The sequence below is a fragment of the Pteronotus mesoamericanus genome, unplaced genomic scaffold, assembly GCF_021234165.1.
Source record: "Pteronotus mesoamericanus isolate MK-2021 breed Mesoamerican mustached bat unplaced genomic scaffold, CSHL_Meso_final contig_221, whole genome shotgun sequence".
Lineage (NCBI taxonomy): Eukaryota > Metazoa > Chordata > Mammalia > Chiroptera > Mormoopidae > Pteronotus > Pteronotus mesoamericanus.
Window position 1 is genome coordinate 15546953 of NW_026555092.1, and position 285411 is coordinate 15832363.

Here is a 285411-nt window from a genome sequence, read left to right on the forward strand (position 1 = left end):
CTCAGATAGCTTTTTTGTTGATCTAAAAATGTCTTTATATCCTCTTTCTATATGAGGATCTTTTGCTGGATACAGAATTCTAGATTGACTGTTCTTTCTTTTAAGCATGTTATAGATGTTCCATGATCTTTTACCTTGTATTGTTTAGGGTGAGAAGTTAGCTGTTATTCTTATTGTTTGCATATATGTGGTATGTCTTTTCCCTCCCTCCCTCCCTCCCTTCCTTCCTTCCTTCCTTCCATGTTTTTTGGCCACTTTTATGATCTTCCCTTTTAAGTTTGCTCTTCAGCACTTTTACTATGAAGTGCATAGGCATGGCTTTCTTTGAATTTGTTCTTTTTGGGGCTTGCTGAGCTTCTTGGATCTGTGGGTTAATTTAGGAATATTTTAGCCTTTATTTCTTCAAATATCATTTTTGCCCATTCTCTTATCTCCTTCTAAGATTCTTATTACATATATTTTAAACCACTGGATACTATCCAGATATTTTTCTCTTGGTGCTTCAGTTTTAATAACAGCTACCTACCTGTTTTAAGTTTCACTAATCTGGTCTTTATCAGGGTCCAGTGTGCTATTAAGTCCATCTAGTGGATTTTTCAGATACTATATTTTTCAGGTGTAGTAATTTTCATTTAGTTCTTTTTTTAGCATTTCTATTTCTCCCCTCAGTTACCACCAAGTTTTCACCTCTTCTATATTTTATTGTAAATTCTTTAACATATTTTAATAATTGCATTAGTTTTCTTTGCTCATTTCAATGACTTGGTCAACTATGGGCATGCTTCTAATGATTATCTTCATAATTATAGGTCAGATTGCACTCTTTATTTACATGTCTAACAATTTTTATTGTAGGTTAGATTATTGGGTATAAGAGAACAGTGGAAGATTAAATAGGTATACAAGGTCTGTCCAGAAAGTATCCATCCATCTACTATGCAAAAGAGACATTTATTGAAGAAGATACAAGATACAAGAAACATTGTACATAGGACAATAATGCCTCAGTCCCCTTCAAAGTAGGCACCTTGGGAACTGCAGACAGTTTTCCAAACGGCTATCAGTTGCCCTGTTTTATTTTCCTGAATCACACTCACAGTCTGAAATTTCTTCCTTTTCAATGGTGATTTTAGTTTTGGGGAAAGTCAGAAGTCACAGGGTGTCAAATCTGGGTTGTAGGGGGGCTGAGTCACCTGGATGATTTGATGTTTGGCCAAAAAACTCTGTGTAAGACGTGATGCATGAGTGGGCATGTTGTCATGATCAAGCTGCCAATCACCAGTTGCCCATAGCTGTTGCCTTCTGAATCATCCGAATAGTTTCCACAGAAGAATGTTCAAGCTTAATGCAAAATTTGATGCAGATTTGTTGCTCTGCTTGCTCCGTCATTTTGAATGCAATGACCACACAGTACACATGCTCACACAACAGCATGTACTGCCCCCACTGACTAGTACAGTGAAGTAGTCATTGTTCATGCATGCACATTCCAGTCCACTCTCCTTGGCTGCCAGGCTATATCAATTTCACACAAACTGTTCTCCTTATATTAATAATGGCTGGAGTTTTTCCAGACACACCTTGTGCATTATAGTTTGTTTCATTCTGTTTATTTTCAAGAGACTCTAGGCCCTCCCCTTTAGTGGTTAAGGTGGGGTACTGATTATTCATATTCCTCCTAGAGCTGCGGCTAAGCTCTGGCTGAGACACAGCACTGACTGAGTTCACTTGTTAATCCAGCTGCCAGTGCCGCATGACACTATTGTGGACGGGCTGATCTTTTTTTTAATCTCCTCAGTGTTTGAGCCAGGAAGGGGTTAGACTACAGTTCCAGAGAGTTTTATTCATCTTTGCATTTAACTCCAGCAGGGCCTCAGAATTTAAGCTCAGCAGGACTGCATTTCCTTTGTGACAATACTAAAAGCTTCTATTCTCTCTTCCTGTGCTCCCTGGGCCTCATCTTCTTCCACTGTCCTCTTCACTAACATGCCTCCAGTGATGCTGTTCACTCTCCTGCTCCTCACAAAAGCAAATGACAGTCTCACCTTAGTTCCTTTGTGCTTGCCTAGAATACCCTTCCCTTAGATTTCCACAAAACTGAATTCACTGAATTCACATCTCTGGTCTTTTAGAGAGGCCTTCCCCACCAGCCTACATATAAGATCATCCGTACCCTCACTGTGACTCTCCCTAGTCCCCCTATCCTGCTTAATTTCTTCGAAGGCACATATGACCATCTACCCTTCTATGTATTTAATTATTTATGGTAATTTCCAGAGACTCTCCAAACAGATCCAGAGTTGGCTCCCAGTAAAACTAGTTTAGAATTGTTCAGAATTTAGAATACACTCGGAACTCCATGGGCCTTAGTGGAGGTGGTTTGTGGCTAAAAAGCAATGTGTTTGACATTCTAGGAACAATTGACCTTCAAGGACATATCTGTGAACTTCACCCAGGAGGAGTGGAGGCAGCTGACCCCTGCTCACCGGAACCTGTACCGGGAGGTGATGCTGGAGAACTATGGGAACCTGGTCTCCGTGGGTGAGGATGGGCTAAACCCTTATCCAGAAACCCACCCATTGCGGAAGAGTCATTATTTCTAAATTATTAAATGTCATGGATTCCCTGGATTTTGGCCTTGGGTTTTGTATTAGAGATGTCTTCTTTCTCTGAGTATCAAGCTAGGGCATATCTGAGTCTCCTTCCTTTACTTTGTAGAGCTAAAACACAAAGACATGCTGTGGTGCTTCTTTCTATTTTCAGAGGTCCCAGGACTGGAAATAAATGTTGGGGATAGTTCTTAAACCTCAACATAAACATTCATACTCTTTTTTTACTTCATAAGCAGGATATGAACTTTCCAAACCTAGGGTGATTTCCAAGTTGGAAGAAGGAGAAGAGCCATGGATAACAGAGAAAGAAGGCCCAGGACATTGCAGTTCAGGTGAGCCCAGAATCTTCTTAGGCTGAGGCCCCTGGACGGGGCACACACTAAACCCAATTTCACCCCTCTCTCTGCCTCTCCTTTCCTTTACTTGACCTTGCAAACGTCACTCTGGAAGGGAGAGAAGGCTTGTCCTCATTAAGATTAAACTTGATTTTCCCTCTTTCTTCAGTATTCTGAAGTCAGCCAATTGAAAGTTCCTTTCTCTGTTCAGTCAAATGTACATGGTCTCTCCTCACAAAAACCAGATCTCTGTTGAGGATTTGCATGCTACGAATGTTTAGTTTTCTCTTTCATGCTGTTTCCACTTTCACCATCTTTTATTTTTTTTAAAAAATTTTTTTAATTTATTGATTTTAGACAGAAGAAGGAGGGGTGGGGAGAGAAAAAAACATTGATTTGTTATTCCATTTATTTATGCATTCATTGGTTGATTCTCGTATGTGCCCTGACCAGGGATCGAACCCGCAGTCTTGGTGTATCAGGATGACACTCTAACCAACTAAGCTACCTGGCCAGGGCCACCTTTCATTTTATAATCCCAGCTTTGATCCTCACTCTTTTTAACTCACATATCTTAATTTTTTGTAACAACTACATTACGAAACTTTTGTAAGAGAAATTAACACAGGATCCATTCTCAAATTCAGTGGTCTTCCAACAATTTCCTTTAACTTTTTCACATTATGAAATATTTTTGATGTTCAAAAAGGCATAGAGAGCATTATAGCAAGTTTCTATGTGGCTTCCATCTCAATTGAGAACTAAAACAGAGTTGAAGCCTTGTTTCCCTTCCCTCCTACCTTATGAAGTAACCAAGCCTTCTGAGTTTAAATATTAATATTCTCATATGTGTCTTCATGCTTTTCCTACATGTATATATCCCTACACATATAGCATTGTTTTGCATGTTCTTATTCTTTCACTTACTTTTCTCATTCAACACTTTATAATTATCCATGTTTATTCATTTCCATTGAATTAATAAATCACAATTTATCCATTTTCCTGTTGATAGACTTTATACTGTTTCTAAATTTGGGAGGTAAAGATGCTACAGTAAATCTTCATGTATATATACTCTTGTGTATATATCCAAGTGTTTCTCGGAGATGTTTGGAAGAAGCAAAATTGTTGGGTCATGGAGTATATGCTTCTTCCTTTTGCTAGGTGTGACCCAATTGCTCTCGGTTGCACCCATTTGTATCACATCAGCAGTTTTTAAGAGTTTCCAGAACTCTGCATCTTTGCTAACATTTTGGCATTGACAACTTTCACATTTTTGTAAATTCAGAGGGTGAATATAATATCTTATTTCTTTCATTTTCCTGATTACTACTGAGAGGGAACATTTTTCATGTTTATTGACCATCCGGGATTCCTCTTCTGTTAATTACTTATATATATCCTTTCCCAATTGTTCTGTTATTGTTTTTCTTTTTTAATTGATTTATAGAAAAGATACATATTATCCTGCATTTTTTTAAAATTTTGCTTTTCATATCTAAGTTCAATTCACTTGGAATTTATTTTATATATAGTGTTAACTGTGTATCTAGTTTAATATTTTCCATATGGATAATCAGTCTAAGAATCATTTACAGTTTGTTATAGTTATTAATAGTTATTTATTAGTAGTTAATGGCACTGTATCACCTGTCAAGTTCATAATGCTTGGGCCTGTTTCTGGGCTCTCCAGGCTGTCTTAATTACTGTATTTCACAGTGAAACTTTATATCTGGTAGAGGTAGATCACCCACATTGTTCTTTAAAATTTTCCTGTCTTTTCTTAGCCCCATGCTTTTCCATATGAATTATATAATGAGTGCATACAATAGGTATAGATACATAAAATGCATCAAAATTATATAATGTGCATCACACACACTGACAAATACTCTGATTAGTATTTTTATTGGAACAGAATTGAAATTCTAGGTCAATTTGGGGGGATTAATATTATGATATTGAGTCCTACCACTTAGGAACATGGTGTATTGCTTTGTTTATTAATATTTCCTTTTTTTCATTTTTTCTTAGATTTTAGTTTTTATCTATCATTTTAATTTATTGGAATGACACTCGTTCACAAAACCATACTTTCAACCTAATTCAACCTAATTTTTTTTTAATGAAGTTTTAGGATTTTCCCCATAAAGGTCTTGTGCATATTCTATCTCTTTTGTCAGATTCATCTTGAAGACCCTATATTTTGTTGCTATTGTAGATGGTATATTTTTAAAAATTATGTTCTCTGAGAGAGAAGCATCAATTGGTTGCCTCCTGCACACACCTGCAACCAAGGTATGTGCCCTGACTAGGAATCAAACCTGCAGACTAGTGTATGGTATGATGCTCCAACCAACTGAGTCAGCCAGCCAGGGCTGTTTACTGTCTCTTTAATTTCCCATTACCTCTCCAGGATGCATAACTATATTTACATTTAATTAAAATCTCATGTACTTCATATGTGTTGTCTAAATCTCTATTCCATATACACTACAGTAATTGAGTTTCTAAAGCACAAAGAATATGAGTTATTTGTTTTTTTTCCATTTCTTTCAGACTTGAGTAAAGCAGAAACCAATATGTCAACTGCAAAGAATGATATTTTACAGGAACAGTTATATCAAGGCATCATGATGGAAAGGTTCATGAGGGATGATGTCATTGATTCCACATTGAGAAAAGTCTCCAGATATAATGATGAGTTAGAAAGGCATCAGGACACCCATGGAAGAAATGTAAGACAAGCCATCTTGACCCATAAGAAGAGAGGCCAAGAAACTAACAAATTTGGGGAAAATATTGTGAGTTCAAATGTTATTATAGAACAGAGGTACCATAAATATGACACACTTAGAAAGAGGAACAAATACAAATTAGATCTGATTAATCATCCGAGTTATATAAGAACAAAAACCTATGAGTGTAACATATGTGAAAAAATCTTCAAACAACCCATTCATCTTACTGAACACATGAGAATTCATACTGGGGAGAAACCTTTCCGATGTAAGGAGTGTGGTAGGGCCTTTAGTCAAAGCGCATCTCTTAATACCCACCAGAGAATCCATACTGGTGAGAAACCCTTTGAATGTGAAGAATGTGGCAAAGCTTTCAGACATCGCTCCTCTCTTAATCAGCATCACAGAACTCACACTGGGGAGAAACCCTATGTATGTGATAAATGTCAGAAAGCTTTCAGCCAGAACATTAGCTTGATCCAACATTTGAGAACTCATTCTGGAGAGAAACCCTTTACATGCAATGAATGCGGGAAAACCTTTCGACAAATTCGACACCTTAGTGAACATGTAAGAATTCATACTGGGGAGAAGCCCTATGCGTGCACTGCATGTTGTAAAACCTTTAGTCATAGAGCATATCTAACACATCACCAGAGGATCCATACTGGGGAGAGACCTTACAAATGTAAAGAATGTGGGAAAGCCTTTAGGCAGAGGATCCACCTTAGCAATCATAAAACTGTTCATACAGGAGTGAAAGCATATGAGTGCAACCGCTGTGGAAAAGCCTATAGGCATGACTCATCCTTTAAGAAACATCAGAGACATCACACTGGAGAAAAACCTTATGAATGTAATGAATGTGGAAAAGCCTTCAGCTATAATTCATCACTTACTCGGCACCATGAAATACACAGGAGGAATAACTTCAGAAATAATGTGTAAAAACAGATTATCCAACATGAGAACAAAAGCCAAGTCTAAATCAGTGATTCTGTGCTTTTAAATAGAGCTCTAAATTTGAGTTATCGATACAATGATACCAACTTCTAATTTTGCCAATTGTATAAACACTACATTGATAACTGTTATCTACTGTCACCTCTATACAAAGTACTTAATCAAGAATAAAGGATGGTTCTTCCAATTCAGCAATCTGGAAAATTCACACATTATTTTTCTGATTTCATGGTGAATTAATAAATAATTCTTCATGGGCATTCACTGATTTACAGGTAAGCTTTTAGGAACTACTGTTTAAAATGTAACCACCCCCCATGTTTTAAATTAATTTATTTTTAATGGGGAAAACTTGCACATGGCACAAAGTTCAAAAGGCACAGACAGTTCTATAAGTGAGAAGTATCCTTCCTTCATTCCCACCATCAAATTCTACCTAAAGGCAACAATTTTTTATAACTAAAAATTTTTTTGTGTACCCTTTCAGAGAATTTTCTATTTATATCCTAGAGAATACAAATATACAGTTTTTCTTTTTAAGCATAAATGGCAACCTCCTATACAAGTGCATTTGCACATTACTTTTATTACTTAACCATATACCATGGAGGTCATTCCATATTAGTAGATAAATTGCCTACTTATTCTTTTTACAGCTGCATAATATTCCCTGTTCTATATGTACATTTTTTTAGCTAGTCCACTATGGATGGGCTTTTGGATTCCCAATATTTCGTTTATATAATATTGCAATGAATAGGCTTACAAATTTTCATTTCTCACACATGCAAGTATATATGTAAGATACATTCCTAAAACAGGAATTTCTGTGCTAGATGGTGTATGTGTTTGTATAATGGATATTGCCAAGTTGATCTTCATAGTTGTTGGACCAATTTATTTTCCACCAGCAAGATATAAAACTTCATATCTGGTGCTAAAGCATCTCTTAGACCAACGTATATATCGGCCATCAAAGAAGTATCAGCTTGTCTCAGTAACAGCCTAGAAATACCAGCTGAGCTGCATCCCCAGAAAAATCAGCACTTACCATCCCTGGAGCCAGAGAGGAATCTGCACTTTATCTAATAGCAGCCAAGCCCATCAAAGTTTTAGCTGGAGAAAGAAAGGACATTTTTCCATCAACTGCTCTAGTCCCTGGGGGAGAGAAAAGAAACAGGACACAACTTTCTAATTAATAAACAATGTATGAGAGCATTAATTAGTTACCACTGTTCATTATGTTGTGAAAACTGAGCAAGGTCAAGACTGCAGTGATTTTGTATGTGTTTATTTTTTAATCTGGTAAAACTTTATTAAAGTTTTTATGACATTCCACTTACTTTTCTCCTTCCTATGTAGGCTCTGACTGAACTAAATATACAGGGGTGGGCAAAAATAGGTTTACAGTTATGAATACTTGGAACAGTTTATTCTTGTATTATTTATTTGAGTTAAAACTATAAACCTACTTTTGCCCATGCCTGTATAAGTTGGAACCCTTTAGGTTGCAAATAACAGAAATTGACTGGGGATATTTAAGTCTCAAAGGGGTGTTATTAGGTACTGAGCTAGCTCATGTAATCCAGGGGATGCAATACATCCTAACAGTGGAGTGGGACCAGGACCTTTCAGTTCACAGAAAGACACCCTGAGCAGAACGATTGAGCTATACCAGTCAGGGCTATATTCTTTTTCATACTAAGTCTTCAAAATACAGTATGTACTTAAAGTTACAGCATGCCTCATTTTGGACTAGCCACATTTCAAGGGCTTAAGAGCCCATGTAGCTAGTGGCTATTGTGCTGCACAGTGAAACTCTAGAGAGAACTCATATATAGATAAACACTCTTGTTATAAAGATAAACACTTATATGGTAGACTGTAATCAGTGTGGTGTTAGAGGTACAAATTCTGTATCTGAAAGAGTAAGGAAGGAAAGATTGAAAAAGGAGAAAACAGACCATTTTCATTTAATAGTACCTCCTTTGTGCCCTGGCTGGTGTGGCTCAGTGGACTGAGTGACAGCCTGCAAACCAAAGAGTCACTGGTTTGATTACAGGCCAGGGCACATGCCTGGGTTGCAGGCCACATCCCCAGTTGTGGGTGTGTGAGAGGCAACTGATCCATGTTTCTCTTCCTCTTCTTCTTCCTCCCTTCCCCTCTCTAAAAAAATTAAAATAAAATCTTCAACCAACCAACCAACCAGTATTTCCTTTCTTACAGATATCTCTGGGGATGGAAACAATCAGTGAATTTGCCTTAGATGATCAGACTTTTTAGGATAGCCTTTTGAGGAAGGGGTTCTTTTCTTTCTCCCCCCCCCCCAATTTGAGTCCTATTTGAGAATGGAAGTTTTGGGGAACATTGTTCTGCTGTCTTGGATATTTCTTTTCCTCACAGATTTCATGATTGCTTCTGAATCTCTTCTGCTTCACTCTACCCAGCAGCATTTCCCCTCAACTCCCAACTCCATTTAAAGATACGTCAATGTGTGAAAGGGTTGAGAAGGGGCTTTCCTGGCACTGGGAGTTACATCCTGGTGAAGAAAGGTTATACTAGGGAGGAGGCTGAAACCTCCAGCCTCAGCCCAGCAATGCCTACTCATATTTCACTTGATTAGAAGGTTTTCCTTAACTCCCACATTTCCAAGAACAAGGACAGTTTCCTTTACAACCACAAAATATCACACCTGGGATATTTATAATGGATGCTATTATATAATACATGATTCACATTTAAATTTTCCCACCTGACCCAAAATTTCTTTTGTAGTTTTTAAAAACATTTTTGCATTTTTATTTAAGAATTGTTTTTCTATTCTTAAGTCCAAAAGGTATTTTCTACTATTATCTTCTAAAAACTTCATAGTTTAGTGTAAAGGAAGTCAGAAATGCAACATACCTCCATCAGTACAGGCATCTGGGAAAGGCTGGACTCTGATTAACCTTGTGTAACTTAACTCTGTAGCCTCAGACTCGGCTGACTACCCAGAAAGCCGGAATACCGCCCAAAGATAAACGACAGGAAAGAACATAATGAATGTATAGAGTGTGGATAACTGCTTGATGTTAACTGTTAACTTAGAAATGCATCGTTCTTTCTGGTGGTCTAGGTGACTACCCACCATATGGTTTTACTATTAACCTCCTATAAAAGAAGAGACCCTGTCCGGGGAGGGAGTGAATTTTTTCCCAGCGGGGCTACCACTGGGAGCAAGCAGGTGCTTTGCCAGTGTATGTTTCTCCTGTTAAAGCTCTTACGAGTTTGAATCAGAATCTACCCTGAATTTAGACTTTGGGGCTTTCCCTAATATTTAGCATTTCACATTTAGGTCTTTAATCTTTCTGGAATTGATTTTCGTGATGAAGTCAGTCTCATTTTGTATACATTTAATAAGGATACCCTATTGTCACAGAACCATCATTGAAAAGGCCATCTCTTCTCCGTTATGTAATTCCACCTTTGTCATAAATCAAGTTTCCAAATATGTGATAAAACAGTGAAGAAAATGATTGTCATAAAAGTCAGGCTTGTGACTTCCTCAGGAAGGAGGCATGGGAGTGTACTTAGGAAGGGCCTGAAACTTTATTTTTGTTTTAATGATATAACGTCTGCTCAATAATTATTTACACTTACCTCAATTTTATTACTCAAAATATAATTGAATTTCCCAATTAAAAAACTTAATTAAAAAGTAAATAGAAAAGAGAAATACATTGATGAGACAAGTGCCAGCATGAAAAGTGAGTTCGTGGTTGTCCTCTCCGCTGGGAATGCTGGTACGAGGTGCAGAGGGGGATACAGCATCCAGCGTGGCAAAGCGAAAACGCAACACTTAGCTATGCTCCGGAGAAAGGGACGTGCTCACACCTTTCTCGGACGCTGGCATAACAGTAGCCAGGAAACCTCGCCAGAGCAGGGGCTTCAACGTCCAGTGACAGCACAGTTCCATTCCCAGTTAAACCACATGCACAGCCAGCGGCGCGCATACCACACCCGCCCAGAGCCGAAGACCCTGCACTAAGAAGCCCTTCCGCACGGCAACTGGAGGGACTGCTGTAGCCTCGCGAGGACTAGGAGGCGCCGCCGAGGCCTCTGGGAGGGGGCGGTCCTTGGGCGGCCGCTGAGCGTCCTGGGCGTGGTCTCCTGGCAGCTTTGTGCGAAGCCGTGATGGAAAGGGCTGCTGCGTTACCTGTTGTTGCTGGTCGCAAGTAGAGTCCGGTAGCAGTTCCGAGGCCGCGGAGGATCCGGCTGGAGTCCAGGGTTCGCAGGAGTATCCGAGGTTAGGGGAAGGCTGGCGAATAGTGGTGGCGGACTGAGGGGCTGCGTTTTGGAGCTTAGGGATGTGTTTCCGCTTTCGCCGCGTCCTCCACCTTCCTCTCCGGGTGGCAACGGCTCCTGTAGAGCGGCTTGCCTCATCTGCCCGCGCAGGCCAGGGTCCTTGGGCTCTGGACCTTGCACCCTTCCGGACGCCAACGACCCCTTTCTGCCATTCCCGACTCCTCCAGGACATTGCAGGAAGCGCTCAGTAAGCTGTAGAGCATGAAGAGAAAGGAAAAAAAAACCCAACAAAATTGTTCAACCAAAAGAAAAAAAAGCACATGAAAGAAGGAAATATAACAATATGTCAACAGTTGCTTATCTAGATGGTGTGCATATGGGCATTTATTGTTCTGTTCTTTCTGTTACTCTGTATGTGTGAAACTTTTCATAGTAAATTTTTTTTTAAATACCTATCCTTCGGTAGAATATGAGATATTGCATATGAAACCCTTGTTTCAGTGTCTAGCACACAATACCTTCACAATAAATATCACTATTATTTATATGCAGGGACATTTAACTAATGCTTATTGACATATTTTCTGTCACAAGCTAATGTCTTGTGGAGGGAGAAAATAAAACGTTAGGAGAATGATTTATAAAGTCAGGAAGGGTAGCCCTGACAGGTATGTCTCAGTTGGTTGGGCGTCATCCTGCAAAATGAAAGGTTGCCAGTTTGATTCCCGGTCAAGGCACATGCCTGGGTTGAGGGTTTGTCCCTGGTCGGGGTTCAGAGAGAGGAAACCGATTGGTATGTCTTTCTCACATTGGTGTTTCTCTCTCTCTCTTTTTCCGTCCCTTCCTCTCTCTCTAGAAATGAATAAAATATTTTAAGATGAATAAATAAAGTCAGTAAGGTTAAAGTAAAACCCACCAAGAGCTTTTTTTCCTTGCCATTTCCTTAACATATCTCAGGTATAAAAAGCAGTTGATTTCCACATCTGTGTGACCATCCTCTCTCATTACTTCATGCTATTATTTTATGTATGAGTAGATCTGTTTGTATCTATAGTTACTCTTTAAATTTTGTTCCTGCAAACTACATTTAAGAACAGTCATTGTAGAGCTGTTTTTTCCCTCAAGAAACAATTTGCAATTGAGATTTATTTTCATAGTCAAGGACTTTGTATCAAAGGAATTTTGGAAGTGATCCATGGTAAACTGTCAGACATTGTTCCAACATTTACAAAGATCTGTGTTCACTTCAAATAATGAATAATGTCCCAAGTCAGTAGAATTTTGAAGCAGAAAAAGAAAAACTCAAATCTTTTAAAAGAAGAAATTGAGGACAAGAAAGGTAATTTGCTTAATTACACATAATATGCTAGTGCTAGATTCAGGAATAAAACTATTTTGCACTTAAAAAACTTCTAAGTTTTCATATGTGGACAGCAGAAGGAGCCCTATTATTGTAAATTGTACCAGTACTGAAACTCTTTAGCGTTACCGGTTGGTTGTAAACAAATAGGCTTCTTTAAGGACTGTAAATAGTCATAATTCTTTTTTACCTGACTGGAATTGGAAAGTTTTTTTTTGAGAAATTTTTTATTTGAATAATACATTTCTTTAACATGGTGTGCAGGGCCTGGCCCAGTCCAGAGCTGTGCCATGGCAGAGACTGGGGAAGAGAAGACGGTGTCCACAGAAGCCTCGGGATTCTCAGACATGAGTGACTCAGAGTTTCTGGATCTGGAAGATACCCAGGAGTTGAGCGCTTCACCTTGCAAGCCTAGCCCTTCCTCTGAACTCCCTGGGAAGGATGGCAAGGTCACAAGCTTACCAAAGTGGAAAAGAGGACTGGATGTCTCATCACCTATGGAGCGATTCCACCTTAAATATTTGTATGTGACTGACTTGTCTACTCAGCACTGGTGTGAACAGCAAATGGTATATGGGAAGGAGCTTCCTGGTTCCTTGGCACCTGAGGAGGCAGCCGTTTTGGACACTGGTGCCAGCATCCATCTAGCTAGAGAACTGGAAGTTCATGATCTTGTGACTATCCCCATCACCAGTAAAGAAGATACTTGGGCAGTTAAATTTCTGAATATGTTATCGATGATTACTACCTTACAGTCAGGAGGGCACGTAAGAGAGTTTCCAGTGTTCGGAGAAGTGGAGGGCGTGCTTCTTGTTGGAGTGATTGATGAGCTGCACTACACAGCCAAGGGGGAACTAGAGCTGGTTGAACTCAAGACACGCAGAAGCCCTGTGCTCCCTCTGGACGCTCAGAGAAAAAAAGACCATTTTCAGGTCAGCCTATACAAATATATCTTTGATGCCATGGTACAAGGGAAAGTGACTGCTGCTAGCCTAATTCACCACACAAAATTGCATCCAGAAAAGCCACTGGGACCTTCAGTGCTGAAGCATGCCCAGCAGGGAGGCTTCTCTGTGACATCCTTGGGTGACCTCATGGAGCTGGTCTTCTTGTCTCTAACATTGTCTGACCTTCCAGCCATTGATATCCTGAAGATTGAGTATGTCCATCAAGGGACTGCTACTTTGCTGGGTTCAGAGATTGTGTCCTTTGAGGAGAAGAAGCTGAGAAACAAAGTGCGGCACTACATGGCCTACTGGGTGGGCCACAGAGAGCCTCAAGGGGTTGATGTGGAGGAGGCTTGGAAGTGCCGGACATGCAGCTATGCAGATATCTGTGAGTGGAGGAAGGGCATCAGGGTGCACCGCTCCATGCTATGGCCCCACACCAAGAAAAATGAGTAGAAGGTATGCTTTAAGAAACTTAGATCCTTCCTGCCCCTGATGTACTCAACGGGGTAAAAGGAGACCAGTCTCTGAGCTGGGCTTTCCGGGAGAGTGTTCTTATTTTGGTTCTTTTCATATTTTCTCAACCTCTAACCACTCAAATCTAGGTCCAACACTCAGGTAAGTGGGAGCGATCTGGGATTATACTGTTCTTGGAGCTTCTCTGTAGATTGCCAAGAAGACAGATGCTCATTGTGGCTGGAGCAAAGCAATCATTGCTTTCCAAAGAAGACTCTAGTTTCTGCTAAGTCTCTTCCCTATTTTTTCTCAATCATGGCTTTCTACATTTTATATAATAAAATAAAATGAAACACTCTCCAGATTGGGTAACTTGATTCCCCCCCCCCCCCCCGTAATCTCAGTCCTTTAAAGGTGACCACTATAAATGGTTGTGTGCATGCTATTCTAAGCCTTTAAGTACATATGTAAACATATTTCTGATGCTGAATTAGTGGAATTTTAAATAATCCTAGTAAATGTGCTCAAAGAAAAAAGGGAAAATGAAGCAGGACAAGAAATCATAAAATGAAAATGTTAGATATGAAAAATATAATACATGAAGTATCATTTACACTGTGCAATCCCGTATTAACACTCCTAGGTATAGGCTAAGAGAAACTCTTAGAACAAGAATAGACATTGTAGCACTTTTGCAATAGTGAAACCGAAACCTAGAAACTACCCAGGTGCCCATCATCAGAAGAGTGGATGATGTGGTACAGCAGCCAAAACAAATGAGCTACAATGACATGCAACATTGTAGATGAATCTTAGCAGCATGATATTATGTGAAAAAGTAAGTCCCAAGAGGATATATATGATATATACCCTTTTTATAAAGTGCAAAACAAAAAAACATTAGAGAAAGATGTAAAGATAGTGGAGAGGAATTTCAGTGTATTTTAGAAGGCAGTAGAGTCCTTAGCTGTAAACATCACCACAGAGGCTAGAGAAAAGAATGATGGCATCACCTGGAAGGTGAAGGCTTATTTATGGAGACATTACTAGAGAATTGGCAGAAGCAGATGTGGGGGAGGAGTTAGCAGGGGTGGAGTTACTATGTTAACTGGACTGCCAAGAGCCAGCAGAACATGGTGAATATTGTTGCTGTAACTCCTGTGTAATCACAGTGTAACTACTGTGATTCACGAACTGGTAAAGCCTTGGACATTTATAGGAGATATGATAGGTTAACTCTGGAGGCCTTCTGAGCTACACATATTCTTATGGACAATGGAAATCTTGTGATAATTCTTCCAATTGACTGAGTGTTACATGCTTGGCATTGCGCTAAGCCCTTTTTATGGTTAAATCTACATATTCATTATCTCTGGTGAGGGAACTGAGGCTTAGAAGCCTTGTTAAACTTTCCTAAGATTCCATGGTTTGACAATAATAGACTATAGCCTAGATATGTCTGATTGCAGTGTTTATGCTTTTAACCATTGTGCTGTAAATTTTCTTTGCTGTCGTTAAGCTTCATGCACTGTATGTTATTCTAGGCCTCAGGAAGTTTGAAATCAAATTGGCGGAATAGTAAACTGGACCTTCTGGAATAAACAGTACTAGGCTAATAGTCTTCAAGAGAAGAACTTGCTCAGGGCTCTGTAGCATCTTTTTTACACTAGAAAGTTTAAGAAGAGGGAAAGGAGAAAATCGATTGGTTTCAGACTGTGACCATGACAGAATTCAGCAATTCTGTAAATCAGTAATTCCCTGAGCTCTCAAGTCCTTACTTTAACATCTGGTTATCACTTAATGGTTTCTCACAAAATAGTTGAGGCATCTACAGTTTGGATCACTGATGATGTTTTCTACAAATACTTCCCTGATTTTCAGTCTTCACATGTCTAGTTATTTCATCCTTATGAATTCTTCCTAAAGTGTCTGAACCCTAAATTATGGACCTCTTGGATGTTTGTTCAGTGAGTGGGTAAATGAAAAGAGACATCACAAGAAAGCTACATCTTGATTTTTAAAAATGTGCTTCCTGGTCCAGAGAATGGGTTGAGTACCTTAATTAGGATTGGGTTGAACTGTTCATAATAAAAATTGCCAGAACAATAGTGGTTAAACAAAATAGAAAATTCATGCCCTAACTGGTGTGGCTCAGTGGATTGAGTGCTGGCCTATGAACCAAAGGGTCACAGGTTCAATTCCTAACCTAGGGCACATGCCTGGGTTGCGGGCCAGGTCCCCCAGCAGGGGGTGTGCGAGAAGCAACCACACACATTGATGTTTCTGTCTCTCATTCTCCCTCCCCCTTTCTAAAAAATAAATAAAATCATTTTTTAAAAAAGGACAAAATAGAAGTTCATTTCTCTCTTTAGAAAAAGATAATTTAGCTCTGATGTGGCACCCCATGGTCTGAGGAACCCAGGTTCCTTCTCTCGTTTCTCTACCATCAACAGGTATCCTTGTACTTCATAGTCCAAAATGGATGCCCAAGCTCCAGTCACCCATTACACACTTGGCATAGAGCTGAACTAGGAAAAGGGCATGATTTTAAGGACACTTCATAAATTTGCATCACTGCTTTCACATCCATCCCATTGGCCCAAACTTCGTCACGTGGTTATAGGTAGCTGCACGGGAAGTGGGCATATTTTTTTTTCTAGGAAAGCATATACCCAGACAAAAACTGGAAGTTCTATGAACTATAAACAAAGGGAGAATGGATATTGAGTGACACTTGTAATCTCTGCCCATTGAGATTTTCAGGAGCAGGGCTGGCAATTTTTGCCTAACTAAGGACCCTAAACCCTTGGGGAAAAGAGGAAGAGATGAGCATGATTAGCCCTTAATTGGTCCCCACAATCCCATCATGGCACCAAAATGTGTTAGAATATTTCTAGGTTAAGGCTCATAATTTTAAAAATCTGGTATCATGTGCTAAATGGAATCTGGACAAGTCTTTCCCTGGCTTCATATTCTGGGGCAAAAGCATCAGGTTGAAAGGGTCGAATTTGATACAAACCCATTGGAGGCCTGCAGGAGGCAGATCCTCAAGGCCATGATGTTCTCAGAGGCTTACCTAATGATTCTGGGTGTCCTGTGGCACAAAGAAGAGAGCAGATTTGAGAGGACCCAGCCAAGAGATTCAGTTCTGGCCCTTATGCTTTATATCGTCTAGCAGAGAATACAGACAAACAGGCAAAGAGAGCTATGTGACAAGAGCTAGTATAGGGTGGTACGAGATAGTACGGATTCACAAAAGAAAGTCTACACTGGACTGGTGAGGTCAGGAGAGTTTTCTGGCAGACTACTGAGACTTGACAGAGTGAATTAGCTGGGTTGAGAGAGTGAGCAATTGTTTTTTCAAGCCAAGAATGGTATGTGTGACAGCCTGGCAGATCTAGAACACAGTGGCTTCAAGGACCAAAGAAGCTTGTTGAATTTAGTTAATAGTATGAAGGGAAGTGGGAAGAGATGAAGCCAGAGAGGTAAGGACCTTAAAAACCTTGTTTAAAATTTGGGGATGACAGTGGATGGATTCTTGCCTCTTTGTCCCTAATTTCTCTCTCTCTCATTCAATTTTCAATATTTAAAAACTTTATTTTAGTAAAATACATAACAATATTTTAACCATTGTAAGTGTACAATTCAGTGGTAAGCACCTTCACATTGTTGCTTTATTAACTGGTGTATTTATTGAACTAAGAAGTGCTTGTTGGGATGGGCGGGGGGGAGGAATGAAGAGTTTGGTTCGGACATGTGAAGTGGGAGGTGACTTTTAGATACCTGAGGGGGAGATGGAAGGTCGGCATAAGGCATTGGGGTCTGAAGGTCAGGGAAGAAGTGAGGGCTGAAGATAAAGATTTGTCAGTCACTGTCAAAGCCATGGGACCAGATGCAGTCATTTCATAGAAAACTACAAAAAAAAAGAAAAGGCCTAAGGGCAAATCTTGAATATTCCAACATTTGGATGTGGAACACAGGAAGGGCATTCAGTAAAAGAAGTAGAGAAATAGTATTAGTGAGGTGGGAGGAACTAGTTTTTGTGATATGTTCCAGAAACCTCACAAAGACTTTATTTCAATTTTGTTGAATGCTCTGGAGGTCACATATGATGAGGACAGGGAGTCCATTTAATTTTTCAACTGGAATTTCATCAATAACATGACAAGAGCAGTTTCAGGAGAGTTGTTAGGATCAAGAAGCCAATTACAGTGGACTGAGGGGAAAATTGGAGGTGAGAAAATGTAGGGAGCGATAAGGAGCAACTTTTTAGAGAAAATTTCCTATGAAGGAAAGCTAGGAAATGGAGCAGTCGCTCAAGTGGGCTATAGGTCAAGGAAGGATTTTTAAAAGATGAGACATAAAAAAAAAAATGTCTTTATGACACTGAAAATGCCAGTTAAGTCAATGGCTACTAACATCAAATGGGCTTTTAATGCTGTCAGGCAACAATATTACATTTCCTTAATCCATTCACTCTTTCACATTCCTAAGTAACATTAAAATCTCATATGTCATTGATTATAAGATATATCATTATGTTATGTATTACTATGAAAGAAAAAACAATGCCAGTTAAACTATGGCATTCCATCACCTGAAAGATAGCTAGTTCGCAGATGTTGACATGAAAAAAATTGTATTAGAATCAATGTCATACAGTATTTCTTATGGTTCCTCTCTTCCGGCCTCTAATACCTTTTCCTTATCTTCACCTTCAGTTCTCTATTTCACTAAGAAAATAGAAGCACTCAGAAGAGGATAGCCTCATTCTCCCACCACCAAATCTGTCCACCCACCTGCATCGGTACTTATGAACTCTGTGTCCCCTTTTATTTCAATGGATGAATTGTCCACATCGTTAGAACTGATCCTTCCAACTGTGTACTGGATTCCATCTCTTCTCTCTTCAAGGACTTTCCTCCTGCAACTGTCCTTTCTCTCTTTGTCAGTTTTGCCCTCTCTACAGGATCGCTTTTATTAGGATGCAAACATACTGTAATTTCTTAATTCCACCTTTAAGAAAATTCAGGAAAATTCAGGATTGCAAATCCATATGCAAAGACAGTTTTACTTTTCTGCTCATCTTAAAAAAGCAAAACTCAAAAGTACTGTCTATACTTACTTTCTCCACTTCCTGTCCTCCCATCTTTTTATCCCATCTTTTTCAAACTTCTGCCACTATCCAAAATAGCATGTTTCAACAACTTCCACATTGCTAATTCAATGATCGATCCTTAGTTCCCACCCTAGCGGACATATCAGCAGCATTTCACACAGTGGGTCACACCCTTCTTCTTGAAACAGTTTCTTCCCTTGATTTTTCAGATACAAACTCTTACACTTTTCCATCTGTCTCACCATTATTTCTTCTTAGTCTTTGTTGGGTCCTCTTCATCTCCCTGACCTAAGCTACTGCATTGCTAAATGAAACTGAACTGAGTCAGGGTAAATTATTCTCTTAGCATACTGCTGATTTTGATTTTCCAGTATTTAAAAATTCTGATGTCTATCTTTTTAAATAAAAATGATATGTACACTCTTAGGTAGGACAGATAGTAAACCAAGCAGGGAAGGGAGGGAGACACGTCTCACACATTTACTCGGCAGTCCTGAGCCTGGTGGGATGAGATTGCCAGGTGTTCTGAAAATCACAAGCAAAATTATGATAGTGCAAGAGGAGGGGAGCCCTTGAAATTCTGTTTCCACTAGCTGGGAAAGAAAGCCTTTGAAACTAGTATTAATCCCAAAGTCTGGAGAGGGAAGGAGGAGGGGGAATCTAGAAGCTGGCTACATGCATAAAACTTCTGGAGTCCTAGTAGTTGGGTGCACTCAAATTAGCTGGCTGCCTTCTTGCAGATTTGGGCTCAAGTGTATAAAAAACTTAACGACCTTATTTCCACTATATATGGGCACTCAGACAAGCTGCGTGCCTCCTTGCGGCGTCGTGCCCGAGTATATTTCATAAGTAAACTTGCTATCTCATTTCTACTATATGTGTTGTCTCTCGCTTGAATTCTTGTGAGCAAGGCAAGAACTGAGCGGGGAGTCCATTGACTTGGGTCTTCCTGGTAACATACACGTACCTTTTTGTGGAGAGTAGGTCTAATGCCATGTATAGGGCATTCACAGTCTGCTCCAAGTGATCAAAACATGTTTAGCAGAATCGAGTGATCAAAACAACATGTGTTCCCTGACTGGTGTGCCTCAGTTGGTTGGGCAACATCTGGCAAAATGAAAGGTCTCCTGTTTGATTCCTGGTCAGGGCACATACCTGGCTGGGTGTGAGTTCGGTCCAGGGTCTCGGTGCATATGAGAGGCAACTGATCGCTGTTTCTCACATTGATATTTCTCCTCTCCCCCTCCCTTCCCCTCTCTCTAAAAATAAATAAAAATCTTTAAACAAAACCAAAAAAACATGTTTATCAGACTTGTCCTATAAACATGTGCTTATCAGAACTAAGCAAAACATGTTTCATATGAACTGACCAACACAACATGTGTTTATTGAAACTGAGCAAAACATGGATCAAAACATGACGCTGCAGCTTTGAGGAGCAAAGAAGCAGAAGACTCCAAGAGCAGCCTGATATAGCTGATCTCCTGAAGCTGATTGAGATATCCACAGGCTGCCCCTCTATAAGCTCTGAAGAATACTGCTGAGACACTGCTCCTGATTCTGTCTTGCAAGACGTTGACTGCCTGGCTGTCTACTGGATCCAGTCCCTGATTTAGATTCTTGGAACTTGGGTTTCTTTTCTCCCAATTCCCTTGTGAGATAGTGTTACTGATTGAGTGTTATCGCTATTGATTGTTATTGACCGAGATTGAACCTGTATCAATAAAAGCTGAGTGAATAGTATAAGGGGGGACCCCCCAAAAAACCTGGAATTTGTTTATAAAAAGTTGTGTATTTATTCTTACATATTTAAACTTCAGTCATCTTCAAAGTACTCTCCATTTGATGCAGTACACCTATTGAGATTTTTTTCCCCACTGCTCAAAACAGTTTTTGATCTTGTCAATTTTGATGCTTTTTGGTGGTTCTGCCGGTTTTTGTTTCACCTCTTCCACAATGGCAAAACATTTCCCTGTGGGGATTTTTTTCATCCAGGAAAACAGATTTTAAAAAATGTTGCTTAGGGAAAGATCAGGTGAATAAGGAGAGTGGGGCACAGGGTCATCCCATTTTTGGTCAAAAACTCCTGAATGCTCCGCCCAGTGTGGGCAGGTGCACTCGTAAATCATCCAGCATGAAATGGGCAAATGTGCTAAGAGTTTTCAAAAGAAATTCACTGAAGCCAAACACAGCGTCTCACAACAATGGCAGCTCCTGGAGCACTCACCTGGTGGGGAAGCCTGTACTTGTCACGAGCATATGTCTGTGATATAGTCTTTCATATAAGTGAGCTGGGAAGCTGCTCGGCTAGCTGCCTGCTGATCAGCCTGGCACCAAGGAATAGATAAGAGTCACACACAGCAACTATGTTATTCACGCAGCTTTTATTGAATGCAGGTTCACTCAAAGTAGAACATCAACATACATTAATATCCCACTCACACTCTAACAGTCTAAGAGAATTATAACACACACACACACTGTGGACAGCAGGACCAATAAAATGGCGTTGGCCTGATCAAAATAGCATAAAGTATAAAAAACAAAGTGGAGTCACTCATGTCAATCAAAATGGCTGTCAGTCAGCCATGACACTTTGGTTCAAGAGGGAAATTACCTAAGTCAGAGCAGACACATCTGGCAAGAAGATACACCTAAGATATCTGCGCGCGCGCACACACACACAAACACACACACACAGAGCAATCAATGGGGGTCTGTTATCCCCATCTGAGACTCAGAGTCTCAGTCTGCAGGTCTGGGAGACAGCACGGTGGGCCAGGGAGCTGTCAGCATCTTGCAAGGAAGGATCTATGGAGACGGTGGGCAGCAGGGCAGGTGAAGTCCTCAGTCCAGCAGGGCAGAGCCTCCGGCGGCCAATGCCAAGGGAGATCAGTGTGGCATGGGGCAGCACTCATGGTGTGCGGAGCTCTGTTGTCTCAGCAGTGGTCTGGAACCTGCCTCAGTTATACCTTGAAAGTCGGTGTATACCACCCTTCTGGGTCTTTTCCATAAATGTCCTGGCACCCCTGATGCCAAATGGGGAATTTGCTCAGGAGGCTATGGGTGGTACATGGGGGTTCTGCTGGTACATGGTTGTTCTGCTTGACACCTCTAACGGCAAGTGTGTAATTTCCCCAGGAGCCTATCTGTGGGCTGTCCTACTCTGCAGACATGGCTGTTTTGATCACATGTGCAGATATCCTGGTGTATCTCCTTGCCAGATGTGTCTGCTCTGACTTAGGTAGTTTCCCTCTTGAACCAAAGTGTCATGGCTGACTGACAGCCATTTTGATTGACATGAGTGACTCCACTTTGTTTTTTATACTTTATGCTATTTTGATCAGGCCAATGCCATTTTATTGGTCCTGCTGTCCACAGTACTATAAGGGGCCCGCTCTCCAGAAGGTAATTCCGGTTCTTTGGGGGTCTTTCATGTAGTCGTCTTTGTTGGATCATTGCTATTCCTTGGTGCCAGTGTTGTCTGCAGAGCTGGTGGCTGTATAGGCGGCCTAGCACCTCCCGCCCATGACAAAGGCTGTAGGCTGACTTACAGGAAAGACTGTGGTGCGGATACTTGTAAGGTCACAGTATTGCTAGCAACACTTTTAAAGAGGAGCATGGCCCTGAGGCAACCCCTAAGATACCAACCCAGGAATCCCAGAAAAGAGGTGGAGGCATCTCAGGTTTTCCGGAAATGAGCCCCACGGGTCTTATGGGAAATGTAGTCTCGGATGGATAGCCTATAACCCAGGAGAGCCTGGGAACTCTGGGCGGGGGGTGGGGGGGAGTTACTTCCGCTCACGCGCAATGGGGTGGTAGCGAGTATTCTGTAATCTTCCAACCTGTGTTATAAATCAGTGTGCGTGCTGCTCACGAGACTTTGGGCAGTAGAGCTCTGTAAACTGATCTAGGACTTTGAGCCCGAGCTGGGAGGGTGGCGGTGTAAGGCTGACAGGTATGACTGCAGGGCTAAGGGAAGGGCGGAGAGAAAGACGGGGGCCGGTTTATTGGCTTATTCAACTGAAGATTAAATTTAACAAACTGCACGTGTGGTGACCTTGTGTTTGGGTTGTGGGTCCTTTTCAATTCCGGAGTAGATCAGAGATAGAAGCGCAGGGCTCCGACTGCCACTCAGTGGGTTCCTAGATCCCGGGTGGGTCTGGGGCAGGTCACTGTGTAGGAGTTTGTGCATCACACTGGACCTTTCTGGTAACAAGTGCACCTTTGGCCCTACCAGAACCTGTAACAGGAAATGTTAAACAATTTCAAGGTATCTGGGAAGAAAGTATTTCTGATACTGCCATGCTATCTTTTTAAGGTATGCTCACAACCGTCACCTGAAGTAGCTGTTATCTTCATTTTATACATGAATTAACTGAAGCTGAGAGAGGTGAAGTTACTTGGCTAACTTCACATAGCTTAGTATGTGGACGAGCTGAGATTCAAATCCAGATAAGTTTTTCCAAATTTCATTCTTTTTTGGAAGATAGCACCTTGCAAAAAACAAACATTCCTCTTTTGAAATATTTGAGCAGTGAATTCTGAGTAAATTTAGATTTGTCGAAATTTCTTTAAGGGTCATTAGAGGAATCTGCAGGTCTTCCAGTGAAGATTGTGTAAATAAAGCTGTGAGTCCTTCTTGCACATTTTAGCCTTTCTAGGGCCCCAGCAGTGCTGGCTGGAATTTGAAAAAGCGCTGTGCCCATGGGAGACGGTGAATTTCCGGGGGCGGAGCGGGGCTGCGGGGGGGCGCATATTTGGAATCTAAACTGAAGGGCTCCAGCTTGGGGGGGGGAAAACAAAAAACAAAACAAAACAAAACAAAAAACCACGGCTCTCCGGATCTAGCCTCCGCAATAAAGCCAACCTAATTCGAGATATCTTACCCCAGTTTTAGAGCACAGACCAGAGAGTCAGAGGAAGGAACGCATCCAGAGACACTGAGCTTCAGAGACCAGGCTTTTAGTTAGTCTTTTAAGTCTGCGGAAAAGACAAGTCACTGGTTCAAAGGTTAACAACTTTCTGTAAGATCAGTAGGACAAAAATGTACAACATTCATATATTCGTAACAATCACAAGTAGAGATCGGGGCTGATAAAATAGGGGTTCTTCTGACTTACTAGAAATATTACCCCACTACGTGGGATTCCCTGAGGCTGTAGCGTGGGGGCTTCTGTTCTGACAGCTCGGCTCTGCGTTGCAGTCCCGGTTTTTCACGTCCTTCTATTCTCTTCCCCCATTTTTATTGTCATAGATATCCGTGCAAGAGTTTCAGAAAATGATCAGCTTCCAGGTAAGACATTTATTTATTCAGTCATTTAAATCTCTCAAAAATCCATATAAAAAGGAATTGTATAGTCAGGGAAAAAGTAGATTGAATAGGTTATTCCAAAAGAAAATTTAGAGTATGGTTAAGCTGATATTCTTCAGGTCATAGGGTTTACACTTAGTTGGAGTAAATTTGAGCTGCATTTGTGTACCCGATATTCCTGGTGATCATAGAAAATGGATAACCAACCTGTTAAAGTATTGGCATTGTCTGTGAGGATAAAGCAAAACAGTTCCCCAGATTTATCTGTAGTATATATAACATCAGATTTCCTGTGCCTTTCTTGGGGTGCTCTCTGGAGCAAACAGAACACAGTGCCAGGCAGCACTATATAAACTCTTTTAATGTTCATCTGGAAAAATCGGTAAAAGGTACCCTTGTACCTTTCCAGAGTCTCCAGCTATTCTTGAGCATTTTCTCTTCCATGTGCATTTTAAAATCAGGTGGTCAAGGTCCTTAAAGAAGTATGTAACTGCATTACACTTTTAGATTACTTTGGAGAGAATTAGTGACTTTTCAATAACGAGTCTTTCATTTATTTATTTTTTCTGATAGGTCTTTCATTACAGTTTTATAGTTTTATTATTGTAATTCTTGGACAATTTTTGTAATGCTTATTCTTACATGTGGTTAAAGTTGTTATTGAGAATGATATAGACATTTTCTCATTATATTTTCTTATTGGTTATTCTTTTATATAGGAAAGTGTGGGTTAATCTGTTTGATAGTATAGTCATGCTCCGCTTTACGACCGAGAACTATGTCATTAGGCCATTTTGGCATTGTGTGAACATCGTAGAGTGCACTTCCACAAACCTAGATGGTAGAGCCTACTACACATGTAGGTTAGGTGCTATAGCCTGTTGCTCCTAGGCTACAAGTCTGCACAGCATATTACTGAATAAAACAACGTGAGATTAAGCACAAGAGAAAATGATTCAGTCAAGACACACTATAAACATGAAATGTATTGGGCTGCTGCTGCTGGCATCACATGGCAACTGTTTTACAGAAAACTTCTTTAATATGTCCAAAGAGTACACTCCAAAATAAGAATAAAAGGTATAGTAAATGTACAAATTAGTAACATATTAGTTTATTATCATTTTCAAGTGGTATGTACTGTACCTAATTATATGTGCTATATTTTTATATGACTGGCAGCACAATTGATTTGTTTATGCCAGCATCATCACAAACACATGAGTAGTGTGTTGTGCTTTGGCGTTATGACAGCTGCAACATCACTAAGTGACAGGAATTTTTTAGCTTTAGTATAATCTTATGGGATTACTGTTGTCTATGTGGTCAGTCATTGATGGAAACATCATTATGTGACACATGGCTGCATGTCGGTTTATGGAACTCTTATGAAATCCAAGAGGTTTTTAGATGATTCTTAGATTTTACAGTTAAACAATCATATGCTCTTCAAATGGAGTTTGTCCCTGACTTCTCAGTATATATGTGTCCATTTTTTTTCTTATCTTATTACAAGGAACAGGACTTCTAGTAATTATAATTTTGAATGCAATTGCTAGCCAAAATCTTTTTGTTACATTTTTAATGGAAATGCTTTTAGTGTTTCACTGTTTCCTCTTGTATTCTGATAGACAGTTGTTTTTTGTTTTTGTTTTTAATCAAGTTAAGGATTTTTGGCTTGCGAAGATTATTTTCATAAATTGGGAACTTTTTTTTAGCATATCCTTTTTAAATACCTGTCAATAAAAATTATATGTTTTATCTTATCTAGTATAACAGTTTAGAGAATTTCTATTACATTTCCCAATACTGAACTATGTATGTCTTCTTGGGATAAACTGTACATAGTCTCTTAACTTTTTAAAGGGCCAGGTAGTAAATACTTTAGGCTTGAAGGCCATATAGCTTCTATGGAAACTACACAACTCTACCCTTGTAGTTGAGGTAAATAAATGTAACTATGTTGCAGTAACACTTTATTTACACAAATAGGAGGCCATCCCATGTGTTGTAGTTTGCTGACCCCTGCTCTCTCCGGTCTTAACTATCTCTTTGTGATAGACATGTAGCTAAATGCCTTTTTAATTTCAGTTTAAGTTAATTAAACATGATTTTGGCTTTATGGTTAAAAGGATATATTATATCATGTTAACAAAAATCCACATCTTCCTATTTTATTATGCTTATGTGAGTCTGGTATATAAACCTTATAGCTCCTGTAACATCTTATTGCACTTACATGTTTACTTTGTATTGCCTAATAGATTTTAAGATCTCTGAGGGCAGTAATAATTTTATTTTAATTTTTGCATCACTAGTACAGTATCTGGCCCTCATTAAATATTTTATGAGTGAAGGCTATATAAGCAATACTTTAAAATAATTTTATTGAGATATAATTTGCATATTTCAAATTGACCTGTTTTAAAATGTATACAATTCACTGGTTTTTATTTATCCATGGAGTTGTGAAACCATCACCACTATCTAATTCAAGAACATTTCATTACCCTCAAAAGAAACCCCATACCTACTCCATTCTTCCCCCAACCCTAATTTATTTACTGTTTCTATGGATTTGCCTATTCTGAACATCTTATACAAATGGAATCATACAATATGTGATCATTTGTAACTGACTTCTTTCACCCAGTACAATATTTTCAACTATATTGTAGATACCTTTTTATTGCTGAACAGTGTTGCATCATGTACAATATTACTTATCCATTCATTAGTTGATGGATACCCGTATTGGTTTCACTTTTTGGCTATTATTAATAATTCTGCTATGAACATTTGTGCAAAGGTTTTTGTGTGGGCATGTATTTCAATTCTTTTGGGTATATACCTGTGAGGAATTAATTGTGGGGTCACATGGTAACTCTATGTTTAACATTTGAAGGAACTGACAGTTTTCCTTAGTTGCTGCACAATTGTACAATCCCATCTGCAATGTATGAGAGTTCCAGTTCCTCCACATCCTTGCTAACATTTGTCATTGTTTTTAATTTTTGCATCCTGGTGAGTTTGAAGTGATACCTCATTGTAGTTTTGATTTGCATTTTGCTAATAACTAATGATTTTGAGCATCTTTTTATATGCTTATGGACTAAATATGTCTTTGGAGAAGTGTCTGATCAAATCCTTTGACTATTTTTAAATTTGGTTATTTCTTTATTATAAGAATTTTTTATATTCTAGATAAAAATCTCTTATCTGGTATATGATTTGCAGATATTTCCTCCCATTCTGTGTTGTCTTTTCACTTTCTTGATGGTGTCCTTTGAAACACAAAATTTTTAAATTTTGATCAATTCCAATTTACCTAGTTTTTATTTTGTCACTTACACTTTTTTCTGTCATATTTAAGAAGCCACTGGCTAATCCAAGGTCACAAAGATTTACTCCTATGTTTTTTCTAAGAAGTTTTAGTTTTAGCTCTTTCATTTAGGTCTCTCACACATTTTTGGTTTATTTTTGTGTATGATGTGAGGTGTATGTGGGAGGGGAGTCCAGCTTCATTCTTTTGCATGTGGACATCTGGTTGTCCCAACACCATTTGTTAAAAAGACTATACTTCCCCCCATTGAATTGTCCTGGCACTAGTTGAATATTTTAAATATGAGGGTTTTTTTTTTTATCACAGAGTCTATTTCTGAATCAAACATGCTGTAGTTACCACATATAAGTTTCTGAAAACTCAACAGTGAACATGAACATGAGCATAAGAGGCTGACATGATTCTCTTGCAAGTCCCCAAGTGATTCACACTTTAGTTTGAAGATCAATGTACTGTTAACAGGGGCCATTGACATTCCAGGATGTGGCCGTGGACTTCACCTCAGAGGAGTGGCAGCTGCTTGACTGTGATCAGAGAGCCTTGTATTGGGATGTGATGTTGGAGAACTTTAGAAACCTCATCTCGTTGGGTAAGGACAGTGGGTGGTAACTTTTCATTGTAACTCAGTGTATATTAATAGTGCCCATCTTTGAAGACTTGTGAAAGCTGTGAACATTGAAGCTTTAGTAAGTTTGGCCCTGCATCTTAGTGATCAAAGGTTCTTCATCCTGTTCGGGGGTTAGATAGTCTTTTTATGCTCCCAAATGGAGAAGAGTCTTTCTGTTCTAAACACTTTGTCATCCTTTCAGGCCCTGGCACCCAAGGAGGCAGACCTGAGATGTGAGGTAGTTGTTTGTCCTTAGCACCTTGTTCCCAGTTCTCTGTTGTTTCCCTTGAACAGGAGCTCTAGTTACCAAGAGGAAGGCAATCTTCAAGGTGGAGCAAGGACAAAAGCTGCAGGCGGTGGAGGGAAAGAGCCCACAGTGGAGCCACCTGGGTGAGTGAGAGAAAACCAAGTAGATGAAAGTCTTTGGAACTAGTCAGTGAGGGACTGGTACCTTTGAAATACTTTTCGGGAAGCATCTCCTAAAAGCCACACACCTTTGGAAGTGACCAGGCATGCCTGACACATAACAAAGGACACCATCAGGTCCCGAAATGACACTTCGACTTTCACTCCCGCCACCTAACTGCTCTTTGTGTTTTCTCACCTCTGTGTGAAGGGGTGCCCCTCTCCCCTGTAATCTGGCTTCTCACACTGCCCGCTTCATCTAGGTCCTTGTTTTGTTTTCTTAATTCCTAAAATCCTCACTCCCCTTCCCAGCATGATTGCAGAGCTTTTCCATATGTCTCCATATGTGTGGTCAGATTGTGTGGATTGGAAGTCTTACTACACCAGTCACTGTCTAACGTAATTACGTTGTAGCACAATTTTACTTATAAAATAGGGATAATGTTAATCTTTACCTCAGGTTTCCTTGTAAAGATTATATGAGTTAATGCATGGAAAGCTCTTCAAATAGTTGTCAGATAGTGAGTGTTCAGCATGTGTTACATGTTTTTATTTCAAAACTTTTAGTCACATCATGCTCTTTCTAGTTATTTTCCTTAAAAAAAAAATCATTTCTTGCATCATACATCCCACCTTTGTACCCCACTTTGCTCATCTTTAGCCTCACTGGCAACTTGAGGTACCTATCTACCTTATAGTCCATTTTTCTGCTTCATTTGGTAATTTGATTATTTATTGGAAATTCTCCTCCAACTTTGAATCGGTGTACCACTACTCAGCCCAGCTCCATAAAGGAAGAAAAGGCAAGGAGCAAGAGCCGAAGGGTTTTGTGCTAAACCTCCACATGGAAGAAATCTCATACATGGGATTATAATCCCCTCTTTCTGTTTTTTTTTTTTCTTTTTCTTCTTTTTTTAATGGAACAATGGATTTGGGATTTACAGGGTTTTGAGGATAGGCATGAAAAAGTGGAACTTCAGGACCAAAGTAGCTTTCTGAGGATTAGTTTGTTAGGCAGTTTGAGAGAGAATTTAAAAACAGTTCTTGTCAAATACAAATATGACAGTTTTCATATATAGAAACCCAGTCATAATAAAAATGATAGCAAGCAGACAGAATATGTACTTGGACTAAAGATGATTTGCTCTTGAATGACCTGTTTGGACATTTGTGTTCCTGGGCTTACAAGTAAGTCCATGGGATAATGAAACCCAGCTATAGTAAATTTGGAGCCCTGTCTACCAATGTGTCTGAGCTGTGGTTTGGGTGAGGTTAGAGGACTAGAGATATAAGAATGTTCCTGAAGGGAGCTGACATGGTGTCAAGTGTTTAAGAGGAAAAAGAGATGTGGAGGAGGGAAAGGGGGAGCAATCCTAAACAGGTAATCTCGAAATTAGGTAGTGAGGACTCTGCTTCTGATCTGCCTCCTCCAAATCTAGTTTTTCCTCTGATATTTTTCCTTAAATCCCTAGTCTTTTGTTCCCTGGTTATCCAGTCCTTAATCAGACCTCTGCAGTGGGCGGAGATGATCTCTTCATTCTTTGAGCTAGTCATGTACCTTTGCCTTCCTCTGTACCCTACTCACTGTAACTTGCACCTATTTTACGGTCTTTCTACAAGTCACAAGTTAAGCCATCTGTTCTCATTGCTGTCATTCATCTGCTCCCATTTCTTCTTTAGAGTTTTATTCTTAAAGCTCAGGAGCAAGGCAAATATAGGATTCGTTTCAAAATGAGAGACTAGATTTGAAATTATGTAAGTTTCTTTCTGTAACTGTTGATGGAAAAAATTAACTAGGAATGTTTTATTGTGCTCCATTTTAGAAGCTGACTGCCCATTTGTTCATGAATCACAGAAGCACCAGAAAAGCAAAGACGATTTTTTGAATTCAGTTTTGTTCATGTTCAATAAAATTCTGACTATGGAGAGACTCCATGGTAGTATGAGCACATGTCATATTGGAAAAAATCATATAAATGCAAGAAAGATACTATATAAATGCAAATCATATGGGAAGAGTTTGCAACCTACTTTAGACTTACTTAATTATAATAGATATTATAATGGAGAAAACTCTTATGAGTGCAAGGACTGTGGGAAGGCCTTCAAAAAGAAGTTTCATTTAATTAGACATGAAAAAAATCACACAAGAAAAAAACCCTTTGAATGCAATGACTGTGGGAAAGCCTATAGCAGGAAGGCACACCTTGCAACTCATCAGAAAATTCATAATGGAGAGAGACCCTTTGTGTGCAGTGATTGTGGAAAAGCTTTTATGCATAAAGCGCAGCTCGTGGTTCACCAGAGACTTCACACTGGAGAGAAACCCTATGAATGCAGTCAGTGTGGGAAATCGTTCACGTGGAACTCCTCCTTTACTCAACATGTGAAATCTCATACACTGGAGAACTCATTTGAATGTAAGGAATGTGGCAAAACCTTCAGGTATAGTTCATCCCTTTATAAACATTCTAGATTTCATACAGGAGAGAAACCGTACCAATGTATCATATGTGGCAAAGCCTTTGGCAACACGTCTGTGCTTGTTACTCATCAAAGAATTCACACAGGAGAAAAGCCTTATGGATGTGTTGAATGTGGCAAAGCCTTCATCAAGAAGTCTCATCTCCTTAGACATCAGATAACTCATACAGGAGAAAAGCCCTATGAATGTAACAAATGTGGGAAAGCATTTTCCCAGAAGTCAAATCTTATTGTACATCAAAGAATTCATACATGATATTCACTTTATGAATATGAGAACGCCTTAGATATTAAATAAATTTTATTAAATAGCAGAGATTCATGGTGAGGAGAAATCGAAGAATTAGAATGAATTTGGAAGGAGTAGATTTCCATAAAAAGATAAATAATTCCAATCATGTTCTGGAAGTGATAATAAAGTTTTTACAGAAAAGATCACAGAAAACATTGAATTATAAATAATAGTGCTAGGAAAGTAAGCACAAATTAAATAATCAAGGAATCAGTGAAGAATTAATTTACCATCTCTGATTGATTTTTATAACAAATTCTACAATTATGTAAGTGTGAGTATAAAATATATTTATTCATAATAATAAATTATAACTATTGAGTTTCTGCAGTATATATCACCATTTTGTCTTCCAATCCTAACAGTAACATGCAAGGGGAAAATGTGGTTTAATATGCAGTATGAATTTCAGTAGTATTTTTATCCATATGCTGGCACTTTTAACGGGCATAGCAGTGTCACTGAATCCCAGAGTCTCCTCTTTAATTATAAAACTTGTTATAAAGATGTTTTCTTATGTAAACACCAAAACAAAAAATTTAACAAGATAATAATTGAGAGGGTGAAAAGCAATTGTATTCTGTATTACAATAAGCATTTCATTGAGGAAAATAAGTATTTAAATAAGTATGTAAATAAAACATTTCCACTCAAATATTCTTATTTTTTTCATTGTTGTATCTACATAAGATATAGCATAACTCAAGCAACATTTAGCTGGGTTATCTATATTTGATTTTTGTAAAGTAGGGTGTCATGATAGCTCGCAACTTTCTAGGAGCTAGTTTTTAGGTCTGAAATATATATATATAGGTAATAAGTTGACACCTCATAGGAGTGCCTGGAATTTTCTATATGACAGCATAGGCAGCATTAACCATAAAAGAGCAAGTTTTTCTGCGTAGCAACTTTGCATTGGAATGTGACAGTTTGTTAGTACCACATATCCCCTTAAAAGGATTTAAGCTAAAGTTTTTATTGCTGTCCACAATATTCCTTGGTAATATCAAAAAACCATTATGCCTTTTCTTGAGTGTTGCTATAACAGCTTGAACCTAAATTCAGAAATCCCTCTTCCTTCCAAGTTTAAGCTCAGTTACAACTATCTTGCATTATTTTTCTTTCATTAGCTATTTTTTTTAAAAAGCAATGTTGAATAATGGTTATAAATGAATGACAGTGCTTTGTAGAATAAGCATACTAGAGCCTAAGGATCTAAATGATATCTTCTCTGCTGTCAAAGACTTTTTTTCTTTTTTATTGAATTTATTGGAGTGACATTGGCTAATAAAGTTATACAGATTTCAGGCACACATTCTGTAATACACCGTCTACATACTGTAGTGTGTGTTCACCAGCCCGAGTCTCCTCCCATCAGCATTTATGCCCTCTGTACCCTCTCCTACCTCCCCTCCACCCCCTCCCCTTCTGGTAACCACCGCAGCATTGTCTGTGCCTAGGAGTCTGTCCGTTTGTTTTGCTTACCCCTTTCACCTTTCTTCGCCCAGCCCCCGACTCCCCTTCCTTCTCACGGCTGTCAGTCTGCTCTCTTTGAGTCTCTTTCTATTTTGTTAGTTTATTTTATTCATTAGGTCCCACATATGAATGAAATCATATGGTATTTGTCTTTCTATGACTGGCTTATTTCATTGAGCATAATGTTCTTCAGGTCAATCCATGCTTTTGCAAAGGGTAAGATTTCCTTTTTTTATGGCCTTTCGGAAAAATTATCATTCCTGATAAGCAGTTTTTAAATGGCTCTAATAGGATTTAGAAGGTCTAGTTTTAGAAACTAGACCACCCACCCTGATGCCTGTCAGATAAACTTCCCTTCTATTGTAGTAGCTAGCAAATAATGTTTATGTATCCCTTCTCTTTTCCTATATAAAGTCTTTTTCCCTGAATGAAACTTGAAATTGGCCTCTTGCTCTTGCCTTACAACATGATTGTAATAAAACTTTGAAACATAATTAGGCTGTCTGAAACAAAAATCCTTTTAGACAGGCTCTAATGTGTTAATTTATATAATCTATATTTTTAACTTACAGTTAAGATATATTTGTTATTCTATTACTAAAGTTTAATTCTATTTAAAAAAAAAAAAAGAAACCTCACTTGGTCTGTTTTCCCCCTGTTTTCTATTTGCCATGTCTTATGGCATATGTCCTCTCTATGTCATGTCTATATTAAGTAAAAATGACATACACCTTTCTCTTCAGTATGACCGGAGCTCGTCCTGAAGCTCAAGCGACACCAAACTAGAAACCTCCACTAGATGAAGAGGAAACCCCTGGTACCTTTGGGACCCAAGCTCCATGAGTCTTATGGGAAATGTAGTCTTGGATGAATTTCTGCGGAGGACCCTGGGAAATCTGGGCAAATCACTGCTCCCCTACACACGCACTGGACCAGTCAGGCGTGTGAGTGCTTTGGCTGGTTTGGTACCAGCGTCCTGTGACAGTTGAAGAGCAAAGGCTGGCTGATCGGTTCATAGGAAGGAAGTAAAACTGTAGGTATCCCCTATGCGCGGGGACATTGGACTCAGAGCTAGCTGAGAAAGGGCAGGGCTTCCGCTGACCTGGCGTGGAGCCCGGGTCTGGGCAGCTGTGGCAGATTGGTCTGCGTTGCTGGGTTGCAGGGAGTGTCCGCAGTGTAGGGAGCCCACGCCAGTGCGTTGAACTGTACCTCACCCCCTTTCCGGAGCGTTTTGGCTCATGGAGGGCAGTAAACCCCTTAAGGCAGTGGGGAAGAGAACCAGTATATCCAGTGTCAGACACTAGTAAGCACTTTTAAGAGTGGTATTTATTCATCACCATTACTTTGGGATGTAACTGTCTGAAGAAGTTACCTTCAAATCACAGAGCTGATAATTGGACGAGACAGTATTCAAAATCCGTGCAATTTTACCCGAAATTTGATTTTTTTTCTCCAGCATAGTATTGTACTTTACCTAAATCAAAAAGTTAGTTTGTGTTGTCCTTTCTGAGGAGTGAATGCTAAGTGAAATTTCAACTTGTGATCATTGTGTTTTGAGAGAGTTCTTGGTGTCTCTGCAGGAATGCTCTTAAGTCAACAGAGTCCCTCTTGCACACTTGTACCTGTCTCGGTTTCCAGCAGCCCTGTTTAAAATCCTACACCTTGGCCGATGTGGCTTGGTTGGGGCGTCATCTGGTAGACTGAAGAGTTGTGGGTTTAATCCCCTGTTGGGATGTGTGGGAGAAGGCAACCAGACAATGTTTTTCTCTTTCCCTCTTTCCCTAAGAGCAATGAAAAAATGTCCTCGGGTTATGATAAAAAAAAGAAATCTGTGAAAGGCCAACGAAGGGCTACAGATGATGATGCATTCACAGCATAGCAGTTGAAAGAGTATTGCTTCCCTGTCATTCAGTCCATCTTTTCTAGGAAAACGGGAAGGGTAAAGAGATTAATCCTCAGAAGAGGCTCTTCTGACCTGTGACTTTGATGGGGATTTCTGGAGAGACAGACATCAACTTTTGTCTCTCGTAGCTAGAGTTTGACTCATGGCATTACATGTAGGTGCCATCAAGGACTTTGTTGTCATCGAGGTGTTGTTCCAAATGTTTGAGGAGAAAGGTGAAAATTACAGAAGAATGGAGAGTGTGGGTTAATGGGGTCAGGCTCCACAGGAAATGGAAACTCAGGAGGAAAATGATGATATATGAGGTCTGTCTGGAAAAAGTCCAGCCACTATTAGTATAAGAACGGTTTGCACAACATTGATATAACCTGGCAGCCAAGGAGAGTGGACTGGAATGCACATGTGTGAACAATGATATTTTCACTGTGCATCAGTGGAGGTGGTAGACACCGTTGAATGAGCATGTGTACTGTGGCCATCGCATTCAAAACAACTGAACAAGTAGGAGAATCAAGATGGTGGAGGAGTGAGTGGAAGTCACACTGACCTCCTCCCAGGACCAACCTGGAATTATAAGTAAATTGTGGAGAAATCACCTGGAACAAACAACTGAACAATAGCGAGAGAGGAGCCTTATAACCTCGGACAGACAGAACTATCAGCTTTAGCACAACCTCACTGTATGAATACTTCAAAGCTGTGCTGATAAATGAAAGGGACAAAGACAGGAACTTTTTGGAGCTGGGGAAGGAATTCATCTTAGCCCCAAATGACCATTTCAATAATTTGCCTTTGAACATCAGTCTGAGTGACATCCAAGTGCCAACAAACATGTACAACAAAGGAATTAAAGACAGAAGAACAAAAGCACTTGATTTATAATAGCTACTCATCTACAAGTATTTTTCAGGTACACGGCTTTCTAATAAAAGGAAAAACACCTGTGTGTCAGTTGTTTATAAAGAAATTAACAAGTAGAGCAACGAATCTGCATCCAATTTTGTGTTAAGCTTGAACGTTCCTCCGTGGAGAGATGCATGAAAACGGCCGCAGCTATGGGCAAGTGGTGATTGGCAGCTTCATCACAACAATGCACCCGCTCATGCACCATATGTTATGCCGAGTTTTTTTGTGAAACATCAAATCACCCAGGTGACTCAGCCCCTCTACAGCCCACATTTGGTGCCCTGCGACTTCTGGATTTTCCCAAAACTAAAATCACCTTTGAAAGGGAAGAGATTTCAGGCTGTCAATGAGATTCAGGAAAATAAAACTGGGCAGCTGATGTCAGTTCCAATAAGGGATTTTGCAGTGTTTTGAATAGTGGATAAGACACTGGAAGAACTGTGTGAGGTCCTGAGGTTCCCACTTTGAAGGGGACCGAGGCCTCATTGTCCTATGGACAATGTGTTTCTTGTATCTTCTTCAATAAATATTTCTCTTTTTCATATTATATGGATGGATACTTTCTGGACAGGCCTTGTATATTCCCTGATGGTAGGTGCCAACTTCTGTAAGTATCCATAAGATCGGACGTGTTCAAAATTTCTATATATTTACTGACTTATTTTTGTTTGCTTGATCCATCAGTAATGGAGAAAATATATTTGGCATCTCTTTGAGTAATAGATATAGGCATACCTTGGAGATACTGCAGGTTTGGATCCAGACCACTTCAGTTAAGTGAATATCACAATAAAGGGTGTCACGTGAATTGTGTGTTTCCCAGTGCATATAAAAATTATGTTTATTCTATACTGTAGTCTATTAAGTGTACAATAGCATTATGTCTAAAAGACAATACATACCTTAATTAAAAATGCTTACCATCACCTTAGCCTTCAGCAAGTTGTAATCTTTTTGCTGGTGGAGGGTCTTGCCTCAATGTTGATGGTTGCTGACTGATCAGAGTGGTTGGTGGTTACTGAAGGTTGGGGTGGCTGTTGCAATATCTTAAAATGAGATCACAATGAAGTTTGCCATGTCAGTTAATTGACTTCCTTTCATGAATGATTTTTCTGTAGCGTGCGATGCTATTCTATAACATTTTACCACAGAACTTCTTTCAAAATTGGAGTCCTCTCAAATCCTGCTGTTACCGTATCAGCTGAGTTTATGTAATACTCTAACAACAATCTTCACAGCATCTTCACCAGGAGTCGATTCCATCTCAAGGAACTACTTTCTTTGATCATCCATAACAATCAGCTCCTTATCCATTAAAGTTTTATTATGAGATTTCAGCAATTCAGTCACATCTTCAAGCTCTACTTCTTATTCTGGTTCCCTTACTATTTCCACATCTGCAGTCAGTTCCTCCACTGAAGTGTTGAACTTCTCAAAGTCATCTATGATTTAGTGATGGATGAGATGTCAGGGATGAGAGAGAAGTCAAGCATGACCTGTTTTTCCAACTTGAACATCTTTGAGTGGTTGAGGTATGGTTTCCTGAGTTAAGGAAGTATGGGAAAGAAGTAGGTTTGGAAAGGGAGGTAAAGTCAGAATTGAGTATGTTGATTTAGATGCCTTTGAGACATCCAAGTGGATATTTATTTCACTTGGTAGGTATTTATTGATTACCTGCTATATATGAGGCACTGTGCTTCACACCAAATGTTCATCAAGTAGATATTTGGGTTTGGTACTCTAGGTCTGGCTAGAGAGCTTGGCTGTTAATGTACATTAGAGAGTTGTCAGCATTCTGATGGCGTTTGAAGGTGCAAGAATAGATGAGATCTCATAGGAAGAATGAGAGGAGGGCCAGGGAACCCCAGCATTGATACACTGAGTAGAGAAGGAAATTGATAAAGAGTTGTCAAAGAGGTAGGAGAAAGGCCAGTTTTACTACAATTTTCATACTCTAAGAGGAGAGTTTTAAGGAAGACCATGTGAGCAGCAGGGCCAAATAATGCCAGGGAGTCAAGCAGAAAAAGGATTGAAAACTTACCATTGAATTTACCAGCAAGGAAGCTATTAGTTATCTTAATGAGGATGCATCTCTAGAACTGGAATTGCTGGATCAAAGGTTAGGTTTGATAAATACTGCCAAACTGTTCTTCCAGAAAGTTTGTACAAATTTATACTTCTTCTAACAGTGTATGACGATTCATGTTTCCTTACACTCTTGCTAGCAATGGGTATTATAAGTCTTAATCTTTGCCCAATGAATAGGGGAAAATAATGTCTCACTGTTAATTGAATATCCATTTCTTTGCTAATTTGTGAGGCAGCACATCTTTTCATGTGTTTATTGGCTATTTTTCTTCTAGGAATTATTGGCTGTTTTTCTTCTAGGAATTATTCAGGTCATTTGTCCATTTTTAACTAGAGCATTTTATCTTTTCTAATTTGATCTGAGATCTTCATATTATTAGTGTTGGTAAACCTTGATATAAGATAAATATTTTTTAATTTTTTTTTTTTGTTGTTCTTTTAATCATTCTTACGGCTTGGGCAGAAATCTGAAGTCCCTTTTATTCTGTCTACCCTTCTCAGTATTGCCAAGTTTACCCTTTGTACCACAAATGTTGGTGTAGATGATTGCTCACTGAAGAGGAATTACTGCTCATTGGTGTTTTAGGAACCTGTTACATTCAGGAATGTGGCCACGGACCTAACCACGGAGGGGTAGGGCAGCTGGACCCTGCACAAAGGGCCCTGCACAAAGAGGTGATGCTGGACGTCTACAGCAACTTGGTAGCGGGTGGGGACGACTACTCTGGAAAAGTTTAGTTTCCTTGCTGTTAAAAGCTGTGGGCTTTAACAGTGTTACTAAGGAAGGGCTTGAGATTCAAATCACAGAGTTTCTACATCGCTGTTGAAGAAAGAAAAATGTTATTGCCTAATAAAAATCTGTTTCTCCTCCCCTCTTGGTACTTCTTTCTTTTTCCTTTTGACATAAAATTCACATAATGTAAAGTCAACCATTTTAATTTGTAGAGTTCAGTGGCATTTAATACATCAAAGTATTGCATAATTACCTTCTCTAACAAGTTCCAAAACATTTTCATCACCCCAAAAGAAGATATTGCAGTTTTGCTTCCAGACCACTGTAATAAAGTGAGTGTAACAATAAAGTGGGCCATAATCTTTTCGTTGGTGAAGGGTGTTGCCTTCAGCTTGTAAAAAATGCAGCACCTGTTCCATGCAATAAAGCAATGCAATAAGATGAGGTATGCCGGTATTTATTTTGTATCTATTTGTGTATTTGTTTATTTTACAAAAGTGAGTTCTGCAACTTCCTTTCAGTTATGTTACATATTTTTATATCTCAAAATTTTTAGACTAATTTCAGTCCTTTTTTCATTATTTAGAGCCATTTCAGTCTTGTTCATTGGCTGTATCACATTCCACTGTATGATATATTGATGTCAACTAGTATTTTATTGATGGATATTTAAGATACCAGTCCTCCTCTATTACAAATAATGCTGAAATAACGGCCCTTATGCTTGTAATTTTGGATATTTTTAGTTCCAACGTTTCTATAGAAAAAATTTATCGAAGAGGAATTGGTGGATCAGAGATTATATATTTACTTTACTGTCAGATCGCCCCCCTGAGAAGTTTGAGTCAATTTACATTCCTATCATGAGAATTCCAATTCTTCACAGTCTCACTGCTCCTAATGTTTTTTATTTGCCTATCTAAATAAGAAGGAATTATCATCTTTTGATTTTCCCCCTTTCCCTTCCAAACCTGATTTTCCTCTAGTCCTCTCTTCCTTGCAGTGAAATGGAAATTTCACTCTTCAAGTTGCTTTGTGCCAAAAACCTTGGAGTCATCCCTGCCTCCTTTTTCTCTCACCCCGAAATCAATCCATCAGCAAATCTGTCAGCTCTACTTTCAAATCATATCCAGAATTCAATTTCTCTTCACCCCCTCCATTGTTGTTATACTAATATAATCAATTATCCCCCCTTTCATGATTGAATAGCCTAAAACACTAGGTCAAATTAGAACCTTCCCATATCAATGCCTTTCAGTTGGTGAAAGCTTAAACAAACTGTGGTTCATCCATGCTCTGGAATACTACTCAGCAATTAAAAGGGAACAAACAATTGATTCACACAGAAGCTTGGATCTGAAAAGAATTGTGCTAAATGAAAAAAAGTCATTCTCAAAAGATTACATACTGTATTATTTCATTTACATTCTTGAAAAGTCAACAGAGCCCTCGTATCAAAATTTGATAGAGTACAGGAAAACTACAGACCAATATCTCCCATGAACATAGATGCAAAAATTCCTCAACAAAATATTAGCTAATCAAACTCAGCAATATATAAAAAGGTAACATGTAAGAACCAAATGGTGTTTATCCCAGGAATTCAAAACTCGTTCAACACTTGAAAATCAAGGTAATTCTCCACAGTAATATACTTAACAAGAAAAGCCACATGATAATATCAATAGGTGCTGAAAAAATACTTGAAAAAATTTAATATACATTCATAATAAAAATTCAGCAACCTAGGAATAGAAAGAAACTTCTTCAGTCTGGTAAAGGTCATCATCAAAAAAAATACTGCTAATATCATACTTAATGGTGATATTAATGGCTTTCTTCCTAAGATTAGAAACTAAGGCAAGAATGTCTACTGTCATTACTAGTGAATATTGCTCTGGAAGACTTAGTAAATGCAATGAGGCTAAAGAAAAATAAAAGGAATTCTAGTTGAAAAGGAAGACATAAATGTATTCACAGATGATCTAAATTGTCTCTGTAGGAAACCCCAAAGAATCTATTTTAAATCTATTAAAAATGCTCCTAGAACTATTAAGTTTAGCAACGTTGGGAAATACATGATCAATATACTAAATCTACTGTAATTATATACATTAGCAATGAAGAATTGGGAACCAAAAATTTTTTTTTTAAAAAGGACCATTTGTAATAGCACCAAAAGAAAAACAAAGTATAAATATAACAAAATATGTGCAGGTTCTATATGTTAAAAACTACCAAGTGCTAATGAAAGAGGTGAGAAAAGAACTAAACAAATGAAGAGACATACCATGCTCATGGATTGAAAGACTCAGTATAGTTAAGATAACAGTTCTGTTCAAACTGATATACAGATTTTTGTGCAATTCCAAACTAAAAACTTTATATATAAAGGTAAAGGAACTAGACTAGCCAAGATAATTTTTAGAGAGAAAAAAAAAGAGGGAGGACTCATATCTGATTTTAAGATAATCTACAGTAGTCAAGACAGTGTAATACAGGCCAAAGGATAACAGAATAAATCAAGGCGTTGATTGGGGTGGCAGTCTCAAATGAAGGCTTGCCTGGAGAAGACCCACTTCCAAGCATGATTATTGGCAGGATTCAGTTGCTTGAGGACTACTGGGCTGTGAGCTTTAGTTCCTTAGATGCTGTTGGCTAGAAACTCTCAGTTCGTTGCCAGGTGGCTCTCTCCATTACAGCAAGCTCGCGAGAACAGCCAGAATGAGAAGACCAGAAAAACAGAAGTCACAGTATTTTGTAACCTAATTATAGAAGTAACACTACATCACTGTTGCTGTAATCATTTTGGTTTAACAAAATGAAAAGGAAATATTAGTATTTCTTACTCTAGTTGTTAGAAGCAAGTTGTTTGGTCCAGCCCAAACTCCGGAGGATTATCCAAAGGTGTGGTTATTTGGAAGCATGAAAATCTTGGGAGGCCTTGTCAGAAGCTTCCTACCACACAGTCTTTTTAGATGAGCTAAAATTTTAGAATATTGGGTATCCCAAGTGTTAGCAAGGGTGCAAAGCAACAGGAACTCATATGCTTTGCTGGTGGGAATGCAAAATGTTACAGCCATTCTGGAAAACAGTATGGCAGTTACTTAAAAAGTTAAGCATCCACCACTTGACCCAGCAATTCAACTTATAGATATTTGTCCTCGCAAAATGAAGACTTATAATCACACACAAACCTGTACACAAATGTTTATAGCAGCATTATTAATAATTACCCAAATCTGAAACCAACCCAAATGTCCTTCAGTGGATAAATTGATACATAAATTGCATCCACCAAAAGGAATACAAGGGAATGAATGATGCATGCAACAACATGAATGAATCTCAAATGTATTATGCTCAGTGAAAAAACTCAGTCTTCAAAGGTTACATTCTATTTGATCCCATTTATATGACATTCTGCAAAAGGCAAAAATACAGAAATAGGGAAAAGATCAGTAGTTTCCAGGGCTAGAAGCAAAGGAGAGGGTCTGACTATAGAATAGCCAGGAACAGTGCATTTGACAGAAGTGCAGAACAGAAATGGTTTCTTAACCTGAAGAGGAAGAGATGGTGCTTGGACACCATGAAGAATCTTCATGTGCACTGACTAGACAATAAACAAATACATCTTCTCTACCCACTCTAAATCTCCATCAGTATATCACTATGCACTACATGTTTGAGTATGGTAAGGGCTTCATCCTGAGTATGAATCTTTGTGTTCATCAGACAGGCCACATAGGGCTGTGCATGTAAAGACTGTCTTAAGAGCCTCAACAGAATTCATCCTGGAGTTCATACAGTAGAAGGGCCTTCCAAATGTGACGAGTGGAGTCATGGGTGTCAGTCGGTATAAACTTATTTGCAATCATGAAAGTATCCATGCAGAAGAGAAGCCCTATAAGCGAGGAAAGGGTGGTACGAGCTATTGGAGAGCTGCAGACCTTGGCGTTCATCAACCCACGTAGGAGAGAAACCGTACCTACAGGACGAGCAGAGTAAGGGCCTCACCGGGTGCTCCATTCTTGTCCTTCATTATACCCTTCTTTCAGGAGAGAAAGACTATGAATGTGATGTGTGGGAGGAATTTTTCTTAGAGTACAAAACTTGGCATTCATGAGGCGAGAGACCCTATAAATGAGGCGAGCGCAATAACGGTTTTTCTCAGGCTTCAAAACACATTCATCAGAGAATCCACTCAAGAGAAAATTGCTATAAATGAGGGTAATATGGACCAGTTAGAAAGGAAGTGCTTACCTTTAGTACAGTCTATACAGAAAAGAAATCCTATAGGACCCATGTGATTATAAGGTTGCCAAAACTACTAGTTACAGAATGTAAAAGAGAGGCCTACTATAAATGTAACACTTAAATGTGGGGGGAAAAAAGTTTACCCAGAACTTTAAAACCCATAACAAAAGTGCACATAGCAAAAAACAAACCCATACCAACAGCTTTAATGAAATATAAATTAAAATATTGTCATGTTTTAATGTTATAAGACATAGGAGTTACCTTAAAGTTCTGTGTGTGAAGAAACAATAAAAGGAACTGAAAAGAGTGATCAATATGAAACATGCAAGACCCATGATAAGACTAAAAAAGCCTCATCAGGAGTTGGGTTCATACCATGATTCATTCAATGGTACAAGATTCTGTCAAGAATGTAAGTGGTCATGGCTGTAGGTATTTGGTGCTACTTTTCCTGGGTAATGGTGTTCTATGCATTGTGTAAAATCTTTGAGATGTGTGACAGCTATCACTTTAACAACTCTTACGAGGGTATTTCTTTTTAAAAAAATATTTTATTTATTTATTCTAGAGCGATGGGAAAGGAGGGAGAAAGAGAGGGAGAGAAACATGGATGTGCAAGAGATACATCAACCTGGCCCAAAACCCTGGCATGTGCCCTGACCGGGAATTGAACCTGTGACATTTTGGTTCACAGGCTGGCTCTCAGTCCACTGAGCCACACCAGCCAGGGCTTACATGGCTATTCTTGTTTCTCCAAGTGTGGTTTGCAGACCATCTGTATCAGAATTACTCATAATGAGTACTAGAATGTAAATAATAGTTTAGTATTTATTTATTTAAAAAAAGATTTATTTTTAGAGGAGAAGGGAGGGAGAGAGGAAAACTATCAGTGTGTGGTTGCCTCTCATGCACCCCCTACTGGGGACCGGGCCTGCAACCCAGGCATGTGTCCTGACTGGGAATCAAACCAGCGACCCCTTGCTTCACAGGCTGGCACTCAATCCACTGAGCGACACCAGCCAAGCAATACTTTAGTATTTAGTGCACAAAAAGTTCAGTGTCCCTCATTTTTTGGAGGGATTTGTAAAAATGCAGATTTCTGGGCCTCATGCCATACCTAAACTTAGTCTGTAAGTGTGGGAACCAAGAATTTGCATTTGTAAAAGCTCCTCCACCCGCTTTTAGGTGATTATTATGTATACTAAAGTTTGAGAGTTATGTATACTAAAGTAAAGCTGTATGGGATGTTTGCATAAGGTTAAAAAAAAACAACAAAATCTTAGGTGGCACTTTTGCTAGTAACAATTTGTTGCGTCCACTGAATACAGATATTTTTACAAATTAATTGAAGTGGGAAGTAAAATTCAAGAGACTTGAAAATGCACATCAACTGGCCCAAGGAAATATTAACAAATGGCTATCTGACGTTACCCAGGATGACACGGTTGATGACCACAAATGAAAACGAATAGGAACGAGTAGTCACAGCTGGGCTTTTAAATGATGTTATTTCTAGAGCTTCAAACAAGCATTAAACATCGTTTGGCATGGGAATATACAGCTTGTTAAAGGGCATCTGGTATGAGTCTGTTATGCAGTTTATGAAAAATAAAAAACAGATTGAGAAATTTCTGTATTAGAATAGAATAATTGTTACATCATCCTAATGCAACCATGATTAAGTTAGAAATATCAGCATAAATTGAATCTGTCCCTGAAATAATCTTTGCTGTATCCAGTATCAGCATGTATACTTGGTCATATGGAATGGCAAAAACATGCAATTTATACCCCAATCTGGCTGGGCATCAGAATCAACTCTACAGCTTGTTAAAAAATATAGTTATCTTGGATTCCACCTCAGGAGGCTGTGATTCAGCATTTCTGTGAGAAAGCCTGACTAAGCGTCTAAGTTCCAGGTTTCAGAATTGCTGCTTTATAAGTTTTTTTAAAATAGAACCTGGGCTTCCTAGGGGCTGGCTAATTTGGAATCTTGGTCAGGGCAATTAAGATGGAACCGGGACTGTCCTATTAAAGTACCCATGCTTACAGAGTTTCCTGAGGTAGCAATTAAGGGAAGTAAGGGAACCAGACAAGAGGGCTTTCTTCTTATGAGAAGGGTTGGGCAGTGACAAGAGGAGTTGTTAAAGCAACCTCTGATCGCCCTGCCTTAGGGCTGATGACTATGTTCCACAAGTACTCTTTAAAGAATATAAAAATAATTGTGTGCTTGTCAGCAATTCCTCACTGAAAAATGTTTCTGGTACTGGAACATTTTGCTCCATCAGTAGGAAGCTGCTGGCCCTGTGATTAATAAGCCCCCATTTTTTTGTCATGAGTGAACCAACAGGATCCAAGCACCCACTCCCAGTTTCTCTGTGGAAACTTTAAGATGGAGCTCTGATACTTTTTCAAAAGCATCCAATGGCATCCAAAGAGGAGCAGGTGTCCGCTTCTGAAAACAGGCTTTGGAAGGGTGAAGAGACCAAAAAGATTATCAGTTGTCAAAGACAGGGCCACTGTGGTGTCCATCCTTTTTTGAGAACACTGTAAGACATATAACACCTCGGCTTCCCTGAAACCAGTAAACTAAAACGGAGACCCCTTCAGTGGACAGCCATGGTTAGGAGCAGCCTCTCCCTTGACTGCACACTTACCTGGGGCTAAAGGTGGGACATTTGGGGATGGGGATAGAAGGAGCACTATTTTAAGGGGTCAGTGCACCCCAACAAATACGCCTTTATTTCAATAACCTGCCATTAAGCAGCTCACTTGGCCGGCCCACGTGGGCCGGCTGCGGAGAACTAGGACGCGCTCTCCCCGGCCCTCCTCTGATTCCTCCGGCTAACGTGCGCCACCTGGGACACGAGCCGCACTTTCAGATCCAGCCATAAACAGCTCGAGCAATTTATCAAGCCCTGCTGCCAAATGAACGTTTCCTCTTAAATAAGAAACAATTATTTTGGTTATTTTTGAAATCTTCATTTGGGTTAAACCTTGTCAAATTCATGCCGAAGCCCGGAATGGCTGCCAGGGCTCCTATCCCACTCTCCCTATTGCCTGAATCTGGGAAGTGTCAACCTCAGGTAACTAGGGTGGTCACCTTGACTTCTGATCCGTTTCTGCCTTTTGCCTGCACACCGCTCTCCAGAATTGCAGATGAGTAACCTCTGGCAGACCAGGGCTGTCCTGCTTCTAAATCACTCCCACGGGGTAGCTCCTGGTAATCCTCGGTCAGTTTCTTATGGTTTGGTCCCTTCGCCATCCAGAATTCTGACTGTAATTTTTTCTCCCAAACATCAGAGAAAACCATGGCTTACTTCAAAGACTCTAAGTGGGAAAAAAAAAATAAGTATGGGATAAGTTCCTTTTTTAATGGTATAAGTAGAGGAAAACAGTATGTAGAAGGTAGCGCGGGCAGTGCCCGCTGGCTGGCCCTCTCTCAGCCATTCAATCTCCTCCCCCATCAGTTCTGAATATAATTGTTAGCACCTCTCTACATTTGGGATACAGAGCCAATCTTGGCTTAATTTAGTCGTAGTGTGCTGGTTAAATGAATTGCAGCCCTCAGAAGGGATTTGTATAATCCTGACGGTCATTTCATTCCAAATATTGTTAACCTTCCAGCCATGAAGTCCTTGGAGCCACTTCACTCACTTGCTCTTAAAGTTTCCAGAGCTTCACTTACCCGTTAAAATTGACTTGAATTCAAGCATGAATTGTCCTCAGCAGTCTAATTGGCTGGATATATCTAGTAAATGTTCCTGCGTTGAGCCATTCATTCATTTAAAAAGCCTTCACTGAGTGCCGGCCCGTGCCAGGCAGCCTGACGTGCGACGGCTGGCCTGCTCGTTCCTCCCCGTGTGCCAGCGCTGTGTGTGTGCTCGGAGCGTTCTGGACTTGCAACAGGAATTACTATTTGCAGGGATACTGATGAGACAGCTTAGATCATGATTCCCTTTGTTCATCTTCTATGAATAAGAGGAACTCAGATTTTACATAAGGTGCTCGTATGTCTCCTTTACTAGACTGTAAGTGCCATGAAGGTAGAGTTTGCAGCTGTAGGTGTTTAATAATTTTATTTATTTATTTATTTATTTATTTATTTATTTATTTATTTATTTATTTTGGAAGGAAACAAATTGGTTTGTTCCCTGTGAATAAATTGAACGGAGGGGGGACTGCCCTGGGGGAGGGGCTGAGGACCTGGTGGGGGACCACCCGCTCTCCCCCCACCCTTCCACCTGATACTCAGGAGCCCCGCTCTCTGCCATAACCACAGAGGAAAACCCCTGGGCACAAAATAAGAGGTGCTGGTTTGGGGACCTGCCCCTCCTGGCATTCGGGCCCAAACATGAGAGAGTTGCTGAGACACAGGTGCTTTGCCCTCTACCCCAACTGTTAGGAGAGGCGTGAGGCCCCCAAGGTTAGTGGGTTCCAGGCCTGTATTTTAGGTTGGAGGCCGTCCGCAAATGACTTGCAGGCAGAGTAAGTCTGCTCCCAGCACCCAAACTCATGGCAGAGCAACCCTGCCCCCCACCCCCAATCACTTCATATAATCTTGGACCTAGGTGGAGAAAACGTCCAATTCATTTTAGTTCAAATCCATTCAAACCAGAAGGTGCTGAGAAACTGTTTCTTAAGATAACCTCTCTGGGCACCTTCTCATGCCTAAGGCAATGAGCGATTCTGTGCAGAGTGAGCATAATTTTACAAAAAGAAGCGGAGAGGAAGGGCCCTTCCTCCAGGATGAGACTCAAGAGCAGGCTGAACGCCGTGCTGGGCACTTGGCAGAGAGTGCTGTCCCTGCTGAACAAGGGCTGCTAGCCTCCCAAGGCTGCCTGCCCCTCGAAGTGCAGACACACACTGCTCTGCACAGCTCTATTTATTGCCACCTCTAGAGCATTCCTTGATTGGATCGGGTTATAGTACCCTGATTCAGTCATAGGTGCCTCCCAGATCTCCTGAAGCATGCCCATGAGGGTGGGTAGCTTAGTAGATTATTTCAACCACTGAACTAATTTTCTTTAACTCACTGGTGCAGGATGGGTTCAAGTACAAGGCAGCTTACCTCAGCTCCCCTTAGAAAGGCAACAGGTATAGGTACTCTGAGGAGTTATTAGACATGTCACTCCTAGCCCCTGACCAACCATGCACTGAAATTGCTCTCACTGTCCTCTGGTTAAATGCAGAATGTCCTCATATGCCTCTCTGATTGCTCCCTTCACCTTAACACTCTCTCTTCCCTAGGGTTCAATGACACCCGGACTCCTGAGTTTCCTCCAGCCTCTAGGGCCACCCATTTCCTTCTAGTCTGCTTTGTGGGTGCCTCAGTCTACCTTGGGCCACAGATGCTGTTCCTCAGTCCTAGGTGCTGCCCCTTCTCACTCTACGTGCCTTTTGAAGCGTGTATTTCTGCAGATGCTTCTCAGGTCAGCACCCGCAGTTCAGATCTGTCTCCTGAACTTCTGATAGACAACTCAGATGCCAGCTGATGTCCTACAGTGAACTTGATTCTTAATAGGTCAAAACCAGAACCCATTACTTTCTCATTCCTTCTCCCCTCAAACAAACCTGTCCTTCTAATAACTCTCCATCTACCCTGTTCCCTAAGCCATCTCATCTGCACCTCAGGAATAATCTGGAATAATCCTCTATGACCACCAAGGCCTTTCTGTTCAGAGAATCCATCTCCTGCAGGAAGATGGAAATTTTCCGATGTTTCTCTCAACCCTGTGCTCTCTCAATTGGCCGCTGCCCTGGCATTTACAAGGGGCCAGGGCTTGGAAGACAATGGTAGTCTAGATCTTATACAATCATAGTCATCTCATTTAAAGATGATATTTAAAAAATAGACATTACTGAGGTATAATTTATATAAAATGCATCTATTGTAAGTGTGCAGTTTGATGTATTTTGGTAAATGCGTATACTCATGTAACTACCACAACAAGTCAGATATGGAATATTTCCATCATCCTCCCAAACTCTTTTGTGATCTTTTGCAATCAATACCACCCATCCCAAATCCTCAGGCAACACTGATTGATATTTTTGCCCCTATAGATTTGTCTTGTGTATTCTAGAATTTTATATCACCGTATTTACCCTGTTGCATCTCGTTTCTTTCATTCAGCATGCTGTTTTTGAAATTCATCTATGTTGTATGTATCAGTCGTTCATACAGTTTAGTGCTGAGCGGTATTCTTTTATACTTATATACCACAAATTGTTCCCCCATTGTTCCTATTGATCGATTTGACAAGCGATCAACTTGTTGGCTCTCAAACTCCAAATCTGCATTTCATTACCTGCTCTGCGATAGTCGGATAGCCGCTTTAAACATTTCTCCTTTGCAGCGAGAACAGTATTGAGCTTTGTCAGTAGATGGCGCTGGAGTGACACTGCCGGCGAAGAAACTTCCCGGCCCGGAGTACTTCTGCTGGGCTTGTCGTCTTCACGCAGCACTGCGGCCAGAGGCACGTGCGTGGGGACATCCATTAGCGTTCCGCCTGTACTGTGAGTCCAGGGCCAACAATGCCTGTGAGCTCACGGCCCCACTCGCCTCACGCCCATCGTGGACTCTGTGCACCTCAGGTGTGCATCGCCCGGCTGGTGAGCAGGTTCCTGACACTGACTCCCCTGGGCACCAACCTGCCAACCTGCCAACCTGCTTGCTTCGGTCCAACACCTCCCGGGAGGGTTGTTTCCTGCTGACCTGCAGCCTGGACCTGGCCGGGGCTGGTCTGGGCTCCCAGCACACCTCACCTCACGTTACACGTATTTCAACAAGGTTTGACTCCCAGCTTAAAGGAGAGGGGCTCCTTCTAGTTCCTTCCTTTCTTGAATATTCTCTAGTCCTCTTTACACCTTCGTAGCATTCCTCTCCCAGTGTTCATAATTTTTAACATTAAAATTTCCTTATTTAATTACTATGTAGTTTTGTATTCTGATTGAACCTTACCAGACACATTAGACACTTGGATTGTTTCCAGTTTGGGGCAACTATAAAAAAGGCTGCCATGAGCATTCTTGTCTTTGGGTGAACATATGTTTTCATTTTTTTCCTGAAAAAACACCTAGCAGTGGAATTGCTGGATCATGTGGTAAATGTATAAGAAATTTATAAGAAATTGACAAAGTAGTTGTACCATCTTTGTAAAGATTTTGTTTATTTAATTTTAGAGAAAGAGAATGGAGAAAGAGAGGGAGAGAAACATTGATCAGGCGCCTCTCCTAAGGCTCCACAACCTAGTCATGTGCCCTGACCAGGAATTGAACCGGCAGCGCTTGACTATTTGGAACTACAGCCAACCAACTGAGCCATGCCAGTCAGGGCTGTCCCATTTTATATTTCCACCAAAAAATGCACAAAAATCCACCAACACTTGATATTGCCAGTATTCACTTTTAGGCATTCTAGTGGTTATACATTTCCCTGATGAATACGGGTGATGAGCATCTTTTCATGTGCCTATTGGCAATTGTGTATCTCCTTTTGTGACACATCTTGCTCAAATCTTTTAATTGGGTTGTTTTATTAAGTTGTCATCTTATTATGAGTCTTAACGGTGTCATTCAAAGAGATTTTAATTTGGATGAAATCCAATTTATTTTTTTATTTTTATTTCAGAGTGTTTTTTAATTGAAGTATAATTGACACATAACATTATATTTGTTTCAGGTGTACAATATATTGATTCAGCATTTATATACACCATCCAGCACCATACACAGTCACAAAAAATATTTTGTTTTTTGTGATGAGGACTTAAGGTTTACTCAGTTAACAACTTTCAAATATGCACTATGGCATTATTAATTATAGCCACCATGCTGTACATTATTTCCCTATGATGACTCATTTTATAAGTGGAATTTTTGACCCCCTTTACCCATTTTGGCCACACTACGTTCTCCCACTTCCCAGCACAACCCCTCTGGCAACGACCAGTTTGTTCTCTGTATCTATGGGCTCGGTTTTTCTCTTTTGTTTGTTTTGTTTTTTAGATTCCACATGTAAGTGAGATCATATGGTATTTGTCTTTCTTTGTCTGACTTATTTCACTTAATGTCCTCAAAATCCATCCATGTTATCACAAATGACAAGATTCCATTCTTTTTTATGGCTGAATCGTATTTAACTGCATTTAATAGTATTTAATTTAATTGTATATACTATGCGTAACATCTTCTTTGTCCATTCATCCATCAGTGGACACTTAAGTTGTTTCCACATCTTGGCTTTTGTAAATAATACTGCAATGAACATTGGGGGATGCATATGTCTTTTCAAATTAGTGTTTTTGTTTCTTTCAGATAAATACCCAGAAGTGGACTTGCTGAATCATATGGCAATTCTATTCTTTACTTTCCTGAGGAACCTCCATAATGTTTTCCATAGTGGATGCACCAATTTACATTCCCGCCAACAGGGTACAGGGTCTGCATATAACTGGACCAGGTAATGTCAGATTGATCTCCAAACTAGCTGCATCAACTGTATTTCTATGTCCCTGTTATCATTTAGCATTGTTTGGCTTTCTAATTTTTGTCAATCTATTACAGGCATAAAAATGATATCTCATTATTGTATTGTTTTAACTTACATTTCTTATAATAAACGTGAAACTATTTTCATGGGCTTAGCTTTTGAAGTTTGCTTGTTGTTTTCCTTTGCCCATTTTCCCATGGACATTGTCTTTTTATGGCTGATTTGCAGGACTTCCCTGTATATTGTAGTCATTAATCTTTTACCAGTTTTTGACCTTATAAATTACTGTTCTGTAATCTGTTAACTTTTGTCCATGACGCTATTCATTAAATATAAATCCTTACTTTTAATGTAAGCACATTACACAATTTTTAATGTATGCTTTGTGCTTTTGAAATATTAAAAGTTTTTTCTTGCCCTTAGTTCACAAAAATATTTCTCTTACATTCTCTTGTATTAATTTTACATTTTACTTCTCCTTTTGAGTATATTAAATCATCTAGGACTTATCTTTGTATTTTGGTTTAGGTAGGGATTTTTTTTTTGTCCAGATAGTGAACCAGTTTTTCTAATACGTATTTTAAACAATCCATTTCCCCCATTGTTTTAAGGTGCCCCCTTCATCATATATTAATTTCTCACATATTCATGTGTCAATCTTTGAGTTTGCTCACTTTTTCTTTCAACAGAAGTTGATTTGACCATTAGTGGACTTACATTATTACATATAAGTTACAGAGTAAGTTTAGTCATGTTCTTAACATACAAATTGAAATTTAGATTACATTGAATTTATAATTTGGGGAGAATGAATATCTTTATATTAAACTGTCTCATCCAAAAACAGGGAATATCTCTTCATTTATTCAGATCATCAACTCTGTTATTAGAGTGAACATTCTCTCCATAGAAATTATATATGTTCTCAAATAATCCCTACTTAATAATTTAAATTGCTATTATGTGTAACATCTGTTTATTGTTCATTAGTTATAGCTGTTATAGAAAAATCCAACTCATTTTTGTAAGGTGATCTTATATCCAGCAACCTTGTTGTTTTTTAAAAATTAGGTAGTGATGAAATTACCTATAAATTATAGTTTTTTCTTTTTTCAATTTTATTTTTAAATCTTTATTTTAAAATCATGTTTATTCTACTACAGTTGTCTCAGTTTTTCCCCCTTTGTTTCCTCCACCCATCCCACCCCGCCTCCCACTCCCACAGTCAATTCCCACTCTGTTGTCCATGTCCATGGGTCATTCATACATGTTCTTCGTCTATCCCTTTTCCTTCTTTCCACCATTGTCCTCCTTCTCCATCCTCTCTGGTTACCTTCAGTCTGCTCCATGTTTCCGTGCCTCTGGTTTATATTGTTTGTTAGTTTATTTTGTTGAATAGATTCCACTTATAGGTGAGATCATATGGTATTTTTCTGTCACTGACTGGTTTATTTCAGTTAACATAATATTCTCCAGTTCCAGCCATGCTGTTGCAAAAGGTAGGAGTTCCTTCTTTCTTTCTTTTTATTTTTAAATAAATGCAGATTGATTTTATTTATTTTTTTAAATGTCAAAATCCATGATAAAATATTAAAAAATTTAACTCCATTATAAAGTCTCATAAATTAAAACATGATACCAACACAGAAATAATCAAGTAGATCAATGAAATAAAATGAGCATTCTAGAAACAAATGTATATATCTGTCTAACAATGTAATATATGATTACATTGATGTTTCAAATCAATGGGGAAAACAAGGCTTATTCACTAAATAAGGTGCATGGACCACTATTACTTGAAATAAAACAAATGTAGAGACCTATTTCACACATTATACAAAAAATATTCAGGTGAGTTAAAAATCAATATGTAAAATCTAAGGAGTTTTAGGAGAAAATACAAAATAATATTTTTCTAATGCTAAAGTAAAATATTCAAACCCAGAACATACAAAGGAAAATATTGACAATATGACTATATTAAACATTTAAGACTACACAGTAATATACAAATAAAAAAGTTAAAGGACAAGTAATGAAATATGAAAGTATTTGCAACACATCTAAAAAAACGGTTAATAGTTTGGGGGATTTTTTAGGGAAAAAATTCTACAAACATTTAGTAAAAAAAATGGATAAAGAATACCAAAAAGTCATTTAAAGTTTAAAAAAAAAAATAGAAATAGGCAAGAAATATGCAAAAATAGGTTTAGTTTCAACAAATAATAAAATAACAACTAAAATAACACATCATTGTCACAATCAGATTAATAAGTATTAAAAACATTGGTAATATCAAGTATTGGTGACTGTGAAAGGAAATGGGTATTCATAGACTCTTTCTTCATCTTCTTAAAGCAGTCCCTTTTGCATATCTTGCAATGCTGGTTTGGTGGAGGTGTATTCTTTTAGCCTTCTTTTGTCTGGAAAACTCCTTATTTCGCCTTTCATTTTAATTGAGAGCCTTGCTGGGTAGAGCAGTCTTGGTTGCAGGCCTTTGCTTTTCATGACTTGGAATATTTTTTGCCATTCCCTTCTGGCTTGTAGTGTTTCTGTTGATAAGTCAGCTACTAGCCATATCGGGGCTCCCTTGTATGTTACTATCTCTTTCTCCCTTGCTGCCTTTAGGATTCTCTGTCTTTGTTATTTTGCCATTTTAATTATGATGTGTCTTGGAGTGGGCCTCACTGGGTTCCTCTGTGCTTCCTGGACTTGTGCGGCTTTTTCTCTCCTCAAATTAGGGAAGTTTTCCATTATTACTTTTTCAAACAGGCTCTCTATCCCTTCCTCCTCCTCTTCTCCTTCTGGTATCCCTATTATATAGATATTATGACATTTCAGGTTGTCCTGCATTTCCCTAAATGCCTCTTCATTCTTTTTGAGTCTTTTTTTATTTTCTTGCTCTTTCTGGGAGTTTTCTACCATATCCTCCAGCTCTCTGATTCAGTCCTCTGCTTCATATAGCCTGCTTTGGATTCCTTCTACTGTGTTCTTCAATTCAGAAATTGTATTCTTTATTTCCTCTTGTCTGTTATTGATAGTTTCTATGTCCTTTTTCATGCTGATATATTTTACAGTAAGTTCCTCATAGTTTCCCTGTAGTTTTTTGTAATTCTCTCTGAGCTCACTGAGCTTATTGAGCTTCCTTGGAACCATTGTTTTGAACTCAATCTCTGATAGTTTACTTGCCTCTATTTCATTTAGTTCTCTTTGTGGGGATTCCTCCTTTCCCTTCAATTGGGGGGGTGTTTTTTTGTCCTCCCATTTGTGAGACTCTTCTTTTCTGCTTCTGCTTCTTAAATTGATCTGTCTTGATTTCCTGACTTTGTGGTGTGAACTTCTATGGTTGGAGACCACTGTTTTTTCTTTCTGGACCTGCCTCTGATGATGTCAGATGTTGACCCTGTGTGACCTTAGGCAGTCTGTTTGAGGCTACCAGGAATCTACTGTCTATGGCTGTCTCCAGCTGTTAATCTAGTCACTCTGCACTCAGCAGTGTGGCTTAGACAGCTCAGGGTGGGGTGGAGTCCCTCCTAGGGGTGGGGTTATTGGGTCCTCTCCTGCTGCTGACGCTCAGGGGAGTGGTCTCCTCAAGCAAGATGGCTGCTGCCATATAGGGGATGAGTCAGCACCGGGATTCCAATGGCTACTGTCTCAGTTCTCTCCCTGAAGCCTCCTTCCCCAGTCTCTCCTCAGGCGTCTCTAGCCCTCTCTGCCCCCACCTTTGCCGGAGACCGGGGTAAGTGGCTACAAATGAAAATGTATATCTTGGCCCTTTAAAAGGCTCTTTGCCTCTCCAGCCACCTGTCTCTGGCAGAGAGCAACCCTACCGCTTTTCACAGCTGGTTGTTATCTGTGTACTTTTTGGGCTCTGGTGCTGTAGGCTGTAGATCCCTGGTAATTGTTTAGATCCAGCTCTTCTCAGGTGGATCCAACTGGCCATTTCAATATCCTTCTGGTGCTGCCACCTGTGGGTACCCCGCCTGCCTTCTTGAGTCTCTACCGCACTCCTTACCAGTTAGGTTGTGCTAAAGCTGATTCTTCTGCCTGTCTGAGGTTATAAGGCTCCTCTCTCACTATTGTTCAGTTGTTTGTTCCAGGTGATTTCTCCACAATTTACTTGTAATTCCAGATTGGTCCTGGGAGGAAGTCAGTGTAACATCCATTCACTCCTCTGCCATCTTTAATTCTTATAAATTATAATTTTATCTCTTCTCTTTCAATTCTTATACCTCTTTTTTTTCTCTTTATGGCACTGTACAGGAATCCTAGAACTATGTTAAATGGTAACAGTGGTAGTGGGCCTCCTTGTATTGATCTTAATCTTAAAGAGAATGTCTAAAACATTTGCATTAACATATTTGCTGTAGACCTTTTGGTATGTGACTTTCATCAAATTAAGAATGTTACCTTCTATTTGCTAAGTGTTCTTATTATGAATAGGATTAAACCTTATAAAATGCCTTTCTACATTAGGATAATAATGATTTTTCTCCTTTATCAATGTGGTGAGTTACAGTGATAAATTCTTGTGATGATAATGAACCATCCTTGCATTCCTGGGATAAATACCATTTGATTATCATGTTTTTATTTTTTAATACATTGTTGGATTTCATAGTTTGTATTTAAGATCTTTGCATCTACTAGATTCTATCTTCTTAGTATTTACTCTAAATTTTAGAATAGATACTTAAATGAGGTTATTCAATATCTTTAGTCTCCCCAAGAACATTCCAAGGGCCAGCTTCTATGCTCTTACTGTCTAATATTTTTGTTCATGGTTATATGCTTTAATTTCACAAATCAAACATTATAGTTTTACAATATAAGTATGTTAGCATTTGCTAATTTTAAAAACCTACTTCCTTACTCACTTTTCCTATTGGCATCTCAGCCCTTCCACCTAGGATCATCTTCCTTAATAACAGCAAAGAGCATTTACTATGTGCCAGGTACTTACTGTTCAGAGCACTTCAAACATATTCTCACTTTAATCCCCCAAGGATCCTGTGGGGTACATACTATATTCCTTCTGTCTAAAGAAGATCCTTTAGAATTTTTTCTTCTGGACTTGTTTTTGTTGTCAGACTTTTATTTTTCCTTTTCTTGCGGGGGGTGGGGTGGTAAAGAATTTTGCTGTCTAGAAGCACATAAGTTCTTAAACACATGAGAGTGTATAGGGTATCTCAAGGAGAAAGCAAAAGCGGAAAAGAAGTAAAAGACAGAACCCTGGGGAGCATCAAAACTCATATATTGGTCTCGTGAGCCTTCCCTCAAGAGACAGTGCCCTCTGGAACTGCAAAGCCAAATGGCCAGAGCCAGCGTGGTGGAGGCCAGCTGGAGGGCTCCGGGGATGGAGAATGCCAGCCTTTTCCTAGCAAACAAGTGCTCTGACTGCTACACTTCCTTCACCCACCTTCTGTACCCCTAGACCCAACCCTAGGAGGAAATGGCACTGCCCGGAAGTGACTAACTGCTGACACACCTTTCTGTCCCTCCCTGAAGAAGGGGTGCTTCAGGGATCAATGATGGATGCAGTTCACAGCACTGGAGGTCAGCTGCTGTGTTTACTGCCTGTATCAGGTGTGAAATAAGCAAGGCTGCCCCAGCCACAGCCTGAGCAGAGCGGCTAGACACAAGAGCTCAGCAAGATCTGAACAGTGGGAGTGGGTCATAAGCAGGGCCCTTAACTCCATCTTACCTTCACCTCTGTTTGGCCCTGGGCACCCCTTGTGCAGTCTGCGGGAAGAGAAGGCATTGAGGGCCTATAAACAGGGGCCCCTGGGGGCAGAGCCTGGGAGCTGCCTGTACCAGTCAGATTTCATGGCCCCAGGACGCCACTGTGGCAACCGAGTTCTGGCGCTGGAGTCAGAAGCAGAGGTCACGCGTTTTTCAGGCCTTTTTCCTGAGATGTACTGCTCTCTCCTGCCTCTCAGTCAAGGGGTGCCCCTCCCCCTTATGTTAGTCAGCTGGAACCCTGTGTTCTCCCTCCCAGCATTAGGAACCATCTTCAGAAAGCAACACGTGAAACCATTTTCAAACTGAGTTTAATTTTTTTTTTTTTTTTTTTTTGCTGCTCAAATACTGTACATGCAGAAGCCATGTGAAGAATTTTCTCCTCAAGGGAATTGGCAAGAACGTTGTACAAACGGCCAGCAAGTCCTTCCCAGCTGTCCACCTGCCACCCAGGAGCCTCAGCCAGTTTGGAAAGATGCTGCACATAGAAAATGTATAGAGCACAGATATAAAAAGCTAATTGCTTCTTATCTGAAGAGTGTGCTTGTCAGTCCCTATCAGCTATCTCTTTCTTTGCAAGATGCATTTGGATATTCTAAAAAAAGGGTTCCTGCCTCCTGTGAATTTACATTCTAAAGGAGTGGATAGAACAATGAGGCCAACTTTTCCTAGGGAGGCAGCCATTCTGCCTGCTGAGGTGTCGTCTGGTAAAAGGCATTCCGCAGAGAGGAGTGGTTTTCAGAAGCGAAATACTTTAACAGGAGATAAATTCCCTCTCTCCTTCCATCAGAAAGCATTTCCTTTAAAATTTTCCAATGTTCAACTCTCCCACGGATGTCATTCTAGAAGCAGCATTGAGGACCGGCCCAGCCTCATCTGCTGGTGGGGATACTGACCTACACAGGATGCAGCTGAGGTTGTAACATCACATCAGCACCTTGAAAATTGTCCATTGTAGACACCTCTTAATTATTTCTCATCAGTACACAAAAATAAAAGAATAAACCACGAAGAGGTGGGAACGTTTGTTAGGATTCCGAGTTCTTGTCAGGAGCAGCATCTGGCGTGGACGGATGAGGACCTGCACCCAGCTTGGGCACCCAGGGCTAGAAGAAACCAGCCCATGGAACCAGGTGCCAGGTGCACCAGGCTCACAACCCTCATCAGCTCCAGATCAGACTTTTAAAACCTGGAGGGAACCATGGGACAACTAGAAAATGCTCTGACTTTGCAGCTGAGAAAGCAGAGGCAGAAAAGTGAGGAGTCTTGCACATGGTCACTGTTTCTGGCAAACTTTATACAACAGCCTTTGATGGTCCATCGCCAGCTGTCCAGGCCTTTGACCAATGGGGTGGATGCTCTGTTGCCCTTGGAATTCCCAGGGCTCATTTCTGTTAGCCAGGCTCTCTGGAATCCAGTCCCAGGGGCCCTTCCTGGCATTGGGGTGAACTCCTTGGGAAGCCCAAGACCCCTGTCCTCACTGGCTAAGTTGCCAACCAGAGCACTGGAAGGTTTTGCCAAAGCACTTATGCTTTTCAATGAGAACTCACCCCCGGCCAGCCTAGGCCCCTGAGAGAATGCCAATTTCTCTCTGGTGTGGTTTCCCTCACAGGCACAGCCACGCTGGGCCCACAAAAGCCCGAGCTCAGGGTTGGGGGGGAGGGGGAGTTGCTTTGCTACATGGAAAGATTAAGCCCTTTGTCAGAGAACAAGGTCCTACCCTCAGGCAGGCCAACGCGGAGCTGGTGCCCAAGGAGGCCAAGTTGCTCTCTTTGGCATCACTGACATTGCTCTGAGATGCTCAGGCACGCTTTCAGAATAACTCTTTCCCAGCCAGACCAGGTCAGTCCAGCTCCCCTGCCCTTCAATCAGGATTGCTTTGTTTTGCCCCAGTCTCCTCTGACCTGAGTGAAAGCAGACGTGAGGGAGAAGGTGGGGGGTGGGGCACGAGCCCACCTTCCCATCTCCTCCCTGATCATCCCGTGAAAGATAATGCAGTACAGGAAGCAGCATTTTTAAAGACCCTCTTTACGTGTCAGGATAGAGGAGAAGAAAACACTGAGGAGGGGAAGAGGAAGGTAGGGGTGGGCAGGGCAGCGGGCCTCTTCTTTCCCATCTTGCAGCCGCTGCAGAAATACTGGAGGACCACCCCCTGGCCTTGAATGATGTGCCATCTCTCTCCACCCAGGTGAAAGACAACTCATTACAATATCAAAGGCAGCAAATTTTTGCAGAGTTTGCACAGTGCAGGAAGCAATAAGAGAAACAGAACGGCAGCCTTACTGAAGCCCGGCTACTTTCTGGGCTGAGGAAGGTGGGAGATCAGAGGTATTAGGGGCTCTGGAGGCCCCAGGGGAGGAGCGCGGGTCTCCTGGGTGGAGGGGCGAAGAGCGAGAGCCCTGGTTGGGCTCCTGTAATGCAGTCTAAGATTGTGCTACATTTTATTTCCAAAGAAGTACTCTTGGAACGTTCTATTGTCTTTAAAAGGGGGCGCTTGTGCTCTCCTCAAGGCTGGCAGTAAAGGAGAGCTTAGGCATGCTTGTCCTGGTGGGCGCCATGCCCCTGGGAGAACAGGCTGGACCTCAGCGCCCTAAGGGGCAGTGATCCCCCGAGTGAGGAGCTGCACGGGCACCCTCTCTCGGGAGCTCCTAGGTTCCGCCTCGGCCAGTCCTGGCCCTGCCGGGGACTTGCCGCACACGGAGAGCCTCAAGGTGGTCCTTCCCTAGGAGAGCTGGGGGGTGGAGGAGACTGCATGGGGAGCAGTTTTGGAGGTGGTTCCTCCCTGAAGGATCACATCCCTCTTGTCAAACCGAGACTTGGCCCATTTAGTGGAGCCTGATTCATACTGAAGGCCTATCACAGACTTCCCTGTAGGGAAGCAGTCTATGAAGGAAGTGGGGCAGATTGAACAGAGAAGAAATGTGAAGACAGATGCTCTGAATCATTCGTCACGGGGCCTGCCCACAGCCCAGCATTGCTGCAGGGCCATTTCTGTCTCTGCCACATCTTCCATGAATCCTGCCCGAGCAGAGGAAGGTGGAATGACAGAGCCACAGTCTGTAATCAGTTCCGGTTTCACCTGGGCTAAGGGGACATTTGGACCAGATACTATACCTGGCAGTGAGTTGGTCCCAGGTTAGGGAGAACTCTGCGGGGTCATGTCGCTTCTTTCCCCACCATCCCCTCCTCAAAGGAGAGATGCTCCCCGCCCCAGGGATGGCTAGGAGTGGCATGAGCTCCCTCCTCTCCTGGGACAGGCTAGCATAGAGCAGACAAGCACCCTGCATCCAGGACGCCGAGGAACAGACCCTTACATCCAGCCAGTCACCACCACACTCAAACATCGGCCTCACATCACTTCACCTTCATGGAGGAAAATTCAGGTGGGGATTAGTCACTTATTTGGTACAAAAGGCTAAAAAGAGTAATTCCCAAGGTCAACTTGTGGGGAAATTACTTCCCATTAGAGGTGGAACTATGGAGTTGCCCAGCCCCCGGGGCAGTCCTGGCAGCTGGGACTGTAAGTAGCTCAGACCCAGTTACCAACCGATGCAACAGGCCCCGCCTCTGCCTGGAACCTCCCCTGTGCTGACCTACCCTCCCCAGAGGCTCTGGGCTCCGGACTCCAGCTGGGGGCCTTCAGCTACCCAGTGGCAGCCTCTTTGCTGGCAGCTCCCGCCCCCTCTCCTGGCCTTTCTGGGCCCCTTGAGGAATGAGGGTGATACTCCCCCACTCTCTGGGTGCGGCTCCATGGATCACCATCCGGTGTTCATTCAGCAGATGTCTATACTATCACATAATCCCACCATCCTGAGGGTGACTGCTCTGGAGGTGAACACACCACAGCCAGGACATAAAAATACCCTTCTCTGCATCAGTTTCCTCCCTCTCCACACCCTATGATCCAAGAGCACAGAGCCCTTTGCTTCATTTGAGAAACATGAGAAACGCACACATTAGCCAGTCGCAACAATGGGAGAGAATTTCTGCAGAAAGAGAAAATGAGCCCCCACGGCCTCCTCCTCCTCTCCCATGCACACAGCGCTTCTGTCTTTGATGTAAGAATGGAGGCTGGGGCAGGGGACAGAAGCCCAGGAGCTCACTCTATTACCTACTCTTGGCCTGTGGGCAGGGCCGACAGGGTCCTGGTTTCTTTCCCTTGTGTTTTGGGAGGAAAGATACTGGGCTCTGGCTTCAGCCTAACGTGGATACCATCCCAAAAGGAGGCCCTTCCGCGGTGCTGGCTGTAGCTCCAGAGGCCTCCGCCCCCGCCCCGCCCTCGCAATCCACCTCCGGGCCTGTCCTGCTTTGGTCCCAGAAGGAGTCCAAGCGCTCGGGCTCTGAGACTCCGCACTGTTCCCTGGGTGGCTCCCCAGGCTGGGGTACCTGGTTAGTCACGGCAGCATTGGGGATGACATCGGGGGGAGACAGACAGAGCAGGCCCCACACCGCGACCCCTCTGGCCACCTCTTTTCTCCCCCAGACATGGACCCAAGGGCAGCTATGTCCATCTCCTGGGCCACTTCTCACCTTTCACCCTAGACCCAAGGAGGGAAAGGGACAGGTTTAAACATTCCTAAGCCAGACTTCAGGATTCCCAGCGACATCTCACAAGGTCCAGTCCAGGCACTGGCCCCCGCATACAGGGCCCAGCTGTCAGATCAAGTCAGAGCCTGAGCGGCTCTGGGAGGCTCCAACCAGATGGGTGGAATGGAAGCAGGGGCGGGGCAGGTGCCCAGAGCCGGCCAGGCCGCTCTCCAGGGGGCAGTGGCAGAGCGCAAGGAGACAGGGAGGCCAGAGGGGTGAGTATTGCTTGTACAGAGCTGGTGACTGTGGCAGTAGAGTCCAGAGCCGGCCTGTCCGCGGAGCCAGGACGCTGGGGCCCACACGAGTCTCCCAGACAGGGACCCTGGTCTAGACATGAACAAAAAGTAGAGCCCCAAACGATTAACTTCAGGCAGCTAATCCCCACAAGTCAGACAGGATTCTCAGCAGTGGCTCAGGGCCAGTCAGGCCCCGCCCTTCTTATCCCAGCAAACAGTGCCCCCTCGGTACCTCCTCGCAGGCTGGGCGCCACCTCAGCAGACTGTCTTCCCCAGGGCCACCCTCAGAGCCTGGGGAGGATGGTCTGCTTTGGCAGAGTACCCGCCTCCTGGGTGTCAAGGCCCTCCGCCCACACCTCCTGGGGCCCCCTGGGAGAGCTCCTTCGGCTTGTCGGAGGCGAGCCGGCTCGGAGGGACGGAGGGACGTAAGGGCTGAAGGGCAGGGCTAAGGGAGGTCGCAGAACTTCCCTCCGCAGTATCTGGCCAGCAACCGTGGGAACTAAGACCCCCTCGAGTTTCGCTCGTAGGAAAGAGGGGGCTCCAGCCCGAGGGAGGACGCAATCTCCAAGCCCTCAGCTCCCCAGGCATCTCTGCAGCCCGGGCCCTGGCCAGGGCACTGGACGAGCATGCTACATGCTGCAGGTGCATTCGGCGGGAAAAGCTGCCAGAGCGCTGGGGTGGGGGGGGTGGAGAGGTGTCACGGTTCCCAGAGGGGCCTCAGTGTGGCCAGCTGCAGTGGGTGCTACATTCCTCAAAAAAAAGCAGCAGTGCTGGGAGAGGCAAAGGTGGAACAAAGAACAAGACAGAAAACTCAGCAGGGACCACCAAGAGGCACAGGCAGGGGCAGGTGGGCTCTGCCCCGGGCACAGGACTAGGCAGGGTGGACCAGTGGCCACGTCCCCCTCTTCCATCCCTGGCCTGAGGGGGAGTCACGTTCACACAACACTCATTTGGGATTTCTTTCAACAAGATACAGGATAACATAGATTTTAGCCCATGTAGTCACCAAGACGGACTCTATACAGACAAATGAATGGATATAACGTGGCCACACACAGACACACACAGATGCACACAAACACACACGCACACACACTACACTCTCCACTGCCAGCTGGGATGGGCCCAGTAGCCACCAGACATGCAGCAGGGCGAGGGGACCAGAACGACGTGAAGACTATGTACAGGGGAGGGGGGGCCAGCAGGCACCCCTCCCCACACCGCATCCCAGCCTCTCCCTGAGGTCCTTAGGAGCATGAGGGGCTGGTGGCACTCTCCAGGGAGGACTGGGATAGGCGCCTGGTGAGGGATCCGAGTGTAGAGTCTGCCACGGAGGATGTGGGGAAGAGTTTGTACCAGCCGGTGACGGCGGCACTCAGGTCCAGCTCGTCCAGCATGATCTGGGCCATGCCCATGAAGCACTTGTGGTCCATGCGGCCGTAGTCTCCCCAGACGATCACCTACCAGTGGGGAGGAAGAGAGAGGAGCTGAGCCACCTCCCCGACTCCCGGGCTGGGCAGTGGGCCCGGGACCTGCACCTCTCACCAGGGCACAGATGGGGCAGAGAGAGTGGAACCTCAGGCTGATTTCAAGCAACAACTGCCCACTTAAGAAGTGCCAGGTTGCAACTTACAGACTTTGTCTGAATAGCATCTCGATTGTTGCAACTGTCCGGGTAGAGGTACTGTGTATATTTCCACAAAGAGGAAACTGCTGCTCAGAGAGGTTAATTAACTAATCCAAAGATACACAGTATTTGGTGGCAGAGCTGGGAACGTACCCTGGTGGGTCTGACTTCTGGAGCCTCCCAGCATCCCCGATGACAGCCTTCCCCAGGAAGGAGCATGCCGCGACTCCGGGACCCGGCCACAGCTCCTGCTCTCCCCGCCTCACAGAGGGGCCTGGCAAGCCCCTCGCCCTCACTGGACCTCAGTGTTCCTATCCATCCATGAAAGTGGGAGGGGGGAATGGATTAGCTCCATGATTTTTGAAGCTGTATTTTTATTGGTAAATTCATGTTTTCAAAATGGAATCCCAATATATATAAAAACAAACAACCAAGACCAAACTTTCCCCCACAGAAAAGGGCTCATCAGTTCTCACTGTCTGCAACTCCAAGCGCCCTTCCTATAGAACCACTCAGCCCAGAGCAATAGCCATAGATAAGACGTCCCACAACCCTGGCTCTAGCTTAGCTCTGCTACCTACGTGGCCACCACCACCACCGCTAAGGGTCAGCGAGTAGCTGTCTGCATGCCAGGCGCTATGGGAGGCCCTCTATAGGCATCTCTCATTTAATATTCACAGAATAGTACAGCTAATAAACCATCAAGCTAGAACTTGAACCCAGGACTGAACCCAGAGACCCACCGCCCTTGTGCTCTACCCCCATGTAACCTCTTGAATGCCTTGGTCACTTCATTTAGGAACAGGCGTGATGTTCCTTCCCTTCCTCCCAGGACCGTCGTGAAGGGTTTGCCCTTCCTACATAGTCGGGGTGAGAGTTATCCTGACCTGGGCTCGGTGCGACTCAGCAAGGCCCTAGCTGAAAACCTCATGCAAGTCACTTCACCTTTCTGAAACTGTTTCCTCATTTGTAAAATGGAGAGACTCATACCAGCTTCACAGGATCATCTCGAGGGCGAGGCAAGGTCACAGCTGGAAAGCGGTTAACATCGAGCCTGGTGTGGAGCCGACACACAATGAACACCAGCACCAGGTGGAAGCAGGGACAGTTGAATTACCCTCCAAACCGTGGTGTCCTTATGAATCAACCGGGGGCAATGACACCTTACTGGGTTGTGAAAATAAGTGGCCAATGTGTAGCGATGCCCCTGGCATCAGTGCCTGGCACAGGATGAATCATGCATGGAACAAATTTCAAGTTGTGACTTGCAGCCTTGAGAGCTGCCCTGTCACACTCACCTGCAGCACCTTGCCCTGGGGCCCCTCGTCAAAGAGCAGAGCCTGCTGGTACCGAGGGTCACAGCTCTTCTTGGCCACCTTTGTCTTCTTCTTGGCCAAGCAGGCCCCATTCTCAAGCAGGTAAACCTTGATATAGGTGGCTGAAGATGGGAGAAAACAGGGTGGGGAGGGGTCCAGGAGAGGCTGCTGCGCCCACCCCATCCCCAATCGCCAGGCGGCCCTGGCGGTGAGCAGGGTGAGTAGGGCGAGCTGATCAGTGGACAGAAGGTCAAAGAGACTGACTCAAACACTGACTCCTCCGTCCTCTCCTGCCCCCTCCTCACTGGCCTTCCGGGCGAGCCGTGGCTGCAGGGTGGAGAAGGCCGATTTAGGCCAGCAGGGGAACTGAGGACCCATTAGGCCTAGAGCTCGGATGCATACTCCTCCCTGGCAGGACTCCACTTCCAAAATCCTTCTCCCGGCTGCTCAGCCTCACCTGGGAGGGATTTGGAACCAGGTTTGGGGGTCAGGCCCCGAGCCTCGATCACTTCCACCTCCAGCTGGCCAGTCCGGTCCATGATGGCAATATGCACGTCCCCTGCAAGGGAGAAGAGGGACAGTCCAGGCAGAGCCAGACCAGGGCAGAGTAGCCAGCCGCTGTGCAGAATGCCAGTCGGCAGAGGACGCCACAACCCTGGAAAGGGCACAAGGTGAAGAAAACTGCGCGGGTGAGAACTGGCCCCTGGAGACCGCTGTAAAGCAGCCGAGGGGTGCTCTAACTCTAAGAGGTCCCTTGGGGTGGGGCAGGGGTATGACCCTCAAGGGACATGCTTGGGGATCAAATGCGGCTGCCAACCCCCATCTAAGTTCGGTTAACCAAAGGGCTTCTGTTTTATAGAGCAGAATAGGAAAGTGTGGGGACAGAGCTTCCGGTGTCAGGAAGACAGAGGGAGGCTGTGGGCGCAGTGGCGCTCATTCAGCTTCTCCACAGCAGGCCTCCGCCACTCCCCTAAATACACGCCAAACAAATAAACAAATAAACAAAGAATATCAGCTTGGAGAGATGCTGAGATAGAAGGCTGCCCAGGCCGTGCAGCGCTCCCTGGGAGCAGGGACCTGCTTGCATCCTTGCCAGAGGAGGAGGGGGAAGGCCGGCAGATTTCCTGGGAGCAGAAGACTAAGAACTCCTCACTGTGCTCCACAAAATGGATTATCCAGCTGTGGCAAGTTCTGTGCGTGGAGTCTTGTCAGCTGTCTGATTTCTAGAACTCTTAGCTTTGTTCAAATTCTGCTGGAATTTGAAATTACGCATTAGTCACTTGGAACATCCTTCAAAGGAGTGCAGACTCATATGCCTGGTGCAGAAAAATTAAAACAGGCCAGACTGTGGGTTCAGCCACCCATTTTAGATTCTGTGAGCCATTATGCTATTGTTTGTATTTGGACACTTGGGAAGATGCAAGTACAAACAATGCCATTCCTGAATTCATCCCCCTTCCTCTGACTACCCCTTACCTCCCCACGGGGAAGTGGGAGGGAGATATTTCAGGAATTGATCTCCCTGTCTCACTGTAACACCCCAAAGGCGGGCAAACAGAAGCCTGTCATTTTCAGTTTGGGACACCAGAGGGCACCACACACACAGTTCTAGGCTGTGATGGCGCATTTGGCTTATGGAAGTGGCTGACTCCTCTCACTGCCTGGCCCAAGGGCTGAGAAAAGCAGACTCCCCAGCCCCTTAAGAGCCTGAAAGCAAAGACTGACAATTAGCCAACCCCTGAGCCAGATGAGAGCTGGTGCTCACCCTCTAAGGGTCTCCATGGACCCCTCTCCCAGCCGACAGAGGCTCCTGTGTGAGCACATCGAGAGAGACAGGGCAGTACAGTGGGACGCGTCCTGGCTTGGAATGAAATCCCCGCTTACGGTATGGCTCACAGCAGGGCACTGTCTGCACATTTGCTGTGCGGTCAGTGCAAATGCCTGGGTCAGACGCTGCTTAAGTCAGGCTAATGGGGAAGAGGGTGGAAGTGAGGCGGCATCTCTGGGGAAGTGAGGCCTGGGAGGGGCTGCTTGAAGCCAACACATCAATATCTAAGGGAGAAAGAGGAGGGAGCCAGAACTGCAGCTACGATGACCAAGGGCAGACTTTGGGAAGTACTTCCTGGCTACAGGAATGGGGGATGAGGAAATTACTAAAAGGCTTCTAGGTGCCAGATGCTGTTAGGATGAACAAATCAAGTAAGACACAGTTCCTAAGGAGTCAATGAAATACTTCACGTAAAGCACCAAAATAAACAAACAAAAACTCAGTAAACTGTGGATAGACTGCAGAATGAAGGCAGGTATTTTTATTCCCATTTTACAGATGAGGACATAGCCTCAATGAAGGGACTTCCCCAAGGCCACCCAGAGAACTGGTGATAGCACAGACTCCATAGCAGTCAATGTCATGGCGGTTCTGTTCACCGTTTTACGTCCAGCACGTGGAGTGCTGGCCGCAGAGTGACAAAGTGAGGGAGGGGACTGCTGCAAATCTGTGGCACAGTGTTCTGCCTCCGAAGAGCGAGGGATCCCCGAGTGCCAGGCTCACTCCTTCTCAGGAGTCTGAGTGAGGGCTCCTTTCTGCTGCTTGGGTCATGCAGGGCCCCCACTGAGCCCACCCATCCCGCTGGGTGGCCGCCATCACCCCACTTGCCCTACCCTCAAGAAGACTCACCCATTGGTGGAGTTGCCAGTGTCTGTCGCCCCACAATCTGCGCTGGTCCCAGCCCATCCAGGAAATCGCTGAACTGGCTTTCGGCCCCAAGCCGGGTGGTGGGGAAGATGAACCTGGGAAGAAGGCAGAGGGGCACATGAGGGCATCTGGCTGGTGGGACGCAGTGGCTTTGCCTCTGGGGCGCTGGGCACTCTCCTCCGTGCCTTGATCTCTCCTCTGCATAGTGTGAGTGTACTACCTTGGGGACAGAGAGAGCTGTCTATCTCTGTATGTTAAAGAAAATACTTTGATGTCACCTGAGAATAGAGACTAATGAACCTAATAGAATGATAGGTGACATTTTTAAAAAAAAGATTTTCTTTATTTATTTTTTGAGGGGGGGGATGGGAGAAAGAGAGCGAGAGAAACATCGATGTGAGAGAGAAACACTGATTGGGAGATTAGTTGCCTTTCATACACGCCCCAACCAGGGACCAATGACTGGGAATTGAACTGGAGACCGTTTGCTTTGCAGGATGATGCCCAACCAATTGAGCCATACTGGGCAGGGCTCACAGGTGACTCTTAAAAGGCAGGCCTTGCTGAACACCTGTGTCCTCACCAGGAGGTGTGAATGCCAAGAACCAGAGACATGACAGAAATGAAATGCCTGAAGCAAGTTTCAAGAACTGAGGTTGAGTTGACCCTCAGTTTTAATTAAGTCAATAACATGAGGTGGTGCCCAAAACAGCGACTGAGTCCAAAATAACATGATGAGTAATGAGGTACCATGGTTGTAGGGGGCCTAGAAATAGTAACAAGGAAAACTGACAGTCCTGGAAAGTTGGCCGGGTGCCAATAGCACTAAATGCTCTTCATGCATCATATAATTTAACCCTTAAAATGACTCTGTGTGGCAGGAACTATTATCCAGTTTTACAAATGAGAAAACAGAGGCTTCAAGATGCTAGAGACTTGCCCACAAAACAGAGGTCATGTCCAACTCAGGTAGTCTCATGGTGAGAATTAGGACAGGTGGTGCATGAAAAGTTTCAGACAAACAAAATATATGGTAGTTATCGTTGCCATTGTTATCATTGAGGGGAAGTGCTACCTGTTCACGTCCTCAAGCCTAGGTGTCCTGGGTGGGCCATCAGAGAGAAGACAGGCGAGGGACGGCTGGCCCAGGTCTACCCATGGGCTACAGTGGGCCAAGGAAAACCCGAAGATCTGAAACAGTTCTGGCTGCTGGCTAGAGAGATCAAAGGTTGTCCTGGAATAAAGTCCCTCTTGGACAGCTTGGCCTCGAGTCCCTGTTGGCCAGTGACAGGCAGGGACGGGAGACAGACTGCAAATGCTTGTCAGAGACGGCCTGTGCGCCTCTCCCCCACTCCCCAGGAAGGGGCTTTGAGGCTCACCTACTCTTACTGGCCACAGTCAGCGTGGCCTCATGTCGCATCCTTAGGACAACAGGCTCTGAGAAGGTTAAAGAAAGAAATGTACTCTGGAGGTCAAAGAATTTCAGGAGCTTGGTATAGGGAGTGTAGGGATTGTGAACAAAGGTCATAAAGTCAAATGGCCTTAATGCAAATCCTGACTCCATCACCACTTAAGAGCCGTGACCTTGGGTTGGGTACCTCACCCTCGTCTTCTGTCTCAGCTTTGTAGGTAGAACTGACATCCCTCAGGATTGTTGTGAGTGTTAAATGAGGCTGTTTTTGGTCTGAGAGTTGTTAGGAGATCCCAGAACAATAAGCACTGATCTGAGGTGCCCGGTGATACCTGGCATATATAGTAAGACAAAACGAATGCTAGTGGCTACTTGCATGCACAGATGTAGGCATAGTGGTGAGACACGTGATCCTAGAATCTTAAATAACACAGCTAAAGAATCCTGAAATCATTGCATCTTAGTGAGGCCAAATCAGAAAATCTTAGTTGTATAACCATAGTTTCATAATGTAGAAGAGATCTGAGGGACTTTAAAATCTTTGGCTGCAACCCACATGCAAATGTAAGAAATGTATGTCATAGACCTATGTGTACCTATGTGTTAAAAAACAAACAAAACTAAAAGTTCACAATGTAATTCATCCTTGCTTCTTAAGATACAATTACATTTCTCTTTCTTTTTCTAACGCGGGCTCACCCCACTACACTAATTTTACGTCCTGCTTATAAGCCACCAGTCAGTTTGAGGAACACAGCTCCAGTCCAATCTCCTTCCCTAAGCTCCAAGCAAGGCCGCTTGTGAGAATTCCACTTATCTGAGCCATAACAATGGTTTTAGATTTAAAGGATTTTCCAATCACATCTTCCTTTTGAGCCCTCTCTGCTCGAGCGAGAGAGTGTGCAGGTGCTGGGAGGCAGGAGGCATGAAAATAAACAGAAGGGACGAATGGCTCCTGGGCCCCTGGGGTATTCGGATGGAAAACAGCAGCCTGGAGCAATAGGAAGATGGGGGCCCAGGCATGTGCCGTCGGGGGTGGGGGGGTGGAGGAATGCAGGGACAGAGGGACCCGGACATCTGGCCTGAAAATCCAGCTGGAGATTTTCCCACCCTGCCCCTGGCTCTGTGCCTAGAGGACCCGGGAGGGGGGTGAGGACCACGGTGGGGTGGGCTGCACGCACGTGCCATCCGAGCTGTTGCTGTTGGTGCTCCCGTCGGTAGACTCCCGGCTGCCCTGGCGTGTGACCCGGCTCCGCATCTCCACGGCGATGCCCGTCTCTGTGCTCCGCCGGATGTTGCTGCGCAGCTTCTTGGTGGCCCCTTCTGTGACCCCCGTGAAGCACAGAAAGGGAACAAGGTCAGATCACCTATGCGGTTCTCTGGGAGCACACCCGAAGTCACCCTCCTGGGGAGGGGGTGTGATGGGCAGGGCTGTGCCTGGGGGCAGGGGCGATGCTGAGATGACCTCTGGAGCTGGTTTGCAGCTTGGCCCCTGGCCCTGCTCAGGGAAGTGACACAGCCGGAGCAGACTAGAAAGGAGGCTGGAGGCAAGGTCAGGATGGTGGGGATGGGGGGTGGCCGTGTGGAGTCACCGAGTGGAGTCCCTGCCTGCAGCCATCAGCCCTTAGCCTCAGCCCCAGCCCTGACAGCTACCTTCTCACTTGATTTCAGCCCTTGCTCCGAAAGGCTCTACTCCTACCTCTCTCTTCTGGAAAGTTTGCCTTTTGCCGCATTTGTGCTCCCTCACACACCTTATCTCGCTCAGGTCTCACAGTCCACCTGACAGCTTCACAGACCCTAAAAAAGCCACATATGAAGCCTGGCCACTCTCAAACTAACAAAAGGCGATTAAAGAAACAAGGCAGAGAGGGCAGCTGGGTTGGCCCGAATTGACTTCATCTTTGAGTGAGAGGTCTATAGACGTACCCTGGACACTGTGCAATGAGGGGTCCAGCCCGGGTCTCTGAGGTGTCCCCTGTTCACGGGGCCCTCTGCCTCTCCCCTGCCCCATGCTCAGCCTTGCAGGGAACATGGGGCACTTTCCCTCTCCTAGCACCGTACCATCCTGCCTGAGTTTCCATGGCAACCTCCTCAGCATTGCAGTGTGGTCCCTCTAGACACCCTCTCCTCCTGGGGCAGGGGCGGGGGGCATGGAAGATGGGTCGAGGGTTTACAGGGTTCCCCTGCTGAGGCTTGGCTGCCTGAGGAGCTTGGTGGGGAGAGAAGCGGTGCTTAGATAGGGACGGTCCCAAAGGAGCCATTTGCTATCGCTGGTGAGGGATCCAGGTAAATTAAGAGTAAAGTTACCTATAGGGATGGGGATAGGCCGGGGGTGGGACAGGCAGTGCGGCGCCCCCAAAAGCAGTGGGGAGGGGGAGCTGGCTATCCAAGGCCCTGGCCCTGGAAAGGGGGGACTTTATTCCTCGTGCAGACAGAATGGGGGGCTGGACGTGGGAGGTGGTGAGGAGGAATGTTGTCTTTGAAACCATCCCAGTTTCTGGGATATTGGAATAGCTAACTATCCAGGAATGTGTGTGTGTGTGTCTCTCTCTGTCTTTCATACACAGTCACATTAGCTCATTCGCACTTCTTTCATATTGACAGGCATAAGCAGACACACACAAGTGCTGACAATTATTTAGGAAGACAGTGATCTCACATACAAGGTCATGTGTATGTTCGTACAAGAGTAATAAATGGTCCTGCCAGGTCTTAATCATATGTACACATGACATACTCTGCCACGTAAGTGTGATCTTCACACCGACAAGGTTAACACTTGCGGTTGAACCTATCCACTGTCACACACATAAATTCAAACTCACAAACAGCGTGTGACTCACCACACACCGAGGGCTGTGCCAGAATGGCGGGTGTCAAGGGACTCGCCTTGTCCCTGGCTCCTAACTGCCAATGGCCGGTTAGAAGGCAGGTAGGTCCTTGGGCGTTGTGCTTCACCCTCCCTCCCTTCAAATCCCCCCCAACACACATCCTGAGCTGGGGTCAGAGCCTTACCACATGACCCCAGTCCCTTCCTTCCAGAGACTGGGAAAGCTTGACCCATTTGGGAGAAAATTTACCATCTTTGATCAGACCTGCCCAATCCACTGTGACCCCCAGGTAGGGGAATGACAGACTCCTGAAATGTTAGAGACACCCCAGCTAGCCCCCTGCCCCTGCCATTTCACAGATGGGGAGACTGAGGTCCGGGCATCCAGAAGGCCCAGGCTGACTGCCAGTCTACTGATGCACTACTCCTCACTCTTCTCCACCAGCTCCACATTGGTTTGAGAGGTGATTCAGCAGAGGTTCAGTTCCACGTCTTCTGTGTGGGGAGAAAGGTCTTGCAGCCTTAGAGAAAATTCCTCTACTGTTCTATACCCGTCCAGTCTCTGAACTCTGATGATGTGGGGAATAACTTTAGGGAGCCTTTTTCCAGAGAACCTGGCCAAGTAGCTTGCAATAATTGCGAGGTCCCTGGAGACCAAGAGACTCCAGGAACCATCCCATCTGTCTCAGCGTATACAAGGGAGAGGCAGTTACAGCTCCCAACAGCACTCCCCAGTGCATCTCCTGAAATGATGCTAAGCTCTCTTTCCCACCTGACCCCAGAGCCCAGAGCCTCGAGTCCGAGTCCCGGAGGGAGGGCTGCTGTCCTTGGTGCTGAAAAGAGGAGCTCCATTTGGCCAGGGGTTGGGACAGCCCAGAATGGCCTTGTGTGGACTCAGTCTAAGGCTAGACCAGAACCCACATGTGTCCTGGGACTCTAAAATTCTTACCCCACCCTCCTCACTGCTTCCACAACTTGGAGAATTTTAGACCTAGAAGAAAGCTAGGAGTCTTTTTAGCTCCATTTTCCAGAGGAAACAGGCTCCAAGGGAAAGTCACTTTCCCAAGGTCCCATGAGGAGTTGGCGCCAAGGTCAGTTTTTGGAAGCCACGTTAGGGCAATGTGAAGGGGTATGCAGGAGGCAGGGGAACCAGAGGGGAGGCTCACGTGATAGTCCAGGCCTTGAAACAAAGAGGAGGGGATGGGCGGAGCTCAAGCCAATGCAGAGTAGGGATAAACTGGGAGGGAGGAGGCCCCTGGGAAGGCAGACCCAGAGCCCAGAAGACTGGGTCCAGGAGAGGGGTCCCTTGCCACTTCACACAGCCCAGCCCTGTAGGGAACTGGGCCATCCCACCTGGGGACAACTGGGAATACCCTCCTGGGATCTTTTCCCAGAAGAGTTTCCAGGGCCCGTTCCCAGGTTGAGCCATCCCCATATCTCCCTCTGGAGCTGGACTGTCCCATCCAGGATGGGGTTCCAAGCTGGGGCAGTGGCAACTTCAAGGCTTGGAGAAAAAATGGGGACAAGGAATTATAGCTGGGGGAGGGGTACGCTGCAAGCAAGGGGCAGAGCTGTGAGGGCCAGAGAACTCTTATTTTGGGGCCCTACTGTTTGACCGCGGGTAATAACAATAACGCCAACCTCATACCAAGTGCCTACTCTGTGCCTTTGCACCTCCTGTGTCATTTAATGCCCTGGACAACTCTGCAAGGTACGGGTTATTGTCCTTAATCTACAAATGGGAGGGTGAGCTCAGGTAGGTGAAGAGACTTGCCTGAGTTACCCAGCTAGTAAACGACAGGGCGTGGCTCTAAAGACCACCTTGAAGTTGTTTTTCGGGAAATGCCTTCCCCTCTTCAGGCTCAGATGCTTCATCAATAAAATGAGCATATCGGACTAGATGATCTCAAGGGGTCCTTCCGCTCTGACAGATGGTGATCGGATGATTCATAGGGACCTTCAGCGGGAAGGGAATCCATGTAACCCCTCTGGCTCAGGCCCCGGGCCTGCAGCCCGCCCTCGCACACCACAGAGACAAGTGACCCACAGGCCCCGTCCTCACTCATCGCCCTTGAGGCTGGAGGCCTCCCTGGTGTCCGTCCCGCCCCCTGCCTGCTGCCTGGTGGTGCGGGGAGGCGGACAGCCTCAGGAGGACCACGGGAACACCTCCCAGTGACGGGGCCCCTGCCCTGGCCTTGAAAAACTGGTCCTCCAAATCCCTTTGGACACGAAAAAGCCACTGGGTCTGAAGCTGACTCAGCACAAGGTCGGCGGGGCTTGGTCTCCTGAGGCCAGGCTCCTGGGACCCAGCACCTCTTCGACCCCCTAACCTGAACCCCGCCCATGGTCCTGTCCCTGCCCACCTCCTGGATCCCCAGGCCCCCATCTTCCTGACTCCTTCACATCAGGCCCACACTGCGTGTTCACAGGGGCCATGCCCACCCGGGGCGCCGGTGACTGCAGCCCTCTCCTCCTTTAGCATTTCCCCGAGCCAGGAAGCACACTGCGGCTCGAGTGCTGGAAAAGACCATCCCACGTGCTCCTGTGGAGGGCTTTGTAAAAAGCTATTTTAAGGCCTGGAAAAGTCCCCCACCCCCAGCCCCAACTGGGACTCTTGATGAGCATTCTCCCCAGATCCTCTGGCACCCCCGCCCCCTCACCACCCCCATCCAGCTGCCTATTTGAAGGCTTCTTGGGGAAGTTGTTACTCTGAGCAAAACAAGCAGGAAGAGATTTTAATACACAACCAGCTGGTGTCTGGGCTGATGCCACAGTGAGGAGGTCTTGGTGGGGGGGTGGGGGACTGGCTCCTCTGTGGTGCGGGGTCCAGGTGTGATGGTGTGTGACAAGGCAGGTCACCCATCACTCGGAGCACAACCGGGATTCCATAACTAGAGGTCTGAGGAAGTATAATATATTAGTCAGGACGTACCTAATAAGGTGCGTGACTGTGGGGTTGTGTGAGGTATGTGCATACGCATGTGTGACATGCTTCTGTGACCATGGGCCATTGCGCGTGTATGTGTGTGTGAGGGAGAGAGAAGCACCAGATCACGGTGCTTCTGTGATCTGGGTCTGTCTGCATCAGAGGACTGTGCTTGTGTGAATTGCAGGACTGGCCTTATTTGTGACCGTGTACAGTGTGAAGAACTATATTGTCCTTTCTTGCAAGTAGGGAAGCGGCTCGCCTAAGCAACTGAGCATGCTATTTATATAAGTAGGCAAGGCATGTGTCTTTGTGTGTGTATGTCTCTCTTGTGACTTTGTAATGTATTTGTGTGGCTCTTTGTAGTACTAAGGAACCTTGGAGATTATTGGTGAGACCGAATCTTGTGGATGTGTGTGTCGGTGAAGTTGTGTTACTTAGCACAGGCCAGGAGCATGATGGCTGTTTGATAAACAATTGTTGAATAATGTGTATGTTTGTGCCTGGAGGCAGCAGAGGGTCATGGTTAGGAGCATGAACTCTTAAGCCCGACTGCTGGGGTCTGAATGCAGGCTCCACCACCTACTAGCTATGACCTAGATGAATGCACCTACTGCATTCAACTCACTTCCCTTCTCTGTGCTTCAGTACTTGCTTCATAGAGTTACAAGAGAATTCAATGAGTCAGGACATGTACTGGACCCAGAACAGCGCCTGGTATATGGCACGTGTTACATTAGTGTCTGTGGGTATGGGCGTACACATCCATGAGGACAGTTCCCAGGTGAAAGGTGACCCACCGCATCCCCGGTGTCCCGCACCCCCTCACCAGGCTGGGGGAGCTGGAGTGTGCTCTTGCTCCACTGGGTCAGGCCCACAATGGCCACCATCTTGGCGCCGAGGCTGCTACGCCGCTTCTTGGCAGTGGTGGTCCCGGTCCCACCCCCTGCCTGCTGAGATGCACAGATTTCACCGCTGATGCTGGAGCTCCGAACCACATTCCTGGAACCTGCGGCCGAGGCCGGGCCCGGCTCCCCGTTAAACATGGTCTGAGGGGCAGCAGGGCCTCAGGCAACTCTGTGGGAGAGACGAAGAAACAAAGGGGTCCCACATCAAACACCGAGGCCACTCTACAGCAGCCACCACTTCTTAGCGGTGTGACCTTGAGCAAGTCACTAAGCCTCCCTGAGGTTGTGAGGATTCAAGAGTGGGTGTAGAGCCTGGCTGAATAAATGGAACCATTTTTATTAGCACATGGCTACCCTGCCCAGTGACTGCTTGGTGGTAAAGGCATAGGCTGTGGCGTCAAATGGCTCACTCTTGAATTGCTGTGTGACCCTGTGACCCAACATCATGGGGTTTCAGTCAACACTTCAGCAAAACAAGAAATACAAGCACTTACCTCATCAGAGTGATGTAGAGATTGAATCAGTGCATGCGAAAGTGCCTAGCACAGCGTCAGGCACAGAGTAAATGTGCAGTAAGTGGTAGCGATTGTTATTTCATAGCCAACACTAAGTAGAGGGGGAACAGAGCTGGCTCCAGCCTGTGCGGGCTGTGGAAGAGGTCCTCCTGCTTGAAGAGGATGGTACGGAAAAGCCTAAAGAAGCAGGTCAAAGTCACCCCTAACTGCGCTACTGAGAGGCGGCTGCTATAAGCATTTTAACCTATTTCCTCCCAATCTGTTTTCTATGCATTTTAAAAACAATTGAGCTCATTCTGCAAATGCAATTTTATATCCTGGTATTTTTCATTTAACATTCTATCACAAGCATTTCCCAATGTCATTAACACTTTGTATAAATGTTTTGATGCCGCCACAATATTACATTGTATGGAAGTAGCATAATCGACTTAAATATTTCAATACGGTTACCTCTTAGGTCCGATCTGTCTCTCCATCTCCCTCCCGTCTTTTAAACAAAACTGCAGTAAACATCTTCCTACGCTGATTTTATCTGCTCATTTCCTCAGGATTGATTCCCATTAATAGAGTGACTGGTTTAACGCGGTGTGGATGCTGCTGGTAGCTTCCCCAACATCCGTTCTCTCTCCCTGCTTCCTGACAGAGCACTGGTTTTACCTAGTACCACCCCATCCTAATTAGTTTAAGCTAGTCAGTGAGTGTCATTCACCTTGGTAACCCTTACTGGTCCAAGAGCGAGCATGTGACAAAGTTGGCCCAATCCAACTTCGGAAAAAGATTTGGATTCCATGTTTACCAGAAAGGTGGAGGTTTCTCTCTCTCTCTCCCCCTCCTCAGGGAGGGCCCAGCCCTAGGATGAAGCCAGTGTTAATGAGGGTGGCGCAGCACAGAGACAGAAAGAACCGGGGGCCCCCCTTTCTCTGGCCTTCCCGATATGTGGGATAATGTATTTTACTTTGCTTAAGCCAGTCTGAGTCAGGGTTCTCTATGACATCCAAAAGCATCCTACGTGACACCAAGGGCCTAAACATTTTTTTAACTCTTGGAATACATTGCTAAACTCCTTTCCAAAGGACACAAATGGACTCTCCCCATTAGCTGCATTCAACAAGCCCCTAAAATTCCAAGGCCTATGTTGAGTGCCAAAGACACAGTAGTGAGCCAGGCCAAGTGCACCCTGCCTTCCTACAGCCTCCAGTCTGGGAGAAGGAGAGAAAGTAAATAACTAATTATGCAATTAAATATTTAATGACAGTTCCGATGAATATAGGGAAGAGGATAGAGAGCGCTGGGAACCACTTTGGGGAGTCAGGCAGCAGGCATCGAGGGCTCTGTGCTACACAGAGGTGGACTGTCTGGCTATTGGCCCTTCACCTTGGCCGGAAGCTTGACGCTTAGGCCGCGTGTCAGAGAGAAGGCTGCTCTAGCATGCTTTGCACCCAGCCCTTCCTGGCTCTGTCCTGGCCCACGGGGTTCTTCCCAGGGCAGCTCCCCATCCCAGGGCTCAGGGGCACTTTGCTGGACTCTCTGCCCTCAAGCCTGTCACCCTGAGGAAATCCAACTTTTCAAAGGACAGAGAAAGGGCTGGGAAAATAGAGGTGGGAAAGGGAAGGCACCCCTCCAGCTGAGGAGGAAGACAGTCCCCAGACAGCTGACAATGGCAATCTGATCTCCTGGTCAGCGTGGCTCCCGCTGGGCTGGAGAATTAGGGCTGACAGTGGGGATGAGTCACAGCCGTGTCCTGCCTTCTTTGTGGCTGTTTGGACTGTTCTCACTCACCCTGTGGCAGAACCCCGGATTGTATTTCTCCATCCGTCCCCCGTCAGCCTTGCAGCTAATGGAAAGTCCCCTGGACTTGGGCCTATGATGATCTCTTCTCTTTACTTTCCAATTCTAGTGCCAGTTGGTGTGTTTTTGGGGCATCTGCATGGTCTTTTGGTGGATGGTGGGAGAGAGCTTATCTGATACTTTGAATCTGCTACAGCGTAAGCCTAACTTGCTTTTGAAAGTATTTCTGTTAGGCGTGTAGTTATTTCCATGTTGCAGATGAGAAAACTGAGTCTCAGAGACATCAAGGCCTTGCCCATCCCACTCAGCTAAGAAGTGGCAAGGCCTGCACTCAAACCCAGGTCTCCTGTTTCTGCAAAGAGACAGACGCACTCTGCAGCCCCTGCCCCTTCAACTCAGAACGCAGCCAAAGATGAGGGCCCATCCCTGCTGCTCAGGGTTTGTCTTGAGTCTCTGGGCTCTTTGAGAAAACTGCCCCAGAGCCGCCAGACTACAGGACACTCAAGAACACCACTCCCAGGGAACAAGAAGGCAAGAGGGTGAGGGACAAAATTCCTGACCCTGCCAACCCAGGGACTCATATTTCCTCATGAATAATAAATGGCACTGATGAGCGGATGGTTTGACATCCAGGACTCGGCACCATCCAGAGCCACTCTCATCTTTAACTACCCAGGAGGCCTGGAGAGCTGATGAGTGCCTGGGAGGGACAGTCAGGCCTGCCATCCCCAAGGGGACAGGAGGAGCCAGACCCAAAGCACTGGACCCAAGGTAATAGGGCCTGACCCCTAGTACAAGAGTCCTGGGTAGGCAGCCAGGAGAATTAAGAATCAGGAGGTGGGGTTAGAATGTATAAAGATCCCTCGTATTACCTTCTCTGGGCCTTGGTTTCCTTATCTGTGTGTAAAACAAAGAGGTCAGACTAGGTGATCTCTAAAAGCCCTTTTGCCTGGGAGAGCAGAGTCTGTGAACACATAGGCAGTGGCATGCTCAGGACTGGGGCTCTGCTTGCTTCTCTGGCAGCCAGTCTAGCTCAACAATGACAAGACGGAAAGACAGGCAGAGCTGACCACCTGGCCCCTATGAGGATGAAAGCCCCGTTACATAGTAACCCCTGAGCCATCAGACCAGAGGGACGGGAAAGAGGCAAGAGGTGGAGAGACACCAGCAGGACACAGAACACAGCACCTCACATTCCGGTGGTTCTAAAAGATCACTAAATGAATGACAGCCTTTCCACAAAGATCCTTCAACCATTTCCTGCCTCTGGGAAGGACTGTCCCTTTCCCAGCCCTGTTTGGGGCACCCCAAGGAAGGGAACTCTCCCCCGATCTCACTGGGGCCTGGGGACCTCACCGTCAGCGTCTCCCTGCTGACCCTACTCTATGGCTGCAAATGCATCTACAAATGACAGCTCAGGTCTACCCTCAAGGGAGGAAGCTGCTGCCCCGGCTGCTGCCCTGCTCCCCGCAAAGCTCCACACCAGCAGATACCTTCCAAGCTCCCCAGGGAACAAGCCTTTTCTTTCCAGTCCCTGATGTTTGGCCTCTGCCCTGAGGTCTCTGTGCCCTCAGGGCTCCCTAAACCCTCCTCTGAATCCTGACAACAGCAGGTCTCAGGGCTCTGCCAAGCCATCCTGGGCCCCTTGGTCCCTTTGGCCATATGTCTAACCAGATAAACAAGCTTTTGTTTTTGAAAGTCAATGAGATAAACAGAGCCGCCCACCCTTCAACAGGAAAGACCAAGGAGTCTGTCACAGGGTGATGGGCTGTTAGTCTGAAAGAGATGGCAAATAACTGCAGCGCTTACCTCCTTTCCCAAACACCCACCCACAGCAGATGTCACTAATCCCTCCTTTTCTCATCGATGCAGGTTTAACCTCAGAATCCCTTTCAACACTGTGCTCCAGACCCAGGTGATGAGAACCAGCTCAGGAGTTAAAACTGATTTGCTATCCCTATTCCAGCCTGAGCCTTTCCTTTGCAGGGCAGGAAATCAAGCCTAGAATGGGAGACACTCCCAGGGTCACATAGAAAGTTGGCGACAAAATCAGAGCTCTGACCCAAGTCTCCTAACTCCCAGATTCCATACCACCTGTCAGATGCTTCCTCCTCACCTCTCACCTTGAGGAAAACCCAAACTCACCGAACTGATGAATCTGAGTGTGGTGTTCCACATCACAGGGGCTGTGCCCCTCCCAGCCGCACTCCCCTAGGGCATTGACTCAGGCTTCCGGCAATTTTTGAGACACCCGTTTTCAGGAAAAGAGTTGAAGGCAATCAGGGTAGCTCCCAGGAGGAGGTGATGTGATAAGACTCTGGAAGGAAAGAGGAGAGCTTAGAGAGGGGGCTAGAGAAGATATCTGTCCTCAAGGGCTTCCAGTAGCTTATGGGGTTAAAGGACAGACTTTGGACATAGCGATATGACCTTGAGCAAATCATTTCAACTCTCTGATTCTCTGTTTTCTCCTTCATAAAATTGTCCAAACTCCTGGGTCCCCCGTGGAGCCTGTAGGAACTTTTAACTTCAAGCTGGTGGTGCTGAAGCTCCACCCACAACTTTAAGACTTTTAACACATGAAGGACTCATCGAGGTGCAAATGCTCATTGGCTCTAGACACTATTCTTCCTTCCTTTGTGCTCCCCTTGACTAATGGGGTCTGTGTCCCTCCCCAGATGCTCTGTGACATGCCTAACACTCAGCAATGTTGGGGGGGAGGTCCTGGCTCCACCCCCAGCCATGTGACCCTGAGGAAGTCACTTAACTTCTCTGAACCTCCATCTTCTCTCCTATAAAATACCCCGGCTGGCCACCTGGACAAGCCAGCCCCTCCGGGCTGGACTGGGGAGCAGATGAGATGATGCGGAGCAGAAATGCACAGTGATTAGAAACCCAGACTTTGGAGGCAGACAGACTTACTTCAAGATCTGCCACTTATAAGCTATGAGACGCAGGGAAATTTCCCTAACAAACCCCCTGAGCCTACCATTCCTCATCTCTAAAGTGGGAATAATAATGACAGCCTTAGAATTCTTAGATGAAATATTAAAAAATAAGGGTTGATATGTGCTAAATGCTCACTTGGGGAATTACATTATTACTACTCATAGCAGCGCCTTTTGCAAATGGTGAAGAACGGTATGGGTGGGACTGCGTTACATCCCAGGTGCAGCCACTTCATGAGAAGGCGCAGAGACTTACAGGGTCACTTCCCACTCCAGCTCTGGGTGTGTCCCCGCAGAGCCCAGGATGAGAAGTGTGGGATCTGCACCTCTCAGTTGGGCTGGGAGCTGCCCTGTGAGGCTCTGCTCTCCGTTGCCCCTGACCAGATGCTGGGCCTGGCATCTGTGCCCCCCGCCCGACCCCCGCCCCAGCACCAGGGCTGCCCACCGCACGGCCCATGCCACACTGGGCCCCTGGCAGAGGCCAGTGCCTGCAACCACAGAAGGCGAGATGAGTTCCCTTGTTCCTAGGATTTCCTTTCCCCCTCAGGGACATACTGGTGGGTGACAAGCCTGGCACGTCGGGGGAGAGGTTGACTGGGCTGAAGGGACACGCCCAGCCTGAGTGGGGAACACGGCGCCAGCTCCTCTCCTGATGGTGCAGCCTTTATCGCCCCCACAGCAGGCTCACACACACACACACACATACACTTCACACACAAGCGGAGCCCGGGGCACGGGGTTTCAAATGTGTGATCTCACACCACACAGACCCACACAGATGACACACACTTACAGACACAATCGCATGCACACAGATATGCACACGCACTGTTGAGATACTCAGCCACACAAGGGCACACAGAAGCGGCCACACTGACAGCCACAGGCCCCCACACACCCCCACACGCTCACGTACACACCCTTCCGGAAGCCCTGTCCAGCCCGAAGAGGCAGGAAGAGCCCATCCCTTCAGTGGGCCGGGAACGGGGAAGTGTTGCACCTGCATCTGCGGGTTCCCTTGGCCAACGCACACACACCGTCTCTGAGCAGGCACGCGTGTGAGCTTGAACACACACTCACACTCACGCGTTCCAGCCCCCAATCTCACCCTCCGGGCCCCCATCCCGGCAGGCTGGACAAAGGAGCTCATCGGTGAGGTTTGTGGTGAGATGAGAATGCTGGCAGGGAGCAGCTGCTGTCACCATGGCTACCGAGCTGACCCACTTCTCCTCCACCCAGCCTGGCCCACCCAGCCCAGGCAAAGGCGGACAGGCAGCTTTGGGCTCAGGGGCCCCCTCCCATCATACACAGCAGAGGGGCAGCCCTCCGAGTGTGTGGTCAGGGATGGGCTGAGCATCAGAGACGCTGCGTCCTGCCTAGGAAGGCAGTTTCCAGACATTCTTGGAGAGAACAGGGTGCTGAAGAGCGGTCCCCTGCAAGACCCAAGCCCTGGTCTCCCCAGCGTTGGGGCCTCCGGCCTCAGGGACCCACATGGGTCATGCGCTTGCCCTGAACACATTCTGAGACACAGTCGTCATGACAGAGCGGGGGTGGGGTAAATATTTGATGGTGGCCAGGCCCAAACCTGTGTCCCAGAGATGGGAGAGCCCTGTGTCCTGTTCAGAATGAGGTTCCTGAGGGCAGGGCTTGTCCACCCCTTCCCTTGGACTAGGGGCTTCTGGGGGCACGGCTGTGCCTTCAGTCTTTGGAGGGAGCTGCCATGTGTCTCCTCTGAGCCGGGGGGCTCCTGAGGACATGGCCATGCTCCTTCCCTCAGAACTGGGGACAGAGAGGAACAACACAGCCCTCAGACGGCTTGGTCTTGTGAGGAGACAGCTCACAAAGAAGAATGAGTCATTCTTGAGTGACAGCCCCCCGCAGCTCCCTGCTGCCTGCAGGAGGGAGTAAAAACCCCTCACCAAGGCCCACAGGCCAAGTGGCACAGGTCACCCCATGCTCTCACCCCTCCTCTGTATTCCAGTCACTCTGGCCTTATTTTCAGTTCCTCAAAAGTGTCACTTTGTCAACTGCCTGGAATGCTCTTCTCCAGCCAGCCTCCACCCTCACGTTCTGAGGCCCCCAATGTGTGTTGCACCACCTTTGCCTGGCTGGTCCCTACGCGTTGCTCAGCCCCAGCCTGGATGTCATTTCCTAGGAGAGTCTTCCAGACTCTGTACTGTCTCTGCTTGTTACGGCTTGAATTGTGTCCCCACACAAAAGATAACGTTGAGGTCCTAACCCTGGTAACCCAGCATATGACCTCAGAATGGGGTCACTGCAGATCTTCTTAGTTAAGCTGAGGTCATCCTGGAGTACAGCGGGTCCTTAATCCAATATGACTCATGTCCTCCTAAAAAGCCGGTCGTGTGAAGGCAGAGACATAGAGGGAGAACGTCATGTGACGATGGAGGCAGAGGCTAGAGCGATGCAGCCACGAGCCAAGGGATGCCAAAGACAGCCAGCTGTCACCGGGACCCAGGAGCGACCCAGGGAACCGTCTCCCTTCGAGCTCTCGGAAGGAACCAACCTTACCGACACTTAGATTTTGGACTTCTGGTCTCCATGACTGTGAGAAAACAAATTTGTGTTGTTTAAGCCATCTAGTCAGTTGCACTTTGTTACAGTTGCCCTAGGAAACTAGCGCACTGCCGTGTTCAGTGTCTGCCTCCCACAGCCTCCCCTGGATGTGAGCTGCTTGGAAATAGGAACCATGCTGTCTTCTCCACCCCAAATCCCCAGTGCCTGGCACAGGTCTGGCACGTAGTAGGGCTCTGCAAATATTTGATGAATGAGTGAATGGCAAGCTATAATTAATATGAAAATAATAGTATTTATAGCTGGGGAGTAGAATTATGAGTCATTTTTATTTTCTTCATGTGACATACTGTGTTTTCTAAAGTTATCTCTTTAGAAACTATATCAATGTTGTCATAAAGGAAACACTAAATGTGCATTTTTCCTTGCAAAATATACATTAAAATAACAGACATTTTAACCACTGTATGTTTTGTGAAGGGGGAAATGTTCTGCTGTATGCTCGATAACAGCTTTTTTATTGATCAATTGATTCCTCCTCGTGTTGCTAGAGTGCTTTCCGGAGTCAGATTTACAGAGTTTTGGCTCTGGGGCCTTGTGGGACATAGAGTCCCAGTGGGGAGGGTCCAGGCAGAGTATGCCTGCTCCGTGGCCATCTCTACTATCCAATGCCTCTCGAAGCTCACGGGAGCTGGCCAGATGTGGCACCTGTCACCTGACTTGACACTTGAGAACACCACCAGCCCTGGCTGAAGACCATTCCTTAAAAAAAGCAAGCTCCTGTCCTCCGTGAATGCACCGTTCAGCGCTTCTCAAATGTGCACACAAATCCCCTGGGCATGTTGCTGAAATGCAGATTCTGATTCCATGGCTCCCAGGTGGAGCCAGAGAGTCTGCATTTCTTACAAGCTCCTGTGCTGCTGGTCCATGGACCCCTAAAGGCATTGAGAGATAAAGACAGACTCTGGTTGTTCTGCAGAAGGATTGAACTCTTTGGGATGGGGCGACCAGAGAAGCCATCATGGGGAAAAGCGTTGCAGAACACCTCAAAAATAGAAAGGATTTGGAAGGGTAGAGGTTGCAGGAAAGAGGTGAGAACTACATGGGAAGGACCAGAGAGAAAACTTTTACGTTCAGAGACTGGTGGATAGAAGAGCGCAATTGGAGCAGGATGTAAGTACAACTGTGAAGAGAGGGCTGGGAACAGCCAATGAAGGACTCTGAATGAGGGCTGAGGCTTGGCTTGAATCCTGAAGGGAGTGAAATCTGACATGACTTAGATGCAATGCTTTACAGAAATCAACCTGACGCTGCGCACAGAATCTGAAGGAAGGCTGACAGCAGGAACGGCAGTCGGGCGGCCGGTTAGAAGGGCTGCACTGCTGCACGTGGTGCAGGTGCAGAGCCAAAGGTGACCGGGAGTCACGGCTTGCGGGGGCTGCCTAGAGTTAGTGACGGGACAAGGCTGGGGAGAGGAAAAAACCAGAATCCAAAGTGATTTACAGGCAGGGTGGGGACTGAGAGGTGCCACTGGCAGAGCCTGAAGTCCCAGAGGAAAAATTTGGCCCAGGGGGAAGACGAATCCCCATTTTAGCCATGGTAAGCCAGGGATAATACTGCAACTCCCACATGGGGGCGTTGGGCAGGTAAGCAGATTCACTGGTGCTCAGAAGAGCAGGATGAGTGGGCAGCAGTTGGGTATGTTCCCCAGAGGGAAAGTGCGATACGGAGAGGAAGGAGAGTGCCCAGAGAGGAATATAGAGTGCAGAAAGGGCAAGATGTAATATTCACAGTTAGGGGTAGGAGGAAAATGGAATCCACTGAAGGGTGGAGGATCAGTGGTTAAAAGTGGGAGAACTCAAAGAAGAGCCCTGGCTGCAGTGGCTCAATGGATAGAGTGCCAGCCTGCAAATCAAAGCGTCACTGGTTCGATTCCCAGTCAGGACACATACCTGGGTTGCAGGCCAGGTCCCCAGGGGGTATGCAAGAGGCAACTAATTGATGTATCTCACACACGTTGATGTTGTCTCCCTTTCCTCCCTCCCTTTCCCTCTTAAAAAAAAACAAAAACTCAAAGAAGGTGTCATGAATACACAGATGGTCAACCTGGAGACCCTGCCACACCCTGCCATGGAGACCAAGGCCTGCCCAGCCCAGGATGCAGGAGGGAGGCTGGCGAGCACCCTGACTCTCTCCTAGGGCTCAGGGGAAGTCCAGGTCTAGAAATGAGCACAGCCTGAATGGAAAGCAGACTTTGGTCAGTTAGAGAAGGGGGTTAGATCCCCTGGGGAGAGTCTAGCCTCCAACAGGATGCTAAGGGTTCTGGTGCTCCCAAGCACTTATTCTAAGTGCTAGCTCAGCCCAAGCACAGGCAGGACAATTCCTGCGCCCAAACACACACACACACACACACAGAGCTATAGAACCCCTCTCCTCCTTCCACAAGGGGTCAGAGTAGAGAAGGTCGGGGACGAGGTCTTTGGAGCCAAGCCTAATTGCTGGGGAGCACATAATTTATCATCCCAAGGAGACTTCTCTGTGAGTGAGCAGGGACACTACTAACAACCACACAAGGACCACGGTGTAAATTAGGACCATCCCAGGCAAATCCAGCTGTGTGGTCGCCTTAGCCCTGGAAATACTGGGTCTCAACAAAAATACCCATCGGGTCCCTGTCCCCTCTAGATGAGGAGAAACTGACAAACAGATGGTAGGGATGCAGGGACCCCCCGCTGAGGGTGCTGGTGGATAAGAAAGTCTCTCTCCCTCCCAGCCCCACCCCAGCCTGAGCGCTGTCGCCCCCTGTCGGGGGTGGGGGTGGGGGGAACGCAGCAGCACCAAGGACAGCAGCCGGCCGTGGCTCGCTTCCTGCCCGCCCAGCCTTTTTTTTTTTTTTTTGGCCAGGGCCGCCGCTAAGCCTGATCAATATTTCATGGGGATAGGGGCTCGGGTTACCAGCTCCGTGCCAAGCCGGAAGGCGCCGCCTGCGCCTGCCACGAGCTCTGCCGACCCTCTTCGGGAACTCAGCACACCCGCAGCCCCAGCCCAAACAGACACCGCCCTCAACACACTCTGCATTCCCCAAAAACCTCTCAGCACCCCCTACCCCGTCCCTTTCGAGGGCACAAAGACCCGCGTGCACAGCACCAGCACATACCTTCACGCAGCCACTCAGACACACCACATAACCAGATACACGCTGTACAGAAACGAAGACATACACAAAACAACAGGCACACACCACACCCAGCAAGCAAGTCACCTAGACACACATGTGTACACACACACACACTCCACAGGCCTCACAGACATGCTACATGGAGATGAACTCACCATACATCTACATGCACATCACACACAGACACATGAGATACTCTGCCACACACGCTGCACAAAAACGCCCTCACAGAGAACCTCACACATATGATGCATAGATGTCTCTACCACAGACACATGCATCACACAGCCCTACACATGTGTGTGCACACACATATAATATGCTCTCAGAGAGACCCCAAGACATGTGATCCAGAGCTACATTCACAACACACACACATCGCATGCACATATTTATATAAACTTAAACTCCCTCTCTCTCACACACACACACACACACACACACACACACACGCACGCAATACGCCTTTGCGGAAACCCTCAGACGTTCATCCTGGATATACAAGCACATGCCCACAGCACTCAGGCCCCCACTGTCCCGGAGCCCAGGCCTGCCCTCCAACGGAGGGCATGGGACTGGGGCGGGGACAGGCAGACCTTGGGCCCTGTGGACAAACCCTGTGTCCCCCAAGGCCCCCTGGGGTCGATGCCCAATCCCCAAGAGCAGGCAGTCAGCAGCACAAACAGGTGGGAAATGGGGGACCAAGTTAAAGGAGACCTTTGATACCCCAAATCCTCCTGGCTTCCCTGTCCCTAGGCCCCAAGTTCTGGGGCAGTGGCTCTGGGGACAGCCTTAGCGTTCCCTGGGACTCCAGGCCCCTGGTGGCCCTGACGCATGTGTTGTGCATGAAGACCAGGAGAACTGTGAAGCCCGCAGTTCCTGTTCCCCCAGGAGTGCCCAAGACCTGACGCAGAGACGAGGGGGCGTCCTACCCCCATCCTGACACCCCAGCTCCAAGAGACCCCCTAGCAGGCTGAGGGAACAGTGGCGCAAACTCTCCTGTCTGCAGGCACAGTAATGGCAGGGTTCTCAGAAAGAAAGCCAAGCCAGAGCACAAGGTAAGAAGGATGCAGGCCGGCACAGCAGGAAGGGACCCTTACATTTTCTAGGTAGGTGGAAGGGGCCTTCAAGACTATTTACGCCAATGGTCCACATCTCTGTCGTATCCGTACCACGTCCCAATTTACATTACCTACAAGACACTAGGTGCCCACTCAATGGTATCTGCCAAGTCTACATACTCCTGAGCTGCTTGTTATTATGTTCTTCAAATTTACACTTTTAACTTAAAAGCATTTAGTTAATTAGAAACTTTGTGTTGCTACTATAAAGTCAGTATCACTTTTAATAACTAGAAAATGACTGTAAAATAAATACGGTATTAACAAGGCTATATCATTACCTTTTAGCTACATGGAGCTGCCAGTCAAGATCTTTTTGTTAAACGGGGGAGGGCAGCAAGCGTTGAAAAGTTCATAAAGACATGCTAGCACTACACCGACACTTTCTCCCTGGGACAACCTTGGACTTGATAAAGTTGAAAGGAAACCAACTTTCTCACCATGTGAGCGCATGCTGTGTAATGGCAGGTCCACGAGCCACTGAAAGTCGTCTCAGGTCTCACTGAAGGTGCCACTCCCCACGCTGAGAGGCTCCAGGGTTGTCCGCCTCTTGCAGGAGTTTGGGCACAGTGGCTAACTGGCACTCTGTTGCGGCAGTCCGTTCTGGTAATGACAATCCTTAGAAACTGCCCAGTTCTTTCCTATTTACAAACTGTCCTCACACCCACATCTAATACTAGACTCACAGCAGGAATTATCATCCCTATTTTTTAATGAGAAAACCAAGGCTCTGGAAGGTTGAGACTTGTCCAGAGTCACACAGCTACACAGGGTAGGTCCACGAGTCGCAGACCTCAACTTCTTAGAGATGCCTTTTCTGCTCCACCTGCATCCATTTGTCCCACGTTCAGGAGCCCTTGCTCTGGGCTGACCTCTGCTGGGTGTAGAAGAAGGATGGTATCCTGGTGTTTGCCTGGCATCTAACGCTCTCACTGTCCCGAAAGGCAAACAGGCAAGTGAGTAAGTAGCTGAGATTAAGAGATACTAAGAGCTTTTACTCTGGAATCACACTGCTGTGTATTCCTAGCCTGCAAATGTGACTTCTCTGAACCTCAGTTTCATTGTCTGTAAAATGGGTATAATAGTACCTCTCTTATAGGACATGTGCATAATGTCCAGCACAAAGTGCTCAGAAATATTCATTACTAGAGAAGTACAAAGAATAGAATTAATGCAGGCAAGAAATGACGGATTGGGGAAAGGGGAGTAGGCATGGTTCTTCACTGAGGAAAGGGAGTGATTTAAGTCTTAGAGGATAAATATGATTTTGGTAGGGAGAACTGTTCAGACTGCTCATGCCCTCCCCCTCCCCTTCCCACCACTCTAAAATCCAAGGTCTCATCTCCCTACCTCTTTGTTCAGGCCTCTAAATGACATTTGATCTGTTCCCTAGAGCCTGCCCTCGGCACTGCTGCCCCAGGTAAAGGCTCCCCTTTAAGTCACAATGCCCAGTCCTTTTTCCCTAGGTGCTGTCCAGACAGAAGCCTGGATGTCACAACGTGCCCAACAATCTAAGGATTCTAGCAGATGCCTTTTGAAGTACTTGCCCTGATAGCAAAGAGCCCTGCTTTCTCTGAGGAGGTCAAGAGCCATGTTTACATGTTGATTTTGTGATCCTTCCCAGCAGGCTGCAGTTGATCGGACCCGGGTGGGCACCTGACCTACTCAGAGCCAATCAGATCTTTTTCTGGAAGTTTGGACTTGAATCTGTTAAGCCCTGGGTTTTATCTCTGGATATGGATCTGTAAGTGAGGGACACAATATAGGATCTATAGGCTGCCCAGCATCTGGAAAAGCAGAGAAAACCTAGTCTGAGGGACAGGAAGGTAAAGGTGGCCAGTAAGGCTGCTTCAGTTTCTCCTGGCGCACAGATCCCACTTCCCAGAGGCGAAGGAGTTTTCTGCCCATCAGTTTCCAGGAATCTCTATGTCCTCATACTAAATCCTTCTGTACGACTGAAGCTGGCTTGAGTGGGTTTCTGTATACAAGCAAAGACCTAATTAAGACAGGGAGAAGCTGGGAGCTGGAGACTCAAAGATGAATAGTCCTGGAGAAAAATAATCACTGTAGGCACCAGAGAAGCTCAGTTAAACGAGAGACAAGAAAGAAGAGATGTGGGCTCAGTACAGATGTGGCCGAGGGAGGTGGGCTAAGTCAGCCCAGCCGGGGGCCAGCAGGGTTCCTCAGAAGCTTCACAGCAAAGGTGGCAGCAGAGCTGAGTTTGAAGAAGAAAGGACATTCTCAGGAGACAAAACAGGGGTGGGGAGGCATCACAGGCAGAAGGAACAGCGAGTGCTGAGGCCCAGAGGCCCAGAACAGCCTGACATGTTACAGGAACGGCCAGGAGTTCAAAGTGTGGTGGGAGGGGGTGCCGGGGGACGAGCCTGGAGAGGCAGTCACGCAGATGATCACAAAAGGCTTTGAATACCGTGCTAAGAAACTGAAGCCCTCCCTGTCAGCAATGGGGAGCGACTGAAGTATTTTAAGTAGCAGGGGGTGACAGGGTCAGTTCTGTGTTTTTGAAAGATGCTCTGGGGCCATAATCAGAAAGGACTGGAGAAGGCAGGCAGGGAGGGAGGCAGGGAGGTCGATGAGGATGCTAAGCAATGATTCATGTATTCCTTCATTCACTGAACAACTCACTGCATACCTACTATGTGCCGGGGCTAGGCAAATCGGGATTCCTGCCCCCATGCAGTTTATAGTCTAGCAAGAAAGAGAAACAAGGAAAAAGCAATTCAAGTGTGATGCGTGTCATGAAGAAGCACAAGGTCCTATGGAGAGGGACAGCGTTTAGTTTCTGGGTTCAGGCTGTGCTGTGGAAATGATGTTCAAGCTGGTTTCTATCCACAGGATAAGTAGTTCACAGGGCAGCAGGAGGAGGAGTGTATTTCAGGATGAGGGAATGTGCGTGAAGTCCTGCAGCTGAGGGAGAGGGAGAACCGTGCAAGATGATACGAAACGATGAGCAAGGACCAGATGACACAGGGCCTTGTAGATGATGTCAGAGCTTGGCTTTTTTTCCAAGAAGACCTTGGAAGGGTCTTAAGCATGGAAATGATATAAACATTTATGTTTAGAGGATCACAGTGTGAAAAATGAAATGAAGCAAGAACAGGAACATAATGAGATCAGTTTAGGAGGCTGTCGCGGTGGTCCAGGTAAGGGCTAACAGCGATGTGGAATGGGGTGGTGGGCAGGGAGCGGCATGACAGATTCATGAGATATTCAGGAGAACTAACAGGGCTTGCTGAGGCTTGGCTGTGGGATGTGGGGGTGAGGTGTCCAGGAGAACTTCCAGCTTTCCAGCTTGAGCAAGTGGGTGGATGGCGGTGGCAGAGAAGAGCTGGGGACATTGGAGGCAGAGCAGGTGCCTGCAGGCAGAGCTGGGGACCTAGGTTTGGACCTGAGGTTGATTGTGAGACATCTAAATGTGGCCCCAGAAGCGCTTATACCTGCAGGTCTTGAGCCTAGAAGAAACAGTCATAAGAGTAAATGAGATTACCTGGCGGTGGGGTAGAGTGTGCAACAGAGTAAGGGGCCTGGGTAGCTCTGAGAAATCAAGGTGGTAGCAGGGCCTGGGAGCAGAGTGACCATGAATCCCAAAGGGTACTTAGCTCAGCCCCGGCAGCCATCTGGCTCCGGCCCCACCTGTCCTGGCCAAGCTTATCGCCTCAGCACTTCCCAGCTGAGGCGGCCCACCCTTCCCCACAACACCTCCCTCCTTGGCTAACTCCAAGTTATCCTGCAGACCCAGCTTAGGGGCCCCTCCTCCTAGTTGAAGACTTCCCTGGTCTAGGTATGTGCTCTTCAGTTTAACAACCTGGGTTTGAATCCCAGCTCTGCCCCTTGATGGCTCTGTGACTTTGGCCAGGAAACCTAACCCCACTTCCCTCATCTATACAATGGAAATAATAATAGCACCTATGTCATAGGGCTGTTTGAAGATGAGTATGCAAAGTGCTTGGCAGAGAACGTAGCACACAGTAAGCACTAAATAAATGTTACTATTATTAACATCCCACCCACCTTGGGACAGTTAGTCATGTCCTCCACCTTATACCTCCTCCACTTAGGAACTATTTGCAGGTCTGTGTCTCTCCCTACCTCTTCCTACCCCTACCCAATTTGTGGGGTTATATAATATGCAAGGCCCAGTGCTAAATGAGAATGTGGGACCCCTTGTTCAAAATTATTAAGAATTTCAAGATGGTGACAGCAGAATATTAAACCAAGTATGGGATCCTTCTAAGTGGAAGGTCCTGTGCAACCAGACTCATGAAACCAACCATCTCCTCTCCCCTAGCCGACCCTGGGCCTAGGCCTGGCCTAGTAGGTGTCAGCCTCCATGCAACAGAGTAAAAATGACAGCCAACAATTGAGAGAGGGTTTTGTGATTTCCACCTGGAATTTCATTTTACCCTTCCCATGGAGAAATGGCTATTCCCGTTGTATAGTCGAGGGCATTAAGGTTCAAAGACCGGGTGTGCCTCCTAGCTGGGATGTGCACATAGGCCAGTTGGCTCGAAAGCCCTGCCTGGTGCCCTCTGGGTCCACAGGGAGGTCAGGAGAACCTGGCCCCCAGGATGATCTTCATCAACAAGGCCCAGAGAGAGGAGCTGGAGGGACTGAGACTGGCCCCATCCCTCCTGGGGAGAGCAACATAAACAACCAGCTCCCTGGGCACCCAGCTGCCGCACAGGGAAGGGAGTAGGAGAGGACAAAAGGTCACTCTTGAAAAGGTTTTGCCTGAGGCCATAGATTCCAGCCCGCACTCCTTGGAAATTGGACCCTGACTCCTTTGCTTAAAACTGTTTAGGGGCTGCCCTTGGCCTGGGATAATTCCCAAGTCTTTTGTATCCTGCTAGATCTGGGAATCCCGGAGTGGCTGTGCTGATGCCTGCCCACTCTCTACCCTCTCTCCACTGCTGTCCTCCCCGCCACACCCGCCCTGTTCCCATCATCACCGAGGCTGAAGCACACTGTTCCCTGTCCTCCTCTCTTCTTTGCCTCCTCAACTCCTGGTCACCCTAGGTTCCCTGAATCCCTCCTTTCAACACACGTCACCTGCTTTGGGCCATCTCCTGGCTGGAATGCAGGCTCCTGGAGGCAAGGCTGCCTGGCTCATGGTACTTGGTACCTCAGGTATCTGAACGCATCTCCCTGCAACAGAGGCAGGGGGCCCTACACTCCCTGCCCTGCTCTCCACTCCTCCCCAACTGCCTTGTCCAGGCATCTTGAGCCCAGGGTGTCAGGAGCTCAAACTTACAGAGGGAAGAGAATAATCATACAGTACGCAGGGCTGGGCTGGGTGCTGTATATCCAGTTAGTACATTTAATCCCTCAAGAACCTTCCAGATGGGGGTGGGAAAGTCTGAGTGTAAATTATTCCTATTTTCCAGAGGTGTCTGAGACCACCTGCCTGGAACGGTAAGAGAATCTGGAAGTGGAGGACGCAGTATTTGAACCCAGGTCTGTCTGCTGCCTAAATACTTGGTGTCCTCAATGCCCCTGTGACTCACTGTTTCCAGCCAGCTCACCTCCAGCCAGAGAACAACTATTTCCCACCCATGCCCTCAGTTCACGCACGCCCCAGGCAGTACAGCTCCTCTGTTGGGTCAGCAAAACATCAGCATAGAGGCCAGCATAGGAGTTACTCCTCCCCTGGGTTAACAAAATGCCAGTGTGAGAGAAATACACCCCGGGTCAGCCAAACACTAAAGCGGGAGGCACCCCAATTGTCAACAAAGTACAGGTACGGGAGGCACACCCTACACCCCAGTCAGCAAAAAGCCAGTGTGAGAGACAGTTCCCTATACCCTCGTCTGCCTGGACCCATGACATAGGCTGGGGTTGCACAGATAGAGCCCTGTAAGATGGTGCTCCTGGGGTGTGGGAAGGCAACGGAGCTGGAGCTGCTACTATTGCCTGGGGCAGAAGGCTGCGGCTGGGGAGTGGGGCAGACTGGGGTGAGAGTTCTCTCATGGCACTAATGAAATCAACCACCAGCCTCCCCCCGCCCCACCATCCACAGGCTCCCCAGGGACCCTCCAGGCTCCAGCTGATGCAATGCCCAGGCCAGATAATTGTTTTCTTCCCTCCTTAAAGGGCCAGATGCTGTTGCAGTTGCAGACATCACCCAGACCCCTGACAGACCCCATAGAGCTTAGCACCTGTTTAAGGGTAGGGGGTGCCTGGAAAGGAGCAGCTCAGCCCTGAATTCTGCAGAGTAAAATCCAATTAATGTCCAGAGGCCAGAAGTGTCTGTGAGCAAGAAGGGAGGGAAGGATAATAAGACAGAGACAGTGCTTGGCTCAGAAGAACACATGCCCCGAGGGAGGGACCTTGGTCCCTGCTGGGCCCTCAGCACCTGACTCCTGCCTGCCTGTCCCGTCAAGTCCTTGGCACAAGAGTTGCTCCTGAGTTCAGCAGTTATCTTACTGAGCTCCCCTGAGTTCCAGGCACTGTGCTAAGCAACTCAAATCCACCATTTTATTTACTCCTCCCAGCAGACCTAGAAGGTGGGTTTGTTTTACTGAAGGAGGCTCAGGGAAAGGAAGTGATTTCCTTAATAGTGCAGAGCCAAAAAGTGGCACAGCCTGGGTTTGAAGCCAAGTGTGCCCAACTCTAGGCTTCATATCTTGCAGAGGGTCAGGTAGGGTTTAAACCCTAGGGCTGGAGATCCCTAAGCTAGCTAGCCTGGCACAGAGGGCAGGGAAGGAGTCTGTGGGTCCTAAACAGGCTCTGAAAGGCATGTGCTTGGTTTAAACACAGGTTTCACAGACCCCTTCCCTAACCCCTGCCCCAGGAGAATACCCTACTAGGTTGCTCACATACCCCCAGAGACAGTCGGCAGCTGCCTGATTGCAGACTAATTGGTGGTGGCTGGCAGCAACTGTGGGGCTGGCTAGTTAACCCCTTGGTGACCAGGCCTAGCCCGGAAAGGCCCTCTCCCCGCCACTTCAGGCCCCAAACCCAAGGGCTCTAGACTTGAGAAGTCATCGTGGGCAGAGGACAGGACCAAAGGGACAGCAGCCTTTCTCACCACACCCAGACAACACCCTAGGAACAGGGGTTGGACACTGACATTCACCTAGGCTCCCCAGCACCACAAGACCACATCTGAACAGCCCCCAGGTTGGTTGCAATGCCAGCCAGCACCCCTTATTCCCTGGCCTTGGATACGGCATTGCCTACCTCATCCAGAACCACAGGAGCCATGAGCCCTCCCTGGGTTCCGGGGCCCAGGATACTGGGAAGAAACCCACTTCTCAAGGTTGGGTTGTCCAGGGAAAGTGATATGGGCAGGAGACCATGTAGCTTGGAGGCCAGCCAATGAAGATACCTTCCCCTGAATGAGAGGATGCCCAGGTTACTCACCAAGGGTCTTGCCAAGCTTCCCTGAACCCTGGACTCCCCACCATGGGTTGACCAACAGCCTTTCCCAGGTTTCCAGGAGCCCCCCTCTTCCCACCCTAGGGCTGGAGTGAGCACCACCCCTTTTCTTTCACAGATTGGGGGGTTCCTCTTGGCACCACAATGGTGTTTCACTGGGAGGAAAGAGTGGCCGCTTCTCAACCAGGGCACAGGCAGGAGGGAGGAAGGCAGGCTGCCTTCCAGCTCTCTTTTCAGGAGGAATTTTAAGCACTTTCCAAAAATGCCATGCGAGGCAATCAATGCCTTTGAAGACCAGGACCCTAGATGCTCTGAGCTTCAGCAAAACACTCAAGACTCTGGAGCCCCCTACCCCATTTTCCAGGCTCCCCGAAACACCCCACGTTCCCCTCCTACACCTTAGCCCCCACCCCAGAGCCATCACACGCACTGTGCTCATTTCCCCCCAGGTCCCGGCTCCCGCCCCCCAGACCCTGCACGCTCAGATCCCTACGTGGCGCCTGCCCGCCGGAGCTCCCTTCCCCTCCCCGGGTGGTCCCTCAGACCTCCGCAGCCCTCTTCCCACGTCTGCTCCGAGGCGAACAAGGCCTACCGACTTACCCGGGGTGGGGCCGGGGTCCAGACAGGGAGGGGTCTCCTTTGGCCGCGGCAGCTCTGCAAGGCGGGGCAGGTGCTGCCCCGGGACCCCGCCCCGCGGACCCGGCGGTAGGCGCGGCCCTGTCCCAGGCGAGCGGCGGACTCCGAAGAGGTAGGGGCGCGGGGCGGGGAGGGGCGGCGAGAGAAACTCACGGGGGCATCACCCGCCACCGGGCCGGGCAGCTCCGCTCCGTCTGCCTGCGCTGCCGGCTCCGCGGCCGCCACGATTCTCAATCGCCGCGGGGTGCAAAGCCTAAGCCCGGGCTGGCGGGAGGCGAAGAGGGAGGCGGGGCTTGGTGGGGGCGTGGCATGCTGCGGGAGGGGCCCACGGTGAGGGCGGGGCCAATGGGGCTGGGTCTTTGGTTGTGGGCGGGGCCTTGTGGGTTTCGAAGAGCGTGGGTTTGCCAGATTGGAGACGACTACGCTAATATGACCTCGAGTGGGCGGAGTCTAGAAGATGCCTCAAGTCACTCCACTTCCCTAGTACCTTCCTGCCTCATACCCTACCTCCACTCCACCACAACCTCTAATTGTTCTTTCTTAGCCTTCCTTTTCTTTGGGGCACCTCAATGGCCCCACAGTACCCCTGTTTCACCCTGGACCAGATCCAGGAATGACAGATGATGAGAGAAGGGGGAAATTACTTACAAATATCAAATCCAATGTATAGATGGAAAAGCTGAAGTCCAGAGAGGAAAAGACTTACCCAAGTGCCTGCTGTGAGGAAAAAGGCTTTATGGTGTCTCTTCCAGACAGAGGGCAAAGTAGGATTTCCTGCGTTGAGACCCAAGTCAACTTCCTTCCCCTGTCCTCTCTTCTTCTTCTAGAAGAGTATTTTTCAGCTTGAGGTGATTTTGCCTCCACCTCCATTTCTGGGAACATTTGGCAATGTCTAGAGACACCTTTGGTTTTCGCAGCTGGGGGTTTCTACTAGGATGTAGTAAGGAGAGACAAAGCATGCTGCTAAACATCCTGCAATGCACACGACAGCCCCACGCCAAAAAATTATCAGGCCAAAATGTAAATGATTCCAAGACTGAGAAGCCCTGCTCTAGGACCTGGTAGCCACCTAAATGAACTCCCAAGTGGGCTCCCTGAGTCCTAGGTTCCTTGGCAGCCTAGGATGCTTGAGGATGCTGTATGAAGTGTCTCCTAGGGACATGCCTGCCCCCATCTTGCCATTTTTAACCTTGTTCAGCTGGTCAATTCCAATTCGGGGCTCCAATGTTCTTAATTCCACTCATTTACAGAGGGGACAATATTATTAGTATTTGCCTTCCTAATTGTTTGCTGGAGACAGGCAAGACAAGCAGGGTTCCCTGCTGAGGCCATGGATTAAAATGTGAAGGGGGAGTGGAAAGGTGTGGGGAAAGGAAAATGATTGATATTAAGTGACCCTCTTGAGATAGCTAGCTCTATCTTTTACATACCTCTCACTATCTCATCCCTTCTCACCTGGTCTGTGAGAAAGGAAAACTGAGACCCAACAATGTGGAGAGCCTGAACCTGGGTCCCCACAGCTGGCCAGCTGTGGTGCTGGGACTCACACTTCTATTCACTTACTAACCAAACTTTTGTTATCATCTAATCCATATCAGGCCTAGAAGTAAGGCCTGTGTTGTAGAATTATTGCTCTGGAGCAGCAAGGAGGATGAGGTTGGGGGAAAATGGGGCCAGGGAAGTAGCTGGGACAATGGTGGAGGTAAAGAATGGGGAGAGCAGGAGCTGGGAAGATGTGGAAAAGAAAGGAGGAACTAAGATTCTTCTGTGCTCCCCCCAGGCATCCCATCACGGAGACGTGGAAACCAGGGGCTCCCTTTGGAATCATGGTCCCTTTGCATATCTGATAAAAACTTGGCCTTTCCCCCTCGAGAAACGTGCAGATGTACACTTCCCATTTAATTTCAGGGGCTCCAGAGCTCTATATTGGCTTCCAGAAGGGTTGGGGGTAGTGGGAGAGGTTGATTCTTAAGTGTACATAGAAGAATAAACATGCAGAAATTTAAAAATCTTTTAAAAAAGTAAAGGAGAAGGATTCACCTTATCTGATAGTAAAATATATTATAAAGTCGACATATTGAAAGCAGTATGATATTGAAGCAGGCCTAGAGGAATCAGTGGGATGAAGTGGAGTACAGAAATGGCCAGCCACACAAAAGAGCGCTGCGTATGATGAAGATAGCACTTCAGGTAAATGGGGAAAAATATAGGCCTTTCGACAAATGGATGAAATAACTGGCAAGTCATTTGGGGGAAATAAAAGAAAGCTGTGTCCTTTTCCTACACAGAAGTAAATTCCAGGTGGAGCGTATACTTAAATAACACCATTAATGTACCAGAAGAAAACATACTCAATGTTTTAATAATCTTGGAAATAAAAGACTTTCTTCTAAGCATAATGAAACCTAGAAGCCAAAAGGAAAACATCAATAAACTTGACTATAAAAACTTCCAGGGAGAGGAAGTGATCATACTCAAGTTTGAAAGACCAGTGACAAACCCTCATGGGATAAATCCCAGTTGCTCACCACTCGTGCCCTCTCAGGCCCACCAGTCCTGCCAAGCCAAGAAGGGGTCAAGCTGGAGAGACGGTTGTGAGGACTGAGGCTGAGCACATCTCTGCGGCTTCCCCCACCTCCGCCCCCGCCCCCGGCACCCTGGCCAGTGCCCACCTGTTCAGGGGCTGGGAAGTCCCGGAAATCCCCGTCAGGCCATCTGGGTCCACAGCAGGTGCTTTAGCGCAGCGGAGCCAGAGCCACTTCTCTCCGCGGCTGCTCGCCACTTCTCTCGTGTGGCCATTCTGGGAATTGCAGTCATCGGTTTTAGCTCATACAGCTTCCCCGCGTTAAGGCGGGAATTTTTTTTCTTAAAATAAATAACATCCAAATTTTCGAGGGAGTGAAAGAATGTTGCAGGCATTGTGCTAAACACTTAACGTAGATTATTTCATGGGGTACTCAAAACAGATCTCCTAGGCGGGTCCACCGTATTATCACGTCCATGTGACGAGGAAGCGGGATTGGAAAAAGTGACTTGTCCAATCTCTAAGTGGTAGCCTCAGGATTCAGTATCTGACCCCTGGCGCCATTCCTAATGTAGGAAAGCCAAGCCGTTGGGGGAATTCAAGGCAATTTTTTTGAGGTTAATCTTGATCCAGGTCTTGTCGCAGGTGCAGGGGATTCAGAAACCATTAGGGGACACAGGTAGAGAAAACATTGCTCATGCAGTGAATCCCTGGGACAGCAGAAGACATGTTAACACCAGCAAGGGGCAGGGGCAGCTGGGAGGAAACCCAGAGGTGTCCCTGAAGCTGCGTCCCTTGGGATTTGAGGGAAAGGTGAAGGAGTGTGCAGCACTTGGGAGGAGGGAAAGCGGTCGTTTGGCAGGAGCGGAGGTCTATGTGCCTTGTGGCTGGGTGAAGTTGGCGATGTGGCTGGACAAGTACACCAGGACCAAGCTGGAATTTGGGCACAGAGGGGTTGGAGCATAAAGATTCTGGGAACGTTTCCATGTCTCGGTTTCCTTGGTCTAGCGGCCATCTGCACTGCCAACCCAACCTGCCTCTCTCCTTCCAGATGCTCCCCATTTGGGTTCAAGCTACCAGGTGCCTAAGCCAGAAACCTGGGAATCACCATTGACTGCTCCCTTGTCCTCGCCTCTATCTTGCTAATTATCAGGGTCTGCCCAGTCTACCTCTTCAATGTCCCCCAGGTTCATCTACTGCTCTCTATTCAGACTGCCTCTCTCTCACCACCTCCACTTTTCCACAAGAGAAATCCTTCTAAAGCAAATTTGATCACAACTCCTCTCCTATTAAAAAACCTTAAAGCAAATTTGATCACAACTCCTCTCCTATTAAAAAACCTTTTTCATTGATCCATTCAACAAATATTGAGCAAGTATTTGTTACATGTTGAGTACTGATGAGCATAGAATTTAAAGCCTGTTGGAGTGGCGAATATCAAATTACCTCCTCCCAAAATAATATGCAATTACAAACTGGGATACTTGCCATAGGAGTGCCTGACCAAGGAAAGGAGGTCCCAGAATGCTCCTCAAGATAGCCCATCCGAAGTTCGAATAGCAGTCAACTGGATCAAAGAGTTAAGGATGGGATAAGAGCTTATGCAAAAGCCCCGAAGGTGCTTTTCTGAATCTGTTTCCTCATCTTTCTAATGGGGATATTTAGAGTCGTGAGGATTAAATGAGTTAATAAGTATAGAGTCCTTAGAACAGGTCTTGGGACATAATAAAATTTTCCATAAGTGTTAGCTATAATAACAATTATTATTATTATTGATTTCCTTAGAGAGCCACTGAAGGCCTACCAGAAAGAAGTTAAATGAGAAAGTAGGATTTTTTAAAGGTTGCTTTGGCTGCAGTAAGGAGTATGGATTGGAACAAGGAAAGAATAGATTTGGGGGAACTAGTAAGGAGACTCTTACAGGGGTCCATTAAGAGCTGTGGGGCATTCACACTAAGGAGGCAGAGAGGACTTAAGTGGCCATGGTGTCTGACTGGTGGTGGGAGGCTGTAGGAGGTGGCAAGGGGACTCCCAACATTTTGGCCCCAGCGGCAGGGTGGGTGGTAACGTTCTTCTCCAGGTCAAGGAAGCCTGGGGGAGGACCGCCTGAGGGAGATGCTGAGTTCATTCTTAGACATGTTCAGATACAGAAACTGTGGGACATCTTGGATGGGGGCCTGCAGAAGCAGCTGATTAGGTTTGGAGTTCAGAGAAGAAATTATGGCTGGGGAGATTAAACTGAGATTGTTGGCAAATACATGAAAATTGGACCTCGGTCACCTGATCTGTGAAATGGTAGGAGAAAGGAGATGGCTAGATGATTTTTTAAGGTTTCTTCTGGCTCCAAAATGTATAAGGGTCCAAGTGTTGAATTTGCTAGGACCTCAGAGACAGAGAAACAAAAAAAAAGAAAAAAAAAATTCCATGTGGCCTAAAAAACTTGGCAGAGGCTCATTAGAGGTTATTTTTCATTCCTTCATCTGATTGTCTTTCACTGAGCAGCTACTATAAGCTGCATGATCTTCTGGGGATAAAAGGGCAAACAAGACCCAGCCCTTGCAGTCAGGCCATGAGGAGACAGACAAGACAAAGAGCAATTATAAAATACAACCATGTGTGGCTCAATAATGGGGGATATGTTCTGAAGAAAGGATCATTAGGTGACTTTGTCATTATAGGAACACCATAGAGTGCACTTACACAAACCTAAAAGCCTACTATACAGGTATATAGTAGGCTATACACCTATAGATATATATAGCCTACTATACACCTAAATGGTATAGTCTATTGTTTCCAGTCTGCAAGCCTGCATAGCATGTTACTGCATTGAATATTGTAGGCAACTGTAATGCAATGATATATATTTGTGTACCTAAACATATTTAAACATAAAAAAGGTACAGGAATGGCATATAAAAACTGGCACATCTATATAGGGCATTTACCATGAATGGAACCCTCAAGACTGGAAGTTGCCCTGGGTGAGTCAGTGAGTCAGTGGTAGGTGAACATGAAGGCCTAGGACATTACCAAACACTACTGCAGACTTTACAAACACTATCTCAAAAGCCTCCTCCCGCTTCCTTCCGACAGGGTCAGAAATAGAACATCAAAGAAGCTGTCAATGCTGCTCCCTGAACTGCGATGTAGGCTGGATTGATTGCAGTTTTCAGGAGGAGGAACTGGCTGGGTAAGGTGTACATCATAATATTGACCGTAAGGAGGGAGTGAAAGGCGGCCTGGGGATCAGTAGGGAGAAGAAATCAAGATGCAGCAATTAAGGAACACAGGGGGTGTCATGGCAATGTAGTTTTGGCTATTGCATGTTGGAGCAGTGGACAGATTAAGGAAATTTGTAGAATCTATGGGGGGAAAAAAGCCGCTCCTTTGTATTTGAGCTAGATTGTGTTTTACATAAAGAGGGTATAGAAACGAGGACTCAATATTTTGACTTTAGAAATTTGTTCTTGGTTTCTTGACCCTATCTGGCACAAAGGGTTCTCTCTGGCTTTGAAAAGATGAAAGAAATAAGACTTATCTATGCTTTACATCAGTGATTTGCAACCAATGTGCCACCTGAATTTTTAAAACATGAAATACCTATTTGTCAGAGGCACTGACCTCTTTTCTCTTAGATTGTCAAATAAGAAAATGACAACAGCCAACACAACAGCCATCTGGTGTGACTGCCCTGTCTTGAACCATAAGCATATAGGTCATATAATAAATTGAGTTGCATCTTATTGGTTACGTCCCATAATAAAGGTTGTGTCTGATTGGTTAATTCTTGGTATCAGAAATCTTATTTATGTACAAGTACAGTGACCTGATTTTTTTTTAAGTTACTTTGGAGTAAAAAGGATAGGTTATTATTATTATTATCCAAATCAGTCAAAATTATAACTATTTTTGTCAGAGTGGCAAAATTAAATTTTTTGGTGTGCTGCAGAATTGTAGTAATTAGTTTATATGTGCCATGAGATGAAAAGGATTGAAAATCACTACTTTACATCATTACAACCTGAAAATATTTCCAAAGTACAGGGAGGGACAGGCTGGCTCCACATGGCCACAGAAACCTTTTACTAACGTGGCAGTGGCACTTAACATTTGCTAATGAAGCTCCTGTGGACCTGTGTCCTTCCGTGGGATCCGAGGTCTTCAACAGAGAATTACAGCAACGTACCCTGAAGACCATCAAGGTAGAGCTGGGAGGGCTGTAGTGCTGAGGGGACAGGCTCCTCTGCTGAAACAGATCAATGACTGGGATGTCACCTGGGCACTGATAATTGAGGTGCTGTGAGTGAGAGGGAATCTACTACCAAGCCCCCACAGATATTGCTCTCATCAGAGAAAAATATTCCTCCTGAACCACTAGGTTGTTGCTCAAAGTCTTCCTTACGCAGCACATGACTGTAGTAAACCAAGTGCCCTAAAGCAAGCTTGGGAGACCAAGGAATGCTTCCTAGAGGAAGTTACATCCAAGACAAGACCTGAGTGTTGGGCAGAAGAAAGTTGTATGAGGAATCTGGGGCTGGGAGGGTTGTTAGTGTGATTGCTGTTTGTGAGGTTATTTTAAAGATCTTTATCCCTCTTGAATTTTTCACTCCGGACTCTATCCCTCTATCTCCAGTCCATGTCAGGTACAAAAGCCCAAACAATAGTAGTTGAATTTCTTAAGCTCTGTTGAATGTCTTCTCTTAGATCCTTGTTCTCTTTGCTCCTCAAAACCTCAACTCCACACCGTGCCAGGGCTTGGATAAGGGTGGGGCAAATGAGGTGCCTAGGGCACAGATTTGGAGAGCCCTCACTCTCTCAGGCACACAACATGTTCCTGGCCCTGCGGCCCTGCTCCCTGCCTGCATCCCCATTCCAGCCTTTCAAAGTGCTCCTCCGTGCTCACATATTGCTGTTCAGTCCCTACCGGCATTTGCCTGGTAAAAGCTGGCACTGCTCCAAGGCTCAGCTCAGTTATCATTTCCTCCTGGGTGCCTACTGCTTTTTTCCCAGTTGTCCCTGCCTCCTCCTTAGGCTAGGATGGACCTCTGTGCTCTAACAGCATGATAAAGGCTGCATAGCACAGTGGTTAACGAAGCAGGCCTTGGCATCAGAGTCCTGCTGTGCTTTTTATCATTTGTGCGCTACTCTCTGAGCCTGTTTTCACATGTGTGAAATACGGTGCCGACTTCACAGGGAGCCATAAAGATTAAATGAGAAAATGTATGTAAAGTGATCAGCAGTGATTGATACAGGGTGCTCAGTAAATGGTAGCTATTATTACTTTGTTTATACCTCTCCTAAAGCACTCATATATTCTAATTATTTTCCTGCCTTTATCTTTACTATACTGTAAGTTCCTCAGGGCTGGGAGGAGGAGGGAGAGGTGGTAGAAGAGCCTTATTAATGACATTTAATGGGCATTAAGACATGTCTGCTGCATAAATAAAGATATAATAAATTCCATAGGAAAAGTTCTAGGCACCCCTGGCTGGTGTGGTTCAGTGGATTGAGTGCTGGCCTGTGAACCAAAGGGTCACTGGTTTGATTCCTAGTCAGGGCACAGGCCTGGGTGGCGGGCCAGGTCCTCAGTCGGGGGGAGGGGGGGCAGTGAAAGGCAACCACACATTGATGTTCCTTTCCCTCTCTTTTTCTCTCCCTTCCTCTCTAAAAATAATAAAATATTTTTAAAAACACAGAAAAAAGAAAAGTTCTAGGCAGAAAATCTGGAGTCTTGGACTCCAGACACAAGGTCCCAGTCGTGGCACAGTGCCTACCCAGCTCACATCCTCTTTGAAGAAAAACTGCCCGGGCCACAGACTCTGTTGGGGCTATGCTTGAGGCCACTTGGCCCCTCCAGTCTCTAGATATGAACAGAAGCATGGGGCCAGACCCAGAGCCTAGGGTTACCATTTCATGGATTAGCTGGTGACCTTTAACTAACGGCCTTGCACAACCGTCTGAGACAGGCCAGTTAGAAGCTCTCTTGAAGGAAGGAACAGCAAGAAATTATGAGATGGCAGAGGGAATGAAAATAGGGAGGTCAGAAACTAGTGAGCCTTAGCCAGTAAAACCATGTGCAAACCAAGATAAGAGGGCGCAGAGACCAAGAATAAGCAGCCTTGGTAGGTAGAGGAGAAAGGTGCAACCCTGTGCAGAGATGGGGAGGGTGTGAGGAGAGGGAGATTGATGTGAATCCTAGACCTGCCTTGTTCCAGCTGGCATTTCAATTTTGGCCCTTACAAGAAACTCCTTTTTTTTTGAGCTAGATTGAGTAGGTTTCTCCTCCTTGCAGCTCAACGAAACTGACTCTACTTGTTACCTTGGTGAGTCTCTGCCCCTCTCTGGGCCTCAGTTTGACTAGACCATTTCTAAGGTCTTCTCCAGATCAATGTTCCCTTTGAGCACCATGTAGAGAGAACGATTTTCAGGTTGTTGGCCACTAAATTCAGTATTAGTTACAGAGTGTCATGACATCCTGGCTCCCAAAATAGTTTGGTGGCTGGTTAAGAGCCTATAGAAGGATCCAACATACACGTGGCTTTGATCCTGAGCCCCGCTGCTACAATCCGCCTTCCATTGCATCCTTTGACGAAGCACAAAGGAACTGAGGAGCCAGGGCTGGTGTTTGTCCAGGGTCTTTTAGCTGCTGACTTTTCTGGACCCACTTCAGCATTTCAGAGGATTCCGGTGCCAGGTCTGCTCCAAAGAAAGTGCCCCTCCGGGAAGAACTTGAACAAAGAAAGTTTCCTTCTTTGGTGTTAAGCTCTCCTGCCTTCCAGCTGTTTGGCTCTGCGCCTGTGCCCTGCCTTCATCCTTCTAAGCTAACAACTATGTTGATAATAATACTTCCTTGCTTTTGTATAGTGAGTGCTTTTTATTTTTCAGAGCATTTTAACGCTTATTATGTTATTTGATACAGAAACCAGGGAGAGCAGGCAAGGAGGAAAGATACAGGATAATACCTATCATTTCTTCTGTCCCATTCATCCCCTTAAAACAATTTATTTTAAAAGAAGTTAGAGAAAGTATCTCTCTGTTCTTTTTTAAAACAGATGGAAATGCTGAGACTGAGCTTGAAGTGACTTGCCCAAGAACACAGAGTAACTTAATGACCGAATTGGATCTAGATGGTTTCTAATCGTGGATCATACTTAGGCACGACTTGCCTAAGATCACCGTGCAAAATGCTACTGGCCATGGCAAGGTGTCTCTGACTGAAGTGGTGTTCTTGGCACCACTGCACCTTTGAGGCTTCCAGAAGTCATTCACAATCTTATCCCTTCAGTCCCTACAGAGATGTGGCTACTCCCTAAATGGCTTGGGTGGTGCCAAGAGCCCACAGAAGTAAGCCAGGTTAGGTGTAAGGATTCAGTAACAGTTCTTCAGGAACTGGCAAGGATAAATGCCATTGCAAAGGTCAGTTTTTTTGTTTTGGTTAAAGAGAACTTTGTGGAAGCTCAGTCAGGAAAGACTGAAAATCATCAGTCATTCCCTCCATCAGCACCTCTGAAAACGAGGAAGCAGAAGTAATAGTCCCTGACCCTCGTCCCTTCCTAAACTATACTCTGCAGCAAGGACAACCTTTCCTGGCTCCTCTGTTTTGGTTCCCCTTGCCAATTGTACCCATTGCTTCATTACTACCCAGTCATTCTGGAGCCTATCCCTCCCAGTCACAACATGAAGTCAAGTTATCTTGGGAGGCAAGCAGTAAGTTCTCCATCCCATAGTTCTAGTAGTTATGGGTAAGCAAGGAAGGAAAAGGAGTAGGAGGCTTTCTCTGCACCTTCCCCAGGGTCCACCCCTGCTCCTTTCCCAATGTCCCAGAGGAGAGCTTAGTATACTTCCCTTGCAGCATCACGCAGCCCAACCACTGCAAACAGCACCGCTGGGAAATTAGTCATGGTGGCCGGCCTATCCCATGGTCAGGGCAACACTGTGTCAGTCAAGGTGAAGACAAGAAAACAGAAAAGGTGCCTGGAATTTCGAACAGAGGGAATTTATTTCAGAGAACTGGTGAGAAACATGTCGGCTTGAAGGAGCAAAATGGTAAGGCAGACAAACTAGAGAGTAGTAGCTATAGGAAGCTTCTACCACCCCTAGGCCTGGACAATCAAATGGAAGGGTGTTGCTAGACCCAGAAGTTCACTTGCTGCTGATACTACTGGAGTACTGTTTTTGAAATGATGCTGCTGGCAGCACTGACAGAGGGCACTGGAGCCTACAGCTACCCGCTGCTGCCTCTCCCGTACCATTGACACTGCTGGAGCCTGTGGCTAGAGCCCACCACTGCCAGAAACGCTGAAGGTCTCTGAGCCCATAACTACTAGCTGCTGCCAGAGTGTCAGACAGATGAAGAGAGAACAATGGCTTTGCTTCTCCTCCCACTATCCCATCCCCAGCCATAGTTTCCCACCTGTACTTCCCATTGGCTGAATCTGACAGTAAGCCAGCTGGCAAGAAGAGTCTGAGAAATGCAGCTTTCAGGATCCAGAGCCCTTCAGTACAGAGCAGAGCATGGAAAGGTTAGATTAGGCAAACGACCAGCACAAATACCCTTAAAAATGTCAACTACCCCTGGCTGCTGTGGCTTAGTGGATTGAGAGATGGCCTGTGAACCATAAGGTCACAAAATCGATTACCAGTCAGGGCACATGCCTGGGCTGCTGGCCAGGTTCTCAGTTGGGGGCCTGTGAGAGGCACCTTGGGGAGTCAGGTCCCCAGCTGGGGGCCTGCAAAAGACAACTGGGGGATCTATGTTTCTCTCACACATCAACGCTTCTCTCCTTCTCTTTCTCCTTCCCTTCCTCTCTCTCTGAAAATAAATACCCAAATTTTGCCTTGTATAATGCACACTCATGTTTTGGTGTGTATTATACATGGGATTATTATGCCCATAGTATGTAATCATTATATCCAGTTATTATATACCCATATATAAAGGGCATCCTTGTTCTTCCTTCAAAAATTTGGGCCAAAAACTGCGCATTGTGCATTATACACAGCAAAATATGGTATATAAAATCTTTTTTTAAAAGTTTTTAAAAAAGATTTATTTATTTATTATTTATTTATTTTAGACAGAAGGGAAGGGAGGGAGAAAGAGGGAGAGAAACATCAATGTGTGGTTGCCTCTCGCACACCCCCTACTGGGGACCTGGCCTAGAACCCAGGCATGTGCCCTGACTGGTAGTTGAACCAGCGACCCTTTGGTTCATAGGCTGGTACTCAATCCACTGAGTCACACCAGCCAGGGCTACAAAATCTTTTTAAAAACCTAAAACTTTCAATTGGCCCTGGCCAGGTAGTTCACCAGCGGATCGCGGGTTGCAGGTTCATCCCTGATTGGGGCGCATACAGGAGGTGGCCGATTGGTTTTTCTCACTTGAATGTTCCTATGTTTCTCTGTTTCTCTCTCTCTCTCCCTCCCCTTGCCTCCTTCCCTGCCCCCCGCTCCCTTCCTCTCTCTCTGAAATCAATGGATATATCCTCAAGTGAAGATGAAAAAAAACATTTCAACTAGTTTTGGCACTTTAGAGGCCATATGTACTGGACATTAGTTGATTACCTCATTTCTCCATTTCCCACTTTCCAACAGCCCCTGAGTTCCTTGTCAGGATCATGTGTTTCCAGGAAGCAACTGCACCTGGGTAGAGAAGGGCTGAGTCAGTCAATCCCATTGACCAGAGTGATTGGTTCAGGGTGGTCGTATGAATTCAGCCAGTCCAATCAGGTGGGACTCTCAGGATTTTTGCTGAAATGGCTGGCACATAGATTTCTTTCCTTGCTAACCATGAATGAGGAGGTATGCAGCCCCTGAGATCTGAGGGCAGTCATTTTAGGGCAATAAGGGGAGCAGAAGCCAGGAAGAAAGAGTAGCCCTGAAGAGCAGGGCATTAATTTGGGGCACATATGGGAACCCACATGCCATAGCCACTGCTGAGGAAGCTCTGGTGTAGTTGATCAGGCTTATGACCCGTAGGGTACCTTTTATCTGTCACAAAGCAAGACCAACATACAAATATCATGGAAAACTCTGGAAGGGAAAGTTCTAACAATCAGCCACTTTTTCCATGGTCACATCCTAGACCAGGGCTTTTAAATATTTTTTTATTGTACCCACAGTAAAAAAAAATGTTATGGTGTGACGAGTACACACGTAGCTGTGTACATAACAAAAACAAAAGTTTCACAGTTTTCACAGTATTTACTCTTGCTCTGTGCAATTAATTTAAATTTTCAATTCTATTCTACTCCATTTAAAAAAATAAAGCTGGTGTCGGTGCCCTAGCCTGTGTGGCTCAGTTGGTTGGAGCATTGTCCCATAACCAAAGGGTTGAGGATTTCGTCCCCAGTCTGGGCATGTACGGAAGGCAACAAATTGATGCTTCTCTCTCATATCAATGTTTCTCTCTTCCCTCCTCTCTCTAAAAAGCAATGGAAAAATGCCCTCAGGTAAGAATTTTTTTTTAATTATAAAAAAATAATAAAGCTGGTGCAAATTTCTAAATGATTTAATGATCTACTAAAGGGCCATGACTTGCAATTAGAAAAGCACTGCCCTATATATATGATGCCATCATCAATTGCTACGAAACTTAACACTTGACTTTAAGCATCCTACCCTTCACTAATTGTCCTGCTTCTGTACAAAGCACATTCTCTATCTTCCTTTGTTCTGTAGGAAAGTCCCAGTTCCTATCTGAGACGAACTTCTGCCCCACCTGTGCTGAGGACCCCAAGAACTTACATCTATAGACATTCTCTTTCTTGCATTGTCAAATTCTGCTTTTCTATTGGAATATTTAATTTAGTTTACAAAATTGCTCTAGAGTCTCTCTTCTTAAAATCAAAAACAAACCAACAGTCAAAAAGTTCTCTTTGACCCCATTTCAACCCCCACTTCCTCGAGTTAAGCCAGAGTAGACAAGGTTGAATGGGCAGCCTAGAGCTGGACTCAGCAGAACAGATGAAAGTCTTGGCAAGAAGACAAGTAGTGAGTGTGAGAGGGAGAAGGCCACATCAATGTTTGTGTGAATGGATAGAAATCAGACGTGGAGTTCGACCCTAAAACTATTTTCCTTAAACCCCCTTTTTGAGAATCCCACTTCCCTGGCTCCAAATCTTTGTTGCTGGAGCTTGCACTTTGGTAACGGTTAAGTTCAAGTTCAACACCAATTTGCCATTTCTGAGCTGGCTAACTTTAGATACATCTTATTTCTTCTTTAAGTTTTCTTATCTGTAAAATTAGTCTTATAAAATCTATCTCATCAGCTGAGCTTAAGAATTAAATGAGATCAACGCAGTTAGCTCTCATTATTATCAAGGTCTTCTCCAATCCTTGTACAAAATCTTGCTCTAGCACTAATAGTAATTAGCATAGTGACCACTTGTTGAGCAATTCCTCTGTGCCAGGCAGTATGCTACGGACCTTACAGTTTCCATGCCAAGGATTCCCTGGCACTTTCTCACTGCAGAATTTTCTTCCTCTAATAACTTAACATTTATAGAGTGGATACTATGCACCAGGGAGTGAACTGGATTACTTGCATTCATTCATTCACTCTACAGATATTAATGAAGTACTTATTATGGTGCCAGTAATTTCCTAGTTGCCGGGAATACCAAGATGAACAAGGCTCTGAACTTTGAATTTACTAGTCATAGTAGGTGCTGCGTAATGAGGCTATGCATGTGGGATGTTCTTTCCTTATGGCTTCCTTGGTCTAGGCAATCCCATCTTTGTCTCCAGGCCCCACAACTGACAGTGTTTCTGATTCTGCTTTTCTGGTTTTACCTTAGAGCTGTAACTCAGGAAGTGCCTTTGAATTCTCAGCTCTCCATGTGGCCACCAGGATTAAGAGGTTTTTGTGTTCCCTTATTTCTCCTTGCCTGGGATCCCCCTCCAGAGGAAAGAAACTTAGTGTGTCTAGAAGACAGAAAATTGCTGGTCTGGCTCTTACCCCTCACATTTTTTTTTTAAAAAAAACCCTACCCGAGGATATGTTTATTGATTTTAGAACGAGAGGAAGGCAGACAGAGAGAAACATTGATGTGAGAAACATTGTTTGGTTGCTTCCCTTACACACCCTGACTGAAAATCAAACCCACAACCTTTTGTTGTACAGGACGATGTTCCAACCAGCTGAACCACCCAGCCGAACCACCCAGCCAGGGCTTGATAAGCCTGATTTTATAGCAGAGTGGAACCATCTCTCGGGGGGCTCTTTTATTCATGAAGTTTACAGAAGCTGATAGTTATATAAAACAATCCAATAGACTAATTTGACTAATTTAAATGAAAAATGCAGTTATCAAAAGAACTGGAATCCTCTGGGTGGCAGATCACTAATTTCTGTCCCTATGGTTAAGCCATTTGCTGAGTGAGCATAGAATCACATCAGGAAAGTATATTGAAGGGTTTCTTAGCTGAGGCAGCCTGAAATATTCTCACCCACTACAGGGATGACATGGACAAGGAAATTGGAATGCTCAGGTTCCAGTTGAGACAGGGCTTGGAGGGTCGATGGTAGTACTTGTTTGTGACTGCCTCGTTTTTGGCTGTCATGGCTAATTAAGCCCTTAGGTTCAAAGACTCTCTCCAAACAGATTACAGAAAAATTGGTTGACAAGATCGATTAAAGTTTCTTTCATCAATGACAATCACATCTGTCTTCTTGATTCCTCCTACATGTATCAGAATTTGGTTTGTTTTTTGATCATGTTTGTGGACAAGCTCTTGGTTTACTTCCACAGGATAGCTAATTTCAGGGTTGTACTAGTCAGTTTAGGCTAGCTAGGTTATGCTGCAGTAACAAACAACTAAAACAATCTCAATGACTTACAAAGATTTTATTTCTATATGTCATGTTGCTATGCACATCTTCATTCTCGGACCAAAGCTAAGTATCCGTATTTGGGACATCCTGCTCTCACGGCAGAGGAAAAATAATATGGCAGAATCATGAGATGGCCCACATTTCTGCTCAGAAGTGGCTCGTGCCATTTGTACTCCTATTTCCTTGATTAAAACAAGGCTAAACTCGATTACATTAGGGTGAGAAGTATAATCTCCTATGGACACGGCAAATAGGGAAAGAGGGTTTAAGAAAGAGAGGGGCAAAGAATACTGGTAATAGTCTATAGCAAGGACTAATACTACCTATGTACACCAGTATGATTGTTACCAGTTATACTATTAATATGTTAAAATACTTCCATAATAGCTGCTGTCCCGAGCCTCCTGACAACTCCCGTCCCGAGACCCTCCAATTCACAAACTAGCAACTGAGGGGTTAACACCTAATGCAGAAAGGTAGCTCCTTCAAATCTACATCATCAATGTTTGAGTACTACCTGTGGTTAAATGTTTATTACCACCCGTGGCTAATTTCCTCTGCTATGTAAATTTTTATTAGTTTAATTCTGAGTGCAACCTGACCTCCAGGCTCTTAGAGGGGAAACTCACTGCAGCTCCTATGTGCTGTTGATAATTAATTATATAATAATAACAATAATAATTTGTGTTGCTTTCTACACATTTTGACATCTTTTGCATAGTACATGCAATAAATGCTCAGTAAATATTTGTAGAAATACCTTTTTCCCATTAGCTAAACTTATGTCTCTACTATCTCAACATACCATTTTGAATTTTCATTAATTTTTATACCATTTCTCATGTCTGAAAATATCATCACTAACTTCTTTATAACACATTTGCAATTTACAAAGCTCTCTTACACCATTTCATTCAATCTCCCCAACGCTCCCAGGAGGTAGGAATTAGATCATTTTACAGATGATGAAATTGAGACTCAGTGAAGTCAGGTGTCTTACAGCTAGTTAAGTTTCGTTCATTCATCCATCAAATATTTATTGAGTGCCTAAACTTAGATCTGTTAAGGTTGGATTTGAAAACAATTTTCCTGAATTCAAGTCAATGGTTTATTCCACTATTCACAACTATGTTATCACCAGGGTCATGAACTCAAAGGAAGGAAATAGTAACAGTCTGTTGATTTTATTGTTGGAGACCCCTGCAACGCAAGTCTCAGAAATGCTCCAAGGTTATTTGTAAAACTCAAGGTAACCACTAGCAGGAGCAATCTCATTTCTCTCTGTGCTTGCTACCTAATGCACTAACAGTCTCATTGTAGATAATTCATTCAATACATATTTAATGAATTTATCCACAGGTTTTGGAGCTATTTAAATTGAGTTTTGACACTAGCTGTGGAACCTGATCAAGTTACTTATCCCTTTGAGCTTCAGTTTTGTCATCTGTAAAATACTAATGTCTTAGAACTAAGTAGTTATGGAGGTTAAAGATATGCAAAGTATGAAAAAGATGTAATATTGCTCATTATAGCTGTGGTTTCCAACCGTCTTTTACGAAGTTTTAAACTCTGAATTCAAATGAGAAAAACAATGTCTATGTTGTTGTAAGGTTACATGCTGACCACTCTTGGATAGTGCTGTTCTTTATTCTGGAGTATATCATTTTACAGTTTTGGTGTTAAACCTTCTCTTTTACCGTACTGGTACCTGTCTTCTTCAACGGCGCACTTAATCTGGAATTTCCATGTCGTTCTTCGTCCCCCAGCTCTTTCTTCCAAAATGAAAAATAAACACACACATAAAAACAACTTATTCTTTAAAGCCCAAAAGTGTGCGTATTACAGCAGAGATCCACAAGTATGGCACACCCTACGGAGGTCACGGGGAAACGCCTCCCGATACCCTAGAAAAGGGCGGAGTCAGAAGGCTCTCAGATCTCTTTCAGCTTCACCCTGTCGTCGGCCCTTCCCAATTCTCGCGAGACTTCAGAGATTCAGCTTCTGCGTATTACAAGTTACTGGGAGTCGAGGCGCCAAAGGAGGGGGAGGGGAGGGGGGGACGGTGCAAACGGCGTGGCCGCCATCTTGTTTGCACCCCCGCTTTGCGCGCGCTCCGTTCTCCGTGACGCACGCTTCCCCTCCCCTCCGCGGTGCCCAGGCCCCTGCCTTGCCCTATTCCGCTGGAGCGCGGGGGCTGCTCCCGCTCCTCCCTGGACTCCTGAGCAGAGGCGTGTAAGTGTGCGGGAGCTCTGTGGGAGGGAGGGTGAGAGGTGAGCGGCAACGGTGGGGGGAGGGGCAGCGCTTCCCGCCTTCGGCTGCGACCTCACTTCCCTCGCGCGGCCGCTGCTGTAGTTCTGTCCGGCCTGCCCGCCGCCATGTTGTGTTCTCTCCGGGGCCGCCGCTGTCGCCGCCGCGCTCGTGGGGTCCGTGTGCCTCGCCGGCCCGGCCCGCGGGCTTTCTCCCATTGGCGGAAGGCGACGGCGGGGGGGCTCGCTCGTGATTGGTTGGTGGCGGGGAGGCCGCGGACCTGGCACCTTATTGGTCGCGCTGGCTCCGGCCTGGGGGGTAATGAAAGAATCGGAGGCTGCAGGGTTGTGCGCGTCTTGGGCTCTGGCTGCAGGGCGATGACCCCCTACGGCGCAGGCGTGGGGTGAAGGCTGGGGCGAACCTAAAGGCCTTAAGGGGGAAGAGGGGATGATGGCAGGTACTTTGGAGTAGCCTGTGCATGGCTAGGAGTGGGAGACCTAGGATAGGGGCATGCAAACCCCAAGGGTGCCAGACTTGGAAACACTGAAACCCAACTTACAGGCCGAGAGGATCTTTAAGATCCAGGGGTGCTAAACTTGCAGTGTAACGCAGTTTGGAAGTGACCCTAATGTCCATGGTTGCGAGGTCTGAGAGCGTGGTATAAGAGGAAAGGGCTTCAGGCCCCTAGGGACATAATCGGAAAGATAGGAGCAGATCAGGGATTTTGCTAGACAGTGCCAGCATTGAAACACTGCGGTTTAGGTGGAGTCCTGGAGTTCACGGTTAGCCAGACCTGGGATTTGATGTGAGGAGGAAGTAAACAGACTCAGCCTGAGGCAGAGATCATATTGGATGGGTGTGCTGGTCTTAATAACTGAATGCCAGGCCTAGGAGGCACAGCATTAATTTGTGACAGATCTATAGGAGTGAGAAGGTATTGGGTTGGCCAAAAAGTTCGTTTGTGTTTCTCCCCTATATGGCTCAAGTAGGGCTCAGTTGTTTTTTTAGCTTCATTTCAAAGAATTTTGTTAGATTGTATTTTGACAGCTGTCATACCAGCATGCATTACCAAAAAAAAAACAAAACAAAAACTAAAATTGGTGAATTTTTGTGTAGTTATTTTAATATTGAGGATGGAAGAAAGTATGCAACCTTTCCAGCATATTATGCTTTATTATTTCAAGAAAGGCAAAAATGCAACTGAAACACACGAAGAGTTTGTGCAGCCTGCGGAGAAGGTGCTGTGACTGGTCCAAGGTGTCAAAAGTGGTTTGCAAAGTTTCATGCTGTAGATTTCTCACTGGACAATGCTCTGCTATCAGGTAGTGCAGTTGAAGTTGTTAACTATCAAATTGAGACATTGAGAACTATCAGTGTTATACCATGTGGGAGATAGCCGACATACTCAAAATATCCAAATCAATAAAGTTACTGGTGAAAATGAAAACTGTGTCTTTTATTTTACATAAAAAACTAAATGGAATCTTTGGCTAACTCTTTAGAAAAGCATTTTGGGGTACATTTTCAGACTTGGAAATTATATATAGTAAGAGAGCAATTGTCGGATATTGGGGCTCAGGACCATGCAGCTAGTTTTGAGATGTTCTCTATGAAGGTTTCCTGCTTTAGAAGGACAGATATGTTAGGTTTCTCTTTAGCAGAAGAGAGCTTGACAGAGATCCTGGATCTTGGCTCATGTATTTCCTTTTTTATATGCCTAAAAATACATTCACTGTCATAAGCATTTCTTTTCTTTCTTTTTTTTTTTAAGAGGGAGAGAAACATCGATGTGCAAGAGATACACTGATTGGTTGTCTCTCTCATGCCCCCATGTGGGGACGTGGCTGGCAACCCAGGCACGTGCCCTGACCAGGAATTGAACTGGTGACCCTTTGATTTGCAGGCTGGCACTCAAACCACTTAGCCACACCAGCCAGGGCGCATTTCTTAATAATTATTTAAAAAATAAGCAGCCCGGAACAAAAATAAATTAGTGCATAGCTTCTTGCATCTTGTCTTAAGTAACAGGACTTGTCAGCATTTTCTGGTTCATGTTTCAAAGTTTTTGTTGTAATTAAGAGTTGTTAGAGTCAGTCTGTTGGGTATATTTATATTCCTTTTCCATTGAATGATGATGAGTTGTATTATTTTACATTTGCGTCTTCCAAGGTTTGGGGATCACAGGAAAACATTTGCAATAAACCTCTGTGTTTTCCTTATTTGTTTTTCCTTGTCTGTGTTAGATGGTTCTTTCTGGCTTTAGATAGGTATTATCTAAATACCTTCTGTTTTCATGTCAATTTCAGGAAATTCTGGTTTTCATTTGGTCACTTTTTATGTGAATGCGACTAAATTTTTTGAAAGAGAAATAGTATTTTCCAGTGGTAAAGGAAGGGAATTGACATTTTGGGGGATATGTAATACAACATTCTGCTTAGGTAGGACAGATGAGAAAGTTGAGGATCAGAGAGGTTAATTAAGTAGTTTGTCCATGTCACTAAGTGGTTGAACTGGGATTCAAATTCAAGTTGCCTGATGCCAGAGCCTGTGGTTTTATTTCCTACCTCATGCTATCAGCATAAACCTGACTGGTCAAACTTCCAGGTAGTTCTGTATTTCAAAGTGGATCATCTACTTTGATTTCTGGGTGTCAGGAGTATATTGAGTGGGAGAATATAACTAATAAGAATTTGTAGATCTTTAGGACTTCCAGTCAAGATGGAGGCATAAGTAAACACCACTCACCTCCTCAAACAACCACAGCAAAAATTGCAACTAAACTACAAAACAACTATCACCCAGAATTGTCAGAAAATTGAGCTGTTTGGAAGCCTGACAACCAAGGAATGCAAGGTATCACATTCATCCGGACAGGTAGGAGGGGCAGAGAAACGGATAGGCATGGAGACATGGAGATGCAGAATGGGCATTCCTACGTCTATGTGTGGTGGATAAAAATTGGGAGGGATTCCTTGGGAGCGAGGGATCCCAGCCCCACACCAGACCACCCAGCCCAGAGTTCCAGAGCCAGGAAGATAAGTCCCCAAAACTTCTGACTGTAAAAATCAGTAGGGGTTGGGACAGTGGAAGAAACTGCAGGATTCTCAAGAGTCTTGTCTCAAAGGGCCCACAATGGACTTAAGACTTAAGCAGACTCACTCCCTGTGGGCCTCAGCATTGGGGCAGCAGCTGGAAGGACCTCAGTGGCATACAGGGAGAAATTAAAGTGTCTGGCATCAGGGCAAGTGCTGGGGGATAGCTCCCTCCAGACAAAACTCCAGTGGCCAGGCAGTGGCACTGTCCTTTTTCTGAGCCCTCCCCCACACAGCCACAGAGTTTTGACACCATATCAGAGTCTCCACCAACCTGGTTCACACAGGTTGCTGCATCTTGGCGATTACCTAAGGCTCTGCTGCATCCAGTTTACAGGTGCAGTTTTCTACAACAGGCCACGCTACTAAGATGGAATCAAAGTAGCTCTACCTAACATGTAGAAACAAACACAGGAAAGCTGCCAAAATGAGGAGACAAAGAAATATGGCCCAAATGAAAGAACAGTCAAAACTCCAGCAAAAGAACTAAACAAAGTGGAGATAAGCAATGTGTCAGATGCATAATTCAAAATGGGTTATTAGGATGCTCAAGGAACTCATTGGGTAGTTCAGTAGCGTAAAAAAGACTCAGGCAAAAATGAAAGTTACACTAAGTGAAATAAAAATTTACAGCACACAGTGGAGTGGATGAAGCTGAGAATCAAATCAATAATTTAGAACATAAGGAAGAGAAAAACATTCAGTCAGAACAGCAAGAAGAAAAAAGAATCCAAAAAACAAGGATAGGCTAAGGAGCCTCTGGGACAACTCTGAACATACCAACATTCAATAAATGGGGATGCCAGAAGGAGGAGAGAAAGAGCAAGAAATTGAAAACTTACTTGAAAAAATAATGAAAGAAAAATTCTTTAATTTGGTGAAGGAAATAGACATACAAGTCCAAGAAGCACAGAGTCCTAAACAAGATGGACACAAATAGAACCACACCAAGAAACGTCATAGTTAACGTGCCAAAAGTTATAGAGAGAATCTTTTTAAATTTTTTTTTTTTTTTTGGTAGGTAGAGGGAAAGAGAGGGAGAGAAACATTAATGTGTGGTTGCCTCTTGCGTGCCCCACAGTGGTAACTTGACCTGCAACCCAGGCATGTGCCCTAGACTGGGAATTGGACTGGTGACCCTTTGGTTCATAGACCAGCATTCAGTCCACAGAGCCACACGAGCCAGGGCTGAAGAAAGAAACTTAAAAGTAGCAAGAGAAAAGCAGAGAGTTAACTACATAAGAGTTCCCATAAGGTTGTCAGCTGATTTCTCAAAAGAAACTTTGCAGGCAAGAAGGGACCGGCAAGAAGTATTCAGAATAATGAAAAGCACCTACAATCTAGATTACTCTATCCAGCAAAGTTGTCATTTAGAATGGAAGGGCAGATAAAGTGCTTCCCAGACAGGGTAAAGCTAAAGGAGTTCATCACCAAGCCATTATTATATGAAATGTTAATGGGACTTATTTTAGAAAAAGGTCAAAATTATAAACATTAAAATGACAATTCACAACTATCAACAACTGAATCTAAAAAACTAAACAAACAAGCAGAACAGAAACAGAATCATAGATATGGAGATCATTTGGAGGATTATCATTTGGGGGGGAAGGGGGAGAAGGGGGGAAAAGGTGCAGGGATTAAGTAGTACAGATTGGCAGGTACTGAATAGACAGGGGATGTTAAGAACAGTATAGGAAATGGAGTGGCCAAAGAATTTTTATGCATGTCCCATGGACATGAACTGAGTGGGGGATTGCCAGAGGGAATGGGGAGTACCAGGTGGAGGAGGGCAAAGGGGAAAAATTGGGACAACTGTAATAGCATAATCAATAAAATATATTTTAAAAAAGAATTTGTAGTACTGTTTCAAGGATGGTAACCATTTGAATATAGACTCCTCAACTAGTTATTGAAATCTTACCCTTTGGTTTCTAGTGCGAAGGGAAAGTTGACAAAGTAAACTGCTGGAGTTTTCCCAGACCCAAGTAGTTCATGGTTAAAAAGTATGTACAGAAAGGTTAAGAATCTGCATTCTTTAGAACCAGGGTTCAGAATATTGCTGACATAGTCTGTCTATTTATGGAAGTGATTAATGCCAAGCATTGAGAAACTACCAAGTGCATAGTGTAAAAGAGCTCACGAGGGAGCTTTTTCAAACATCACCAGTTCTTTAGGATGTTTGTTGCCAAACACCAGGACCTATCCAAAAGCCTGATGCATCTCTAAACTGTGGAATAATGATTCTAGGATATACTTATCCTAAATGATGTATAATATTAAAATGAATACAACAAAATAATTTGCAATTTCCAATATTGCATGGAAATCTTTTTAAGTAATTCAGGTTTCAAGGGGGGGGGGTCTTAATTGCTTTGTTTCTTGATGTGATTAGGTGAGTATCCTTCCTTTTACTTGCAGTTACACTGCAGTGTAGAAGATACGAATCAAAGTAAGAGAAATAGGGGTTGCTGTGCATTTTGTACATTGCTCATCTTAGCTTCATTTGCTCAGTCATTAAAGTTAACCAAGTAAGAAGAAGGTTATGGCATCCAAAACTTAGTTTCTTTTTTAGTATGTCTGGACGAGATTACAGAAACATTCATATGCATATATATTTTTCATCCAGCAAGTGTTTCTTGACTACCTGCTCTTTAACACCAGTGACCACCTTCTTTCCACATTAGCTCCTTATACCCATGGTTGCTAGCTGGACCTTGCATCATTTGGAATTGACTACCCTAGAAATCTTGAACTCTCAGGAAGTCTGAGTAAGTCAAAGTTTATATTAGAAACTCGTGAACAGCAGCTTTGTCTTGGCAGAAATCATATTAATGTTCCATACTTTACAGACTGTCCGTGTCATCTTATTTAACCTTTATAACAAGTAATTCTAATATTTACGCTTACACATTTTCCATTTGGCCAAAACTGATTCATTGTACTAGAAAAGAAAATAGGTTTCTTATCGCCATTTACAGAAAAATGGAGGCATGAGGGGCCATTAGGTGTCTTGCTGAGACAATATTTTCTTAAATTCACATCTGTTATTTTTTTAGTTCATAGGTACTGAGCCACTGAAGATACACAGGACTAATACAGTTACTGCCTTTTATTGAGTGTTTATATTGTACCATCTAGGGGTCCCTTAGAGTTTAGGAGATGCACGCTGTTGGGGAAGAACCTGGAAAAGGGGAAGGCATGGGTGTGCTCACTGGAGGGACCTTTGTTTTGAGAGGTTTAAAGGCCGGGAGTTTAGGGGAGGGCTTAGGGAAGGATCTCAGTAGAATATTCATCAGCTTTTTCAGGTGTGCTTTCTCAGGGTTGTGGTTTCCACTGATTAGCCAGTGTCTGGGCAGGGGTCATTAGTCATTGCAGCTGGTCCTGGTGTTTCCCCCCTGATTTTGCTGCTTTTCTGGGCCTGGAGCTGAAATACTTAATACAACTGAGGCCTAGGTGTTATCTCTAGGGAGGAAAGATCACAGGGTTCTAAACGGCATGACCAGAGATATACCAGGGGAGGAAAGGCCACCCTGGGGGCAAGGTCTGGCACCAGTTTTGCCCATTGCTAGGCACCTGTATCTGGCTGTAAACTGTTCGGCAAGTTTGTTCCGCTCTCGTCTCAGTTTCCCTGTTCCATATGCCAAGGAATTTTCCTAGCTTCTTACTAGTTGGCCTCAAAATGATTTGCCCAAGGTCGCATTGCCAGTAAGCGGCAGAGTCCAGATTCAAACATAGGTCTGTAACTGTCAATTCTTACACAATTTGTGGAGCCCTTACTCTTAAATACTGTGTTCTCTTATATATCCTAATATTAGGTTCAATATCCTAATAACCATAGGATATTGTGAGAAAAGAAAAATTCTTGCGTCTTAGCTCAGGAAGTGAGCTTTGATTGCTTCAGGAATGTCCTTTGTATTAAGACCCTAAATAGTATGATGACCTTGACAAGGTCACTTAGCTATGCAAGGCCAGAGCCAAGTCTAGGCAAGTACACTGGAGTCCCAGATCAGTGCTCATTCTGCTGGACAGCGTTGCTTCTCCTGTGGAAGCACTGACTTGATGGCAGAGATGTCTAAGGCACCTTCTGTGTTTTGACAAGTTTGCCTCATTCACAGGAGAAAGAATGGCAGAGGACATTATTAGGTTCACAAGTGACCTTGAGGTTCATTCTAGCCTCAGGCATACAACCTAAGAAGAACATTCCTTAGCCAGCAAGTTGTTCTTTTCCATTCTATTTCTTGTGCTCAAAGCAAACTGAGTTATCTGATGTCTTACAGTCTCTCTTTTTCATTTTGTTTATTCAGTTTTTCATGCGTGCACTGTGACTGGTTAGGAAGACTACAAGGTCATTTTAATGTTTTCCTACAGAGGCTCAAAGCACCTAACATAATGTAAGTGGATTAATTGTAGGAGGAAATGGATTTAAAATATGTTGGCCAAAGAGTGCCCTTCAGAGGGGGCAGTGTAGTTGCTGACATTGGAATCAGACCTGGGAATGAGTTTGTCTCTGTGATGCATTTATCCTCTGTGTTAGCTGGGGGTCAGATTCTTAACTTGTCTGAGCTTTAGTTCCTTACTGTGTAAAGCAGTGGTAATGATACCTATCTTATAATTATGAGGAATGAATATAATAGCATGTAATAAATAACTGTCACTGAGTGGACCTTTCTTTTTACAATAGCATAAAATCTATCCCAACAGCTTCCCTAATGGGGAGGCCTTCTGTAATTATGTACTCTGTTATGTACAGTAAGATTTCTACATGGGGAGCAACCACTTGACATGAAAGAAATAACCTAATTTAGTTGTGCTGTTGTGGTTTAGGAGTTTGTTTTAGGGTTAGGTTATTTCCTGATCACCTCTGTTAATCCTCAGTTGCCGAGTAGTAATGATTCTGATGAGATGAAAACTTTCATATTTACCAAGTAGCAATGATTATTAAAATCAAAACGCTCATTTTTTACCCTTCTGTCCAGAAAGAAATTTGCATTATGGTAATTTAAAATGTTTTCTAATTGTAGAAATTGTCCGTTGAAGTTAGGACTGTAAATTTGTTTTATAGTCACCTGGGTCACATTTTCTTTTAAGTAAGCAGGAAGACAACATTGTGGAGTGGTTCAGGAAAAAATCTCTCTGCCTGCAGAAATTTTTGCTAGGTTGCAATATTCGTGTTCTTCCGACACTTCTCCATGTTTTAGCAGTGATGTACCTGATAGCAATGAGGCAACACCTGTACTCGTTTTCAGTACTGGAGTTGTATTTTTCATTTTGTTTTGGGTTCTTTTTTGTTTATAGACAGGTTACTTCTAAATCTAGTGTTTTTTTCTTTTATATAGTAAAAGCTTTCTAATGAAAACCTTCAGGTGCAGTTTAGAGAGAGGGACTAGTCTAACCTTTGCATTCGGATGTTTCCAGTAGTACAGATTTAAACTAAAGGTTCAAATCTCCATGTTCAAGGTATAGTATAAAATATCATATATAAATTAATATCCTCCATTTAAAATCAACCATATCATTATAAATAAGTTCCAAGAATCATTCTAAATAGATTCATGGGTATGAGCTATAAACAACGAACTTAAGCAGTGCTTCAATAAATGCTTCTGTGACTCATTGGAAATACATTGGAATATAGAATATTTTGTATCATGTCATTGATTAAAATCTGTTAGAGTTACTGAAGGTTTTCACAACTTACTAATTGTTAACCCTGTCCTCAGGAGCTGCACGTTACCCAGTAATCAGTATGAAGTGAGATTCTTTGCCCGGTATTAGGAAAACATAGCCCCTCACCAGTGTCATGATCTGTCCATTTAAAAGAGAAAGTATGTGCTCTGTGCACAGTTGAACATCTTTGTCATTTTTAACTGTCTTAAAAATTGATACTGAAACTGGAAAGTAAATAGTTTAGAATTTGCTCATTATCGGATGACAAAGTTAGGGCCTTTTAAAGAAGCAAAGCATACTTGGTTGGCAATAATTTGGGAGGCAGAGGATTGCTATTTATGGTGATATTTAATGCTACTTTCAGTAGGATTAAATTAAAAAGATAAGTGCCATAACGTGTGTAAAACCCTTTTGGAAGGTGGCCAGAATAGAGTCGTCGATAGTTTCTTTTCATTTCACTAAAATTTGTAGGTTGCTTAAGAGCAGCATTTCCCAGGCTATTTCATTGAACATTCTTAGTTCTTATACAGTGCGAAGACGTGTCCTCTGGGGATGAAGAAAAGATTCTTGGCAAAATAACGGCCAAACTGATGTGCATTTCTTTACTGCAGAATTAGTATTCAGAGTTTTTGTACTTATATGCCTTATGACCCTTGAAAACAAGAAAGGTACATTATGCAGTGTTTCTCAAATTTGTTTAGCCGTAGAATCCTGTTTGTGAGAACACCTAATAAGCATTTCATGTTATGTCTGGAGTGTAGTGGAGCCCAGTGGAGCAGTTCTGGTGTAGAGAGTTTGTGAATTAAGAAAATGAATCCTTTTGTATAGGGTAGCTTGACCAATAGTGGGAAATGACTTTTCTGGGTACATATAAGATATGTCTCTAAAGTAATGTAGACTTAGGGATGAATGTGATTTAAAAGGTCATCTAATTAAGTTGTCAGTAACAATAATAATAGTAGCAGCTACCAGTTTTTGGCATACTTGCTGTTATCAGGCACAGTGTTGTTACTCTGCATGCATTTATTAACCACTGGTCTTAATGATTTTATCTTAATATTTCCCATTCATCTACTTTTCAACATCTCCACCACTGCATTTTCCAGTAACTAGATTACTGCAGTGTCCTGTTTTCCCTGTTACCTGTCTAAACTGCCGACATCCTCCCACCCTATCCCCTTCTTCACCCTGTACCCAAAATGATCTTTTAAAAGAGTAATTCTAATTGTGCTTAAAACTCTACAGTGGCTCACTACTATTCTCAGAATAAAATTCTAGTATCTTAGCTTTTCCAGCCCCATTTACTTTTCTAATTCGTAGCCTCTTGCCCCTGGGCTGCTGCCATACCAAACTATGGCCCTTCCAGATACATAGTGCTTCTCTGTCAGGTCCAGGCCTTTGTACATGCAGTTTACTTATCTATCTAAGTAGGTTCCTATTCTTAGGATTTTAAATCTCCCAAGAAGCCTTCTCTCACCAGCCTGAAACTGAGTTGGGCCATGGGTTAGGCGCTCACCTTCTCTCCTATCTTATGCATTTGCTCTTATTTTAACTCTTAAACAGCACTATGATTGGCTATTTTAATATTGCTGTTTGTTGTAATAGACGTTAATCTCCTTGAGGCTTACAGGGGCTGTGTCTTGTTTAGGATCCTCAGATTTTAGCACAGTGTCTGTACATCTAAGTATTTATTGAATGAATCAAAGTGTCTTATTCCTTACAACCTTGCAAGATGTTTTACAGCTCAGAAAATTGGCCTCAGTGGGTTAAGTAACTAGTCCGAAGTTATTCAGCTAAAAAGAGGTGAGGCAGGATTAGAATCTAAATCTGTCTAGTTGGAAAGACTGGGCTTATTTTTTTCCTGCTCCTCCACATGGCTGCTCTTTCTCATCTTGTCTTTACATATTTCTGTCAAGTGTCCTAACAGCCTGTGCTAACAACCCCAACCATAGCTTCTGAGGCAGCTGGTGCCATCTTTGGATAGCTCTGAGAGCCGAAATAGGTCCTTCTAGAATAGTTTTCCACATTCTCATCTTACTTTATGGTTTGGAGAATATAATTTATTTTTTAAAAGAAAATAATTAAGAATTTATAATCCTCTTAAGGTTTCATTTATTAGTTTATTTTATTCATTCATTCATTGAGCAACCATTTACTGAGTGCCATCACCAGGTCCCTTATTATAATGATGTCATTGTTCAGAATGTTTGAGGATTATCTTTAGACTTCTGTCAGATTCCTATGAAAATGTGCCAGCACTTTTTTTTAAACCTTGAAGGTGGATTTGGTTTGGGAAATAGCTAATAGTTGTTCAGGACCAAGGCAGCTGAAAATATGAGTCAGAAGTTACAGTCTGGCAGTCCTCAATTTTCTTTTATCTGTCTATAATTTTTTATTTTTTATTTTTATCTTTTTTTTGTTGTCCTATTAACAGTTGTCCGATTTCCCCCAGCTGTTCCCCTTTGCCCCGCGCCCTGCCCACTCAGCTCCTCCCGCCCTTACAGTCAGTCCCCACCTTGTTGTTCATGGGTCATTTTTAGTTGTTCTTTAACTAGGCCCTTCCTCTTCTTTAATTTTTTTAAAAATTTGAACCAAAATTGAAAATGGGAAGACTTGACAATTTGGCTTCCTTTATAAAAAAAGAAAACCAGATAAAATTATATTTCGTTAAGTTCTGAAAGAGATAACGAAGTTAGTGGTACAAGGAATGGGCCTAATGGATGTTCTTTTCTCTGATGCTATTTATAATATGTTAACATTTAAAATATTGAAGTTATTTAATATAGAACTCAGTAAAAATATGGCACATCCATTCAATGAAATATAATTCAGTTATTATAAATGGCAATCTATATTTGATGTAGCAAGTTACTGTTATTCACATCAGTATTTTAAGTGAAAAAAATACAAAACAATTTGTGTAGTATTTTCTAATGTTGCAGGGGACTAACAGCCTCATATCTAATTTACAGAAGAATTTCTAAACATATATAACCTAAAATACTAACAGTGCTTGATTCTGGGTGGTTGGATTAGGCTGTTTGTAAAAAAACCTAATCTTAACCCAGTGATTTTTCAGCCTTTTTCATCTCATGGCACACATAAACTAATTACTACAATTCTACAGCACACCAAAAAAAATACAAATTTGATGAATTTATTTAAAAAATAATCATAATTACCTACCCTATTTGCTCCAAAGTGACTTTTTAAAAAATAAGGATTTCTGGAACCAAGAATTAACTAAGCAGGCACAACCTTATTATGTGATGTGACCAGTAAGATGCATTCATTCATTTTATTGATATTTCCTCTACTATATAATCTATGTATTTATGGTTCAAGATGGCATTCACACTGAACAGCTGTTGTTGTGTCGGCTATTGTCATTTAATTTAAGGGAAAAGGGGTCGGTGCCCCTAACTAAATAGTCAGGTATTGCATGTTTTAAAAATTCTTGCAGCACACAGAAACCGCTGCCCTAACCTATAACAACATCAGTACGAACTGCTATATATGTCTATCTTGTTAGATTAGTATACAATAATACATATAACATATTTACTGTTCAAATGAACATGGCTTTTGTCCCCATCCCAATATTTTAAAAAGTTCATTTTTCTCTAGAAATTCTCTTCTTTGATATTTCCTCAGACCCTCAGGCTTACTTACTAAGTCTGAAAGGGTTAGTTAAGGACGCCATCAATAGAATGTTCAGGCCAGTGAAGAGCCCAGTTTCTTTGCTGCTATTTTTGCTTCTGCTGGGATATAGTGTAACCTTTGAGATTTGGTAATCTGGAGTACTGAGCAAGACCATGTTTTTGGCAGAAATTGTCATGGTGGTTGAGGTCATCTTCTGCTATAACTTTGGTCCTTCATTCAGTCTTCAGGATGCCAGATCAAGATCTGTTTTAGCATCAGCGTTTTATGTGCAGGATCTGGCTTTTGCTTCTTTTATTCTGTCTGAAGCTCTTACTGCAGTGGACCAGCATTCCTCCATGGCCCTTCTTGGTAGGAGCTGAGTAGTAGTTGCCCCTTTAGATGGGATATGCCCTCTCCAGTTTTCCTCAGTTCCTCGCCACTCCCTGTTATTTCCCTGACACTATGGTTAACGCTGGGTTTGATTTGTATGTCCGTACTGAACACTGGTGATGTATGTGGATATAAATAAGACACAGTTGTTGCTTTCAACAACTTCGGTAATAGAGACATGGTAATAGAGACATGGTAAAAAGTAATGATAATATTTAATAAGTTCTATAGTCAAATATATATTTAGATATTAATGAAACACCTATCACATAACAGGTATCAGTGGTGAGTGCTTTAACTTATCTCATTTAAGCCTCAGCACTCTTGTGAGTTGGTGTTATTTTTTCCATTTTATACATGAAGAAGTGAGCTCAAAATAGTTAAGTACCTTGGCCAAAGTCATACAGCTAGTAAGTATTAGGCAGCTGTCATTCATAATCAGTTTTCTGACCAAGAGCATCAGTTCCTATCCTGCCTTGTCTGAGAGCTTTTAAAGCTTGAACCATGTAACCAGAAGCAAAGGTTTTATCTCATAGTGATCTGGGTGTTTTTTAGGGCAAGAAGATGTACATCTGGTATAGAGGGCTTCTGAGATCCAGAACCAGGGGAAAATGTGAGTTGAAATCCCAGAAATCCCATTAGGCTCTTAGTCCAGGCTAGAGAAAGGAAAGCTAATAGTAAGCAAATGGGTCAGGCTGCCAAATGGAAATTCTAGGATAATTTGAGTTCTCCCACTAATGTCTTGAATTCTGCTAAGTAAGGTGACTATTGATGAGAAATAGGGGTCGAAGTGTTTTTTGTTTTGTTTTTTGCAGACTGCCAAGAACTAATAAAAACTATGCCAAAGACCTTCACAAAGTATCAAGAGAAATGTTTGGTTTAATTTGGTACATCAAAAGCAGAGTCAAAGGGTAGGCTTTTGGGACAATAAGCAGACTTCGGCCAAGATTGGTGGTGAAAGATGGATTTCTGGCATAAAAACTGGAGATTTTTATTAGCAGCTGGTAGTCCTCCCACATTGCCCTTGATGGCTCAGGTGTTCCGTCTGCAGGCTGCAGAGCATGCCGGAGATAAGAGAGAGACATTCCCTCATAGTAGCTTTCGGGCCTAAGGTCCTGTGTAAAACAAGGAATTTGGATTGGATAACTTTTAGCACTTACCTTTTTCTTTTTTCTTTTGTTGCTTAATAAGTAAAATGTTTTACATATTATCTCATTTAATTCTTACAGTAGCTCTGTGACATAGAAGGGGATATCCACGTATTACAGATGACGAAACTGAGGCCCACGCTTGGCCCAATGCCATGCAATTAATAAGTAGAGGAACAGAACTTGAAACTAGTTCTTCCCAACTCCCAAGTGTTGTTTTGCCATAGTTACATTGATTAAAAGTCTGTGATGTGAAAATGTCCTTCCTATTCTACCTCTCACTCCTCAAATGAGTTTCTTTGCTTCCTTGCAACTGACTTGACCCCCACTGTTTTGGGGGTTAAAAGAGGCTCTAGTGTGGATAATGCACACAACTGGCCTATTGGCCTTTTGCCTTCTCTTCCCAGGCTGGTAGCTATTCAGAATCTGTGATTTAAACTTTCAAGAAAAGAACTGCAATATGTGCAATAGGGTGCTAACACTACAGCATAACTAAACTATTGTTTAGATGCCATAGTGAATTTGCCATGCAATCTTTTAATATTGTAATGCACACCACTTTTAATGATTTAGTTGTTATTTCAAGGCCTTGTAAATTACTAATGTAATTTGCTACTGGTTGAATACTCCTAATAGTTCAGTAATAAAATTCATATCAACTTAAAGGGTCTGTTTTTTCAGATACTTCGCTAGATCCCTATCCAACAGATCAAATTCAATATTAGCCAGATTTCTGATTGATTGAGTCATTCATTCATTCCTCACCCGAGGATGTTTTTCAATGTTTTTAGAGAGAAAGGAAGGGGGAGAGAGGGAAACATTGATGTGAGAAAGAAGCAGCATTGTTTGGTCACCTCCCTTATGCTCCCTGACTGGGGATCATGTGCTCCTGGACCAGGGATCAAACCTGCAACTTAAGCATCTGTTCTGACTGGGAATTGAACCCTCAACCCTTCTATTATGGATGATGCTCCAACCAACAGAGCCACACCCACCCAGGCCAAATTTCTGATTTTTAATCTAATGAAATTGGAGGTAATGGTTTATGTTATCTGTACATATATGTGACACCTAAGAATATCCCTGGACTTATCCTGAAGTGCTCTATGTTTTGGTAAACAGTGCAGTGCAATAGAAAGTTCCACCCTAGATGGGACCTGAGTTTGCATCCTAGATGTATGGTAGAGGCCAGTTGTTTAACTTCTCTGAACCTCGCTCTTTTTAACATGTAAAAGGGAATAGTGAGGATTAGAGGGGTAAAGTACCTAGCTAAGAACCTGGCACTGATTGGTGTTCAGGAACTATTTCATTTCAATGTGGGAAATGAGTAGAATGTGTGTAGAGAAGTTAATATGGCAAAGTTATGGCATAGACTGCCTTGCTTCTATTTCAGGTCTCTGCCACATCTCTGAATATGACCACATTTAACTCTCATGTGAGGTCAATCGAGGTATTTTTAGAAAAGATCTATTTTACCTGGCAAAACAGTTGTGTTGTTTAGACCTAGGATACTTAGCTTTAATGGGAGGAAGCAGATCTAATGAGATTGTTAAAGGCCTTAGGTAACAGTGAGATGTTACTGTTTGAAAAAACAAAAAGAAGAAAAAGCACGTTAACCTAAACAGTTGGGCCCCAAATCCATTAGCAGATCTTTCACCAACACTGGTTAACTTCAGGACCCCAATGTCTTCAGTAACTGCAATACTGCATGTTTTCCCTGCCATCCAAAAGTAGATCACTCCTATGAAACCACTGTAAGCTGAAATAGCGTATAGCGAGGAAGCGTCACCTTAGGACACATTTTGCTAACAGATGCCCAAATAATTCTAGATAAAAGACAGGTGCTCACATATAGTCTAAAGCCGGTCGTTGCGAAGACGCTGATTGTAGTTCCCAGGGAAGGAGCTTGGTGCCAACACTTGCTGCTAGGGGTGCTCACTGCAAAACAAATGCGGACCGTTATTTTTTTGCTTTTCTTCATAAAAGAGAAAATTCTGGATTTCTTTCAGTTAGTGAAAACAGGTACTAATGTAGGTCTTTGTGAAAGTGAAGTGGATAAACCAAACTTTCAAAAAGCAGGGAATACCTGTATTTACAGTACCTCAAGCTAAGGTCAGCCCTGCTGCTTATTCTTGATAATGCAGTAGAAAAATTTATCCTCTCTTATCAAAACTCTGTAATATTAAAAGCTAATCAGCAACATTTCTTGACCAAATAAATTAGTTAATCTATCAAACTATAATTTGCTTTAAACAATATATTCACTGACAATCTTCTTTATCATTTTTCCCCTTTTATCATTGTATTTCTCTCTTGAGTTTCTAGTAGACATTTTGGAAATGCCACTGTTTCTGTCACTAGCTTCATAAATTACCCTAGAACTTTCCTATTTAGATTAGTTTGTGTTTCAAAAGTAAGAGATTTGCGCTGGTACTAATATGTGCTTTTAAAATTACCGTGGGCATGATGACAGATGCCTTTTTAGAAATCCTTCAAACTGTTGTATGGCCATTGATATCACTGTTACTGTTAAAGAAGCTGTATTTTCTTTGGAGCCTTGGGATTACCCTACCCAATTTTCTTTTTCTTCTTATGTTAATGCTCAACAGAAACCTGAAGATAGTTAAGTCACAACTTTCCGACCTTGTGCACATTGCTTCTCTGGTTTACTGCCATAGGATACTGTAGCAATATCTTACAGACATCTTTGATGGCCAATCAGAAGCAGTTAAATTACCTTAAATTTTTTAAATAGAACTGTGACAGCCAATAAGAAAGCCTTTGGGTGGGAACTGTAACAACCCTTTCCTGTGATTTTAAAAACAATTCTAAATTTACAGTATCCTCTGTTTTGGAAGCACAACAGGCCCCAGTGCATCTGCTGTGTGCATTTGCCAGGCATTTCCAAGCCTTAAGTTCCCTGTAATTTGAAGTCTGGCTCTGACCCCTGTTCTGCTTCTCAAGGTAACTTTAAAACAGGAAGTGTACAAAGGAGGTAACTGATGACGTGAACAGCCAATCATGGCTTTCTGTTCTTAGCTGATAAAGCAGCTCAGCCAATGGGACCACTCTGGAGGCAAGGTTTGGTGTCAAATAGCATGCTAGATTGAATGCCTTTGACTGTTAAAGTGGAAGGAGGCTGCAGGGCTTCATTGGAGCCTCGGAGTTTTTCACTGAGGCAGGGGTCAGCTGAAAGACAAAGAAAAATGGCGAATAGTTTGCTGGGGGGTGGGGGGACAGCTGTTCGGGTTTTCACTGGAGTGGACATTCCAGACTCAGGTTTCTGCATCTCCTGCTGCCTTTTGTTTCCTCCGTCCTTTTTTGGGGGGAGGGATAGGAGTGATTTAAATTCTCCCTGTCCGAGGAGATATAAATAACTACATGTAAAATTAATGCAGTTCCCGGTAAGTTTAATTCTTTGTTTTGTGTTAAAATGGTAGAAACTGTTTAGCTTCAGAGAGTGTAGACAAGTTGCACTGTTTCAGAAAATGGCCACTTTACATTCCATGCATACCTTTTGGTGCACCTAGAATACCTTACTCTGTTTAGATTTTGCATGCCCTTCAACTAGGATTTCTTTTCCTAGTTGAGCGACAAGATCAGGTACATGAAGAAAGGCTAATCATTTTTCAGGGGCGCACAGAAGCAAAGCACTTTCTCTTTGCATTGGGTAAACTTAACTGTTTTCCAAATAATTTTCCTTTGTTCAAGTGCACTGAAGCTTTCCTACAGAATAAGCTGAGTTGTTCTAAGACTTTTTCTATTTTCATGCACTTTGTTGACATCTTTTTTCCAGAGGTGGAAGCAACACTATTGCTGTTCTAAATTGTGTTAAAATATGATTTGCAGTGATGCAGGTTCTAATGGTGAAGGCCCATATGCCAATGTGAAATTCTCCCATAACTTTCTTATCTGTCTGCTTCTAGAGTCTCATAAATATAAATTAATTAACAATCTTTGTTTTAAAATGCACATATTAGCATAGAATGCTGGTTAGAAACATACTTCTCTACTATATTGGCAGTGACAAGAGCAAATCTTTTTCCACAAATTTCACACATTGTTTGTCAGGCGTGTGTTTGTTTTTTTTTTAAATGATGTGGGCAAAATGCTTTTCATTTTCTGTATGAAATATTTAAGTCCTAACTTACCTGCAGTTTGTGAATAGGAAAGTTAACAGTATAGGCACTCTGCTTTTTGCCCTTGATATGTATTTTTCCCTCTTGTGGCTGTGAAGCTAATGCAGGTTGCTGATCAATAACCAGCCAGTTCTTGTGAATAGTGAAATCTTCCATCCCATGTACTAAAGAGCTATAATTCACTTGATTTTAAAAAGCAGTTCTTTGTTTTCTTTTTATTTGCAAGTATGGAATGAAGGTCATTGGAATATTTCTGCAGCAGACTCAGTGTGGAGCAGTGAGCCAGCAGCACTCAATCTCTGGGTAGGGGACAGGAGCAGGCCCTCTTAGAGGAGAAGTTTGGAGGGTGTTGATTTGCCTTTCTCTCACTTCCCCTTGAGTAAAGGGTTTACCTGAGAGAATCGATAGGGGTTTAGATTTTGGACTCTTAGAATTGAAGTGGTATAGCAGTCAAAGTTGCTAGATGCAGGCTTCTGTCGTTGCTCGCAAAAGTGACCTTGAAGAACTGCCGAGGAGTTGAAAGATTGAAGGACAAAGTTTGTTTATACAGATTTGGACTGAAAAGCTCTATTTAAGATGAAAAGAGACCGTGCTTCTGATGTCCTAGTTGAGTGTTTAGGAATATGTTATACATTCAAATTAGGAGTTTTCAAGCAGTAAGACAATAGGGCTATATTCTTTCTCTCCCACTCTTATCCATTCCCTCCCCCCAGCAAAAAAATTCTCAATCCTTTTGGTATGATAGTTGAGTGAACTGCCTAACCTATTCAGAATTCCTTGCATGCTACCTTCTCTTCTGTGTAATCTAGATGGTTCTTATTGAAGAATGGTAATTCAGGAGTTCAAAGTAATGTTTGTGAAACTTCTTTTGAGAATTGGAGTACTCGTGGTAAGAAAACAGTCATTCTGGGAAGTCATAAGAGAAAGGAATATGTATTAGTGACTACATTTTAACAGATAATTATTTTAATTTAAATTTATCTTTTACCAGTTGCTGATCTATATGTTGTCAGTTGCTCTGTGCTTTATATATAATTTACAGAACAGATACTGAATGGCCCTATTAGCCCTGTGTGAAGGCCAGGAGCAGGGGAGGCAGAATGTAAGTGGGCACAGTATGAGCCCAGACAAAACTCTTTATATTAAGAACTTTGTGTATTTAGCTTTTTGGAGAGATATCAAGCCACTGTCTCTAGCCTGGATTTGTAACCTTTTTAGGGTTGTGGACTCAGATCTGACCTACTACCTGGAAAATGAACATAGGCATGCCTGTGCAGAACCTGGTGACTAAGATATTTTTCAGTATATGTTGAATGGCATTTATATGATCTCCTTATTTACACTTTAACCAGATAAATGTTGCCCAGAGAAACGAAAACTCTACTTCCATAAGGAGGAAAGGTCTTCTAGAGCTAACTGTAATTTAGACTGGGGATGGCTCAGTGTGCATGGGGGAGGCTTAGATGGGGTCTGAGATTTAAGCAGTTATTTACTCTGTTTACAGTATTTGAGGCAGCATGGTGCATCAGCAGAAGCAGGCTATTTAAAGTCAGGAGACTTGTGTTCAGGTCTCCAGCAGCTGTCACCAGCTTTGTGAGCTTGGGCAAGTCAGCCATTTAGTGTCAGCTTCCTCACATGTAAAAATGGGTCCTAAAAATAGCACCTTCCTATTTAGTAGTGAGTCTCAAAAGAGATCATGTATGTCAAAGTGCTTTGCAAATTGTGAAGTGCTTCATAATATTGGTTGTCACTAAGTCAAACTATTGGAGTGTTAAATGCTTATGAAGATAGGTATGGCATCAAAGAAAAAAAATGCCAGTATTTTAACATGTTTACCAAAGAGTTCGTTTAAACCCAACACATCTCTTTTAAACTGATTGCACATGCCTTCACCTGCATATTCCTGTTTATGCTGATATGACTCTGTGTAATGCATATGTTGAGACCATCAGACCTTTCCTTACCAAGATTCCTATAAAAGAATTTTAACCCCTTTGTTAAAAATTAGGGTCCTCAGAACAAGATGATAGGGGAATGCTGATTTTTTGGAAACCCTGGTTAGGTTAGGAACCTCTCAGATAAATTTATAAATTGGAAACTTGTTCCAATATGATACTGAGATTTGCTTTATAATTCAGGTAAGTTGTAATAGTTGTAGATGTTTACCAGCAGGGGTTACATTTTTAGTTTATGTACCAAATATTTATAAAGTTAACCGGGAGCCATTTTTTTGTTTGCCTTCTGGTCATGTGATCTTCTCTATTTTCAAGCTTGGGAGGCGGTTATAGCTTGCACAGTAGTAGCAAGCAAGTAAATATTGGGGTGAAGACTGTTTAAAAAATAATTGGCCTTTCATAAAATATAATCATTAGCATACATTTCACACAGCTGATACTTACTCTGAGTTACAGTTCCAAAATAAATGGTGGAAACTCATAGGATTCTGGTTCTTGCCCACTTTACATACCTGCTGTGATCTATTTTTAGTAGTTTTTTTCCTTCTTGAAGCTGGGTGGCTATTCTGTGATCTATTTGATTTCCTGTCCTATTAAGTCACTTCCTCTCAGGCATGGTCAGATAGCATTGATACCTGTCTCCTCTCTGTGCAGTGAAAGAATTGTATTCAGACAGAATAAAGCCTGGCAAAATTGTCATTGGCCACACCAAATAAAATCCCCGTTCTGGGCATGTGTATATTTGAAAACAACAGTCATAGTTAATGTGGGCTTTTTGATCCTAAAATAAGATGAGGTCTCCTTTTAATGAAACTGTATACTTTTGTGGAGGCTTGTTACCCAAAAAACATTCTTAAAGCATGAATGAAGTTATTTTTGCCCATCTCTATCCTTGATAATAAATGCATACAGAGTTTGTATATTTTTAAGTTAGGTTCATGGATATATATCACTTAGGGATCTAGCCTAGTTTGCTTCTTGTAAAATGGGGAAGTTGAGGTCCAGTGAGGTTAGGGGCCCCAGTCTTTCAGCCTTTTAATGACTGGCTTGTGTTAGTTCAGAGATTCATCTCCCAATCAGTTCATTCCATGTTTCTTACATTCCTTTAGGTTGTTTTTGCTTTTTATTTTCCATATTTCTCTATGTTTTGGTACATCCTGTACAGGTTTGCTATTTGAACACAGAAGGAACAGAGAAAATGGGCCATGGGAGAGCCTCCATGTAGAGTCTGCTGGTCAGAAAGTCTGCTGTGGCAGCAGACTTTCCATCCCTCGTGGGATCTGAAGATCTCTTGCCTCAGCTAGTTGCTAATTCAGAAAGCTGAGAATCAGCTAGGAAGCTAAATGGTGCCCACCTGGCTGAGGGGTCCCAGAGAGCTGGGTTACTTTTATGCATTATAAGGAAGTAAACTAAGGTATACAAATACAACACCTGCATGCCAGTTAGTTGGTTTTGTTTTGTTTTTGTTAACACGCCTCAAGAACAAGCTAATTCCCAAACAAGTTTGGGCCTGGTTCTTCAAGTGAATTGTTACGCCAGTCTGTGTTTAATAAACAAGGATCCCAGGATTATTTCAAGCATTTGACAAGTCTGAAATAGAAGTCATTGTCAGTATACTCCCAAAATAATATTTTAACTGTGCCAGCTTTAATCTTTACCACCAGCAAAATGGCATTGTGTATCTGCACGTGTGTTTTTGTGGTGTGGATTTGGGTTTTGTTCTTATTTTGTATATTCTCTGATAGACTATCAACTACTTTAAATTTTTATAAATTTTTTTGTAGTTGGATTTCTTTTTACCACCTTGATATATTTGAACAAAAGTTAACAGTTTATTGAAAGAATGAGAGCTTAGATGGTATAGCTTAGTAATATTTAGTCCTGAGTTACATTGTAACTGAAAATTATAGTAGATACATATATATAGATGGATGGTATCTACTTCTTGTCTGTATTTCCTAGAAACTTTAAAAAAGTTTTCTTTTTAATCTGTTCTTCCTGCTGCCTCAGTTTTGGGACCAGCTCTTTAAAACTTGGTCAGATCCTGTTTGTATAATCACCCTTAGCTTTCTGTCTCTCCCTTCAGCACATCCCAAAGCCAGACCCCACTGTTCAATAATTGATAAAGACTTTTTCACTATTTAGAGTGTTTCCTATAAAATAAATTACAGTTTTGCACCCTGCAATGAAAAAGACAGTTGAAGGATAAGAAATGATGGTAATTTCTAGTGTAAAGACAGAACTAAAGGAAAAAAAACCTAGTAAATGTTTAACTTTAAGAGGCATAACATAGCTTGTGTCCTTGTGTTCCTTAGTTCAAAGGAAGAATGGAGACTAAAATAACCACAGCAAACAGCAGTGCTGATTCACCTGGTTATCTTTTTTCCTTGAATGTGCTATGTGCTATCATTTTGGTCTGTCTCCATAGTTTCAGTTACATAGAAAGCTAAAGGGAAAACCTGCTTGACTGGAAATATCCAGATAAAGTGAATTTTTCCTTTATCTATATTCTAAGGTATATAGTTCTTACCTTTAAGAAAATTCTAAAGTTGGATGCTTTACACTTCCTTTTACCAATTCACTGTGTATTTGCATCTTTTATGTGAAAACTTTAAAAATGTGTACAAATAAAACTTAAAATCTAGGACCTAACAATCTGGGAGGGGACAGAGGTGTTGTATACCAAATATATGAAACTGATGTGGAAAGTACAAACACAGGACACAGACTTTAGAGGAGGGGACACCTTTACTGATAGCATAGGAGTGAAGGGGGCCAGTTTAACTGGGCGTTGGACTCCGAGAGTAGGGATAAGGTCATTCCATGCATGTGGACCAGGAGGAGCGAGATCATGGTTCAAAAAGTACAGTGTGGGCTGTAGAGAGCAGTAAATGGGCTAGTCTGTTTAGAGCATAAGGAGGTGAGTTAAGGACAGGCGGGACTGGCAAAAGAAAGAAGTGTGGACATGTAAGTTGGGTCAGGTATTGGAGGGCTTTGACTGCCTAGCTAACAAATTCAAACTGTCTCTGCTTGACACTGGTGAACTGTTGAAGATTTAGGGTAATAAATATGTTGATGTGGCATTATCAGAGCCGTGCTTTTGTAAGATTTATTAATCATTATCTAGAAATGAATAGAATCTGAATAGAAGACACTGGAAACAGTGAACATGCAAGGAGTTCACAATACTAGGTTTACAACTCATTGGATTGTTATGAGGGTTAATACAATGTAAAGAGCTTAAAATCGGACCCACCAATACAGCAAATCTTAAATATTAGCTACTATCATCATTATTTTTTTTATTACATGAAGGTGATGAGGGCCTGAACAGTTAGTGGTAGTATGAAGACTATCAGGAGATGGATACTGTTGTTACAGAATTTAGAAGTTGAGTAGAATTGAAAAACAGAGTCCAGGATGACCCTAAGATTTTAAGCCTGGGTAACCGGAGATAGAAACAGAAAAGTTAGAAGGAGTAGGTTTGGGGAAAGAAGAAAATAGATGTCATTTTGGATACATGGAGTATGAGTTCTGGGTGCCTTCCCAGTTGGAGATGGTCAGCATGCAGCACTGGAACTCTGGAGAAATAGCAGAATTGATAGTTTATATTTGAAATTTAAGCCACAGAGATTATAACTGAATTCGGGGAATGGATGGGAGAGAATCAAGGGAGAGACTGGACAGAAGGACCAGGAGAAGAAAGCTTCATGTTAAAGATGGAAACAAAAAAGGTCGGGTCCTGAAGTTGAGACACGTAGAACTGAGCGTGGCGGAGTCCTGTAGGCCACTGCAATGTAAACGTTTTTAATTGCACACTCCTGTTACCTGAGCATGTGCCTCCCATATATGAATTAGTATTCTTTACTCTAAAAAGTCACTTGGTCATTTTTTTAAATGTTAGTTTAGTTAAAAGCAGAGAATATCTGTAACTTCCCCTATCCAGGAACACGTAACAAAATAAAGGTGTCACTGTTTAGTAAAGCCCACATTTTCCTCAGACTGCTTTGAGCACCATGCATCGTACTCAATCTTGTGATTATTTAAACTGAGCAAGGGCATCAGTATCAGCCCATAGGTTAAATATTCCGAAAGCCAATATTAACAGTTTTGGTGTGTGCCTTGATATGTAAAAGATTAGAAATACTGCTCTAGAATCTAGTGGCCTTCACTTGTTCTGAAAATGTACAAGTATTTCCTTGAAATGTTATCCAGCAGTTCCTTGAGATTAGTTATTTACGTGTATATGTGTATGTATAACCTTAAGCTTTCTTGTTTCAGCTTTCAGTGTACACACACCCCTGTCCATCCAGTGCAAAGACTAGGGTTTTATTTTTTGAGTTGCATGGTGTTTAATCTTACTGGCATCAGCTTTTAAAGTCTCAAATGGCAGCATTCTACATGAAGTCAACCATAAAAACACATGTGTAGGAATTTGGCAACATTTACTTTCAAATAACTTATAGCCACATCATCATGATAACAGTGATGAGCAGCACACACAATAAATTACCAGGAATAGGATAGCCACATCTGTAGGATTTAGCAGAATTTTTACTATAAGGCACTTATATTTAGTTTTTGGACTAGGTATGTTGTAATTATCCTCAGTCTAAAGTAAAGGCAATAAGAAACTTTTCACTGGAGAAATAGTGGGAAATTTCCAGCCATCTTTCCTAGTCATATCCTTGAACTCCATGATTATGTCTCTTCTGATAATTACCTGGGCAAATGCCCTTGAAGTCACCCTTGAAAGTAGTTAAGCATTGTAATAGTATGTTATGTTTCTATGAAACATAGCACTTTACAGTTAATGGAGTGATTTTATATTTATTCTCTCACTTGGTAATTACCTAAGGTAGGTAGGACAGAGGATTAGTACCCCATTTTGTGGGTGAGGAGACAAGGGGCAGAACCTAGTGACATAGCCCTGTGCTCTTTGTACTGCACTTTGTTACTGTAAATGAAAAGCAAGTAAAGCTGTGTCTATCGTATGGGACTGATTCCTCCTCCCACCTCCCCTTTCCTGTGCTTCTTTCCCCCCAAAAGACACACATTAAAAAAAAAAAAAAAAGGAATTTTCTTGGAGTTTGCGTATAATCTTACATTATATGACTAATCAAGTTGATCATACAAAAGGATCAAATACATAGTCAAATTGAATTATTTTTTAAAGTTTTTGTCAAACAAGATAGGTGAACTGAGCCACTTTTCTTTTCAGAACAAAGCATGAGTACTACCAGTGTGCTGGAAAATTGTCTTCATCAGTCCTAAATTCACTGAGGTCAGAAGTAGCATATTTTGCTGTGTGTAATGCATACTTTTTTGCCCAAGTTTTTTAGGCTAAAATAATAAATAGAAGGTGCATTATACATGGCTATAACAATTATATACCATGGGTATAATAATCCCATGTACAATGCGCACAAAACCATAGGTGTGCATTATACATAGTAAAATACGGTAGTTGAAGGACTTTATCCCAGATAGGAGGTTAGAGTTGTGTTAGATGTTCTGGGGTATTCCATAGCTTGTAGAAGCACAGTTCGTGGTATGTATTGGGCACCTCCTATGTTTGGGTTCTTATCTTGAACCACAGAGACTGGTATTTTTAGATGAGTCTTGGTGTTCTTAAATCATCAGTTGCTTTATAGTTCTTAGCTGTGATTTATACTCCTTGCTTTACCCCTAGGGAGGTAGTTAGAACAAAGGAATTCACCATGTTCATAATGGAGCAATCACTATAATTTTGAAGGACTACATAAATTTAGCCAGATTCCTCCTCCTATTAGTGTGCAGCTGAGGAACCGTCTCCAATAAGGGGGCTGGGCTAAGGCTATTTCTCTGAACTATAGTGAAAAGATAGAGTGGCAGACTTTCCATCACCAGGCCCACGAAGAGAGTGAACTTTGAGCTTGATCTACCAGAACTTATCATCTCCACTGATGCTTGGTGACCAGATATCCCCAAGTCCCAGTTCTTGAGGACAACTGCAGTTTTACCATGCCTGAAAACCTTAAGCTCTCTACTTTGAAATGCCTAAGAGAATCTGGCATCTCGGCATTTTGGAGTATTTTTTTCCAGGAGGAGGATCAGAAAAGCTAAAGGGAAAAGGCTCGGTGGATTTATGTTCCTGGCTGAGAAGACCCATAGGTTCTTAAGTTTTTGGTCCTCTACCGAGTTACTAATTCTTAAAGTGGGAGGAGAACATGCTGTGAAAAAGCACACAACTGAGAATCAGGGCTTGTGGGTTTTAGTTCCAGCTCTGGCATATGTTGTCTTGTGACCAGAGGTAAGTCCCTCAGTTTGTCTGGATAAAGTATCTTTATCTGTCAAATGGGAATATCAGTACCTGTGCCATTTTTGCACTGAAAAACAAATGAGATAATGAAAAGAAAGCTACTTTACAAAGTGCAAAGCACGTACAAATGTAAGAGATTAACATAACCATTTCAGTTGCTTTGCATGCTTTTGAAGTGGTCTTTATGTTCTCAGGTCCTGACAGCTGTATACATGGAAGTGGGAGATTTAGTGTTTGGTTGTCTTGGAAGATTTGTTTCATCTCATGCCTGCTCTCCTCCCCACCCCACCCCCCTTTTTTCTTTCTTTCGACACTTAAATCAATGATAAAAGACACTAAGCAGAGGGCAGAATTCAGTGTGTCTGTGAATCGGCAGAATAGCAGAATCCATACAGTCAGATCAATACAGTCAAGCTCATCCTGACATTCCTTTAACACCATCCAGGTTTTTAATTGAGAATTCTCTGAGCAGGGATGATGATATGCCATCTGGCTTGTGTATGATGGTTGGTATTTTTCACAGCCTTCTAACACGTATGTACCGAACCTGGGGATTCTTGCTTTCTGGCTACCAACCTGCTATATGTTTATGGTCCTGGGCAAATCACTTAACTTCTTGGAGTCTCTGCCCAGCTACAGTAGCACCTCGCAAGGCCTCCTGGTCCAGCGCGTTTTCTTTATAAAGTGTTTACCCTGTGCTTTACTGCCCTCCACTGTTGGCAGCTGAGTATTCATAGACATGCAAATGAGAAGGATAAAATAGAAAAAAGTGACAGAGCATGGAAAGAGACAACAGAGAAATAAAAAGAAAGAAGCTTATGTGATAGGAGACAGTAGTGCCATTAGTGTTGTCGTTTATGATTGCCACAGAGATGTTGGGAGCAGGAGCAAGTGGATAAAAATGATTCTTGGAGGTAAAGATTTTTAAGTCAGTGATCAAAGAGGAGATCGCTCATCTCTCTGAACAGTTTGAATAGACATACACTTTAAAACAGTGCAGAAAGTGAGAATGAACAAGCTGTCCCAAAACAAGAACAATTTCAGAGCTTTTGCATTTCCAACTCCACCGTTTACCGTATCATGACCTTGAGCAAGTAACTTGAAATACCCAGTCCTAAGCTTTCTTATCTGTAAAATTGGAATAATATTGATATTTTTATCACTAAGCTGAGTAAAGAACACTTGAGGATAATGTATAATGTATATGACAAGTAGTTTGTAAACTCTAAAGCTCTTAAGTAGACATCTTTGAAACATTTTTCAGAATCACACTAATCACACTTCTCACCTCTCCTAAGTGTGCACAAACAGGACCCTGCCAGAAGGTGGACAAGAGGTTGTTCTTAGGATTTCTGAATCATAGAAGGGATCTCGTAAGCAAAATGGCTCTTTGTTGTAGGGTAACTTTGACTCCAGCTGCTGGCACTATTTCTGTCTCCAGCTCACGTAGGAATTCTTTCAGGCTCAGGGCCTGAAAAACCAGTTACTCATCATTCTTTCTGCAAGAATTTGTTTACCCCTAGTAAGTTGGAGGGTCAAAGAGATGGACAGATATTTCTGTGTTGGTTGAGGGGTTTGTCCAGTTTACTCTTAATGGAGGCTGAACAGGTGAGCAAGCCATATAACAACTGGGTGAGGGCAAGCTTCTCAACCTCTGTCCCTCAGTTTCTCTATCATAAATGGGGAATAACACCACCTCTGTCATAAAAGAATTCAATGAAATAAAGCACTTAACATTTTTTAGAACTGGGTTCTAAATGTTATCTGACCCTTTTTTTTTTTGGTAAAGGGCCAGATGATAATTTCAGCTTGCAGGTCATAAGGTTCTGTTTTAACACTTCAGCTCTACTGTTGTGGTGTGAAAGCAGCCATAGAAAATGTAAATGCATGAATGTTGCTGACTTCAGTAAATCCTAAGTTACAAGAAGAGGCTTTAGGTCCCTGCTCGTGGACCTTTGCTTTAGAACACTTCATTAAAACATTTGGTCTTTTTTTCCCCCATCATACAAAATACCGGTAGTGTTTTATTGCTGTCATATATGCAGGGATGGTTTAAGTTGAACATTAATGAAGGAATGAGGAAGAAAGTGTATGAGGTAAGATGTTTAGATACCATTTCTTTTCCACAGAAACAGGTTTTCAAATGTTCCATACATGCCTCCCTGTCCGTTTCATTGCTTATAACCAGTTTTTCCTTTCTGGTATATGTCTTTATTTATAACTATATTGTGATCCAGGCCATTTAAAAGATTATGTTACAGTAGATAGCAAAGAGAAACATGTTTTTGTTTTTGAAGGAAAAGTGTTTCTGCTGCCAATTTAAAAATGTGCCCTTGTGAAATCTTTAGGGAGAGCAGTGTTCAGTCAGTTCCAATGCTTATTAGTCTTTTGAGAAGCATGGTTTTTTCCAGTGGGCAATTTGAAAAGCTTCATACTTGGCCTCTTGGAGCTAAGACAGATATACCCTCAAACACTAAACTTGGTGTTCATTTGGAAAGGGGTCCCCAGTAAGGCTACATTATTCCTTCTTAGAGTAGCGGGTGTCATCTGGTATCCAGTAATGTAAGGGAACTTATTAAGTAGTAAGGTTTCGGACACTAAGCTTAGTGCTTTGTTGCTTAAGTAGAAACCTTAGATGAGTTTAAATAAAGACATTTCTGTCTAGTCACCCTGCCTTCCCTTGTATTATTCATTTAGTGCATCCTCAAGTAGTGAAGTGTAGGTCACCCATATGAGACCACCCCTTAGCTTGTGTTCAGTATATCCGTCAGTCCTGGAGTAACTTTGTGGCGTGGCTGGCCCAAGGCCGCAAGTGGTGGGCAGCAGGCCAATTCACAAACATAGGTTTTTTGATTTCCAGCGCAGTGTTACTTTTCTTTTCTGAAATTGTCAATTGGAGATTGGTTTTATTGTGGAGAGCATATGCCTCCTTAAGACTTGAAATGTTTTTTAGCCATGATTGATAATGGCATAAGCCCTGAGGTCCATCTGTACACACATGAAAACCAAATTCTCTGTTAGAAGAATTGTTCTGTTTTGAAAATCTCAGTTCTCGAAATTTAGTTTTCATTTTTCTTTGTAGTTTAGAAAACTATCTAAAATAGCAAGCATGAATTAACATTAATCCTACCCGGTTTTTTCTTTTCTTATCCATCTGTTTACTCATATTAATATTCCTTCTTTCTCTCAAACTCTCCCTCACCATTTGAAATATAATATCCCAACAGTTATATCTAATTCAAATAAAGAAAACTGTAACTAACTTAAGCAAATGCTGAAGCAGTACTGAAACATAAAATGCATGTGACAGTGCTGCTGACTGGGCTATCAAATAAAAATCTGGTCATCTAATAACAGGAAAACAGCATCAAAAAGCAAGTCGAGAAGGGAGTGAAGAAGCTGTGTGCTTTGAGCGTGGGGAGACACTTGTTGGTGTGTGTTAAGTTGGAGAGATTGAGGACCCTCCCAGCAGTCTGCAGGCTGCAAGTTGCACTGAGGGGAAAGATGGCACCAATGTTTGGATGTGTTTTTCATTCAGAACTTGGCTAAGAGATAGTTGCTTGCTTTTGACAATGAGAGCATTATTTTTTTAGGTAAAACTTGACTGCTAGGGATGAGTCAGCTCTAGTACTTTAATAGAAGCAGCATTCGTCAAGGATTGGGCCTCATTTTAGGTGAGCTTTCCATCCTTTTTTTTTTTTTTTTTCTTTTTTTACTTGAATAGTAGTTATGATATTAGGGTTTTACAGTATTATCACCCCCAAAACATCTGATTTGGCTTTAGTTAGTTCAGAGAGCTGTATTATGGGTTTTGGCTTACTATAAAGGACTTTCGTAAAGAGAGTGAGGTACATGCCAAGAAATAGGAGAGCTAAAATCTAAAGGTACAAGAGTTTTAGAAATAAGTGAATATTGCAATAAAACCTTATATTTCTCTTTGTATTTTATGATTTTCATACATTCTTGCTATATCCAGGCATCACTAAGGGAGGATTTGGCAAGCATGTACTTAGTCAAAGTAAGAGTTTGAAAGATTTCCAAGAGAATACTAAAAGAAGAGCGCTCTGCTTCTGGGATGTTTTGAAAACTGCTTAGGTCTCTTTTTCTTTCTTCAAGAATGATAAAGACTAACTGGATATTAGAATGACGGCTAGGTTGGCCATCATTGAGTGATCTGAGTGAATCATCTTATTTTCTTCATAGTTTTCTCCTCCTCTTCTTGCTAATGGATGGCCTAACAGAGGTATTTGCCCTCCTACTTACCTGTTGTCATAAATTTTTCAAACTGCTAATCTATCCTGGGCTCCTTTCAGAGAAGGTTCTGACTTTCAAAAGATTTACATTTGGGAATTGTATGCACCCATGTTTCCTGTCTTCCAGTTTTCCTTACAATGTTCAGGACCCTGTGTATGAATGTGTTTGTGTGTGTGTGTGCCCATCCTTCCAATCGTGGATTTCTGATCGTAGTCCTTAATTTAAAGGCCCAGAGAGAACCTCATTTATTCTGAGCTTCCCAGAATAGTTTGTACAAGATAACCACTTCCTTTGGTTGTTTGAGCAATCCCAGAAAGTCTGTTTCAGGGCAAGCTATCCAAGAGGCCTCTTTTTCTCAGAAAGGCCATACCCAATAACTTTCTTGCCCTTTTTTCAGGAGTAATTACTTATCGGACTACATACTAGATGCTGCAGGGAATCCAGAAATGAATCATACTCAGGTCCTAGCCCCAAGGAGCTTATACACCAGAAAGGGAAATATAAGACATACATGTAAATAACAATCATACAAGGTAACATGGTGAGGGCAGAAAGAGATACAGAGCAAGAACTCTAGGTTCACCAGAAGAAGTGATCACTTCCAGATGGGGATATTTAGAGAAGATTTGTGGAGAGATGGCAGTTGAGTTTAACATTGGAGCAATAGCCTTTTCATGATGGACTTTGATTCTTCCCTTTCTAGCATTCGAAAGCAAACTGTTCTAAAAACCAAAGAAATTGCGGTAATAGATATTGGGAGTTGAGATTGCGTCTCGCAACAACCATGCAATATTTCACCTGATCCTCAAGTCAGGGAGTCTTATTCAAGGATTTATAAAGTAATTAATGAACATGAATGTTAAATCTAATATCAATAATGAATTAAATCTGGGAAATTCTGTCCTGCATTTTTCATAAGAGTGATCTAAGCAAATGTAGCTTGGCCTTAAGGCAATTTTGTCCTTGTCAACTGTATATAAATAGCTTTATCCCATGACAGAGATAGCAATTTAAAATGGAATGAAAAGGATCATGGAATATAAGTCTCTTTCTTGCTTTTAAATACATACCTTCTCTCATCATCCTAGAAGATGAACCTAGCATTTTTTTCCATGGGCTGTAGGTGTTATAAATAGGCTACTTCTGTAGCAAAATCAATTTTGTTACAATTAATGTATTAATTATTAAAATAGGTAATGAGATCAAGGTTGCTGTATATTTTTTAACTTGTTGGGGTGTTTGGCGAGCAAAAGTTGTTTGTGTTTGTGATTAGGTTTTGATTTTAATATTAAGTTGTGCCTGGGTCAGAAGATGTTGAGGACATCAATTTGTTTTCATAAAATCTGTGGCTTGGGGTTCGGTCTGATTTTTAAAGCCCGATGTAAAGACTGGATCTACTTTGAAGAAAGCCTTTTGAGTCAAAGTACTTATTTTTTTAAGGAATTTATAGTAATAATTTATGTCCTTCCAATAGGTATTAAAATAATTATCTACTAATCGTTTCTGTGCAAAGATGCTAGAAAATATGCTCCAAATGTTTTTGTCTTTTTCCTCATGATAGGCTCTTCTGTCCCTAATGAGAGTACCTTTGAAGTCAGGAATTTATAAAAAGAGGTTTCTGGATGGAAAAATCATAAAAGCTATAATTCTAAATCCAAAACTCATGGAACGTTGTTTGCAAATTCAACTTAATGTAAAGAACAGTCAGAACTGTCCAAAGATGGAACAGAATGCGTTGCCTACCAGTCAGCCAGTTTCCCAGAACTGGAGAGGGAGGAGCTTATACTTAAGCTGAATGACCACTTAGGGTGGGATTGTGAGGGGGTTGGGCAGAGGTTGAAGTAGAGCCCTGAGAAGAGGGATTGGCTTGGGCGGCTCTTAATGTCTTTTTTCAGTCCTAAACTTCTGTGATGCAGTAAAATATAAAGGACATTTTTCTTGTATTTTTTTGCCATTATCCACTTGTGATCATCTAATTCAGATTGGCCTCTCAAGTTAAAAAAACTTAACCTTTAATTAATTTTTGAGTTCCAGAAATATTTAACTTCTGTTTTGTACCAACGACCTCCCCCCCCCCCGCCCAAATACTCCAACAGTGTGTGCTCTGAGCCAGCCAAACACTCATTCAAGATCTACTCATATTGACTGCCCATATGTTTGGGAACTGATTGCGCCAAGACACCCTTAGTTGGGGCAATGAGAAATTTAAAAGCAGACTGTGGACAGTTTTAAAAGTGTTTCTTGAATTATTTACCTTTGTAATGGTTGTGGGAAGAGATCAGAGGACAACCAAAAATTGTTACCAATTTTCCAAATCTAACAGATGTTTACACTCAAACCACACCCACTCATCATTATCAAGTACACAAGATATCACACTGGTAATTGCACATACTCCTCCTTTGACTGTAGCAGTTTGGCTGGCAGATTCTGCTAAGATCAGGCCTGTCCATAGATCCATATGATTAAAGTTAGATTCTTATTTTGAGTTTTCCAATAATTATTTTCATTTCTAGAAAGATTTTTTTATTTGCCCCATTTCATAGAAGAGTGAGTCTGTGTTTCTCTCTTCGTTGTCATGAGGACCTTGCAAGGATCTATTAATAAAAATAAGCTTCTGGATTACTTTGATTTCTTTGTTCTCAGTATATCTTAAGAGAATAGTGTATAGGCTGGGTACATATGGTGATAAGTGAAAATGTAATGGGAGCTGAATGGAGGACCTAGTTAGTTATTTAGGACTCAGGATTTTATCTGGTCATTTCCAACTGTGATTCAACACTTCACATTAATTCCCTCCAGAAACTCTAGGATCATATTACTTCCTAGTACTTAGCGTTCCCGTTGATGTATAGAGCTTCTTGTAGGCCTCCAGCACTAGGAATTGGCTCCAAACCTTTTCCCATTACATCATCACCCACTTATGTCATTACACCAGGGTGAAATCTGCTTTGAAGATTGTACTCTTGTTTTCCCTCCATTTCTTTTCCTTTCATCATTTCCTTTAGAAGGAGAAAGGGGGGGGGGGGGAATCAGAGACCTCTAGGACAATCCCAGGCAAACATTTAAGAGTGAATCAAACATTCTCACAGTTTAAACTTAGATTTATCAGCCTTTATACCAGCATGCATCCACATGGAGCCTGGAAAGTAACATGTTTGGTCATGTGACACCAGCTTTGGTGCTTTTCTTTCAGCCCTTCAGAGTTCGTGCTTAATGCTGTACATAGCGCTCCGCCAGCATCCTGTCAGGGGCATTGTCAGCTCTTAGGGCATCACTGAGTGTCTAGTTCTTTGTGTTGGATTAAACTGTTTCTTGCATTTAACTGTTTGCCAGGTAAGCATTTAAGCCATCTGGAGTTTTTTTACTCCTTCTCCCCTCCCCTCCCCTCCCCGTACGTCTTTTAAGACATTATAATGTTATCTACAGTTATAGTTGATGTAGGGATCCTAACTGATCTTTCTTCCCCCATCACAAAGCAATTGACTGAATGTAGGTTCTGACCCTCTTCTTTCTATCCTCAATTTAATTTCCTGTTGTTGAAAAGTTGAATGAAGTAGTGAAGACATCTGCAAGGTAACATAAATAACCTGAGCAGAAAGTCTGACTTTAGTAGTATTATTATTAATTTGTCTCATGTATGTGTTTGTTTTCAGTTGTCACAATGTCCACAGAAGGAGGATTTGGTGGTACAAGCAGCAGTGATGCCCAGCAAAGCCTACAGTCCTTCTGGCCTCGTGTCATGGAAGAAATCCGGAATTTAACAGTGGTAAGAAAGAAGGAAAAACTGTTACATTCATCTTTTTTTGAAGATTTTATTTATTTTTAGAGAGAGGGGAGGAGAGGAAGAAAGAGAGAAACATCAGTGTGTCCTTGCCTCTTGCGCCTCCCCGCCCCCGACCTGGCTGCAACCCAGGCATGGGCCCTGACTGGGAATTGAACCAGTGACCCTTTGGTTTGCAGGCCAGCACTCAGTCCACTGAGCCACACCCACCAGGGCAAGAAAGAGAAACTTTTAAAGAATGTAAAGAGCTGTGAGATGAATGACCAAAACTTAGACTAAAACATGTTTAATCTTAAGCACATTTATAAAGGCATAATTTATTCCTGACCTTTGGGTAGAGGAATGAAAATATAATTTACCTTAGGTGAGATAACTGTTGATACAAGGATTTTTTTAATATCTTAGCAACTTTCCTCAGGCATATGGATTTACAGTGGATGCTTTGACTTGGAGGTAGTTTAATGTAAGACACATCTTTTAGAGAATGCAGAGAAGCAGAGCTCTCTCTTTTCTTCAGTAGCCTCAGCTCACTTCTTAGGCCCAGTTTAGAGGCCCTGTCAAATTTCTGGAACCTAGTGAAAACTGCTGGGCAATGTTTTCAACAACAAATCTATTCTAAGTAGTCATTCTTTCCTGATTTTAAAAGATACACTTAGATTAGGGTTTCTCAACAGCAGCATTATTGACATTTTTGGCCAGAATAAATCTTTGTTGTGAGGGGCAATCCTGTGCATTGTAGGATGGTTAGCAACATCCTTGGGCTCTACTCACTAGATGCCTGTAGCACTCTCCCCACCTCCTGACAGATGCGACAACCAAAAATGTCTCCAGATGTTGACAAATGTCTCTTGGGGGCTAAAATCAGCCCCTGTTGAAAACCACTGACTTAAAAGGATCAAATCTAACCCTGATTTTGGGGGATCTTACAGTCTAGTAATTATAACTAGAATCATTTATTCAATAAATATCTATTAAATATTTACTGAGTCAGGCACAGTGATGAGTCCGAAGCAGTAAAAGTCAAAGTGCTGTGGGAGCACAGAGGACATAAGACTTGTTTCTCCCTGGTTGAGTTAGGAAGCTTTAATTAAAGGAGACATTTTTATTGAGTCTTGTTAAATTAGTATATATTAACCAGATGGAAAGGATGGGAAAGTATATCTTCAGCAGAGAGAACCGGCATTCGTAAAGGCATGGAGGCCCAGAGGGGAGGGCCTTATGTTTAGCAGACCGGTAAGAAGTGCAGAGTGAATGGAGGTTACTGTGTGGGTAGTAGGGGTGAGCTGGGATTAAGGGGTATAACAGTGGAAGCAGGAGGTGAGACAAGTTAAAATTGGAATATTTTCAGAGTATAGCGTCATGTCCTCAACGAAGAATGTTCCATTTGGTGTCATTTCAGCAAATTCTGAAGGAGCTCTCTGTGTTAGATGTGTCATTCCTGCTCTGAAAGTATTAGCGTCCTGGCAGAGCCGACACTGGCTTCCTTCCTAATGTAGAACTAAGGTTGTAATTTCTTAGAGTTATTGGCTTTTAACCTCTGACATACAAGGTCAGTTCATTTGTTCACTCAACAAATATTTACTATGCACCTACTATGGCTACGCTAGATTCTGTGGATCCAGTAGTAAACCAGACAAACTAGATCATTACACTCACAGAACATACATTCTCATGGGGAAGAGAGACTGTAAACAAGTAGTGAATGAATAAAATAAACAAAATAACTTCTCATTGTGATTCATGTCCACTGACTTCAAGGGTAAAAAATGAATTCATACTGTGGATGTACCTGTGTGTCATGTTTGTTTATATGGGAGATTTTAGATGTTCACCTTGGCTTGGGCTTTCCCAGAGGGACCTATGTTCACACATGGATGTCCACCAAAAAGTCATTGTTCCTCTTCTGCAGTCTGAAGGCAGTGGTTTATCTCTACTGTCACTGTCTCAGATACAAAAGAGAAGAGAGGAAAAAATGAAATTACAGAATCATTAGTGGAGCCTTTTGTTCATATTTTCCAGAGATAATCTCATGGTTAAGCTTATCAGGTTTTAGTGCTGGGTCAGCCTGGTGTGGGCCTAGTGCCCGCCGAGTATGTGCGGTTCGGCCAGTACAGCAAGCCTGCATTCCAGCGGAACACAGACCCAAATCCAGACTCAGGCAAGTGGCCAGAGAAACTCTGGAGGTCCAAGCTCAGCACTTAACTTTTTTGTATTTTGTTGGGCTTTGATTTTTTTAATTGTGGTAAAAACACAAAATTTCCCATTTAAAAAGGTACAGTTGAGTAGTGTTAAATATTCACGTTGCTGTGGACCATGTTTCCAGGACTTTTTCATCTTGCAGAACTGAAACTCTATACCCGTTAACAACAACAATCCTTTCTTCCTCTTCCCAGCCCCTGGTAACCGCGATTCCACTTTCTGTTTCTATAAATTTTACCAGACTTAAGGACCTCATATATGTCCAATCATACAGTATTTGTCTTTTTATAACTGGCTTATTTCACTTAACATAATGTTCTCAAGGTTCATCCATGTTCTAGCATGTGACTAGATTTCTTTCCTTCTTTAGTCTGAATAATATTCCATGTATATGTGTATACTCTACATTTTATTTATCCATTCATCTGCCTTTCCCTCTGGCACATGAAAGCATCTGCTTCACTGACTGCACCTCTGCCTGTGTAACATTGCCAGAAATTTTATTCTTTACTCTGTGCCTTTGCAGAACTCAACAGCATTTATAACCAGACTTCCTCAGATACGTCAGAGCATCTTAGGTTGACACCACATGTCTAACAGGTTTTTTAAAAATCCACATTTATCCAAACATGAATAAAACTTATAAGAATATTCACAAGGTGTTGTGGTTTCTAAGACTGGGACAAAGATTGTTCTAAAAACAAGTAATTGAAGTTGGCTAGGTGAATATGTTACATCATGTATTGGAAATACTGGACCTAGTCATTTTGTGGTCTGAGTTCTGCAAAAGCAATTTATCTTTCATCTCAGCATGGCCATCATGCTCTCCTCACTCTGTAATTGTGCATAAATCCAGGTGGTGTTCAGCTGGAATTGAAGTTGGTTAAAATCATACCCAAATGATTGTGCACTAGGGTGATTGTGTAAAATACTGTCTTCCGGCTCAGCAGAGCTCTGAAAACAATAATTGACAGACTTTTTGGTGTTGAGTTTTACATTCTGGACCTTTGAAAGTGGGCAAGAAAAAGCTAAGTTTGTCTTTTGGAGGGGGTCGGTGGGGAGGCAACAATGTTGAATCTTGAGAAGAAAAATCTAATCTCCCCTAATTTACTCCATATATTCCATTCAGCTTTCAGTTAGCTGTAATGTAATACCTAGGTCACTTTATTTTCCAGTTACATCTTTTCATTCTTCAGTGCCCCCAGATTGGACAATGGCATTTTTAACATTACAGTTAGATAGCTATTCAAAGGTTTTACTTATTTATTTTTAGAGAGAGGAGAAGGAAGGGGGAAAGAAGGGAGAGAAACATCAATGTGCAAGAGATCTATCTATTGGTTGCCTCTCGCAAACCCCCCACTGGGAATCTGGCCCGCAACCCAGGCATGTGCCCTGACTGGGAATCAGACTGGCGACTTTTTGGTTTGTAGGCTGGCACTCAATCCACTGAGCCACATCAGCCAGGGCACAATCAGGTAACCATTTAAACAAGAACTTGGTGGTGAAGGCCCATAGATGGTTACAAAACAGGTCCTGTGTTTGAGCCCTTCCAGGAGAGCAGTACTCCTCAGACTTCATTGTCTAACGAACCACATGAGGATCTTGTTAAAAATACAGATTTTGATTTAGCAGGTTTGGAGCAGAGGCTGAGATTCTACATTTCTTCTGAGTTCCCAGGCGAAGCCATTGCTGGTCCAAGGACCTCACTTTGAGTAGCAAGGCTTTAAAAAGCAGCAGTATCCCTTAACCCTCATAATCACCACAGGAAGTTTCAAAAAATGTGATGCCAGGAATTCCTGATTCACTTTGCATGGGGTAGAGCCCAGGCATCTTGTTTTTCCAGAGTTCCCCAGGTGATTCTGACATGGAGCCAAGGTTGAGAAGCACTGCCTTTGAGAGGATTCGAATCTTGTCTTTGCTGGACTGCCCAACTGGGTATACCTGGGAAAAGATTTCTTACCATTATTTGAAACTCTGACTTTTCTTTAGAGCATCCTGAGAACCATTGGTTTTTCTTCGGCTCTGAACTCTCATTGAGTGAATTCAGATTTTTTGAAACTCAGCAGTTTCAGATAGCAGCATTTTTAATGTAGTTCTTTGGTTGTGGTCAGGAGCACAGAAATGTTCTGAAAGAGCACCTGCGCTTTCACCTTGCTGATAACACTACCAAGAGTGGAAGGAGACAGTCTGTCTCAGTTTTCCACATGGATTGGCATCAGGAGAAGAAGTAAAATGTTATCCACATCAGTTTCACAATTCCCAGTGACCAAGGGAGCGTTGAATTGAAAGCCAATTCAGTGGACCTCAGTCTACTGATAGTAAAGGGGCTCCCCTCTCCAGTAAACTTATTGTAAACCCTTACATGTGACTGGGTTCTCGTCAGCAATAATGAACCTCACACACATCTGAAGATCTGCTTTTCACACATTGCCCCTTGGGAGCTCAAGATTTGGGGATTATGAGAAAGTTTCTCACAAAGGAAAGGGTTGGGGTGGGGCTTAGAACTGAGCTTTCTGTAAATTTCTGCCTTGTTTTATGCCTCTCCAAGGTGGGAATGATATAATCTCTTTATCCTTGACCCTTTCGCGTTGCTTTTGATTAAAGACTAGTCTCGTAGAAATTCTAAAAGTGGTGTTTTACTTTATCAGGTTGGGGAAGGAGGTCTTTTTATCTATCAGCTTTGGGCTTTGGTTAAGTAATCTTGGAACAGTCTTGTGGAAATTATATTCCATAAGCAAGCCAAATGACAGCACACTTGCAAGAGAGCTAAATCTTACGGTTATAATCTTGTGCTGTGTGTATCATCCTGGGAGGCCTTCCAAAGGAATTATCATCCCCAGCATTTTCTTTGGCATTTCTGTTTCACATCATCATTTTCTGTGATATGCCACACAAGAAGGAAGACCAGTGATTGATTCTGTGGTTAAATGTTTTGTTTTGTTTTGTTTTTTTAATCCCTTTAGGGTCTGGCCTCAATCCAGCGTTTTCTTTCCTGTTGTTCCCCTCTGTACTAAGGTCATATATCTTAAATTTAAATAGGCCATGTTTTCTGTGTCTGTGCTTCTGTGCATACTGTTCCCTTTGTCTGAATAACATTCTCATACTTTTTCAACAAACAAATTTGTTGCATCCCTTAGACACAGTTCAGATGTCAGCCCCTCTGTGGAACATTTGCCAACTCCTCCTGCTCACTCCAGCCCCCCATTGGGAGCTGGTTATTTTCTTTGTCCCTGTGGAATTTTACACCCTCATTCTAGTATAGGGTAGGGGATTGTAATGTTTTTATGTGACAGTCTCTAAAAATTAAACTATAGGCTGTTCAAAGGTGAGAATAGGTTTGTATCTTTCACATAATAGTAGGTGTCATATTAATTCAGTTACATGAATGAGTAAATGAAAGAGGAAAAAAATAAGAAGAAAAAGTATGTTCTGCTCTCTCCTTTCAGTGAAATTTTAATAAACTGGACCTCCAAACCTCTGCCACTTCAGGGTTAGTTTTAGTAGAGGCTTCATGGAAAATGTTGACACCTAATTTGGAAAAGGAAAAGACCAAATTTGGTGTTGGAAGTTTGTAGAGATGAGTGGTAGCCAGTAGCCAAGCAGATTGTTGAGTTTGCATGGGGGAAAGTAAACGTCTTGGTGTGCACTTTATCCTAGTAGTTGCTCTTCCTTCTGTAATCACAAAATGGGTTTTGGAAAGGCTGTTTATGTTTTTCCAAAATACCCGCTTCTTTGACATTAGTAGAGATCTTCTGTTGGTCTTTGAAAAAAAAGTTCACTTATATATGTTAATTATACCAAATCTCAAATAATAGCTACTCTTTCCATAATGTGATGATGCAGATTCCCAGGTGAGAATATTGGGTTTGGTGAGTTACATTTCAGACCACTTATAGAATCAATCATTTGACACTTAGTCCCAGCAGGGATTTTGCTGATTTTAGCTAATCTCTCCCTTTGCACCTTTCTCTTCATTGCAGTTCTGAAACCCAGAATTGATTTTTATTTCTAGAATTGCATCCATTATTGGGCATGTGTTGAAATACCAGTAGTATCAAAATAAAACAAAAAAGGGCTTAGCTGCAAATAATTGAGAGGTGCCAGTTAAAAAGCCCTTTCCTAAATCCTTTCCACAGTAAAATTGGTGTGGTTTTCCCCCAGCCCGGTCTTGTTTGTTAAGGAAAAATAAATGTGCCAGGGCTGTTGTGGAAAGCCAGCTGATAAATTTACCCTCACCCTTCTTCCATACTCTTCTACCCGATCCCCACCCCCAAGCCTATTTCGGACACAAGCCTTTTGCTGCTGTAATGGGAAAGGAGCTCTTACCCAAGTTTTGATATCAGGTTAGTGCAAAGGTTAGAAATAGCCAGTATCACACTGGCTGAAGAGACTGTGGGTCACTGTGGTCAGGTGCTGCTGGCACTTGCCCTTGTGGTCCCTGAATAGAAGAAAGAACTGACACCTTAGAGGAATGAATGCCCCGAGGCAAAAATCTCACATTAATTTTCAGATTGCACACTGGTAAACTTTACTGGGATGAAAAAGACACTCAAAATGCACCTCTATATTGTGCTAATAAAGAATCTGATATTGTTTGGGCCTACTTTTCATGAGGGCACTGTTAGAAGCCATTATAAGTTTATCCTGAAACTCTTTAATAAATTGTTTAAAGCTCTGCATGGGCTAAGAAGAATTTTGCTCTGGAGCTTGCATTTTCTTCATTTCATCTGCACCTCCTCTCCTGCCATATTTTCTGAAAGGAGGGACTAAGCCAATTAGTGTGCTTCATGATGCCTGCCTTTCCCTGTTGATAGTCTCCACCACTTACACACCTTTTGTTACTCATTTCAGAAAGATTTCCGAGTACAGGAACTCCCACTGGCTCGTATTAAGAAGATTATGAAACTGGATGAAGATGTGAAGGTAAATTCACATTCATTTTTATTTATTTATATTGAAGCTAAAATGATGGGTAGTTATTGCTCTTTTCCCTAGAGCTCAAAGTTTAATTAAAAATGAAAATACTGTTACTGTCTGTTGCTTTTTTTATTTGGTTCCTCATAAAATTGTTAAGGGAGCTGAAATTGAACAGTTTTAATTATTACATGGTGCTTCCCTGAAAATTAGGGATATCCCGTTTTCTAGATGTCTAAAAGATGCTGAGTGCTTTTTGAAACACCCGGTTCTTTTCAGCATGTAGTGTAAACATGTAGCATCAAATCAGCAAGATGATGCCATCTTCTGAACATCTTGTTAAAATCTCTGAGTTGCTGAGCTGAGCTCTAAGAAGTGTTTGATAACGATATTGCATCTGTGAGTTGTTTACACAATAGTAGTTGTGAGAGGGTTTATTTGGAGGTGGCTCTTACTGTATTCCTAGGAGTCCACGGCCCAGTACAGCTGTCTCAGAAAAAGAGCAACTCTGTTTCCTTTCCACTCAAAATTAATAGTTTCTTGTATTTGTATAGAGAGCTAACAGGTCACAGCAATTTTCCCTTCTAGTTTACTTCCTCCTCATAGCAACCCTGTGAGATTTGATGGAATAAGAATTATTACTTTCTCTGAGAAACAGCCATCACCAATTATAATGAACTTTTGAAGGACAAATTAAATGTTTACAAATTAAAGAATAAAGGCATATTATGAACTCTTAAAAAACAAAAAGATAAATGTGGAGTAAAAAGAAAAAGAATTACTAGTTTCATTTTACAGATATGGGAATAGACAAAAAGGTTAAAAGTGACTCACCTAGAATAAGAGAATTGAGATCCTAATACTCATCTTCTGCCTTCTTAACTCCAGAGCTCTTCCAGTGGCTCTGTCTTGTACAGACCACCTCACCAAGGGTTCAGAACCTTGTTTGACTGAGAGTTTATTACAATGCTTGAATATTCATTATGTGCCAGGCCCTGTGCTGTGTGCTTTTACATATAGTATTTGATTCCCACAACAGCACTGGAAGGTTTTCTTCAGGACGTGAAAAATAAAGCGCAGAAGGATGAGAGGCCTGAGATTTTGCCTAAGTCCACTGATTCTCAAACTCACTGTTTTCCCCAAATTTTCTCTCCTTTGATTATACCCCCCTAGTGACTGTAAGGCCCTGGGCAAGTTATTACTTCTAAACCCTAGTTTCTCCAAAAGGCTACTGTGAGAGTAAGAAAGTGCATGGTAGGTGCTGGATAAATATTCTTTCTCCCTCTTCCCTTCTACCTCCTTTGTCCCCACTTGTGGGTTTATTTTACCTGGGAATCTCTTGAGGCTACCACCTTCTCATTTTCCAACCCTTGCCCCATAGTCCAGAGGCAGGACATACGGGGTAAGGGACAAATTAACTGGTTTGAATTACTTGCCAGTGATTGATAGGGAAGGTCTCCATCTGTTGCAGATGATCAGTGCAGAAGCACCTGTGCTCTTTGCCAAGGCAGCCCAGATTTTTATCACAGAGTTGACTCTTCGAGCCTGGATCCACACAGAGGATAACAAGCGCCGGACGCTACAGGTAATTTTGTGGACCCACCTTGGGAAAATTGGGCAAGCAACTGCCTTTGCCTGCTTCTCTTGCATGACTTTGGACCAAAGATTATTCTACTTGAGGACTCTGTCAAGCTGATGTGTGTAATTGGTACCTTCCTCAGCTGTTGAGAGGCCCGCATACCTTATAGCTATGATAGTATTTCCCTACCAAGAATTTTATTTTATTTTATTTTATTTTATTTATTTTAAAGATTTTCTTTATTTATTCTTAGAGAGAGGGGAAGGGAGGGAGAAAGAGAGGGAGAGAAACATTGATGCAAGAGAGAATAACATCGATTGCCCTGACCTTCTTGACCTGGGACCAGGCCTGCAACCCAGGCATGTGCCCCGACTGGGATTCTAACCAGCAGCCTTTCGCCTTGTGAGACAGTGCACAACCAAGTGAGCTTACACTGGTCAGAGCAGCCCCACCAAGAATTTTAATTTCCAACTCTTCCATGGTTTTCACAACTCGGTGACTAAACTGTTCATTTGGTGAGCCCTCGCTATAAACAGAGGCTAAAGTGATGCGTATCTATTTCTAGATGTAAACAGTTTCTGGTTGGAAGCCTTGAGAGTCTCCAGGAAAGGACAGTTCTAGGAAGAATCAGTTGTACTAACCTCATTAGCCTTCTTATTCCTCGTCTGCTTTCCTGGGAATCCTCTTCCTCTTCTTTTTTGTTCCCTTTTTATTTTAATGCAGCAAATCATCATGTATATTGTATGAAGTCCCCTTGGTCATTGGCTCTAGAGGCTCTCCCCTCAACAGCTAGGCCCTAGCTCTTGGAGGAGACAAAAGGTTTCTCAGACATAAGAGGAAGGGTGTGACTGATACAACAGAGTGCCACTATTTTAATAACAAAGCCATGAAAGTGCCCTGTTTTGCTGTGTATAATGTGCAGTTTTTTGCCCAAATTTTTGAGGGAAAAGTAAGGATACACATTATACATGGCTAGTACCTAAAATACCTTGAATCTGTTATTGTATTTTGTAATTATGTTACATAAAATTTCTTGTACCATAATATGTTTAAAAAAAGTGCTAAAATTCCTTTATAATACAAAAAACAAGTATCTAAATATAAATAAATACATAATTGAATTAAAAATTTAAAATGAAAATTTTTTCCTGAAAATTTTTGCCAAAAAAACGTGGGTGCACATTACACACAGGAGTGCATTATACATGGCAAAATATGGTAAATTATATTTTCTCCTTGTTTCCCTTTACCTCCAAAGTTGAAAATGCATGTATATATTCATTTATTCTACACATATTTATGAAACACCCACAGTGTGCTGAGTACTGTTTTAGGTTCTGGGGATTAATACACAAAAGAGACAAAAATCCCAACACCTGGGAATCCTACATTCTAGTGCAGGTAGACATTGAGAACTTACTTTTGCTGCCTTGAAGGAAGTCTGTAGATCTAGGGAGCCAGTGGAAGTCACCTTCAAGATCAGTTAAGATTAAAAAATAAAATGGGCAAAACACTTGAATGGGCACTTCAAAAAAGATTCCAAATGACCAGTAAACATGGAAAGGTACATAACATCAGTTGTCATCTGGGAAATACAAGTTAAAACCACAATGAGATACTCGTTTATACCCACCAGAATGGCTAAATTTTTTTTTTTTAAACTGACAATATCAAGTGTTTGGTGAGGAGGTGGAGGGACAGAAATTCATTACTGCTGTTGAGAATGTAAAGTGGTACAGTCAATTTGGAATACTATTTTGCACTTTCTAGTAAAGTTAAACATATCCCTACTCTCTGACTCAACCATTCCATTCCTAGTTACACTATCAAAAGTGTGGACATTTTTGTATAAAAATGTTCATACCCAACAAATAAACACATCAGTAAGTGGAACAACAAATTGATGTCTCTATGCCTGCCTCCCTCCCTCCCTCCCTCTGAAATCAGTAAATTAAAAAAACATATATTCCCACCAACTTTATAATAGCCAAAAACTAGAAACAACTCAAATATCCATCAGGATAGTAATATTTAAAAAAATTGATATATTCTGCATTGACCAGTGTGGCTCAGTTGGTTGGTGGTGTCCTGCAGAGCAAAAGGTTGCCAGTACAATTCCTGGGCAAGGCACATGCCTGGGTTGCGAGTTCAGTTCCTAATTAGAGCACATACAAGAGGCAGCCGATTGATATTTCTCACAATGTTTCTCTTCCTCTTTTTCTCCCTCCCTTCCACTCTCTCTAAAGCAAAATAAATCTTGAAAAAATAAGTTTAAAAATTGATAAATTCATAAAATGAATTACTGTTCAACATTAAAAGAAACTGTTGATCCATACAACAGCATGGATGAATCTCAAAAATATTATGTTAAGTAAAAGAAACTAGAGAAAAAAATGACAGCATGTGATACCATATACTGTCCATGGTGATAGAAATCAGAGTTGTGGTTATTTCAGATAGGGGGGTTGGGTAAATTGGCTGGGAAGGGATACAGGGAAACCTTTTATATTCTTACCTGGGTGAGAGCTGCCTGGGTGTGTTATAGTTATTAAAATTCACCCAGCTGTGTACCTAAGATTTCTGTATGTTACTGTATATGAGTAATAATTCAGTAAAATGTTGGCACTTCAAAAGGCAAAATAAAAATGTTAAAAAGACCAATTTAAATATATGTTTCCCAAATACTGTAGAACACTTTGGTGTATGTCTGGAGGTGATTATTATTTCTATTTCTTTATTCCCACCTCATTCTATCCTTAGATGAGCTGTTTAGCTAGCTTATCATCAAGAATGTGATACTGTATCGTACTAATCTTAAATAAGTCCTGGCAGCTTTAAGATGTGCCCTGCTTCGGTAGGATGGGTTTATCATCAAGCTCGTAGTTGGCAAGAATGGTGGACTAGAGTTTTGCATTTCAGTGGCTTGGGGCCATCACAGAGACAAGGCAAGGGAAAAACAGAAAATTTCCATCCCCTCCTGTTTAGTCTGATGAGTCACCTTCTCTGAAGATGTGATACGTAGAGGTTGCTAAGGATTTCTGTTAGTAGGTTGACATTTCCCCCCGCAACATTTTACAATGAAAAAATTCAAACTTAAGCAAAGTTGATAGTGAACACCTGAATACTCACTGCCTGGATCCGACCATTAAAATTTTACTTGTTTTATCCCCGTTAACTATCCTATCTAGCCATCAGGTCATCTATTTTTAAATGAATTTCAAAGTTTACTTTTCCCTAAATACTTGAACATGCATATTATTCACTAGAGTTCACTCTTTTTTTCCTGTTTTTTCTTTTTCTTTAAAATGTTTATACAATGTTAGTATGTTGGGTTTTAGTAAAAAAAAAAAAAAAATCCTTTACTTTTATTATTTAAAGAAAGGGAGGGTCACTCTTAGAAGCCCTTTGGAGCAGGCCTTAATTTCAGTATTGCTAGTCAACCAACTCCTACATTTTCTGCCCACCTGAGCCTCTGTTCTGGTAATGTCAGGCGTCCAGTGTTTATATCACATTAAACAAGATGTAAACCATGGATTTAACATTGCGATTTTGAATTCCAAAATAAAAATTATAGTAGTACAGATCAGCTACTAGAAAATATTGCAAAAAGTTATTGAATTAGGATTTCAGCCAGGGGATTCAAAGTAGATTTTAACTGCTTATGAACCAACGAGGCAAAATATCATTTAGTGCCTTAAAAATGTTATTAGATTGAATGATAGCCCAACCTTTCTAACCACGTAATGACCAGAAACCTGCCATTCGAGATTGCTAGATTTGTACCGTTTTAGCTGGAGGACCGTAATTTAACTCTCCTGGGGAGGACCGTGTGGCAGAATCCAGCAGAGGCAGTAGTTTAGAGGCTCGAATATCTGGTTTGTGGAGCATGAGCTACAGGTTGCTCTATTTTGTCTACTCTGTGGATGTCTTTCCAGCAGGTCTGATCATTTGAGGTTTATAAGAGTTTGGCTGTGCTTATTTCAGCTATAGACTTGGCCATGGGTACTTAGTTTGGCTTAGAAGTCCTTGTCTTATCTTACTCGTAACTTGGAGGGTATAAAGCCAGGTGAACTAGTTTCTCCCCAGGCTAATTTTTCACCTTGTTTTTCTTTGTTACAGAGGAATGATATCGCCATGGCAATTACAAAATTTGATCAGTTTGACTTTCTCATCGATATTGTTCCAAGAGATGAACTAAAACCTCCAAAGCGTCAGGTGAGCTGGAAAGGTGTTGCTGCTACTGCTGACTGAAGAGCACCTTGCATATGGGTGTCAGATAACACTCCTTTTCCTCTCTCAGCACAAGTCATTGCTATTTCTTTTGCTTCTCCTTCTCTAGACCAGATCCATCCTTAACATCTCCTTCTGTTGCTCATTTATGGATACTTTTAACTCAGTGCCGCTGAGGTGGTATTTCAGTGAAAATAGCAAAACTTAAAGACTTTAGTTATAAACAGTGAAGTGAAGCTCATTTCCAGGTATCCTAGGAAGTCTGTCAGAGCTCTTAAACTGGGATGGGAGAACATGCTCGGTGAGTTGCAGATTTTAGATTTTCAAGAAACAGCCTTTCTATGTGCACAGTGGTATTTGGAGTGAGCGGACCTGGGTTTTCTCCTACTCTTGATTGTGGTTCTCTATATAGTGCTCTGGCTATGCAGTAGAATTACCTGCTAGGGTTTAAAAAAATTACCAGTGCCCAGGCTGCATACCACACCGGCTGAATCAGAATCTGGGACGGGGAGGCCAGGCATCAGGACTTTTTAAAGGTCCCCAGATGCTTTTAATGTGCAACCAAATTTGAGAACCACCACTTAAACCATTTTCTGAGCAATCACGAGGAAGACTGTGAATGTCTGTCTGCCTTTCCCTCTCTTCTGCCGGCCCCTCTCCAAAGGTCACATCAGTTATTTTTTTCAGCACTTTGGGTGCATAAAGCTCTTAATTGCAATTGTAATAGACCCCTATCCTGAATAACTCATTGTTTCAGGCACACAGATTGCATGACTCACCAGGTGTAGTGGAGACACTTGGGGAATAGTGGCAAAGTCTGGCAGGAGCAAAGCTGGGCCTTGTTCTGCTTGCTTGTCTTGCTAATAAAATTTTAAGTGGTTTTAATGAATTATTTCATAGTACATTATCCTTAGAAACAGAATCATTCTGTGATTCCCATGCTGTCTCATATTAATGACCAGTCAGAAAATGCAGGAGAAGTGGGTGTCTTAAAGGACCTTTGTAATCCCGACCCTTTGGGTTAGCAAGCCCTCTGTCACCTCCTTACTAAAGCAGGGAGCCTCACTGCGTCTCCGTCCTTTCTGGGCAGTCTTTGCTACTGTAAACATCCTTGACTGGAAGCTGTAAGGTGTTCAGAGGAGCTTTCAGTCGGATGTTTACAGCGGCAGGCTGCCACGGTCGTCCCTGGCTGCGCATCGCCTTTGAAACATTGCAGGTTAGTGCCCATGGGCTCAATTCCTCCTCTTGGGGGGCTTTCCTCCTCTCTGAGAAGTCACTACGACAAGAACTCAGACCACTTTTCTTCCTGCAAAACAAATGATACGACACACATGCCCTCCTTGTTGGAATTTGTTTCAGAAACGCCCTTTAAAAACAAGAGGGTGAGATCTGTGACAAAATCAGGCCTTGTTCCTGCTCCTTGTGCTAATGCCTGCTTGTTCTCTGCTGAACCAGCTGGCTGAAGAGAAGGGTCGTGTCCTGTCCCCTCCTCCAAAGTCCTCAGTGCTTGGCTCTCTTAGGGTGTCAGACAGCTCCTTGTTCTACCCAACCCTGACTCAAAACGCAATGATCCATCTCTTTAAAGTGTGTCTGGCTGCAACAGCTCTTTGCTGTCTGGATTCAGTTCTTTGTCGGTTTTCAAGCCATTGATTGGCATCCTATTCGGGACAGCTGCTGCCTGGCCTTTGAAAGGTTGAGATTGCTGAAAACTGGTCTGGAATTCTAACACACTTTTAATCTTCTGTGGACATGAAGTTTTCCCCAGCTCCAAATTGGCTGCACCTCCTTAAGTCCTTTAAAAGCACCTATTCTCCAAAATTCACCCTTTCTGAAGGAGGCAGCAGTTCACTCTTGCTACTGAAGCAACTGTGCTTTTTCCAGTCTGGGGCAGGCTGCACAGCACTGTAGTGATGGCTCTAGGGGGTGATACAGCTCACTCTCCGGCTTTGTTTGTCAGCCTCCACTTTGGAACACATTCCAAGAGCAAGCCCTCTGGGTGGGGAGGCCACTGCTAAAGCTGGGCAATTGATCCAGTCATTCCGAGATTGTTCTAGCACTGGGCATGACGGTCCAGTGCTGGGGAAAGGAACTAGCCACAGATACTGAGTTGGGGATCCAAGGCCCTCGGATTCTCAAAGATGCTTGCGAATTTCTCTTGTTCTTCAGGGAAGAAAGTAAAAACTATTTGAAAGCAGAGGGTAGTTGAGGCCTGACTTCTACCCCACTAAAGCTATGAGTTGAAAGTTCCTGCCCATTAAAATACCATTTTCTCTTCACCCATCTCTTTAAATCAAGCATAACCATTCCCTTGCTAGCTTGACCTCCATTGGCCGACTGAGTCTTCACAATGCTGAAGAACCTGAGATGTGCTTCCTCCCATTCCAGTGATTTGAGAACAGTCATGCCCTCCTTACAGCACAAACCTGGGCACCTCTACGTGATGGAACGTCCCAGACGCTGCCTGGTTCATAAACAAGTTAGGAGGCTATAATAGGCCACACAGGAGAAGCTCTTTACCTGCTCTCACAGCTTTGGGCAAGGGGTGTTTTGGCTTCTGAAAGGGGTATTTAAAGGGTTTGCTTTTTGACAAAAAGACCATATTCACTTGTAGATCAGCTGCAGTCAGGATAATTGGATATAGAGCAATCACAGGTCAGGGCTTGGAAATGCCAGAGTCTTCCTACTCCCTGACTTGGGTGGGGGTGGGGTGGCTCTCAGTTCTCTATACCTTCTCATCACTCGAGAGCCTTTTCAAATTAGGTCTGGACTTCTAGTGATGATGTTTTTTTATAAAGTGGAAAGGGAGATCTCAGAAAATAAATACACTGAACTCACTTTAAGAGCTTTGAAAAAGAGCAATTTCTTGGCTAAGGAGGGTATCAGTATTTTATTTCTGCCACAACCAAGATCTAGTTGACAAGACTGACCTTTATTTACAAGGGCAAGAAGGTGGAGTTGAAATGGAGTGACATTGTCACAATCAAGTTGTTCTGGAAACAGACCTACATGAAAATAAATGGAACCTCCTCATCTGCTTCAATGATCGCTTTCAGGCAGGGTTCAAACTGTTTGGGTCTGAAGTACAGAATGCATTAGCTTAAAAAGTTGGTTTATGTTTGGGCACTAGCTCAGAAACCCAGCATGTTACAAGTGTTCTGCCTAAGCAAGGTAGATGCCCATCAGGGAACTTAGCCATGCAGACACCCAAGGTTCTTATAAGCTAGATAGTAGCAGTCCTAGTTTTAGTATCCTGGGCTCTGCAGTCACCAGGCAAACAATAATACCCGCCCTGTTCTACACAGGTCATGAGCTTCTTCCCGCACTAGACCACAAAATCCTAGAGGCAGCAAGAGAGTTTAGGAACTCTTTTATTGGTAACAGCTGTTGTGTTTGAGAGAATTTGTCCTGCTACCAACTTGGGTTAAAAAGAAAAAAAGTACAGGTATACCTCAGATATTGCGGGTTTGGCTCTAGACCACCGCAGTAAAGCTAGTTAGTACAGACACCCTGGGAGACATCGCGGATTTGATTACAGACCACTATAATAAAGCAAGTGTTTCATTAAAGTGAGTAGTAATCTTTTTGCTGGTAAAGGGTCTTACCTTCAGTTTGTTTAAAAAACCTAGACACCTGGAAGCGCAATAAAATGAAGCACAGTACAACATTGTGTGCCTGTACTTTTCTGTCTCTAACTGTCTGCCTGGATCTGTAAATCCATTCTTGTTTAGCAAGTGCTTATTGGGTGCCTATAAGGGAATGCATAGTAGGGGCAGTGGCGAGCAAGAGGGAGCTAAGCTTTGCCCTTGTAGGACTCATATTCTAAGAGGTTTCGAAAGCAGTGACTTTGACAGGAAAGGACTGTGGAAGCACAGATTACAGCCCCTAACCTAAAGAGGGATCAATATCAACTTTGTAAATGTCACTTTGGGGAGCTTTGAGGCAGGCCACAGGGTCTCTATACCTTGAAGAAGTGTCTTTTTGTCTTTTCTTGAACCTCGCAAACTTAGGCCAGAACAAAGGAGTGAGTAAATTTAGCTTTTTTTTTTTTTTTTTTTCCAGCCAGCCCAAGTTGTATGTTTCTGTTGTTTTTGTTGTCACAGGCAGGGTCACCGTGTGTCACAGGGCCCTCCGGAGCAGATGCCGATCTCTGTGTCAGTGGTCAGGGGCCGACCAACCCTGGACCCTCAGGCTATAACCATGCCGTAGTGTGTGTAAACATCCTACACTCTCAGCTGTGAGCTCAAGGTGGCTGGGAGAGGGTTGTTTACTCCTTCTGCCATGGAAAACGTCAGCTGAAGAAGGAACAGTCTCTTCACCGGGCAGTTCGGACAGAATGCGACCTCCCTAGTCAGCCAAGGCAGCACCCCAGCGGAGAGCTATCCCTCAGGCCCCCTGGGTTGCGCTTCTGTGGCTAAGTACAACCAGAACCAGATGTGACACTGGATAGACATGGCCCTCGGTGACCACTGAGCTCTCGATGTGCTGTGAAAAGCTGGGCATTACCTACAGTTTCGACCCAGGAAAAATAACCCCATGTCCCTTTCCCCTGCTCTGTCTGTCCTGAGGTGGTGGGGACAAAATTAAGGAGAGTGCTACCTATTTGGGAGATTGGGAACCAGCCTGAGAGCATGACATTTGGGTAGCATCTTCTAGTGCTCACCATTAGCCCTGTCCTCAGATCACAGGCCTTGACAACATTTACTGACAAGCACTGCTAGTGTGTGGCTTTTAGGAAAAGTAACTATTTGCCCATTTGCAACTCATCACGAAATGGGTGATAACTCTGTACTTTGGAAAATGGGCTGTATGTTTTTTGAAGTCTATGGAATCTGTTATTTTTAGTTTGATTTAGCACAACTGGTCTCTTCGAATTCCACTTTCCCTTGGCTTCAAATGTGGAGAGCTCAGCATTCAGCAGGCAACTGCACAGAGCCCATTTGGGGGAAGAATGGAAATTCACTCTGGCGGCTGCTGAGTCGGCTCTTTTCCTCTTACCTGCCTCTCCTTCTACCCCACAGGAGGAGGTGCGCCAGTCTGTGACTCCTGCCGAGCCCGTCCAGTACTACTTCACGCTGGCGCAGCAGCCCACTGCCGTCCAAGTCCAGGGGCAGCAGCAAGGCCAGCAGACCACCAGCTCCACCACCACCATCCAGCCTGGGCAGATCATCATTGCGCAGCCGCAGCAGGGCCAGGTCTGTGAGCTGCAGCGAGTGCCTGCCCAGCAAGCGAGTGCTCTTAGGTTTGGGATGGTGAAAGCCTGACCCGGGCAGAGAGCTGCTCAGACCGTTACAGAGCACTGGGTTTGAAGTCTGGAAACCTGGGCTCTCCCCCCAGACTCAGCCGCTGAGGTGACATGTCACCCCAATCTCTCTGGACCCTGATTTCCTTACGGGTCAAATGAGGGAAGTACAGTAAAAAAAAAAAATGAAAGAAGTATAGTGGACAATGTTCTTCATGATCCATGGTCTAAAAAATTTTAGAAGGGAAAATTGTGTAACGCCCCTGTGAGGAGTAGTGGTCTCTCTGTAGAAGATGTTTAAAGTGAACTCCTCGCCTGCGTGTCTACACTGGAATTGGAATTTCTTCCTTAAGGGGTAGACCAGGCATGCATACATCTGCTCCCCTTCTCCCCCTCATTCCTCTGTCCTACCGTATTTGTGTCAAGTGGCCACCGCCTTTTACACTAGTAATCAGAAGACTCTCTTTCCCCAGTACAGCTGTTGTGAGAGCAGGAACGTCATGTTTGTTGGGAGTCATGAGAGGCTGCAGAGAACTCTGTTCTCTTATCTCTGAATCCAAATTTCCTGTCAGTCAGTAATTAATTTAGTTATCAAATGTTTATCATCCTCTATAGGTAAAGTTGTATGCTATGTGTTGGGGACACAAGCATGAATAAAACAGTCTCTATTTTTAAGAATTCACAATCAAGTTGGGGCTACAAATATTTAAAGATTATGCCACCATGTGGGAAGTGGAAGATATTCTTAGGACTCTGTAGAGGGTGTTATGGAAGCACATCAAAAGGGTTCCCTAACAAACGTGAGAGGAGGGCAGTAGAAGAGGATGTCAGAGGGTTCCTAAGGGAGTAATACGAGTTTTAGCGGGAGTAATGGAGACAAACTGAAGAGGGGAAGGAGGGCTTTCCCGTTCGAGGGCTCAGCACAGGCAAAGGCTTGGAGGTGAGAAATCGCACAGGGAGCGGTGAAAGGGCCGGCGCAGGGAACAGCCAGGCCAGCCTGGAGAGACGGGCGGAGGACTCGGCCTCGGCAGCCTGGTGGAGTCCGACAAGGAGCTGGGTTTGCCTAGAAGAAAAAACTGGTAGAGTGGCGATAGATGTAAGTATAATTATGATTTTAGGATTTTTTCCCTGCTCATTTTTTATCCATGGAACAAATCTATTAAGTGCTCGGTCTTTGCCAGACACTGTGCTAGGCAGGAGGGGTTTAAAGATGATTGCAGCCCGGGCCCCGCCTCAAGGAGTGCACTGCACCAGGGCGCCTGCGGGACCTTCTGGGGCGCTTGCTTGTGCCTCTGCAGTGGTGAGAGCTTGACCTGCCAAAGGCTATATCCCTTTACAGAGTGAACTTCAAGGGAGTCGCTGGGGGCTGGCTCTGATTGCTAGACCATCCCAAGAAGCTCATGGCTATGGTGCCCCAACAGCAGCACACCGTACGTGATTTGGTAGCTGCCGTGTTAATTCAATCCCTCATTTTCTTGAAATGACTTAGAAATAGTTTGGAAATCCTCTCAGGAAATTCAAGTTGATAGAATACAGTGATGAGTTGGCAGTATGCATTTTTTTTTTTTGTCAGCAAGAATTGCATCTATTCTCTTCTCTCCCACCCTGGACTTGCTCAGCTTGGAGCTGATAAGGCTTGTGGGGGTGGTCCAGTTGGTGCCTGCCCGCATCTTCCAGCTGTTGTTTCCCTGTCCTACTGGTTGAGGGTGGCCTAGTGCTGTGTGACACCTCCCTGGACCTCTGTAGTAATGCCTGTTTCAAGTTGATTGCAGATAACCTTTGCAGAAGAGAATACACAGTAAAGTTGGAAGGAAAGCACATTTTGGTAAAGTGAATCCCGTATTTTCTGTCATAAAACTGGGCACTTTTATTCCTGGAGGCTTGGGGAATTGGCTGAGTGGAAATTTTCAGTGTGAGAACAAATGTTTCCTGTTGTCCTAGCCTACTGCATGTATTTTTACATGAGTCCCTCTGTCACCTTTCTTTCCCACTCTCCCCCAGTTTATAGTAATTTCTCCTTACTTTGTAGTCCCTTGAAGCTCATATGTAGTTCCCAGGACATGTCCCTTCCCCTTGGAACTTGAGATGCGTAACAGACATATGCATTCAGAAAGTAAAGAGCATCAGAATTAGTATTGATGGAAGCCCATGGGACCCCCAGGGCCCTCTTGTTGAAGAGGGGAGAGAGCATATACAAATCAGGGCTTAGGGGTATGGGGGAGAGTGTGTGTGTGTACTTTTAATCCTCACCTGAGGACATGTCTATTGATTATAGACCGGGTGGGGTGAGGGGAGACATCATTGTGAGAGAAACATCAATTAGTTGCCTCCTGTACACCAGGGCTCCAACCAGGGATCAAACCCGCAACCTAGGTATGTGTCCTGACTGGGAATCGAACCTGCAACTTTTTGGTGTATGGGATGGTGCTCCAACCAACTGAGCCACTGGCCAGGGCTATAGGTGTAGTTTAAAAGGCTCTACCCTCCTCTTAACCACCACCATCCCCCACCCCCACCAGCACCAGATGAGCAAGATAAGTTATAAAGGTCACGTCTGGGGTAAAGTTTCGAGATTGAAGAAATGATTGACCTTTCTTTATGACAGTTCAGGTCTTTACAGTCTCTCAAAGGAGTAAGTTTCATACAACTATAGTCTAGTAAATGTGTGTGAAAGTCACAGGATATACAAAACCATATACATTAGACAGGATTTCTTAAATCTGAGCTTCCTATTTTTAGAAAGTTAAAATTCTTGCTTTATTGTCTTACTTAAGGGTAGCCTCAGGACCAAGGTGTTAACACCGTTCAGCGTCCAGTGTGTTCCCTGTTTGCCTCTCCCTGGGAAGCTGCGCTGCAACCCCGAGCAGACAGCTGGCTGGTGTGGGCTGGAGCTGTTCTGCTGCTCCAAGTGGGGTGAAAACCAGCGTGCGCTTAATTTCCTTCCGGTGTCTTGCCAGCCTGAGCTCAGGATTCTGAATTTAGTAGATTCATACAGACCCTGTTTTCCTTTTAGTTTGCTCTCCAAATTCACCTGCTCCAGACTTGACTTTGGCCATTTCTCAAGTGAACTCTCATGGTTGCTTTTGATCCTTTGGAGCCATATGTACTTTACTGTCGTTGAAGTGGCTGTGAAAAGTCGCAGCATTTGAAGCATAGGGACATTTTGGGCCTGGGCAAGTAATATGTACTATAAGCCTAAATATCGGGCTTTTTCATCTTTGGTGAGTACCTAAGCCCAAAGGACTGCAGGTTGAGTAGCATTAGTGTTGAGTTCAGACATTCATGGAGACAGTTTGCTCCTAGTCAACCACTGGTTATTAACCCCCTGGTTAGCCTACTGACTGGGCTCCATCAACTTCTTATGACTCTTCTTTTCAGACCACACCAGTGACAATGCAGGTTGGAGAAGGTCAGCAGGTACAGATTGTCCAGGCCCAGCCACAGGGTCAAGCCCAGCAGGCCCAGAGCGGCACTGGACAGACCATGCAGGTGATGCAGCAGATCATCACAAACACAGGAGAGATCCAGCAGATCCCGGTAAGCCCTGTCCTGCCTCGAGGTCAGCATGGCACTCTGTTCAGCATAATAACAGGAAATACTTAAAGATTTTACATATATATACACACATGCACAAACACACACAATAAAAGGACTGTGTGCACATGTGTATATATTTTGTGTTATGTATATCACACACATGCACATACAGACATACTTTTTTTTTAAAGCTGTATTCCCATAACCTCAGACCACAATTTGCTTCACTGTGTGCTCACTGCTTTCCTTTAACCCAGGAAGTTCACCAGTATGGGTAGCTCCTTTTAATTTCCCTTCACTCCCTCTGTGCAGAGAAGTCATTGTAACCAGTTTCATGCCAAAGCCCAAAGGCCCTGTGAGGCAGTCCTGTCTTTTGATTAGCAGAGAATAGGAGGGAGGTGCGTAGGGAAGGCCATAAATACACTTGTTGCATATTCATGAGATGGTTCCCAGTGGAGCCTGCAGCAAAGTGTATTTTTGGCTTTCATTTAACTTATCCATTCCTTCACTGTGGACTGCTCCTTCCTGTGTGCCTTGAGGGATTTCATTCCTTAGATTTGTACTGTTCTTTTGTTAAAAATGTTCTTGTCTTAACACTTGCCGTCTATACATTGGTCACTTTGCCAAGAAAAAAATGTAGAGAATGAGCGACAAGGAGCAGTCCTCCTGTTTCCTGCCTCTTGCCCTTCCTATTGTAAATGAAATGTAGGCAGATCTAGAAATTTACTTGGACTTGATTAACCACTTCCTCTCTGAAAAACGCTCAAAAACTATCTTCAACTCTGTTTTTGTAACTGTTCTTATTAAGGCAGAGTAATAGGCCAGCAAAAAGCTTAGGAAAGTGAAGTGAGTGTGTGTCTCTCACTTGCTCTCTCTCATCTCTCTCTTGCTCTCTCAAGAGCACACATTCTGTCTGTCTGTCTCTGTTTCTGTCTTTCTCTCATTCACACACACACACACACACCATCCCCCACCTCCCAATCAGTTCCAGGTACCTTACCTCACTTTTTCAGCCACCAACCCCAAGACCTCTCTTTTGAATGGTTTTTTCGTGAGGAGACACCACAACAGTTTCATTTAAGCCAGAGAAGAGTTCCCACATTGCTGCAACTTTAACTCAAGTGTTTTCAAACCTCTGGGGCACAGAGCTTTAGCCCGTAAGATTTGTTGTAGAATTCAGGACCTCGTCTTCATTGTTCTCAGTTAGGAGTGTGCACTTCTGAACACATCAGCGCGCCTTCAGTAGTGATAGCCGTCAGGAAAGAAACTTCGCTTCTCTTTTGAAAAGGGGTAGACTTATTTGCTCTGTAATTAATGTAAAAAAGCTGTGAAGATCCCCAGAATGATCCTTGTAGAGGACTGAGAGACGTCACCAGATATCTAAATCTAAGCCTAAAAGAAGAGTCTCTTCTAAGAACTGCTTGGAACTATTTGGCTCACAGCTTTTCATTCACATCTGAGTTTCTGCAAAGAGCTCTTTCCAGCCAGGAAATGGAAAATCCCTATGGCCATCAGTACACCTTCCTCCACCCCCCGTTCCTGGGATAAGGCTTTAGTCTTCATCTCCTGTGTCTTGGCTGGAGTTCTGGTGACTCCTGGGACCAGACACCATCATTCTCAGCAGATGAGATCTCCTAAGCCTCCACCCAGTTGCCTTCAGCCCCACAAGCACCTTAACATTGTCGCCTGGGAGCCGCATCATGGGATTGAGGTGGGGAGGTGAGGCTTGACCTCACAGCTTCCCAGCAGTTCCTCTCGGCATATTCTCAGGGAATAAATGACTGTGGGTCCCACTGTCGTGCCCTGTCTCCTTTGAACTAGGTTTTGTGGCTCTCCCCATCTTGCCTTAAGCAGACCATTCTGGAACAGTCTACCGAAACTTCAGCATTGCTCTTTCTGGATGGCGCCAACCCTCCTTGAGGCCGGCTGTTTCAGAGGAGCAGTGAACGCTGCATGCAGGAGTGCAGCCGCCTCCCATTAGCATCTTCCTCGGGGAAGTAAAGTTCCCTTCTGTGACATTAGCTCTTGAATGGGAACCTTTGCTCCAGGATGAAGAGGCCTGTTAGCCTCAAGAAGCTCATCCTCACAACAAAGACAGGCTGGGCACCCAGGGAGGGTGGTGTCTGGGCCCCCTGAGAAAGCAAGAAGCCAGATGCGCTGGTCTCCTGGAACCTCTTTCACACCCCCCCCCCCCCCAAAAATCTCGGGTGTGGAAGTCTTCAGTCCTCCTCTGCGGACCCTCCGCTGAGCCACAGTTCCTCTTGCGTTGTAACCGCCTTGGTCCTTTCTGCATCCCCACACTCAGAGCACTAAAACTTTCATGGTACACTGGAGCGTTAATAGCCTGAGTTAAGGCTTTTAGCACACAATTAAATGCAGCATGTGGTATTATTGTATTATCTGAGACTTAATCTTAAGCATGAGGGACTCGAAGGGCATTTTTGTAGCTTTGGTTTCCCATGATGGGTTTTTCTGTGAAAGGTTTATTGATTCAGCTTCCCCTTGGGAGGTGTTTGGCCAGAAGCTACTGCTGAACACCAAGGATCCTGAAAGTCCCACAGACCTCCCCCCCTTGGTCCTGGCTCTTGGGGACCGAGATCATCAAGCAGGTCAGCTTTTTCTTCCAAGATGTACAGCATGGAGTTGGGCCATTCTGGGGCCCTGGTGCAGAGTGACAGCCATCTGCTTTGTGCTCCTGGCAGACACTGGAGCTTTTCTCAGTGTTAGAGCAGCCGCTCTGGGAACCAGGGTGGAGTAATGTGGAGATGGAGGGGAGAGAGGCCTGGGCTTAAGCTACAAATGTTCTGGTAGTGTCAGGCAGCCTTTAGGGTAAAATCCCAGGGTAAACTGAGCAAACAGCTAAGAGCCAAACGAATGTGACAAAATTCTCAGGAAATTTTTCAAAGTCCATTCAGGGAACTTACCCTCTTTTGTGTTACGTGACCTGTCGGGTGGGGATGCTGTGGTTTTGCTTGACCTCTCAAACAGGACCTTTTTAGGGTAAGCTGCTTTGGAGGGCTCAGTGGAATGGGGGCCATGAAAAGCTTGCCTGTCTGAGGTTGCGCTCAATCTCCTGTGGTCTTTTTGTCCCTGTCCCTGCCCTAGGTGCAGCTGAACACCGGCCAGCTGCAGTATATTCGCTTAGCCCAGCCTGTATCAGGCACCCAAGTTGTGCAGGGACAGATCCAGACGCTTGCCACCAATGCTCAACAGGTATGTGCCCCAGAGATGCAGGGCTTGAGTTGGGGAACGGGAGGAGCTGGCTTCCGGCTGGAAAGGAGGGCTCAGCGCACAGCTCTCTCTTGCCACAGTATCCTTCAGCAAGAGCCACCTCCACACCCTGCATATTTATTATGCACCGCAAGGGACAGGTGGGGTTTTTGGAAGATTGTCTTCAAAGTCCATGTTGTTCTGGAGGAACAGTGCAAGGTGGGGAAGTCTCAAGGATACTTGAAGAAAGCCTGATGTTTCTGCGTGCATGTCTGACTAGAAGCGCCTGACAGACTGCCTTATTGTCAGGCCGAGTTCCATCTTTAAAACTGAATAGCTGTGTGTTCTGGCACCTCTGCCCTTTGGAAAACTCACTTAGATTTTATGTCCACCTCTTCAAGCACCCTTAACCAGCGATTGCCTTCCTCATCTTCTCGCATGTCCTAGGGTATTGAAGGTTATGAGCCCAGGAGCTGAGAGGGCAGCCTCCCTGGGCTTGGGTGTTGGGGACTGTGGGCATCACTGATAGGGGATGGGGATGCTGGTCAGGGGGAGGCATTGTTAATGGATTCTTTTGCCTCAGGCCCCAAAAAAGGCAGCGATCGTTTAAGAGCTGGATCTGCCTGGCCCAGATGCATTTCTGGTGATGAATCTATTGACGGTGGTGACAGAGCTGAGTTCGTAGAGCAGGTCCCCAAAGATCTCCTTTGGGGAAATGGGAGGAGTGAGCCAAAAGCAAGAGGTTCTGAGTCCCATGTAGTTTCTGGGGTGATTGAAGGCTTGCATAAGGACGTGGGCTTTTCCCGAATTTCCTTGGTGCTCACTGACATGGAATCAGAGCCCAAGACTGGTCACACCTTTGGGTACCTCCCCCTCCTCCTTTAAAAAACAAAAACACTTGTAAGGTTGTAACCTGAGATCCAGAAACTTTTTATGGCATGGGGGTGGGAGGAAATGAAAAGGACGAGTTTTCGGTGATTCCCCAGATGTCAGTTTTGGAACCAGAAACTAAAGCCAAAAAGTGGGGGGGAGTCGGGTATGCGGCGGCGTCGGCGGGGGCGTTGGGGGGCTGTAGGAAGAGGGCACTGGAGGGCAGAGTCTGTATAACAGATGATTGTAACTGTGGCAGCTGGCACGTCCTAGGTGCTCAATGACTATTTGTTGAATGAATGCTGAATGAATAGTATGTAAATGGCATTTAAAGTTAAACGAAACTTTCTTTTCAGCTGCTATAAAGGTCAGTCCTGCTGGCCACAGGGCACCGGTAACCTCATCTATGAGGAACATTTTCCCTTTGTCTCAGGGTCATTCATTTATTCTGCAGACATTTTTTGAATACTTAATTTGCACTAGGAGATGACTTAGGTCCTGCCCTCAAGCAGCTTTTAGGCTGGCAGGAGGGAAAGACCCAAAACAAGGAACGACAGGAAGAAGCGCTTATTGAAGCCCTTTCATACCTGCCCCCTTCTAGCTCCACATAGCCTCATGGGTAGGCCTGATGGGTTGTTTTTGGCTGTTGTGAGGACACTTGAGAGACAATCCTTACCTTGCAGGTTGGCTGTAATGATTCCAGGGGACGGCGCACAGAGGACATCACTAGACAAACGTTCCATAGATAACACACACAAGCATGCTTCAGTCTTCTTTGCAGCCTACCAAGCTCTTTGCAACAACTGCCATTGTAGGATGCATTTCTACGTGTCAGGAAATTTCTTTTAAAGTCCACACCTAAGATTTTAAGTGCACATGATAAATGGTATCCTTGCTCCCCTCCCCCGCCCCCGCCTTGGCTCAGAGGGCCGCACGTGGCCGCCATCGGAAAAAGTACTTCGTAGGTTTGCCACAAAGGCTGCTAGGGCCAAGGCCACCTGCTCGCCAGGGTGTTTCATATTCCAGTCAGATAATCTGGGTGATACGGGTTTGGTTTGGAGCCCACCTTCCAAGAGTGAAAGGGACCACTCACTACTTTGCCCAATGTTTGGCAAACTATCTTCACTGGCTGAAAGACTCGTGGGGTTTCTGCCTGAACAATAAATGTTATGCCCTTTCATGTTAGCAGCTAGGAGCTAGGTGTTTGTTCAACTTGAGTCTCAGGCCCCAGAAGGACCTTGGGGATGGGGGTAGTGGGTGGCCATGCATGATATGTAGTGCAGGGTCCTCTGTGTGGTGTCAGCTCTGAACAGCCTTCAGTGCTAGGGGATGGGGAGGGACCCTTGCTTTTCTGCCACCCGTCAAGTGGCACTTCATAGGTTGTGCCACTTGATGAGTGGCAGAAAACCACTCATAGGCTTGTTCTGTGCCAGGCCTTACTCTGGGCACTTTACATGGCTTGCCTCGCTTGATCTTCACAGCCCTCTCCTGGGTGGTGGGCAGGTGCACCAGACCCTGCACTGACCTGCCTACTCTGCCGTCTTGATTCCTACAGATCACACAGACAGAGGTCCAGCAAGGACAGCAGCAGTTCAGCCAGTTCACAGATGGACAGGTAGGACACCCAGCCTGGGCAGAGGCAGGGGGTGAGGAGTTGGGGGGGTGGGGGTTAGGGGGTGACATCTGTGAGTCTGGATGGTTAGGGTAGCTGTCCCATCTTCTGTTAACAATGAGTGGACAGAAATTGTTAAAACAAGTACAGTCTTTAAATCAGGGTGCCTATCTTTCAGATTTATAGACATATGGGAGCTGAACATAATCTTAGACATTATCTAGCCCAAATCCCCATCTTACAGATGAGTAAACTGAGCCCTAGAAACAGGAAGTGCCTTGTCCGTGCTGTCACTCAGCTGTTCATTGCAGAACCAGGGCTAGAACACAGGCCTCCTTTTCCCTGTCTAGGACTAGTTTTTTCCCTGAGCCATGCTGCTTTTTAATAGCATGGATCAGTTGAAATGCAGAGAACATGTGCCCTCTCAGCCTCCCTCGGTGCCGGGAATTCAGTCATTCTAAACCCACAGGAGGGAAGAATCCTCCCTTTTCCCTCGGCCTTTGCCCTCGCACTCCGCTCCCAGGCAGCCCTGAGGACGTGATGGGATGGCAGGCCCAGGCTTGTGTTCTCTGCTGCCCGGAGGGAGAGGGGCTTCATCTCCCACCTCTGGCTTCTGCCAGCGCCAGGTACTCAGCTCACATGCCAGGGCTTCTGGGGCAGGGGTCTTATAAGGCTTTTGGTTTCTTTTGGGAACACCTGAGAAACCAAATATCCAGTTGACCCTAACCTTCCAAAGTGGCTTTGTGAGCATGTGCTTCACCCCTCACAGGTCTTGGCTGTAGGAAGTGTTTAACCCCAGGCGACCTCCTCAGCAGGGCCCATGTAGGAAATGCAAGGTCAGTGTAGCCTCCACCTGAGCCAGATACTCTAAGGAAAGGAGGAGAGGGGGTGATCCTACTGCCCTTGCCAGTGAGGATTACTGAGAGTTGGGGAAATGCTGACTTCCAAGCTGCTGGTACAGTGGTTCGAATTGCTTGTGTTTGTCACAGAGGAACAGCGTGCAGCAAGCTCGAGGCTCTGAGCTAACGGGAGAGGCAGAGCCCAGAGAAGTGAAAGCCACAGGAAATGCAACTCCCTGCACCTCTTCCCCGCCCACTACACACACCCCCTCACACCGTGCTGGTGCCTCCTGTGTCTGCTGCTCCCAACCCCAGCAGAGCTCCACATCCCCTCCTCCCTCTGACGCCTTGCAGTGGGTGGTGGTTGAAGTATCTGGGGCCCCCAACCAACTCGAGGCCCATAGGGAGCTGCATGCCCCTCTCCCAGGGGTGACCTCACTCTCTCCTCTCCACCCCTCGCAGCAGCTCTACCAGATCCAGCAAGTCACCATGCCTGCCGGTCAGGACCTCGCCCAGCCCATGTTCATCCAGTCAGCCAACCAGCCCTCCGACGGGCAGGCCCCCCAGGTGACCGGAGACTGAGGGCCTGAGCTGGCAAGGCCAAGGACACCCAACACAATTTTTGCCATGCAGCCCCAGGCAGGGGGCACAGCGTCCCTCCCCAGAGGACCCGCCGACCTCAGCACCTCCTGCAGGCTAGGACACTGGTGCGCTGCGCCCCGCCTGGGGGCCGAGATTCTCCAACAGAAAGATGCAATATTTTTTATTTCCTTTTTTCCATTTTTTTCTCCAAGGAATCGCTATTTCAACATGTTGTGTGTCCAATGCTATGAAATGAAAATATTAAATAACGTATTTATGGCATTTCTTGAAGAGTGTGGTTGAAGAAATACTTCTTTTGTTTTCCTTTTTTTGGTTCCTACCGCCACTCCTTTTTAGGAGCAGATCTCCTAACAGGTGTATGTTACCTCCTGACTCTTGAAACAGCTGCTGCCCCCAGGATTTCCCACCTTGTTCTGTCTTCAGATTAAATGAGGTGAATGTGTATAGCTTCGGTTTCATTAGCTTCCTCTCTCCTTGTCCCTGCTCTTGCCCTAGAGCTCTATGTATTTGCATCCAGAGGCCATGGAAGCATTCCTTGCATTTAGGAGATGAACTCATTTGTCATGGAGAGTGGATGGTTTCATTCCTAAACCCCACTCTCCCAGGGACCCAAGGAGACTAGAACTTCATGCATTTACACCGCCACCACCACCCCATTTTTTATTTTTTAAATGCATTAAAAAATTGTGCCAGTCTCCTTTGCTGCATGGACTTTAAACTGCATAACATGCAATAAATCTCATTTTAGATAATTTAGAGTCTGAGTTTCTGTATCTGGAAGCATTCATGGGGTTGCATTGCTTGGGAAAGGCTTGGAAAGGTTGGTTTGCCCTCAGGTTGGGTGTGCGAAGGCAGGGGACCCTTGTGGAAAAAAGCTGAGGTAAACTTAACGCCGCACATGTGATTCAAACTGAGGTCTTCAGCTGATCTTAAAAGTGAAATTCAGTAGGACCTGTTTGCTTCTGAGATCCCGGCCTGCCTTACGACCTGGGTCACCACTGTGGGCAAGGTTCAGTTGTGTCCTGTTTGGTTGAAGGTCAAGATAGCATCTGTCATTGAGAAAGCCATCTCTACCCTTAAAACAAGGACCCAGATGAATCTCCCCTCTCCTGCCCTGGCACACCTTTGCATTGCCTGCTGTGTCCATACTCGGTGGCATGTGCCGTGGAGGGCAGCCCAGGCCCCTTGTCTAAATAGCAGGTCACGAGAGGTCTCCAGCCAGGTCCTATATTCTACTAACCGAAACAAGAACAGACAGAGCATTCTACTTCATTGACCATGGAGGCCCACGGAGAGCTGTCATCCTTGCCTTCCCCGTGCCATGCTCTCTACTGGAGCAAGGCCCGTTGTGTGGGAAGATCAGAAAACTGGATGCCAGGAGGAGTGGCTATTAATGTCTTCTCTGACAGTAATATGCCATAAACCTTGGGCAACTCCTTTTTGGGGGGACTGTCCCAAAGTGTGAGGTGGGGATGGGGAAGAGTCTTTAACATTAGATGATTTCAGGTTTGACCCTGATGCTTTTATAAATTCCCTCCTGTCAACCATGGTAAGTACTTGGACATCTGTGTCATCTGTTTCATTTTCAATCATTTACTGAAGAGTACTTCACCTTATTCCACAAGAAAAGTGAGGATGGCTTACATTGAAAACATACACAATAAAATACTACAGGTTAGAATTAAGACTATAACTGAGTAGGAAATCAGAATCATAGAAAACCAGAAATACTGAGCTGCTACCTAGTTGTTAGAATTAGGTTTCACATTTCATCCTGGGCTTCTGAGCCACCAAAGCAAAAAACCCAGAACCAGGTAAGATTCACACCATAAAAGGAAGGAAAAATTCTTTTCCAAAGATTTTTGCACCTAGTTTTAAGATTTGGGATACATGGCGGCTCTCTAGTGTCGTCACGTAGGTGGGGCAGATACTATCACCATGAAAAGTCAGCCTTCCCCACTCCCACACCCCTGAAGAAGGTCTTGGGCGGCCCCACAGGCGTCTGATTCCCAAGTTCATTGCTCCCTGCCCCTCCGCCCCCCCCCGACCCCGGTATCCTGGGCTTTTCTCTAAAGAGGGTTCACTGGCCACTGTGCTGGAGCCAGACATGTGCTGCATGCCTAGCCTCACATGGAGACAATGCAAGAGGAGAGTCAAGTGCACAGAAGAGGCCCTGGCCTCAGAGAAGAAAGCTCAATTGTTTCACTTCCTGGCCAACCCACCGTGTTGCTCTTTGACTCATTCCTGAAAACCCAAGCGTAATTGGAAACAGTCCAGTCAATGGGTCCCCATTTTCCTATAGACTGCCGTTCTTAACTTGGACATGTTCGATCAGTTGTGATTGGCAAGCTTCCTTGCTGAGCACGTTCCCTTTAAATTTCGCCGCCAGCAGGACCCATCTGGGTGTAAACAAACACTTCAGTGCAGCCCAAGACAGCCCCTATCTAATACCCAACACGATCCCCTTACATCCGGAGCACTCTTTAGACATTTTTCCTAGCACTTGCAGCCTTCGTCCTCCAGATGATCTTTGCGGTGACCCTGCAGGGGAGACAGGAGGAGGGATGGTGATCCCTGTGTGGCAGATGGAGACATGGGAGGCCCATGGAAGTGCAGTGACTTTCCCAAGGTCACTCCCTGGAAAGGGGTGGAGCTGAAACCAAAACATTGGCCTCCTGATCCCCTGTGCATACACAGCTGCTTTCTAGCCAAAGATTAGGGGGTGGATGGAGGGGTGTCTGTGTGTGTGTGTGTGTGTGTGTGAGAGAGAGAGAGAGAGAGAGAGAGAGAGAGAGAACACAAAGCTTTACTCAATGTGAACTGACTCCGTTTGCTCTGCCTCCCCAAATCCACTGGCCCATCCTCGAGTATATGTGGAATGAAGGAAGCAATTGGATCTGGTCGCTGGACAGCTGGTGGTTGGGGTAACTTTCCTGGAGGCTGATGCAAGAGACTGGAGGCCCCTAGGATTACAGACCGACCACCTGGCTGGTATTCTTGCTCGAATTTGCTGAGGCCACAAGGGGGCAGCAGGTAGCACTCACCCAAGTCTGGGAGATGCCATGTCTGACCCTCATCCAACTTCAGACACTTCTAGGAACTATGGGGATATGACTAGATTCTTGGCCCCTTCCGATAAGACCCTTAATTTTTGAACGGAGGAGCCTCCCTAGGACAATTGTGAGAGCTGGAAGCACTACTCTTTCTAGAATATTACATCAGGGTAGGTAGGTGGATTTTAACAAGACTTTCTGACAACCTAAGTTCACCGAAGGCCCTATGTCCCCAGCTTTGTGCCTTTCCACTCTCTTCTCCTGCAGTCTATGCTCCTGCCACACTCGATTACTCTCTGGCCCCTGAACTTAACTTCCATGTTTTCAAAATGTACTGGCCCCAATGTCTGGAATGTCCTTTTCCAGTTATTGATCTTCTATACATCCATCAAGTTCCCATTTAATGGCTCTTGCTGAGAAACTTCTAATTCCTGGAGCAGAGTTAGCAAAGACCTCTTCGATGTTCCCATAGCAACTTCTACAGTCTATTATTAGTGCTGAAATACACAGTCATTCAGCAAATATTTCTTTGGCACTTTCTGTGTGTCAGACATTGTTTTGGACATTGTGAGGACAGATGAAAACAAGCCAGGCGAGGCTTATGCTATCATGGAGCTTATATTGGGTTGGGGCAGAGGTGGGAGAGGCAATGAGAGAGAGAGACATGCAACACTAGACAAGTTAGGCCCTAAAGAGACCCCTCGTCACTAGTAGGATTTTCTGGTTTCGGCTCTCTTCCTTATGTATGGTTCTCCTCTACTTCAAGGTCATCTCTGCGCCTCCTGAGCCCAGCACAGAGCCTGGCACCAAAAGAATAGTAGTAACTAATGAGGAAGTAAACCTGAACCCTTCCCTGCAGCCAGCCTTCAGCACCGCTCTCGTTCCCACTGCTGTTACTGTTGCTTTTTTCTTGTTAACAACTTTTTATTGAGCATTAATAATATGCTGGAGGGCTATTAGATGGAGATTATTCTTTTAAGAAATTTCTGTGAAGGAAAATATATCTAAAGCTTGGTGCCTGAATGGATGATCTCATTTCATCTTCGCATCCTCATTGTAGGTAGGTATTCTCCCCACTTTGTGAGAGACTGAGGTTCAAAGAGGTTAAGAAATTACCCAAGGGAACCAGCTGGTTAAGTAGAGCCAGATGCTTAAAGAAGCCTTCTGTCCCCGCCCGCTCAGCCCCACTGGTCTTGTCCCCACTGTTCGCGATTCTTTTTCCTACAGAGAATGAGAGCGCTCAGCCCCCAACTCCTGGGCAGGAACCTAGCCTTTGCCCTACCTCTCCAGCTACCCATAGGCCTCTGTAAGGTAGCATCTGACCTCCCCGGAGGAGAGGACTCTAAAGTAGAGGTGAAGTGCCTGGTCACACAAGTGTGGCGTCCTCTAGGCCCCTGGGGCCAGGCTGGCAGCGTTATACCCTAGTTTGTGTGCTGGGCCACGACCACAGCCCAGGAATAAAGGACGGGAGGACAGCAAGTCTGGCGCTCCAGGGGAGAACCTGAGCTGAGCTCTAGCTCCGCCAGGCTGGGCTGGGCTCCTCGGCTGGCTGGGGCTGAGGAGAGGTCTGAAACAGAACCCAGCCTCCCCGCCAGCCCTGGCGCTCCCCTAAGCCCCATCGCCGCTCCGGCTCCCAGCCCCTCCCCCAGGCCCCTGTGCCTCTAGTAAGGATCTGTGAAACAAGCTTTCTAAGATCTTGTATGTGTCAAAATGTCTTTATTTTGCTTTGTATTTAAATGATGGTTTGGCAATGTATGGAATCCTAAGTCCACAGTTATTTGCCCTCAGCATTCTAAAGATACTATTTCATTGTCTTTTGGCAAAATCTATTGTTGCTGATGAGAAGCTTACTGTCAATTCAATTATTGGACCTTTGTAGATAAGCTATCTTTTCTCTCTGGTGGCTTTTAGAATTTCCTTTTTTATTCTTGATATTCTATACTTTGGCTGCAAGGTGTCTAGATGTATTTTTGTTTTGTTTGTAAAGATATCTTACTAGGCAGTCTATGGGCCTTTAAAATCAAGAAACTCACTTCTTATTTCTGGAAAGAGATTAGTTACTCTTTCCAGTATCTTTTCCTGGAACTAATAATATCCAGGGGCCGGGAGAAGTAACACCTGCTGGGGTGTGATTGGCAGGGTGATAGTATGGGTGTAACAATTTATAGTTTTAATTTGAACATCTCACCTAAAATGTCATAGGGTGTGCTTGGGTGTGAAATTGTTATGTTACAGGATTGCATACTTACGATTTTGTAATAAAACGGGGCATTATTTCTGCTGGACCCTGTATATTCTGGATTTTTTCACTTAATCCTTTATGTCTCTTTTCCTTCATATGTTTAATCTCTATCGTTCTGTGATTCCTTCTGGAGGATTTCCCCAGGTTTAGCTTCTAGTTCAGCAGTATTCTCTCTTCAGCAATATTTGCAAATCCATCTGATTTGTTTTTTTAATGTCAGTGACTTTGTTTTCTTTTCTAAAATTTCTAGTTTTTGTCATGTCTACTACATGTCCATGCTTGATATCTTTCCGTTCTGGTGTTAAAAATGCTATTCCTTTATCTTCTCAAAGATTTTAACTCTATTAAACTTCCTTTCAGATTGTTTCTTTATCTCTAGGTCTTTAAGTATGAATTCTCCCATGAGAGCGATGTCTCTCAGGATACTGTATTTCTTTTTATATGTTGTGAAATGTATTCTTGAGATAGTTATTTTCAGCACATTTTTCTAACTGTGCCGTGGGACATGGAGGCTACCCTAAGGGATGATTTCTCAGCTGTATCTGCTCAAGCCGCGTGGAAGCGCACCATCCTCAAACTTGCTGTAGCATGGCTGCCTTGGCTTGGGATTTCTCATGGTGTGAATATCAAGTCCTGAGCCCACCCCTCCTGTGGGTAGGCTTGAGGTACCACACTGATATGGGTACTCTTTCTATGCAACGCCGAGGCCAGGTAGCTGGCAGGCTGAGCTATTTTAGTCCTGTCCGTGGCAGACAGCACTTCCCCAGCCCTTGCTGTAAGCAGGAAGCCTGCTTACTGGTGGCATTTGCAGATATACTTGCCATTTCGCACCTCAGAGGTAGAGCTTCAAATATTGCTCACCACCGGAATTCCCTCTTATTTCTGGCCCTTAGAGATTTCTCATTCTTGTTTTTGAGCTTGGATATGTCGTTGTTTTTAATTATCCAGCATTTATGTTGTGTATTTACTATTTCAAGGAGAAGGGACTTCAGTAAGTTGGGTCAAGTTCGACCTGGAAGTCTCACGGCTCTGGGTCTCCCAGCCCTGTCACTGGTCCCCCATTCTCTTTCCTGAACCTGCATCGCCTTTATCACGTCTCATCCCTTTCCTCCACCTCCTTCCCTCAGGAGGCGTCTCCTGAGCCTCAGTCTGCAGCCCCTCCTACTCATACCATCTCCCATCCTGAGCCCTCATCCAAGTTTCTCCCACCAGAGGAGCGGGGAGCAGGGGAGCGTTTGTCCATGTGCTCTCAGCAACTCAGAAAAGTCCTTCCTCCTCCTTTTCCAACCAACTTCACTGTGCCTGTGGCTGTCGCTGAGAATGGGGAGCCTTCCAGCAGGACTGCGGAAATGTTGCTTCCTGCATGGTCTTCCAGGAGTTGAGACCAAGATGAAAGAACCCTGGAGGAAGAGGAGGAGCAGTGCAAGAAGGGATGGCTTTGATTTTCATTTCCACACCCCCTGCTCCCTCAGCGTCTCCTCCTTGCAGGTCCTCCTCCAGCCCTGAGGATCAGTGGGGTTCACTTTTGCTTAGCTCAGTGACACAGCTGAGCGGCCCAGCAGGCCTACAAGGTATGGGCTGGGGAGAGCTCAGGGTCATGCCCAGGTCTAGGGGGAGAAAAACCCTCTGGGTCCCCCGACCAGCACCACTCACCTGCTGGGTTGCCTGAGTCCATTGTCCGCTCAGGCCTCCTTGGGAAGAGGAAGAGGCCTGTTCTTTCTCTCGCACTTCCAGGCCCTGCTCTCAGTGGAGGTGGATCCCTAGAGGCCAATAATGCATGTGCTGCCATCACTCCATGAACACCCTCCACTCTGATCCCCTCCTCCAGTCAAAAAGAGCTGGAGGATTAGAGGATCCTCACAGCCCCTCCCTTCTCCATTGAACACACACCTGAAGAGCAGTAATATCCATACATGGTTCGCATTTGTACATTATTTCCATGCATTATTGCTTTCAGTCCTCCTGTCAGCCAGGGAAGGTGGGGCAGAGGTGGAGTGACCAGCTAGTCCAAAGGTAGAGCCAGAAAGTGCAGCCATGGCTTGTAGTTCCGTGCTCTGTCTGCCCCTGACACTGCCAACCTCCCTGGAAGCTGGTACCTCCCGCTCCACCCCACTGAGCTCTCTCCTGTGGAGTCTCAGCCTCTGGGGCAGCCCAGGCTTGGGCCCTGGCCAAGCTCCCTGGTTCCTATCAGGTCAAGTTGAACCCCTCAGCCTAGCATTCAAGACCCTCTCTATCCCCCCCCGCCCCCCGGCCCAAGCTCTATAACATCTTCCCCACCCCCCATACCCCACCTGCCCACGATCGTGTGCACACACATTGCAGCGCAGGGGTAAAGAGATATACTAGACAGGTCTCCTCCCTGAGCCCCAGTCTTCCTCCTGTAAAAGGGGGTGTGAACAGTATTACCTCACAGGGTGGCTGGGATGGTGAAATAGACAATGCAGACAGAGCCCCCTGCATGTGGCTTAGCACTTAGCATGGGCCTCATCAACGGGCACTGCGGGCAGCATTGGTTGCACATCCCTGCACCTCTCCAAGTCCTCCCCACCTCGGTCTCCACCCCAGCAGGCTCCCTCTGCCATTGCGTGGGGAGATGTCTACCCCTTCTGACCGCTAGCAACCCCAAGAGCTGTAAGAAGACCCAGGGGTTCTCTGGGGTGCAGAGTGGAGGAGGAGGAAGTCTAGTAGCGTGGAACCCTCGTCTGCTCACCCCTATTTAACCAGAGCACTTCTGATTGAATGTTTCTTACATGTTGGGGTGCTACCTTATGACTCTGTAAAAAGGATTGTTTTGCTAACAGTCTGCAAACGACTGACTTAAACCACCCCTCCTCACTGGAAGATAGCTCTAGGTTGATCTGAGGTCACACTGGGAGTCAAAGGCAGGCTTGAACCTGGCTCCTGGTCCCAGCCACTTGCAAACATCAACCCTCTCAGACCTGGGAATCTCTGCCCCTGGTAGGAGCGAGTCCTAGAGAACAAGGATTGGGCCATCGATAGCTTCCCTCGGCCCACAGCACCGATCCCAGGATGCCATGCACTGTGTTAAGTGCCAGTCAGGGGAGAGGACAGGTCATAGACGGTTCCAGGGTCACCCCCTGCCTATGTATCTTTAGGTGAATCCCCTTACCCCTCATCCTCAGCTTTCTTGAGTGCAAAGGGCTGTTCTAGGTCCCAGAAGGGACAGGGCCTGGTACTTAGTTGGTGCCCTGCAAATGGGAGCTCTCTCCCTCCCCACCCTTCTTCTCAATCAATACTTGCTCCATTGATGGATGATGGTGACAGTGATGAATTACAGGAGATCCTGGAACCCTGCCCCCTTCTTGTTATACAAATAGGGAAACCAAAGCCCCAGCCAGGAAGGGACTTGCCCAGGTGTGACAGTGAATGAGTCTGGGCAGAGCAGGGACATTCTGGTAATGTTACCAGGACAGAAGTGGAGGTTAGGGGTGGGAAGGAAGCTGCTGAGGATGGGTGGAGGGAACAGGTGGGAAAAAGGGATGGAGGAGGGTGGGGAACTACATCCCCCGGCCCCCGCTCCCTGCAGCAGAGAGGCTGACTGAGAAAGCCTAAGACAGCTGTTCGCTCAGAAAAGTATCTTTGTCACTAAAGGCTGTGGTGGGGAAAGTCCATTCTCCCAGTCATGTCTTGGGAATCCAGACAGGGGCAGGCAGGCAGCCAGGTGACCCTCAGAATGCCCACCTGTCCTCTCAGAACCAGACTTTTTCCTTTGCTCCCCCCACCCTCGCTCACACACACATACACACTCCAATTAAACTTTGCTTACCGCCTCCTAGAACCCTCTTCCCCACCCTCTGACCCCATAAGAAGAGTTCCAGGTGTCTCCACTTTAAAAATGTGAGGGCCCAACCCTCTATATCACACATACCCTATAGGAGAAACAGGCCTCTGTGCTCTATTCACAGTCAGTCCTTCCTGAGATCTAACTTCCATCCCTCTAGTTGCAGCCACAATCTCTTGCCTCCTCCTGTTGCTTTGGGTGGGGTAACCTGGAGCTGGAGTTGGGAAAGATGGTGAGAGACCCACTCCCCACAGTGAGGGTCGCTCACAAGGAGTGGAAGGGACTGTTGCAGCCCCCCAAATGGGAAGGGAGGTGTGGGGTCCATAGGTGATACTGAGCTTGAGGATCAGATTTCCCAGAACAGACCCAAATTTCAGATATTCTGGGTGTTAACAAAGGCAACTTGGGTTCAAGTGCCATTTCTGCCATAGAAGAGCCTCATAAAGGCCCCAAGAAACATCCCCAGATCCCTTGCAACTGCTTTCTTTTCCACCGTTCAGGTCCCTACCCCACCCCAGGACCCCTGACTGATGAGGCTCAGGCAGGCAGTCCCACAGAATCTGGGAGAGTGGCGCCACACGTCCAGGGGGTGCTGGCTGCAGTGCGCAGGGAGAGGACGGTTAACCCAGCCGCGGGGCTGCATCCATAGCACCGCCCTGGGGTCCAGAAACCCTCCTCAGTTATCAGTGAGGACGGGGCACAGGCTGCCCAAGGGCCTCAGGCACTGGCCCTGGGCCCACCTGGAGTTAGAAGCAATGGGCAAGATTCAGGACAGACCTCAGAAGGCACACGCTGCTACGCAGAAGGAAAGGGTGAAGGGGTGTGCGCAGGCTGCCAAGCCCAGCTTGGGGACCCCGTAGGTCTCTGAAGCCCCCTCCCTGCCCGCCCGCAGCTCGGCCTGCCTCCCTCCCCCACTGGCGCTCAGCGGATCAATGCTGCCTTTGCTGACAGCTGAGAATCGAGCTCGCCTGCCCGCCCCCTCTCCCGCCCCTACCGCTCGGCTGCTCCGTCCCCCGAGATCCTCCCGGAGGAACGGGAAGAGTTTGCTGCGGAAGCGCTTCACCCTGGGGCAGGGCCTGCGGAGAGAGCGGCTGGTGTGGCCCAAGCTTTAGGCAGAAGAGGGAATGAGGATGGGGACCCCCAAATCACCGCTCTGTGCTGGCCCGAGAGGGCAAATAAGAAGGAAGGGGCTGCCCCCTACACAACAAGCTAGAGAGAGGAGGCCAGGCACCAAGAACTTTGTAGCTGGAGAGGGAGTGAGGTGGTGGAAAGCCTCCCTGTTTCTGGGGGGGATTTTTTGGGCCTCTGGGAAGGGGGTGGTCTAGCCCTAACGTTGGCAGCCTGCACCTGGTTCCCTGACCTGGGGCCCAGTCAACGGAGCAGTTCAGACTGAACCTGGGGCTGAATGGCCTACCTGGGGGCTCTTCCCCTAGCAGGAAGAAGGGAAGTTGTGGGGCGGGGGTGGGAGGAAAAAAGGACACCCCTGGGGTCCACTGTGTTACACACTCTGACACAACTCGGCAGCGCCTCGGCATCAGGCTGTGCCAGTAGGAGCTGCTCACCTAGACACACGCTGCACCGGCACACTTTCCACACCCCGCACAACGCGTAAAGGGCACAGCCCGAGGGGACACACCTTATGGCTTACACTGCCAAGACCCAGACGGTCGGACTTGCACGCCCTTCTTCACAATCATCCACACGGGACCCACAACACACACCTCCACAGACTCTGTCCCACCACCTGGCAGACCCACAGCCACCCACCCTGCACACACCGCAGACACTTCTGCATCCACTCGCACCCAAACTCTACGGGACGCTTGTCCCATCCGCAACCACGGCAACAACTCCACACTCCACCTCCACGCCCCACTATCCACTACTGCACGCGAGGCATTCCAGCCCAGCTGTCGGATCCACAGAGCCCCTCGCGGCCGTGCACGCCCCTTGCCCACGGCCAGCCTCGCGGCCCCGTGAGTTGCCCCTGGGCCCGCCGCCACGCGGTCGGGTCAGGGCAGCGACTGGGCGGCCGGTGCGCCCTGGCCCGCCGCCTTCGCCGCGCGTCCCCTCCCTCCGCCCCGCTCGCTCGCTCGTTCGCTCGCTCGCTCACTCCCTCCCGATTTGGGAAGGCGGCCGCGGGGCGGGCGGGGGCGGGCGGGGGAGGGGCGGGGCGGGGAGGGTGACATGTGAGCAGCGCGCCAGGGCAGGTGGAAAGGCGAGCGGCATGGAGCGCGTAATAAGAGAGTTGGAGTCGGAAAGAGCCGCCCCAGTCGCCGGGGAAGCGGGCGGTCATAGCGGGCTCCGGCGGCCCCCAGGTTACGAGCGCCCGCCCCTAGCCCCGGAGCAACCCCTGCCGGGACCCTAGCCCCCGCCGCCTGCGCCCACCCCGGGCCGCCCTGCCGGCCTCGGGTCCGAGCCATGTGCCGCTGAGCGCCCCGCGCGCGCCCCCGCCCCGGACTATCCCCGGGCCCCGGCCCCCCCGCCAGGCGCCGCCCATGGCCGAGGCCCCCCCGCGCCGCCTCGGCCTGGCCCCCCCGCCCGCAGACGCCCCCCGCGCCGAGCTGGTGGCTCTTACGGCGGTACAAAGCGAGCAGGGCGAGGCTGGCGGGGGCGGCTCCCCGCGCCGCATGGGCCTCCTGGGCAGCCCCCTGCCTCCGGGTGCGCCCCTCCCGGGGCCGGGCTCAGGCTCGAGCTCCGCCTGCGGCCAGCGCTCCTCGGCCGCTCACAAGCGCTACCGCCGCCTGCAGAACTGGGTCTACAACGTGCTGGAGCGACCCCGCGGCTGGGCCTTCGTCTACCACGCCTTCATGTGAGTTTGCGACCCCGCACCCCTTGCCATGACCCACGCTCCCGCGCCGCGCCTGCCGGAATCTGGGCTCCCTTGGGTCGGCCGCCAGCCCTGGCTCCGCATCCTGTACCCCATCCCCAAGGCCGAACCTCGTCTTTTCCCCTCCAGGCCTGAGTTCGATGACTGATCCCCCCAGCCTGACCCTCACCCGCTCTCTCCCAGCGTTGACCCCTACTTTAACTCGCTTCTGATCCCTCTCACCTCAACCTCTTATTTCCTTCCTGACCTCCAACCCCTGCTCCTCTGTCCCAGGTGCTCCCTACATCCAGCTTCTTGTCCCCCATCCTCTCTGAAATCTGGAGCCACTTCAGTGGGGCTCCCCTTTCCTCGTCCTCACCTCTGCCTCCTGGAGTCCCAGATACAAAGGGGGCCCTTTGGCCCCACACACTTTCTGTCACCTTCTCCCTAGCTCTGCCACTACATGGGGCTCCCACCTGGGCCCCCCTTGGAGACGACCCTCTCCAGTGAAGCTCTCCACCCCAGCCCAGGGCAGGCTCCCGGTTGGAGGTGTTGAGGGTCCGGGGGAGCCCCTGAGCCCTGACACTCGTGTGTGCTGTCTGTCTGACTTATCTGAGTCTTCACTCAGTCTGCCCTCCACCCTCCACTTGCCAGCAGCCGCAGCAAGCTGCCTAGCCTGCCCGGCTCGCTGGCCGCTTCACCAGGCCTGGCTCTGGGCACCCCAGGGGAAAAAAGAAAGAGGAGAGGGGTTGGTTTGGAAACACTGACGCTGTGCACCACCCCCCTCACCAGGCTCCTAAAACTTTCAAAAACACTGACCCCCCTTGGATATAAAGAGTGAATTTTGGCAGCTCAGAGCTCAGTCTTGGGGGAAGGCCTGGCCCAGCCGGGAACATGAGAGGCCCCTCCGATATCAGTTGAAGGGCCAGGCCTGGCTCTGGGGCTCTCGGTTAGAGACCTCCGGTTCCTGGAAAATGTGCTGTTGTTAATCCCTTCTTGCTGCCCCTAGAGAAGGATCCTTTGGTTTTGGGGTCTCCTAAGTGGCCCCTCGGCCTGTCCACATGGCTGCCTGGCAGCTCTTCTGCCTGCCCGGCTGTCCCTTGGCCAGGCTGAGTTTCCACCTGTGTGAGAACTGGCCTGTCCATTCATCTCTCCACCTAACTGTCCAACAGTCCTTTTCCTTGTCTGTTTCCGTCCTTCTGTTGACCTGTCCACTTATCCGTGTGCCTGTCTGTCCATCTATCTGCCTCTTCACTGATCCACCTGTCTCGCTCTTCTACTTGTCCGTTTCCATCATCTTTTGGTTTGCCTTCCTTCCCGTCCTGGCTTGCCTGCCTCTGCCCTGTCCTGACCGGGCTCACAGAATTTCAAAGGTGAAGGGGAGAGAAATGCTGGCAAAGGAACCCCCCTGTCCTCAGGGAGGGTAGAGGACGCTTACCCTCAGCCAGCAAGCTCCTGGGGTGGCAGCCTTGACTTTGTGCAGAGACCCCAGCAGAGAGTTAAGATCGCTGGGGACATGATGCCAGACTTACAGTCAGGGTCAGCGGTTACGAGTGGCCTGACCCCCACTGCCCGCTGGGAGGCCTAGGATGACTAATTTTGCTGCCGAGAGAGCTGTCGGAGTGAAGGGGGTTCTGTGCTGGGGTGCAAGGGAAGGTGGGGTTGGGGTTGAGGGGCAGGGACTGCTAATAAGCGTGGCTGCATTTTGGTGGCCTTGCCCACATTGCAGCCTGGGGTGCCCAAGGAAGGTGAGATGCTCCACGGGCTCCCCTTGTGAGGTGACTTTTTAAAGCCATGGATGAGCCTGAGCAAGCCAATGGGGCTCCGAAGTGGGAGTCCTTAGTCTTCAGATCTAGTCCCTCCGCCCTCACAAGGGTCACGGAAGGAGAAGAACCCGCTTTGTGTCCCCTGGCCAGCGACTGTCTTCACCTCCTCTGGAAGGAACTCTCCTTCCTCTCTGGAGCTAAATCTGCTGGTACCTTTGCCCCACATCCTGCCTTACTGGGTGCCAGGAATGCCCTGGCCAGGGGCACACTTGCTCTGAACACTTGTCCCAGCAGCTCACGGCTGAGGCATCTCTCAGGAGCTCTGGGGGAGGAAGTGAGCTGTGATCTCAGGTTTTTGGTCATCCACTAGAGATCAAAGGAGGCTGAGGGGTCAGGAGCCGCACCTCGTGGGTGCTGTGTGATCTTGGGTTGGTCACTGGGCCTCTCTGAGCTTTAGATCCCTAGTGCATCAAAGCGGGTAAAACCCCCAACCTTGCGGCTTCCCTCTTGGATGAGGTAATGGGTGGGGAAGAGCTTGGTGAAATGCAAGAGCCTGTTGGAGTGTGAGGGTTGGGTGTTGTCATCAGAGCAGGGCGAGGGGACCACACCGGGGGTTGGGGGGGCCTTGCCCGTCCTTCAGCAGCTTAGGCCTTCTCAGCCACTCACGGCAGGGTCTTGGGTGAGTCAGGAAGTGCTTCCTGCTGTTGTACTTTGAGCCCTACTGGGGCACCTTTGGTCAAATCCTTCCCCCTTCCCCTGTGACCCCCCCAGAGGCAGCCCAGTGAGGGGAGTCCAGTGTGTGCAGTTAGCTGACCCCCTTCCCAGAGCCCAGCAGAAAAGCCTGGAAAAAAAAAAGAAGGGCTGAGGAAGGAGGGAATTGGGGTGAGCTGGGTCTGTTCACCCCAGGAGACACCTCCCTCACACCTGCCAGCCAGCTACCTCAGCCCCGCGGAACCTGCACCTTTTCTGGCACCGCCGTGTGGGAGATTGCCCAGAGGACGAGCCCCGGTTCCACCTCTCCTGCCAACAGCTGTGGCCTCTGGGAAGAGGGAACCGCTGACTCCTGTCTTCTCCTTATTGAGATCTAGGATGAGGGATGGCTGGCCCCCCTCCAAGCTCTCCCTCTTCTCCTTAGGCCCTTGGTGCTGTCACCCAGCCCCTACCTCCTCCCTGCGCCCTGGGCCCTGATTTAAGCCCTCAGCCCTTCACAGGTCTTGCTCTCTGAATTTTGAGAAATAACACATCCCTGCCCATTGTGCTTTTTGAGCCTTTGGAGGAATGCTCACCTCGCTGCACCCTGTCAAAGGCCGCCCCAGCCCCCCTTTGGGAGTCAGAAGGCTGGAAGGGGCCGGGGCGGAGCAGAGCCCCGTCTGCCCCCATCTTCCTCGAGCCCCTGTGCGGCGCTGCTGCTCCCAGCCCCCAGCAGCGCGGCGGACTTTCTCTATGTGAAGGTTTACGCTCTGTAAACATCCTCCCTCAGCCTTGTCCCTGGGGTCAGAAGCTGTGGGAATGGGAGGAGATGAGGTGGCCGCTGCTCCTGGGCCCTCGGAGTCCTAACCACCCGGCTTCCCCCGGCCGTCTGAAGAGGAACATCACCAGGATTGGAAATAATCCCGGCAAAGGGTACCCCCAGCCCCTAGGCGTCCCTGCCAGGTGGGTCCTCATATTTGATAGCCCCATTTTGCTTATGAGAAAACCGAGGCTCTGGAGATCAAAGTCGTATAGTAAATCAGCGGCAGACACGGGACCAGACCCGAAGCCTCCGGACTCCCCGTCCAGGACCTCCCCCTGCTCCCTGTGGCCGCCTGGGTTGGGTTTTGGAGTTTGAACTGCAATTTTTGATTGTGTGTGGCGCATCAGCTCTGTGCCAGGCACCGTACTAAGTGCTCTTGATAAACCACTCTCACGTGTCCTTCAACTAGGGGTAGGCGGGTGTCGTTATCCTGCTCATTCGCAGGTGAGGAAACAGGCTCAGGAGGGGTCGCCGGTGAGAAGGGAGGAGCCGCAGCCCAGAATCAGGCCTGACACGGAGCTGTCTTCCTCCTGTACCCGACTCCTCCCAGGCTCCGCCTGCATCATTCATCTTTCTGTCCCCAGCACCCAGCGCACAGGCAGTGGGAGGTGGGCCGTGGCAGGATTTTGTGGAATTGAGTGGAAACTGCCCAACCTCACCCAATACAATCACACTTTCGCTGTGCACGGCTTGGCACACACGCATACCCCTGCTACACGCCCGTCTGTCTGTCTCGTGCACGTACACTGCCACTTGGACACACACGTCCGTGAATGTCACAATGGCACAGGATACATTCAACGAAAAGAAATCGAATGCACAGCTGCTCCCACCTTTTCACCAACTTCACAGACACACACCTGGACCTGTGGTCCCAGCCTAGACCTCTAGGACAGAACAGAGTTGGCCCCATTCCTTGAGCGTGTTACCTCCACCTGTCCACGCTGCAGGGCTGTCCTTACAGGTCTTGGTGTCTGCACATCCCTTGGAGAGCAGCCTCAGACCACGTGGGAGCAGGGTGGCTGACTTCCTAGAACTTTGCTGGCCTTTGCTCCTCCTGGAGGGCACTGTGAGATCCCGTCCGGCCCTGCAGTGAGCTGGTGGGTACACTATGGCACGGAAAGGGGCCGATACGTGGCTAAGGCCATACCTGGCGGGTTAGCGGTGGAACTGGGCCAGGAACCCAGGTCTTCGGTCTCCCAGATCAGGACTTTAGATAATATTTTTCCTCACCCCAGCTGATGCTCCAAGAACTTGGCCTTGTGATGGGGAAAGTCCTGGAGTGTGACCCAAATATTTCATGCTGCTGTTTTTCAGTCCCTGTCCTTTTGTCCTTTTGTCTTTTTGTTTGGTCTTTGTAAGAAGGGGCGAGTGGAGAGACCTGTCCTGCCAGTCTTCTAGCGCTCTCCCCGCCCTTACACCCTTGTGACCCCTCCTTCCTGAGTTCTTCTTTGGGGGTCACTGGAGCAGGTTAGACCTCCCATGGTCAGTCACCCCACCCCAACTCCATAGTACATTCATTCTTGCATTGAGGAAGAAGCCCTGCTGAATGTCTGACTTCAATCCCTATTGCTGCAGAAGCCTCTATTCTCAGAATGTTGGAGCCAGGAGTGTTTTAAGAGATGATTACTCTTGGGCTGATGGCAGCACTTTGAGTGGGTGATTAATTTAAGGCTCTCTGAGCCAGACAAGGGAGCTGAAACCGCCTGGGAGCAGGGAGAGAAGAAGGCTCTGCAGGTCCCTAAGGCCCTGCCCCTTTCCCTGTCCAGAGAGGGAGGCCATGCAGGGAGGTCCTTGGCTGGCAGTTTGCTCACCTCCCTCCCCCGCCTCCGCTTCCTACCCTGCAGCAATGGGGGTCTTTGGCCAGGGGCCCCAGCTGGGAATTCTGACCTAGGGGTAGCCCCTCATTACGCGCCCCCCTTGTGTGGGAGTGTGGGGCTGGAGCGGAGGAAGAGGCAGGACTTGCCATTTCTCCAGAGACTGTCCCAACAGGGGTTGAGAGCATGGGGTCCGAGTCTGACAGATTTGGGTTCATTTCTGGGTCTACCCTTAGCAGTTGTACGTCCTTGGGCAAGTTACTTAACCTCTGCGAGCTTCAGTTTTCTCATCTGGAAAAGGGGAATAATAATAGCTGCCTCTAGGATTGTCAGGGCTAAATGGGTTCTAGCACCTGACACCGTGCTGGGCACAAATATTCGCCATGTCACTGTTGTTAGTTATGACATTGTTATTATCGTCATTCCCTCCCAGGGAGGGGTCTCACCGGAGTCCTGGCTCAGCATAAGGAGGCGAGTTGCCTGGGTGTGCGTGAAAGAGTCGGAGCTGTGTTTGCCTGTGTCGCGGGGTGAGCAGCTCTCCGCAGGGAACCTGAGGACAGACGCATCTTTGTGGACTTCTGGGGAGCATCTAGAAGGTGCCACGCCCGTGCTGAGCCTTTGGCTTCTGTTCTCTCACCTAACCCTCTCAGTCATTCTATAGGCGGGCATGAGTATTTTACCCTCATTTCACACTTGAGGAAAGTGAGGCCGGATGAGGGGTCCTCATTCACTTCCAAGGTCACACAGCTGGCGAGTGGTGGCACCAGGACTCCAACCTGAGTCCCTGGGACCTCACTGATTCGTTCCTTCTTTCATGCGACAATTAAAGAGCGTCCATTGTGTGCCAGGCCTGGGGAGGCAGAGGGCGGTAGACTGTGTGTGGGCCCTGCCGGAGGGGGTGGCAGGGCACACTGAGGAGGCTGCCGGGCCTGCCTGGACTGCTGGCTTCTCCTGCCTTCTCTCCCGCGGCCGCGCGGAGCGGTCTGGGTGTCGGTGTGAGTGTGTCGATGTGTGCGTGGGGAGGAGGGGGTATGTGACAGTGTCACTGTGAGGCCGAGGTGTGGTCTTCTTGTCAAACCATGCAGCTGGCTGGCCCCAGGGAGGGGCTTGGGGACAGCGAGGGACCCCTGGGAGAAGAGGGTGATCCCTCACTCTGTCTGCAGCATATCATCCTGGGGACAGGGAATCCTTAAGAAGATGTAGGGGTCTCAATCCCAACCCTTATTGAAAAGGGGCCCACACCTCCTCTACCCCAACCCCCGGCCTCACTGTCCGTCTCTAAAATGGGGCTGAACAGGGAGGTGGACACTTAGGGCTGCCAGGCCCAAAGGGACTCTGGGTGAACGGGAGGAGATGCTCTCTCAGAACCTGGAGTTCTGTGGGGTTGGGGGTAAGGAGTTCTTCTTGCTCGACCTTCTCCCTGGGTCCCCCAGAAGCCTGGGCAATATTTAGAAGGGCGCCCAGAGGGCTCCCTGCCCCTGACCCCTGGCTCTGAGGGGCTGGGGTGAGGGTGCTGGGCAGGCCCCTGGGTCTCCCAGAAAGTCTCTCCCTAGGACTCCAGGCTTTCTGGGCAACTCTGTCCCTAGGGCAGGATCTGTGTGCCCTGGGGCTTGGCACCTGCGGGGTGAGGAAGGAGGGGCAGCCCCAGGCAGCAGACTAATTGGGCTGGGAATCCGGGGGCAGAGCCTGAGGGAGGAGGGAGGCACAGGGAGCAGGGAGCTCAGCGATTCCTTCTCTCTTCCCTCCCTCCTGGAGATACGGGCAACAGTGGGAGGAATGGGGTCTCTGGGGCCAACCCCAATCCCTGCAGGAAAATCTGGGGCACTTTCTTCTGAGACTCCTCGGACACCTAGGCCAGGCTGGTAGGACAGGGGAAAGCCTGCTGGAAGCAAGTGGACCCTGCTTCCCACTAAAGCCAAAGGGATGGAGTTCAGACAACAGGAGGGACTGCCCAGTAACCAGGAGGTAGAGCGAGAGTCCCTGGGGCATCTTTCCCAAACTTGGGGGCCCATGTCTAGGTGGACTGGATAAGATTTACTCTGACAATTGTCCCTATCAAGCAAGTGGCACCCTTCCCTTACAATATGAAGGATGGACAGTAGATAGAGCCTGGGAGGGGAAGGGATCAGATCAGGTACACTTGGCTTTTGGGGGTGGGTGGGCACAGGCTGCTACTTCTCCACCCTTTCTTCCCTGTCGCTCCTCCCTGGGAGCCTCAGCCCGTCCAGGTCACCGTCTTTGGGTTTATTTTTTGCTGGGCTCGGCTGTCCCCTGGGAGAGGAGGGGGTAGGGAGAAAAGGAGGGGAGAAGGAACAGCTTTGTCAGCACAATCTTGGGCGCCTCTGCTCCTGCCCTTCTTGGCCTGGCTGCCACCCTCTTCCGGAGGGATTTGTCCCTGGGCACAATGGGGACCCAGACCTCTGTGGGGCCTCCCCCTTGGGGCAGCCAGCAGGTCAGGCATAGGCCTCTCTTCCCTCGCCCTTTCTCCCTTCTTCCTGCTGTAGAACCTCAGAGCCAGAAGTTGACTCTGGGCTGAAGGAGGTCCACGGCTTCATTTCAGAGATGGGGAAACTGAGGCCCGGAGAAAGGACCTGGTTGCCCAAGGACACAGCACACACGGGGCCTCTCCATTCCCCTTCCTCATGCTGGAGTAGCGGAGAACCCAGGAGAGCTGCCTCCCGCCTCCGCCCCTGATCTCAGAGGGAAGAAGCAGCCCCTGCCTTCATTCACACATTCAGTTCTGCAGCGCAGGGGACTGGTGGCAGTCTGCTGGGAGGGACAGGAGAGTGTGGCCCGTGGCCTGGCAGAGGGAGGGAGGCTCAGCCTGGGGCTGGCCTGAAGGCTTACGGAGGGTGTCAGCCTCTTTCGCTACGCCCTTTATTCTTCTTATCCTGCTTTTTTGTTAAAAAATAAATTAGCCCTATTTTACAGATAGGGGAATTAGGGCAAAGGTTAACATAGATGATAAGTAAGTTGCAGAGATGGGATTCAGACCCAGGATGCAGCTCCTGAGCTGCTGGCGCCTCCTGGGGTCTGGTCCTGTTGGGCTCCCCATTCTCGAGCAAGTTCTTCTCTCAGCTCTGGTCAACTTACCTCTTTGGCTCTTTCCATCAGTTCTGTCAGCAGCTCTGCCTGCCCTTTCTGCCTCTTGAATGCTGGGGCTGCTCAGGGCTCTCTCCTGGGTCCCTCTCTCAGTGCACAGTTCCCATGGAGGGGGGTTCATACACCCTGTGATGTCGGGGGCACCTCTGTGATGACAACCTCCCTCTCTGCAGTTTCCTCCCTGAGCTTCCTGCGCAGCTGCCTGCAGAGGCCTCGCCTCCGCACCCCCTTCCTCAACTCAGCATCTCCTTCCAAACCTACCCTTCCCCTGACCCCCACCCCCACCCCCAGCGCCCAAGTCAGGAACACCTTCCCTCAAGTATCCTTTGCTCTTTACTGAGGAAATAACTTGTGGTGTCTCCAAATGTGCTGCTTAATGCTTCAGTGGCTTTTCCTTCTATTTTAAATTCCTGCCACTCCCACCCACCCTATCATTTAGCAAACTCCTATTCATCCTTCAAATCCCAGTTTGAGCATCACCTCCTCTTGGAATCACTCCCTGCCCACCCCCACTGTAGGCTGTGCTGGGGACCCTTCAGAAGCCACAGAGCTCTGCTCGCCCGCCCCTGTGTGTTCTTCCACATCAGATGGTGAGGTCTGGGTGGTGGGGACTGAGCGCAGTGCTTGGCACGTGGCTGATCATCAGTGAATGTTTGCTGAGCCAGGAAATGAAGGTGGCATTGAAGGCAGGTTTTAAGGATGAGAACGGTTTTGCTAACTAGAGGGAAATTGGAGAAAGGACCCCTAGGTCCTCTGTGTGCAGGCACTGGGCTGGCAGCGTTCTCGGCTTTTGTCCTGAGTGCTGGAATGAAGGCTTTGAGATGGGACCCTCTTCCCCTACCGCCCTCTTCTCCTCAGGACCTGCAGAATCGGAACAGGGGAGCACCACTGGCTGGGTAGCCGAGCTTGACTGATCCCCACCCATGAGCTCATGCTTTGCAGACACCAGGCCATTAAGTTCTCCCACTGCCACTCTGTGGCAGGCGCTCTGATTGTTCCCCTTTCCCAGACAGAAAACCGAGGCTCAGAGCGGAAGTAATGTGTACCAAATGACACAGCTTGTCCATGGTGGAGCCAGGAACGGAATCCATGTCCTTGCGACGCCCAAGCCCAAGCTCCGAATGGTACTCAGACACGTCAGCAGACCCACGGCAGTTTTCAGTGGCCTAAGGCAAAACTGAGGGAAATAGGAACAACATGATGAGTTTTTCCTAAAGCTAAATTTATTCCATTTAAAGGGCTGTCTTTTACTCTGATATTATATCCTTTGTTTTAGGAAATGATGGGGCTGCGAATTGTTTTCAAAATGTCCTTACTTGGCAAAATACAGAGTTGATAACCTTACGCAGTCCCCAAAGTGTTTTTGAAAATTTTACCGATGCGTGAAATCCCTGAGTCTGGGCGCCGTCCCGCCTCCTCCCACCTGAGCTCTGGGGCCAGAGTGGGAGGAGTCTGGGTGGGAATGGAAGGATTAAAGGGCTGGATTGGCTAGTCTCCACTGCCTACTCCTGAGCCTTGGGGCCTGCCTGCCCTGGACTGCAGTGAGGAGCAGCCCAGGCAGAGCTCTTGCCAAGACTGGGGAGGGGCTTGTGGCGTGGGCAGGGTCAGCCAGAATCAGTGCTCACCCTCAGTTAAAGGACTGCTGGACTGGGAGTGAGAAGGCCGGGGTTTGGTTCCCTCTTCTGCTTCCTAAAAGCAGTGTGACCCCAGGAAGGCGACTTAACCTCTCTGAGGCTCCAGCTTCTGCTCATGTCCACATAAAATGACAAACATCTGTACCTGCCCACCTCGCAGGGCTGCCTCCTGCGTCAAGTGCTTCCTAAATTACTAAGTGCTGTGAAGAACAGAGGGCTTATTGTGCTTTTATTGTTCTCATCTTTCTCATCTCACCCTCACCTGCACCAGCCTGAGCCCTGAGGAAGGGATGTTGGGGGGGCGGGGGTGGTATACAGGCCCTGTAAGAGCCTATCGACCAGCCTGGCGATGCCTTTCCTCAGGAGCCCCAGACAGGCTGGAGGCCTGGGGAACCTATGAGAACAATGCACTTGCCAGGAGCCAGGCTCCTCGTCCTAACAGAGTTCTCTCAGAGTAGTAAAATTCATGGCCTAATCTATACCAGGTACTGTGCCAAATGTTCTCCACGTACTACTTAATTTAATCCTTGCAAGAGCCCTGAAAGGTAGGCACTGTCGTTATCCTGTTATACAGAAGGGGACACCGAAATCTAAAGGCTCAGCCTGTGCACTGCCACACAGCCAGCAAGCGGTGAACACTCAGCAGGATGGGAATTTAAGCCTGAGTGTGCAAGGACTCTGCGGTGTGAGAGGACCTGAGTGTGCGAGGAGGCCCTGGTGTGAGAGGGTGGGCAGCGTTGGGGGCGGTGTAGGGGAGGGCACTCATAGTGTCTGTGGGGGGTGTGGGTGGCGTGGGGAGGGAGAGACAGCAGTCACCTCCCTGGGTCTCAGCCTCCCCTCTAGCTGTGACTGTCAACAATAACAAAGATAATAATAACAAACGCTTAGTGAGCCCTTAAGTGCTCTGAGAACTTTCGTGCCTTCTCTCACTTTTTCCTTTCATGAACCCACTGAAGTAGGCACGGTTGTTATGCCCATTTTTCGGATGAGGCAGCTCAGGCACAGAGAGGTTAAGGCACCCAGTAACTTGTCTGGGTGTAGATAGCAGGGCCAGGATTTAGACTCCAGAAGTCCAGCTCTAGGGTCTGTGACCTTCCCTGCCACACTACGCCTGACTCGCCCTGATGGGCCTGCCTGCTGAGAGGCTGATGTGAGGACCAGCTGAGCTTAACGTTCCAGGTCCTGTCCCCCACCTCAGTTTTATACTGGAGACTCATTCTTGCCTTCTTGTGCCCTCTCATTTGGGAAGCCTTCACTGACAGTCCCTCCAGACCATGCCTTATCCCAGACGTTGGGGACAGAGCAGTGGATCAGACCCTCCCCTGCTCTCTGGTGGAGATGGGCCAGGAGGTTGGCCGTTGTCTGGGCACCATGGAGTCCTGTGGGAGCCCAGCACGGAGGGGCCAAACCCAGCCCCAAAATGGGCAAGGCTGGGAAGGCTTCCCCGAGACAGAGGTTTAAATTGAGGCCTAAAAGATATGAAGGAGTAGGAGTCAACCCCCCAAAAAGGAGCAGGAAACAGCATTCCAGGCAGAGGGACCAGTGCGGGCAAGCCCAAGGGTGAAGTTGACCATGGTATTGGCAAAGGATTGCAAGAGGTCAGGAAATTGGGAGCCTAGAGAGGGCAGGAGGTACGCGGAGAAGGAGCTGAGCTGTAAGCAAAGCCAGGCTGAGAATGTCAGGCTAAAGAGCAGCGACTTCCTGGAAGAGATGCAGTTCAGGAGAAGGAACTGAAGAAGGGAGGGCCTTGGGCATGTTAGTGTTTTAGAAATGTCTCTCTGGGTCTGCCAAGGAGGGTGGTGGTGGGGAGACTCTGGCAGGGAGCTCTGGGATTGCCGTCCACTTGGTCTCTTCCCTCTGTCTTCCCTTCGTGGCCCAGCCCCCTGAGTGGCTCCTCCGGAGCTGCCCACTACCCTGCCAGAGCCCCGCTGGACCTGGCTGGAGCTCTAGGACTTTGCCTATAGGGAGAGTACAGGTGCTTATGCAAAGCCTGGCCTGGGGGAAGGTGTGTGTGGCTAAGGGGGGGTTGGGGGGAGGCTTTGGAAGCAAAGGGGGCGGGTACCGGCCCAGAGGCTGCCTGCAAAGGGACTCTAGGGATCTGGGGGTCCCCAGAATAGTGGCCTTAGAACTTCCCCATGAGAACACCAAGGGATTTGGCCCAGCTAATGGTGGGGTGCCCTGGAGAAAGGGCAGAGCCCAGGTGGCTCAGCCGGCTTCAGCTCCTCTCTCTCTCCCTTTCTTACAGCTTTATAGAGTTAGAAATCACTGGTCTCCCAGCCCCCTCATTGTACTGATGGGGAAACTGAGGCTCAGAACAGGGCATGGACTAGGGTCAGTGACAGAGCCCAGACTGGAACCCAGACGCCACCCAAGAATCTCCGTTGTACTCAACCACAATAAACAACGGCAAAACCTGGTTCCCTCTGAGTGGTTTTGGGCAGCCTCTTCACAACTCCAAGCAACAACCTCTGGGTCCAAAGTGCTACCTCCTACTGGGAAGGATGTCCCTTCTCCCACCTCAAGGTTCACAAAGCACTGGAAGGCATGCCTGGCCCAGGGCGGGGCTTAATTAATGTTTACTCAAGGGAATCTCACTGAATTCTCAAAACAAACCTGGAGGAAGATTCTATGATACTATTTTACAATGAGGAGCAGAAAGTAGAAATGACTTGCTCAAGGTCGTTCAGCTGAGAAGTGGCTGGGGCCCAGGTGTCTGTGTGTCTGTTTAGGACCCCGTGACCAACCCAGCCCCAGTTTTGAGCCCCTGCTCTCAGTGAAAATCAGCTGATGTCCCATGCAAGACCCATCAGTCGTCTGGACAGAGTATGTTCATGTGTGTACACATGTGTGAATGTGTGTGCACAGCCTGGCCTGCAGGCCGGAACTTAGCTCACAACCACCCCTGCGCTTCAGTGCTCCTGCCGGGCTGCAGCTGCTGCCCCAGGGGGAAGGGGATTTTTCCACTTGCCCTCCTGCATCCAGTGTTTCTTCTCTCGGCTTGGTTGGCTGGGGAAAGGAGCTGGCCGTGGAGCGACCAAGGATGGGGTCTGGCCGTCTAATGCCCTGCACATGACAGGCGTGGTGTGGGCACCAGGCTGGGAGAGGGATTTTCGCTCTCCTAATCTGGGGGCTGCAGGCCTCCTGTCTCCGCCAGGGCCGTGGGAGAGGCTTGTCCCTGCCCCCATGGCCGGCAGCCCCAGCTCAGACCCCTGGCACGCACCCAGCTCCTCCACTCGGGGCCTTCTCCTGCCCTGCTCGTGCTCCTCGCCCTCCCACGATCGGAGCACAATTGGGACTTATGGGGGCAAATACTGGGCCCTGTGGAGCTGATGGAGATGCAGTGCTGTGCAGTATTTGGGGCTGAAAAATGAGGGCAGTGTCAGGGAGGTTTAGAGCCCTTGCTGCAGCAGAGTCGGGGGGAAAAAGACCTGATAGGGGTGCAGAGCTGGAGTGCTTGGGGCTAATCCTGGGCCACCCCTTCTGGAAGAAATTTGGCTACAAGTCAGGGAGGCAAATGTGTTGGCCATGCCCCTCCTCGCTGAGCGGTAAACACAGCCGTCGCTCAGGAGACAGCCCAAACATCCCGGACCCCACGGTTATTTATACCAGGACTCCCTCTCCTTCTCGGGCCTGGTCTGGGCCTCTCGGTCCACTCCTGAGCTGGCGACCTGCGTTGAGGGTGCAGGCCCCTGTCAAGGCTGGAGGCCCCAGCAGCAGGCCTGCTCTGACCTAGGCGCTCACTACCTCCCAGTGGCCTGTCCATTGGAGGCATTGGGTCCTACTAGTCAGAAACATGCTCATGGATGCCAGGGCCTGGCAGGAGGTGGGAGTCCAAGGCTTGAGCCCTGGGTTTGCTGTTATCCGCTACCTGACTGTGGTCCCTGGCACCCTGTAACCTCAGCTTCCCCTGTGTTCAATGGAAGGAAGGTTCTAGATGAGTGCTTTGCAAATTGTTTTAAGCCATAGATCTGGTTCTTTAAATGAAACGTGACACAGGAGCACAGTATATAAAATAGTTCAAAGCAGGGCCGCTCTGGATGGAGTCTGGGGGCGGGGCAGAATTCTGCCCACGCAGCCTGTATGGTCCTGCATACCACCAACCCCGGAGCCTCTACATGGACCTCCTTATTCTAGAACACATTCCAGGTAACCCTGGAGTTCCCTGGCCAAATTCCTGTGCCTGTTTCCAGGGCTTGCACAGCCCTCTTTACAGATTCATCATCTTAAGGGTCACGGTGTGAGCACACGTAGGCTCAAGGGCAGCTGTTTGCAGCCAGTGTAGATAAAGCCTGGAAGAGCAGGCTGGGGCAGCCACGGGAGGGTGCCTAAGGCCCCTCCTGGGGAGGATGAGACCAGTATGAGAAGAGAAGAGGGCACATCATGTGCTGAGGTTGGGAGGGTAGCTGGGGCTGACCCTCTCTTCCCTACCAGCATGGGACTCGAAGGAATCCAAGGTTTTCGATTCAAACCTGGCCTTCCAGATCCTGTGAAGTTATATGTGTCACGAAGGATAGAACATATTTTATTAACAGCTTGTTAGCTTGATTTAAACTTTTAAATATTTAGAATTATGGTATATGGGTCTCTATTTGTATTCTTTCCCAGCTCTGCCAGTGTTTGGGGTGGGCTCGTAACAGCCCTCCCTCCATCCACCCACCTCTGCAGCAACTCCAAGCAAGATGTCCTTTCCCAGAACTCTCGGGGTTCACAGGACAGTGGGAGAATCCTAACTCACTGATGCTGAAGGCCCTAGCAACCAGGGCCTTTCTGTCCCCTTCCAGAATGCACTGTTTGAGCATCTACTGGGCCAGCCTGAGGGATGTGGGGGAGTCAGGACTGGCTTTGCCCTTGGTGGATGGATCCTAATGAGGTGGGGGTAGGTGGCAGACAGAATTAGAAACAGCCTCAGCGTAAGAGGGGCCTGGGGTGCCCAGAGATATCCAGGAATCTCAGCCAGGCTGGGAGAGCACTTGTCTCCAAAGCAGATCTGAGACTGAGGGAGGGGGCAGCACAGGAAGTGGGACAGCGCAAGGAGAGGAGAGAGCACAAGAGTCACAAAGGTGGAAATGTACAAGGTATGGAGGGGTACGGTGTGACTGATACTTAGTGTGGCTACAACCTTGTGCTCTGAGCTGAGGAGTTTGGGTTTTAGATTGTAAACTGTAAAGAGCTATTGTAGGATTGTAATGGGGGGAGGGGCACTCAGACTGCAAGGTAAATGGACTGAGGGTTGGGATGGGTTTGCTCTCAACTCTCCCTTCTAGAACCTTTTCTGTCTCCCCCTTCTCCTTTACTCTGTCTTGGCTCTTGTCTCCTCCCACCATTCGTTGTCTAGGTCTCACCGCTGAGGGGAGGGGCATACCACCCCAAAACCCACCCCAAAGCAGTATAAAAGGGGACTTGCTCATTCAGTATTCATTCAACAAATATTTACTGAGAACCTACACTGTACCAAGCTCTGTTGCAGGTGTGGGATAGATAGTGGTGAACAAGACAGAGGAAGTAGCTGCATTCAAGGAACCGACATTATGGGGGGCCTGGGCCAGGCGGTATCTACCCTCTGGCTTTCTGTCCATGGCCCAGGATGCCTGAGGGTGGGGACTGTCCATTACTCACTCATTTGTTCCGCTGCCCTGGTATTACCACCCCATCTCTCAGGGCACTGAGTGGGGCTGCGGGGGGAGGGCGGTGGCAGTCCAAGGCCCAGGGCCCCAAACCCAGGGACCACCTGTCTCCATGAGAAGAGTTCTGGGCTGGTGTGACTCAGTTGGCTGGGCTTTGTCCCACAAAGTGAGGGGTCGCCAGTTTGATTCCCTGTCAGGACACATGCCCGGGTTGCGGGTTTGGCCAATCGATGTTTCTCATGAGATTGATGTTTCTCTCCCTCTCCCTCCCTCCCTTCCCCTCTTTCTAAAAATAAATAAACTTAATTTAATTTTTTAAAAAATAAGAAGAGTTCTGGGGGTCAGGACCTGAGCTCAGACCCTAGTTCTTTTCATTCACATGTGACTTGGAGCCTCTTATACGGACCTTCGTGGCCTCAGTTTCTTTGTCAAGTGGGGCCTTGGGGAGGCCCTAAGGAAGTGAGCGGAGGGAAAGACCAGTCAGCTGCAGTATTGCCCACTGGTGGACAGCTCCTTTGACTGTGTGTGGAGGCGGAGGTGCGGAAGGCACAGTGTCATCATCATTATCATCATAAGAGAATAATAACTGCTCTCTGTGGGTCAGCCTCATGCATCTTCTCATTTAATTTATTCCTCACAAGCAGCTCTGTATGGTGTTGGATTATCTTCCCTCCCTGTTTTCCAGATGAGGAAATAGAGTCTCAGTAAGGTGAAATGACTGGCTTGTGGTGAAGTGACTGGCTCAGTAAGGTGAAATGACACGCAAACCTACCCGACTCTAGGAACCCTTAAGGACGGTGCTATGAGGGTGCTGCCTGGCACCTGCCCCTCCTGGGCATTCAGCCTCGAGAGTGGTAACCCGGCCTTGGTGCCCCCCCCCCCTTGGGTGCTGGCACCACCCTGAGCCTGGGCACCGGGTCCTGCGACACTGGCCAGAGCAATACCAGGGGCCAGGTCAAGCCAGGACTCAACTTAGGGCATTGGCGCCCCTGGGTCCTGCGGCTCTCAATTCCAGCGCACCCAGCGTTGGTGGGTGGGCGAGCCCCGGGCAGTTAGGGTGTCGTGCCCCCTTCTCCGCCCCCTTCTCGGAGAGACGCGGCGGCACCTTCACACTTTCCGCTTGGCCCGCTGCTCGCCTTTCAGGCCGCCGCGTTTTCAATTGTTAATTTGGAAACGGAAAAAGAAGCCGGCGGGCAGGGGGAGGCCGCAGGGAGGTAACCCGAGCCACTGCGCCGCCCCGGCCCCTCCTGCGAGCCGTGCCAGATGTCGCCGAGTCCCCGCCCTTCCCAGACCCGGAGCCCCGCCCAGCACTGCGCCCCGCCCCCGCCGTGCCCCTCCCCTTCCAGTGTGCCCCATCCCCGCCTAAAGGGCTGCTGGCCAGGCCGACCCCAGGGCGCTGAGGCGCCTCGGGAGAGGAAGGGGCCTCTGCAGGGTAACGAGGCAGAGGACCCTGCTGCGGGAGGAGTCCCCCGGGAGCCCTCCTCTTCAGGAACCCCTCCCTCTCCCTAGGAGCCCCCACCCTGGTGTCAACCTCTTCTGCATCCTCAAGTGAACCCAAGCCTTTCCCAATCCCCTCAGAGGCGTGGGAGTTCTGCTGGGCCAGACCTCGGCATGCAGGCTGCTCATCAGGGATCATTGGCACCGTCGACAGATAGATAAACTGAGTCCCAGAGAGGGATAGTTCACTTGCTCGAGGTCACGCAGTCAAGGCTGAATTCTTGAGCCTGGCAGTGGGCAGAGCTGAGTTCCAGCCAGTTCTTTTGGCTCTGGAACACGTAGGGCTCTGTCTTCCTCAGAAGGGGTGGGGGCACCAGGACCAGAGGTGCAATTTGTCCCCTTTCCCTGACCTCCAGCACCTTCTCTGTGGTTAATGAGCTCTTGGAAGTTCTGCTTTGGTCTACCCTGACTCCTCCATGCTATCATTTATATACTCAGTTATAGGGGAGTTTTGGAGTAGAAGGTCTCTCTAGACTTTCCATGCACCCAAGGAGCACCATGCAAATGAAATGTAAGAGACCCTCCTCTAGGGACTCTAGAAGTTCTTCTGACTGGCAGCTTCAGGAGCTGCCCTGGGCCTCACTTCCCATTTGGGAAGCTGAAATCACCACTCCCAGGGGGATCAGGGAAAAAATAGGGCCCTCCTTACTCAACCCTTCCTTGCACTGAGGAGTAAATTGAGACTCCTAGGTAGTTTCCCAACTCCTCAGCTGAGTGATGACAGTCAGGATAGAGAGCCCCTTGAGGCAAGGTCCCAGCTCTGTCCACACCCCTGTGCCTCCCCTTCTGCTGCCCCCAACTCTGACGCCTCTCTCAGAGCATTTTCGAGGACTCTGAATCAGCTGGAAACTCAGACTGGGCAGCCTCTCCCCTTAAAGGCTGAAGAAACTGAGGGGGTCTGCAGACGTACTCCCAGGCTCAGATCCTCTTCACCACTCTTCTACCTTGGCTGTGGAACAAGCCCAGAGAAGTTGAGCTCTTGGCCAAAGGTCACACAGCAGGCCTTTCCTAGCTGAAAAGAAATTGGAGTCAGTCTTGCTGGATTCAGTCTGGCTGGTTCTGGACTTGGGGTTCCAATGAGAAGCAAGGTTCTCAGGGCAGCTGTAGCCAACTGCCCTAGGTGTGGCCCGTGAGTTTGCATGCTGCTTTGCTTATTAGTAGCAAAAGCATTGAAACGCCCCTCCCCCACCATGTCCCCCTAAACCTCCCACTGGGTGGGATCCTCAGTGGCTGAGTCTGCAGGACTCCCAGGCTGAGCTCAGTCTTGGGGCCCAGCCCTCCTTGAAGATCCTGTTCCACCTTGTCAGCTCTCGGTGCCCTCTGTGCTCCTGGAGTGCTGAGAACCAAGTGGCGGGGATTAAGCTCTTTCCCTGTTTTGGATTCTTCTCTCCCTCCTCCCTCCCCGCTTTGCATAGGTTCTGCTGATTCAGAGGAGAGAAGGCTCCTTAGAGGTGACCCTGACCCCTGCCAGGCTCAAGTAGCGGGAGGCCTGGGCAACCCTCGAACCCAATGCATGCAGCAGGAAGGGCAGCAAAATGAGGAAGTTTTGGAGGTGGGGGTAAGGAGCAGGTGCCTGGGTCCTTCTACACAAAGAGGAGAAAGTAAAAGAAATTACCATAGGACTTGGGAAATCTGGGAGCCAGGCCCAGCTCTGCCTCTGACCTACTGTACGGTCACAGGTAGGTCAAGTCCCTCTCTGGGACTCAGTTTCCCATCTATAAACGAGAGGATTGATTGATTCTAAGGGACCTTTCAGTGCCAAAATACAGTCAGTATTTGATACGTCTTGCCACTTCTTCCCCTTTGTACAGATCACCACCATCTCTTGCTTAGATTATACTATTAGCTTCCCATCTCACGTGGGGCAGATGTCATTGCCCCTCCCCCATCTCCTCCCTGCACCACTCAACTAGCTCGTGTGATCTTTTGCCAAACATAAGTCAGATCATGTTTTCCCCTGCTCAAAACTCCCCATGTCGCTAGGAGTAAAAGCCCAAATCCTCACAACAGCCGGTAAATGATCTGCTTCCCATCTCTACTTCTCTGTCCTCCCAGCCCCCCACTTTCCCCTTGCTCACTGGCTCAGGGAGCACTTCTCTCTGGATGGTTCTGGAACACACCAAGCACCCTCTCGCTCAGGTCTCTGCCACTTGCTTTTCCTTCTTCTCCCAGATACCCGAATGGCTCACGCCCTCATTTCCTTCAGGTCTCTGCTTAAGTGTCACTTTTTTCAAAGCCGCTTTCCCTGACCACTCTGTATAAATAACCTCCCCCCAAATCCCATAACAACGTTCCTGGTCCCCTCTTCCCACTTAATTTTTCTTCATCACCATTTGACGTTTTTGTCGATGTAAGAAACATCCAAACCTGTAGAGACTTTTTATGAGTTTATTTGATCCAAACTGACGACGTATGCCAGGGAGCAAGATCTGAAATGCGCCGGAGAATATCAGTTTTGCAGCTTATATTAAACATTAGAATCAAAGGAGAAGATGGAAGGAAGGTACATGAAATTCATTGGAGGTAGATAAAAGAGACAGAAGAAAGCATATGGGGAAATCTCTTGTGCCTTTGAGGAAAAGAAAATTGCTCTGACATGTCAAAGGCATGTTATCCTAGATGCATAAGAATGATAGGCAGAACTCACTTAAGATAAAACTTGACCTTTGCTAAGGAAGCTCCAGGCCTGGGACAAGAACATTTGCTATGACCTGCCCAGTTAGGAATCTGTGATCACAACATCCTGTGTGGTTACTTTTGGTCACTGACCTTGTCGGGCCTGCCATGTGGCCTCCCTGAGCTTGTGAGGTTTATTTTGAACCTTTATTTGCTTATTATCCATCTCCACTCACGAGATGTAAGCTCCCTGAAGGCAGGGATGTTGTCTATCTCTGTGTCCAGCCCATAGTGAGCACTCAGAAAATAATTCCAAAATGAATGTACGAGTGAGTGACTGAGTGAATGAATGCTCTGTGGCTTTGGGCTGCGTGGTTCCCGGAGCTTCCTGGAGTCGCTGCCCGCCTGGGTTCCCTGATAGTCCAGCCTGCTGGAGAGAGGGTTGAGGTGTGGAGTCGGGAGTGGCCAGCAGGGTGATGCACACTGGGAAGGCGGGCGGTGCCCATCAGAGATCCGGCACCATTCTGCGCTGGGCACGGGGCATTCTAAGTGGAAAGGACAGGACCTCAACCAGCTCTCTGTCTGGAGGAGGAGATAGGTACTCAGACAGAGCTTGTCATGCGCTGAGGTAAATGCTGAACGGAGGTGAGCAGAGAGATGGGGATGGGAGGTCACGGAGCCTGAGGCCGGGGCTTCCACCTAACTCAGCCGGGCTGCAGGAGGGGGCACCAGGAGCAAAGGTGGGGAAGGATAAAAGGCCCAGCTTGCTGTTGTGGGGGAACAGAACCATGACAACGAAGTACCAAGTACCAGATTGGGCACGGAGTGACGGAGAATGAGCTGGTGGGGTGGGCAAGGGCCTTCCTTGCTATCATGTTAAGGAGCTTGGGCCTGAGCCTGCAAGCCCGTGGGTTTTGCCCTTTTTTAAAAAGCAGCAATGCTCTTTGTTCAAATGAAATCTAACGTTAAGCTCAGCACGTAAAACTGAGTCACCCAAATCCACATGGAGCTGGTCAGGTGGAACCGGGGGACAGTTTCCGTTGGCCATTTTGTTTAAGTTTCTAAAATCCAGGCTGCCTGTGTTCCACCCCCTATTTCGCTCTTACTTTGCTGGCCTCCTGCTTGGGAAGCCCATGCTCCATTTATCTGAGGAGTCAGCACTGCCTGGCCAGCCCTGAGCAGATGGATGGCCTCTGCTCCCCCTTGTTCCCACCCTTGGCTTCTGTTGGTGTGTTGCTCAGCCCACTTACCTGGCACACCAGGTAGTTTGGCTGGCATGGCAGGGGGGAGCAGTGAGATCAGGTAGGAGGGGTTGGAGCAGATCCAGGTGGGTGAGGACCAACCTATGACTCATTAAACACCTGGTCCAGAAGACACTGCCTTCCATACCTGTGAGTGGTACCGAGACCATTCACACTAGCTCCTGGAAAATTGGCATGTGGAGGTGGAGGATACCAGCTGCAGGGAAAGGGGAGACATTTGAAGCATTGTGACGGGAAGCACATCCAGGCTTCATGGAGTAGAGAAGGGGGTTCCAGAGCAGCAGTCTCCTCTCCACTTCTGCACCTCTGCCAATTTTCCTCCGTGGTTCTCAGTTCCATTCCTGAAAAAGACAATCTGATTGGCTGAGCCCAACCAAGGGTGGACCTTTCTTGGGTCAGTTTCCAGCTCTAGGTGAAGCAGTGGCAGCCAGGAGAGGGCCATGGAGCCATGTGGTGCCCCATAGAGTTGGCCCTTCCGGGGCTGCCGGGGCTGTCCGGGCCGCTCCCCTCGTCCTCAAGCGTCCTGTGCCTGCCAAGGGGCCTGCCTGAGAGGATGCCAGTGGTGCTGAAATCAAGACCGCGCTCAAGGGTGGGTCAGCTCAGAGTAAGGGACACCTCTTTCTAAAGGGACCATCTAGAGGAGTCAACTTTTAATAAATTTTCAGGCAAAAGAGAATGCCTTTTCCTAATTGGTCCTCCAAGAGGGGGCATTTTTTTCATAGTTTGTGCTGTGTGCTGGCGGCTGCTATCCCTCCAGGGATATCCTCAAAGAATCTGGAACCGAGCTGAGGGCCAGGCCTCTCCCCTCCACCCCGCTGCTGGAGAGTCATGAGACTGAAGGGACTTCATCCCTCATTGAGTTGTCCCTCACCTTCATGTTCCAGACAGTGAAACTGAGGCCCCATTGAGGCCTCGTCCCTTGCCCTGAACCCCAGCACCAGCCCCTGGCCCAGAGAAGCAGCGACCGCGCAGCAGCCGTGGTGTGGGGCCCTGGGTCACATGCTTTTGCTCCCTTGGCCATATTTAGAATCGCTGGATCAGGGGAAACTTCTCGTCCCAGCCCCTGAGGATTCTTGGAAAGAGCCTTGCTCTGAGGCCTGGCTGACTGGCCCTCCCCTTTATCCCCCTGCAAGAGAAAGTTAAGAGCCTGTTCTTCCCAGAGGAGCCCGGGGCCCTCCGGGCCACCCTGCCCCCCGTCAGGAAGTGCCTGTCAGGTCTAGCTGAAGTCCCCTCTGTAGTACCAGCTCTAGTTTGGGGCTTATGAAGCCCTTTTCCTCCAGAAGGTGATGATGGTCATGGTCTCTGCCCTCCAGGAGCCTCAGCTGGGTGGGGACAGACTGCACCCATCTGTTCCCAGGAGGGAAGGCAGGTCCTTGCCTCTGGGGGCTGAGGAAGGGGTCAAGGGGTCACATATTCCCAAGGCCAGATGAGGGACACAGCTGGTGGCCAAGCAGGTGGCAGACACTAGAGGAGTAGACACTGGAGAGAGGGAAGGAAGGAAGGAAGCCCAGGAGGAAGGAAGGGTCAAGGTCTGGTTCTGCATTCATGTTAGCCTGATTTGGGGGGGCATGTCCCCCTCATCCCCCACAGTTTGCTTCCTGCCCCGCCTCCCACCCCCAGGATCATCAAGTCTTAAAAACAAAAACAAAAAATCCCAAACTAAACAAAACCAAAAATGCATGTGTGGACCCCCAGTGGTATTCTAGATCTTTCCTTCCACTTCGCTGTTGGGAATAATGGTCCTTTGTTCTCAAGGCTCCCTTTCCAGGGCCTGGTCAGTTTCCTCTCCCACCCTGACACAGACTGTCTCAAATCTCTTCTGACCCCTATCCACCCTGCTCCCCCCCTCTGAGAAGTGAACCTGACCTCTTCACAGAGGAAGTAGAACCCCTGTGGGAGCTCTCTGGGCGTCCCCTGTCCCCCACCCCCCTCTCCCACCTAGTCTCTCACCCTATTCATTTGCCGCCAGGGAAGCTGACCAGGTCCTTTCTGCTCACCACCAGCCCTGCGCCTCCCTGATGCGCTGGAGACTTCATCCATTGATCTCTCCCTCTCTCTCCTGCATCATCAACGTCTCCCCCTCTCCCTCTCCACTCTGGTTCCCTTGTCTTTACAAAAAAAAAAAAAAAAAAAAAAAAAAAATCCTGCGCTCCTTCTCCAGCTACTGATCTCAGCTGCTACTCTGCATCAAACTTCTTAAAATAGTCATACCTACGCTCTGTCTCCATTTCCTCACTGCCCCTCTCCCTTTGTCACCCTGGCTGGGTTTGCTGTGATCCCTTCCTCCCTCTGAGGCCACCCTTGCCAAGGTACCCAGTGACCAGCTTGTCACAAAATCCAATGGACATTTTTCAGGGTTTATCTCGCTTGACCTCTTGGCAGCATTTGACACTGTCATCCACTCCCTCCTTCTTGAAACACTTTCTCCTTCTGACCTGGCACCTGTCCCCTCTGGTTTCCCTCCCATCTTGCTGGCCTTTCCTTTCCAGCGGAAGTGGAGGCTCTCTCCTCCCTCTGCACAACTAGGGTTCTGTTGGGACCTCCTCTAAATTCGCCACATGCTCTCTGGACTGTCTCAGCTGCTCCCATGGCCTCAGTCGCTACCTCTACCCTGATGTCCCCCAAATCTGCCTTTCCAGCTCAGGGCTCTCTCTTCAAACCCTCTGAGTGTTTGCCCAGTGTCTCTCGCCATCTCAGTGTGTCCACAGTGGGACTCACGGCCCCGACCCCTGCTCCTCCACGGGGGTCTCCCATCATGGTTCACACATGGCGCCTTCCAGTGCCCACACCGGAAATGAGTCCTTCTCCCTCATTTTCCACACTTCCAATTAACCACCAAGTCCTACTTCCTAAGACTTTCTCCAGGGCATCCGCGTCTCTTTAGTGCTCCCCTCACCACCTTTGTATAGTCTGAATTATTGTGGAGCCTTCTACTTGCTTTCCCTCATCAGCCTCACTCCCTCTATTCCACGCTCCAAACTGCCCCTGAGTGGGGGTCCTGAAACACAAATCAGACCAAGTCTTTCTCTCTTAAAACTCTTCAGTGGCTCCCCGTTGCCTTTAGCATAATGTTCACAATGCCTGAGGGTGCCACTCGAGGAGCAAGGATCCGACCCTCTTTGCTTCCTCCGGTGCCGCTTCATTTTGGGCCGTCACCATTCCGACCTGCTGGCCACCCTGGGCTTGCCCTGCTTCCGCTGCTTGGGGCACTCCCACCCCTGTCCTCGTCACCTCCACCATGTCTTCAATGATTCCCTGCACTGGGCACACTTTCACCCCCTTGTCTATCATGTCACTGCTGTGTTGTACTTGTTAATTTCTTGGGGGTTTAGATTATTCATCTCTAGTTTTACAATAAACCTGGCTGAGTGTAGATAGCAATTAACGTTTCTTGAGTGAATGTGGCTCAGAGAGGTCAGACGATAACCTTTTTTCTGCTGTGCGGACCTCCCCGCCCCCAACCACCTCCGCAACGCCATGTCCCCACGTGTCTAGCCTCCAAGCATCTTTATCTCCAGGGACATCCCAGAGAATCTGGAGAATCTGGAACTGAGCTCATGGCTGACATCCCCCCTTCAACCCCACTGCTGAGAATCATAAGGCTGACATCCTCATGTTGCAGACAGGGAAACTGAGGTCCAGAGAGATAATATGGCTTGATAGTCCAGGTAGATGTTGGTTCAGGTCCCAGCCTTATGACTTTGGACAGCTTAGTTAACTTTCTTCCTATCTTTTTTTTTCCTTTTAAATAACAGCTTTATTGAGATATAATTCACACACCAAACATGTACACACAGGCCCTTTCAAAGTGTAAAATTCAGTGGTTTTTAGTATATTGGTAGAGTTGGGCAGCAATCTGAGCCTCCACTTCCTCATTGGCCAGCCTTGGGCTATTACAGCACCGCTGGCAGGGGGCTGTGGAAAGTGATGAAGCACATATACACATGCAGAGGGCCTGGCACAGCGCCTGGCCAGCAGGAGCCCTTGGCCAGCAGGCGCAGTTACAGGGTCACAGAGTGAGTCGGGGGAAAGCCAGCGTTGGCATGAGACCCACCACCCCAGAAGGGCTTCCCTCGCTCCCCTGTTCTGTGGCTGCTTCTGGGCAGTGATGTGAGCTGGGCCGTGACAGTTGGGGGAAGAGTCGGGGAGAAGGCAATAATTACAGTTGTTTAAAAAGCCTTGAGGTAGCTAATAACTGGTCAACCACAACTGCTCCCGTTAGCGAAGTCAGCGATTTTCAAAGTGTGGTCCCCAGAGGAGCAACATCGGTATCTTCAAGGAATGCTGTAGAAATACAGATTCCCAGGCCCTGCTTCAATTACGGAAGCAGACACTCTAGAAGTGGGGCCCACAAATCAGTATTTTAACAAGCACTCCAGGTGATTCTGATGCCTGCTATAGTTTGAGAACCACAGTTCTAGGCAAAACATTTGCCACCTCCTTGCTGCCCTCCTGAATGAGTGGAAGAGCCATAGAATGGTGGGGGGCAGAGGCAGGAAGGAAGAGTTGTGACCGCTGTCTCACAGTAAAGCCCCGGCCAGGGGGGCCGGCCAGGCAGCACTCACCTGTCCCTGCTCTGCTTCCTGGGCTGGGCAAGAGCTCCAAACTGCCAGACATGATGGGCACAAATGCTCCAGAAAGTGGCTGCCAATCTGGCTTCTCTGCTGGGGCAATTACAGAGGCCCAAGCCAGCCAGCTCCTCTGTGCCACCTACACTTGTGTAGATGGAGAAACGGAGGCCCCAGACAGGGCCAGAGACAATCCTTCCAGTCCTTATTTGTTGCCAGAGGGAAGTCCCACTGTGGTTCTGGCAGACACAGCCACGCCCCAGCTCAGGGCTCCTCCCCCATCTCCTCCCTCCCTAAGCTCCAGACATTCATCTCTTTCCTGCTGCCCAAAGAGGGGGTGTCTGTGTGAGGACCCCTCAAGAAGGCCAAGGCAGCTTGGAAGTCAACCTGAGCTGGGCTTCTAGCCCCAGCTCTGTCACTGTGTGATCTGGAGCAAGTGTGTCCCTCCCTGGGCTCTATTTCCTCATCTGGAAGACAGGAACCATTATTCAGGTGCCTGGAACACAAGATGTTCTCTGTCAGACTAAGTATGTCTGTTCAGCTGTACTGAGCGTCTAGGATAAGAAAGCTCCCACCTAGTGCATAAAGGCAGAGGGAGGTAAAATTCAGGAGCTATTTATTTATTTATTTATTTATTTTAAAACATTATTTATTTATTTTTAGAAAGAGGGGAAGGGGAAGTGAGAGAGGGAGAGAAACATCATAAGTACCCCGACTGGGGACTGAACCCACAACCCAGGTATGTGCCCTGACCACCTTTTGCTTTGCGGGATGACGTCCAACTGAGCCACACCAGTCAGGGCCCAGGGGTTTTTTGAACAGCATCATCAAATGGAGTTCATCAAGGTCAGAGGCCTGCTTCCTCTTCCCTTCTCAGAAAGGATGCTAGGGAGACCAACGGGTCAGAGATAGATGCACTAAAAGCTTTGAGAGCCTCTTCGGTGGGTACAAACTGGGGGTTTTGGTGACATGATGTCCTGATGTTTGTTTAACGTGAAATTCTGCTCTTCATTTACTCAATCTTTCAACAGTGCTATGAAAAAATAGATCAATAAAGCAGGGTAAGAGGAGAGAGAGGGCAGATGGGGCCATTATTTTGGACAGGGGTTGGTTGGGGACCCCAGAAAAGTGATGTTTGAACGGAGACCTGGATGAGTAAGGGAGCAATACATGGGCAGAGAAAACAGCAAAGTAAGTGCAAGGCCTGGAGACGGAAATACGTTCAGTGTGTTTCAGGGAGGGCGAGGGGGCTGCAATGCTGGGGCCCAGGGACCCAGGGCTGAGAGGGAGACAAGATCAAAGGGGGCGCAGTGCGGGGCACAGCTCAGCGGACCTGGCTGGATGTGCTGTGCTGAGGGGCTGGGCTTCGTTCTCTGTGTGAGGGGAAGCCGGTGAGGGGTTTTCAGGAGGATGATGGTTTCTGGTTTTGCACTATAGGAAGGTCACCTGGCTGCTTTGGAGAGAGTAGGTAACAGCAGGGCCAGCACGGAGGCAAAGAGACCAGTCAGGGGCCCGAAGGTGGTGGCTCAGTCAGGATGGTGAGCCGTGATCTGTCCAGGGATATATTCTGAATGTAGAGCCAATAGACATTTCTAAAGGATGCGATGTGGAAGGTGAGGGAAAGGGAGGTCAAGGGTCACTCAGATACTCAGCCCGAGTCCCTGAGTGGTGCCATTATTGAGATGGAGAGACTGGAGAGGAGCAAAATTGGAGGGCAAACTGAGAGTGTGTGTTTGGACATATTTGGTATAAAAGGCCACCAGACATCCAAGGAAAGACATGGACTAGGCGGTTGGACATGCGAGCTGGACTCTGGAGAGAGGCTGCCACAGCGTCACGCTTGTTTAATGGCAAAGGCCATTGTTTAAGGGGGGCGGGCAGGACTGACAGTGGTTTCCCGCTCCCCTCCATTTGTGTTTTTAAGGAAATGTGTTTTACAATTTATATTAGTTTGTGATTACCCATGTTTATTCTTTTTAAAAAGATTTTATTTACTTATTTTTAGAGAGAGGGGAAGGAAGGGAGAAGGAGAGGGAGAGAAACATCAGTGTGTGAGAGAAACATCAATTAGTTGCCTTGTGCATGCCCCCTACTGGGGGCCTGGCCTGCAACCCAGGCATGTGCCCCAAATGGGAATCGAACTGGGTAAACTTTTTGGTTCTCAGGCCAGCACTTAATCTGCTGAGCCACACCAGCCAGGACTACCCATGTTTATTCTAAAAAATACTGGGAAATTCAGAGAAGTAAAAAAGAAGCCAAGTCACTGTAAACTTTGCCACCCAAAGATAAGTCACACTGACTCTTGGTATACAGCATATAAAAGACATCTACATTTAAAAAATTGGGATCACACTGCCCTTAATGTGCTTTTTCCCCCCACTTAACCTATTGTGAATTTGTGTAACCATTGGTGTAGGAAGAAAAATGTTGAGGAAAAAAAATTTTTTGAAACACCCCGTAGGCAGCCCCTAGTGCGGGTGAGCAATGGGACTGAAGGGTTTCCGTTCAGCACTGGGGTAAAGGTTCATCACGATTTGGCTGTAGCCCTTCCCAGAGGAGGGGGCTGGATGAGGTGACCTCAGGGAGGGCCCTTCTGCCCTTGAGCCCTGTGTCAGCCACAGTTCTATCCCCAGTGAATGTGGCCACTGCGTTTTCTGTGGTTAATAATTGAACAGGAGGAGCTGGTGCTCTCCCCCGTGCCTTACGTCTTCGCTGACTTAGCTCTTGTCTGGAACTGGCTAAGAAGGCCTTCTCCTCCTCCTCCCTCATTCATTTAAAACCCTTTACTGACATCTGCCACCTGCCTCCTTCGCCCAATGGCATATGCTGGGATGGAGCCCTAAACCTGCCCTCTGAGCAGGCTGGGAGTCCCTCTCCAAGGAGGTGTAAGTGGGTCATGGTGGAGCCATGCCCTTTCCCTGTGTCTCCTCCTGCTAGTCCCTGCTTTACAAATGAGGAGACAGGCTCAGAGAGGGTAGGTGACTTTCCCAGGGCCGCGCGCACAGCAGGACTAGAATTCGAGCCCAGTTCTCTCTGACTCCCAGACCATGCTCCTGTCACCACGAATAGAGCTGTGCAGAAAGTGACCGGGGCCACACACAGGGAGACCAGCCCCGGGGGGAACAGTCGGGTAGGGGGCATCCCAGGGGCCCCTCAGAGCAGGGGGCATCGTGTAGGGGAAGGGGGAGCAGTCTCAGCAGGCTACCGCGGGAAGGCGTTTTAGGCAGAATGCAGCAGCAGCAGTCCCAGCTGGGGAGACACGGGGGGCATTTGGGGGAATGTCCATTCCTTCAGGCGTCTCTTCTGGGGTACATGCATGTCCAGCGCCCCGCGCCCTGTTCCGAAGAGCTACGCTTGCTGGAGGCCAGCCGCATCTCCTGTTGCTGCATCGGCAGCAGTGCCTCTCTCTCATCCTGCCTCCCTGAGGCGTCCTATCCTCCCGAGGCCACTAGCTTCCGTCCTCGTGCCCTTTCCCTTCTGCCCATCCACTGGAAGGTTAGGAATCCTGACTCTAATCTCATCCTGGACATACTGAGTAACCTTGGGCAATGCCTTTCGCTCTCCTGGCCTCAGTTTCCTCATGCTTGCAATTGGCTTTGGGAGAAGTGGTGGAGGAACTGGGTCCTCAAGTGCCTTCCGTGTCTAAACATCTGGCTCTGGGCCACTCAGTCCTTCCTGCTGCCTTCAGGGGACTTCCAGGCCTCCATTCATGGTTCCTTGCTGCCCGATTCCCTTCTTCACACACTTTTCCCACCGTCTTCCCCTCTGCATCCTTCTCCCTTACCTGTCCTCCGTGATCCCCTTTATTTCCATAGCTGTCTCATTATTTAATTTCTCAAAGGCCCATAAAGGTAGGGGCAGTTGGCCCCATTCTGCAGACGAGGCCATGCTTGTTGCCACCTCAGGGATCTTAAGGAATGGGGGGCCCCTCCCCTCCCTCAGTCACCGTCTTTCCCTGCTGCCGCCCCACCCCCACCCAAGGCTGATTTCTGGAGCACTTCCTTTAAGACAGCCTTGAATCTGAGCCAGGGGCTGAGGCCACACTTAAGAGTGACTGAGCCTGGAGGTGTTCCTGGCGGTGGGACCCTGAGCCAGTCTGTTCCAGTGCCAGCCCAGATCAACCTACCACTCAAAGCTGAGGGACTGCCTCTCTGAACTGCAGCCTGCTTCAAGGGCAGTGGAGAGAACTCTAAGGTGCCTGTGAGGCCAGTAGCCCGAAGCTCGGGAGCTTCTCCCTGTGGTGTTCAGCCCAGAGCCACACTTCCAGGGAACTCTGAGGCTGCTTCTTTCATCTGCTTTCCAGATAATTCTTCTCAAAAAATGCTTCCTACCGCCTCTGACTGTACAGCCCTCTGCTGAGGCTCCTTGGCTACCCTGTCCCTTTAGCAGTCTAACCCTTCCCTTCATGCTGCAATTGCAGATTTTTGCTGGTGTTCAGCTGCCTGGTGTTGTCCGTGCTGTCCACTATCCAGGAGCACCAGGAACTTGCCAATGAGTGTCTCCTCATCTTGGTGAGTGCTGGAGCCCCCGTCTGAGGGCGGCTGTGTGAGGTAGCATCTTGGGCTTCAGGGGGAAGGTTGGAGAGAGGCTTCTCATACCATGGCTCCGGGAGTGGCTTGCTGTGCTCTGTGTTCCCTGAGCTGGTGGCTGCCCATCTCTGGGTTTCATCTCTCGCTTTATAGCAGGTGTTGGGGGACTAGGCTTATGAGGGCTGAGAGAGGAGGTGAGTACGTCCCACTTCTTCTCAGGACCCAAAATGCTAACTCCACTCCCAGTGAGATGTTTGTTATTTGTTTTGTTTTTTCTCCCTAAACAGAAGCCTCTTGGAGGGTGACAGCTGAAAGACAGCCACCCTTTATGTCACTCAGTCTGTTTTAGAGAGTCTGGGATGATTGGAAGGGGGAGGGTGCAGTGAGGAGGAAAACCCTTATAGCTCATGGGCACAGAAAGAGAGGACGGACTTGGACATTCGGTCTCTTTGGAAGGGGCCACCTGCCTTGGAGGATCCTCAGGTTCCTGCAGGTGCAAGAACCTCCAGGAGAGGTGGTTTGAGGAGTCCTAGTACCCCAACCCAGGGACTCTGGACTTTTTCTGGGCTGCGTGACCTGGGCCCTGGTCCTGGAGACTGGGGAGGACTCAGGCCCCTGGCCCCACAGGAATTCGTGATGATTGTGGTGTTTGGCCTGGAGTACATCATCCGCGTCTGGTCCGCTGGATGTTGCTGCCGCTACCGAGGATGGCAGGGCCGCTTCCGCTTTGCCAGAAAACCTTTCTGTGTCATCGGTAGGTAGTAAGGCCTTTCCTTCAAACCTGTGCGCGAGACCCTTGACCCCAAGCCCCAGTGTTGACATCCTAAACCCATCCCTGACGCGAACCCTGGTTGCTGGCACTGATCCGTGGAATCTCTCAATCCCCGACATGGCCCCATGATCCCAGGAATCCCCGACCTCAGGCTCCTGAGGCAGGGTGGGTTGGGTTGGGTAGCTGGCACTGGCCATGACCTCACCACCCCCACCCCCACAGACTTCATCGTGTTCGTGGCCTCGGTGGCTGTCATCGCCGCGGGCACGCAGGGCAACATCTTTGCCACATCTGCGTTGCGCAGCATGCGCTTCCTGCAGATCCTGCGCATGGTGCGCATGGACCGCCGTGGCGGCACCTGGAAGCTGCTGGGCTCGGTGGTCTATGCGCACAGCAAGGTGAGGCTGGCTGGGGGCCTGTCAGAAGTCGGGCCAGGTCCAGCTGGAGCATGGAGGGCGGGGCGAGAGTGGACCCCGGGGAAGGAGGAAGGGTGGGGGTAGGGCCTGGAGTAAGGAGCGGGACAAAGTGGGGACCGAATCTAGGCCAAAGCCAGGTCTCTGAGTCTCGACCAGGCCAAGAGGGAGGGCCTTAGGGGTAGGGCTTGAAAGGTCTCACTTAGAAACTTATGGGGTGGCGGGTTTACATGCACAGCAAAGTGGGGAGCTGGGACGGGGCCTGAGGGTGGGATGGGGGCGGGGCTTGATGTGGGGCCAGAAGGAAGCCTGAAAGTGGGGTTGGTGGGAGGGGCAAGATGGGCCTGGTGGCAAAGGTCTGGCCCTGGAACCTGGAGGATCAAGGGTGGGGTCTGGGAGAGCCCTGGGCCATTTCAGGAAGGAGGGGCAGGTTCTCCCTGAGGGGTGGAGAAGAGAAAGGTGGGTAGAACCGGTGCCAGGGAACTATTGTAGGAAGAGCTGGGGTACTTTTATCCCCTTCTCCAACACCTCTCATTGGCCATTCTGGGAGCCCCCCTCTCCCCACACCCCCCGCGGTGGGCACAGCGTTCCCCACTTCCTCATGCCTTTCTGCCCGGTCCTGCCTGAGGTCTCACCCATTGCTGCCCCTGCAGGAGCTGATCACCGCCTGGTACATCGGGTTCCTGGTGCTCATCTTTGCCTCCTTCCTGGTCTATCTGGCTGAGAAGGACGCCAACTCTGACTTCTCCTCCTATGCTGATTCACTCTGGTGGGGAACGGTATGTGAGGGTCCATGTAGGGCCACCCTTCCCTTAGGACCATCCCTGACCATTGTGACCTTCAATGTCAGCGTTGAGTGGGTCTGTCCGTGTCCTCTCTGCTACGGCTGGGGTCCCCGAATGACCAGCCTGTATGCTAGCCCCCAATTTACCCCAGTGGACCTGCTTGTGCCCCCATTTAGTCCCAGATGTCAAGGCCCTGTGACCTCTATTCCTGCTTGGGGCTGGGGGTGGGGGCGGAATTTGTCTGTGCCCCTCACCAATCCCCATGACCGCCCCCTTGTGAGCAACCATGGGGGCCCTTTTCCTCATGATCAGGCTTCCATCTGTCTGCGCCTTATTTAACAGCTCTTGTGGGTGGCCCCTGTGACTAGCCCCTGGGTAACCCATTTGTGTTCCCAGATTACACTGACGACCATCGGCTATGGTGACAAGACGCCTCACACATGGCTTGGCAGGGTCCTGGCTGCCGGCTTCGCCTTACTAGGCATCTCCTTCTTTGCCTTGCCTGCTGTGAGTCCTGGTCTGCCTGGGATTGCCCAGCCTGAGGGCGAGGGGGTCTGGGGGCACAGCCTGCTAAGCCCATATTCTGCATTAGCAGTGGGGGGCATCGCAGAGGGACAGAGAGTGCCTTTTGTTGTCCCCACTACCACATTCCTTCAACCATGCCTGTCCCCCTAGGGCATCCTTGGCTCCGGCTTTGCCCTGAAGGTGCAGGAGCAGCACCGGCAGAAGCACTTCGAGAAGCGCAGGATGCCAGCGGCCAACCTCATCCAGGTACAGGATGCTAGGAAGTCCCTGAACTGAACTGGTGTGTCAATACTATGTGCTGACTCTTGTGTCCCAGCTTCACAACTGTGACTCCACTTTGAAGCTCAAAGAGGAGATGTGACTTTTCTGGGTCATACGCCAAGTCAGGAACAGAGCTGGGATGCTGACTCAGATTGTCGAAAATGTCCCTGTGTACCAAATGTCCAGTTGAGGATTAGCCAGAGCTGCCCCACTGGCCGACTCAGGTTCCAACTCTCCATGGCCCGAAGCGGAATACAGCCTGGCCGGGGGGGCCCTAGGAGCCTGGTAGAGACGCCCGTCTGCTGGGCAGCCACCAGTAAGCCTGTTCCACTCCTAACACCTTAATTCATTAATTTATCCCACAAGCCCCCCTCACGCCAATGAACGTTGTAACTACAAACTGAGATAAACACCTTGAAAGAAAGAAATGGTTCTCTGAAGCACTTTTAACTGGGGACCTTGAAGGGACATTCAGGGAAGGCTATCCTGGGAAAATGCCACCTGAGCCGAGAGCTGGATGGCGGGTAGGTGTTAAGTAGGTGAAGAGGTGAAGGGGGAGCGTTCAGGGTACGGGAACAGCACAAGTAAAGGTCCTGGGGTGTTTGATGAACTTGAAGGAAGCCAGCAGGAACAGAGAGCTGAAGGAAGGGCGGAGAGCGGATGGTAGAGAGTGGACAGGTGGGCCAGGCCCAGACCTGGGGGCCAGGGGGCGGAGTTAAACTTTTTCCTAAGAGCAACATGGAGCCACTGACGAGTTTGAAGGAGGGGAGTGGGTGACATGATCTGATCTGTATTTTGAGAAGTGGTGAATGGATTGGAGGGTGACTCGGGATGTGTCGGAGACCAGGCGGGAGGCTCTGGCAGCAGTCTGGGCGGGGCGGGTTGCTGGGTGATGGAGACTCAGGCTGCAACAGGTGAGATGGGAAGGAATGGGCAGATTCTGCATATCTGGGAGGTGAAATTAGTGCCATGAGGAGTGAGGAAGAGGGAGATGGCAGGGCGACTGCCAGGTTTCTGGCTTGTCCAATGGGACGGTTGATGGCCGTGCTCCCTGGAGTGGGACCAGATCTGGGGGATGAAGATTGTGAGTTTGGCTAGGGTGTGTGGGTCCCAGGGTCTTCTGTGCCCCTGGGTGGCGATGCTGAGCCGGCAGCCGGGTGTGCAGGCGTGTAGCTGAGAGGAGGGAAACGGGCTGGGCAGAGATGTAGAGCCCGTGCTTATAGATGGTAAAAAAGCCCTGGGCACGGGTGAGCTCACCTAGTGCGGAGAGGGAAAGAGGGAGCAGAGGAGAAGGTCCAGAACTGGGCTTACGAGCCTCAACATTCCATGGCTGGGCAGGAAAAAGTTGAGCCAGCCAAGGAGACAGAGGAGCAGCAGCCAGAAGGGTGGGGTAAAAAACAGGTGTGCGTGGCCTCAGTTTCCCCGACTGTGCTGAGACATTCTGACATGGCATGAGCTGAGACAAGGGCTCTGATTTGTGTGACTCTGTGACTCAGAGTCCTTGGCTTCTCCCTGGTCAGGAGTGTGTGCAAGGGCCACTCCTGCGTTAACAGTTCGGAGAATGTTGGCATGGCCCATGACAGCGTGCCACCCTCTGACCCCCAACCCCAAGTCTGACTCAGCCCTCCTTATCTCTGCTCCCCGCTGTGGAATTCTGCTCCCCGTCCCTGCTATCTGCAGCTACCAGCCCAGCCTTTCCTTCTCAGCGTCCCCTGGGGCACAATGCCCACTCTCCCGTGGGAGCTGGCCTTCCAAGGGGCATTGTAGGGGCAGGCGGCTGGCACTGTCCATGCCGAGAGACAGCTGGTATTGTGGTGCCCATAATTAATGAGACAGTCTGGCAGCTGCTCCCCAGCCTAAGCCAGGGGCCTAGGCAAGCAGGAAGTAAAAATATTCCTGTCCTGGGAGGGTGCCTGACGGTTGAGCTCATACGTGGGCAGTCAGTTAAGGGCAAGGGGCACCCCAAAAAGGGGGGCATCCAGGGCCAGTCCTACTTTGTCCAGCCTAACAGCTTCCCTGCCTCCCTGCCCTCGTTGATTACCCCATTCACAGTCCCTCCCTGGCTCTTCTCCTTACCCGGAGGGAAGGAAACAGACCTTCCCCTTGTCTGGCACTCATCCCTCCCGCTGCAGAGGAAGCCGTGCAAGTCCACGAATGCCGAGGGAGGTGATGCTCTGTCTTCCCCTCCTCAACCCCATGGGCAGTGACAGGCAGCTGGGGAAGATGGGGTGGGGTTATTATTAGTAATAATGATTCACTCAGTCAGCATTCGCTCCTCAAACATTTGCAGAACATTTACCATGTGCCAGAGGATACTGTGGGGACCGAGATGTAGCTTACAGTCTTGGAGGAAAGACATTAATCAAATACACAATGAATAGATATCCATCGGCTGTAGTGAGGGAAATAACAGGAGAGTTTAACAGGGGAACTTGGCATTAAGTGCCAGCAATGTGCCAGGCACTTCACTTGGCATTTCGCATACATTCACCCACTTAATCCTCACAACACCCTGTTAGGTAAGTTGCGTTGCATCCATTTTACAGATGAGGTAACTGAGGCCCTGCAGCTTTACTTAACTGGCCCACACTCATAAGGGGCTCAGCTGGGACTGGAAACCCTCGTCTGCCCCGTGGCCAAACCTCAGCTCTTCACGGCCACACTTTGAGGCTGATCTGCCTGTCACCTGGGGGAAGTCATTTCTCTCTAGGCCCCCATTTCTTTGGCGGGCCCTATTGGTGGCTATGGAATTGGAACTGGCTTCTGGTTCTGCGCACCCTGCAGCCGGCCCGAGGCCTGGGTTCTCTCAGGGGCGGAGGGCTGTTGGGGGGCTGAGAGCCCTCACTGATGCCTTGTCCACCATTCCCCTTCCCCCATACCACCAGGCTGCATGGCGCCTGTACTCCACCGACATGAGCCGGGCCTACCTGACGGCCACCTGGTACTACTACGACAGCATCCTCCCCTCCTTCAGGTAGGCCCTGGAGCAGGGGGGAGGCAGGGGAAGGGGCTGACGGCAGCGGCCCTTCAGGACAGGTGGCTGGGACTCAACCCTGGAGGGTGGGACAGGCGTGACCGCTCCCAAGGGAGCATCTGGGGCTGGCTCTGCAGGTCCTGCCTAACTTGGAGCCTGGGGTGTCCTCTCCTACTCTCTGTACCCAGGGAAGGCTGTGGACACTGAACACAGGGCACGGGGTGGCGCCCTGCCCCTCGCCTGGATGCTAGCAGCCCCCGTGCTTACCCAGAGCCAGGGCCGCTCAGGACAGTGGCACAGCCAGCCCATCTCCCCTCAGTCTGAGTTGAGGGCAGTGTTAGCCCTTGCCAGCCTGGTGTATTGCAGCTGGAGAGAGGAAGCATGGGATGGGCTAGAATGGGTGTGCCAGAGTTGGGTGCAGGGACCCACAGGGCACCCCTGTGTGTGAATATGTGCTTGCTTTTACTGTGCTAGGCAGCAGCCTTAGGGCCCAGAAGCGAGTTCGCCCCAGCTGGGGTAAGACCACAAAGGGGTGGCTTGGTGCAGGGGGCTATGAATAATATCCTCAAGGTTTGTGTGGCCAGGTGGCCTGCCAGGCCTTCAGGCAGGAGTGAAGACCGCGGAGCTCAGCTTGCTCCCGTGGGCAGGCGGCCATCAAGGGGACGTCAAGGCGGGCCAGGCTGCTGTGCTCAGCGCTTCTGCGGGTCCCTTTTTCTTTTTTTCTTTTTTGCCTCATTAGTTCTCGAAGAGCAGCTGTTGCACGATCCCACTCATCCCGACACCTGGCTGCCCCCCTCCCTGCTCCCTCCCAGCCCCAGGGGATTCCCAGGGGAGGAGCAGGAGAGAAGGGGGGCAGCTGTAATCACACTGGTTACCCCCATCCCTCCACCTGACAGAGGCAAGCTCCCACCTCAGAGGCGAGGAGGGTAGTTAGATTAGAAGGAGCCGCCCTTCCCAGAAGGAGCTGTAAGGCCATAAGGCCAGGCCTCGGGGAGCGGTGCGGGGACTGGTTTGTTAGAAATATGTGTGTGTGAGGGAAGATTTTGGGGTGAGGTAGTCCTCGGTCCTCTGGTAAGAGGCACAGAGCTTGGTTTGGAGATTCTGGGTCCACTGGGCCTCCGGCTCCTTGGACCTCAGTTTCTTCATCTATACAATGGGAAGGCAGAAAGGGGAGACAGCTTCCTTGGGTTATGGAAACAGGAAATGCCTGGAGAATTGGGAAGAAGCTGAGCGCCAAACCTAGTCTCTAAGAACCCAGAGGGGAAGGAAACTGGGCTAGTCACACTGTCAAGTCTCCCTCTTCAGCCTCAGTGTCCTCCCCTAAAACCCAGAGTCATATCTGAAGGGTGAGGAGTTCAGGGCTGCTGTTGGTCTCCGAGGAGGCACAGCTCCATGACCAGGCGGTCAGCTTGATGAGCAGAGTAAGCTGGATTTGAGCTCCCACTTGCCCCCTCGTGAAGGTGCCCTGGAGCGTGCCAAGCCTGCACAACGCTACTTGGCATCCCTGAGGGTTTCCCAGGTGTAGAAAGGGAGTGAGAAAGGCTAGTCTCCCCTACCGCACACCCCTGGAGCACCTCTAGAGAGGCAGGGCCTGGCAGGATGTGAGCTCAGGAGCTCAGTGCCCGTGGGGTGAGGGGTGCTGCCAGGGCCCTGCCTGCTGCTGATGGCGCCCTCTCCTGCAGAGAGCTGGCCCTCTTGTTTGAGCACGTGCAACGGGCCCGCAATGGGGGCCTACGGCCCCTGGAGGTGCGGCGGGCGCCGGTACCTGACGGAGCCCCCTCCCGCTACCCGCCCGTTGCCACCTGCCACCGGCCGGGCAGCGCCTCCTTCTGCCCTGGGGAAAGGTAGGGGCCCTGTGGGGCCACCGCCTCCTCTTGCTTCTCCTCTTCCTCTTCATTCTCTGTCTCATCCTCTCTCAGACCTGCCTCCAGCTACTATATGGGTGTCTGGCCTGCTCTGGGGACTCCCAGGTATTGTCAGGTACAGGCCAAGAGCCTCTCTGGAGGGGCCAGGCTGGACTCACCTTTTTTGTCACCTGGGAGAGTGGGGGAATCTGTCCACGCCATCCTTTCCCATCGTCTCCTCCATTCATTCCATTGTCTTCTTTCTTTCTCTGTTTCCACGTGCCCACCCCCTCACTCTTCCATCCCTGCACCCTCATCCCTCCCCGGAAGCTGGAGAGAGGAGGAGGCTGCTGGCCACAGGTGCTTACGGCTCAGGTAATCGTGGGCACCATCCTGGGGTGTGAGGGCAGGGACCCCTCCCCCAGCATGTTCCTCTAGGAAGGGCTAGACACTGAACTTGCCTCTCGGGAACGAGATGCCAGCTGGAAAGAGAGCTCTGTGACTAAGAACCGCTGTAGGACCTACGTAAACTCAACCAATGACTAATGCTCTTGTCTTGTGTAAGCCTTGTCCACAGCTTTGCTAACCCAGAGGATCCTCCTGGGATTCTCCCACAATGCCTTTCCTCCTTACTGAGGGACATTTTGCTGCTCCCAACAATCTTCTTCCTCTTGACCTGACTCGCCTGGAGCTTTTGCATCTTGGAAGAAGAGCCAAGAAATAATATTTACCCCCACATACATGTTCATAATAGTGGGATTTTAAGCCTCTTTGGATAAGGGAAGCCCCCTCACTCACAGTGTGGGGAAGTGGCTGCTCCTGTGGAGGGATAGCTTGGAGGTCAAGGATTCAATCCCACCTCATTTCTTACCTGTCCCCTGTCCTCTACCCATCTCGTTTCGTCTCATCTTCACATATCACCCCTGCATTGGCCAGCCAGGCACCTGGGCCTTGAGCCTCAGGTGTGATGCTGAGCCTGGGACCCAGAACAAGGGAGGGGAGAAGAGGCGAGCCACTCTGGGGTCAGGAGGAGGAGGTGCGCTGGAAGCTTGCCTCTGCCACCTGATGCTGTGTGTCCTTGTGAAAGTCATCAAGTCACTCTGAGCCTCTGTGTTCTGGGCAGAAAATCAGTGATGTTTAAGCTGATAAGGAGTTCTTGGTTTTCTTCATTTCTGGGAGGAGGTGGTTTCCGTGCAGGGGATGCTGGGAGCAGCATGCCTTCCCTGTTCTCAGTGAGGACACTTCTGGCCAGGGGCTTAGCAGGAAGCGGGTGGAAAGGCAGAGCCCTCCAGAATCTGGGGCTGGAGGGAGGGGAGGCATGACTGGCCAGGCCGGGCTGGCAGCTTCCTGGAAGAGCATCCACGGTGCAGCTGCACTCGGATTCTCTGTCATGGCCGGAAGGCCGTCATTGTTATCCCCATCTTCAGGCAGAAACGCAAAGGTTTTGGCATCGGTACAACCCTGCCCAGCTGAGCCGGGGTGCTCTGTGGCTTCCAGTTGACTCTGGTCTCATCTTACCTGAATAGAAAGGCTCTGGGAAGAGAGGTTAGCTGGGAGACCAGCACCTGTATCACCCCTCACAGCTGCTCTGGGTCTCTGGGCCCCCAAAGGCCTAGGAATAGATTATTGCTGAGCGCTTGGCCGTCACTAACTCCCAGCCTTATGTCTGTCTGCCCTGGAATGTCTGTGTGGCTGGTGGGCTCGTGGTGATGGTGGTGGAGTGTCCTTTCTACCGAGGGACCTCAGGGGTCTGAGTGGTGACTTCTAGGAGTCCAGGCACCAGACTCAGGTTAAATGGCCATGTCCTTAATCTTGGCTGTCTGGATCTCATGGCGTGGGTGCTCCAGCTGGGACCCCACACATATACCCATACACACCTCTGATTGGTCACACCCTCAGTGGTGCTTGTAGGTGCACCCAGGTCGAGTGCATTCCCAGGACTACAAGGAGCAGGACTTCCTGGGGCATGGAATTGTCAGGGCCAGCGCCTCCTCTCTCTGGGGTTTTGCAATGAGGGGCTAAAGCAGGGTTTCTCCAAGCGCGGCCCACTGACTCCTTGCATCAGCGTTCTGTGGGGGATGTGCTGAAAATGCAGATAGCCGGACCTCTCCCCAGGCCCCCAGGAAGAGAACCTCTGCAGAACAGACAGAGAAGCCTGCTTATGTAGCTGTCTCCCCAGGAGATCCTCATGCAAAGCTTGAGAACGTCTACATTCTGGGAATGTGGGCGGAGGATGATTTGGGTCGGGGGGGCCTTCTCTCCCACCAGCAACAGGAGGCCAGCTCCGTCCTGGCAGCTCCCATGCTCTGCCCACCTGTCTCCTTCCCACTAACCTCTGTTTGTGTCTTGTTCTCAACTTTCCAGCCAGATGTTTAGTAATAAACGGAGTTTCTTTCGGATCCACGCCAGCTGGAGACCGAGGTACCCCCTTACCTGCTCCTCCTGTCCCCACTCCTCCTTGCTCCACCCAGTTTGGGGGCTGGAGAGGGGGACAGGATGGGCCAACGACAAGGTGCATGTGCCTGCCGCCTGCCATCTGCCTCGGGGCCCCGACGAGCCTCTCACCTTCCGGGGGATGCCTCTGCCAAGCCTGAGGGCATGGGCTTGGTGCCCACTCTGCCGGGAGGGGCACTTACAGGAGCCTTGGGATGAGTTCTGGCTCTGCCGCTGTCCCCTTGTGTGATCTTGGCCAAATTGCTTCCCTCTCTGGACCTCAGTTTCCCATCCGTGGAATGGGCAGATTGAACTAGAGGCTCTCTGAGAGTCCCTCCCACTCTGACTTTTGCTGGGCCTTGGGTTTACCTTCCCCATTGCCCACCTAGGGACCTAGCAGATGCCTGAGGAGTGGCATTGGTACCTCCCTCGCTCATTCCAGAGCCCAGCTCTTTTAGCTACATCACCACTATATTCCTTGGTACCTGCCCTGCGCCAGCCCCGCGCCAGCCCCACACTGGGGATGGGGGGCACAATGATGAATAAAACATGGTTCCTGGAAAGATGCAAAGAGTAATTGCTATTCGGTGTGATAAATGCAGTGAAAGGAGAAAGCAGACGGCCTGTGGAGCCTGGGTCAGGCACTTCACCCCAAGGGGGCCCCTGAAGGAGTGGGCACGAGGGAGGGCGTTCTAAGCCTAGGAAGTGGCAAGGTGCGGAGGCGAGAGAGGGCACAGCTGTGGCAAGGCACCGGGCAGCCCAGCGTGGCCAGATCTGAGGGTGAGAGGTCAGGAGCTGAGCATGGGGGCAGAGCTGGGCCATGAAGAACCCAAGAGCCCATGTGGGCCTCATCCTGTTGGCACTGCCTGGCAGCTGGGCTCATGGAGTCCTGGGTTTCCCAGAAGTGCCTCTGGAGGCTTGTGGACCGGGGAGCCCATGAGTAGGAGATGTGTGACAGAGCTCCTGGCTGCTCTACCCAGAGGCACTGATTCTTAGAAATGTGGGTTCCCGATCCAAACCCAAGTTTCTTGACCTCGGCACCATTGACATTTTGGGTCTGCTAATCCTTTGCTGTCGGGAGCTGTCACATGCATTGTTGGGTGTTTAACAGCATCCCTAGCCAGGAGCACACCCCAGTATGACAACCAAAAATGTCTCCAGACATTGCCAAATGTTCCCTAGTGAGCAAAATCCCCCCCGGTTGAGAACCACTGTCTTAGACCCTAACTGATTGCTTGTTCCAGAGGAAGAACAGTCTATACAGTCACGGAAAATGGGTTCCAGTCTTTGCTCCACCTATTGGAGCACTGTGACCTTGGGCAAGTCATTTCACCTCCCTTTACATCTATGAAACAGGGATGGAAAATACAGAACCCACCACATGAAGTGGCTGAGAACTGGAAGGGCTGAGACAGTGAGACAGGACCTTGTGTGCACGCAGGATCCTGGGAAAGGAAGGCGCTCCTTCCGTGTCCACCGTGTGCCAGGTTTCTTTCCATTTTCTTTGAGCTTTTAGGCTCCAGAGAGGCTGATGTGAGCCATTTTCTGGGCTCTGCCCAAGAAGCTGGCATCCAGGGCCACCCCTGGGAAAACAGAGTCTTCTTACATTGAAGAGAGGTGCCCAGGGCCTCTGGCAGGCTGGAGAGGTATAGGACCCCGCAACCCAGGCTGGGAGCTCCTTCAGCCACCACAGAATCAGAGCTGGAAAGGGACTTTTCAAAGCCTCTAGTACAAGCCCCCAGACACTTTCCTCCATAAATCCTGCTGAGTGCAAGCTGTCTTCTGTGCACACTTCTCATGACAGGGAGGTCATCCCCTCCCCCCAGAATACCATTGGAGCGTTGCGCTGGGCGCAGAGATCTGGAGTTCCAGGCCCTCGGCTGAGTGTCAGGGTCTTCTCCACCTCCCTCTCTTCCTCTCCCCCTTGGAGGAGCGGAGGACAGAAGGACTGGAGGACAGAAGGACCGGTTGCACGGGCTGGGCGGGTGTGGGGTGCTTGCCAGCATGAGGAGAGCTCGCAGGAATGGCTCTGCAGAAGAAAGTTTGGGAGAGCCAACCTCAAACTTTGGTTGGAATCTTTGGGATGTGTTGAGGGGACACTGGGCCAGCAAACAGCATGCTAGATTGCGGGGGCCACCCTGTCCTTCCCTTCTGATCTTCAGGGCCCCAATCCTTGACCTATAACCTCTCCCCTCTGGGCAGAAGCGTCTGCCTGTAAGGATGGCCCTACATCCTGGCTGCCTTCCCGAAGGTGCCCCTGGTTTCAAGATCTCCCTTACCCCAGTACCTTGACTCTACACCCTGGACCCCATGCCCGGGGCATGGGGGGCCCCGGCTCCTGCCCAAACCTGAAACCAGAATCTGTCCTCTGCTCTACCCTTGATCTGAAAGTCCCTGAAACTAGGTGACACAGTCTTGTCCCCCAATTTCTGCCCCACCTCAGGCTTCTTCTGAGACTGGCTGGTGCTCTCCTGAGCCAGGGCCCCAGACATTTGGGATAGAAAGGCCCTTGAACCTGTCTGCTGGGGGCCTTCCAGGTGGAAAGCCATAGCAGGGAGGCAGCTGTGACACCCACAGGGCATGGGATGGGGGACGTTTGCATAGGTCCTACTCCAACAGCGATAACATGGTCCTTGAACCTCTTGGACACAGAGTTACTCTACCAGGTATTGGTTATCCAGAGCCTGTACTGGGGAACCTGAGCCCCCGCAACTGCCTTCATCCATGGTTTGGGGAATGTGGTGGGGATCTGGAGTGTGGGAAGGGAAGTTTGAGCACGCGCAGAGATGTGCTTGTGTGCTCACACGAGCACAGACATGGGTAGGTGCTTTCCACTGGGGGCTTAGTGAACAGGCGATGGGGGAGTGTGGGGCTGTGGAGGGGAGAACCCATGGTCACACAGGCAGGTTATCAGTCCAAGTGGGCACAGTTCAAGCAGGGGAGACCACGGAAGAACAGGTTATAGACATTCACCAGGAGGGCGGGCACCAGACAAGTCCTTGGCACACATGTGGGCTCAGCAGCTAAACCCACAGGGCCAAGGCCCCTCCGCAGGCCAGTATTCTGCACACCTCCAGGGGCACCACATACACTGAAGTCTGTGTGATGGAGTCTTGAGAATTTTGCATGGCCCTACCTGTGTAGCTATACCAGGTCCTAAAGCCCTGACCTGACCAGTGTGGGGTTAGATAGTTCCAGGAGTGGGGAAAGAGGAAAATATAAGTTGACACATGTACACACACACCAGCACATGTACACACACTCGAACATGTGCACCCACTGTTGCATGCATGCAAACACACACACATGCACCCTGAACTCCTCAAAGCCGGCCCTTGTGTACAGTGAGGAGCTGGCGGCTAACCTCGGGTCCATGGCCACGTGGGCTTCTCCATCCTTTAGCAGCCTGTCACCACCTCACCCACCCACCCACCCATCTGGGCCAGGCCAGCTCCCCTGTCCTCCTGTCTGTCTTTGACTTTCTTCTTGGGTTTCTGTCACTCCTCCCAGTCTGACATCTGTCTCCTGTGCACCCCTTATCTGTCTGGGCAATGAGGGGTGGGAAGTGGGGGCTGGGGGGAGGATCTGCTCAGACGGAGCCTGGATCAACTTCTTGAAAGAGTCAGGGCCCCCCTCACTGCACCTTTGTCCCATCCCAGCAAGTCTTCACTTGGTGGAGAACCAAGACCCAAAAGCCACCCCCAAGTCCCAAGTCAGCTGTGTCTCCACCCGTGCTCACCCCAGCTCCAGCTAACTAGGCTCTCCCCCGCACCCGATCTGCTCTGCCAGCAGCCGGATGGGCATCAAGGACCGCATCCGCATAGGCAGCTCCCAGAGGCGGACGGCCCCCTCCAAGCAGCACCTGGCACCGCCGCCGATGGCCACCTCCCCAAGCAGTGAGCAGATGGGCGAGGCCAGCAGCCCCACCAAGGTCCAGAAGAGCTGGAGCTTCAACGACCGCACCCGCTTCCGGGCCTCTCTGAGACTGAAACCCCGCTCGTCTGCTGAGGGTGAGCCCCTGCTGAGCGTGGCAGGGTGGGGACAGAGTCCGAGCTGGGGGTGGAAAGGCTTGGTTCTAGTCCTGGCTCTGCAACTGACTGACCGTCTCTGGGCACCGGGCTTCTGGTCTGTAAAATGTGTGTCATGATACCTGCTTTTCTGGGCTCCAGACTGAGAAATCAAATGCGAATGCAGAGGGTGGCATTTGGTAGGGGTTAAGGCCATAGGCTTTGGAGCCAGGCTGCCTGGGTTTGAATTCTGGCTTTGCCATTTTTCTTGAGTAATCTAATCTCTCAGGGACTCATTCTCCTCATCTGTAAAATGGGGATGATAATAGAACCTATTTCATAAGATTGCAATGAGGATTAAAGGAGATTATCCACAGAAGGTGAACAGAAGCGTTTTTGCGATATATATTGAGCGTCCATCAAAAGCCAGCTGCATTACAGATGTGCCCTGGCAGGAGCAGGAGTCCATACTTGCTGAGCTTGGACTGTGTGCAGCCCCGCACTGGATTCTCTTGTTTTCTTTTCCCAACCACCTTGGGAAGTGGGTTCTGTTTTTAACCCCCTTTCAGAGATGTGGAGACTGAGATCTCAGCTAGGCATGGGCAGAGCTGTGATCCTCAGCCAGGTCTGTCCAGCTCCACAACCCACGCTCTCCACCCTGTCCCTGTTCACCCAGCCCAGTCTGCAGTTACTGTCTGAGGCTGTGAGCCTGGTGCGGGTTGCTTTTTTAAAAATTTCAACCTTCACTGGAGGATATGTTTATTGATTTGAGAGAGAGAAAAATGGAGGGAGAGAGGGAAAGAGAAAGACAGAGAGAGCGAGTGAGAGAGAGAGAGAGAGAGAGAGAGAGAGAGAGAAACATGAATGTGAGAGAGAAACATTGATCTGCCTCCCATATGTGCTCTGACTGGGGTGGAACCCACAACTTGGGTATGTGCCCTGACCAAGAATTGAACCTGTGACCTTTTGGTGTACTGGACGATGCTCCAACTAGCTGAGCCACCCAGCCAGGGCAAAAGGTCACTTTTTTTGAGTTCTGGCTCTGCTCCTGACTTGCACTGTGACTTAGGCAATATATTGCCCCTTCCTGTGCCCCAGTGCCCTCTTCGGGAAGATAAGAGGGTTGGACCAAGTCCTCTGGAAGAGTTCTCCCAGCTCTGACATGCTCCAGACCCCTGCATGGGGGTAGGTGGGCAACGATGGAGGATGGGGACCAGAAACCCCTTGGCCTTGGAGGGAGGGGACCCAGTTATGCTGGCTCTGTCTGTGCTGTGTCAGCCCCTAACATGCTGCTGGCTGATGACTCGGAGAGCCCTCTCCCAGAAAGTTAACCCCACAAACCAGTCTTTGGGAGGTGCTGACCCATGGGAGTCTGGGCATGGCTGGTGCCTGGGCCTCCTCTTCCCTGCTGCCCTGGAACATACATGGCCTCTCCCCACCTCCTGCCCTTGTGGGGCCAGGACAGCATCACCTCTGTGCAGTGCAGGGCACCGGTCTCAGAGAAGCTGGTTCTTTCATCCAGAAGGAAAATGATTTGACTTAGGGGCCTTCCCCAGTGGCAGAGCTGGGCAGGGGAGCCCACCCCTTGAGCTTCCTTCCCTCTTGGCTGCAGGGTAAGCCTGTGAGTGACTGTGTGCAGAGGCTGTGTGCAAGCCCCTTTTCTCTGGGACTCACTGTCATGCGTGGTGGAACCAGTGGGGCTTCCTCCAGGGCTCTGTGCAGTTTGCCCCAGGCCAGACCCAGACGTGCGCCCACGTCGTAGGCGTTTGCCCTGGCTGGCCACAGGGAGAAAGCATGCCACAGACTGGAGATTTTCACACTGGGTAGCGCACCAAGGGAGGCTGAAGTCTGGTCCGACTTGTGCCCCCAGGAAGGTTCTGGGCCCTTTCTGGGCCTCGGTCTCCCTCTCAGTACCTCTAGGTGTGGTTTGGCATGTAGTGGTAGGGGGTGGGAGTGGCCCCTTCTGCTGCCACCACCTGGGTCTCCTGAATTTCCAGAGGGCCCCTCCGAGGAAGTGGCAGAGGAGAAGAGCTACCAGTGCGAGCTCACCGTGGATGACGTCATGCCTGCTGTGAAGACGGTCATCCGCTCTGTCAGGTGAGACTTAGGTCTGAGGTGGGCCCTCCCCCGACTCATCTGCCAGCCCACTGCTGCTCCCCTCTGGGGCCTCCCCTCATGGCCAGGCCTGGCCTAGCTCCCGGGCACGCCAGCTGCTGCCTGCCTGGCACCCTGGTGAGGGTGGGTAAGGAGGTGGCATATGGCTCCCAGCAGGTTTTCCACGTACTCTTACGTCTGGAGGGCTGGCTGGGTGAGGCAGTGGGCTCAGCTGCCCATCACAGCCCTGCCCCTCACAGCCAAAGCATCCTCTCTCTTTCTCTCTCCTTCCTCTTGCTCATTTTATGTCAGGCTCTCTTCTCTTTATCTCTCTCCCTGGTTGTGTATCAGCATCTGCCTGTCTCACCCTGTGTCTCTGTCTTACGCTCTTTCCCTCCATCTGTGTCTCAGACTTTCTCTTCTTGGGTGTCTTGACCTCAGCCTATCTGTTTTCCTAGGACTTCCTCTAGAGCGGTGGTTTTCAAACCACAGGTCACAACCGTTTGAAATCAACTTAGTGAAATCAATAGAGTTGGCCATAGTCAGCATTAAAAAAAAAGAATAGAAAATATCCATGTACATCCTAGTATAAGGGTAAATAATGTTTCAGTTATATGTATGTGTGTTTGTGTGTAGTGGGTTCCAATGTGTGTGCTGGTTTGTGTGCACTGACGTGTTTCTTACGGTAGGTCTTGGTCAAACAGTTTGAAAGCCCCTGACCTACTGACTCTACTGGTTGTCTCCTTGCCTTGACAATTAAGGGGTAACCAGAGTCTTCTCAACCCTGTAGTCACAGCCCAGCCATGATCTGGCCCCTAAGCTCCTTGCCATGGAGTCCTGTCCTAGTCTCTGTCTCCAGCCTGCAGCTCAGCAGGCCTTCCAGACTCAAATCCTATCTTCCCTGGCTGATGCACCTGCCCACAAGCCTCTTCCCTTTGTGTTCCTTTAAAACTCAGAGTCAGCTCGGTTCCCCTGAACCCCCTGAGAATCTGAGTTCCCTTACCACCCTCTTTTTACACATCCCATCTCTCCCCCTGCAAGTGACTGGCTTTCGGAACGTGACGCCTGAGCAGCCACCTGGCCCAAGGCAGCACTCCATGACCATCCCACAGATTCCTTACACCCGCAGGCCCTAAACCTGTTCCGCTTCCTGGGTCCCCATTTCAGGCAGTGGCACCACCATCCATCCTGTCACCCAAGCCACAGGAGTCACCCTGGACTCAGACTTAGAAGCCTTTCAGTCCCTTTCAGCCCTGAATTGCTGAAAGCTGTCCGGTAGCTCCACCCCACTGCCCACCTCCAGCTCAGGCCTATCGCCTGGAGCTTGTCTTCCTGCCTGTATTTCTTTTGGAGAAATAAGCCCCAGGTTCCCAGGTTCCCTCCAGGGCTGGCAGAAGGGATGTGCTAAAGCAGAGTAAACTACACGGGCCCTTCGCCTCCACCCCAACTTCCCATTGCCCAATCTGTGTGAGGGATTTGGGGCTCTTCAGAGCACCCTCCTGCAGCCTCTGACTCAAGGCCAATCTCTTTCCCTGTCTTCTCGTATGCACCCCCACTTCCTATGAATTACCCCCTTTCCTTCCTATCTTGTTTCAGCTGCTTTGAACTGACTCTCATTCACACACCTCCATGCCTACCTGTGCCCAGAAAGCCTCCCTTCATCCCCTGCTTCTTGTCCTGGGACTAGAAAGTATCACTCTCAGGACTTGTCCCTTGACCTCCCCAGCCAAGGTCTCCCTTCTCATGGTCACCAGCCCTCTTTCTCTCTTTCTTGACATGGCCCCTATCACCCCATCATTGTCTGTAGAGTCTGACACCACCTCAGACAAGGGCTCCTGAGGGCAGGGATTGGATCTGACGCCCTTTCACCCCTGTCACGTGCCCAGGGTCCCGCACAGCTACGCTAACAAGTATTTGTGGCGCGAATGCAAAAATGTCTTTCTCCAAGCTGTCCTCAGCAACAGTGTGCCACCTAGCAGAGAACGGGCAGGCCCAGTCTCTGTTCCCACCCTCCCCGACCCTGGGCTAATGCGACTGCTGATACAGGCACTTTTAAAGAGTAGCAAACAAACCTACCAGTGTGTGGAGCAGGTGGGGTGGAGCGGGGGTGGGGGCGTGGTGGGTAGGTAGGAAGGCTGGGAGACCCAGCAGAGGCTGTTTGCTGTGGCCCAGGCAGGAGAAGCCCTGGTGCCGGACAAGGGGGTGACAAAGAGACTGAGAAGGGACTGGAAAAGCATTCCTTCCCTCTGAGACACCCTCGCCTGACAGGATCCTGAAGTTCCTGGTGGCCAAAAGGAAATTCAAGGAGACTCTGCGACCTTACGATGTGAAGGACGTCATCGAGCAGTACTCGGCAGGGCACCTGGACATGCTGGGCCGGATCAAGAGCCTGCAGGCTCGGTGAGTGCGCCTGTCCCCCATCCTCCATCAGTGGGGCCACGCAGGGAGGTCTCGACTCCGGTTCTAGGCGAGGGTGGAAGGCTAAAGCCCCTCCTCCAGTGCCTGAATGAAGCCCCAGCGCCCCCTAGGGGCCACTGTGGAAGTTGGAGTTTCTCACGGCGGAGGCCAGACCGCTCACCTGTAGAACCTGAAGAACCACCCCAGTGGCAGGTCCTCTGTGAGAATCTTACTGACCTGCATAATTAAGGAGATGGCTTTAGATGACTGTTTCCTGGTCATAAAATAATAGGCTTAAAATAATCAGTGACCTCCCATCTCCCAAGGGGACAGGTAAATTGTCCTCCATGCTATCCATCTCTTGCCTCTGGAATCTTCTGGAACTTCTCTCCACCCAGCACACAGGAAGAAGTCTCATGCCAAGACCCTAGTCACCTACACCTTGCCCTTCCCCTCCTGTGGCCTGAATTCTCACCTGTGTGCTCATTCATTTCTTCTTTCATGAAATACTCATTGGGTATTTGTTGCTTGCCAGGAAGTGGAGAAATGTGGGAAGCAAAACAAAGTCCCTGCCCTCATGGAGCCTTCATTCTAGTGGAAGGAGAACAGATGTTAAATAAGTAAACTAGAATATATCAGATGATAATAAATGCTAAGGAGGAAAATGAGGTCTAGGGTTTTAGGGTTTGCAGTTTTAAATGGAGAGAAGGTGATGTTTCAGGGGAAAAAAATGAAGGTGAGGCAAACAGCCCTGTGGCTATTTAAATAGAGTTTGCCAGAGGGAACAGCGAGCGCAAAGGCTTTGGGATGGGCAGGTGGCTGGGGTGTTGTTTTGGGGACAGCAAGGAGCCTAGTGGGCCTGATGTGAGAGTAGTAGATGAAGTTAGAAGGCTAATGGCACTTAAACTGTATAAAGCCCTGTAGGCCACTGCAAAGATGTTGGTGTCCATCCAAGGTGAGATGCAAGCACTGGAGGGCTTTGAGCAAAAGACTGATAAAATCTGAGTTATATTTTAAAAGGATCATTCTAAGTGGTGTGTTGAGACTGGCCTATAAGGGAGGTAGGGCGGGAGCAGAAAGACCAGTGTGGATGCCACTTCAGACATCCAGGGAATTTGGACCAGGGGCACAGCAGTGCAGGTGGGGAGAAATCACTAGATTCTATATACATTTTGAAGATAGACCTGACAGAGTTTTCTGACGGGGTTTAAAGGAGAGAAAGGATGTCAAGGGTGAAGAAAAGTTTTTGGCTTAAATAAAAGGAAAAAGTTGCTGTCTGTTGACACACAGAAGGCAATGAGTAAAGTAAGTTTTGATCAGGAAAGTTGGGATGTGTTGGGTTTGTGATGCCTATCGGACATCTAAATGGAATGTTGGTCTGGCAGTTAGAGGAGAGTGGAGTTCAGAGGAGAGGTGTGGGGCTGGAGGTGTAGATTTGATGTTAACAGTATATAGCAGATGAACATCTGGAACTGAAGACGTCACTTAGTGAGTAAGAATAAATAAGATAAAAGAGTTTTCAGGAGTGAGTCTTGGGTCCTGCAGTATTTAGAGGTGAAGGAAAGTCAGTGAGGTAGAAGAACCAGGAGAGTGTTTGGGAATCCAAATGAAGAAAGTATAGGAAGCAGGGGTGCTTAGATGTACCCGGCACTGCTAATAGGGCATGTAGAACGAGGACTGAAAGGTGATCATTGAATTTAGGAACATGAAGGTCATCTGGGATCTTGACAACAGTAGACTTCATGAAATGGTGGAAATGAAAGCATGATTGGAATAGGTTTTAGAGAAAACGGAAGGAGAGAAATTGGAGATAGAGGGTAGAGAAAACACACTTTTGAGAATTTTGCTGTAATGGAGAGCAGAAAGTAACTCGGGACCAGCTCCAGTCTTGTGCACCTTATAACCCACTTCCTCTTCTCCCAGTCCATTTTTCCAGCTGTCCTCCCATCAGGTGCTCCTTTTGCTTGTCATGCTTTTGTGTGATGCCTTTGCTCAGCTAGTTGGAAAACGCTCAAAGCAGTGGTCAGGTCCCTCCGTTTGACAAGGCAAAGTGGCCCCCTTCCTCAGGTAGCCTTCTCCCTCCGGTGCAGGTTCTGTCTCCCCTTTCAGAAGACAACTTCCAGGTCTTGTGTGGGGGGAAGGGAGTGTGTGTGTCTGGGCTCTTTGACGGTTCCTTTTCCCCGTAGAGTGGACCAGATTGTGGGCAGGAGCCCTGGGGACCGGAAGGCCCGGGAGAAAGGTGACAAGGGGCCCTCGGACACGGAGGCGGCAGATGAAATTAGTATGATGGGACGCGTGGTCAAGGTGGAGAAGCAGGTAAGTGTGCGAGGGCGTTTCATTGGCGTGGCGGAGCCAGTCGTCAACCAAGAAGCTCTGCGAGGTCGTGGGGACAAACACAAGGGGAGGGCGCTCCTCTCAGAGCCGCAGCCCAGACCACCCACCAGCCAGGGAGTCCCAAGCAGGACCAATACATCTCTTGCCTGGCAGAACCCCTCCCCACAGATAAGCCCTGCCTCCCCAGTAAGGCTGCCTATGATAAACCCTTGCTGTCCTGCTAAGCTCCACTCCATTGCTGTAATCTCAGATAAACCCGTGTAAATCCCACTTATTTAATTTAACCCTGCCTCGGTTGTCTCTTGATCGCCTGGATTATCCCGGGGAATAAACCCAGGTTACCAGCTTCATCCCACTCTCCGGCCACGCTCAACTTTTCCCAGCTGCGCTAGGACAAGCCCCGCCTCCTAGCCTTGTCCCGCCTCTAGTCCCAGCGAGCCCCGCCCCCAGCCTCGCCCCTCTCAAGCCCCACCTCAAGCATCGCCCCGCCCCAAGACCCACCTCCAGTGGCATCCAAGCCCCGCCTCCACCCGTGCCCCGCCCCCAGGTGCAGTCCATCGAGCACAAGCTGGACGTTCTGTTGGGCTTTTACTCGCGCTGCCTGCGCTCTGGCACCTCGGCCAGCCTGGGCACCGTTCAAGTGCCGCTTTTAGACCCCGACATCACCTCGGACTACCACAGCCCTGTGGACCACGAGGACATCTCCGTCTCCGCACAGACGCTCAGCATCTCCCGCTCGGTTAGCACCAACATGGACTGAGGGGCTTCTCAGTGTCGGACCGCACTTCGCCAGCGCCTCGGCCTGGCGCTCAGACGCGCCCCCTGAGGCCTCCGGACTCTTCTCTTACTTGAACTCGCTCCCTCGCCGGGAGAGAGGCCACGTGCAGTATTGAGCTGCCTGGGTGGGCGAGAGACCCGCTGTGGGTGCCAGCGGCCCGCCCCACCTCAGGAGCATGAGATGCCAGGCCGCACGGAGGGCAGCAGCAGCGCTGCCCCGCAACCTCTGGGCCCCCAGTGCCCTGCCCGTTCCATCAAGGCTCAGCCCAGCCCGCCTGGCAGGGGCACTGCCCCGGGAGTGGGAGTGGGAGCGGGTCGCTGGGGCTCTGGGCCCTGAACTAGCTTCCAGCTATGCAAGGTGAGGTCTCTGGCCCGCCCTTCGGACAGAGCAGGGAAGCCCTCCCGCCAAGTCCCCGCCCCCTTGGGGGTGGGCCCAAGGTGCCCTCACAGGTACCCAACAAGCACAGGTTCCTGCCATAAGGCAGGTGGGCACCATATATGCAAACTATGTTAAATATGCAACTTTGGAGACCCCTATGGGGTCCCTCTGCCCATCCCCCACTGGGAGATGGGCCCCCAGCAGTAGCTGGTCTCAGGCTGCTTGGCCATGATCCCCATTTCCACTCTTTGGCTTATCACCCCTCCCTACCCAGCATGGGGCCTGTTTCTCCCTTGCCTTCCCCAAGAGCAGTGCCTGGGCCTTTCTTCCCTTTTTCAGTGTCCCCTCCCAGGATCTCCCTCTTCCTGCCAGGTGTCTACTCCTCTCTTTGGCCCTCCAGTCACATTTGACAGCACAAGTTTCTGTGTTTTCCCCCAAACCTCCCACAAACAGTGCTCCCATGTCACACATGCGAAGTCCCTTTAGTTTCCCCATACATGCAGAAAGCCTCTAACACGCACACGGACACAGGCAATTACACACACATGGAGACATGAGCACAGAGCCACTTAGCCTTTCCTGGGCCTCTGCAGCTGATGACAGGGGGCTGGCCTTGCAGGTCGTTGTCCAGTGGTGCCCCCCCCACCAGGTAGAGAGGGAGGTCTGAAGTTACCCCAGGTCTCTCCAGGCCCCACCCCAGAGCTTTAGCAGCTCCCCTTTCTCCAGGAGACCACTCCTTACTGGTCCAGGAGCCCTAAGTGCTGCCTCTGCCTGCCTCCAAGGGCCCTCCTCAATGTCCCCACAGCACAACTCAGGCCTAGGCCTCTGGGGCCTGGGGAGCCCTGGAAAGACCTCAGGCCCTTCCCCAGGTGGTTATCAGGCTTGCTCCTATCTAGGCTTGCTGCCTTCCTAGCCACTGTAAGTCCCAGATAGAAAAATAGTGCACCTAGCAACTCCCATTTTTCAGGCACCACCCGTGCATCTGACACTCAATGCACTGTTTCCCCTCCCTCCATTCCTCACTGTTTCCTTTAGTTGGCAGCCCCTACACTGGCATAAGTCCCCATCCCCTCCAGGCTCCCAGCACCTCTTTGGCATCCCCACCCCTTTACCCCTCTTCTGCAAAGCTATTGCAGGTGGCAGGAGAGTGATGGGTAGCAGGTCACCCAGAGTGACCCTCTGCAGGGTACCAGTGAACAAGCGGCTCCGGCCCAGCCACCTGCATCTCATGACTGGGGACCTGCATGCACCAGCACCAGGGCCGGGGTTGAATCTTGCTCAGCCCCATGGTGCCCAGCCTCTGCCCCAACATGCCCTCTGCATGTCACCATCATGCCCTGGATGGAGCCAATTCTGGCTCACCTCACCTGCACTGCACTGTCCCCAGAGAGCCACCCCTTGGCCCCTCAGAGACGGAGCTGTGGAGAGGGGCAGGAGAATGGGATTACCCTACGACCAAAGGAGACTGGGGGAGAAGCCCTCGCTCCTTCCACAATCAAGGTTCCCCACCAACCCGGTTCTCAGATATGCAAGTACCTCACTTTGTTAACTTATTAACTTATTGGTTTCATTAAAGTTTTCAGTAGGAGGTCGTTGGCCGTGGCTGTCTGGTGGGTGTGGAGTGGGGCACCTCTTCTGGGGGTGGGATGAGGTGCTTTGGATTAGGTGGGACTCTTGATTGCAACAACAGAACTCGATCCCTTATGGCTTAAGCAATGAAATTTATTGGCTCAGGTAGTGAAAAAGTCTAGGGGCTATCTGTGGCTCCATGCACGGCTAGATCTAGGTGACAAAACATGTCAGCACTCTGTCTTCTGTCTCAGCCTTCCTGTCAGGCAGGCTCATTTCTCATGATGACCCCCTGCACTTCCAAATGTACTTTATTTTAGCTCAATGCTCCAGTGAAAAGCGGTGCCGCTTTCCTAACAGTTTGCATCAGCTAGGGTCCAGTCAGGAAAACTATACTAGGTTTTTCAACAAAGAGCATTTACTATAGGGAATGGGTTACGTTGATGTAGGTGGGCTGGTAGAACACAAGAGAACACTCAGAAAACCTGGAAAAAAATCACTGCCGTAAACAGCTACTGCTCCTAAAGCAGGAATATAGGGAAGCTTAATTGGGGGAGCCCTACAGTGCTGGGCTCAGAAGTCTGAAGAGGGGGTGCTATATGGTCGCTGATAGTATAATACTTCTTAGGGGGTACCATGAAGTTTGGGAGTGCAGGAAAATGCCGAAGGGTGCGGTCAACTGTGATACAGTTAGGAAGCAAAGGAAGAAGAAGGTCCCCACTCCTCCTGTTTTCCAGTCCTTCTCTAGTGCTCCCCGTTGTCAAAGGAAGCCAACAACAGAGTAATGTGGTTTGAAGAGTCCCAGCCCCGGTATCACAGAGCAGAGTACAGAAGGCTGAATTTGGAACTAAAAGACAATAGCTTAATAGCTGCCACCGTCAACCCCTTTGGACACTCAGTATTTAAACGCACGTATTTGAAGCTGTATATAGCAACAGTAGCTTCCACCTAATAAGATGAAATGATTATCTTGCATACAAATGAAGACACTCTAATCCTCTCGCCGCCCAAAATGGGAAAAACACAAAGTCCCATCATCTGATAGATGTCTCCATGGCCAGAAGTGAGTTATTGAATCCACATTTGGGTGATGTTAATTACATCTCTAATTCAGTCACAACCCTACCTGCAACTAAATAATAAGCTGTTAAGGAAGCCATCAAAATCGACATAAAATAATAGGGAAAAGGAGGAGGGAGGAAAAAAATAAATTAGCTAATATATAATGCACGCATGCACACATACCAAGCAAGGAAGGAAATATGCATAGCTGCAATAGACCTGGTAACGCTTCACAGTGCCATAGTTGATCTATACTGTGTATCTGTCGATCGCTTTTCTTCTACTGCCCTTCTGTGTTCCCGTTGCCCTCAGGCAGGGCCTCAGCTGGTTAGGGTTCTTTACATGTTTGAGTCATTCTGGAAGGGTCTGAATCCTCCACGGTCCCGCAAAGTTTGGGGTGTCATAGCATTTCATTAACTTTTACTAATGTGCATGGAAGTACTAAGGGGCACCTGAGAGAATCCTCTGGGTTGTAGACTAGTCCTCCTCACCCATCGTGCGGCAGAACCCTAATTCCCCTTCAGTAACCAAGATCAGCCAGGCCCCCAGCACATTAACTCTTTCTTTACCTGTGGGTTTAGCGGCATGAGGAGCCAAAAATGGCTATTGAAATGGAAGTTTCTTCTTCCAATTCAATGAAAACTGTGTTGCTTCCCTTCCCTTCAGAACTAAGACCTCCAAACTAGCGGAGCCCAGCGCTGTGGGGACAAGAAGCAAAAGTTTTCTGAGTGGGCGTAGACGCCTGAATACTGGCCACACAAAGATATTTGGTCCCAATCTCTGGAATTTGTAAAATGTTACCTTGTAAGGAAAAAAGGTCTTTGTAAATGCGATTAAGTTAATAATCTTGACAGGAGGAGATTATCCTGGATTAACCAGAAAGCCCTAAATTCCAACTGCAAGTGTCCTTTTCAGAAAGAGACCGAGGGAGATTTCATAGGCACAGGAGAGGAGGAGGCAATAGAAAGGCAGGAGCAGAAAAGGAGCCACGTGGCCACAGCGAAGGAAAGCCAGCAGCCCCCAGGAGCCGGAAGGGCGAGGGTCAGATTCTCCCCCAGAGCTCTGGAGGGAGGGCAGCCCTGCCGACCCCTTGATTCTGGCCCAGGGAAACCGATCAGCTGTTGGCCCCCGGAATGGTGAGAGAATACATTCTGTTGTTTTAAGTCACCAGGCTAATAGTACTTTGTCATAGCACCCACAGGAAACTACCACTGTGAGGTTTTTGGAGTAATAGGGAGAGAGCCACTCTCACTACCTCCCATTGGTTCCTGGAAACTTCTATTCTGGCTGCGCTAATGAGGATAAACCACTGCTCCCTCTATATCGGAAAGGATCCAGTGAAACCAGCCTGACTCCAGGTAGCTAGGTGAACCCTTTTGCATGGTGATGTATTGGGTATTCAACATTTATCCTTGCTGATGGTAGGTTGGACATACAGTAGTAGCACTAGCCAGATCAGCCTTGGGAAGTAAGTCCGTATTGTTGAACCCATAAATAGTGTCCATTCTTGCTGCCATCACCACATTCGTTGTACAAGAGTGTGTTGAGCGAGCACTGGAGGGACGGCCGAAGAGGCTGACTGACATCCACAGATGCGCCGTCGAGCTCTCTGATTATCAAGAGCCTCCTCTGCCAGGGATGCCCTTTGGTGAGATTTCACTTGGGTCAGAAATCTCTTCACTCCCTGTGCCCATTTCTGGAAGTCCATCTAACTACCTGCTCCTAAGTCTTCCTTATCGCAAGACCTCCAGTTCTGCTCTTCCCGAGTCCCTGAACATTCAACCAAACCATTAGCCACTTCCCAGAAACCAGGGTAGTTCCTACTTCTTGTCATCTCTCAGTCCAGGGAAAATGAACAACCAAACGTACTGAAGCATCTGAGTGGGGTTTAGCCACACGTAGGGACTGGGTGGTGGCGAATGTTCCAGCTAGAGGGCGTAGCCTGTGCGAAGATCCGGAGGTGCCAGGGAGTGTGGTACGTGAAAGGAACAGAAAGAAATCCCAGTGACTGGGCCCCCAGATGGCAAGGAAGAGAGTGGTGCAAAATGGGACTTCAGAATTAGATGCGAGAAAAGGTTTGCAGGGTTTCATAACTCATTCCAAAGAGACAGGACTTAAGTATGAGGGCAGTGGGGAACCAATTACGGATTTTGATCAGGGGTCAACCAGCATATAGCTCAATTTTAGAAAGTTTTCTTCCTAGGATGGGAGATGGATTTGAGGAAGCAAGTCTGGGTGCAGGGAGACCAGTGAGGAGAGGAGGAGATGTTAGTAACCTAATACAAGTCCCATGGCAGTTCACTAATTTGAGTAAATGTCTGTGGAACACCTGCTGTTTGTCAGACCTTGGCTCAGCATAATGAACAAATGCAGGAGACCCAGTTATGGCCCTGAGGTCATTCAGCGCCTGGGGAAAACATGCACAATTAACCAGCTCACGCGCCACTCTTTATCTCCCAACTTTGTCTGGCTCAGCAAGGAGGGTTTGCAGGTGGCTATGGGAGTCCCCAAGCTGTCATCAAATATGGTCTCGAAAGCAGATATGATTTTAGCTTAGTGTACCATTTATCTAGTTTGATGTAACAAATACCCTAAAACTTATAGCTTGAAACAACAACCATTTTACTTACTCTTGATTTGGTAGGTCAGCAATTTAGGCTGGACTCAGCTGAGCCGTTCTGCTCATCTCACCAGGGGTCACGAATGGGGTTGTACTCATTTGGCATCTTGACTGGGGTTGGATGGTCTGACATGGCCTCACCCACATGTCTGGTGTTTGGTGCTGGCTGTCAGCACCCTGGTTGGCCACCTGCGGAATGGCTCATCTCTGCTCCGTGTGTCTTCCCATGCTCCAGTAGATTAGACTGGGCTTTTTCCACCTGACAAGAGGGCAAAAGCAGATGCTAGATGGCCTCTTGATTGATTGATTGATTAATAGAGAGAGGAATCGATTTGTTTTCCACACATTTATGCATTCATTGTTAGCTTCCTGTATGTGTCCTGACCAGGGACTGAACCTACAACTTTGGTTTATTGGGGTTAACGCTCTAACCAGCTGAGCTGGCTGGCCAGGGACAGGTGGCCTCTGGAGGCCCAGGCTCAGAAGCTGGAGCAGGCAGCTTGGGACTGCAGGGCTGCAGGGGCTGAGCTCACGTGGACATGGGGTGCTCTGCATCTTGCAATTTTTACACTCTTGCCAATCAAAGAAAACCATACTGCGTTTTTTCCCAATTCAAATAACTTTTGTTTCATGTACTTTGGGAAGTTGCGGTTCTTAAGATAACTTTTTTGTTTTCCCTCTGGTGTTTGGTACACCTTCCTTTTTTACTCAGCTCTCGTGTGCAGTAGGATTGTGAAGGCTGGTGTCCTGGTGTATTAGTTTGCTGGGGCCATCCCAACAAATGCTTATACTGGGTGCCTTGTGCCACAGATACTGATTTCCTCACAGTCCTGGAGCCTGGAATTCCAAGATTAAGGTGTCAGCAGGGTTGGTTTCATTCCAAGGCCTCCCTTCTTGGCTTGTAGATTGTTGTCTTCTTTCTGTGTATATGTGCGATGGTTTCTCTGTGCAGACACGTGTCTGTGCTCCCTCCCCCTCTGCCCTCGCTCCTAATCCCCACTTTTCATAACAACACCAGTCATATTGGATTAGGGCTCATCCTGAGGAAGGTTAGTAAGGAGTTGGGAAAATTCCTGGGCAAGTGGAATGGGGAAATGGAGGCCAATACCTGAACAAACTGGTCAGAGCAATTTACAGCCAGATAATAAACCTAAGGTCATATCTTTCCTAAACAAGGACACTTAGGGCAGAGTTTATACATTCCTGACCATGCTAGAACAGACCTGCCTTAGCCCTGGTGACATTCTTTGTCACAAAGAATGTCTACAGTGACATTCTTTGAAGGTGAAACTGACCAGGAAATGACCCCAGTCCCTTTAGGCACTCATTTTGGTTTATCAACACATTTAAGAACTCACCTGGAGCCCTGGCTGGTGTGGCTCAGTGGATCGAGCGCCAGCTTGCAAACCAAAGGGTCACTGATTTGATTCCCAGTCGGGGTACATGCTGCGGTTGCAGGCCAGTTGGGGGCATGTGAGAGGCAACTGCACACATTTATGTTTCTCTCCCTCTCTTTCTCCTTCCCTTTCCCTCTGTCTAAAAATAAATAAATAAAATCTTAAAAAAAGAACTCACCTGGAAAGCTGATGAATATTCTGCCGGAGACCCTCCCCTGACCCTGCCCTAGGATTTCCTCCCACATAAGACAGATAAAAACTCTCAGAAAGAAAGAAAGAAAGAAAGAAAGAAAGAAAGAAAGAAAGAAAGAAAGAAAGATGCACCTGTGCCCTTCTCTCAGGCATGTACCAAGAAACCAAAAAAATCCCACAAAAATCAACAAAAAAAACTTGGGGACCCCCATGGGACTTGCAACCAGGGGAACAGTGGGCAACAAAAACCCTGAACCTGTCTTCAAGGCCCCATTTCTCTGATTTTTCTGGGAACCAACAGCAGCCCTGCCTAGGCTTTCTCCTATCGCCTCTTCTGTCTTAAGCCCTTCCTTGTTTTACTGTCCGCAGCTTTAATAAATGCACCCTTATAGTCACCTGGACTCATGTTGTGAAATCTTTCCCACGAGGTCAAGAACCCACACACTGCAGGCCTTGCCTGAGGCTGACCTACTCTGGCCTTGTATCCCTCTGGTAGCAACCCTGAGAACCCCATTTTAACAACCTTTTCTTTAAAAGCCCCATCTCTAAATTGTCACAGTTTGAGTTACTGGGGGTTAGGGCTTTACCACATGAGTTTTGGCGGGGTCACAATAGAGCCCATAGCCCCAGGAGTAGGATTTGACCCGCTGTCCTGGCCCCTTCTGCTGTAAATGCTCAGGGCACGGACCTTTCTGGGGCTTGCTCCATCTTCTCTGGACAGATCCGGACACATGTCTAGATGTGATAGAACCAAGTGGTTTGGAAACCTTTTTTTTTTTTAAAGCCTCAGAACCTTTGCTACAACATAGCCTGTTTGGAATCCCAGAAGAAAAGATAAAATCATCACAACCCCGAAACGGGGACCTCTCAGAAGCAGTCTCAATTCTCACCCGCCATACATGTTAAGCATCTGTCCAGCGCTTTGTTGCAGCCAAAATAAGTCAGATCTGCCTCCATGATACATTCTTTAATGATGGTATTAGATTGTATTATTTGTCTGAAAGTCTTCCTGCCTCGTTGTTACCATGGCTACCTTTGGGCAGAGTATCATTTCCTACCTGTCTTACAATGGGTTTCCTACAGACAGACTCTGATACAGAGAGCGCTCACCAATAAACCGTTCTCAGCGGAGTCGTCTGTAAGGATGTCAGGAAGGCAGGACCCTGCAGAGGGAGAACTGGATCTGTTCTGTGATTTCAAATGAGGCATCTGCTGATCTTCAGGAGCTCAGAGCTCAGCAAAGCTCCTTTCAGAGTTGTGCCAAGTGGAGGGAAGGGGGCAGGCCTTTGTTTCTATGCATCAGTTAATCACTGGCCCTGGGTGGGGCCTCGCTTCAGGTGAGACAGTTCCCTGTGGCCAAGGGCGATTCCCAGACTGGTGAATCAGCCTCTGAGATTCCCAGCAGAGGGGCAAACGGTTCACTGGCCCTGAAGGAGGCATCTGAGGAGCAAGCACCCAGTCCATCAGCCCACTGACTTTGGAGCGGGCCATAGGAGTTACTCTAGCCAGTGGAATGTGTAAAGAAAGACAGTGTGCTTATTCTGAGGTAAGGCCATAAGGGGCATGGCAAGTCTGCCAGGCTGTTGGTGTTCCCTTCCTCCACCATGAGAAGGCTCAGATTGGTGTTGTTCTTTCATCCTGGGTCCAGAATGCAGTCAAAGGGAGTAGACTTGAGCCAGGTTGGAAGTCAGGAGGCCAGCCTGGTCTGGTCAGCATCAACTGAACTGCAGTTGACTTAAGAGACTTAGCAGTGTGCAATAGTATTTGATTTTCTTGGCCACCAAGATTTGGGGCTTGCTTGTTTCACAGCATTATCCCAGCAAGACCTGACTAATACAGGAAGTCAGGTGGATTTTCCTGGAAGCAATGCCATCGAAGGTTTGTGTTGTACATTACAAAGCAGAACATTCTTTAAACCCTCCTGAAACATTTTTTTTTTTGTTCCAAATGCATTCTCTGTGCATCAGATAGCTCCTCTTCTCTTTCTTCCTCTCCCTACCAGCTCCCAACAGCCCCTAAAGTGGGTCGGAGATATGGAAGATTTCTTAGAGAGGGTGAAAATTGCTTTGGGGAGGATCCTGAGGCCTGAGACCCAGGCTTGCTGCCTAGTCAGAACCTGGGTACCATTTACCCTCACTCCCACCAGACACCCCCCCACCTCCTCTCCTGGACCTTATGACCCCCCACCTCCCCTTATCCAGATGTCACTGGAGGGCACAAAACACTGTCCCCTGCAAAACCTGGGCATGTAAATGATTAATAATACTGGTTGCCAAGACAAGAGGAAAGCAGGGCCACTTGGGATCAATCACCTCCGCCCTGGGAATCGTCCTGGTCCCTGTTATGTGTGCCCACAGCCACAAGGCGTCAGCAAAGACCTTGGCTTGGTGTTGCGATGCCAGCCTGGAGCCAGGAAGGAGGCTGGACGCTCAGGGCCAGGGCACCCCACATGAAAGCCCTTTAATTAAGATGGGGGTGGGATAGACAGAGAGAGGAGTGGCCGAGCTGAGCAGGTCATAGGTTGAGAAACACGGACTCCAGGACTTGCCTCACAGAGTCAGGGGCTGTGTTCGCTGCCCTTCATTCATTTATCCTGCAATTGTTTATTCATCTCTACTATGTGCCAAGCACTGGTTTAGGTGCCAAGGTCTAGCGGCTCTCAAACTCACAAAGTCCCTGTTCACAAGGAGTAGACAGTAGATTACTGTCTAGACAGAATATAAACAAAAAAAACCAGATAATTTCAGAGAGTGATAAGCACTGTGAAGAAAACAAAACGGAAATGGGAGAGCGACAGCATTAAGAGACAATTTTAGTTGGGGGGGGGGGGGTGGTCAGGGGAAGCAAAAGCTTTCTTCTTAATGGTCTGAGCTGCCAAGGCTCCCAGGGCCTGGCTGGTTCAACAGCTACATTTTGCAGATACGGATACTGAGGCCCGGTGAGCCAGGGCAGAGTCTAGAGCTGAGCCCATGTCTCTTGACTTCCAGGCTTGTCCTTGGGTGGCTTTCCTCCCTTCAGGTCCTTAATCTGCCCGTGTCATCTCTGCGGGAAAGGAGAAGATTCAGGTGCACTCTCAGAATATGTGGATTAAGGCAGAGAGGAGGGACACCTTGAGGAGTCCTAAGTGCAGAAAACACACGCAGAAAAACCCCCCACAAAAACACACTGTAGTGGCAAAGAAGTCCCACAGAGTTCTGTTTTTCCTATGATGCAAATTCAATGCTTCAAAGAAAAATTAAACATCAAATTCTTTTCCAAATTTTGGTTTTGATGCCTTTGTCTGTTTAGGAGGTAGGGCCATAGGAAAGTAATTTCCTCTCTGTGAGCCTCAGTTCTCTCAGCTGCAAAATCTGAACCCAGCTTTCCCGACACCAAAACCACTGCTTTGCCCAGTCCTTGTGAGACCACAGGCAGCGCCCCTGGGCTCCTCAGGCGTGGATCCCCTCCCTCCACTTCTGAGCCTGTCTCTGCTGCCCACCTCTGCCTGAAATCTGCCCACAAGACCATCAGACACAACCAAACTTGTTTGGAGACTCCCAGTGACCCAAGAGGTAGATTTGGGCTTGTTACCCCCAGTTTGCCAACCAGGACGCAGGACTTGCTGAAGGTCACTCAGTCAGTACACGACAGAATCAAGATTTGAATCCAAAGTTACATTCAGTTTTTGCTCATGGATCTCTTCCAAGATGGTGATCCTCCCTCCTCCAAAATCTTTGATGTTGGGGGAACTAAACTTCATTTCCCTGAAAATACATTTATATGCAGTGTGTTGGTGCCTGCGGTGTCACTTTGTGTGGTGCTGCCACCTCCTGAGCACAGAGGGGTGTTGCACCCCGTCTCTAGCTGGTGCTATCTGGGCCAAACCCACGGCTAACACCCACCGAAGAAGCCCCAGACATGGGTCACTCCACCCACGAAAACATGAGAGTCCCCAAGATGACTTAAACAAGCCATTTATCTGATGATCCTTCTTCCTCTTTTCTCACCTCCTGCTGACCCCCTGCAGCAGGACCCCCACCCCCTTTCCCCCAAAACTGCTCTGCACTTTGTAATTGCCAAATGGAAGAGCCGCTTTTCAGACCTTATTTTACTTGACTTGTCAGCAGCATCAGACGCTGCTGACCACCCTCCTGCAGGAAACACCCCCCACGGCTTTCACAGCACCTTCTTTGCTGGCTCTCCTCCCGCCTTCCCAGAAGCTACTTCTCAGTCCCTGTCCCTCCCGCCCTTAAATGTCCGTGTTCCCCCAAGGTTCTGCCTTTGGCCACTTTCATCATTCCCGTGGCAATCATGGATATTCAATAACTCTACAACAGGTTTATTCTCCGTCCAGATCTCACTACTGAGGCCAGTGGCCCTGGCCTGCCTCCACCTGGACATCAATCCTGGATGACCCAATGTATTACTTACATCTTTACGGTCCCGCCCATTTACCTCGACTTGTCCCCGCTTGTTCTAGGTCCCTCATCGCTACCGGAATCAGCGTGACAGTCTTCTCAGCATCCTCCATTTCTCCAGTGTGCCCGTCTCAAGTACATTGTACTCACAGTTGTCAGAGTGATCTTTCCAAAACACAAATCTAATTATTTTCCATCTTGCTCATTACTCCATGCTTCCCTTTATCAACAGGATCAAGTTCAAGCTCCTCAGCCTGCCACTCAAGGGTCACCCATCTTTGATCCTTGCCTACTTCAAATATATCCCTTGCTCCTCTGAGCATCCACCCTACCTGCAAACCACACTGGACTTCTTGCCTTTTCCAATCAGGTCTTATTCATTCATGCCATTTGGCCATTGCACACATGGCCACCTCCCTTGGAATTTCCTTCTTTCATGTTTTCATGCCCAAATTCCACCCCCCCCCAATTGCATCATGTGAGCACCTAGTACGTATCACAGAATTTGGTGTTTTCACAGCACCCAGTCATGGGTAAGTCCCATTATTATCCCCATTGTATGGATAAAGAAACTGAGACTAAAGAAGGGAATTACCCAAGACACACACACTGATGACTGACTCATATCAACTCTTTAAGTTCTAACAGTTCTCTTTATATAGGACTCAGACCTCTGGCATCTTTTCCACCCCCACCAGGTACCCAGGGGCATAGGAGACTTGAGTCCTAATCTCAAGCGAGCCACTTATTACTACCACTTGCTGCGGTAGAGGCTGCTGGCTCTCCACCAAAATCCAGCCTTCCCTTCTTATGAGTAGAAATGGAGTTGTTGATGAACACATGGTTGCCAGCTAGAAACCATATTTCCCAGCCTCCCTTGCAGCTAAGTGTGGTCATGTGATTAAATTCTTGTCAAGGAAATCTGAGTGGAAATGATGATGTGTGTATTTGGGCCTAAAAGCACTGGGTGTGCTCACCTCCTCACTCTCTTCTCCCTGAGAGCTTGATTGTATATGTGTCCATGATCCAGCCTCCAGTCCATAGATAAAGACAGAAATAAAAAGCCAATTTAGACTCTAGCAGATCGGGGTCACGAATAGCAGAGCAACAAGAAGGAAACAGTCTGGGTTTGACTGGGTGGGACTAGAAAGAAAGGTTTTCTGTCCTTTAAGCCACTTTTAAAATTTCTGGTTCCCTTTGTTACAGCAGCTGAGCTAATACTTAAATATCTTTTGCTATGTGTACTATCCTTAGTACATTAAATATTTTAACTCAATAAACTACTAGTTATGTGGTAGTAAGTGAGTCACTTTACCTCTATGAGCCTCAGTTTTCTTGTCTCTGTATAACCTGCAGTAATAATATATTAAGTCAGATCACTGAGAGTATTAGGTGAGATGTTATAAGTCAGTACTGGATGACCTAACTAGCAGTCAACACAGGTGTTTAGCAACGCATTGCTGAAAATTTGAAAAACTTTGAGGTGAAGAAGAAGAGGAGGAGGAGGTAAGGCATTGCTATTTCAAAATAGTCATGGAAAACTGAAGATTTTGGGGATTTCTTACAGTAATTTTATAGTTTAGTATTATTTTATTTTGAATCATATATAGGGAAATAGGCAAACTTACCCAAAGTAAATGAGGGAGAGGCAATTGGCCAAAGTTAACCTGGGGAAGCCTTTCACCAGGAGAAGGGGGCAGGATCTTGGGAGGCATAAGTGGTGGTGGTCCGCTCCATCTCTGGGTCTCCCCCTGCAGGCTGAAGGGTCTCATTGTTCTGCCATATCAGTGACATACTTTGAAGCCACCCTCCCACACTGAACTCCTTTTCTGGACACTTTTAACATCTTTCTCAGCACCTATTGACGTTGGAAACAACTATCACCCACTGGGAACTTACAGTGCGCCAGGCACTATGCTGAGCATGTCAGCTTTTAGCTCATTTAATCTGACCAGTTGGGTGTGTGTATATTGGTATGTATTTTAGATTAGAACAAAAAACAAAAACAGAGGCTCAGAGTGTAAAGTAGCTTTGACAGGTGTTATATATATAGTTTGAGGCCAGAACTGAAACTCAGGTCTGTGTGATCCCAAGACCTGGGCCGGTCCTTCAATCCCTGTGGCTAGTCTGTTGATCTTGCTCTGAGTACAGACCCCAGTTAGAAGCACAGCTCTGTCGGTGTCTCCAACTAGCTCTGAGGAGAGCCAGACCATCCCTGTCCTTCGTTTAAACCCAGGAGCTATGGAGGGAAGGAATGGAGAGATTTGATGACATAAAAATTACTAAATTCCAAAAGGCAAAAATGGGCATAAACAATATCAAATAACCAGTAACATTTCAGGAGAGAATATTTGCAACATTTACAAAAGACAAAGGTTTACCATTCACAATATAACATGAACTCATAAATTAATAAGAAAAAGACAAACAACTCAGGAGAAGCATGGACAAGGATATGAACAAGTAATTCTTAGAAATATAAATAGACAATGTCTTTATTGATAGTCAAAAAAATTGAAATGAAGTAGGTTTTTTTTTTCATTTAGAGAGGTAAAAACTAAAAGCATTGCTAATGTCCAGTGTAATCAAGGGTGTGAGCCAACAGGGCTCGCAGGAAGGTGAATGATTCAGCTACTCAGAGAACTATTTGGCAGTGACTATCAAACATTTTTAAATGATTTTACTTATCTATTTTTAGAGAGAAAGTTAGGGAGGGACAAAGGAAGAGAGAAACATCAATGCTTGAGAGAAACGTCGATTGGTTGCCTGGTTGCCTCTCGCACACACCCCAACAGGGGATCTGCCCCCCAACGAGGACCCGCCCTGCGACCCAGGCACATGCCCTATATGGGAATTGAACCGGCAACCTTTCACTTTTGCAGGACAATGCTCAACCAACTGAGCCACATCGGTCGGGAGAGACTATTGCAATTTTATTTGCTCATATCTTCTAATCCAGTAACTCCCCCTCTAGGTATTCATTCTACAGAGAGATCCCCACCTGTTACAGGGTGAATACACAAGGAAGATCCTAGCAGCATTATCTGTAACAGTGGAATTTACAAAACAAACTGAATTTCCATCAGTAGGAGACTGTTAAGTAGATTATGCACAATACAGTCATTAAAAAGATTGAAGTAGAGCCATATTTACTGATGTGGGAAGATTCCAAAATATATTAAGTGAAGTAAATCCAATTATATAAAAAATATAATCTCATTTATGTAAAAAAACTGGTGTATATTATGTATATGTACTTAATATATGGCACATAAGGTATACATATACCTTATCTATATACACATAAGATACACATTGTATGTATTGTGTTAGGAAAAATTGTGTTAGGTGCCTTTGACTTTTTACTTTAGACTTCCTAAATGGTTTGAAATTATTTTGCCTCAAGCACACATTACGTGCGACTAAAAACAATGTATTTGTTTTAAAAATGAACAAATAATGATTGGCTCATATTCTGGGCCAGAGTAGGCTGGGGCGCCGGTGGCAAGGGGTGGTCCTGCTACTTGGATGTGCCAATTTTATGGTAGAGCCCCCAGCTATAGCTCCTCACTAGGAAGAGGCAAAGGAGTAAGTGCCTCTGGACACCACCCTCTAATGAGCTCTGTAGAACTCCCTGTCCTGGCCGTACTCCTGCTCTGCAGGGCATGTCTGGACTTCATGCTTACTGATGTCCAACCTCCCTTCATCCTGCAAAAAAGAACAACTTCTTCCCAAGAGCCTTCTGTATGGTTGAGTAGGTTGGTTAACCTTTCTGAGCCTCGACTGCCTAGAATGAGGCCAACAGAATAGAATGAGGCCAAAAACCGCATCCAACTCCCCGAGCTGTTGTGAGGACTGAAGGAGACGGTGCGCACCCAGCCCGCTGCCCCACAGGGCTGGCCTGCCAGGATGATAGGGAAGTGTTGCATTGCCTTGCCCTCCTCCCTCAGTCCAGCCTCACTGCCTCCCAGCATGTGTGAGGTACAAGGGATGAGGAATGTGGTCCGGGCTGCAGAGTTTAGAGAGCTCACAAGTTCATGGGTGAGCTGGAACTAGAGCTCAGGGCTCCCAACTCCAACTTGGACGCCAGCCCAGCGCCATCTTTCAGCCTCAGCTCCCAGCTCAGAGCCAGGGAGCAGACACTCACTCTGGCCCTTCCTAATACCCACTCTGAGCCACCAGTGGGGTGGAGGTGGGGGCGATGGTGAATCAGGCTCTGTCCTCAAAGCCTTACAGTCTAGGGGTAAAAACTCCTCATCAATCCTGATATGCGATGAAATAGGCCTTCTCACAGGTGGAAAAGGGCCTGGGGAGGGCATTTCAGGCCCAATAAACAGCAGAAGCCCAGGCGCTGAAGCATAAGGAACACGGTGTATCAAGGTGGCTGGAGGGGATGGTGGGAAGCACCTGGAAGCTGTTTGGGACAAGGCTCTCTCCTCCTCGTCCCTGTGGTCCTATTTCTCAACGACAGCTCCTATCTGAGCAGCTTGCAGGACGGCACTTAACATCACCTCAGTTCATTCTCACAAGAAGCCTATGAGATCTCCATTTGACTGACAAGCAGACCAGGCTCAGAGTAGCTTCCTTTATTTCCTCATTCTGCTGGGGGACACTCTGGGCCCTGGGCCTTTACCTGTATGTCCTCCCCAAGTTGACTCACACCCTACCCTTTTATCACCACCAGCTCCCAGGGCTTCTCAGACCCTGAGCTACTTGGCAGCGCCTGCCAAGCCCGCCTGACATGTGTCTCTACTTCGCACATTGCAGGCTGGCCCAGATCTCTCTCTCCAGATCAGCTGCCTAGGGGTAAAAGGCATGGCTGTTGACCCATAACTCGCCCCAGCCAAACAGCACGGCGCTGTTTGCAATGTGCTCTCAGGAACCAGGTCTCATTTGAATTCTTGTATACACATACCTCTAAAGTTGGGTTTATTCTCCACATTGTACAGAGGAAAAAACTGAGGCATAAAGAGGCTCAGTGACTTCCTCTGCATCCATGGCCACAAAGTGATAAAACTAGGCCTGGGACCGTGCTCTTGTTCCATTCAGGCTCAGATCCTTGGCCAGACCCAGCCTGAGAGGGGAAGGGTCCTGCATGTACCTGAATGGGCATGCTCACCCCACCCCCTTACTGGGGTGTGACTTGGAGGAACAATTCACTGAGTCCCAATTTCCTGGCTTTTGGAAGGGGATATGAAACTATCTAGCAGTGCTAATTTACAGGGTTGGGTGGCAGTTCAAGAAGAGGCTGGAAGAGGAAGAACACCTACTGGGTGTTGTTAGGTCCCAACATGCCTGCACACGGTAGGCCCTCAACAAATTCTAACTTAGTCTTCAATCAGCAGTAATTCTGACCCAGCATTTCCGAGAGCAGGATAGCATAAAATTAGCCAAGAATGAATTAAGGAATTCAAGAGGATTACTTAATAATCAGCGAAACGATTTAAGCAGCCTAGGAAAAGACTAGGACCAGGCTATTCATTTAATTTATTCAATAAATGACTACTGAACACTGAGCTGAGCTGAAATAGTGATGATGATGGTGGTGGTGGTGGTGGTGGTAATGATTATGGCAGCTGCTCTCTATTTTTAAGAATCTACCATGGCCCTAGCCAAGCAGCTCAGCTGGTTAGAACATTGTCTTGATACACCAAGATTGCAGTTTTGATCCCTGGTCAGGGTACATACAATAATTAACCAGCCTTGGCTGGAGTGGCTCAGTGGATTGAGTGCCAGTGGACCAAAAGATCACTGGTTCGATTCCCACTCAGGGCACCTGCCTGGGTTGCGGGCTGGGTCCCCAGTTGGGGGCATGCGAGAGGCAACTGATTCATGTATCTATCACATGTTGATGTTGCTCTCCCTCTCTTCTCCTCTCTCTAAAAATAAATAAAATCTGTTTTGAAAAAGCACCTCTGGATGCTTTTTTAGAGAGAGAGAGAGATGTTTCTCTCTCTCTCTCTCTCTAAAGATCAATACATAATCTACCTAATCTAAAAATCAATACATAATCTACCATGTATTCGGTACTTTATAGAGTCTTATCATATCAACGCTGTAGGACTGATATTCCCTAGAAAGAATTTATTTCCTCTGATACGAGAGGTGCTAGTCTGGGGGAGGCAAATGAGACATCCAGAGCAGAAGTTTAAGGTGGCACTTGCTGACTCTTATGACACTTGTCCTACCCAACTCCCTGACCCACGTTTGGGCTGGACACTATGATGTACCTCCCAGATCTAAAGACGGAGCCCAGGTATGAAAGTGAAATCAACAAAACCAAGGGAGGCAGGTTGCTTTAAGGAGGTAGCCAAAGGGAAGAGGTGAGAAAGCTGGTGTGATTACAGGCATACTCCTTTTTATTGCACTTTGCTTTATTGCATTTCACAGATGTTGTTTTTTTTTTACAAATTGAAGGCAGGCAAAAAAGATTACAACTCACTTTATTGTGGTCGTCTGACACTGAACCCACAGTATGCCTGTACTGTAGGAGAGCCAAGACTGAGAACGTGAGTTGGCTTGCTTAAGGTCAGGCAGCTAGTAAGAGCTGCTTCTGGAACTGGACCCTGAGGCTGTTAGAGTACAAGCCCCAGGAAGGACACTCCACCCTCCTCCCCTCCAGCCAGGAGGGTCAGAATCCTCCCTCGTGTCAGGGATTTAGGGATCCAGATGGTGGACTGCCCCAGCCTTACCTTCCCCGCTGTCCACCTGTCTGCTGTCCAACTTGTCAGCAGCCCCTCTACGAGGGATAGGGGCTGGGAAATCACTCAGCAGCTGGTCTCCCTCTTCTACCTGCCCCCTGCACTCTAGAAAGAGGCAGGTGTTGGGTTTCATTGTAATCCCTTCCACATGGAGAGCACCCCAGAGTTTAACAATTGCTTATCAACCTATCCCTGAATCTGCTCCTCATTGTGAGGCTTAATGCCTTGTGAAGTATATTAGCGCCATTTTACTGGTGGAGAAACTGAGGCCCAGAGAGGAGAATCAGGACAGTGTCCAGGCGAGGGCTAGACCCCAAGTCCCAATCCATCCCCTCAGTTTCTGTCTTTGTTCTTGGGTCCTGGTTCAAGCTGGGACAAACACTGGCCTTTCTGAGCCTGGAGCTCAGGCCAGTCTCCTTCCAGAAGGCTCTCTGCCCTTCCTCCTCATCCTGTCCAGAAAGCCCCATTATCTTACAGGACACTTTTATTCTTTTGCCAAACACTCCTGTCGCCCATCCCATGCCTGTCCTGCTGGCTCCAGAGCTGGCGCCGACACCGTGTACTCTGGGTGAATTCACAGGCTGGAGGGAGAGTCATGTTAACAAACAAGCTTGAGTGAAGCCCAACCACTGGGGATTTAAGGGCTCAGCTCTGTGTTCAGTTCCAGAGTCTCTGGAATTCTTTCTTTCCTCTCCAGCCCCATTGCCCCATCCTAGCCCAGCCTCCTTCCTGCCTCAGTCTCTCTCTCTTCCAGCCTTTCTACTACACCCCTGAACACCTAGGGATATTTCCAGAGAGTCAACAGCAGAGGGAGGTCAGGAGCTCACACTGGTGATCAGGACCGAGGCCAAATCCTGCCAGACCTGGGCAAGTTCCATGTCCCTCATCTGTCGAATGGGGACTGTGCCTGCATCACAATGCTGCTGCACAGCCATTTAGACATTGTCCCTTCTGGATACCCCACAGTTTCTCTGTACATGCCTGGTACTTGTATACCTCCCTGCCTTAGAATGGGCTCTTCACTTGCATGTCACCTTCTCCAACTCCTAAAGATGTACTCATCACTCAGGGCTCTCTTCACCATATCAAATGTCACCACCTCCCTAACCCTGAAATGACACCATCCCCGACCACCTGAAACTGTTCCTTCCTTTGGGTTTACCTGCTGGGACATCCTGTTTTCTAGTCCTTATCACACTCTTCCTTGCACCAGCATGAGCTGATGTCCAGGTTTGTCACCACCACCCCCAACTCCCGCCTGAACTGTGACTCCCCCATAAGAGCACGTAACAGCGCAGGGACTGGAATAAAGCTAACATCAATTTGTAGACCAATCACCACTATCATTTACTGAGGGCTGCTGAGGTGTCTGGCATTGTGCTAAAGGCCTCACATTGCATTTGATCCTCACAACCACCCGAGACTGGGACCACGTCTGTCTGAGAACATAGCCTCAGACATCTGGATAAATGGAAGAGTCTTGGCTCAAAGCCAGAGTTTTCTGAATCCTACCACCCAGCTCCCCTCTGCCCTTCTGTGCTGTCTTCTTCCAGCAACAGGTGGGGGCAGCTCCACCAAGCTCCCCCTCCCAGGAGCTGGGAAATCCAACATTGGTGCCCTTGGGTTACCCTGCCACCTAGCGGTGGCAGTCTCTGCCTTCAGATTATGACAGAACAATTGCACAACTCAGATACTTTTGAAAGAAACTGCCAATTTCCTCTCCTGGGCACTGCCAGGGGTGTGGCCTCCATCCTACCTGGGTAGGGGTCGGGGTCAGGGTGTGGGGGCGCCCAACAGCCTCAGGACTCTAGAAGCCAAACACAGTCAAGGGCTGGAGTGATCAGGAAACAAAAATGCAAGGCTGTAAAGTGACCCAGTTTTATTTTGTTTTTTGGAGGCCAGAGGGGACATTGCTCCGCTCTGCAGGGGGGCTGTATGTACAATCTTCCCCTCCCCAAGGTGAGAGGCCCAGGCAGAGGGGGTGGAAGCCCCAGTGGATGGGCAGCTCCAGGAACCCAGTGACCACAGTGGATTGCCCAAGGAGAGAGAGGGAATCAGGCAGAGGCCTGGAATGGCTCAGATTGGGAGGTTGGGATGAGGAAGAGTCCCAGAGGAGAGGACACAGAATCCAAGAATGTGCAGTCCGAAAGGGGTCCATTGCCCTTTTTACCGCTGAGGCTCCGGGTCAGAGAGGTGATGCCAAACTGTCATCTTGCAGGAGGCGGGGCCTGGGGTGAGGCCAGGTGTCCCAGCCGCAGTTAACTCCGTGCACTATCCCGCTGCCTCCACCCTCACGGAGGGTGCGTGCGGGGCCCAGGTGTTGGGGGTGCAGTCTGGCGGGCAGTCAGAATCGGTTCTCCTCTCAGGCACCCCAGGTAGGCGACGGGCCGCGCTCAGCAGCTCACAGAGCCGGCGGGCGGCGCCGACCCCAAGTCCGAGAAGCAGTCGAACTCGCTCTGGCCCAGGAAGAGCTCGGGCAGCTCGCGCACGCGGTGCAGCCCGAGCTCCAGCTCCAGCGACGTCAGCGCCTCCTCGTCGATGAGTTCAGCGTCCATGCTGCCCAGGGCGTGCACGGGCGGCGGCGGGGCCGGGGCTCCGGGGGCCGGCTGCAGGGCCGGGGCACCTCCTGGAGCGCCGGGGGGCGCGGTCGCACGGCCCGGGTATAGCGTCGCCACCGGCTGTAGGTGCGCGCTGCCGGCGGTCGGCGGCGGCACGGCCGCAAAGGGCTGGAAGGCAGGCGGAGGCCCGAAGGCCCCGCACGCCAGGGCCGCGAGTGGAGGCGGCGGCGGGCCGAGGGGAGACCCCCGCGGCCGCAACCCGCTGTCCATGCCCGGGCCCGCGTACGGCTGCAGCGTCCGGAGCGCCTGGGGGCCAGGGGCGGGAGCGGCGGACGGCGGTCTCTGCACCAGGCGGTAGCCCTCGGGGAGCATCAGGTGGTCGGCCATGACGGCGGGCTGGCTGCCTGCGGGGACGACAGGCGGATTGTCAGCGCACGCGTCCCCCGCGACCCGGCTAGCTGTCCCTCTGCAGAGAGAGATCCGGGTCCCCTGCCCTCCCCGAAACCCAGCCGGACAAAGGAAAACCGAACCGAACCGGTGTCCTGCCTAGCCGGGGACGCACCAAACTCAAGAGCTCCCGTGCGCCCGGTGGCCGCAAGTCGCGGCGACGAGAAAAACACACACCCACCGGCTCAGGTTCTGAGACCTCCGCTTTGCTCCCGGAGCCTCCTTGACTTATATCCAGAGGCGGGGCCGCCCCGCTCCCCTGCTCTCATTGGCTGTATCAGACGCTCCTGGGAGGACCGCGCCGCGCCTCCTGGAGGACTAAGCCCCGCCCCCGTCGGAGCTCCGCCCTTTGGACCCCCGGCCGCGCTGCAGGCTAGGAGTGCGGAACAGAGTTGGGCACTTCTCAAGCGGCTTGGTGTTAATGTCCCAGTCTCAGTCTCGGTGCTGGCTGGGGTCAAGCGTGAACTGACCAGAGGCGGGGGTGGGATGGCCAGAGGTTTAGGCTCCCAGAGCTGCAGGATCACAAACCCAGTCTCTTAATTTTTCAGGTTGAGACTGAGGCTTAGTAGCAGAAGGGATTTCCTTGGAAATACACAGCAGAGCCTTGACAGAAGTGACACTGGAACCCAGGCCTTGTGATTGCCATCACGACCACCTTAGCAGTGCAGGGTCTTGCAAAAGTTCAGCTGCCTGTCCCCAAAACGCCAGGGAGCCAGTTGCTCCTTCTCTGGTTCTCATTCACTTGTCTGTGGAAGCATGTACTGAGTTGTTATTAAAGTAATTTATGGGCGTGTCTCCTTGAAGGACTTGTTCATCCTCGTGACCTCAGCACTTGGCCCAGAGCCTGGCCCAGAGCAGGCTTTGTAAAAGTTAGGTAAATGAACAAACAATGGAATAAATCGCAACTCATTCTCCTGAGCTTCAGTTTCTTCATCAGTAAAAGGGGGACAGCAGTAGCACCGACCCCACTGAATATTGAGGCCGTGTGTGTACAGTGCTGGGCACAATGCCTGATACATAGTAGGTGCTCAAAAATGTATCACAAATGAATGAAAGGCTGGACGTAGTACTTTCCGTCCCTGGAGATCTGGGTCGGGGTGTTGCACCTTTCCTAGATAACAGTAATAATTTAAGTGAATGTTTAGCGTGCTTTACATTCTACAAGCTTCTTATTGGGGACAGGGCATGGATAATCAGCCCCATTTTGCAGATGAGGAGACTGAGTTAGCTTGTGAATGTCTGTGTCCTCAGAACAGCTGGAGTCTCTCCCAGTGTCCAGGAGGCAGCCTCCCTGAACCTTGCTCTCCATAGAGTTTGCCACTCCACCCCTCCCTTCTTCAGCTCCCCTCCCCTGGTAGTGGCCTTGGGACTTCCTGGAACTTGGGTTTATCCAGTTGGTTCAGGGGGGAGAACCCTAGAGAGAGTCCAGAGGCCCTTGTTCTAATTGTAGCTCCACCACCTGAAGACAGCGTGACCTTTGGGTGTTGGGAGGAGGGTGTCATTTGGTTCCTAGGGCCTCAGCTTTCTGTTCAGGGAAAGGGAGGTTGGAATCCCTGCCTAGTCACCCTGAGAGCTTGTGGGAAGGTCACAAGTGATCGTGGGTACGATTATACTTTTTGCAAAGTGTAAAAGCTGCACACTGGGATTGACTGTCCTGAGTCTCTCCAATTAAGGCTTCACACAGAAATTCCTAAACCCAGCCAGCCTCACCTCACAGTCACCTGAGGTGTATGGGGGTGGAAGGGGAGGGGGCTTTGAAAGGTATGGAATCTCTGGCCCCACCCAACCTGCTGACTCAGACTTTCTGAGGCTGTTTTGAATCATAAGAATGTATACATTTAAAAAGCAACCCTGTTATTCTGTCATAGCTGGTCTAAGGATACCAACATTTGGGAGCAATTGTGCCACTATACATAGTTTAAAAAAAAATGTGCGTAAATAATGTTTAAAAAGTTTTTAAAAAATGAAAACATAGTGTTTAAAAAAATAATGAGTGTAAATAATGTTTAAAAAGTTTTTTCATTTAGTCAACAAATTTTTTTTTAGTAACTACTCTATGCCAGTCTTTGATCTGCTAGTGTTTTTTTTAGGTTTCAAGATCAAGTAATTCTTTGAGAATCTAGTGAAAACTACAGACACCGTGTTCACAAACTATTGCATAGCAGCTCTCTGGGGCATCCATGGGTCTGCTCAGGAGTTCATGGAGTCTGGGTTAAGAACCTCCCCATGGTACTTGGGGACATATAGTTAACAAAAAGCTAAGTCAAATAATTATCCACACGTTAGAAAATGGTAGGTACTATGGAGAAAAAAGGAGAAGTAGAGTAGGGAGGAAACGGGGGTACGGAGCGCAGGTTGCCATATTGCACAGGATGGTCAGAGTAGGCCTCACTGAGGCCATTTAGTCTGAGCAAAGACTTGAAGGAGGAGAGGGCATTAGTCATGTGTGTGGTCCCGCAGAGGGAACAACCGGAGTGTGCCAGACAGGTTGCAGCACCAAGGACCTTCTTAGAAATGAACCTCGTGGGACTGCAGCCCAGACTGAAACAGCTTCTGAATCAGGAGTTGGGCTGGGGCTCAGCTACCTGCATTCCAATAAGCCCTCCAGGTGACCCTGAGCCACTGAGTTAGGGCAGTTTCTCCAGGCGGGTGGGAGCCATAGCCAGGGGAGATTGTGGCTGGAGCAGCGGGAGACTGGGGTCGGGGCGCGGAGGGCGGGGTGTAAAAGAGAGAATGAGGAAGACCGTGCAGGGCCTTAGAGGGCCCTGTAAAGACTTTGGTAGAGGAGTGACATGGTCTAAGTTACGCAGTGACAGCATTGCTCTGGTTGGACTCCACCTCTTCCTGGCGTTTCCATGAACGGCTCCCTTGTCCAGCCGTGGGCTGCCGAGCACACTGATTTCTCCGGGCTCCTGCCCGTCTTTCTGCGTGGAGTGCTCTTTCCCAAGCACCCACATGATTCGCTCCCTCACTTTGTTCTGATCTCTGTGTAAACTTCACCCTCTCAGAAAGACTTCCCGTGACCAGTCTCTCCATCCCCTCCCCTGCTCTGCTTTTCTTCTACCACCATTATTTCAAAGAATGTCTCCTAGCTAGCAGCTCCGCTCCCTGAGAGCGGAAGCCTTGACTACCTCACACAGAGTGTTCTGCCCAGTATTTGCAAGGTGTCAGAACAGAGCTGGGCACAGAGTAGGGACTTAAGTCTCAGGTGAATGAATAAATTAGGCAGAGCAGAAGTTATTATCCTTTTAGACAAACGAGGAAATTGAGACCCCGAAAAAATTCAGGGAGTTGGCTGAGGTTACAATGTGTGGCGGAGCAAGGTGAGAAGCAGCAACATTTGCGGTCCTTAGAGCACAGCACCCCCCCTCTCCCGCCCTTATCCAAGCTGCTTTCATCTGAAGTCGTGTTATGAGCCCATTGGGTTTGGGATGGGGTAGGAGAAGCCCTCGAGTCCCCCTGGCATGAGCTGACAGGGCCAGAGTCGTGCTTGGCGCTGGTGGGCGCTGAGAGGGCCTAGGGACAGCTTTCTACCACCACATGAGGATGCAGTGCTTCCTGCTCTTTCCTTATGTCCAGTCCCCTTTCTGGAGAATGTACAGAACACATGAGTAGTTACTTCTATCATTCCCATCTCACAGAGAAGGAAACTGGGACTCAGAGAGGAAGTGACTTGCCCAGGGTCATGTGGCTAGTCACGGAGGGAAGGACGGTAGCTGCCCCACTAGTTGTCTCCCCGTGCCCACTCTCTCTTCTCCAGAATGCCAGGCAAGCGTCACCCCAACGGCGCCTGCTGTTTCCCTTGGCCAGGACACTCTCCTTCACAACTATATCTGCTTTGCTGATTTCCTTTACCGCCTTCAAGTCTTTGTTCAAATATGACCTTTCTTTTATCCTGACTTTCCTATTTCATTGTAGTGATTTCCAAAAAGGTCCACAAATTCTTCGATACTCCTTAAACTCCCCTCTCCTTAAATGTGGGCTGGGCATAGTGACTCTCTTTGAACAAATAGAATATAGCAGAAGGGATGGTGTTATTTCTGCATAGGTTTCTCCTCTCCCTTGAATCACTTGTCCTGGTGAAGCAAATACACTCAAAGAGCCCTACAGAGATGTCCACATGGCAAGGAACCAAGACTTCTCGCCAACAGCCAGTAAGGAACTAAGGCCTTTTGCTGACAGCTGTGTGGGGCAGCCATCTCAGAAGCGGACTTTACAGTTCCAGTCAAGCTTTCAGATGACTGTGCCCCTGCCGACCTCTCATTTGCAACCTTGTGAGAGACCTTGAGCCAGAGTGACCTTGCTAAGCCATTCTTAGAATCCTGACCCACAGAAACTGTGATAATAAGTGTTTGTTGTTTTAAGCAGCTTAGTTTTGGGGTGATTTGTTACACAGCAATGGGTAACTAATGCATTAATACAGCAACTGATCCTTGTTCCATCCCTCAAATGGGTCTTACTTTGCTTGACATTTTGGTTTTTTTGTAGGCATTTATAGTTTTCTAAGACATTAAACAATTCACTTTTTGTGTGCAATTATTTATCTCCCCACCACTAAAATGTCTGCTCCAAGAGGGCAGGGAGTTGCTTCTGTCTCATTTATTGGTTCATCCCAGCATCTAGAACAGTGCCTGACACATATTGTGTTTCATTAAAAATGAGATAGTATCAATATAAGAGGATGCTTATTTTGGAAAAGTTAAAAATGTAAAAAAGAATTCATGGATCTGAGAATCAATAAAATATGGTTGTAAGAACTCAATCAATACTAGAATATAGAATGACAGAATACTGACTGTGTGGAGGGCAGCAAAGTGCCCAAAAATCAGACACATTCCTGGCCAATGAGATGTTAGCAGGAGATGTTGGGCGGGGCTTCCTGGAAAGTTTTTTTTTTTAAGATCTTTAAAAATAGATGCAATTATGTAGAATAGGTAAATCCACAGAGACAATATAAAGGCTGGTTGTTTCCAGGAGCTGGGGGGAGGGGAGAATGGGAGCAACTGCTTAATGGGTACAGGGTTCCTTTTGGGGTGATAAAAATGGTTTGGAACTAAGTAGCTGGTGACTGAACAACATTAAATGTATTAAATGTCACTGAATTTTTCATTTTTAAATGGTTAATTTTATATTATATGAATTTAATCTCAATTAAGAGAAAAACAGATGGATTTAGCTAGCACTCACTTTTTTTGTGCTTTGCCTTTTTCCCTTTCCTGCCAGGGATGAGAATGTGATGCTTGGAGGCATAGCAGCCATTTTTTCAGCATGAGGGAAAAAAAAAAATAGCTAGCATTTATGGAGGACTTAACATGTGCTGATACTGTTTTAAGCTTTTTATATATATCGGCTTACTTAATCTTTACTTATTGTATCTTCCTTATAAGGGAGGTAGTTATTCCCATTTTCTAGATGAGGAAGCTGGTATAGAGAACAAAAATAATAGCATATGCTAGGGATGGCAGAGTGGAATTTGGGAAGAGCCTGGGCACTCCATGTACCACGGAGCCTCTGTAGCAGACCTGGATGACCGACTTTGGTTTTCTTACCATTTGAAAAGTAAAAAAAAACATGCCTTATTTAGCCAAGTAGTTAGGTTTGTATTCCACATATCCTGAGATTCAAAGCCAAGTGTGTGGGACGTTTGTGCAAGTGAACTTGACCGCTGTGTCCCCCTAGCCTGCAATCTCTACCAAGTACTCTTTGGTCCCTCTGATCCCATTAGATGGTGATCATCTTGAGAGGGTAGCAATGGGGTCTCCTTCCAGTCTGTACCAAAGAGTGCGGTGTGATGTTGGGATTAGCAGTTTGAGTCAGGGAAAGCGGCTTGAATGCAGGAAGGAAGACAATCTCAGGAGTAAGACAGACGTCAAAGACTCCGAGAGGCCGGAGGTGGAGGAAGAGGTCACGGAGGAGTGAGCCTTCTCAGATGGGCAGGATCTGGGCAGATGAAGTCAAGGAAATGAGCTTCCTTGACAAAGAACACAGCTTTGAAACAAAAGCACCAAGGCGTGGATGTACAGGGTGAAGTTCAGGAAGCACCAGGTAGCTGGGTGGGGCAGCAATAATGATCATTTGTGTCTGGAGAGGGAGAGATTAGGCCTGCACCGTGAAGGCCCTTGACTGTCTGCACTGAAAACCCTCTCTGCACACCTCTTCCCACATCAACCCAAGGAAAAGAAAAGCCAGGAGGTGTTTCAGTCTCTTTACAGAAAGCAACTGAGCAGGAGAGAGGCGGATCATTTGGCTAATGCTGCATAGCTAGCAAGTAGCAAGGGTGGGACTGGAATCTGGGTCATTGAACTTCATGTCCTACACTTGCCTGCTCAAGCAAGGGATTGTTAGTGACTGTGGGCAGGGAAGGGCCATGGGAGGGAGAGTGATGGTCCTTTTATTGGAACTTTCTCTCCTGCCAGTGGAAAGGACAGGGTGGATTTGCGATAAACTGCTAGGACATGGCAACAGATCCATTCATTCATTCATTCATTCATTCATACATTCATCCAACAAGTACTTACTGAGCTCCTACTGTGTGCAGACACTTTCTGACATCACAGAGCTTAAAATTTAGTGACAACAGAGAAAAGAACCAAGTGAAAAACCAAAAACAATTTTAAACTGTCAAGGTTAGGAAAGAAGTAAGTAAGGTAATTGGAACTTATTTTAGCAGGAGGGGTTAGGGCTGGCCTCCCAGACAGGTGACGTTAGGTTGAACCTGATGGAGACAAGAAGCCAGCTCTGCAAAGAACAGGGGAAGATGTTCTGGGCAAGAAGCAGCATGTGCAGAGCCTCAGGCGGGAATGAGCTGGTGGGCTTGAGGAACCGACTGCACAGGCCCTGAGACTGGAGGTTGGTGAGTTTAGGGTCAGCGGTCAGACAGGCAGGCATGGGTCGGGTCATGTGGGCCCTGAGCGGCTGAGTCGAGGGTTTCAAGTGGGATGGGAAGCCACCGGAGCCAGGAGGTCCTCTCCCCTTGAGGCCCTCACCAGGGCAGGAACCCTGTGACCTTGAGGAAGAGGAAGATTAGGGAGGGATCGAGAGGCTCAATTGCTTATAGTAGAGTCATATTTAATAACAATGACGACATTAAATTCTAAAATCAGCATGTAAGGCAAAAAGCACATGTGGTCCTTAAGAATCCCTTATGGGAAATATCACATTTAGATTTTTATAGTAATGGCTATGTTTGTGTATACATAGAGTATACTCTATGTATACAAAAACATACAGAATGTGAAAAAAATCATAATTATATAAAAGCATTTATCCAATATATAATTTAGCATTACTCTTAAACACATCAAAGGGAGAGATAAGGGCAAGAGGTAAACTAGTGACCCTATGTGTTTGCGTGAGGCTTCCGGTAACGGGTGACGTTGGCATCCCACCTGGATCCCCTTTCCTGGCTGGCACGCCGCCTCCCAGCTGCTGGGATGTTGGCTGAGAACAGTCATGGCTGCTCCCTTCCCTGGAGACATGCCCTCAGCCAGATGGAAGCTTCCCCTCTTCCCACCCCTACCATTCCTGGGGACAGATTGGTGAGGGCACAATAGACTAGTCCCCTTGGCTCAAGGTGAGACTGACTCTATGGAGCAAGTGGGGCTGAGAGCTCCAGAGCTCCCCATAGACCAGGCTAGGCCTGCGTCCTCTATACCTGCCCATCCCCTTCGTTTCCTCACTTCTCCCCTGAGAGCTCTGCTTCTAGAGAATCTGACCTGGGACCCTCCTTCGAAAGGCACGCCTGTCAGGTGCCGGGCCATGGATGTTTGTTGGTTTATTTAATCCTCATTGTAACTTGTGGGGGAATCTGCTTGGCCCACAGTGACATTCCTTCTTTAACAAGTGTCCCCTTCCTCATTTTACCAGTGGGGGTCCCCAGGTATACTCTGTGACCTACCTTTGCTGGACAAAGCTCCCTGAGCCACACACCGGAGTGGTGGATCTTAGGCCAAAACTGGACCAGATTCTTTCTCCTAGGATTTTGAAATTAGCCTTGAACGATAGAGGCAGGTTGAATGAGGCTGGGATTGTCACACGTAAACCTATGTATGAGCTACGGGGCAGCCAGCTTTCACCATAGGCTCCAGATATATGGACGAAACCTGTCAGCAGAGGGAGAAAAATGAGGCCAGCAAGGAGGGAAAATAAAGGAGAGGAGAGAGGAAGAGGGAGTCCTGACCGAAGTTCTGATGGCTTTCCAGGTGCAGTGCCAGGCTCATGTGCCCTCTGCCTTGGAGTTTTGCTTAAACTAGCTCAAGAGACACCAAAAACGTTGGCTAAGATGGGGAGTTTTGTTTCCACTTTATAGATGATGAGAAGGCTGCTCGGGAAGAATAAATCACCAGCTTATGGGAACAGAGCCAGAACTGATACAGCTAGAACTCCCAGCAGAGTCCCCCGCATTCCTTGCACTGCCCGTTCTGCCCTCCCATGCTCATGCCTGCCCACTGCAGACAGTGCTCTGGGCTGGTGGATGCTGCGTCTCTGAGGATCCCGGTTCTGGGCTGGCAGAAAGTCCTTCCTTGGACTCAGAAACCCCTGAGCTGCCTTAGAGGATGGCAAGGGTATCAGCTCACCCTGGAAGCTGCTACTTTGACCGGACATCCACAAGTGGACCGTGCTCAGCTTTTGTAGCCGGGCTCCAAGGATGGCCCAAGAGCCCTTCACCTTCCCTGTGAGGATGACCTTGCCCTTTGATTGTTCTGTAACTGGGACTCTGAGACCCTGTGCATCTGTGGGAAGGGGAGTTCAGCTGGAACTGCATTTCCTCACCAGCATCGGGCATCCCTTAAGATTCAGGCTGATAAACGAGTAAACGCTGAGCCCAAACCAGGCATGATTAATCATTTCCTCCTCCACGCTGCTGCTGCTGCTGCTGCTGCGTCCTGTGTCTGAGTCATTTCCACATCCCTAGTACCTAACATGCTGCCTAGCCCAAAACAGATATAGGGGCACATTTGCTGAGTGAACGGCATTGAATCTTACATTGTTGGATGCTGCGTCCACTCCGTCCCCTTGACGACTCTTAAGGCAGCACGGGGGTAGGGCCAGCTTCTACTCTGTGGTGTAGGAAGGGCCAGGATTGTGCAGTGTGGGTTCTGCAGATACTCAGGAGTCCTTGGCTTGAATTCCAGCCCTGCCCCTGTGGGTCTTGACATCCTAGGCAGGTTATTCCTTTTCTCTGAGCCTCAGTTCCCTCATCTGTAAGATGGGGGTAATCTTAATAACGACTATCTGGCCACATAATCAGGAGGATTAGGTGCAATAATACACCTAAAATTTCCATCCCTGGCCTAACGCAAAGTAGGACGTTAGTAAATATTAATTTTCTCCACTTGAGTATTTCCCACAGTGCCTGGCATATGGTCGACATTCAGTAAATACTAGGTCACCTCCAAACCGTCCTGGACCAAGCAGCCCAGGTCAAGCTACCAGCTGACTACAGCTGCATGAATGGGCTCGGGGGATATCAGCAGAGCCCAGCCCGTTGTAGCATATAGAATCAGGAGCTAATAAATGTGCAGTGCTTTAAGCCCTAAGTTTGAAGGTTGCTGTTACACAGTAAAAGCTTAGAGACAAACAATGAAGTTATAGGAAGGGCTGAGATGGAACTGGCTTTTAGGAGCAACTGGAACCAGAACTCTCTCTCATCTTTGCTTTTTTCTGAGCAATACTTTTTTCCTCTGTCACAGCACACTGATTTTCTTCCTGATGTGGAAAACATGGCTGAGTTTTATACCTTGTATTTTCAGCTAATAGAGAAAAATTGGACTTCCTTCTCTGCCTCCCAGGTCTAAAACCCCCTGGGAAAAGGCTCATTGGCCCCAGCCGACTGGAGATGGGTGGGGAGGGCAGGCTCACAAAGCACATCCTAGATGACACACGCTGAGCACAGCCTGTGCTAAGCACTGTTTTAAGGCTTAATGCATGTTAACTGACATCATCCTCATAACACAACAACCCTATCTGAGCTGTTATTATCTCTACTTTGAGGTGAGGAAACTGAAAACTGAGGCACCTAGAGCTGAAGTAACTTGTTCAAGGTCATACGGCCAGAAAAAAGTGTGGCCAGGAATCATGCCAAGCCCGAGCCTGTCTGACTGCAGAGCTCACGCCCTTGCCGACCAAGCTGCTGTGCCCTCATACGGAGCTCCTGGAGGGGAGCTGGAGGATCGAGGGGTTTGCAGGGTGGAGGCCCTCTTAGGAAGGAACTGGATTGTTTAGCCCAGCGAAGGGAAGCCTCTCGGGGCCTTTAAATCATACTGCCTTCAGAACTCTAAATGGCTGTCCTTGGCAGTGAGAGTGCAAATTCTCGGCGACCTCTGAAAACGAACCTAGGACCAGTGGGCATCCCCGGGAGTGGGTTCCAGTTCAGTGGAAGAAAGTTCTTCGGAGTCAGCGGGGTGTGAGGATGGTAGGGGAGCCTCGGGAAATGTGAGTGCCCGGGTGCCGGGAGCTGCAGGAGCGCCCCTGCGAGGGGCGCGGGTCATAGTTGCCAGGCTTGCTGCTGCCTCTGTCCCTGAGGGCGCAGCCTGGGCAGGACAAGTGGAAGGAGTGCAGGGGGTAGGAAGCTGGGCGGGGTGCAGAGATCCCCAGGTCTTTGGGTCAGTAAACCATTCCCTTTCACATTTTAGGGACAGATATTAAGGTGGCCAGTTTTTTATTTCACTAAGTCTAGACACATAAAATGACCTAACCAGCTAGCCAAACCAACCTAAAGAAACTACCAGCCACTCCATAGAAGTGGTCATAGAACGACCACTTTTAACACCAAAAAATCCAATTGGACAATATCTTAGATTGAACTATTGTTTTCTTTCAAGAGCTGTTGACAAAGGTACATCAACATAGCAAAAAAGAATATATGAAGCACCATTTTTAAGGCAGAAAAATTAGGGCACAACACTTTGTCTTACATGATTATGTGCTAGTATGGCTAGTTTCTTTGTGTGTTTTTTAAAAGATTTAATTAATTAATTTTTTGAGAGAGGGGAAGCGGGGAGAAAGAGAGGGAGAAAACCATAGATGTGTGAGAGAAACATCAATCGGTTACCTCTCGGGCGCCCCAAAATGGAGACCTGGCCCGGAATCCAGGCATATGCTCTGACAGGGAATCTAATTCAGCGACCTTTCAGTTCAGAGGCTGGTGCGCAATCCGCTGAGCCTCACCAGCTGGGGATTTCTTTCTTAGTGTTTAATATTAATAGCACAACTGACCAAGGTCCCCGATGTGAAGTTATCATGTTCAAGAAACTGGGAATGGGAGGGAATCACCCTATAAACTAACTATAAAATATGTGATAAGAATACACACTTATAATATAAAACCTGTCTATACATAGTAGTTAGTAGCAAAAAGCCACTTGGTCTTCTCTTGGCTGGTAAAAACGATGTTCCAAATTTCGGTGTAAATTAGCAACCTTCAACTCTTTTGTGTAGCAGCTAATTTGTTTTCATCTCCTAGTTCTTCCGTCTCCACCTGTGTCATGAGGTCTGCAATGTTTTTCTCCAGGTCATCGAGGCGACTACTCATTTCATCAGTTCTTCCAATGACCTGGTCAGATACAGTCCAAAATCTATCTCGCACCTGTTGCAGGAGCGTCTGCATCACCGAGGTGAGACCCGCAACAGTCTTGGGGTCAGTCCCTGCCACCTCCCCGGTTCCCAGCCTGGTGCCGAAGTTCACGACCCTTTTCTTGATAGAGTTCGTCCTTTGGAGGATCTGGAATTGCTGAGACAAAAGGCTCCTTCTCGGGCTTAAAAAATTCCCTCTTCTTGTTGAAAGTCCGGCTTTAAGTGGGAATATTGAGGGAAATGGAAGTAATATTCTTTCTGCTATTTCATTTTGCAGTTGAACTGAAATGCAAAGGGAAATTAAGAAAAAAACAGCTTCTGGAATTCTCCAGCCATTTCCCCCTTCACCCTCACCCGCCCCTCCTGGCCCAGTGTCTGGTGCATGGGGGAAGGGAGCACAGAAATGGGCTTTTTTCTCTCCCTGCTCTTCACCCTAGCCTAGTGCTGCTGTAGACCTGGCCGGCCAACGCGCACCAAAAGGGACCAGTGCAAACTGTCGCAGAGAAGTGTGGCTGGTCTTTACGAACCGTTTGACCAGGCATCCTGCAAACCCCTTTCCAGTCCAATTGTGTTCCAATGACTGGTGCTCAGAGTCCCGGAGAAGCTCCCTATGGCAGTCTTGTTTTGGCTGATTTTAGTCATGAAAAGAAGTATGTGAGGACAGATTCTGCAATTATTAATAACTGTAGCTGACGTTTGGTGAGCGCTCTCTGTCAGGCAGCGTGCATGCATAAGCTCACTGACTTCTTACAATATCCCTGCGAAGGGTGTCCTCTGATGGTGCCCATTTTACCTTTGAGGAGACTGAGGCCGAGGGAGGTTAACACTCAAGGCCACAAAGCAAGCAGCTGGCCAAACTGGGGTTTAAGCTTATGCCTGAAGGAGTGCTAAGGTTTCACTGTTAACCATTGTGTTCTGTTCTTTATTTCCTTCTCAAAATGTGGAGGGGAATATTGGTGGGGGTGGGGCATGGAGAACGCATATCTGCCCATATCTCATTAGAGACCTGCTGTTTCCCAGAAGATGCAAGCTGCTATGTGATCATCTCCAGGTGCTCTGTGGGTGTGACCTGCTTCCTTGGTGTATAAATTCCCTTGGGGAGAGTCATATGTCCCTTTGAATGCCCAGCCTGGTTCTGTCCTGGCTGGAGACTCGGGGATGGGGGTGCCCCTGAGCCTGACTCTGACTTACGGGGCAGGGATGGGCCAGACAGGAAGAGGCAGCCAGGGGTTTCCTCCGAGTGGGCCAGCCTGGCCCTCGCTCGGCTCGAAGCCAGCCTGGAAAGGAATTTCCCAGTAACGTCTCATTTGTGTCTTCCTTGTAGAGGGAGTACAGCATTGGAGGATGGGCTTGGCTCCTCCCTCCCCAGCACCCATCCACTCGAGGGGGAAGATGAGACTTGGGGTGCCTTCATTTGTGGGGAGGAGACAGCATTTTCTCATAAGGTATCAGGGTCTGGTTCTTCCCTCGAAGGAAGAGAATAACACCCTAACATCCCCAGACCTGACTGGTGCCGGGGAAAAAGTTTTGGCTTAGCTGGGTGACTGCCACTCTTTAACTAGTGCTGGGTAATATAAGCAGAGTGTGAATGAATGTGAATAGAAACGAATGTCACATATGAAATTGCAGATGTTCTAATAAACTTTTTTTTAAAGTAAAAAGAAACAAGTGAAATGAACTTAATAACAAATTTATTTAGCCTAATATATACAAAATTATATCATTGCAACACATAATCAATATAAAATTAATGAGATATTCGCATCTTTCACATTAAATCTTTGAAGATCTGGTGTGTATTTTGTTCTTACAGCTCAGTTTGGAGTAGCCACATATTGAGAGGTCAGGAACCCCCCGGGGCTAGTGGCTCCCACGTCAGACAGAAAGCTTTACACTACGGATGCTGGATATGAAGAATCACAAGTCTCAGAATTTCTGCAAGGACTTGGGAAGGTCATCTGGCCGAGCCCCTTACACCCAAGGAAGTGACTTCCCTCAAGGAGACCCACTGCTCCTAGCAAAGCTGATGTCCCCCAGACTGGGTGTCTGTGTCCCAGCAGCCCCCTGCCAGTGGAGATGGGTTGCTGATGGCCACAATCAAGGTGTAAAGCAGGGGCAAGGAAGACACTGGAAGGAGCTAGTACGAACCCTCCCCCAGTAGACATCCTTTCGTCTGTCACTTTCTCCCTTTCTGGAGGGAATGTCACATCCTGGGCACAGGGTGGGCAGGAATCCTTTCGATAACTTCCCAAACTTGAACAAACTCAGGGCCACCCCTTCCCTTCTGATTCTCCTCTCTTCTTTCCACATTTATTGCCGACGACAACGAGCTAGGCCCTGTGCATGGCTGCAGATTAAGACAGGCCAGGCTTTCACGGGGAAGGCGCAGTTAAATCTGCCTGGGCCAAGCGCGGCAGGCTCCCCAGCTGGATAGAGGCAGGAGCAGTGGAGCTGGTGGTGACGGGTGACGGTGGGTCGGAGGTGGGGGATGCAGGGAAAGGGCATCCCGGCAGAGGGTGACCGTTGGAAAGAGCAGGGGAGTGAGGGAGCTGGCCCCCTACTGCCACGCTGGGGTCTCAGGGATCACCATGGCTTCCCATAGAAGAAGGAAAATTCCATATGTTTCACGTTTGCCTCACCGGAGGGCCTAAGAAAACCAGCACATGGGGGGTACCCAGTGAATGGAGGGAAAAGGGGGAAGCAGAGCGTGAGGCCAGGCCAGCTGGGCAGGGGAACACAGGGACCAGTAAAGGACAGGAAGGGAACTGGTGTGTCTGAGCACCTGCTTGTCCCCTCATCTTCAGAATCTCATTCATGACCCCAGTAGTGGGCGACGCTATCGCTCCCCAGCTACTGATGAGGAAAATGAGGCTGAGACAGGTCCAGTAACCTACTGGGGTTAATGTCCATTCTGTCTGTTTCCAAAGGCTGGTCTTTCTAGGTTCTTCCTGGCATGTCCTCACCTGGCGACTGCCAAGAACCCAGCAGCAACCAGGCTCCTGGCAGGCACTCCCACCTTGGGGAGGCCTCCTTTACTGGGAGTTCCTGGTGAAGTGGAGGGTTCCTGGAAAGGCCTCCTGCAATGGCAGGTACCACCCCACCAGCTTTGGAGATCAGGTAGCCATCACCACACCTGCATCCCTGGCTCCTCCAGGTAAGGATGGGAGGCAGCTCTGAGAAGTAAGGCGGCTTGCCCAAGGTCATAGCACAAGGGGGTGGGACTGACCACGCCTGCCCCTGGGCACTGACTCATGGCAGGGCTGTGGGAAAGCCTCTGTCAGTCTCTCAGCCTTGGCTTTCCCAGCCAGGCAATGGGTAGGCTTGCTTCAACATATCTCTGGGCCTTGAGCCAGAGGACTGGGAAAAAGCTGAGCATAGCGCATCACCAGGAAGCCTCACCCTTGCCCTGTTCCACTGCCAGCAGTTCACAAGGGTCATCCCTCCCTGTGGGCAGGAGTCTTTCCAGTTCTCAGATGGACCAGGCCGGGCTCTGTTGTGGCTCGTATCTCCAGCAGCTGGCACAAGCTGGGTGACCAACCATCCTGGTTTGCTATCTCAGTTTTTTTTTTTTTAATTTTTAAAGATTTTATTTATTTTCAGAGAGAACGGAAGGGAGGGAGAAAGAGAAGGAGAGAAACATCAACGCAAGATACATCCATTCGTTGCTTCTTGCACGCCCCCTACTGGGGAACTGGTCCAAAACCCAGGCATGTGCCCTGCTGGGGAATTGAACCAGAGATCTTTTCATTCACAGGCCATGCCCAATCCGTGGACAGCCAGGGCACTATCTTAATTTTAGCACCCCTGGGTCCTGCATCCTGGGAACCCCTCAGTCCTGGACAAACTGGAACAGTGTCCCCCTAACCCTGGCACCCAGTTCACAGCTCTGAAATGTCCTCAGTGAATGGATGCAATCAATGAATGAAAGTACAATAAAACAGCAGCAGTGCTGGGAGGGAGGCAGCATGGGGACTGCTGTCCCCATGTCATAGATGAGGAACTGAGGCACAGAGTTTAAACCTTTAGGTTGCTTCTATCTACCTCCTGCCTTTTCCGCAGCACCAAATCTCCTCTAAACTCTCTCGAGTGAAGAAGTAAACAAATGAATGGTGCGTGGGAACCTCCTTGGGAGCTTGGCCACTCGGCTTCCCCCCGCAAATAGAGCCGCGGGCCCGCCGCTGCTCCCACCCAGGTGTGGGATTTGGATTCATGGGCGCGGGGCACTTGGAGACGGTAGATGAAAGGCGCCTGCGATCGCACTGAGCGCCGCCCGGTAATTAGCCTGGCGAGCGGCTGGGCGGGCTTATCGGCCATCGAGGCCTCACGGGCTGGGTCCCAACACTGCCGCCACCACCGCCGCCACCGCCGCCCCGGGCGGAGGGCACGGCGGTTCCCACGCTCGGCAGGGCCGGGGGCGTTCTCCGTGCGGCGTGGCCTCGCTCGCCACCGCCGCGGAGGCCGGGCTGTAATTAGGGTAATTGCGCGGCTCCCCGCCCGCGGCAGCTCAGGACCCCAGCTGCGCCGCGCAGGCCCGGGAGGGGCCGGGGTGGGGGGGCGCTCCAGCCGCTGGCCCCTACTCCTCCAGACGAATGAGTCAGCGCTGCTGGGCCGCCCAGGCCGAGAGGGGGCTCCTGGAGTCTGCTTTGTGGGGAAATGAGAGAAGCGGAGAGAACTAACCTTGATGGCGCACCTACTGTATGCAGGTGGTTGGCTAGGCTGTTCCGTTCCTGATCAACACTAGGGTGGTGTCGGGAGCGGATGAGAACATCTGGACCGCCCATGGTGCCTGGCTCACGGAAGATGCTGACAACACAGAACAGCATCCTGATCCGCCCAGCAGTTCAACAGGTGGGCGCTCGGAGGCCCATAGGGGTTGCATGTGCCCAAGATTACACAGCCAGTACATCCATGCTTCTGAGAGGAGGGAAAGGCAGACTCCATGCAGCAAGTACTGGTTTTGCTTCCTCCAGGACTTTGATTTTACTGCACTTTGAGTCCCAACCCTAAAGCCCATCCCTGATCCTTAGGCTCTTGGCAGCCTTAATCATAACCCTAGATCCTCACCGTTGATACAGGTCACTAGAAATCCTCCTGGAGAAGGCAGGTGAAAAAGAAATAATCGGATTTCAAGCTCTAATCTTTCATCCTCAACCCAATCCAAACTTTGACCCTGCTCTACACCCTACTCCCAAATTAACTTTGACCTTGACTCCCCTGCCCATGTCTCCAGCCTTCTACCCCAGTGACCCCCCTACCATTCTTCGCATCCCCCTCAGGTTTGCTCAAGTTTGCTTAAGGCCTCCAGCGGCTGTTGGAGCCCCAGGACCGGCACATACCCTGCAGGCTTGGGCTGGGACAGCCTTTTCCCAGGGCCGCCTGGGAAACTCCTCTGCCTTTCAGGATCCAGGACAAGCCCTTTGGGTCCCACTCCCTGCCTTGTGCCACCCTGTCTGCCGGCCAGGCTCTGCACAGCCTCTGAGCTCACAGAACGTAGGGTCTGAGTGTACAGGGAGTAAAAACTGGAAGTAGAAATAATTAGTTGATTGTGAGTGAATGATTGAATGAACGAGTGAGTCAGAGAATTAGGGAGCAAATAATGAGGGAGAGAATGAATGAGTGAATGAATACTTGAATAAACAAGTGAAGATCTATTCTGAGCCTAAATGTTCAACCCTCCGTGTAGCCCTGGGTCTCTTCCCAAGTAGGGGACAATTGAAAGACCAAGGAACTCCCCCCCGTGGGTGTCCTAAGATTATTAATTGTGTGTGTGCACATGTGTGCCTATGCATTTAAGCACAGGACTTTGAACCAGACAAGCCTGAAGTCTACTCCTGGCCCCAGTGTTTACCAGCTGAGTGACCTGGGCAAGTGACTTCACCTCTCTGGGCTTCTGTTTGCTGATTTAAAATATAGTAACAATAATAAAACCCATCCTGGAGAATCACCCCTCCCCCAGCCCCTTGCCTGTGGCGGGCTCAGTGTTCAGTGCTGCAGGAATGGGACTAGAAGGAACGCAATCTTTCTTGAGGGCAAGAAACACCAGGGAAGGTAGGAGGCAGAGCCACAAGAAAGGGCACAGCCCCCTGGATGGCAGGGGAGGCCCCATGAAGAAAGGCCCCCCGAGTGGGGAGGGAGGCCTCATGGAGGATGTGAGAATCAGTTGGAGTCTGCTGCTGGACAAGTCACGGCAGAGGCAGATGCATGTTCAAAGACAGTAAGCTGTCAACAAAGGGTTCCTATTATTGCTGAAGGAGAAGGTGGGAGGTGGGGGGTTGCGGCAGAGATTGGGCCGGTGAGGGTGGCAGTAACTGAATCAGGAAAGGGCTTGAGGGGCTTTTGACTGTTGTGTTCTGTCTTGAAGGCAATAGGGAGCCATTGCAGGTTTAAGCAGGGAGGGATGGTCAGATATGGGCTGTGGGAAGATCGCTGACCAGTTGCGTGGAGGATGGCACAGAGGTGGCCCTGGGCCAGAAGCAAGGAGGCCAGCTGGGAAGCTGTGGGTGAGGCTGAGTGACTTAAAATGATGCTAGTGGTTAGCTGACCTTCACTGAGTGCCTACTATGGGCCAGGCACTGCTCTAAATGCTTATATGTTTTAGCTCATTTACTCGCCCCAGCATCCATACAAAGTAGGTATTCTCATGATCTTTTAGAAACACCCTCTGTCCTCTAAAGTCTTCCACATTCTATCCCTAGCCTGTATTCCCCCTCTGTTAGACCTCTATGTCCAACAGACCACTGGCTTCTCCCCTGGGTGTCTAATAGGAATCTTAACCTTCACGTGTCTAAAAATGATTTTCCCACCAAGCGTGCTCTTCTCTCAGTCTTCCCCGCCTCAGTAAACAGCAATTTCATCTCTGCACTTGCTCAGTCTAAAAACCGAGCCACCATCCCCATGTACCCTCTCTCCTCACCACCTACCCGCACCCTTTCTCACTCCCCACATCTGATCCACCAGTGAATCTTACTGATTCTGACTTCAGCTGTATTCTCGGTCTGACCCCTTCACACCTCCTCCCGGGGGCCAGCTGGACCAGACCCTACTGTTTCTTGCCAGGATTACTGCAGTGGCCCCGTTTCGGCTTGCTTGTCCCTGCTTCTATCTCCCCTTCCTCCAGCCCTTCCATTTATTTTTCATACGCAGCAGCCAGTGTACCCTTAAAATATAAAGTCAGATGGGTCCCTTCTCTGCTCAAACCTGCCCCTATCTCCCTAGGGTCAAAGTCAAGGTCACGACAGGAGCAGATAGATCCCTACATGATCTGTCTAGCTACTCTCTCCGCGACTCCCGTGTTGCCCTTCCGTCATCCCGCTTCAGCCACACTGATGACTTTGTCAGTTCTTCAGGGCCCCAAGGAGCCATGAGGCTCAGAACCCTTGCACCTTTCATCCCCTCCCCCTGGAATGCCATCTCCCCAGACATCCACGTAGTTTGTTCCTTCAGTTTTCTGCTCAAGTGTCACCTTGTTAGTGGGCCCTTCCTCAGCCACCCTATTTAAAAGTAACAACCCTCCTTTGTCCGTTACCCAGGAGCTCTCTATCCCTGCCACACTGGAATGTCGGTTCCAAGAGGACAGGGATTTTGCTTGTTTTACTGTCATAAGCCCAGTGCCTGAAATATTGTAGGTGTCCCATAACCTGTTGGCAAAACTGAAGGAGGAAACTGAGGCAAAGAGTTTCAGTAACTTGCCCAAGACTACACACTAGTACGTGGTTGGGCGGGATGATGAGGTCAGAATATGGGCAGTGACCTCAGCGAGGGTAGAGAAGAGGGAGGGATGAAAGCGACGCCACCAATGGCTCAGGGGCCCGGGGCCAGAGCCTATGGGCTGACTGCCGCTCCAGGCGGTGAAGTTGATATTATGAGACTTCTCAGGGTTGACGTGAAGGTTATATCAGCCTGGAATTGAAAATACATTGCACATGTAGTGAAAAAAGGTTTTTGAAAAAGCGATCCTATGAATTTTTAATTCCCAGCAATTTTCCTGTCCTTCCTCACCCTTGACATTGAGGCATCTGTCGCTTCTGGGGGAGGCAGAATCAGCCGCTGATGAGAAGCTGATCCTCGGCTTTGACTTTCTGAATGGATACTTTGAAAGGGTTCTACAGTCATCACATTTTTAGAATCCAGAACTTCGACTTAAAGACCTACGTGCTCTTTAGGATAAAGGGTTTTTCTGAACCCCCAAACTTCCTTTTACACATCAAGGCCTAGCCAAGTGGGAACATGGACTTTCCGCTCTGAGCCCTGGTGGGAGGGAAGCTCTGGGGTAGGGAAGCGATCCTTGAATTTGAGTGTGCATCAGACCCCCCGGAGGGATGGTCCCCGCGCGGGTGGCTGGCTGGCCCCAACCTCAGGGGTACTGACTCAGTAGCTCTGGGTCAGGCCCGAGAATTTGCATGTCTGACAAGTCCCTGGGTGATGCTGACCGCAGTTTAAGTAGCCCTGATGTAGAGGATGGAGAGGGGAAGGCAACGGAGGGCTTCCGGGACCCCAGGAGATGGGGGTGGAGACATGCTTAGGAAGACTGTGGACCAGAGGGAGCTGGGGTTGGAGGAGAGGGTGTGGAAGCTGTGGCCAGAAGCGGTCATGGGCGGTGCAACCGGGGGACCCGCCCAGAGGACAGATGCATTGTACATATCAGAGCAGCTGCAGAGAGTGGACGCCCAAGAGAGGAGTCAAAGCTGGAGGCAACACTGGAATCACAGACCTCCTCCCCCACCCACCCTGGGGTTATCCCAGGCCTTTCCTCCCTCCTCCCCCGACCCGTGCCTTAGATGTTACCCAATAGAAGAAAGGAGGGAGTGAACAATCATGAAAGATTGAGCACTTTACCCCAAAGAATCCAAGTGGACCACGAGCGGCACAATTTAGATTTTTTTTTTTTTTTTTTTTTTTTTTTTTGGCTAAGACTGCGTTGATTAATCCCTCTGCTCTCCTGAGAGCACAGGGAAGGGGCCCCACGGTTGTCAAGTGGTAGCTAAGGACACAGGCTGTGGAGTCATTTACTGGCTATGCAACCCTGGGCAAGAGACACCCTCTTCAAATCTCTGTTTCCTCTAATGTAAACTGAAGATGAAAATATTCATCTCATGGGATTGAGAGGCTTATGGGAGATCGTGTGTGCATTAGAATACAGAGCCAGCGCCTGGCAAAGAGCAAACAGTCAACAAATGGTATTTGTTGTTATTATGGGTTTTAAAAATTCTTTTTATTGTCCTTCTCTCTTCCTCCTTCCTTAAACGCTTGCTGGCACCGACTGCCCCTGACATAGATCTTGCCTTACAAGGGGGAATCAGACAGGTCAGCAGGCAATTAGAGACTGTGGGTTGGTGCCGTGCTGGGGTCCGCCCAGGGGACCAGGAGCCAGGGCTTGCTTGCTAGGGGATGGATGGAGTGCTTATGCAACTGGCTCTGTGGAAGCTGGTAACATATCAGATGAAGGTTTTTAAAAATATAATAACATTTGGGAAGGAAAGAATAAAAATTATAAAATTTCTCCCTTAGTCAAGGTTCAGAAATATAATTCTAATGTGCAACAGTTTATAATGGAGGGCAGAAGAGCACAGTGGAATTTAGATTCAGAGAGACTAAGCTGGAACCCAGACTCTGAGGTTAAACAAACTGTGTGAGACTCTGAGGTTTAACAAACTGTATGACCTTGGGCTAGCTACTTAACCTCTCCGTTTCAGTTTTTCTTACTTGTAAAAAAAGGTTAAAGGTACCTAATGGAAATACGGGTTTGCTGTAGAAGGAAAGGAGGCGGAATATGTTAAGCTCCTGGCATGCAGTTGTTTGCTCATTAATTGCAAGTCCAGGCCTGGAAAGTGAATCAGGGCTGTTTCCTCTCTATCCAGCACCCAAATCAGGGCTGTCGCTTGGCATTCTGGATCGTGATGAACTGCTGATCGCCTGTCTTCCCCACCACCCTGGGGCGGGGGTGGGGTGGGGTGGGTGTACTGGAGTGATCAGAAACTCTAACCTCTGACCTCTGACCTGGGGAGACGGTTGATAACAGCAGGAAGGTTTCCTGGCCCCGAGGTCCCTTCCAGGTGAAGAATATAATCCAACAGTTGATGGAAGTGTGAGCTGGGATCCAGAGAGGTTAGGTGCCTGGGCTAACCCCCGAAAACTGGGACTCACAGGGACAGCCTGATGTGGGAAATAAAGGGGGAATTTAGAGTCAAGAGAGACTCTAAATCCCATCTCTATCAGTTAGCACCTGGATGAACTTGAACAAGTTTCTTGAGGGCAGGATCCGACTTGGGCTCTGTTTAGCGTATCCACTTTGGAAAATAGTTTGGTATTATTCGTAAAGCTGAAGGCCACCTGCCTCATCACTCAGTAGTTCCTTCCTTGATATTTACTTTAGAGAAAATCTCACACTGGGAGGTGTGTACAAAAATGTTCATAGCAGCCTGTTTGTAATAGCAAAAAATCCTGAAACATCCCAAATACTGATCACCAGCAAAGTATAAATAATTATGGTATATCTTACAGTGGAGTGGAATATATTCTCATAGCAGTGAGAACAGGTGACTTACATACGGCTCCTGACATTCAGGACCCCCAGGATGACAATACTGAACGAACAGAGCAAGACACAGCAGAACACCTTCAGTGTGGTCCCCGTAGACACCTCACAAATTGGCAAAAGTAAATGGTATATTTTTAGGGATATAAACACATAGGGAAAAGAATGTTTTTAGTAAGGGAATGATACACATACAACTCAGGCTAGTGGTTTTCTCATCCTGAAAAGGAAGGCCAGGAGCAGAAAGGACATAGAGGTGGCACGAAGGTGGCTGGAGTGGGGGAGCGGGGCAGCGGGGCAGGCGTCACCTCAGTTCCTCTTGTCTTTGTAACATACATGCCTATCATAAAAATATTTTCCATACTTACTAATATTTAATATACACAGGGCAAAATCTCAACTAAGAGGCTTTTGAGGGGCCCATTGGGGCAGGGAGGATGCAAGTGGCTCAGAACGAAGGAGCCACTTGGGTCGGTAGGACTTTGGGTCTGTAGGATTTTGGGTCTGTCTTACAAGGAAGAGTGGGGGGTGTTTCCTTGACAAGGACCTTTCCCTTGGCTATCATTCCATTATCTATCATTGTCAAGGAACTCTCGGACTTCCCAAGACCCTAGATCCAGAAAAGGGAGCCCCAGGTCTGGGAGAGAAGGAAAAAGGGTGTCCTCCCTGATGAAGTGGCATCTGAGTTTTACGTCTGGGTCCTGTGGATTTCACTGCTTTCTGGGGATCGCAGGATGTTGGGAAGAGTTAAGGAGATAAGGCTTGGAGAGCCCCAAGTGGAGTGCCTGGTGCACGGTGGGTGGGTGCTCAATAAATATCAGTTCAGAGAAAAGATCTGTGCCTTAGCCCCACTCCCTGCTCTGTGACCCCACAGAGGTGGTTAGAAGAAACCTAGCAGTTCTGCACCGGTCTCTTGGAATGCTGGTTCCTGCTGGACATGGAACCCAAATTCAGTTCCCTGGATTAATTTCAAAAGCTGCTCAAAAGTTCAGTGACTTGGCAAACCTATGATAGGGGACGTATAACATGGGGGAAATTCCCTCATGGGAAGGGGAGCTTCTATATGTTTCCTTGGCGCCCAGCCCTAGCGGTCCTGCTATAGCCCGCACCACCGCTCACCGCTGGGTTCTGCGGCCTCTGTGAAGCCTGGACCCTGAGTTCCAGAATCTGCAGGGAGTATGGTAGGAATGCATAAGCAGGAGCTGTTGGAAGTAGGGGTTAATTTCAGAAACCCCTGCTCTCACTGACTGTGGGACCCCGCCAGGTCGCCTTCCCACTGAGCTTCAGACTCATCAATGGGAAGATGGGGAGCTATGCCTGCTCTGCACTGGGAAGCTGTGAGGGGTGAAAATGGCCGACTGCTCATCAAAGAGCGCGCCACCCCTCCCCTCACCCCAGGATACAGAGATGGAGCGTGGGGTTCCTGGACCAGAACCAATGAGGAGGCCCCAAAATTGACCCTTGAACCTTCCTTCCTCCTCCTTCAACGCCATCCACTCTCCTCTCCCAACCCCCATCTCTACTCATTTTTTACCTTGTGCACCACCATCCTCTCCAGCTTGGCGACTCTGGGAGAGTATGTCCTCAGGTGGGCCATGCAGGTCTACCACCTTGATGACATCATGCAGATAAGACTTGGTGAGCCTGAAATAGCAGACACCCTGAGTCCCCTGGTAAGATGCATGCTTGCCGGAGGTAGGAGGTCACGAACTTTCACGGACTGTTACCTCAGTGATGTTTCTGGGCGTCTGGAGGTCTAGGGCGTGTCATGTTCTCTCCTCCAGAGTGAAGGCAAGTTGCTGCCCTATAACCCCCAGCACTAAAAAAGAAGTATGGATTTGGTGGGCTTTTGGTGTTCCGTATTTGGGTGTGTTATTCCTACCCATTTACCAAGTTTTCCACCAGGCTTCTATTTGGAGTGGGGCTCAGAGAAAGAAGATTCCAGGTGGTATAGGCTGCAGTACAGGCAGCTCAGTTGGGTGGGCTTGTTGACCCAGGGGGAGGAATGGTGCTCAGTTAGCGGGTGTGTCAGGGTGCTGGATGGAACCTGGGGCAAGCCCTGCGTGGGTGACTCACAGGGAGGGCCCTTGCTTGTTGTGTTGTTTTTGTAAACAGTTTACCGGGGTGCTATGTCCCCATATAATAAATTACATGTATTTAAAGTATAGAATTTTATGTTATGATATATACCTGGG

The 285411-nt window shown here is 47.2% G+C and overlaps 8 protein-coding genes across 16 annotated transcripts in view; 5 read left to right on the forward strand and 3 right to left on the reverse strand.

Moving 5' to 3' along the window:
• The window catches only part of ZFP69 (ZFP69 zinc finger protein), a 13101-nt gene extending 5927 nt beyond the window's left edge, over nucleotides 1–7174 (forward strand). The window contains exons 4-6 of one of the 4 annotated variants that reach the window (XM_054572045.1): nucleotides 2415–2541; nucleotides 2846–2944; nucleotides 5510–7174. In XM_054572045.1, coding sequence (XP_054428020.1) covers nucleotides 2415–2541; nucleotides 2846–2944; nucleotides 5510–6639 — 1356 coding nt within the window. In that variant the 3' untranslated portion in view covers nucleotides 6640–7174. Of the gene's footprint in view, nucleotides 1–2309; nucleotides 2542–2845; nucleotides 2945–5509 lie in introns of those variants that run through there. The other 3 variants (XM_054572046.1, XM_054572048.1, XM_054572047.1) reach the window with 3 other exon arrangements.
• A 5323-nt stretch (nucleotides 7175–12497) lies between these two features.
• On the forward strand, nucleotides 12498–14050 carry EXO5 (exonuclease 5). Its single transcript, XM_054571582.1, has one exon. It carries the CDS (start codon nucleotides 12589–12591, stop codon nucleotides 13699–13701), a length of 1113 nt encoding a protein of 370 aa, XP_054427557.1. The 5' UTR covers nucleotides 12498–12588; the 3' UTR covers nucleotides 13702–14050.
• Nucleotides 14051–22638: 8588 nt separating this feature from the next.
• Nucleotides 22639–31332, forward strand: ZNF684 (zinc finger protein 684). 2 transcript variants are annotated; one of them, XM_054571583.1, is made up of 5 exons: nucleotides 22639–22778; nucleotides 24078–24116; nucleotides 27958–28066; nucleotides 28379–28474; nucleotides 30313–31332. In XM_054571583.1, the coding sequence occupies exons 2-5, from the start codon at nucleotides 24102–24104 to the stop codon at nucleotides 31227–31229; spliced, it is 1137 nt and encodes a 378-aa protein (XP_054427558.1). In that variant the 5' UTR covers nucleotides 22639–22778; nucleotides 24078–24101; the 3' UTR covers nucleotides 31230–31332. The 2 variants fall into 2 exon arrangements, with proteins under 2 accessions (XP_054427558.1, XP_054427559.1); XM_054571584.1 differs by lacking the exon at nucleotides 22639–22778 and adding an exon at nucleotides 23395–23451.
• A 31605-nt stretch (nucleotides 31333–62937) lies between these two features.
• Nucleotides 62938–79954, reverse strand: RIMS3 (regulating synaptic membrane exocytosis 3). The gene is made up of 7 exons (XM_054571585.1): nucleotides 79855–79954; nucleotides 75325–75572; nucleotides 69921–70062; nucleotides 67311–67423; nucleotides 65091–65192; nucleotides 64616–64755; nucleotides 62938–63150 (listed from the first exon to the last, which is right to left on the reverse strand). Exons 2-7 carry the CDS (start codon nucleotides 75539–75541, stop codon nucleotides 62938–62940), a joined length of 927 nt encoding a protein of 308 aa, XP_054427560.1. The 5' UTR covers nucleotides 75542–75572; nucleotides 79855–79954.
• A 32963-nt stretch (nucleotides 79955–112917) lies between these two features.
• On the forward strand, nucleotides 112918–177060 carry NFYC (nuclear transcription factor Y subunit gamma). 4 transcript variants are annotated; one of them, XM_054572049.1, is made up of 10 exons: nucleotides 112918–113114; nucleotides 147377–147489; nucleotides 154555–154626; nucleotides 156089–156202; nucleotides 160316–160411; nucleotides 165445–165618; nucleotides 169044–169202; nucleotides 172308–172415; nucleotides 174838–174897; nucleotides 175884–177060. In XM_054572049.1, exons 2-10 carry the CDS (start codon nucleotides 147385–147387, stop codon nucleotides 176313–176315), a joined length of 1320 nt encoding a protein of 439 aa, XP_054428024.1. In that variant the 5' UTR covers nucleotides 112918–113114; nucleotides 147377–147384; the 3' UTR covers nucleotides 176316–177060. The 4 variants fall into 4 exon arrangements, with proteins under 4 accessions (XP_054428024.1, XP_054428027.1, XP_054428026.1 ...); XM_054572052.1 differs by having other exon boundaries at nucleotides 112920–113114; nucleotides 176199–177058; XM_054572051.1 differs by having other exon boundaries at nucleotides 112920–113114; nucleotides 176196–177057.
• Nucleotides 177061–187931: 10871 nt separating this feature from the next.
• Nucleotides 187932–241683, forward strand: KCNQ4 (potassium voltage-gated channel subfamily Q member 4). 2 transcript variants are annotated; one of them, XM_054572054.1, is made up of 16 exons: nucleotides 187932–188245; nucleotides 218062–218152; nucleotides 218798–218924; nucleotides 219165–219340; nucleotides 220009–220134; nucleotides 220537–220647; nucleotides 220816–220911; nucleotides 223812–223900; nucleotides 225583–225744; nucleotides 226075–226119; nucleotides 228109–228165; nucleotides 231967–232187; nucleotides 234182–234281; nucleotides 236547–236678; nucleotides 238862–238991; nucleotides 239557–241683. In XM_054572054.1, exons 1-16 carry the CDS (start codon nucleotides 187932–187934, stop codon nucleotides 239767–239769), a joined length of 2190 nt encoding a protein of 729 aa, XP_054428029.1. In that variant the 3' UTR covers nucleotides 239770–241683. The 2 variants fall into 2 exon arrangements, with proteins under 2 accessions (XP_054428029.1, XP_054428028.1); XM_054572053.1 differs by lacking the exons at nucleotides 226075–226119; nucleotides 228109–228165.
• An 18298-nt stretch (nucleotides 241684–259981) lies between these two features.
• CITED4 (Cbp/p300 interacting transactivator with Glu/Asp rich carboxy-terminal domain 4) lies at nucleotides 259982–261048 on the reverse strand. Its single transcript, XM_054571586.1, has one exon. It carries the CDS (start codon nucleotides 261046–261048, stop codon nucleotides 260497–260499), a length of 552 nt encoding a protein of 183 aa, XP_054427561.1. The 3' UTR covers nucleotides 259982–260496.
• Nucleotides 261049–272530: 11482 nt separating this feature from the next.
• LOC129069473 (heat shock factor-binding protein 1-like) lies at nucleotides 272531–277505 on the reverse strand. The gene is made up of 2 exons (XM_054572207.1): nucleotides 277377–277505; nucleotides 272531–272839 (listed from the first exon to the last, which is right to left on the reverse strand). Exons 1-2 carry the CDS (start codon nucleotides 277503–277505, stop codon nucleotides 272531–272533), a joined length of 438 nt encoding a protein of 145 aa, XP_054428182.1.
• Nucleotides 277506–285411: the final 7906 nt, after the last annotated feature.

Coding starts and splice junctions, on each gene's coding strand:
- EXO5 (XM_054571582.1), top strand. CDS start 12,589: ATGGCAGAGACTGGGGAAGAGAAGACGGTGTCCACAGAAGCCTCGGGA.
- KCNQ4 (XM_054572054.1), top strand. CDS start 187,932: ATGGCCGAGGCCCCCCCGCGCCGCCTCGGCCTGGCCCCCCCGCCCGCA. Junction 220,648..220,815: donor CCTTCTTTGCCTTGCCTGCT/GTGAGTCCTGGT, acceptor CTGTCCCCCTAG/GGCATCCTTGGCTCCGGCTT. Junction 228,166..231,966: donor CACGCCAGCTGGAGACCGAG/GTACCCCCTTAC, acceptor CTGCTCTGCCAG/CAGCCGGATGGGCATCAAGG.
- CITED4 (XM_054571586.1), bottom strand. CDS start 261,048: ATGGCCGACCACCTGATGCTCCCCGAGGGCTACCGCCTGGTGCAGAGA.
- ZNF684 (XM_054571583.1), top strand. Junction 28,067..28,378: donor TAGAAACCTCATCTCGTTGG/GTAAGGACAGTG, acceptor TCCCTTGAACAG/GAGCTCTAGTTACCAAGAGG. Junction 28,475..30,312: donor CCCACAGTGGAGCCACCTGG/GTGAGTGAGAGA, acceptor GCTCCATTTTAG/AAGCTGACTGCCCATTTGTT.
- RIMS3 (XM_054571585.1), bottom strand. CDS start 75,541: ATGTTTAACGGGGAGCCGGGCCCGGCCTCGGCCGCAGGTTCCAGGAAT. Junction 65,193..67,310: donor ACTGGCAACTCCACCAATGG/GTGAGTCTTCTT, acceptor TCTCCCTTGCAG/GGGACGTGCATATTGCCATC. Junction 64,756..65,090: donor TGGTTCCAAATCCCTCCCAG/GTGAGGCTGAGC, acceptor TCCCATCTTCAG/CCACCTATATCAAGGTTTAC.
- NFYC (XM_054572049.1), top strand. CDS start 147,385: ATGTCCACAGAAGGAGGATTTGGTGGTACAAGCAGCAGTGATGCCCAG. Junction 154,627..156,088: donor AACTGGATGAAGATGTGAAG/GTAAATTCACAT, acceptor CATCTGTTGCAG/ATGATCAGTGCAGAAGCACC. Junction 174,898..175,883: donor GCCAGTTCACAGATGGACAG/GTAGGACACCCA, acceptor TGTTTGTCACAG/AGGAACAGCGTGCAGCAAGC.
- LOC129069473 (XM_054572207.1), bottom strand. CDS start 277,505: ATGCTGTTCTGTGTTGTCAGCATCTTCCGTGAGCCAGGCACCATGGGC. Junction 272,840..277,376: donor TAGCCAACCACCTGCATACA/GTAGGTGCGCCA, acceptor CTTTTGTCTCAG/CAATTCCAGATCCTCCAAAG.